General features: G+C 43.5%; 3 protein-coding genes across 9 annotated transcripts in view; 2 read left to right on the top strand and 1 right to left on the bottom strand.

Annotated features, from left to right (window-relative positions):
• Positions 1–33872: 33872 nt before the first annotated feature.
• On the top strand, positions 33873–65852 carry LOC122556121 (uncharacterized). The gene is made up of 10 exons (XM_087993373.1): positions 33873–34165; positions 36892–36984; positions 39442–39493; positions 40897–41023; positions 43046–43117; positions 49164–49245; positions 51226–51440; positions 60268–60418; positions 62599–62654; positions 65139–65852. Exons 1-10 carry the CDS (start codon positions 34019–34021, stop codon positions 65446–65448), a joined length of 1305 nt encoding a protein of 434 aa, XP_087849499.1. The 5' UTR covers positions 33873–34018; the 3' UTR covers positions 65449–65852.
• A 9585-nt stretch (positions 65853–75437) lies between these two features.
• On the bottom strand, positions 75438–229696 carry LOC122556122 (phospholipase D1-like). 6 transcript variants are annotated; one of them, XM_087993371.1, is made up of 28 exons: positions 189415–189603; positions 186291–186381; positions 143834–144025; positions 142032–142165; positions 140054–140199; positions 137779–137887; positions 135475–135540; positions 133383–133441; positions 130031–130123; positions 129056–129208; positions 126425–126574; positions 125964–126047; positions 124967–125048; positions 124304–124414; positions 123319–123525; positions 121561–121780; positions 118020–118130; positions 108931–109059; positions 105971–106089; positions 102584–102697; positions 95836–95946; positions 94086–94174; positions 88659–88772; positions 87403–87452; positions 86129–86263; positions 83800–83953; positions 82654–82771; positions 75438–79208 (listed from the first exon to the last, which is right to left on the bottom strand). In XM_087993371.1, exons 3-28 carry the CDS (start codon positions 143988–143990, stop codon positions 78984–78986), a joined length of 3240 nt encoding a protein of 1079 aa, XP_087849497.1. In that variant the 5' UTR covers positions 143991–144025; positions 186291–186381; positions 189415–189603; the 3' UTR covers positions 75438–78983. The 6 variants fall into 6 exon arrangements, with proteins under 6 accessions (XP_087849497.1, XP_087849498.1, XP_087849496.1 ...); XM_087993372.1 differs by lacking the exons at positions 186291–186381; positions 189415–189603 and adding an exon at positions 229501–229696; XM_087993370.1 differs by lacking the exons at positions 186291–186381; positions 189415–189603 and adding an exon at positions 223176–223329.
• A 22106-nt stretch (positions 229697–251802) lies between these two features.
• The window catches only part of LOC122556337 (transmembrane protein 212-like), a 21787-nt gene continuing 17723 nt past the window's right edge, over positions 251803–255866 (top strand). Inside the window, exons 1-2 of one of the 2 annotated variants that reach the window (XM_087993376.1) lie at positions 251803–252023; positions 254547–254613. In XM_087993376.1, the coding sequence (XP_087849502.1) occupies positions 254587–254613 (27 nt within the window). In that variant the 5' untranslated portion in view covers positions 251803–252023; positions 254547–254586. The remainder of the gene's footprint in view (positions 252024–254546; positions 254614–255866) is intronic. The other variant, XM_087993375.1, reaches the window with a different exon arrangement.

Below are 255866 nucleotides of genomic sequence, written 5' to 3'. Positions count from 1 at the left end.
ACTGTGCACAAATAGTCCACTGCATTTTCTACATTAAAACCGCAATTGCACATCAAGAACAAACAGTTCATTGTCTAAAAGTGTTTAGGTTGTTCTGAGGTCGTGAAAAGTGCAAAAGAAACTAAAATTGTTCATCTGTCAAATGTTAGAAGCTGAGTGTTAGAACATAGAACATAGAACAGTACAGCACAGAACAGGGTTGAAACTTTATTGCTGGAACAGCACAGCAGGTCAGGCAGCATCTAGGGAACAGGAGACTCGACGTTTCGGGCACAGGCCCTTCTCCTGAAGAAGGGCCTGTGCCCGAAACGTCGAGTCTCCTGTTCCCTAGATGCTGCCTGACCTGCTGTGCTGTTCCAGCAATAAAGTTTCAACTTTGATCTCCAGCATCTGCAGACCTCACTTTCTCCAGCACAGAACAGGCCCTTCAGCCCACGATGTTGTGCCGACCATTGATCCTCATGTATGCACCCTCAAATTTCTGTGACCATATGCATGTCCAGCAGTCTCTTAAATGTCCCCAATGACATTGCTTCCACAACTGCTGCTGGCAACGCATTCCATGCTCTCACAACTCTCTGTGTAAAGAACCCGCCTCTGACATCCCCTCTATACTTTCCTCCAACCAGCTTAAAACTATGACCCCTCGTGTTAGCCATTTCTGCCCTGGGAAATAGTCTCTGGCTATCGACTCTATCTATGCCTCTCATTATCTTGTACACCTCAATTAGGTCCCCTCTCCTCCTCCTTTTCTCCAATGAAAAAAGTCCGAGCTCAGTCAACCTCTCTTCATAAGATAAGCCCTCCAGTCCAGGCAGCATCCTGGTAAACCTCCTCTGAACCCTCTCCAAAGCCTCCGCATCTTTCCTATAGTAGGGTGACCAGAACTGGCCGCAGTATTCCAAGTGCGGTCTAACCAAAGTTTTATACAGCTGCAACAAGATCTCATGGCTCTTAAACTCAATCCTCCTGTTAATGAAAGCCAAAACATCATATGCTTTCTTAACAACCCTGTCCACTTGAGTGCCCATTTTAAGGGATCTATGCATCTGCACACCAAGATCCCTCTGTTCCTCCACACTGCCAAGAATCCTATCCTTAATCCTGTAATCAGCTTTCAAATTTGACCTTTCAAAATGCATCACCTCGCATTTATCCAGGTGGAACTCCATCTGCCCCTCTCAGGACATCTCTGCATCCTGTCAATGTCTCGCTGCAGCCTACAACAGCCCTCTATACTGTCAACGACACCTCCAACCTTTGTGTCATCTGCAAACTTGCTGACCCATCCTTCAATCCCCTCATCCAAGTCATTAATAAAAATTACAAACAGTAGAAGCCTAAGGACAGAGCCCTGTGGAACACACTCACCACTGACTTCCAAGCAGAATATTTTCCTTCTACTACCACTCGCTGTCTTCTGTTGGCCAACCAATTCTGTATCCAGACAGTAAGTTCCCCTGTATCCCATTCCTCCTGACCTTCTGAATGAGCCTACCATGGGGAACCTTATCAAATGCCTTGCTGAAGTCCATATACGCCACATCCACAGCTCAACCCTCATCAACTTTTCTAGTCACATCCTCAAAGAACTCGATAAGGTTTGTGAGGCATGACCTGCCCCTCACAAAGCAGTGTTGACTGCATTTAACCAAGCCATGCTCTTCCAGATGGTCATAAATCCTATCCCTCAGAATCCTTTCAAACACCTTGTAGACGACAGACATGAGACTTACTGGTCTGTAATTGCCGGGGATTTCCCTATTTCCTTTGTTGAAGAGAGGAATTACATTTGCCTTTCTCCAGTCCTCAGGTACGACTCCAGTGGAGAGTGAGGATGCAAAGATCTTTGCAAGTGGCAAAGCAATTGCATTTCCCGTTTCCCAAAGCAGCCGAGGACAAATCTGGTCCAGGCCTGGCGACTTGTCAATCTTGATGTTTGACAAAATTGTCAGCACATTAGCTTCCTTTATCTCTATCCATTCCAGCATGCACACTTGCTCTTCAAAGGTTTCATTCGCTACAAAGTTCATTTCTTTCGTAAAGACAGAAGCAAAAAACTCATTTAGGGCTTCCCCTACCTCCTCAGACTCCACACACAAGTTCCCTATGCTATCCCTGATCGGGTCAGGCAGCATCAAAGGAGCAGGAGAATCGATGTTTTGGGCATGAGCCCTTCTTCTGATTCCTGAAGAAGGGCTCATGCCCGAAACGTCGATTCTCCTGCTCCTTGGATGCTGCCTGACCTGCTGCGCTTTTCCAGCAACACATTTTCAGCTCTGATCTCCAGCATCTGCAGTACTCACTTTCTCCTATCCCTGATCGGCCCTACTCTTTCTTTGACCATTCTCTTACTCCTCACATTAGTGTAGAATGCTTTTGTGTTCTCCCTAATCCGTTCTGCCAAGCCTTTCTCGTGCCCCCTCCTGGCTCTCCTCAGACCATTTTTGAGCTCCTTCCTCACCTGCCTGTAATCCTCTAGAGCTGAGCTTGACCCTAGCTTCCTCCACCTTATGTAAGCTACCTTCTTCCTTTTGACGAGAAGCTCCACCGCTCTCGTCATCCAAGGTTCCTTTATCTTACCCTTTCTTGCCTGTCTCAGAGGGACAAATTTATTCATCACTTGCAACAACTGTTCCTTAAACAGTCTCTACATGTCTATAGTGCCTTTACCATGGAAAAACTGCTCCTAGTCCATGCTTCCTAACTCATGTCTAATCGCATAATAGTTTCCTCTTCCCCAATTAAATATCCTCCCATTTTGCCTAATCCTCTCCTTCTCCATAGATATGCAGAATGTGAGGCAGTTGTGGTCACTATCACCAAAATGCTCTCCCACCACAAGATCTGATACCTGCCCCGGCTCGTTTCCGAGCACCAAGTCCAGAATGGCCTCTCCCCTCATCGGCCTGTCAACGTACTGAGTTGGGAAACCCTTCTGAACACACCTTACAAAAACAGCTCCATTCAAATCTTCTGCTCGAAGGAGGTTCCAATCAAGATTGGGAAAGTTAAAGTCACTCATTACAACAACCCTACTACGTCCACACTTTTCCAAAATCTGCCGACCTATGCTTTCTTCAATCTCTCTGCTGCTATTGGGGGGCCTGTAGTAAACCCCTATCGAGGTGACTGCTCCCTTGCTGTTCCTAATTTCCACCCATACTGACTTGGTAGGCAGATCTTCCTTGACAATGGAAGCCTCTGTAGCTGTGATACCCTCTCTGATTAGTAGTGCTACACCCCCTCCTCTTTCCCCCCCCCTCCCTATTCTTTTTAAATGCTCTAAACCCTGGAAATCCAGCAACCATTCCTGCCCCTGAGAAACCCATGTCTGTGTTATGGCCACAACATTCTTCCCAAATTTCTATGCTCTGTGGCTCTGTGTACTGTAAGAATGTAATCTCATCGTGCTGACACTCCTCCAGCCCTACAATTGTGCCTCTAAACTAAAGGATGCATGTTCCTTTCATGTAGGCTTGTACATTCTCTCTCTCTCTCTAATCCAGGGCTGTATTTAAAACATTGCATACATAGTATACAGAGCTTGACTACCAAAGCAACAGTTAAAAGAGAGGGTGTGAAGAGGAACAACCCAGGGATAAACTCTGGGGGCATTCACTGTCTGTATCTTGCAATATCTGTTCATTGGATTATCTGTCCCTTGCATTGCATATATCTTGCACTGTCTATATATTGCACAATATACAGTACAGCACACTAACGGGCTTCACTCAGTGATCTCTGTATGTATCTTGCAGTGTTTGTATGTGACATTATATATCTTGAACTATTTGTATGTTAAACTTTCTGTATCTTGCCGTGTCTGTAACTTGCTCTATTTATATATTGCACTATCCTGCACTCTGTAACCTACACTTTCCGTATCTCACACTCTCTGCACCTTGCACTAACCGTTGTGCAGTAATTGTATCTTGTACTCAGGATCACAATGCGAAGCAGGCAGCTATGTAGATTCTAATTAATTGGAACAAATTGTGTTGAGGAACAGCTAACCAAGGAAGCAGTCAAGGAGTTGCATGATGCAAAAATGGAGTAGAGTGCTGACAGGTGACAGTTCAATAAAATAACTTATTTGAAAGAGAAAGGAACAGCCTTGGTGTCAGACATCATTCCTCCCATACGATTGGGCCACATAAGGCAATGACTCCATTTTATTCTGTCTGGAACGTTTTCCTAATTGTTCATCTTTAAAATTAACATTTAACTAAGGCCCCTTAGGAGGACATGAACGTTCCTTTGAGCACTACTTTCCAGCAAGCAACATGGTAGCTAAAAGAATTTGAAGAGACGAGCAAAGAATTTCTTGTTACAACTGCAAAGAACACAAGTGAGACTGCACCTGAATTTGTATGTAGTTCTGGTCTGCTTGTCTTACTTTCTATAGAGGGAATAGAGAGAATGTTCATCAGACTGATTCCTGATGATGGGACTATCTTATGAGGTTATATATAGAAGACTTGGCCTGGATTCTCTAATGTTTAGAAGTGATGAGAGGTGATTTCATAAAAACACACAAATTTCCTATAGGAATAGATACTGCAAGGATGTTTTCCCTAGTTGGAGGGTCTAGGCCCAGAGGATACAATTTGAAGAATATGAGGTAGGTCATGTGGAACTGAGATGAGGAGGAATCTCTTCATTTAAAGGATAATATTTGGAATATGCTACTTCAGACAGTTGTGGAAGCTCAGTCATTATGTTCCAAACTGATATTAATAAATTTCGAGCTACTAACGACATCAAGGGATAGTTCAGGAAAATGGCATAGAATATACAATAGTATAGCACATTACAGGCCCTTCAGTCCACAATGTTGTGCCAAGCACATCTTAATCTAAGATCAACCTAACCTACACACTCCTCAGTTTACTGCCGTCCATGTGCTTGCCCAGCAGTTGCATAAATGTCCCTAATGTCTCTGACTCTACTACCACTGCTGGCAGTGCATTCCACGCACCCACCACTCTCTGTGTAAGGGACCTACCTATGACATCTCCCCTATACCTTCCTCCAATCACTGTGAAATTATGACCCCTTGTGACAACAATTTCAGCCCTGGGGAAAAGTCTCTGGCTATCTCCTCTATCTTTGCCTCTCATTCTTCTATCAAGTCGACACCTCTATCAAGTCACCTTTTTGCCTTCTTCTCTCCAGTGTGAAAAGCCCTCGCTCACTCAACCTTTCTTCATAAGACATGCCCTCCAAACCAGGCAGCATCCTGGTAAATCTCCTCTGCACTCTCTAAAGTATCGGCATCCTTCCTATAATGAGGTGATCAGAACAGGACACAATATTCCAAGTGTGGTCTAACCAGGGGTCTATAGAGCTGCAGCAAAACCTTGTGCTTCTTAAACTCAATCCCCCTTGTTAATGAAAACACCTTCTTAACAATCCTATCAGCTTGGGTGGCAACTTTGAGGGATCTATGTACATGGACCCCAAGATCCCACTGTTTCTCCACACTGCCAAGAATCCTGTCTTTAACCCTGTATTCAGCATTCAAATTTGACCTTGCAAAATGAATTACTTCACATTTATCCAGGTTGAACTCCATCTGTCACTTCTCAGCCCAGCTCTGCATCCTGTCAATGTCTTGTTGTAGCCTGCAACAGCCTCGACACTATCTACAACACCATCAACATTTGTGTCAACAGCAAACTTACTAACCCACCCTTCTACTTCTTCATCCAAGTCATTTATAAAAACTACAAAAAGCAGAGGCCCAAGAACAGATTGCTGCAGGACACAACTGGTCACCAACCTCCATAGAGTCATAGAGTCATAGAGATGTACAGCATGGAAACAGACCCTTCGGTCCAACCCGTCCATGCCGACCAGATATCCCATCCCAATCTAGTCCCACCTGCCAACACCCGGCCCATATCCCTCCAAACCCTTCCTATTCATATACCCATCCAAATGCCTCTTAAATGTTGCAATTGTACCAGCCTCCACCACATCCTCTGGCAGCTCATTCCATACACGTACCACCCTCTGTGTGAAAATGTTGCCCCATAGGGTACACCCAATCAGGTACTAGGGATTTATCCACTTTTACACGTTTCAAGACATCCAGCACTTCCTCCTCTAAAACATGGACATTTTGCAAGATGTCACCATCTATTTCCCTACAGTCTATATCTTCCATATCCTTTTCCATAGTAAATACTGATGCAAAGTATTCATTTAGTATCTCCTCCATTTTTTGCGGCTCCACTCAAAGGCCACCTTGCTGATCTTTGAGGGGCCCTATTCTCTCCCTAGCTACCCTTTTGTCCTTAATGTATTTGTAAAAACTCTTTGGATTCTCCTTAATTCTATTTGCCAAAGCTTTCTCATATCCCCTTTTTGCCCTCCTGATTTCCCTCTTAAGTATACTCCTACTGCCTTTATACTCTTTTAAGGATTCACTTGATCTATCCTGTCTATACCTTACATATGCTTCCTTCTTTTTCTTAACCAAACTCTCAATTTCTTTCATCATCCAGCATTCCCTATACCTACCAGCCTTTCCTTTCACCCTAACAGGAATATACTTTCTCTGGATTCTCGTTACCTCATTTCTGAAGGCTTCCCATTTTCCAGCCGTCCCTTTACCTGCGAACATCTGCCTCCAATCAGCTTTCAAAAGTTCTTGCCTAATACTGTTAAAATTGGCTTTTCTCCAATTTAGAACTTCAGCTTTTAGATCTGGTCTAACCTTTTCCATCACTATTTTAAATCTAATAGAATTATGGTTGCTGGCCCCAAAGTGCTCTCCCACTGACACCTCAGTGTCCTGCCCTGCCTTATTTCCCAAGAGTAGGTCAAGTTTTGCACCTTCTCTACTAGGTGCACCCAAATACTGAATCAGAAAATTGTCTTGTACACACTTAATAAATTCCTCTCCATCTAAACCCTTAACACTATGGCAGTCTCAGTCTATGTTTGGAAAGTTAAAATCCCCTACCATAACCACCCCATTTTTCTTACAGGTAGCTGAGATCTCCCTACAAGTTTGCTTCTCATTTCCCTCTGACTATTAGGGGGTCTATAATACAATCCCAATTGCGTGATCATCCCTTTCTTATTTCTCAGTTCCATCCAAATAACTTCCCTGGATGTATTTCCGGGAATATCCTCCCTCAGCACAGCTATAATGCTATCTCTTATCAAAAACTCCACTCCCCCTCCTCTCTTTCCTTCCTTTCTATCCTTCCTGTAGCATTTGTATCCTGGAACATTAAGCTGCCAGTCCTGCCCATCCCTGAACCATGTTTCTGTAATTGCTATGATATCCCAGTCCCATGTTCCTAATCATGCCCTGAGTTCATCTGCCTTCCCTGTTAGGCCCCTTGCTTTTGTTTTGCAGCAGAGAATGGCGGGAGCTGGGCGGAAGTGAAGTCAGAGCACAAAACCGGTCGTGAAGGTAAGTAATTGTTATTTGAGTGGATAAGGAACCCGAGACACTACACGTGTAGTGTCTCCCACCCTCACTTCTCCTCTAACCTAAAAAAAAGGTAAGCTACTTAGTGTTCTTGTTTTGGAGACTAAGTGTGGAGTTATGGCAGCGCAGGCAGTGGAATGTTCCTCCTGCAGGATGTTTGAGATAGGGGTGACCACCGATGCTCCTGCTGACTTCATCTGCAGGAAGTGCAGCCAGCTCCAGCTCCTCACAGACTGCGAAAGGGAGCTGGAGTTGGATGAACTAAGAATTATTTGAGAGGCTGAGAGGGTAATAGATGGAAGCTACAGGGACATAGTTACGCCAGAGAACAGAGTAGCTGGGTAAAAGTTAGAGGTGGGAAGGGGAGGAAGCAGGCAGTGCAGGGATCCTCTGTGGTTGTTCCCCTCAACAATAAGTATACCGCTTTGGATACTGTTGGGAGGGACGGCCTAATAGGGGTAAGCTGCAGTGACTGGGTCTCTGGCACGAGGTCCAGCTCTGAGGCTCAGAAGGGAAAGGGGGAGAGGAGGAGAGTGCTAGTTATAGGAGACTCTATAGTTAGAGGGACAGACAGGCGGTTCTGTGCACATAGGAGAGACTCTCAGTTGGTTTGTTGCCTCCCAGGTGCCAGGGTCCGAGACGTCTCGGACCGTGCCTTCAGAATCCTTAAGAGGGAGGGTGTGCAGCCAGAAGTCGTGGTGCACATTGGAACCAACGACATAGGTAGGAAGAGGGGTGGGGAGGTCATTTAGGAGCTCAGGGAGTTAGGCTAGAAGCTAAAAGCTAGGACGGACAGAGTCGTCATCTCTGGGTTGTTACCGGTGCCACGTGACAGTGAGGCAAGGAATAGGGAGAGAGTGCAGTTGAACACGTGGCTGCAAGGATGGTGTAGGAGGGAGGGCTTCAGATATTTGGACAATTGGACTGCATTCTGGGGAAGTTGGGACCTGTACAAGCAGGACAGTTTGCACCTGAACCAGAAGGGCACCAATATCCTGGGGGGTAGGTTTGCTCGCACTCTTCGGGGGGGGTTTAAACTAATTTGGCAGGGGGATGGGATCCGGACTTGTAGTCCAGCAAGTAGGTTAGCTGTTTTTCAGGATGTCCAAGAATGTAGGGAGGCTGTGGAGAAGGTAGTACTGACAGGGAATACTTGGGGACACAGAGATGGGTTCAAGTGTGTATACTTCAACGCAAGGAGTATCAGAAATAAGGTGGGTGAACTTAAGGCGTGGATTGGTACTTGGGACTACGATGTTGTGGCCATCACGGAAACGTGGATAGAAGAGGAACAGGAATGGTTGTTGGAGGTTCCTGGTTACAGGTGTTTCAGTAAAATTAGGGAGCGTGGTAAAAAAGGAGGGGGTGTGGCGTTGCTAATTAGAAATGGTATAATAGCTGCAGAAAGGCAGTTCGAGGGGGATCTGCCTTTAGAGGTAGTATGGGCTGAAGTCAGAAATAGGAAAGGAGCAGTCACCTTGTTGGGTGTTTACTATAGGCACCCCAATAGCAGCAGAGATGTGGAGAAACAGTTTGGGAAACAGATTTGGAAAGGTGCAGAAGCCACAGGGTAGTAGTCATGGGTGATTTCAACTTCCCAAATATTGATTGGAAGCTCTTTAGATCAAGTAGATTGGACGGGGTGGTATTTGTGCAGTGTGTCCAGGAAGCTTTTCTAACTCAGTATGTAGATTGTCCGACCAGAGGGGAGGCCATATTGGATTTGGTACTCGGTAACGAACCAGGGCAAGTGATGGACTTGTTAGTGGGTGAGCATTTTGGTGATGGTGACCACAATTCTGTGACTTTCACCTTGGTTATGGAGAGAGATAGGTGCGTGCAACAGGGTAGGTTTTACAATTGGGGAAGGGTAAATACAATGCTGCAAGACAGGATCTGAGGAGCATAAGTTGGGAGCATAGGCTGTCAGGGAAGGATGTCATTGAAATGTGGAACTTTTTCAAGGAACAGATACGACGTGACCTTGATATGTATGTACCTGTCAGGCAGGATAGAGATGGTCGTGTGAGGGAACCTTGGTTAACGAGGGAGGTTGAATGTCCAGTAAAGAGGAAGAAGGAGGCTTGCATAAGGTTGAGGAAACAAGGTTCATACAGAGCATTGGAGGGATACAGGATAGCCAGGAGGGAGCTGAAGAAAGAGATAGGAGAGCTAAGAGAGGGCATGAAAAATCTTTGGCGGGTAGGATCAAGGATAACCCCAAGGCCTTTTATGCATATGTGAGAAACATGAGAATGACGAGAACGAGGGTAGATCAAGGACAGTAGTGGGAGATTGTGTATTGAGTTGGAAGAGATAGGAGAGGTCTTGAATGAGTACTTTTTTTCAGTATTTACAAATGAGAGGGACCGTATTATTGAAGAGGAGAGTATGAAACGGACTGGTAAGCTAGAGGAGATACTTTTAGGAAGGAAAATGTGTTGGGCATTTTGAAAAACTTGAGGATAGAGAAGTCCCCCGGGCCTGACAGGATATATCCTAGGATTATGTGGGAAGCAAGAGAGGAAATTGCAGAGCCGTTGGCAATGATGTTTTCGTCTTCACTGTCAACGGGGGTGGTACCAGGGGACTGGAGAGTGGCGAATGTTGTGCCCCTGTTCAAAAAAGGGAATAGGGATAACCCCGGGAATTACAGGCCAGTTAGTCTTACTTCGGTGGTAGGCAAAGTAATGGAAAGGGTACTGAGGGATAGGATTTATGAGTACCTGGAAAGACACTGCTTGATTAGGGACAGCCAGCACCGATTTGTGAGGGGTAGGTCTTGCCTTACAAGTATTATTGAATTATTTGAGGAGGTGACCAAGCATGTGGATGAGGGTAGAGCAGTGGATGTAGTGTATATGGATTTTAGTAAGGCATTTGATAAGGTTCCCCATGGTAGGCTTATGCGGAAAGTCAGGAAGCATGGGATAGTGGGAAATTTGGCCAGTTGGATAGAGAACTGGCTAACCGGTCGAAGTCAGAGAGTGGTGGTAGATGGTAAATATTCAGCCTGGAGCCCAGTTACAAGTGGAGTTCCGCAGGGATCAGTTCTGGGTCCTCTGCTGTTTGTAATTTTTATTAATGACTTGGCAGAGGGAGTCAAAGGGTGGGTCAGTAAATTTGCAGACGATACGAAGATTGGTGGAGTTGTGGATAGTGAGGAGGGCTGTTGTCGGCTGCAAAGGGACTTAGATATGATGCAGAGCTGGGCTGAGGAGTGGCAGATGGAGTTCAACCCTGCCAAGTGTAAGGTTGTCCATTTTGGAAGGACAAATAAGAATGCAGAATACAGGGTTAACGGTAGGGTTCTTCGTAAGGTGGAGGAGCAAAGGGATCTTGGAGTCTATTTTCATAGCTCTTTGAAAGTTGCCACTCAGGTGGATAGAGCTTGTAAGAAGGCCTATGGTGTATTGGCGTTCATTAGCGGAAAGATTGAATTCAAGAGTCGTGAGGTGATGTTGCAGCTGTACAGGACTTTGGTTAGGTCACATTTGGAGTACTGTGTGCAGTTCTGGTTGCCTCACTTTAGGAAAGATGTGGAAGCTTTGGAGAGGGTGCAGAGGAGATTTACCAGGATGTTGCCTAGAATGGAGAATAGGTCGTACGAGGATAGGTTGAGAGTGCTAGGCCTTTTCTCATTGGAACGGCGAAGGATGAGGGGTGACATGATAGAAGTTTATAAGATGATCAGGGGAATAGATAGAGTAGACAGTCAGAGACTTTTTCCCCGGGTACAACAGAGTGTTACAAGGGGACATAAATTTAAGGTGAAGGGTGGAAGGTATGGGGGGGATGTCAGGGGTAGGTTCTTTACCCAGAGAGTGGTGGGGCCATGGAATGCGCTGCCTGTGGGAGTGGCAGAGTCAGAATCATTGGTGACCTTTAAGCGGCAATTGGATAGGTACATGGATAGGTGCTTAAGCTAGGACAAATGTTCGGCACAACATCGTGGGCTGAAGGGCCTGTTCTATGTTCTATGTTCTACATGCAGTTTAATTTATTAGTCCCTGCCCGCCCTGACTGTTTGACTCGCTTCTGTTCTCAACTGTACCAGTGTCAGATTGATCTTTTTCCTCACTATCTCCCTGGGTCCCACCTCCTTCCCCCCACCCTACTAGTTTAAATCCTGCCAAGCAGCTCTAGCAAATTTCCCTCCAGGCGGAATACTTACCATCCACTACCACTCGCTGTCTTCTTTCAGCCAGCCAATTCTGTATCCAGACAGCCAAATTTCCCTGAATTCCATGCCTCCTAACTTTCTGAATGAAGCTACCGTAGGAACCTTATGAAATGCCTTACTGAAATCCATATAGACCACACTCACTGCTCCACCTTCATCAACTTGTCTCGTCACATGCTCAAAGAATTCAAGAAGGCTTGTGAGGCATGATCTGCCTGTCACAAAGCCACGCTGATTATCTTTAATCAAACTATGTTTTTTCAAAATAGTCATAAATCATATCTCTCAGAATTCTTTTCAGTACCTTGCTTACCACTGACGTAAGACTGACTGGTGTGTATTGCGGTAGATCTTTGCATGTGATCAAGAAGGTAGAATGAATGTTAAATCAAACTGTCAAATCCCAAACGAAAGTGACTATATATTGATGTATACTGTGTTCTGAGCAATGTTCAATAATACAACAACAACAACTTTAATTTAGGTAGCTTCCAAGACATTGCACACAACTTATGTCAAATAAAACCTGACATCATGCCATAAAGAAAGATATTGGTACAAAAGTCAGAAGCTTAACAAACAGCTACATTATAAGGAGCATCTTAAAGGATGAGAGAGGGGTAGAGAAGCAGAGAGACCTGGGGAGGGTATTCCAGCTTTTAGGACCCAGACAACTGAAACACGTAGCTGCAAGTGATGAAGTATGGAAATTAGTGATGCTAGGAGGTCCCTGTTAGAAGACTGCCAAGGAAAAGGAAAAAAAAGAGCTCAACCATAGGACCACCTTGGAGAGAGCTTAATCCTTGATGAATACAAAAAAGAGTTTTGATGGTTATCATTCAGTTTTGGCTCTGTGATTAAGAGACAATAAAAGCAGGAGAGGGCGTGGACACTGTTAATGATGGCACCATCTCTCTGCAAAGAATGGAGGGATGAGGACCAAAGGCAGGCAGAAGGGATTAGTTTAATTTGGATTCATGTCCAACACACCATTGTGGGTAGAAGGGCCTGTTCCTATGCTGTACAGTTCTATGTTGTCCCTCATTCCCAGCTATCATGAGATATCTTGATTCGACTGAGTTGTCAGCTTTAAAGCCAAACATGTCGGGTGTTGGTCTCGAGTCATCCACAGGTCTAGGTGAGGTCATGAGTAAAACAGCTGGGTTTTTATGAGAATTTGACAGTTTCGTCATCACTTTTACTGAGACTGGACAGTTTTATTTCAATTCCCCAAGTTTACTAAAATTTGTGAGCAGCTGTGCTGAGATTTGAACCCACTGCGGACGAGTCCAGAGTTTGATCACACATCAGAGGGACGGTCAGTGCAGCTTTGCTTTAATGCACCAGGTTATTTTTTTTTCAGCAGCACGTGCTACTAATGGAATAAACGAGAGGGACAGACAGTGGACAACTGGATCGCACCTGCCTGAAACTGAATCAGTGTTGCATGTTGCAAGCGAAGGCTAATTACACAGGGAGGGATAGGAATTTGCCAGCAGCTTGTGAAAGTGCCAACTATCACATTCCTGCAGCCAGCGTCCACAGTGAGATTGATTACCAGCTCCCAGACAAATAACAACCAGCGAAAATAAATAAAGTCTTAGCTCTGTGTTGCATTAGGTATCGTCTTCTGTTCAAGGATCCCATGACATTTTTAAAATGTATTCATGGAATGTGGGCATTGCACGTCCATCCTTTCAGAAAGTGTTGTGGAGGCATCTTCTTGAACCACTTCAGTCAATCTGATGAAGGTACACCATAATACTGCTATGTCAGGAGCAGAGCCAGCCTTAAGAAAGCCTGGGAAAATTTGCATGCTGCCTAAACTTTTGATACTTTTAATACAAAGAAACCCCACTTACAAGTGTCTAATCCCTCTTGTAAATCAGTCATCTATCACTGGCTTTGTATTTGGCAGGCAAATCTCACCTACAATGAACAGTAATCAGAATGACTCATTTGCAATTTTTACATATTTAAATATTTTAGAAAACCCTTCATCTTGAGCAAAGCTGTCAGCATTGACCACAGTAGTCATGATTTGGAGATGTCGGTGTTGGACTAGGGTGTACAAAGTTAAAAATCACACAACACCAGGTTATAGTCCAACAGGTTTAATTAGAAGCACGAGTTTTTAGAGCGCCCGCTCCTTCATCAGGGGTGTTCCACTGCACCCGATGTGACCTCTATATTGGGGAGACAGGCCGCCTACTTGCGGAACGTTTCAGAGAACGCCTCTGGGACACCCGGACCAACCAACCCAACCACTCCGTGGCTCAACACTTCAACTCCCCCTCCCACTCCACCAAGGACATGCACGTCCTTGGACTCCTCTGTCATCAGACCATAGCAACACGACAGCTGGAGGAAGAGCGCCTTATCTTCCGCCTAGGAACCCTCCAACCACAAGGGATGAACTCAGATTTCTCCAGTTTCCTCATTTACTCTCCCCCCACCTTGTCTCAGTCCCAACCCTTGAACTCAGCACCACCTTCCTAACCTGCAATCTTCTTCCTGACCTCTCCGCCCCCACCCCCACTCCGGCCTATCACCCTCACCTTATCACCCTCACCTTAACCTCCTTCCACCTATCACATTTCCAACTCCCCTCCCCCAAGTCCCTCCTCCCTACCTTTTATCTTAGCCTGCTTGGCACACTTTCCTCATTCCTGAATAAGAGCTCATGCCCGAAACGTCGATTCTCCTGCTCCTTGGATGCTGCCTGACCTGCTGCGCTTTTCCAGCAACACATTTTCAGCTCTGATCTCCAGCATCTGCAGTCCTCACTTTTTCCTGGTGGGATATTGACCCAATGATACTGAAGGAAGAGTGATATATTTCCAAATCAGGAGTGTCTTGGAGGAGAACTTGTAGATGATGATCTGCTACCTTTGTCCTTCCAGGTGGGAACAGTAATTGGTTTAGAAGGTGCTGTCAATGGAACCTTGTTGAATGTTTGCAGTGCATTTTGTTAGTGGTACTTGCTGTATGCTAGTTGTGGTGGACATGAGTGTTAAGGAGGTGAGTGGGGTGCCGATCAAGTAGAGTGCTTACATCTCAATGGTGTCAAGCTTTTTGGGTGTTGTTGGAGCAGAAATTAATGCAGGCAAATCAGGAGTATTCTCTCTCCACTTCTGACTTGTGCCTTGTTAATGATAGATAGGCTTTGGGATTGAGGAGGTGGGTTAATTGTTGCAGGATTCCCACCGTCTTACCTAAGACCATAAGTCCATAAGATATAGGAGCAAAAATTAGGCCATTCAACCCATCAAGTCTGTTCGACCATTCAATCATGGCTGATATGTTCCTCAACTCCATTCCCCCACTTTCTCCCCGTAACCCTTGATCCCCTTGACAATCAAGAACCTATCTACTTCAGTCTTAAATATACTTAATGACCTGGCCTCCACAGCTTTCTGTGGCAGTGAATTCCATAGATTCAAGACTCTTTGGCGGAAGAAGTTACCTGTTCGTTCGCCATACTTATATGGCTCATACAGCTCAGTTTCTGGGCAATGGTAACTGCCATAATGGTGTTGACGGTGGGAAATTCAACAATGTTAATGTTATTGAATGTCAACGGGTGAAGGTTAGATTCTCTCTTTTTGAATATGATCATTACTTAATATTTTGTGGTGCAAGTGTTAACTCAAATGAAATGTTGACCAGGTCTTACCACACATGGAAAAGGATTACTTTAGCATCTGAGATGTTGCGAATGAAGCTGAACATGAACTGAACTGATGAATTAGAAAGCGCGTAGTGATTGGCATCAAGAGAGGTGGATTCTCAGCTCCTTAATCTCTCTCTGATAATGCTGGCTGCAATTGAGGTCAGGATTAGATTCGATGGTGATGTTATAGAATAACCTGCTCACATTCCAGGCAGGAGTCATGGCTAGCTGAAGGTCACAGTGGCATAATTGCTGGTGTTACTGCATTTCAATTCAAGGGGACTGGATTAAAATTCAGGAGTACAAATCCCGCCATTGCCCAAGGGGAGTTAAACTTCAAATCAATAAATACATCCGAGAATTGCGATTAAAAACCCACTTGGTTCGCTGATGTCCTTTCGGGAAAGAAATCCGCGGTCCTTACCCAGTCTGAGTTTCCACGTGACTCCAGATCTTCAACAGTAAGGTTGACACTGAACAACTCTCTGACCGTAACTCATCACCACCTTCTCAAGGGCAAGTAGAGATGGGTAATAAATGCCAGAGGTTTACAGTCAAACTTAGGTGTGAATAAAATTTCAACTCACCCAAAATCAGTCATGTCAATGCAAAAGATCGAGGCATTTTAAGGGCAGAGCACATCCAGTGCACATCAAATGTGCAGAATTGTTTGCATTTTAAAATATATCGGACCAGACGCCAGTCCTGGACCTACCCTCCTGGACATACAAATTAATCACCATGGCATCAAAGACACTCTTTAAATTTTTACGCTCAGGAACACTAATTTGCCTTTTTCTAAAACTAGATTACCAACAAATATGGTTCTGCCTGGTGTTGAAACAGCATTTTCAGTGATTTAAATTGATTACTTACAGACTATGGATGAAATGCCCTGATTGCAAATGCTGTTTTTTTTCATGATGGTCCCATTTTCTGATTTGTTAATACAATTTCACCAGATTACCAATCAAAATATGTCAAGGAATGTTTTTAAGTGTAATTGATTTTAAAATTGATGATGTTCTAAAATGCTGCCCTTTTGCTTGGCTTTATGATGGATGTTATGTTTGGTGACTCATAAAGGGGTTTGAACAATACTTGAGTAAATAAAATATTCTGAAAACCAGTGCAGTAATGGAAGCAATTTTGACTGATACATCCCAAGCAGGAATAGACCTTTCTGTTTCAACTGTGCTTCATTATCATGGAAGTCTAATCCACTGAGGAGACGTTACAGAGTTGTAAAGTGTGAATATTGCTGAAAAAGACACATTCTGTCAAAGTTAAAAATTGCACAACACCAGGTTATAGTCCAACAGGTTTAATTGGAAGCACACTAGCTTTCGGAGCGCTGCTCCTTCATCAGGTGGTTGTCCGAAAGCTAGTGTGCTTCCAATTAAACCTGTTGGACTATGATCTGGTGTACTGTGATTTTTAACTTTGTACACCCCAGTCCAACACCAGCATCTCCAAATCATGACATTCTGTCAATGCACTCATCAGGGCAATTCACAAGAAATGCCAACACAAACAGAGACAACATTTATGCTGTACGAGAGGAGAGTGCTGATTGGTTGGCAAGTGGATTGGTGGAAAACTAAAAAAAGAAAGAACTGTGGATGCCGGAAATCTGAAACAAAAACAGAAATTGCTAGAGAAACTCAGCAGGTCTGTGAAGAGAGAAACAGAGTTAATATTTTGGAGAAGGGGAAGGGTCATAGGGTTGAAAATGGTAACTCTGTTTCTTTCTCCATAGATTATGCTAGACCTACTAGGTTTCTTCAGCAATTTCAGGTTTAGTTTGATTGACACATTGTCATGGAGATTGTACCAGTTAATGATGGCTGACAGTTAACTGCCAAGTTTGATTAGATTTTAAGCCAAGCTGGCAATGCCATGGGAAATGAACCAGAGCATGACTGTCACCTATTTTCTTAACTTGAGATAAGTACAGTGCCTGTATATGTACCTTTCTGTCTGTAAAGAATAGGGTCCTGTGTATTAATATATGGAGCTTCAGTACATACAGGCACACCACAAGCATAATTCTCTGTCCAATCATAGATTCACATATAACGTTGGGCACTGAGGTGGGCCCTTTGCAAGTGTAGATATGTTCCATTAGTCAAAGCACATAACTCTGTTTTTTTTCTCCTTACATTATGCTGATAAGTGCAAGTGAATTGTCCTGATAAGTGCAAGTTGAAACGTTTTGACAAAATTTGCATTTTCTCAGCAATACTCAAGTTCTGTAATAGCCAATGTCTAGTTATACAGTTCTTTGATTTTGATGTCAATTCACTTTGCAAGATAGTCTGCGCCATTAAATGCCAATATGATAATTTGACAAAAAAAAACTCTCTTATCAGTTTTTGTATTGTTGTACCTGTTCTGAACACAATTATTCATGCCAGGCTACATTTCCACAGTCCAGGCAATGTTAACCCTTTCAAGTTGACTACAGAAATTAAGCTTTATCAGTTCACCTGATACTTCACTTTGAGGAGGGAGCAAGAACAGGAAGCCTGATTATCTTAATCAGACCAATTGTAGGACTAGTGTTGTTGTCTCTCTTGTCATTTATTTCTATTGGGCCCTTACATATCTCTAGGTAAAAGCAAAGTTCATTAAAAAAAAAGCAAAATGCATTAAGACGGGGGGCTGCCTGTTTTGACAATCACCTGGTGATTGACTATGTGACGATGATGTGGCTTTAAGAGGTGTGGTTTGTCCAGATTTTCCTTTAAATAGAGATTGGGGGACAGGTGTCAGGCAATATATGAGAAGGTAAACAACTTATGAGACCTTGAGTTTTTTTTTAAGTTGGAACAATAGAAGCAGCCTGAGTAGGCATGGCTAAGCTCCCACAGCTCCAGGATTTTAGTTCGTTTTCAGCAGTTGTTGCTGGGGTCTCAGCAGGGTTGGAGGGCAGTGAATCTCTCCCAGCAGCTACACACTCTCTGTCCAAATTGTCTTTTGATGTTCTTTCAACTTGGATTAGAGAACCACATGTGAGGCTGTTTTCCTAAATTTGCCTTTTTGCCAAGGGTGTGTTTATGGAATGTTATTATATTGGAACAGATAATCAATAATAGTTACTGTATCTATTATTCTGTTAAGTTTTCCAATAGAGTTAAGTTATACCAAGTTCATCTTTCTTTTATTGTATTTTACTTATAGTGTTTGAACAAATTATGTTTTGCTTAACATTGGGTAGTTTGATCAATCAAATTGCATCTGGAACACAGCACCTGACATTTACCTTTAAAATAAGAAAAGGTTAGGGTAGAGCTGACCTTCTGAACATATATTAAGGGAACTGGTCTAGTGTATAACAAATTCTTCATGGACAATAAATACTTTCCTTCCTCAAATCAGGCAATGCGGATAATGTAGTGTGATTTTCTGTGATGTTTCTATAGACATATGTCCTGATTGAGGATTGAACTATAGAGGTTCAATACCCATCTGATCTGAATCAGACTTGAGAGAAGGATGAAGTAATTGGTCTCAATGCCTGAAGCAAGTCTGAATGGATAATGGCTCTCAAAACAGACTGCTTAGGTAGATATAAAAACAGAGAAGCAAAACAAATGGAAAAAAAACTGAGTGGATTTGATGAACTTGATGAAAGTTTGTTGACCTGATAAGTTAACTCTGTTTGCCTGTCTACAGGCACTGCCTCACCTGCTGAGGATATCCAGAATTTTCCCTCTTTATTGTTGTTATAGATAGCAAGTTATGGATCAATTATAATTGTGCATTATGGATCGAGAAGGCCACATGGATTGCGGGAAATGTGGATCAATAGATTGGCGAACAGATGGATAAAAAGCATCGTATGAATTAATGAGTGGTCCATCAGAGCTAACAACAGAGATAAATAGGTAGAGAGAAACAGATCTGGACTAAAGCCGAATTATATTAAAGGAAAAGCAGGAAAACAGGTAGCTTTTTATCACATAATGGCATTCATGTGTATTTATAAATTATGGTTAGTGTTGTCAGGGTTACAGGCAGCACAATCTGCAGTCCGCCTCACAAATGCAAAACTGGCTGGTGAAACACACTCGAGAAACTCAGAGGCAAGGCTGCCGAGGAGTGACACATTGAACCTTTCACCAGCTGCTACAGACTTGGACAATCACCAACAATTCAATCCTTCAGCAGCTTTGTGTGACTGCCTGCCAGCAGCAAATGGACTTTGGAAAATAAATAAAGCTCTGGCTGCATGGTCACACCTGCTAGGATGAGAACGGACTGTGGGAATGATGGAAACACAGACACCATCTGCAGAAATGTTGCCTACTTGAGGCCGAATGGAAGTTCCCAAATGGTTAGCTTGGGCACTCCACCAAGAGTAGCAATCAGAATGATCCCAAATTCAATTTGAGAACACAAAGATAATATCTGTGATTGAATGTGTACGGGTTGTGATTTGATGAGGCACCATCATAAAATAGTCATCAAGAATTGTCGTAACCCAGAAAGTGGTAACCCTTGTTCCTACAGGGAGTGGTTGAAGTAAGTGGTACAGGTTCATTTAAGGGGAGGCGAGACAAGTGCATAAGGGAAGGTGAGAGGAGAAAGACCTAAAGGGGACTTGGGGGCAACCTTTTCACACAGAGGATGGTTCGCATGTCGAATGGACTGCCAGAAGAAGTGCAAGCACATTTGCAACATTTAAAAGACATTTGGATAGATACATGAAAAGGAAAGGGAGGAGAAATGCAGGCAAATGGTACCAGTTTAGTTTAGCTTGGGAAGCTTGATCAGCACAGTCAGAAGAGTCCGTTGCAGTGCTGTATGACTTCATGACTCTGTTAGGTCAGAAAGAACTTGAAGAGATTTGAATGAAAATGAACACTGTTGTGGACTGGTTGGATCAAGTGACCTGCTATTCTGTTATATACTGTATGTTAGCGTTAATGCAATCCTACCAGAAATTGCTTCGTGTCATTTTTGGTGAGTTTCTTTGAAGGTTTCTTTCTGTGAGGCCGAGTGAATTCTCCCACACGATCATGCCAAACTCAACATTTTAACCATCTACCGTATCCTTCAGATGTCCTACTCAAAGTATTCTCCCGCTCATCACATGGCGGGGGGGGGGGGGGGGGGGGGGGGGGGATACTTAAAACAGCTGGAATATCCCAGGATCCTGGCATAAACACCATGTTTAAAGAACAGCTGTGACCAGTTCAAAGTCGACAGTCCAAAGCTGCCCTTCACTGAACACATAGTGGGACAGCAAACGCAATCTGACACTACTCATGGCACAAGGGTGATACAGCAGGCACTTCATTGCTGATGCAAGTACATTGTCTCACATTTATTACTTGTGAGGACCAAGCCATACAGCTTACTCTGCCCTCATCCCATCTTATAACTCTGTCCACGTCAGCTCTACTCTTTCCTTAGTGCTCAGTATAACCCAGCATCTTCTCATTGTTCAATGGGGGACCATCACACATTGATGTAGCAACAGCGAAAGCAACAGTAAACAAGCTGGCTGTGATCCTATTTGTTTCTAGGAACAAACAGGGCTGCTTACCTTTTGAGCACTAACAAATGTAGTCAATGGATGATCATTCACATAACTCTCATCTAGTAGAACTCGGTATCAATTAAGTCCTGTCTGGCATGTATTGCCTGCTGCTGTAGCACTCCATCATGCTAAAAGTGGTGTTCCTTTTGCTAAATTTCTTCATCTTCTTCCTCAGAAGATTGCTGTCACTCTCCCAGCTCTTCAGCATCTACCCTGACCCCACTTTGCCAGCTCCAGCTGTGCAGAGCATAACATGTTCGGATTTTGTGGCGCACTCTGTCTGGAGTGTACTGCAAGGCACCCTCAGACTGATCCAAGCATCACTCACAAAGGACAGTTTAGAATAATCCTCCATACAGTGGGACTCAGACAAGGAGGGTCATGGAATTCCTCTGGATGGACCTTTGACATAGGACATTCTTCTGGGATTGCAGCATGAATCATGTTGGTGGGAAATTCTGTATGTGTACCAACACCACCTCCTCTCAGTATCACGTCACCATTACTGCATATCAGTGCATACCGGTGGATACTTACAATTCATGGTGAAAGGGAATCAGTTCCGTGCCCCTGTGCGGTTGCAATATCATGGTGCTTTGTGGTCTGTCGATGTCACTTTGAGGGATTCCTGTGATGACTTCTGTTTCTCAGAGATGACTGTCTTCAATCTGTAATTTTTGATGACACGAACATTTCTAAAGAAGGTTCACTGGACTCAAAACATTAACTCTGCTTTTTCTCCACAGGCAGTCCCAGACCTGCTGAATTTTCCCAGCATTTTCTGTTCTTTTTCCTGATTTCCAACATCTGCAATTCTTATTTTTTCTTTAATGACATTGCCAATATTGTTTGTGATTAGCAGTTTGGACACAACTGGATATTGCAAGCTTACAAATGCACAATTTAAAAAAAAATTAATTGTTCTGACAAGTTACGACACACCTTCAGTGAAGGTGAAACTAGAACCTCGGCCTTTTAGTCCAGAGGTAGGGACTGGATCACTGTGCCACAAGAGGAACCTGCAAGCATGCAAAGCTATAATAATTTGAACCTGCGCTAGTTAAAAGTTACAAGTCTCAAGAATATTGAAGTCAATGCCAATCACACTTGGCATCATGAGTCACAGGCTCATATCCACATTGTGCCACTCACCACTTGGAAAATGTCTTCATTTCTTGTCATTACCCGCTGAGTCCTGACCCCACAGTTTAGTCCTGCCTACCATCATTCTGCTCAGTTCCCTGTTGAGGCTATGGTAGTGGTATCTCATGTCCTACAATGCTTTATTGTCTCTGCACCTCTTTGCAGGTTGCATTTCCCTTTCACAATGCTTGTCCCTACTGAACTTTTTATTTCTCTATTTTCTAATTTATTCCTACAATCTGCAATGCTTGACTTTGCATTTTTTTATTTTATAATTTATTTTTCCTAAGAACTTGTTCTGAAGAACTGTATTGAGTCACCTTTGTACCCAAGATGATGCCATAAGTGGCTGCTTGTAAACCTTTTACTGTGTACATCTGAGTACATGCGTGATGATACTATGGCTTTAAGGGGTTTGTTACATCATAGTTTCTTTTTGAGAGAGATTGGGGCACAGGTGTTGAGCAGTCCAAGAGAAGCTAAACAACTTCTGAAACCTTGTTTTTTTTTATGATTTGGAACAATAGAAGCAGCCTAAGTGGATGTGGTCAAGCTGCTACAGATCCATGATTTTAGTTAGCAGTTGTTGATGGGATCTCAGCAGGGTTGGAAGGCAGTGATTTTCTCCAAGGCTGCTACACACTCTCTCTCTTTCTCAGAATCATCTTTTGATGTTCCTTCCTTCTGGAGTGGAGAACTACTTGTGAGGCAACCTAGCTTTTGAATTCGCCTTTTGCCAAGTGTGTGTTTATGGCATGTTACTGTATTGGAACACTTAATTAGCAATAATTAATATCTATTATTATGCTAAGTTTTTCAATAGATTTAGGTTTTTCCAACTTCCTCCTTCTTTTGTTGTATTTTAACTACAATGTTTGAATAAACTTGGTTTTGCTTAACGTCGAGTAGTTTGATCAATCGAATTGCATCTGGAGCACAGCACCACATGTTTACCTTTAAAATAAGAAAAGGTTACAGGCCTAGGTTACCTTTTTGATATATTTTAAGGGGGTTTGATCCAGTCCATAACATGTGTGACAACGAAGCTAATCCAATTCAATTCAATCTTAGCATGCTCCTCCAATTCCCAGCATGGATTTTCCAACTTTGCTAACACAGTAAGTAGTCTTCTTAATCTGCCTCGACATTCGTCAAGCAGATCTCCAAGACTGAGGATGGCCCACCAACCTCCACCAACTTGGACAGACAGCCCTGACTGACGGGTGGTGTCGCATGTATCTGTTGCCTATGGCCTTCTAGATGAAAGTTGTGCATTTGGAAGGTGCTGTCAAATCAGCCGAGTGATATAGATCCATAGATTCTGCCTGCCCAAGCAGACCATTGATCATGTCCAAGATCCTGAACTGAAATCGTATGATCATCTTCAATTATTACTCCATGGCTAATGGCAGACCCAACCTTTTACTTGACTGAGCACTTCTCCCATTAGACTTTGCAACATGGCCACTTATTTGAAGCATAAGCAATGTGATTCTCACATTTGCCGATAGCACATGGTGCAGATGTGAGATTGACAGAGCATAGTGCCCACAGTTGATGACTGATGAGTACTGACAACCATAACAAGTTGCCTGATTTTGTGTCTGCATTAAGTAGCAAGGCAACGTTTATCTGGTGTCCAAGACAGTGGCAAACAGGGAGCTGGATTCACCAGATAACTGCACTGATGTTCATGTCAGGAATTCTCAGGGGCTAATTCCTATCCAATAGTTGGTAGAATGGGACCCTGTTTATTAATTAGGTTGATTAGATAATAGTGAGATGTAAATACATGCTAGTAGGTGCAGCCCTACTCACTAGCAAGAATCTTATTTTGCCATTCAACAGGTGGTTGAAAAACGGTGCCTTTTGCTCTTGATGTTGAGAAGGTCCTCATTGACCATTTCACAACTCTCCCACCTTTCTCACTGATTTTTAAAAAAATCATTCACAGGATGAGGGCATCTCTGGCTAATCCAGCATTCACTGCCCAGAATGCAGTCAAGAGTCAACCGCATTGCTGTGGGTCTGGAGTCACATGTAGGCCAGACCAAGTAAGGATGGCAGTTTCCTTCCTTTCAGGGCATAGTGAACCAGATGGGTTTTTCCCGACAATAGATGCTTGGTCATCATAGACTCTTAATTCCAGGCATTTATTGAATTTAAATTCCACCATCTGCCATGGTGAGATTCGAATCTGGCCCCCAAAACGTTACCTGAGTTTCAGAATTAAGAGTCCAGCGATAATACCACTACGTCATCGCCTCTCTTGTTGATGTTAACATCATTCAGGGGCTGGAAAGATTCTGCCAAGGGACATCGATTTCCAAAGGGAACAATGATTTATTTGGCATGAGAAAAGATTAGCAATGAGTTTGGTTAGCGATGGTGGTCAAGGTGTTGCAATGGTGAATGTTAAGGGGAACTGTTGTCATCCAGGTTTTTGCTTAGTTTGAAAAATGTCCAAAGTCTGGTCATGTTGCTTCTCCCTGCAGGACCCTTGGATATGAATACATGCTATTTCTAGGAAATATAAGTGAACCTAGCTGATAATTTTAGATTGGTTAGTAGCGTAATTCTTAACATAATTGGGATCGTTCAGCAAGTGTTGTCCAATTGCAAAATTACATTATAATGTAAGACTTTTTGCAAGGATTAGCTGGTTGAGTGTGGCCTGTTGTGAACAGCCAAAGCAATGTGCTGCCTGATCTGCTTTGCCAGTCATTGGGACTGACGGCTTAAACATCTGGCATTGAACAGCCACTGAAATTCATATATCACATTATTCATTCGTAAGGTAGATGCGTGGCTTGATGGCAGCATTCTGTAAGTGGGGAATACTGCTCATGTTGTTCCTGCATGATAACTGAATTAAATGGCTAGCTTCATTCATGTTGAGGTAATTTGAGGTAGCTTGGACATCTTCTTAGTTCTGACAGGATTCTCATGTAGTATAAATTGTTGCTCCCTTTCAAATCTGATATTATTGCATGCATTCTACTGAGGCTAAGACAAACACAACCCTTGGCAAAATATCTCTGAATTCAGTTAGACTCTAATTCTATATATTTGGTTAAAGTGTGCGTGGAGCGAGGAACAATGCATAGCTTTAAATCTAATTTATACTTTGCATTTTTGTGTTGTGAATGTGGAAACATTTAGGTTGAACTGTTAGATCTTTGTTTGAGCTTGATAACAGGAGATCTGAAGGTCTGTATATATACATGTATTTTAAAAAAGGTTTTATATCCCTGGGAATGTAGAGCTGGAATAACAGGAAAAGTTTTAGTAGTTTAATGCAGTGAAACAAAATGTAGGAAAAGGCTATGCCGTTGCCTAGTGACAGGGGTCCACAAACACAAAGAGACAGAAAAACCCCAGAAACTAGTCGAGAATGCCAGAAAGTGCAGACAGGAGTATTGACGTTACTATAAGAAATCCTGCAAAACCACTAAAAAGTGAGCTTAGGAAGCTTATGGGTTGCTCTGAAGTTCAAGTAATAGTGAATCAGGCTTGTAGTTTGTTTTAAGGTGTCTCGGAGAGAGATAGCAGCTGAATAAAAGCATTGAGTGGATAAACAGAAATTCACTGAAAGTAAACTGATTGAGGTTAGACCCTGCCTGAGTGAGAAACCTTAGTGAGGCGATATTGATGAATCTTCTCTGGGTTTCTGTGGTATGGGGATATTGTTTGGACAAAAGGAATAATGTGAGCTTGAATCCTTTCTCGGTGTTTGTACTGAAATCTTCCTTAGTTTTTTTGTCCACTTCAATATTGCTTATGTTTTTCCCTGTTAAAAACACCTCGTTCATTGTGTTGAAAGTACGTCAGCAGACTCTTGTAAATATGTTCATAAAATTGGCCTCCACAGTAAAAAACAAAACAGGACTAGGGTCTCAAGGCAGGTTTTACTCTGGGATCTGAATTATCTGATATTAATAGCAGCTGTAATTATCACAACAGGCGTTGGAAAATGAGTGAATGTGGAGAGTGCAAATTGACTAGAGTACGCCTGGGGTGTGAGAGGGGCAGGAGTAAACATAAGAACGTAAGAACTAGGAGCAGGAGTAGGCCATCTGGCCCATCGAGCCTGCTCCACCATTCAATAAGATCATGGCGGATCTTTTCGTGGTCTCAGCTCCACTTACCCGCCCCTTCACTGTAACTCAAAATAAATCTCTTTTAACGCTAAAAACATTTACTGAATTAGCGTCAGCTACTTCACTGGGCAGGGAGTTCCATAAATGTCCACGTGGAGTTAAGAACACAATCACCATCACCCGTCATCCGAAAGAATGATAGAAGTGGCTTGTCAGGCTGAGTGACTCATCCTGCTCCTATTTCTTATGAACTTATAACCTTAGGATGTTATGAGGGTATGTTACATTAGCTCAGTTTGCAAAATGAGGAGGATTTTTCTAATGTTTTCATGAGATGTGGGCATTGTGTGCCAAACCAACATTTATTGCCCATCCCTAATTATTCTAGAGAAGGCAGCATAAATGGTGAGTTGCCTTCTTAAATTGCTGCTGACCTTGAGGTGGACGGACATTCACAATGCCATTAGGGAGGGAGTTCAAAGATTTTGACACAAGGAAACTGAAGGAATAGCGATATATTTCAAAGTCAGAATGGTGAACGGTTGGAGGATGGTGTTCCCACATATCCGCTGTCCTTGTCCTTGTCAGTGGTTGAGGTCCTTGATTTGGAAGGTTCTGTCGAAGGAGCCTGGGTGAGTTACTGCAGTGCGTCTTGCAGATGGTACTCACTGCTGCCATAGTACATCAGAGGTCAAAACAAAGAAGATTTAAGGCAGAGTGTGCCTTCGTCTTGTCCCATTCCTGATTCTGCGAGATTCGTTGGAGAAAAGGCTTGTACTTTTAAACAATTTTCTGGTTTTATTTCAGATAAAGGTTCCAGGTTCTCTGAGTACTGTTTAGGATTCACCTCCATCTACTGGAAGATAGTGAGAACTACACCTTCTCATTATTCTTGCGGCATAATGTTTTCATTGAACTGAATCCTTTAGCTTGACTCTGGGGGCACTCTCTTACCGCTTTTAGAGATTTTTTGAAGTGGGGACCAAATGCCAGTCCCCAACTGACCGCTGACTTCTGGCCAATATTTGCCAGCAACAGCCAAGAAAGCAGCCTCCTTGCCAGAGCGCACAGTCCAATTAAGGTAAGCAGGCGGAAGGACGGTGTGTTCCTGGTTGCATCAACGAGGTGGGGGCGCATCTTCCATGGAGTTATCCTGATGGCAGTCCCACTAAGAGTGGTGGGTGTTTACAAGACAGGCATGAGATAGATCACAGGACATCTCAATGCAGTATTCTGGATCAGTGGTGCTGGAAGAGCACAGCAATTCAGGCAGCATCCGAGGAGCTTCGAAATCGACGTTTCGGGCAAAAGCCCTTCATCAGGAATAAACTCAATGCAGTAGCACACTTGGAAGGATTTATGATATGACTTAAGATTGTTTGTGGGCAAGCTCTCGTAGCAGAAAGGGACCTCGACGACAGGATGGTCTCAAACCCTATAGAGGCCTAGGGTGAGGGATAAATAATCTTCATTGTTCCTTCCAGCCCCGCCATCCTCAGCCCCTCAAGCCTGCTGCTAAGAGGCTGCCTCCAGGCTTCTTCTCCGTGATGACGTCAGTGTGCTGTTGGTAAGATCCTGGCAACTTTCCCAGTCTGCCCTCAGAAGATGCCAGATAATTACTGATAATAAACTACATGCTACTGCTGCTGCCCTGGTAGCTGCTACCAATGCTCATTCATCTCCAGAAAGCTTGCCTAGGTTCAACTCATGCATGCCAACCAGATATCCTAAACTGAACCCAACCCATTTCCCAGCACTTGGCCGTATCCCGTAAACTCTTTCTCTTCATGTACTCATCCAGATGGCTTTTAAATGTTGAAATTGTACCCAGCCTCCACCACTTCCTCTGGCAACTCATTCGAGACACGCACTAGCCTCTGTGTGAAAAAGCTGCCTCTCAGGTCCCTTTCAAATCTTTCCCCTCTCACCTTAAACCTATGACCTCTAGTTTTGGATTCCCCTATCCTGGGAAAAAAAGCCTTGGCTACTCACCCTATCAATGACCCTCATGATTTGGGGTGCTGGTGTTGGACTGGGGTGTACAAAGTTAAAAATCACACAACACCAGGTTATAGTCCAATAGGTTTATTTGGAAGCACTAGCCTTTGGAGGACTGCTCCTTCATCAGGTGGTTGTGCACAATTAAACCTGTTGGACTATAACCTGGTGTTATGTGATTTTTAACTTTGTACATGCCTCTCATGATTTCATAAACCATTCTGGTCCCATCTCCAGTTTCATCTCAATGTCATTAAATAATGTGTTAAGACCCACTGGAAAACCTGAAGCACAGGAACATCAGTGGCTTGGATTTTCCATTGGCCTGACAGTCATTATTCCAGAGTAGACAAGGGTAGTGCGTGGGGATGGTGTGGAATCTGTAACGTAGCAGACTTCAGAAGAGTTGTCCAGGACATTGAATTCTCTTTTGGTCAATTCCTCTACTCCTGGAATTCTATGAAAGCCTCTACTTAACTTGGAGACTTCAAATGATGCTGAAGAAATTAAGAGATCAAAAAAAAATATTGGTTTTTGAATATCTCTTAATCTCTTGAGTATCTATTATGTACAACATCTAACTCCTGATTAACTATTAAACTGACCCCACACTTACATCACATGTACCCAACTACATCTTCCCCAGAACACTCACGCATCCCCAAACTGACCTGGGGACATGACCATCTATTGCCCCCACCAGCATTAGACCCGACACCCTCCAAGACCACTCCCCAACCCTGCTGGAGCCTGAGCCAACAACCACTCAGGTATCCAACTCTTCTTTCTTCGCTGCTGGATTTGATTGTCCCCTCTCCTGCCATTGGACCCAAACCCCCAGAACTGACAACCATCTTCCACCAGATATGATTTTTCCCATTCACCCTAACCTACCTAAACATTGTACCACTTAGAAGCACTCTCGCCCTTTCCCACTTGGCAAATTCCCAGCTGTCACTCTGTTTATCTGGTACCTTAGCCTCCCAGCATCCTAATGTCACACACCTTATGGTTCTTAACCTTGGACAGCAGTTGTCAATGTGGTTATGTCGACTTTTACATTTCAGAATATGGCAGTGGGCCTAATGGCCTCCTTCTGCATGTATATGCTGTCAGACTGTAGGATTTCATAAATTAAACCATACCCAATTCAAATCTTGAGCTGAATGATCATATAATTTGCTGCAACTAAGATACATCTTTAGACAACTACTGATAGCGATATCTTGGAAAGTCATGGTTGTGTGCCTGAACCACATTGGGTAGATTCACTGTCACCAATGCTTCTGATTAATCCCAGTCTAGCTTGCTTATATAAGGAGGGGGGAAGGATGCCCTTTACAAGGTCTTCAGCAGTAGATAGACTCAATCTTAATAAAGAGTAAAAGCTTTTTGCATAGGATTTCACAGCTAGTTACATTACATCAAGGGTACATGATTGTCTCCTGTGAGACATTGGCTTAATTTAAGACATAAGACCAGAAGACATAGGAGCAGAAATGAGGCCATTCAGCCCATCAAGTCTGCTCCACCATTCAATCATTTCTCAACTCCATTCTCCTGCTTTCTCCCCATAACCCTTAATCCCCTTGATACTCAAGAACCTATCTATCTCAGTCTTCAATATACTCAATGACCTGGCCTCCACAGCCTTCTGTGGCAATGAATTCCATAGATTCCCCACTCTCTGGCTGAAGAAGCTTTTCCTTATCTCTGTTCTAAAAGGTCTTCCCTTTACTCTTAGGATGCCCTCAGGTCCTAGTCTCTTCTACCAATGGAAACACCTTCTAAACATCCACTGTGTCCAGGCCATTCAGAATTCAGTATGTTTCAATTAGATCCCCACTCATCCTTCTAAACTCCATCGAGTATAAACCCAGAATCCTCAAACATTCCTCATATGTTAAGCTTTTCAGCTTTTAAGAGTGAGTACACATTTCTGTTAGCCATTGGCATGTTCTGGTACACACCTGACTATCTCATTTACCTCCTTTCAGGAACAGTGCTAACTATTCTAAAGTGCAGGGCTCACCCCGTGATTTTAGTTCATCCTAACTGCCACATATAAATAACACCTGACTGAAGTGTCCGGTTAATGATTCATTCAGCTGTCAGCTTTAGTAACTCCTCTCAACTATGAGGGCGTTACTAACGCTCAGCGTTTAAGCAATTATATCATCTAGCTTAAGTGATCTACTAGCTCGATTGTCTCTGCGTCAAGTGGTCATAACTTCAAATCCCATCTGACAGACTTGAGCATTTTATCCAGGCTGACAATCCCTGTTCGGTACTGCAGGAGTGTCACATTGCTGGATGAGCCATCTTTCAGATGAGATATGACACAGAAGCCCGGTCTACCAACTGACATATTAATTGCAGAATGATTATTGCTCTAGCACTCTCAGGAAATCTCCCAAACAAGCTGCAGTATCTTTAATTGTGTCAGCGGGTCCTCTGACAGTGCAGCATTCCCACAATCAACTAGGATTATACACTCAGATCTCTGGATTGGCATTCAAATCCATGATTTTCAGTCTCAGAAGTGAGAACCGTACTGACTGAGCCCACTCTCCATCCTCCATTTTAGAATAACATTTCTTCTTTCTGGTTGCTTCCTGTGACATATCACATTGTGCAAAAACTGCTGCCTGTATTTGCATACATATCAAAGGCTTCCCTGCACTACAAAGGGCTGTGAGATGTAGTTAAGAGATGGGAGGCAGCAGGCTGTAAATTGTGTTGGCTTGATATGATCAAGGTTTCCAGTGGTGATATGCCTGAGTGGTGTCAATATTAATAATTAGCCAATGCCCGAAAAGGCACTCACACAGATTGAGCCAGGCTCACACACAGAGTGCCATCAGACAGGAACAGAAAGAAACAACCATCTCAGGACAAGACTGTGAGGAGAGAGAGAGGGAGACAAACAGGTAGGGGAAGGAGACCGAAAGAAATGCCACGATCGACAGCATCGAAAGACGCAAGGGTTGGCAATGCTAACAGGATGTTAAGTTATACATGGTGCCTTTAATGTCCTCAAAAAAATTTCCCAAGATGCTTAGCAAAAGTGTTATCAAACAAAGATCTTACATGAACAGCATAAAGAGATATAAGGACAGGAGATTAAAGTTTTGGTCAAAGTGGTAAATTTAAAGGATTGACCTAAAAGAGGGAAGAGAGAGGCAAAGGCACTGAAATTCCAGGGGTTAAGGCCCAGGCAACTGAATGCCCAACCACCGACAGGAGAGCAATGGAAATTGGGATGCATCAGAGGTGAGAATTAGAGAAGCGAAAGAGAGTTGTAATCTGGAATAGTTAATAGCGGTACGGAGCAGTGAGGCCATGAGGAGGTGAGAGCATGTTTCCTGTTTCAGAAAGCTGGAGGTGAGAATTAAACAAAAGCTAAACACTGAGAAGACCACGAGGAAATGAAGTCACGAGAAAACACCAGACAGTGAAAGGCAGAAAGAAGGAAAAAGTAGAGACAGTGAAAATCCTGTGCGAGGGAGAAATTGTTAGCTGAATCAGAATCCTTGGAATTTGTGTATTATGTGAGTGAATCAACTGATGAATTAACTGTTTAATTAGTGCGACAAATGTAAAGTTACTGACTATGTGAGTATTACAATCTTTCATTATAGCCTGTTTTCAGTTTCTCTGCTGCTTGACATTCATTTACAACCAATACTACAGCAAGTAGCGATTCTAAATTTGTTCCACAGTAGTTTGAATCAGCAATGCCACTCGAGTGTAAGTTAGAGGTTTTATACATCACACTCGAAGCAGAGAATAATCATATCAGGTATACAGTGCAGAAACAGGCCAAGGTATCCATCCTGTCACTTATGGCTGTGTGGTTGAGGTAGATGATAAACTGAGACCCCATCTACCTGCTTAGCTGGATGCAGAGAGCTCCAGGTACCTGCATGAAGAAGAGCAGAGCATATGCACAAATTGCACTTAACCCTAAATCGTCATCGCCCAAAACAACAGGGTGGTTCATTTATCACAGTGTTCTTGGTTGGATTTTGCCTGCGTAAACTGGCTGTTGAAATAGTAATTTTACTTAATGATTGAGGTGACACTGTGGCTGAGTGGCTAGTACTGCTGCCTCACAGCAATAGGGACCCAGGTTCAACTGTTTGTGTGTCTGCGTGGGTTTCCCCCAGGTGCTTCAGTTTCCTCCCACTGTCCAAAGATGTGCAGCTTAAGTGGATTGGCCATGCTGAATTGCCCATTGTATAATTGGCTTAGCCAGGTGAAATGCGGGGTGACAGGAACAGGGTAGATAGGTGGTTTTGAGTGGAATGCTCTTTGGAGGGTCGGGGTGGACTCAATAGGCTGAATGGCCTGCTTTCACACTCTAGGGATTCTAAGAAATGTCCTTTATTGATTGTGAAGGGTTTGGGGACATTTTGAGGATGCAAATAGTGCTATAGAAATGCTAGTTCTTTGGTAAACACCTCCTTCAAACTGGACTGACTCTGAATTCATGCTGAAAATTCTAAAAACAGATTTAGCATGGTCTAACCAGTACTTCATGTACTTTGAGCAAGACTTCCCCATTTTTATACTTCATTCCCATTGAAACAAAGACCAATATCCTATTTTCCTTCTCTACTACCCAAGTAAATTGGATGCGAGCTTTTTGTGATTCATGCAAATCACCCAGATCCCTTGGTGTTTGTGACTTTCTGCAGTCTTTCCACATTTATATCATATTGAGCACTTCTATTCCTCCTTCTAAAGAACATAACCTGACATTTTCCCACATTATATTCCATCTTCCAAGTTTTTGTCCATTCACGTGCCTTGTCTATAGTCCTTCGCAATCTCATTGTATGACCCTCCCAGTTGCCCTCCAGCTATTTTCGTATCATCCACAAACTTTATGATGGAACATTTACTTTCTTTATCCAAGTTATTAATATATCTTCTAGGTTATTGTAGCCCCCCCACCACCACATTGTCCCAAAGGGCTCTGGATTATTAGACCAGTGATATTACCACTATTCACCATTTCCCTTTTAACTCAACTCGCTGTCTTCTAACAGTTAGTCAATATCTATCCATGCTAACTGACTACCCATAACACCACAGATTCTTAACTTGTTAAGTAGCCTGATATATGATAATGTATCAAACATTATTTAGAAATCCAATTATATTATATCCATTGGTTCCCCTTTATCTATCCTGTTTATTACCTCCTCAAATATTCTAATAAATTTGTCAGACATAATTTCCCCTTCATGAAGCCATGCCTACTCTTCTTAATTATATTCTGTGTTTCCGAATATTCTGCTATTACACTTTTTATATAGTGTCTAACATTTTCCTAATGATGTTAAGCTAACTGGCTTATAATGACCAAACTACCTTGCTTCCTTTTTGAATATGGATGTTATATTCCCATCTTCTGGGACTTTTCCATAATCAAACCAAGGGGTATAAATTTAAGGTAAGTGTGGGGGGAGGAAATCTGGAGGGGCTATATGAAAGTACCTTTATACCAGAGGGTAGTGGATGTCTGGAACTTATCGACTGAAAGGTAGGAACAATTGCATCATTTGAGAAATATTTAGACAACCACTTCAAACTACAGGCTAAACGTTGGAAATGGAACTAGAAAGGATATGTCTGTGATCACTAATATGGACACAATATGCCAAAAGGCTTCTGTAGGTGCCTGACTCTGTGACTTTTTAACCTGATAAACTTCTGTTTTATTGTTAAAATCAAATCTGCAGCACTGCATACTTGTGTTTCAGTGACAGACCACCACTTTAAAAACAAAGAGTTGTCAAGCCAGATTTCAGTCTGGGATCTGACGTTTTCAACAGGAGCATCAGCTGGGATAATAACACAAACAAGATAGCTCAACTCCTGGCTTTCCAGATACTCGGTTCTTGCAACACCGCAAATGGATTCCCGATCCGAATCTCCAGGTTTAGCAGGATTGCGGAAGGCTGTAGGGGATTTCCTTGATTCATTGGATGAAACGCTAACCACTGATTCCCAGCAGCTGCCCAACAAAGCTCCACAGCTCATTCAGAGGATGAACTATTTGGTGAGTACAACAAAAAGCCTAATGTATCTGGGAGAAGCAGACCAGGGAGATTACAGTTCAATGCCTCAATGTGTAGAGTTGACCTCATGCTGGGAAATGGTTGGTTGGGATGGTACATAGTAATAGGAAGAGACCATTCAGCATCTAAAGCCTGTATTACTGCTCAATGAGATCAGGAGTAATCTCAGAAAGGTCAGTGACTGCCCTTGACACTTAGGCTGCATTTGATCAGTACGTTATCAAGGAGCCATGGTAAAACTAGAGTCAATGGGAATTGAGGATTTGAGATATACCTGGCATCAAGGAAGTTGGAATTGAATGATCTCAGTTCCAATCTGTCACTGCAGGAACTCTTCAGCATTGTGTCCCAGGCCCAACCATCTTCAGCTGCTTCAGCAATGACCTTCCCTCCATCATAAGGTCAGAAGTCGGGACGTTCACTGATGATTGCACAATATTCGGCATCATTTGTGACACATACCAGCAATGTCAAGGGACAATGGATAGATTTTTCTTTGTTAGAGACAGTCATTGCCTGACACTGTGTGGTACCTGCCACTTGTCAGCCCAATCTGGATGTTGCCCAGGTCTTGCTGTGTCTGAATAGAGCTGCTTCAGAATCAGAGATATCATGACTAGCATTGGATGCTGTGCAACCATTAAACATAATAACTCAAGATTTGACCATCGTATATATACACAAACTAGAAACAGAGTTGACCAGTCAGCTTCTGAAGCCTACTCTGCCATTCAATAAAATTAGATCTGATCTGTTTGTTTCAACTTTTACATTCTGATTTACTTCCTGTTTACTTTGATTCTCCTGTTAAACAAGAATCTGTCCTAAAATATTTAAAGATCCTATCACAACTGACTTCTTAGCCAGAGCTCCAAAGTCGAACAACTCTGAAAGAGAAAAGTTTCACCTCATCACCATCTTAAAAGAGTGATTCTAATTTTAATTTTTAATTCCTCTTACCTAGGATAGAAGTTGTAAAACATTGTTGCTGTTAAAGACATATGTGGGGCTTGATTCTTCACACCCTTCCAATTAGATTTGACACATTCTTTGTTTTGGCCAAGCAGCTAATCTTCTAACAAGCAGATATATTACCCCTTTATCATGAGCTTTTATTGTCTGCAAAACATCTGATGTGGCATCTTATCAAATGCCTTCTGGGAATCTATATATAATAGTCTACAGACACCATTTTATTTACAGTATGTGTCACTTTTTCAAAGAACTCCAAGAAATTGGTTGAACGTGAATTCACTTTAATAATACCTTGTTGACTCTTCCTGGTTAACTAAATATGCAGATGTAATCTATTTAGTGATTGATTGAGTCATTTGGCAGTGGGAGGGCCTGTGGAATGCCACAATACCATGCCCATCATGATACCAGGCCTTGCCACAACCACAGAAGGTATAACAGTCGTGAAGGTGGTGTTGGTCGGGAGTGTGTGCTGGAAAAGCACAGCAGATCAGGCAGCAACTGAGGAGCAGGAGAATTGATGTTTCAGGCATAAGCCCTTCATCAGGAATGTGGTGTTGGACTGGCTTATGTCTCCAGAACCATTAATGCCCTTGGCTGATTAGCTTATGGACATTACAACGGCACCTCAGGGTTGGAACCAATGGCTAAGAGGCATACGACAAATATTCAGCGTAAGAGCTCACACAGTGCAGGTTGGTGATGAAGAAGAGAGAGCTATCTCTGGTGTGGGTGCGTGCCCAGTTTTATGCCCCACATTTCTCCAGCAGTCTCCACTGTCCTGCCCACCTCAGTCTCCCATGTACCACCTCTCCATGGGACCTGCTCCTCCACTATACCTCCCTTAACTTCATATTAACTTAACAGCATCTTATGTGAGATAGATTACAGTCCTAGTAGTGGCCCAGTAGCTACAAGTGGTGCTCTTGACACCAGAGAGCTGCTGGTTGTTTGGTGAGCCCCACATATGTCAGAGGTACAATGCCCTCCTCAAATGAGAGTGGAAGGTTTGACTCCTGACAGTTAACAGCTTGTTGACTGTGAATTGGTTATAGGGTCGCCCTACAGGTTGAGGGCAGGCTTGCTATTGATACATTGACAGAGGAGTTGGGGGCATGGCAGGGACACCCACCATGATATAAGATCCAACCCCATGAAGGGGGGTCTGGTTTGTGGTGATGAATATCACAGAGTAAAATGAGCCTGCTACTCCTATCTCCTTTACATGATGCTAGCAATCACAAGTTGGGTTTTGTTTAATAAGCACAGAAAAAGATGTGTGACAAATGTGATAATTGGAGTTAATGATCAGTCATGATCTCACTGACTGGTAAATCAGGTTTGAATGGTTGAAAGACCACTTCCTGTTTCTATATTCTGACAGCAAAGCAGAAAGATCTGTGATGGATAATTTGGCAAATGGTTCTGATCCATAGAGGTTGAGAACATGAAGGTCTTATAGCTGGAACCACTGCATCTGCTTTGCAGTGGGATTTAGGATATCGAAGACCAAAATACTTCCTCTCCTGGTGGAATAGCCAACTAGCATCGGGTAACAGTAAAGGCCCATATATATCAGCTGTCCATCAATGTCCTCCTCAACCAACTTTCTGAGAAGATTCAATTATGGGAGACAGCAGAGGGCTGTAGGGGACGAGTACGTTATGATCTAGTCTGCCCATGCCAGAGGGTAAGTTGCAGTACTGCGATGATGTTTTGTGTGTTCTTACAGCACTTTCAGCCAATGCCAGGCAACTCATCACTTCTTGAGCAGTTGATCAAGAAACTGGAGGAATGTAAAAGGGAAGTCTGCAAACATCTTGAAGTAAGTTTATCAAAAATAAATCATCGATGTAAGAAACATAGAAGTAAAAAAAAATCTGGTGTCCTGGATAATAATTGAAGAGGTGTACCTGTCCTGGAGGTGGTTGATGTGGACAGATTAGATGAAGCTTAACTCTATGTCTAATCCCACATTGCAGCTGTCCTGGGATGTTTGATGTGGACAGTGTCAAGGAAACTTTATTCTGTATCTAACCCCATACTGTACCTGTCCTGGGAGAGTTTGGTGGGGCCGTGTAGTTTCAGTATAAAAGAGTAGAGGGAACTTTACTCTGTATCTAATCCTGTGCTGTACCTGTCCTGGGGAGTTTGATGGGGACAGTGTAGAAGTAGCTATACTTCTGGTATGGAAGAATAGAGGGAGCTTTACTTTGTATTTAACCATATGCTGTACCTATCCTGGTGGTTTTGATGAGGATAGTTTTATTCTGTTTTTAACATTGTGCTATAACTGTTCTAGGACTGTTTGATGGGCATAGTGAAGAAGGAGCTTTACCCTATAGTGAAAATGTACTGTGACTGTAAACAATTATACTATGACTGAGATGGTATGAATGCATTATCTATTTGGAAAGCCACTACTCCATGGGTCACAACAAATTTTAATTGCTTTACCCAATTCCCAATATTGCAAGTCATATGCTTTCTCAATGTTAGATTTAGAATTAAAATATCAGTCAACCAGATTTCTTTATTACAAAGTAAATGATTGTTTTATTGTAAAATAAAATGTATCCACAAAGGTGCAAACCTTGCTAACACATAAAGTTTGTAATAGTTTAATAAAAATGCAACCTTTAAATAATCCAAAGTGCATGCACACACATCAAACAAAGTGGAAAATGACTGATTTCCTTCTGCAGTGATTGACTTGTGAAAAAAGGCCTGTATTGGCTATACTTGAAGCAAAGTATGCACATAGTGTGAAATGATAAGTGGCTGTTGATCTGGCATTCTGACAAACATAGAAAGTCAGTACTCATGTGTCAGTACTCAATTAGATTCCCTACAGTATCGAAACAGGCCCTTCAGCCCAGCAAGTCCACACCAACCCGCCGAAGAGTAACTCACCCATGTAGTTATCCATGGGGTTTTGGTCAACATTGCCTGTTTAGAAAACATATCATTGAGGAGTCTTCCAGACACTTTTCAAGAGAACAATCAAGTTTCCTACTGGATTCACATCAAGTGTATTTCAAATGAGCTCTGCAGCCTTTTCTTCAGCAGATATTTCCCCAGCTGACACCCCAAACAATATCCAAACTATATCCTGGAACTGCATTGTCCAAGTTGAAACTAGCTGTTTCCTGGTTCCAGCCATTTGTTTCCCCAGAAGTTAATTCAATATGTTGATGAAACTATGGGGTTTTCTAAGCTATTCCTAATATTTACAAAGTAACCATTCAGTGTCCCTTTTTAAAGAAAAAAGTTCAGGTATTTCCATGGAACTTCTAAAATGTAAGTCTCAAAAAAGTAATTATGAACCCTTCATGACAGTCACCAGTTTATTTAAATAGGGTATCTGTGAACTACAGCATAAAGAGCTATTAATTGAAACTGCAACACAGTGTCCCAGTAAAAGGAGGATGGTTTTTCCAAGAAAATCAAAAACAGTAATTGCTGGGAAAACTCTGGCATCTTCTGTGAAGAGAAAGCAGAGTTGATGTTTGGGTCCAGTGACCCTTCTTCAGAACTTAGAAATGTTGTGAGTGTCAGATAGTTATGTTTTACAAATTATGCGCAAATTATCAATCCCAGTCAGTCAACATGGGGACAAATCGGACACGGTGGCTCAGGGGTTAGCACTGCTGCCTCACAGCGCCAGGGACCTGGGTTTGACTCCAGCCTTGGATGACTGCCTGTGTTCAGTTTGCACATTCTCTCTGTGCCTGCATGGGTTTGCTCCGGTTTCCTCTCATGATCTAAAAATGTGTAGGTTAGGTGAATTGGCCATGCTGAATCGCCCATTGCGCTCAGGGATAAATATAGGTGACCAGGTGGGAGAATGGGTCTTGGTGGGTTACTCGTCGGAGGGCCGGTGTGGACTTGTTGGGCCGAAAGGCCTGTTTCCACACTGTAGGGATTCTAATTCTAAAATCAGAAATTACTTGAAAAGCTCATGTGTGAAGAGAAATCAGAGTCACTGGACCCAAAACGTTAACTCTGATTTCTCTTCACAGATGCTGCCAAACTGCTGAGCTTTTCCAGCAATTTCTGATTTTGCTTTTGATTTACAGCATCTGCAGTTCTGTTGGTTTTTATACAGCCATGATAGGGGAATAGTTTGCATTTTGGTGGATCTTTGCTGTCACGGTGTGCAGTTGTGGGATAAACAATGCTGATATCCCCATCTCTGAAACCTACAAACATTGAACAATAGAGTAACAATACAGGCCAATGGTAACAAAAATTAACAACTAGTCTGTTCTCCCTCATTCAGAATACAAAGCTGAAGGGACCCAGCAGAACCTTGCACATGTCGAAAGTGCTTGGTAAGTTTGAAAGTCCCATTTTCAATCAGAAAAGTAAAAATATTCGGGGTCAGAGGTCGCAAAATTTGGTTTTGGAGTGCTGGCAATTATGATGCTATTGGACAGCTATTGGAGTAAGATTAGGATTGATTGAAACATATAAACTCCTGAGGGAACTCTTGTGGGTCAGTGGTAGAGTCCCTACCTCCAGGCTAGAAGGTTCTGGCACAAGTCCCACTTCCCTAGAGATGTGTAGTGATATTCCCAAACAGGGCTGGTTCAAAATAATTAAAATTCTGAAGGGCCTTGACGAACTGATGTTTCTCCTGTTGGGAGAATCTAGAACTGGGGGTCACCATTTGAAAATTGGGAGCTGCCAATTCAAGACCGAGATCAGGAGAAATTGTCTCAGAAGGCCATGAATCTTTGGATCCTGCTTCTTCAATGTAGAAGCTTTGAAGATTTTTAAGGCAAACGTGGTTGACTCTTGAGAAGCAAAGGGGTAAAAGATGATTGGGATATGCAGGATCGTGCAGGGGAGGGTAAAATCTGATCAGCGATAAGAGTATTTAATGGTGGAGCAGGCCTGAGAGGTCACATGACCTAATGCAGCTGGGCGAGACATCTTTTGTGCGTCTAATGCCAGACTCCTGAAGCAATTGCTCCACTTAGAACTCAGTTGTGGAAGGAGCCTCCAAGAGGCAACAGAAACACTTTATTAAACATTTCATTATTGTATACCTTTGGTTGCAGGAGCTCAGAGAGTCAGTAAGGTCCAATGGAGTGACAATATGACTGATCTTGCCACTGCAAGAGCTCTGAGCACAGCACCAGTATACACGGGATGAAAGTTACAGAAGCCTTTGGAGTACAGCATCAGACTGACATTGAGCTGAGCAACTAAGAACTGAAATAAGAGAGGACAGAAGGAAGATCCAGGGGGTTAGGGGGGAATGATCAGGTAGGTGTCAGATCCAGGTTATTGCAGATGTTTATGATGGAGTGTATTTTGTGAGCAAACAAGGAGAAAAACACATGTTTAATTGTGTTAAGGTTCACAACATAGATCCACCAGTATGATACCAAAAAGGGGAAGCGATGGCAGTAAGACATGAGTGAATAACACTATCCCCACCAGAACCAGTATCATGAAATTAAGAAAAATATTGATGAATGTGAACATGGAGAGTGTATTTCCTGCAGATAGGGTTCACGATCCATTCAGATACATCAATGGAGGAAGGTGTTGAAAGGTGTCAGAGAATGATTTGCTGGGGTTCAGATCAATGAAAATTGGAACAAGCTGATAGCTGATTGGTATTTTACGTTTTCTGAAAGTTCTTTGCATCACCGTAGATTCCTGAGTGAGTAGATGGCTCGTGGATCAAATAGTTCCATTTTTAAAGCTGAACTGCTTTTTCCAGAGATGATCTGGGAGGAGAAGAGGTCCTTGATGAAGATGAAGGCTGAATGTAAAGACATATCTGTGATGCGAGCTGTCCTGGGGACAATGCAGCTTCAGGTGAAAGAGAAAAATGAAGAGATTGCCCGGTGAGTCACAGACACAGACACTCACACACACCAGCACTCTGCCCCACACATTGGCTCCATACAATAAACCACGCCACAATTGTCCTTTTTCTTGGGCAGTCCCTCAGTAGTGGTGACTTGCTCTGGCTCCCATTCAATGCAATCTGAGATGGCTGGCAATCCAGGACAGATCTGCAGACTATACACCAGCATAAGGTATGTGGTGCTTAAAGAGTCATGTTGATGGGTTGTTTGGATTGGTTGTTTAGATCTACCCCCTCGGTGCTTCAACCTTACCTCAGTATGTTCTGGAAGAAGTCTCTAGATGTGTTCATTGTCTTTCTAAATGAACATTTCTCCATTTTGCTGCAGGAGCTCTCATGAGTCCACGACTATATTTGATCTCACTAACGTTTAACACAAAGAAAGAGGCCAATTGACCCATCGTGTTTGTGCTGGCCACCTCAGATCTGATGACACTGAACACATTTTCCAGATTTTAACCCATAGTCCTGGAGAATACAGCGATTCAAGTGAATATCTGAACACTGCTTAAACATTATGAGAGTTTCTGACTCAACCATCCTTTCAGGCAGTGAGCTTCCAGCTCCCACCATCATCTGGGGGAGAAAATATCTCTGGATGTAGGTTTGCTCGCTGAGTTGGAAGGTTCATTTCCAGATGTTTTGTCACCCTACTAGCTAACATATTCAGTGGCCCCCGGGCTAAGAATTGTTAATAATTCCTGCTTTCTATTTATATGTTTGGGTTTCTTTGGGTTGGTGATATGATTTCCTGTGGCGATGTCATTTCCTGTTCTTTTTCTCAGGGGGTGGTAGATGGGGTGTAGCTCGATGTGTTTGTTGATAGAGTTCTGGTTGGAATGCCATGCTTCTAGCAATTCTCATGCATGTCTCTATTTGACTATCCTAGAGTGGATGTGTTGTCCCAGTCGAATGGTGTCCTTCCTCATCTGTATGTAAGGATACTAGTGAGAGAGGGTCATGTCGTTTTGTGGCTAATTGATATTCATATATCCTGGGTAGCTAGTTTTCTGTCTGTTTATCCAATGTAGTGTTTGTTACAGACCTTGCACATCAACTAGCCACAAAACAACATGACCCTCTCTCAATAGTATCCTTACATACAGATGAGGAAGGACACCACTTCGACTGGGAGAACACATCCATCCTAGGACAAGCCAAACAGAGACACCCACAAGAATTCCTAGAAGCATGGCATTCCAACCGGAACTCTAACAACAAATACATCGAGTTAGACCCCATGTACCACCCCCTGAGAAAAAGAACAGGAAATGACATCGCCACAGGAAATGACATCACCAACCCAAAGATATCCAAACATATAAATAGAAAGCAGGAATTATTAACAGTGCTTCGCCTGGAGGCCCACTGAAGCTGTTACCTAGTAGGGTGACGAAACGTCTGGAAATGAACCATCCAGCTCAGCGAGCAAACCTACATACAGAACCTCTAACTGAGCTACAAATCTTCTCAAAACACGCTAAGAAAATATCTCCTCAGATTTCCTTTTTGCTTTTTACCTCTTACCTTAAATCCCTGATTATTGACCCCTCAACCAATGGAAAAAGTGGCTTCCTATCCACCCTATCTATGCTCCTTATAATCTTATACACATCCTCAGAGTGTGACCATTGCTCTGCCATGAGTATCCTTCCCTGACTGAGTTCCAACTGGACAAGATGCTTTGGGAGTCTGGCATCAAGTACGGGAAAGACACTCCTTTTAATGGGACTGTTTTTGAGGGATTAATGGCTCAACATTGGGTGACTCAGGCCAGGAAAGGGTGGCACAGTTGGACCACCTTTCCCACACTAATTTTGGAATATCTTGCCAATTCTCCAGTGCTTTAAGCTGCCAACTCTATCTGTGTAAAGCTTAGAGCATTGCTGAGAAGTTATAAAACTATACTAACTGCGTTGTCTGGACATTTTCCAGTTTTGATTTCTGAGTTCCTCAGTAATTTTCTCTCCTTTGTTGTGAATACTCTTACACATGGCAGGCTGAGGAGACTGAGCGTTGTCCAGCTGTGGGAACGGGAGAAAAAAAAAGTAATGTCTGAAGCTTTGGAAAGGTAAGGGGCACAGCCACCAGTGTCAGCTCCCGTGCCTGTCCACCCGGGTTCCCTTTAACCCACCCACTCTGTCTCCCCTAGCACTGCCAACTCCTTCTGATATCCTCAACCATCTCCCATATTCCTTCACCTCCACTCCCCAAGAACCCAGAATGTCAACCAGTGCCCTTCTATTATTCATTTATTTCCCTCTTCCCCTTATGGTTTTGTGAGGGGCAGGTCATGCCTCACAAATCTTATTAAGTTCTTTGAGGAGGTGTCAAGACAGGTCGACGACGGTTGAGCAGTGGATGTGGTGTTTATGGGCTTCAGCAAGACATTTCATAGGGTTCCCCATGGTAGGCTCATTCATAAAGTCAGGAAGTGTGGGATACAGGGAGATTTGGTCACCTGGATTCAGAATTGGCTGGCTGACAGAAGGCAGAGAGTGGTTGTAGATGGAAAGTATTCTGCCTGGAGGTCAGTGTTGAGTGGGGTCCTGCAGGGCTCTGTTCTTGGGCCTCTGCTCTTTGTAATTTTTATAAGTGACTTGGATGACGAGGTTTAGGGGTGGCTTAGTAAATTTGCAGATGACACAAAGGTTGGAGGTGCTGTTGATAGCATCGAGGGCTATTGCAGGCTGCAGCATGACATGCAGAGGATGTAGAGCTGGGCTGAGAAATGGCAGATGGAGTTCAACGTGGATAAATACAAAGTGATGCATTTTGGAAGGTCGAACTCGAATGCTGAATATAGGATTAAAGATAGGATTCTTGGCAGTGTGGAGAAACAGAGGGACCTGGGTGTGCAAGTACATAGATCCCTCAAAGTTGCCACCCAAGTGGATAGGGTTGTTAAGAAAGCATATGGTGTTTTGGCTTTCATTAACAGGGGGTTCGAGTTTAAGAGCCATGAGGTTTTGCTGCAGCTCCACAAGTCCCTGCTGAGACCACACTTGGAATATTGTTTCCAGTCCTGGTCGCCCTACTATAGGAAAGATACAGAGGCTTTGGAGAGGGTGCAAAGAAGGTTTACCAGGATGCTGCCTGGACTAGAGGGTTTGCCTTATGAAGAAAGGTTGAATAAGCTCGGACTTTTCTCTCTGGAGAGAAGGAGGAAGAGAGGAGACCTGATCGAGGTGTACAAAATAATGAGAGGAATAGATAGAGTCAATAGCCAGAGACTTTTCCTCAGGGCAGGATTGACTGGTACGAGAACTCATAGTTTGAAGATATTAGGAGGAAGGTATAAATGAGACATCAGAGGTAGGTTCTTTAAGCAGAGAGTTGTGAATGCATGGAATGCTTTGCCAGCTGTGGTGGCAGAAACAGAGTCATTGGGGATACTTAAGCAACTGCTGGACATGCACATGGATAGCAGTGAGTTGAGGGGTGCATAGGTTAAGTTACTATATTTTACATTAGGATTAAACCTCGGCACAACATCGTGGGCCAAAGGGCCTGTTCTGTGCTGTACCTTTTTATGTTCTATGTAATATGGTGCCAAATGCTTCCTGGAAACTCCATGTTTAGCCCATGGACCCCTTCACAGACAGCTCCCTCTAACCTACTGTGTACCACCACCAGCCAATAACCTCCCTTCCTCACCTCCAAACTGAACTCCGTACTTTATGGTAAATGGAACTGCTTCCCCATCTGAGTTTGCTTCTGCATGGAGGGACTGGAGGGTAGGAGTTTGGAAATTATGTTAAAGTCTTAAGAAGCTCTGATTAGATGCCATTTAAAGTCATTGCATTCAGTACTGGGCACTAAACCTTTGGGAAGGAAATACTAGCCTTGGGTGCAGAGAAGATTCACTAAAATAATACCTGGGGTGAAATTATGAGGAATGGTTTCCCACATTAGGCTAATATTTCTTTAATGGGGGGATGGTGGCTCAGTGGTGCCTCACTGCATCAGGGACCTGGGCACAATTCTCATCCTGAGTGACTGTATGTAGTTTGCACATTCTCCCAGTGTCTGTATGACTTTACCCTGCATGTTCCGGTTTCCTGCAACAGTCCAAAGATGAGCAGGAATTGGCCATGCTAAACTGCCTAATAGTGTCCAGGGATATGTAGGTCAGGCTAGTCCTATTTGCCTGATAAGGTTGCTATACCAGGTCAGCATGGACGAGTTGGACCAAAGGATCTGCTTCTGTGCCGTATGACTCGATCTATGACACTATAATGCCCTTTAGGGAAGAAAATCTGCATCCTTAGCTGTGCTGGCCTATCTGTGACTCCAGATCTACAGCAATGTGGTTACCTCTTAACAGCTCATTAAAAAGTCTAGCAAGCCACTCAGTTCCATGGCAATCAGAGATGGCCAATAAATGCTGGCTGTGTCTGTAATGGTCACATCTCCTTTTATAAAACGATGCACCATTAGTGCGTTCCGCCGTGGGCAGCATAGTGGTTCAGTGGTGAGCACTGTTGCTTCACAGCACCAGGGACCTGGTTTGATTCCAGCCTCAGGCGACTGTGTGTGTGTGGAGTTTGCACATTCGCTCTGTATCTGCGTGGGTTTCCTCCTGGTGTTCCGGTTTCCTCCCACAATCCAAAGAATAGATTAGATTAAATTCCCTACAATACGGAAACAGGCCTTTCGGGGGATCAGAGCATTGAGCACAGGAGTTGGGAGGTCATGTTGTGGCTGTACAGGACATTGGTGAGGCCACTGTTGGAATATTGTATGCAATTCTGGTCTCCTCCCTATCGGAAAGATGTTGTGAAACTTGAAAAGATTCAGAAAAGATTTACAAGGATGTTGCCAGGGTTGGAGGATTTGAGCTATAAGGAGAGGTGGAATAGGCTGGGGCTGTTTTCCCTGGAGCATCGGAGGCTGAGGGGTGACCTTACAGAGGCTTATAAGATCATGAGGGGCATGAATAGGGTAAAAAGATAAAGTCTTTCCCCTGGGTGGGGGAGTCCACAACTAGAGGGCACAGGTTTACGATGAGAGGGGAAAAGATATAAAAAGGACCTAAGGGGCAACTGTTTCTCGCAAAGGGTTGTGCGTGTGTGAAATGAGCTGCCAGAGGAAGTGGTAGAGGCTAGTACAATTGCAACTTTTAAAAGGCATCTGGATGGGTATATGAATAGGAAGGCTTTAGAGGGATATGGGCCGGGTGCTGGCAAATGGGATAGATTGGGTTGGGATATCTGGTTGGCATGGACAAGTTGGACTGAAGGGTCTGTTTCTGTGCTGCACATCTCTATGACTCATTTTGCATCAACCCTCCGAAGAGTAACCCACCCAGACTCATTCCCCTACCTATATTTACCCAGACTAATACACCTAACATTATAGGCAATTCACCTGACCTGCACATCATTTGGATTGTGGGAGGAAACCAGTGCAGCTGGAGTAAACCCATGCAGATATGGGGCAAATGTGCAACCTCCAGACAGACAGTCACCCAAAGCAGGAATCAAACCCAGGTCCCTGACACTGTGAGGCAGCAGGTCTAACCAATGAGCCAACATGCCACCCTTCAGATGTGTAGGTTAGGTGAATTGCCCAAGGTAAAATTGCCCATAGTGTTCAGGGTTTGCATAGATTAGATGCATTAGCCAGGGGTAAATGGAGGGTAGTAGGATAGGGGAATGGGTCTAGTGGGTTACCCTTCAGAGGGTCAGTGTGGACTTCTTGGCCGAAGGGCCTGTTTCCATACTGTAGGAATTATATGAACCCTAGGCGTGGAGGATGGGTAATCAGGTATTAGCCAAGACTTGTACAATAAACTGCAATTGTGACCAAAAATGATAAGATCTACCCTCTGACAGCATGGTTCAGTTGGAAAACAGAACTGACGCTTATTCTCTCAGCCTCATCTTCACCATGGACATCCAGTCCCTCTACACCTCCATTCGCCATGGCCAGGGCCTCCAAGCCCTCCATTTCTTCCTCTCCTAATGTCCCCACCAGTACCCTTCCACTGACACTCTCATTCGTTTGGCTGAACTGGTCCTCACCCTCAACAATTTCCCCTTCGAATCCTCCCATTTCTTCCAGACAAAACAGGTAGCCATGGGCACCTGCATGGGCCCCAGCAATGCCTGTTTCTTTGTTGTCTACGTCGAACAGTCTATCTTCTACAGTTACACTGACACCACTCCCTACCTTTTCCTCCGCTACATTGATGACTGCATCAGCCATCGAGACTGCCATCTCGTGCTCCAGCGAGGAGGTTGAACAGTTCATCAAATTTGCCAACACATTCCACCCCGACCTTAAATTCATCTGAACCATCTCTGACACCTCTCTCTCCTTCCAGGACCTCTCCATCTCCATCAACAGTGACCGACTCAACACTGACATCTTCTACAATCATACCGACTCCCACAGCTACCTGGATTACACCTCCTCCTACCCTGCCTCCTGCAAAAGTGCTATCCCTTATTCCCAATTCCTCTGCCTACACCGCATCTGCTCCCAGGAGGACCAGTTCCACCACAGAATACACCAGATGGCCTCCTTCTTCAAAGACTGCAATTTCCCCTCCCACGTTGATGATGGCCTCCAGCACATTTCATCCACGCCCTGCACCTCCTCCCTCAAACCCCACCGCTCCAACCACAACAAGGACAGAACCCCCCTGGTCCTCACCTTCCACCCCACCAACCTCCGGTTACATCGCATCATCCTCCACCATTTCTGCCAGCTACAAACAGACCCCACCACCAGGGATATATTTCCTTCCCCACCCCTATCCAATTTTCGTAAAGACTGTTCCCTCTGCGACTACCTCGTCAAGTCCATGCCCCCCCAATAACCCACCCTCCTCTCCCGGCACCTTCCCATGCCATCACAGAAATTGCAAAACCTGCGCCCACATCTCCCCCCTCACCTCTATCCAAGGCTCCAAAGGAGCCTTCCTCATCCATCAGTTTTACCTGCACTTCCACACATGTCATTTACTATATGCGTTGCTCCCAGTGCGGTCTCCTCTACACTGGGAAGACAAGATGCCTACTCGCAGAACGCTTCAGAAAACATCTCTAGGACACTCGCACCAACCAACCCCACCACCCCATGGCCAAATACTATAACTGCCGAGGACATGCAGATCCTGGGCCTCCTCCATCGTTGTTTCCTTACCACCCGACACCTGGAGGAAGAACGCCTCATCTTCCGCCTCAGAACACTTCAACCCCAGGGCATCAATGTGGACTTCACCAGTTTCCTCATTTCCCCTCCCCCCACCTTATCCCAGTTCCAACCTTCCAGCTTAGCACCGACCTCATGACCTGTCCCACCTGTTCCATCTTCCTTCCCACCTATCTATTCCACCCTCCCACCTGACCTATCAGCTTTACTCCCACCTCCATCTACCCAATGCACTCTCAGTTACTTTCTCCTCAGCCCCACCCCTCTCCCATTTATCTCTCCACCCCCGAGGCTTCCAGCGTCATTCTTGATGAAGGGCTTTTGCCCGAAACGTCGATCTTCCTGCTCCTTGGATGCTGCCTGATCTGTTGTGCTTTTCCAGCACCCTACTCTCGACTCTAATCTGCAGTACTCACTTTCACCTTGTTCTCCTTCCAGCAAAGCACCAAGTTTAGCGGAGTTGGTCAAAATGTCCTTGTTGGCTATGATTTGCCTGTACTGCTCACAAAACAAAACTTTTCACTGTACTTAGATACATGTGACAACAATAAATCAAATCAAAATCAAAATCAAATCATGAGATGGTTTGGGTGTGGGAAAGTAAGGAGAAACCATTTCCACTGGCAGGAGTGTTGGGAAACGGATGACACAGATTTAAGGTTTGATTGACACAGGGATCAGACGGGAGATGAGTTGGATGTTTTTCCAGCGATATGCTGTTATGGTCTGGACTGCAGCAGATCCGATAATAACTTTCAAAAGGGTTTTAACTGAATAAATATTTGAAAGAGATAAAATGTGAAGAAGTTTAGTGAGAGAGGATGGGGGATTGGGATGAGTTGTGTCAGTCTCTCAAAAAGGAACAATGGGCCAAATGGTCATTTCCTGTGCTGTTATATTTCTGATGCTATGAAAATGTCTCAGTGAATATTCCTGATTTGTTCACTTTGTAACAGGGAGCGGGTGTTGAAAGAAGAGACTCAGGATCAAAAGGTTCAATGGATGGAACTTAAAGAGAAGCTGATAAAGAAGCTGAAGGTCAGTAGATTTTTGGAGTAACAGGTTGGGTTGGCATTGATGGTACCACCTTGGCCCTGACCCATGCACAGCATGAGGACTCTGGCTTACCCACTTTGCCCGTGCAGCCTGAGCTGATTTCACCTGTGGAGTGGAGAGGTGTGAATGCTTTAGTGCTCAACTGATTTTTTCATTCTATACTCAGAAATTACCCATGATAACTGTATGACAAACTACAAGCTTCCCTCATCTTCTGATTAAAGCCAAGTCCCACACAACCACTACTATTTGGTGACCTATAAATAACTCCAACCAATGCCTGCTGTCCCTTGCTGTCTCTTAGCTTGACTTAAACAGGTTCCACATGTTATTCTTTTGATCTGAGACCCTCCCTTCCTAATGTACCAATCCAATCCCTTCTTGTCAGTGTAACTTCACCTCCTTTTTTCTTTTTGTCTGTTCTTCCTAAACGTCAAATATTCTTGAATATCTAGTTCCCTGTCCTGGTCACTGTGCAGCCATGTTTCTGTAATGGAAATTAGATCAAACTCATGTTTGTGCCTGTCGATCATCTACTTATTGTGAATGTTGTGTGCCTTCAAGTAGAGTGCCCTTAACTCTGTCTTTTTGACATTATTCCACTTTCGAAGCATTCTTGATGCTTGTCTTTGTTTCTTCTGTCTTCTAGTTTTCTTAGCAGCTTTTCAATTTTCTATTACCATTTTAATTCCTTTCAATTTGGGTTAGCCCCTCAGCTTCCCATTGCCCTGACAAGCTAGTTTGAATGTTCATCTGAATGTTATGTGCATTCAGATAAAGAGTCTTCAATTATGTAATTTATGCAAGGTATCATTTCATTGGAGCTGTTCAGAGAAGGTTCACTCAGATAATCTGTAGTATGGAGGGATTGTCTTATGAGCAAAGACTAAACTGGTTGGGAATCTACTCACTGGGGTTTAGCAGAATGAGAGGTGATCTCATTGAAACATATAGGATTCTTAAGGATCTTGACAGGGTAAATGCTGAGAGGATGTTTCCCCTCATGGGAAAGTCTAGGACCATAGTCTCAGAATAAAGGGGTATCAATTCAAGAATGAGATGGAGAGGATTTGTTTCTCTCAGAGGTTTGTGAGAGAGTTGTGGGGGAGGAGTTCGTCTGTGTATTTCAGGCTGAGAAGGATAGACCCTTGATGAGTAGGGGAATCAAGGGTTATGGGAAAGGGCAAGAAAGTGGACGTGAGGAATGTTGGATCATCCATGGTCCTGTTGAATAGCAGAGCATATTGAGGGACCGAATGGCCTGTTTTCATTCCAATTTCTAAAGATGTTACAGCCTTTTGTCTTTTTACTATTTGTTTTTAATCTGAGCCTGTTTGATGATGTGCTGTTACATTTGTATGCTTTGTCTTTTCCTTTCACACCTTGGTTAATCTTTCTCACTATTCATTGAGTAAACTGCATATTGATTTGTTCTTTCTGTTTAACTTCATAAAGTTCCCTTTGCTCAGACCCTCCTTCTCCATTTATATTTTCCTTGCAGGAGTATCTCTTTCCATCCCTACACTGTTGGCCGGCATTTTTGCTTTTTTACTTGATACTTAAAAATAAATTTATTGAAAAGATGGCCCAGTCATTTCCCCTTTATTGCAGTATGCTACTGTTTTCAAACTGGGAAGACTCTTACTGGCCTTCAAGCTTTGAAAGCTATCTACCACTCTCCATTTGGCAAGGAATTTCCCCCATTATAATCAAGCGGTGTCCCAGCCAAAACTCCAGGTCAGTGGCTTTACAGCTCCCAGGGTGCTTACATGATCTAAAAATAGGGATTTGTGAGAAGCTGAAATTTGGGCTTCACCTAAATCCCCACGATATCGAATCCTAAAAAAAGTTAACATCTGAGGGAGGAATGAAAGAAGAGAGTGGAAGAGGAGAAAGCAGGGAAACTAAATTACAGGAGTAGTCTTAACTTTCTGAGTCCAACAGAATTTGTTTTGTCGACAGGTACAAGAGGAGGAGATTAAAAAGTTGCGTTTGAAAGAGAAAGTTTTTGCAAAGTCTCTTTCTCATCTGGAAACCCAGGACCTGAAGGAAGAGTTGAGGTCTCTAAAGCAACAATTACTCCAAACAGAGAAAGATTTACACAAGTCCCAGTGTGAAATTCTGAGGCAGCAGCAACTCACCACAATGTTCCTCACAAGTTTGAAAACTGAATTACAGTAAGAAGCAAAGACTGAAAATATTCTGCATATATTGTTTCATGTAGACGATGGCAGAACAAAGCTAAGAGATTGTATTCCCTGCCTGGAGAGTTGAGGTGACAGGGCCACAGTCTCAGGGTAGGGTGAAGGACTAAGATAAGGAGACATTTCTTTACTCAGACACAAACCAATTTCTTTTCAAGGGCATTTGCTGAGATTTTCTGAAGGGCTTTTGTTTTACTTTCTCAAGGCTTTTTTTCAGTCATTCTCAACAATTCACTTAATAGGTGATCCAGCCACATAGTGACCTGGCCTTCTGTATTTGTGTTGACATATGTGGTATTTAGACACAGAAAGAATCAGAACCAGGTGAATCAATCAGTATCTTCAATAGCTATCAACTCTCCATTAAACCTAAAGCTGCAAGCACACAAATAGAACTATTGGTTTCTTAGACACCGTAGTATTTAAATTGCCACAATACGATAGGCAATTTTTTTTTCAATGTAACTGACTCTCACTTCTACACACAAAAATCCAACACCGTCCCACAGACTGGTGTGGTTATGGAACAAGAGTCACAGGAACTGGAGTAGGCCATTCAGTCTGTTGAGTTCTCCTCACATTCTACATTTCTGAGAGGGGGAAGTGGAGCAAAAGGAAGGTAGTGTTAAGGGATTGGATGGAGATGAATTTGTTAAGTGTGTACAAGAAAAATTTCTTATTCAGTGTGTGGATGTACCTACTGGAGAATAAGCAAAACCTGACCTATTCTGGGGAAATAAGTCAGAGCAGGCGACTGAGGTGACAATGGGGAGCACTTTTGGGTAAGTGATCATTATTCTATTAGTTTTAAAATAGTTATGGAAAAGAATATACCTGATCTAAAAATCAGAGTTCTAAATTGGAGGAAGACCAATTTTGACGGTATACAGCAAGAACTCTATAAATTTTACTGGGGGTGGATATTTGCAGGTAAGGGACAGCTGAAAATTGGGAAGCCTTCAAAAATGATATAAGAGTCCAGAGGCAGTATGTACAGTGAGGATGAAGGGCAAGACTGGTAGGCATAGGAAATGCTAGATGATTAAGAAATTGAGGCTCTCGTCAAGAAAAAGGAACCATATGTCAGGCATAGACAGCAAGGACCAAGTGATTCCCTAGAAGAGTATAATAGGAGTATACTTAAGAGGGAAATCAGGAGGGCAAAAACGGGACCTGAGGTAGGTTTAGCAAACAGGGTTAACAAGAATCCAAATAGTTTCTACAAATACGTTATGGGCAAAAGAGTAACAAGGGAGAGAATAGGACCTCTTAAAGATCAGCAAGGCAGCCTGTGGTGGGACTGCAGGCGATGGGTGAGATACTAAATGAGTATTTTGCATCAGGGTTTACTATGGAGAAGGATATAGAAGCTAGAGAGCTTGGGGAAATATATAGTGTTACCTTGAAAAGGGGGAGGTGCTGGATGTCTTAAAATGCATAAAGCTGGATAAATCCCTAGGGCCAGATCAGGTGTACCCTAAAACATTGTGGGAAGCTAGGGAAGTGATTGCTGGGCTCCTTGCTGAGATATTGTGTCATCGATAGCCATGGATGAGGTGCCAGAAGCCTGGATGTTGGCTAACATGGTGCCACTATTTAAGAAAGGTGGTAAAGAAAAGCCAGGGAACTATAGACTGAAGAGCCTGACATCAGTAGTGGGCAAGCTGGAGGGAATCCTGAGGGACAGGATGTACATGTATTTGGAAAGGCAAGGACTTATTAGGGAGAGTCAACATGGCTTTGTGCACGGGAAATCATGTCTCATTAACTTAATTGAGTTTTTTGAAGAAGTGACAAAGAATTTTGATGAAAGCAGAGCAGTGGACGTTGTCTAAATAGAGTTCAGTAAGGCATTCAACAAGGTTCCACATGGTAGACTGACTAACAAGGTTAGAGCACATGGAATCCAGGGAGAGCTAGCCATTTGGATACAAAATTGGCGAGAAGGTAGAGACAGAAGGTGGGTGCGTTTTGGACTGGATGCCTATGTTCTTATGTTGTCTGACCAATGCTGTGCTGCAGGGTTTGGTACTGAGTCCACTGGCTTTTTGTCATCTATATGAATGTTTTGGATGTGAATATAGGAGGTATGGTTAGTAAATTTACAGATGACACCAAAACTGGAGGACAACTAAGAAGGGTACAGTACTCAGGGTGCAACTGGGCCTTGATCAGTTGGGTCAATAGGTTGAGGAATGGCAGATGGAATTTTATCTAGAGAAATGTGAGGTGCCTCATTTTGGCAAGGCAAATCAAGATACAACTAATACAGTTATTGGAAAGGTCCTGGGGAGCGTTGCCGAAAAAGAGGCCTTGGAGTGTGAGTTCATTGTTCCTTGAAAGTGGAGTCGCAGGTAGATGGGGTAGTGAAGAAGGTGCTTGCTATGCTTGCCAGTATTAGTCAGGAGTATAGGAGTTAGGAGGTCAGGTTGTGGCTGTACAGGACATTGGTTCAGCCACTTTTGGAAAACTGCATTCAATTCTGGTCTCCTTGCTAAAGGAAAGATGTTGTTAAACTTGAAAGAGTTCAGAAAAGATTTACAAGGATGTTGCCAGGGTTAGAGGGTCTGAGCTATAGGAGAGGCTGAATAGGCTGGGGCCATTTTCTCTGGAAAATTGGAGGCTGAGGGGTGACTTTGTAGAAGTTTATAAAATCATGAGGGGCATAGATATGATAAATAATCAAGGTCTTTTTCTGGGGGTGGGGGAGTCCAAAATTAAAGGGCATAAGTTTAGGGTGAGAGCGGCAAGATTTAAAAGGGACCTAAGGAGTACCTTTTTCACACGGAAGATAATGTATGTGTGGAATGATTTACCAGAGGAAGTGGAAAATCACCATTTAAAAGGCATTTGGATGGGTATGTGAATAGGAATGGTTTAGAGGGGAAAGGGCCAAATGCTGGTAAATGGGACTAGATTAGTTTAGGATACCTGGTTGGCATTGATGAGTTGGACTGAAGGGTCTGGTTCCATGCTGCACAGCTCTCTGACTCTAAATTGCAGAGCCAAAACTTTCCATGTCTCTCTGAACACAGGATTGTTTCTGGCAGAATGGAGAGTTGCAAAAGTTGTTAGGATGTAGAATGGGCTGCCTGGGAGAGTGGTGGAGGCAGTTTCCATTTGAGGTTTCAAGTGAGAAGTGGTTATATGGTTCAAAGTGATGAATGCTGAGGGCTATGGAGATCGAGTTGGAAATGGAAATAGCTGGGTAACTTTTTCAAGAACCGGTACAGACATGATGGGTTGAATGGCCTCCTTCTCTACACTAAAATTCTAAGATTATATCATGGTTAATCACCTCCTCAGCACCACTTTTCTGCATTATCCCAGTATTGATTGGTGTCATTTGTCTCCAGTCACTTAGTAATACTCAATTATTGAGGGGTAGAAAACTTCAAAGATTCTCATCACCATCTGATTGAAGAAATGTCTTCTCATCTCAATGTTAAATGGCTGTCCCTTATCCTGAGGTCATGTGCACTGGTTCTAGAGTCACCAGTCAGAGAAACCATCTTATCTGTATCCACCTTGTCATGGCCTGTAGGACGCTTGTAAGTATCAGTGAAATAAGACCATGAGACCATAAGACATAGGAGCAGAAGTAAGGCCATTCAGCCCATCGAGTCCACTCCGCCATTCAATCATGGCTGAAGGGCATTTCAACTCCACTTACCCGCATTCTCCCCGTAGCCCACCTCTCATTCATTTAAACTTCCACAAATATAGACCCAATTTCCTCAATCTCACCTCATAAAATAATCCTGCCATCCCAGGGCTTAGACTGCTTAACCTCGATTGCTAATGTGCTGGCTCTGGAGAGAGTTCAGACGATGTTCACAAAAATGATGCCAGGAATGCAAGGCTTGAGATATGATTAGATTACTTACAGTGTGGAAACAGGCCCTTCGGCCCAACAAGTCCACACTGACCCGCCGAAGTGTAACCCACCCATTCCCATACATTTACCCCTTTACCTAACACTACGGGCAATTTAGCATGGCCAATTCACCTGACGTGCACATCTTTGTGACTGTGGGAGGAAACCGGAGCACCCGGAGGAAACCCACGCAGACACGGGGAGAACGTGCAAACTCCACACAGTCAGTCGCCTGAGTCGGGAATTGAACCCGGGTCTCAGGCGCTGTGAGGCAGCAGTCCATCCACTGTGCCACTGTGCCACCGTGCCATATGAGGAGTACTTGAGGACTCTGAGTCTGCACTTGATGGAGTTGAGGTGGGGAGACATCATTGAAACTTACAGGATATTGAGATAGTCATTAGGAAGATAGTTCCACCAGTAAAAGAGACTAGGAGCCAAGTGCACAGCCTCAGACAGAAGGGATGACCCTTTAGAACTGAAATGAGGCGGAATTTCTCCAGCCGGAGGGTCGTAAATCTGTGGAACTCATTGTCACAGAGAGCTGTGGAGGCCAAGGTATTGAGTGGATTTAAGACAGAGATAGATTCTTGATGAGCAAGGGGATCAAGGATTATGGGGAAAAGGAGAATAGGGCTGAAAAACATATCAGCCATGGTAGAGTAGTGGAGCAGTCTCAATGAGCCAAATGGCCTAATTCTGTTTCCATATTTAAATGATCATATGGTTTCCTTCCATGGCAAGTTTATCCCTCCTCAGATAAAGAAAACAAACTTACATTATCTTTCAGGTGAGTTCTCATAGTTCTGTACAACTGCGGTAAGCCATCCTTACTTCTGTACACTAATCGTCTTGAAGTGAATGCCAACACATTGTTTGTTTATTTCAATTGCTTGCTGCACCTACAGGTCAGCTTTTAGTGAGACTGGTCATGGATAATGTGTTTATATTTTATACACAAAGCTGGAACCAGGTAGTTGTTATACTTTATACTGCAATTCACATCTCAACCTCAAGCTTAAATTTAACAAATGACACAGTGTTAATTTTCCTCATATGGCATCTCCTGAACATGTGCAGCCTTAAGCGAGAAATTGCATATTCATTTGCAGAAATTCATTACCTCAATAATTTCATTTTATCCTGTCCCGAGTTAGCTGAGTGTTCCAACATTAATAAGTTTAAAAGGTTTGCATCTCTTTTTCATCATCCTCCCCCTTCCCACTTGTAGATTCCTTTCCAGCCCCTGTAACATACCGCTCCCCTTACCACCTTACTCTCAGATACACCCCTCCCCTTAACAGCTCACTCTCAGATAACCCCTTCCTCACCACTCACTCTCGGTTACACCCTTCCCCCTACCACCTCACTCTCAGACACCTCATCCACTTCTCTGTCACCTCACTCTCAGACACCCCCTTCTCTGTCACATCACTCTCAGATACCCCCTTCCCTGCCACCTCACTCTTGGTTACCCCCTTCCCCTGCCACCTTGCTCACAGATACTCCATTCCCACACCACCTCACTCTCCAATACCCCCTTTCCCTGCCATTCACTCTCAGTTACCCCCTTCCCCCTACCACCTCACTCTCAGATACCCCCTTTCCCCCACCACTTCATGCTCAGATACCCCCTCCCCCACCACCTTACTCTCAGAAACCCCCTCCCCCCGTTACCTCACTCTCAGATACCCCCTCCCTCGCCACCTCACTCTCTGATACCCCCTTCCCCACCACCTCACTCTTGGTTACCCCCTTTCCTACCACCTCACTCTCAAATATCCACTTCTCCCACCACCTCTCTCTCAAATACCCCACACCACCTCACTCTCAGATATCCCCTTCCCCACCACATCACTCTCAGTTACCCCCTCCCCACCACCTCACTCTCAGTTACCCTCTTCCCCACCACCTCACTCTCAGCTACCCCTTTCCCTCGCCACCTCACTCAGATACACCCCTCTCCATACCACCTCATTCTCAATTACCCCCTTACCCCATCACCTCACTCAAATATCCCCCACCGCCTCACTCTCAGATATCCCCTTCCTCACCACCTCACTCTCGGTTATTCCCTTCCCCCTACCACTACACTCTCTATCCCCTCTCTCCTGTCACCTCACTCTCAGACACCATCTTCCCCGCCACATCACTATCAGTTACCCCCTCGCCCCAATCACCTCACTCTCAGATACCCCTTTCCCCCACCACCTCACTCTCAGATACCCCCTTCCCCCTCCACCTCACTCTCAGATACCCCAGTCTCAGTTCACCCCAGCCACGGATTTGCTCACAGCCCATTCATTTTTCTGCCCTTTTCTTCTTTCCTACCCTACTCATTGCTCCCCCAATCACAGGCACGTTCTCTCCTGAACCAGCGTTTTGTGCCAGGACCAACTCTAGAATAGAAGCTAAGCCCACAACTGACTCGATGGTCAGAGTATTCCCCACTAAAGCCACACCTGTGGTACTGGGAAAAACCTGGGTCACTGAGTGGAAAGCCTCAAGCCTCAGTTTAGTTCAGATGTCAATTTCCAGACTGGGAGTTCAACTCAACTTTGTTTTTCAGAAGACAATTCCTCTTTCTCTCTCTCCTCCACACCAGTCATCTACTTCCCACCCTGGTTCCCTGGGTAACTAACAACCTGTTGCCTAGCATCTGCCCATGACACTCTGAGTTGGTTGCTAGGAAACATGTAACAGCTGGTTGAGAATGTTTCTCCTGATTGTTCCCACCCTCTCTCACCCCCAACTGTGAGGCTCAGCCTGTCTCCTCACTCAATAGTCTCCAATAGCACTGTCCCTGACATCTATCCGACAGTTGGCAGTAGTACTGGGTTAGTAATCTGCAGAATGTGAGTTCAAAGAACCCACAAGATGCCATCTGAATTTAGATTTTTGTTCAAACAAGTTGGAAAGAAGGAAATGTGATCAGTAAAAATGACAATCGAGCTGTCAGATTATGACAAAAGGCTAAGTTGGTTCACTAATATGCATAAACCCATGATGATCTACAACACCAGGTTGATCTTTTCTGTTAATGCACACCATCTTTACTCTGCTCACTGACCCACATTGGCTCTCAGTCTGACAAGCCTGCAAGCTTATCTTTCTCATCTTGGTGCTGAAATCTCTTCATTATGTCACCTTGATCCCTGTAACGTCTTCAAGCCCCACAACCCTCGATGATGTCTGCACTCCTGTTATTCTCTTGCTCAGTCCTCAATTTCCATTAGTGCATTGGGAATGCAAACTCTGAAATATCCTCTCTCCATCTTTCTCTCTTTCTTCTATGGCAAGTCATTGGTGCCACTATTTAAGAAAGGTGGTAAGGACAAGCTAGGGAACTATAGACCAGTGAGCCTGACATCGATGGTGGGCAAGTTGTTGGAAGGAATCCTGAGGGACAGGATGTACATGTACTTGGAAAGGCAAGGATTGACTGGGATAGTCAACATAGCTTTGTGTGTAGAGACTCATGTCTCACGAACTTGATTTGAATTTTTTGAAGAAGTAACAAAGGGCAGAGCGGTAGACATGATCTATAGGGACTTCAGTAAGGTGTTCGACAAGGTTCCTCATGGGAGGTGGTTAGCAAGGTTAGATCTCATGGAATACAGGGAGAACTACCCATTTGGATACAGAACTGGCTCAAAGGTAGAAGGGTGATGGTGGAGGGTTGTTTTTCAGACAAGAGGCCTGTGACCAGTGGTGTGCCCCAAGGATCGGTGCTGAGTCCACTACTTTTCATCATTTATACAAATGATTAGGATATGAACATAGGAGGTAAAGTTAGTAAGTTTGCAGATGACACCAAAATTGGAGGTGTAGTGGACAACAAAGAAGGTTCGTTCAGAATACAATGGGATCTTGATCAGTTGGGCCAATGGGCTGAGAAGTGCTGGATGGAGTTTAATTTAGATAAATGCGAGGTGCTGCATTTTGGAAAGCAAATCTCAGCAGGACTTATACACTTAATGGTAAGGTCCTGGGGAGTGTAGCTGAGCAAAGAGACCTTAGTTCATAGTTCCTTGAAAGTAGATTCACAGGTAGATAGGATAGTGAAGAAGGCATTGGTATTCTTTCCTTTTTTGGTCAGAGCATTGAGTACAGGAGTTGGGAGTTTATGTTGCGGCTGTACAGGACATTGGTTAGGCCACTTTTGGAATACTGCGTGCAATTCTGGTCTCCTTCCTATTGGAAGGATGTTGTGAAACTTGAAAGGGTTCAGAAAAGACTCACAAGGATGTTGCCAGGGTTGGAGGATTTGAGTTGTAGGGTGAGGCTGAATAGGCTGGGGCGTGTTGGAGGCTGAGGGGTGACCTTACAGAGTTTGATAAAATCATGAGGAGCATAGATAAAATAAATAGACAAAGTCTTTTCCCTGGGGGTGGGGAGTCCAGAACTGAAGGGCACAGGTTAAGGTTGAGCGGGGAAAGATATAAAAGGGATCTAAGGGACCACCTTTTCATGCAGAGGGTGTGTGGATGGAATGAGCTGCCAGAAGAAGTGGTGGTAGTTGGGCAATTACAGCATTTAAAAGGCATCTGGATGGGTGTATGAATAGGAAGAGTTTGGAGGGATATGGGCCAAGTGCTGGCAAATATGACTAGATTAGTTCAGGATATCTGGTCGGCATGGACGAGTTGGACCAAAAAGCCTGTTTCCATACTGTACATCTCGATGACTCTATGACTCTGTAACCTATTTAGATGTCCAAGCTCTTACTCACTCATATCACAGAGGCTCGGTGTCAGAAATACACCTGTGACCCACCTTTTGATATATTATTATGTGACGACACTATATAAATACAAGTTGTGGATGACTTTTATGTCATCAAGCAAATGCACATCCCAGCTCCTTGTATAGTTCTTAAATTTCCAAGAGATTTATTCCTTTTCCAAATCTCTTTTACTTCAGGAATGCAGCTATCCAGCAGAATGTTGGATATTATGTGCCATCTGCTGACTTTTACCACATCTGCAATCAACTGGATATCATTGTCCAAGCTACGCGTGACGGATCTCTGAGCACACTGCCTGCAGACTCAGCTATTTGCAGATTCCCTCAGGTAATATTCCATACCTGAACAGGATGTCAAAAATTTCCAGATATCCAAAACTGCAGATGAGGAAATACTCAGCTATGTCAATTTCACCCAATGGCCACATTCATTGTGTCATGACTTAAAGTTGAACAAAATATTGGGAATGGGAGCAATGCAGGTGGAGGTCAAATCTAGGAGAAAGTGAGGACTGCAGATGCTGGAGATCAGAGCTGAAAATGTGTTGCTGGAAAAGCGCAGCAGGTCAGGCAGCATCCAAGGAGCAGGAGAATCGACGTTTCGGGCAAGCTCCCGAATGTTTCTTTATGTAAGAATTCTTTATGATACAGAAGCCAGCCTTCTGTAAGAATATAACATCCAGGACACACTCAGTTCCATGGGGTTGTTATTAGTTGGCTGGTTGAAAATATTAGTTACTTGCAATTCTACTGAGAAGTAGGGGTGGGCAGGTTGCAAGGTTTTCAATAGGTCATTCAAGGAAATTGAAGATCACTGAAGAGGAGTTCAAAGATGACATGGAATCATAGAATTTTAGAATCCCTACAGTGTGGAAGCAGGCCATTTAGTCCATCAAGTCCATACTGACTCTTCAAAAACCATCCCACCCAGACCCACTCTGTCCTGTATCCTATATTTCCCATAGCTAATTCACCTAGCCTGCACATCTCTTGATATGATGGGCAATAGAGCATGGCCAATCAACCTAACTGACATAACCTTAGACTGTGGGAGGAAACTGGAGCACCCAGAGGACACCCATGAAGACACAGGGAGAATGTGCCACTCCATACAGTCACCTGATGGTGGAGTCTAACCTGGGTTCCTGGCGCTGTGAGGCAGTATTACAAAAATAAGTGAGTATGAGACAGAGAGAAGTAATCCAGGTGGCTCTTCATTGTTTCAGCTCAACAGGTGGCTCAGTGCTTAGCACTGCTGTCTCACAGCTCCAGGGACCCAGGTTCGATTCCAGCCTCGGGTGACTGTCTGTGTGGAGTTTGCTTATTCTCCCTTTGTCTGTGTGGGTTTCCTCTGGGTGCTCCGGTTTCCTCCCACAATCCCAAGATGTGCAAGCCAGGTGAATTGGCCATGCTAAATTGCCCGTAGTGTTAGGTGCATTAGTCAGGGGTATATATAAGGAAGGGGAATGGGTCTGGGTGGGTTACTCCTCGGAGGGTCGGTGTGGACTTGTTGGGCCGAAGGGCCTGTTTCTATACTGTAGAGTATCTAATCGTGTAAGGCAGTGCTGTTTTAAACTGTACTGCTTGGTGAACCATTCAACTACACACATTTTGCATAAAAGACTCAGTGAAAAGTCAAGAGCAGTTGGATAAATTTGTGGTGTCTAAACTTAGGTAAAAATTTTAGGAATTAAAAGCTATTCTAATGGTGACCACAAGACAATTGTAGTAAAAACACATCTGGTTCACTAATATCCTTTATCATTACAATCAGCTGTTCTTACCAGTATGGCCTACATGAGACTCCTGAACCACACCAGTATGGCTGGTTTTTAACTGCCCTCTGAAATGGCCAAACAAGCCACTCAATTCGAAGGTAATTAGAAATAGCCTAGCCATCAGTGCTCACACTCCATTAAAAAAAAAGGTACAGCAAGGAGTCATATAAAGGACCATCTTTACAGCAATTATAGCATAAGGTTAGGTACAGAGAGAATTTCCAACACTATCCCATCAAACACTCCCAGGATAGCTACATCACAGGATTATATACAGAGTAAAGCTCCTGCTGCACTGTCAGAAGAGCAGCACTGCCCCTCCTTAGTTATTCTAACAACTGAGTGACTTGCTAGTTAAGCATTGATTATACTGGTGAGGGATTGGTCAAGTTACATGTAAACCCAGCTGGGTTTTGCTGCCACATTTCCTTATTAATGATGATTTTTACTGACAACGGTGGTTTTTAAATTGTGCCCAAATTCTCAAACATCCATTTTGGAAATAAATTCCTCCTTTGTTATGTTGTGTCTCCCACCCTTTAGATTGACAATCCCTGCAGGAACCATCAGACATCTCACTGTGCACTCACCATCATGAAGGGTTCTTACTGTGAGATTTTCAATTTTCACAGATTCTGGACTTAATGGCTAATTTCCTGACCTGGTTCCAAAATATCCTGTTCTGACATTCGTGGAATCTGACTGCTTTAACTTTTCTGTGTTCCCACAGGATGTTCCTGTTTTGTTCACGGAATCTGCACCCTCTCCATGCCATGAACAAGTGCTGTGAGTCTATTAAGTTGTAATAGTACAGTTGTATTTCAGTGAGAGACAGAGACACAATTTGATTCACTGTCAGCTTATCTTTGGAGGGGTCCCATCTTGGTTAGCGTTCACTGATCAACCTCCAACCTTCTCCATTTACCAGACATGTCACAGGCTGGTTCGGTCAAATGTCATGACCTATCCACAGAGCGGAACGCAATCTCAGTCAGTGACTCATCATGACCTGGACAGGTGACCTTTGACCCTTGATATATGTGACCCCACTCTTGGTGGGTATAATATGAGAAAGCACATGGCCATGTGGTCTTTGCCATCAATTTCCAAGGTTAGCCATCTTCAGTCACAGCCCTGCTTATAGTCACAGTCTGTCACTGTGCCTTATTATAGGCCATCGCCTCTCTAAACCTTTGACCTCGCTCTGTTTGCCCAACTAACTGGTATCCAGCAGATTCAGCACTAGCATTTGGCCATTTCACTAGTGGGATTTAAGTGCTGTAGATTTTTATTGAAACAGTTTGGTGGTCAATGACAAGTCATTGGGATAGTAATCCACAGCCTTAGACTCTGGAGTTTAAATTCCATCAGGACAGATTGTCATATTTGAAATTTGGAAAAGGGTAATGACCCTGTAACCATTGTCAATTGTTGTAAAAATCACATGAATCCCTAAGTCCTTTAGGGAAGGGAACTGCCATCCTTACCTGGTCTGGCCTACATGCGACTCCAGACCCACAATGATCTGTTTGATTCTTAAATGTCCTTTCAAATGGGTTAGAGAGACTCTCAATTCAAAGGCAATTAGAGATGGGTAATAAATATCAACCTTGGTAGGTTCACCATATCCCATTTTTAAAAAAAATGCTACTGATCCGTCTCTGAACCCTGGATCTCACAAATCTATTCTGGGTCCTCATTGTTTAGAATTGAACGCAGTCCCATTGGCAATTGTTGAGGAGATGAATGTATGCTTCAAGCCACGTCACTTAACTGTAGACAGTCACAAGGCCGTGGGTTTGACCCCAAACCAGAGGATGGAATACATAATGTCGGCTAAATTCCCAATGTCAGTGCTGAGGGAAGGCATGCAGGTCCAGAGCTGCTTTCTTTCAAAGAAGATACTAAGCCAAAGTTTCATCGACCCTTTTGTGTAGACATAACATACACATGTCGACAATTGGAACATTACAAAGTATTTCTCCCCAGTGCTTTGGGACCAGCATTGATTTTTTAACTAGCTTTGCTGAAAGATCATCGATGCAGTTATTATGTTGCCTTTTTGAGATGTTTAGAATGTCTTGCCCCCACTCTACCCTTTACAGGCAGGCGATTCCAGTCTATCTTTACAGTTGCTGAAACACCCACTGTCAATATTCTAAGACTTACCATTGACTACAAACTGAATTGTACTTGTCATATAAGTAATGTGGCTGCAGGAGCAGGTCAGAGGCTAGGAATCCTGCAGTGAGTAATTCACCACTTGATTCCCCAAAGCCCACCCACTGTCTAAAAGGCAGGCGTGTGACAATACTCCCCACTTGCCTGGATGAGCCACAGAAGTACATCTCTGCCTATATATTCATGTCTCCTCGAAATAAATGCCATAATTGGATTTGCCTTCCTAACTACTGACTGAACCTGCAAGTTTACCTTGAGAGAACCCTGGACTAAAACTCCCAAGTTTCTTTGCACTTCAGACTTTTGAACTTCCTCCCCATTTAGAAAATAGTCCTAACCTCTATACCTCATCAGTACGATCAATCCCTTCTTATTTTGTGTTCCTTATTTTCCTTTCTAATCTTATCTCTGGTTCCCATCTCAAGTTAGATGAAACTTTCCCTGATTACAATTACAAAGCACACTGCATATCCATTGAGGATGATCGAGGAATGGACTGTGGTGCCACAGAGAGAGTAGTCCCTCTGGAATGATCACAGGGCAGGGAGGTGTGGGGAAGATGTGTTCGCAGGTGGCATTATGGTGAATGTGACGGAAATAGGGGAAGATGTTTGAATAAACAGGCTGGTGGAAACATGGGCTACAAGGGGAACTGTGTGATGACTTTGAATGGAGAAAGGAAGGGGTGAGGAAGAGGCATGAAATAGAATGGAACAGAAGTAGACTGTTCAGGCTGCTCAAGCCTGCTCTACCATTCAGTAGGACTATGGCTGGTCCAATAATCCTCACAACTTTCCTGTATTTTCCCCATAGCCCTTGGTTCTCCTACTGATCAAGCATTCCTCTATCCCTGCCTTAAAAAATACACAAGAAGACGGTTAACTAGGGGAGGAGGAAATCCTGTTTTGAGAATAAGAGGAATACATAATTGACACTTCTATCATCTGAACAGACAGGACAGCAACAGAGAAGCTGGGGGATCAGGGGTCACTGTTAGTGCCAGATCTGCTGAGAATTTTCAGCTTTCTCTTTTTTTTATTCCCGATTTCTCGCATCATAGCATTTTGTTTCTTTATTTTCACTCCATAGAAATGACCAAGAGGAACCAGAAAAACTCAAAGGAATGCCCAATGTCTCTGTAAACCAAACAGCTTCAGCTACTGGGAAGAAGGCCAAGAAAGGAAGGAGAAGGTTAAAGGCCAGATTAATCCATAAGACTGTTAACCAAACAGATTTAACAGAATCTCATACCAAATCTATGACCCCACCACATGATGGTCTACCATTTTCCTCATCCTCATCAGACCAGGGAAAACCGACCACTGGGGACGAAAACCAATCAAACTCTAAAGGAAAGGGTCAACTGAGTCCTCCTCATGATGTAAGGCATGTGATTTGAAATGTAAGCCTAAATCCAAGTATCAGCTGATATTCCTTTACATAATAACCATTGATTTACAGTAACTGTGCCTAGTTCTGTCCTCCATTCCCAACTTTTCCATGCCACATTTATGATCCCCACAAGCTTTTTCCTACCTCTCTACTCCTCATCCTATCAATCTATCTTTCCAGTCTGTACTCCCTCCAGATTCTTCTTAATGTGTTTTGTGTTATTAACTTCAAGCACTCTCTGAGGCAATGAAATCCACTTTCTCACCACCCTCTGAAAGAAGCCACTTCTCCTGAATCTCCAACTGCTCTGTATATTATACTGCAGCTCTGTAGACCCCTGGTTGGACCACACTTGGAATATTGAGTTCAGGGTGTAGGTTTGCTTGCTGAGCTGTAGGTTTGATATCCAGACGTTTCATTACCTGGCTAGGTAACATCATCAGTGGCGACCTCCAAGTGAAGCGAAGCTGTTGTCTCCTGCTTTCTATTTATATCTTTCTCCTGATGGGGTTCCTGGGGTTTGTGGTGATGTCATTTCCTGTTCGTTTTCTGAGGGGTTGATAGATGGTATCTAGGCCTATGTGCTTGTTTATGGCGTTGTGGTTGGAGTGCCAGACCTCTAGGAATTCTCTGGCATGTCTTTGCTTAGCCTGTCCCAGGATAGATGTGTTGTCCCAGTCGAAACGGTGGGTTTTTTTCATCCGTGTATAGGGCTATGAGGGAGAGGGGGTCGTGTCTTTTTGTGGCTAGCTGGTGTTCGTGTATCCTGGTGGCTAACTTTCTTCCTGTTTGTCCTACGTAGTGTTTGTGGCAAATCCTTGCATGGAATTTTATAGATGACGTTGATTTTGTCCATGGGTTGTACTGGATCTTTTAAGTTTGTTAGTTTTTGTTTGAGAGTGTTGGTGAGTTTGTGTGCTACTAGGATTCCGAGGGGTCTCAGTAGTCTGGCTGTCCTTTCTGAAACTTCTTTGATATATGGTAAGGTGGTTAGGGTTTCTGGCTGTGTTTGGTCTGCTTGTCGTGGTTTGTTCTTGAGGAATCTGCGCACTGTGTTTTTTGAGTATCCGTTCTTCTTGAATACGTCGTTAGGTGGTTCTCCTCTGTTTTCCGAAGTTCGTCTGTGCTGCAGTGTGTGGTGGCTCGTTGGAATAGTGTTCTGATACAGCTTCGTTTGTGTGTGTTGGGATGGTTGCTGGTGTAGTTAAGTATTTGGTCAGTGTTTGTCGGTTTTCTGTATACGCAGGTTTGTAATCTCCCTTGTCCTTCCTTTCTACTGTGACGTCCAGAAATGTGAGTTTGTTGTCGGTTCCTTCCTCCTTGGTGAACTTTATGCGTGTGAGGGTGTTGTTGATGATGTTAACTGTCTCTTCTATTCTTGTTTCGTTTTGTGATGACAAAGGCGTCATCTACGTAGCGAACCCAGATTTTTGGTTTGATGATTGGTAGGGCTGTTTGTTCTAGCCTTTGCACTACCGCTTCTGCTATGAATCCTGATTCAGGCTAAGCAAAGACACGCCAGAGAATTCCTAGAGGCCTGGCAATCCAACCACAATGCCATAAACAAGCACATAGATCTAGATGCCATCTATCAACCCCTCAGAAAACGAACAGGAAATGACATCTGCATAAACCCCAGGAACCCCATCCAGCAGAAAGAAATAAATAGAAAGCAGGAGACAACAGCTTCGCTTCACTTGGAGGTCACCACTGATGATGTTACCTAGCCAGGTAATGAAACGTCAGGATATCAAACCTACACCCTAAACCTCAACCTGAGCTACAAACCTTCACAAACCTTGCGATATTGGGTTCAGTTCTGGTTGCCTCTTTATAGGAAAGATGTGGAAGGAAGCTTTCGAGAGGGTGCAGAGGAGATTTAGTACGATGCTGCCTGGACTGGAGGGCATCTCTTATGAAGAAAAGTTGAGGGAGCTCAGGCTTTTCTCATTGGAGTGAGGAAGAATGACATGTGACTTGAGAGAGGTGTACAAGATGTTGAGAGGCATGGATAGGGCGAATAGCCAGAGAATTTTCCCCATGGCAGAAATATCTGTCACAAGGGGCATCATTTTAAGGTGATTGAAGGAAGGTTTAGGAGAGATGTCAGAGGTAGGTTCCTTACACAGAGAGTGGTAAGTGCGAGGAATGCACTGCCAGCACTGATAGTAGAGTCAAATACATTAGGGACATTTAAACAACTCTTGGATAGGCACGTGGAAGTTAATACAATGATGGGTATGTAGGTTAGTCTGATCTTAGAGTAGGATAAAAGGCCAGCACAACATTGACGGCCGAAGAGCCTGTACTGTGCTGTACTGTTCCTTATTCTATGTTCTTTGCTCAACAGGCTTATATACCTGGGCCCTGGTTCTGACCTTGCCTACAGATAGAAACCTCTTCTTCATGTCCATTCGAGCAAACCTTTCTGGGATTGCCAAGTCTTTACAATGTGACGTCTCGGGACTCAAAAGTCAAAATGTCAAAGAGAACTGGGGTTTCTCTACTGTTTAGAAATGTCAAGTGACTTTGTGGAGAATGCAAACAAAAGATTTTAAGAGAGATTAAAAGAATGGACTTTATTATCTGGGTTGAGGTGGTATGTGTTTTTTTGAACACATACCTAGATGTGACTAACCTGGAGAGGTTTGCAAAGAAAGAATTCTTCTCTCTCTGTCTCTCCTCATCCCCCCCCCCGCCCCCTCCTCCACCACCACCACCACCACCACCCACCTCTCTCTCTCTCTCTCTCAATTAAGTATTTGTGAATACTGAAGGTTTCAATAGTCAGGATTGCCAACTGGTTCACATCTGAATCTGGAATCTGGTCTGAAAATCTTCTATCACTCTGCAATCAAGTGAAATCAGATCTCATCAACAGGAAGTCAAAGAGACTATGATAGATCAAACCATACTGGAACTTTTGATCTGCAGGACACCTTTCTTTCTCTTGAACATTTTTCCACCCATCATACACCTGTGTGATCTCGCCTGGTCTGTGCCTGAGTGTGTGTGTTTGGGATAAAGTGGAATGTAGTTTAATCCCAAGTTTAGTTGATGACGAGTTTTGCTACTTAGTCTGAGAATACGATTTGTCTTTACTAATCATGTTAATATTGAGCTAATTGAAAAAAAACCGGGTGAAAGATTCTCTTGTCCTAGCTTACAGTACTAAAGAGAAACAAGTTGACAATTTTTGTGATTAAACAAGACATTTACACTTTTTCACCAGCTATCATGTAGTGGGGCTTGATTTCTAGCACGTTCCCCCATTTGGACTTGTCATTAGTGTGAGAGGAAACCCACTAATATTTTCGTGAGAAGAGACTCTCATCTTAAACGTGGTTTAGTTTATTGTATGATTACATTCTGGTGCCAGTGCATTAAAAGGTTAGATGGGGCCCTCTAGTGGTGCAGTGGTATTGACGCTACTCCCATCCTCTCGACCAGGTGGCCCAGGTACAAGTCCTACCTATTCCAGAGATGTGTAATAACATCTCTGAACAGTTGATTAATAATTTTAAAAAAGTTAGACATCCCTACTAAGGCTACTGGGAAAATTATGTCTTCACCCAACAAGACCTGAAAATATTCTCAATTTCCCCACTTGAGCCCTTAAGACATTGGGGGGTCTTAAGATCATCTCGAACATTAACCCTTTCAGAACCATTTGTTTTTATTCATTCACAGGAGGAGGGCATCTCTGTCCAGGCAGCATTTATTGCATATCCCTAATTGCCAAGGGGGCAGTTCAAAGTCATTGCTGAGGGCCTGGAGTCACATGTAGGCCAGATCAGGTGAAGATGGCAGTTTCCTTCCCTAAAAGACATTAGTGAAACAGATGGGTTTTCCAACAATTGACAATGGGTTCATTGCCATCTTCAGGCGAAAGCAAGGACTGTAGATACTGGAGATCAGAGTCAAGATTAGAGTGGTGCTGGAAAAGCACAGCAGGTCAGACAGCATCCGAGCAGCAGGAATGATTCCTGGTGAAGGGCTTTTGCCCGAAATGTCGATTTTCCTGCTCCTCGGATGTTGCCTGACCTGTTGTGCTTTTCCAGCACCATTCTGATCTTGACTCATGGCCATCTTTAGACACTTAATTCGGGATATTTATTGAATGCATATTCCACTATCAGCCCTAGCAGGGTTCAACCATTAACTCATTAACTGCCACAAAGCTCACTTTGAATTTTTCAAATATGTTATATTCAGGTCAGCAGGAATCCCACCTCAGGGCCTTAACAAGCAGAATGTCAGAGATAATGAGGTAAGGCATGTTTCAGCTCTCAACCTTGTCTAGGTTCATGAGCTAGTGAAGAAAAGAAAAATGTCAAAAGAGAGCAGCATGCCATTCTAATGGGGAGATCCTAAATTTGTTCAGGCACGATACTAATATCTCAGAATAATTATTTATTTTCTGTCCTCATTGAAGTAAGAGCTGCTAGAATTGAAAGCTGAATTTAATGAACCTCAGGGACTCAGTGTCATCATTAGGGCACAGCATGGGGTTAGGCACAGAGTGAAGTTCCCTTTACACCATCTGCAACAAACACTCCCAGGTCAGGTACAACAAAGCAGTCTATGTCTATAGAAACTTTCATGATTGTTGCACACAAAACCACTACAAGACAATAAAATGCTTTTTGAAATGCAGTCATTGCTGGATACATGGCAGCCAAATTGTGCACAGCAGGACCTCACAAACAGGTCTGGGCTGAATGGCCTTCTCTGTGACATCTGGACTCTGTGATAATGATTAGACTGTTTTTCTGATATCTGTTGAAGGGTCATTGCAGGGCCAATTTATCAGGAAGAATGCTCCCTCTCCTCTTCCATTCAGTTCTCCAAAATCATTTACATCCAGGTCAGGGTCTCAGTTTAACATCTCACCAAAAAAGACAGTACTTCTGACGTGGCAGCACTTCTTCAATGATGCCACCTCTGTGCTGCACTACAAGTGTCAAGAGTCAGGACTTAAACGATGACTTTCTATTTCAGAGGTGAGACACAGAGTCATAGGTAACACCCAACTCCAATCAAGGACCCACTGGCAGATATATCAATGCCTGTAAAATTAAATATGTCACATTTGTTTTTATTCTGTTATTTGCAAGCTGTCATTCTGATTGGCTTTATTTAATGATCGTATTTGTTTAATTAAAGTTACCATTTTCCCTTACAATCAGCACATGTTCAATACTAGCTCCTCAAAATAGTGGTTTTGGACACATACCTGCAGGTGCAATGACATGACCTCTTACCTTTGACCCCGGCCGACATGCCCACCATTGGCCACCTGCATGTCTATCTCATAATCCTCCATCTTCCCTTTTGATGATTCCCTTCCAATTGGATGATTCTTGTCTGTGTTTGACCCCTTCCCATGTCAGGCCTGTTTCTAACTAATACACTAAAATATTTAGATATAATGAGCAAAAAAGGTACTTTTTAAAAAATGCTGATCATTTTCCTCCTGGAATTTGCTCTGAGTGCCCTGGAGAGTTAGTCATAGAGTCATACAACCTAGAAACAAGACCCTAAACCACACTAATCCCATTTACTTGCATTTGGTTGAGAGTCCACACTGGAAAAACACAGCAGGTCAGGCAGCATCCGAGGAGCAGGAGAATCAATATTTCGTGATGAAGGGCTTATGCCCAAAACATCAAAAAATGCTGCCTGACCTGCTGTGCTTTTCCAGTGCCACACTTTTTGACTCTGATCTCCAGCATCTGCAGTCCTCACTTTCTCCTGATAGCCTACGGTACCCTGGCATTTTAAATGCTCATCCAGAACATTCTTAAATGCTACGAAAGTATTTGCCTCCACCACACTCTATATTCCATATTTCACCTGCTAGGTGAAAAAAACATATTTTCTCAGAGCTCCACTAAACCACTTTATCCTCACCTTAAACTCATGCCGACCGGTATTAGACACATCTGCTGTGGGGAATAGATTCTCATCCTGTCATAATTTTGTCTACCTCTATCAGATCCCACCTCAACCTCCTCCACTCCAGAGAAAACAAACTCAGCCTATCCAGTCTCTCCTCATAACTGAGATTTCTCATTCCATGCACCATCCTGGTGAATCTCCTCTGTACTCTCTTTTGTGTAATCACGTCGTTCTGATAGTGTAGTGACCAGAACTGCACACTTTATTCTATCTGTGGCCTAAACAATGTTGTATAATGTTGTAACACGACTTCTTTACCCCTATAATCTATGCCCCACCGAATGAAGGCAAGAATCCCATATGCCTTCTTCACCACCGTGATTACCTGACCTGACATTTCAGGGATCTATGGACTTACACACTAAAGTCCCTTTGTTCCTCAGTACTCCCTAGGAACCTACCATTCATCATGAATATCCTTCCCTCCCAAAATGCATCACCTCGTATTTATTGGGTTAAATTGCTCTGGCTACTTTACCAGCCGACCTACATCAGACTGTATCCTGAGAGCATCTGCCTCACTATTAACAACACCATGAATTTTCACGCTGTACACTTACTAACCATACCTTCTACATTCACTTCCAAGTTGTACAGACAAACAATAAGAGTCCCAGCATTGATCCCTTTGGTGCACTGCTGGCCACAGGCATCCAATCACAAAAATAACCCTCCATCATCACTGTTTGCCTCCTATTTGTGTGCCAATTTTGGATCCAGTTTGTCAACTTGCCTTGGATCTCATGTGCTCTTATCTTTTGGACCAGCCTTCCACATGGGATCTTGTCAAACTCCTTACTGAAGCCAGGTAAACCACATTAATTGCATTGCTTTCATTAATATATTTAGTCAGCTGTTCAAAAACTCAATTAAATTAGTCAGTCACGAATCTCCCTCCAACAAATCTGTGCGGATTGTCCATGATCAATCTTTGCCTTTCCAAGTACTGATTAATCCTGTCCCTGAGACTTTTTTTCCAATAATTTCCCTGATATCAGACTAACTGGTCTGTAATCCCTGCTGTCCCTCTTCAACAACTTCCAAGTTGTTTAATCTTCCACTGTTTCCAAGGAAACAAATTCAACTTCCTTAACTTGGAAATTCCTGAGATCTGGAGTGACTTTTTCCAACTCTTCCTCGGGGGTTGGATAGTAAACAATGAACTCACAAACGAATTAACTAAGAATGTGAATGACACATTTTTGTTGTACTTTTTATTTGTTAGTAGGACCTGGGCGTCATTGGCTTAGCTAAAATGTATTGTCCATCCCTAATTGCTCTGGACCTTCTTGAACTGCTGCAGTCCTTAGGCTGTAGTGACACCCACAAAGCCTTTAGGGTGGGAGTTCCAAGATTTGACCCAGTGTCACTGAAGAAACAGTGATACATTTCCAGGTCAGGGTGATGAGTGGCTTGTAGGGGAACTTGCAAGTGGTGATGTTCCCATGCATCTGTTGTCCTTGTACTTCTCGATGATAGAAGCCATGGTTTCGAAGCTTCAGATGGAAGAGCCTTAGTGAGTTGCTGCATTGCACCTTGTAGATGGAACACAGCTCTGCCACTCTGCGTCAGTGGTAAAGAGAGTGAACATTGAAGGTGGGTTGCTGACAATCCAATGGGGCTGCTTTGTCCTGGACAGTGTCAGGATTCTTGAAAGAAGTTAGAGGTGAATTAATCCAAACAAGTAGAGAGTGTTCCGTCACACTCCTGATAATGCCTTTTAGATAGTTGACAGGCTTTGGGGAATGAGGAATTGAGCAAAAAAAGTGGAGAAAGGAATTGAGATACATATCATCGATGATGTATCAAAATAGCAGAACAGACTCGAGGGGCTGAATGATCTCATCCTGTTCCAATAATAAGAAAGTGATTCGACAGATAATAATGATAGATCATTTAATTTATAAAACAAATTATGAATAACCAGTTTGTTTTAATGGATTAATGATGGTTACACGACTCTTGTTTCTGGGGTGTATATCTCTGATGGTTGGGTATCAGGAAACAGCCTTCACTGTGGTATAGAATCTCAGTGTAGTATTTACAAGGTTAAAGTTTACAGCCTCTATGGGACACTGACTTATGCAGAGTGCACATCTGACCCAAACATCTGGCCGTTAGAGTCCTTTATTGACTGGAAAACAAGACCAGCTCTTGATCACCTTTGCCACAGTCACAGTGGGTTCACCTATTCAGTTACACTATCCATATCCACACACGGGCACCAGGTACTGGCAAGGAATAGCCACCGATATCATCCAATGCCTTAAGTATTATCTCACTATGATCATCTCATTACATAAATTAGACAAAGCAGCTAATGGTTTGTTTACATTGTCAAAATGGAAAAGCACTTAATAAAATATTAATGATTTTGGAAGTACATTTGAGCATACATATGTATAAGGGACCATTTGACTTCTCAAGTTTATTCTGCCATTTAAATAAGATAATAGCTGATCTGATTGTGACCTCTACTTCACATTCCCGCATACCTCTGATAACTTTTCACCCCTCTTGCTTATCTAGAATGTATCCGTCTTTGCTTTAAAATATCCAAAGGTTCTGTCCTCCGTCCCCCCCAACTTTGACAGGAAGAACATTTCAAAGACTCACAACACTCTCCATGTCTCTGTCTGAAACAGGAGGTCCCCTATTTTTAAACACAACCTCAAGTTCTGGAGTGTGAGGGCTGACCAACCAAAGGATCAATCTTGAAATCTTTATAGTCTGAGAGTTTTACTTTGTTTTGCTGGCGTTTATATCCCAGCTCAGTTCAGAAAGCCACTGGCAGATCCAGTAATATTGAAAGTTTGTGCACAGGATGAATTAACAAGCTGCTCACCAACAGTGAGATCAACCGTGCTCAGCAAATTATTTTGTAATGTGCGGAAGATAGGGGCGGGACTGAGCAAAATCAATTCGAGCCTCTTGTACGTCCCCAGTTACTGATGGGCGTGTCTTCAGTTACCGAGACCCTAGGGATTAGTGATTTCCTAAGCCTCTCCACGCTTGCATCTTTCTTTAGAATTCTCCTGAGCTTTGTCACTATTTCCTCATGTGGCTCAGTGCCTCATTTTCTTTGGTAGCACAGCTGTTTCAAACATTTTGCTACATGAAAAATGCTATACAAATGCAAAGTTAAAAATCACACACCAGGTTATAGTCCAACAGGTTTAATTGGAAGCACACTAGCTTTCGGAACAACGCTCCTTCATGAAGTGATTGTGGAGGATTCGATCGTAACACAGAATTTATAGCAAAAATTTGCAGTGTGATGTAACTGAAATTATACATTGAAGAATTGATTGTCAGTTAAGCCTTTCATCTGTTAGAATACAGTGATAGTTTCACTTCTTTCATGTGTAAATCACAAAACCCTTTTTTTAAAAGTTGCATTCTCGGGTTAGCCAAGTGCAATGTAACTGAAAGTACCAAAAAAATTCACCACACACAATATATATGTATGCATGTGGGTCTTTGACTCCCACACATGCACCCCCTCACAGACTTAAGACACTCTGCACTCACTACACACACACACACAGTTTCTCACACTCACAACCCCCACCCCAGACAGACACACACACAGACAGACAAAGACCCACATGCACACATATATATTGTGTGTGGTGAATTTTTTTGGTACTTTCAGAATTACATTGCACTTGGCTCAAAAACCACATAGATTCATGTCGAACTCTGAGCTCAAAAACTGCATGAATTTATGTAAAACTCTGTTATTTCACTTTTTAGATTGGAATCAATCTAAACATCAGGTCATAGACAGAGAACACAGGGGGCTAACACCTTCAACATATTGTCTAGCTATCACCATTGTTAACAGCTAACCCGAGAATGCAACTTTTAAAAAAAGGGTTTTGTGATTTACACATGAAATAAGTGAAACTATCACTGTATTCTAACAGCGCAAATTTTTGCTATAAATTCTGTGTTACGATCGAGCCCTCCACAATCACCTAATGAAGGAGCGTTGCTCCGAAAGCTAGTGTGCTTCCAATTAAACCTGTTGGACTATAACCTGGTGTTGTGTGATTTTTAACTTTGTACACCCCAGTCCAACACCAGCATCTCCGAATCATTTCCAATGCAGTTATTGTTGGTAAAACCACAGCATTGGATGACAGTACTCCATCCAATCCTTTCGAAGAGACTTAGCTTCTGCATTGCTTCAACCAAACTTGGTGAGGTTTTGACCCTGAAATCCAATTCCCCTACATTAGCAGAACTGCTCATTACCACACTTGCCTTGACTGAAACCCCTCATTCTTGTCACTTTGTCGCTTCAGGACTGGAATATCCCCAATGCTCCCTCACCACTCTCCCATCTTTAAGCAGACATAAACACAGCTGAAACCTGTAACTCACACTAAGTCCTGTCGATATCATTAGCAAACTCCTGTACACAGGGGTTGACCCACACTGGGTTCCAAACTGGTAACACCTCAATTTTAAAATGCCCTTCCTGATCTTCAAGTCCCTCCATGGCCTGGCCCTCTATATCTCAGTTGTCTCCCTCCAGCCCTCCGAAATCTCAGCACTCCTCTAATTCCAGCCTCTTGAGACTTCTCATTCTGAACTGCTCCTTCACAGGTGCCTGTGCCTTCAGCTCCCTGATCGTCCTGCTCTAGAATTCCCTCACTATTACTCTCTGCCTGCCCTCTTTTCAGATTCTCTCATGGATCATGTTTCTGGTGCCCTGTTGTAATGTCTCATGTGGTTGAATAGAATAGAATAGAATCCCTACATTGTGGAAACAGGCCATTTGGCCCAACAAGTCCACACAGACCTTCCAAAGAGTAACCCACCCAGATCCATTCCCCTGCATTTAACCCTTGGCTAATGCAGCTAATCTATACATCCCTGAACACTATGGACAATTTAGCATGGCCAACTCACCTAACCTGCCCATCTTTGGATTGTGGGAGGAAACCAGACCACCTGGGGGAAACCCACGCGCACACAGGGAGAATATGCAAACTCCACACAGTCACCTGAGATTGGGATCAAATCCGGGCCCTGGCACAATGAGGCAGCAGTGCTAACCACTGAGCCACCGTGCCACCCTTCCTTAGTGTTAACGTTCACTAATGATCAATCCTGAGAGGCTGCTTGTGATGTTTTACCAGATTAAGGGCACCTAAAAAGGACATAACTTCAGACTAATTGGCAACTGGGTTCAAACATGATCCAGACAGTTGGTGATGAAAGTCTGTCTCTGGTCAGCTATAAGTTCAGAGTGGTATAAATCTGCTACACCACAACAGTATCATTTTTCTTAATCTAACATGGAATGAAGGTGTGGTAGCTCAGTGGTTAGCACTGCTACCTCACAACAGTGGGGACATAGGTTCAATTCCACCCTTGGGAGACTGTCTGGGTGGAGTTTGCACGTTTCCTGCATTTGTCTGTGTGGGTTTCCCCCAGGTGCTCTGGTTTCCTCCCACAGTCTAATGCTGTGCTGGTTCGGTGGATTTACCATGCTAAATTATCCTGTAGTGCACAGGGATGTGCACATTAGATGGATTAGTCATGACAAATACAGGAATTGGGTGGGATGCTCTTTAAGTTTCAAGGCTGATTTGATGGGCTAAATGGCCTAATTCTGCCTTGTATGGATTCTATGAAGGAACTGAAGGGTGAAAAATGCTTTGGAATGTTGTGCGATTTACTCTGCATCCTACTCTATACTTGACCCAGGAACAATAAGGCACTGCCAACAGTAGTGAGCTAAACAGCACACTCTCGCATTTTCAATGACTCTTCCATTTATTGCCATGGAACCTCTAAAGGCTCCTCTGATAGGCCTTGACTTTAATGTCTCATCTGACAGCCAGCACCGCTGACCATGCAGCACTCCCTCAGTAATGGCCAACCTGGATTGTACCATTCACTCTGTGGCTAACCCATGCTGTACCTGACTAGGGTCTGCTGAGGTGGGTAAAGACGGGTGCTTTACTCTGCTTTGAACATGTAGCTAGGAACATTTTTACATTGGCATTTATTTCCACTGCAAGCCACTAGACTGAGAAACATCACCTTGTGACAGGCAGCATTTTAAGAATAATAAGAGAAAGAAAAACCAGAGAGGGCTGTATTGTCACCTGCTGGGTAAGAGCAGACACTGCAACCCAGTGATGAATCCTTTTTTGACCAAATTAATTATTTCCCCCAAATTAAAATATTACTGATAAAAGACAAATTTTGTTGAAGGTTTTGTCTTGCACTCAACAAGGCAATTCATAAGAAATATTAAAGAAAATGGGAAGAATACATTCCTACTGTATGAGACAACATAGTTGGCAAATGGACTCTGGTTGGTAGAGGCGCTGGCATGGAGAATTCATAGTTGCATGATGACCAACAGTTAACTATCAATTAAAACAAAACATTGTCTATTATATTATATATTAATAAAATAAGATCTACACATAGTGGATGCTGGAGATTTGAAATTAAAACATTAAGTCCTGGAGAAACTCAGCCTCTGTGGAGGGAGGATTGGAACTCAAATAGGTCTCTTTGGAACTGGAAATTATTTCTCTGTTGGTCAAAAATGACAATAACAGAAAACAGTACGATATCTCTCTCCCTGGTGAGAGAGGTGGCAATTTTGTTTTGGAAACAGCTGAGAATGTAGAGTTCATTACCAGAGGGAGGTGAAGAGTACAAATCGATTTAAGGGGAAACAGGATAAACAATTGAGGGAGAAAGGAATAGAGGGATATGGTGAAGAAATGTGAGAGCAGGCGTGTGTGGTGCTCCAGCAGGGAGCAGAAACTGCTGAATCTTGTGTGTAAATACTGTGTGACAAAACTGCCCTAACTCGGACCTGACTGTGTAGAGTTCAGTAGGTCGAGGCTCGGATGATGCGGAAGGGAGAAAGTGAACTATTTCCCCTGATAGGAAGGGTTTCTGACCTTACACTGACCCGCTGGAGACATTCCCAAGGCCCCAAGGTGACAAAAAAGAAACAGGCCGTAGGTGGGATCAGTTGGGAAAATGGAGACCTGGCAGGGAGGTCCAGACTGTGGAACAATTCTGAGGCAGAGTTACTGGAGCTCTAAGCTAAGACTGACCATTCTTCAGTTGAAGTAGGCAAGTGTCAGAGAGTGTTGGAGACAACGTTAAGTTCCACTCCCCAGCATTGACCCACATGTGCGCCATGAGGAAATCACAATTCACACCAAGAGAAAGGTTAAAAAAATCTTCAATCAAGTCCGATAGAGACAGATGTTTAAAAGTTTGAATTCCTCCATGTTTAGTGTCTGCTTTGTGTGATAACAAGGATTTTAAAAATTCATAAGTTCCACTTCATTGTCCCTGGGTTGAACTTTGAGTGGATAGATCCTATTTGTCTTTTAGCACCACTGCCAAGGTTAAATTATCCTGAGTTATGAAATCATTGATCTAACTCCTCAACTCTTCACCATAATATTGGTCTCCAATAGATACCTTCACCACTATTGGACATAATAGGAAGACAACCAGGTTGCTGTGTCCCTGCTCTTTGTGGACAAGGAACCTCCTGCTCTCTCTCTGTCATTCTCCCTTGTTCCCTCATGTCCACACCTCCATTGGGACCATCCGCTCTTTCGTACTCAATGCTGGAAGGAGGTTCTCCTCAGACAAGAAGCAGAATGGGAATTGCACCAAGAATCCCCGGATCTTCTTCAGTTCTTCCACCGTTCTTTCTGGATCTTCTTCGTGCAGGCCCACTTTGGTACTGAACTCTGCCAGCTCAATGTTGTTCCTCACGAGATCTGATGGGAGACACCGGAAGACCTGAATCGGGAGAAGAAAGTGTTCTTTAGGTTCATTAAACAATCCAAAAGATTTCTCCATTCACCTCTAGCTTTCTCTGCTCCCCCACACACCAACCACCTGAATGTGCAGAGCAGCTTTCAACCAGCAAGCATGTTTGAAGTCACCAATCGGTCAAAGATTTATATCAGGTCACATAACAAGGTGTTGGAGCAAGTGACTAAGATTTTGTAGAGCAGCTTCAAGGGGTTTGAAAGAGCCAGAGTGATTTATGGAGGGAGCCCATGGGTTGAGGAAGCCAAAGGCATAGCTGCCAATGATAGTGTAATTAATATCAAGAACAGGAGAAAGTGAGGACTGCAGATGGTGGAGATCAGAGCTGAAAAATGTATTGCTGGAAAAGCGCAGCAGGTCAGGCAGCATCCAAGGAGCAGGAGAATCGACATTTCGGGCATAAGCCCTTCTTCAGGAAGAAGCGCTTGCGCCCGAAATGTCGATTCTCCTGCTCCTTGGATGCCGCCTGATCCGCTGCGCTTTTCCAGCAACACATTTTTCAGCTCTAATATCAAGGACAGTCAAGAGACTGGTATTGGAGGAGTTCTGGGATTCCAGAAGAGGAATTTATAGAAATAGGGAGTAATGATGTTACATAGGGTTTTGAAAACAATGATAGTCGAGATGTTGCTGGACTGTGATCCAATTTTGAGTTGGGGAGCTCAAGGTTGGGTCCTGATGAAAGTTTCCTTTTGCCTTTTCTATCATGGGAGGTGGGTGTCACTGACAAGGTCATCGCTTATTGCTCACCCTTAGTAGTACTTGAGCAGGCTTCTCAGCCATTTCAGAGTGCATTAAGAATCATCCACATTGCTGTGGGTCTGCAGTCATATGTAAGCCAGACTGGGTAAGGCTGGCAGATTTCATTTCCTGAAGGACATCAGTGAATCAGGTTGACATCATTTGATGTGATTCATAGTCAGGAGTACTGGGCCTACCTTGAGCATACAGATCTGATTAATAGAATATAAATTCCACCAGCCTGGCCTTTTGGATTACTAACCCAGTGGTGTTATCATTATGCCACCACCAGTGAGCAGAGTTGTAGCTGAGCTGAAGGGTGCAGATGATGGAAGATTGAGGTCTAGGGGGAGACCTTGGAATCGTTAAGTCTGGAAATGACAAAGGCTGACTCGAGGCAAATCAAAAGTTTTATTAAACGTGGACACTTATTCATCAGGTCAGGAAATGTCAAACAGATTGGGATTTCTTTCTAAGGAACAGAGAAATCTGAAGAGTGGAGGTCTTTAAAAAATATGAGGATAAGTATCAGGAAAATATTTTCACTTGAGAAGCAGACTAATATGGTCTGTATAAATATGCTGCTACAAGTCCAAGTAACACCAAAACATTGTAAGTGCAAATAGTGTTTAGAGAAATTTGAGCATCTGGGATCTTTTGCAGAAGCAAGCCTAACCTGAAAACCGGGTATGCTTCCCAGCGTGGATTAATCACTAAAGCAAGGTTCAAAATATTAAACTGGAATCCTTTGGAGCAAGAACTCCATAATAGTTAGATTTTAAATAACCAAATACTGAATCCCAATTTAAGACAAAAAATGGTGCAAGATTATTTTCCATTATTTAATATTATTATGTAATGTTTAATTTGAGGACATAAGTTGACATTATATATCATAGTAAATCCATTGTCAGATGCTTTCATTAAACTCCACCCAAGTTACCACTCTCAAACATGTTGTCCCATCCAGTTCAGGAATGTTATATTGTGAACTTACATCGCTAAAAGCTTGGTATCTCACAGTCCTCTGTGGAATTCCTACATTGATTGTTTAAACATGGGCCAGCATCTCAAGACTACCAAGTTTTCAGACTGCCCGGTCTAAAGGAAAGATCAAAACTCAACAGCAATTTTCAACTTCCCATTATATCTTGTAAACTTCCCTTATCCAGACTAGATTGTGTGAATCCAGCACACATCTGATTGAAACCAGTTTCAGGAATTGCAACTTTATCACCCTAAGATCCAGTAGATCTATTAGAATCCATCAATCTGACTCTGGCATCAGGGGCGAATATTAAGCAGCCAAAGTATTTAAGATGCTCCAGTTCCAATGATCATCTGATAGCCAATCTCCTAGACATTTGACTAGACAAAACCTCACAATCTGAATCATTTGCTTCAGAAAGATCCTGACTCCTGATTTTAAATCACCAGATCCCCTTAAGGGACTGTAGACCTGCCACATGGGAGACTGGAGATTATAAATCAGAGAATGAATTAACTACAAATTATAAAAGTGAACCATCTTTATATCTAATTTCTGTGTGTGTATGTTTGTGCATGAAAGGTGTGGCCATGCAATCCTTCAGGATAGATTTGTGAAAATAAATAATCTTTATTTAAAACTCATAGAACCTTCTATTGAATTACTTAATTGGAGTACATGCTCCAAATGTAAAAAAGACACACCTCTTTCCATACAATACTCACGGTAACCACGTACATTCTGTGACAATATCAATATTTTATAAAGTAAAATATATCTATGTCAAATTTTACACTCTGAAAAGTTTCCTTAACATACTGAGGGGTTCATGGCAGATTTTACATTTTGATAATTCGAAACAGACTGATTCTGGTTGCAATATACAATAAACTGCTGTTAGGCCCAAATGGAAATTCCACCTTAGGTTAGCCACTCATATCTGGAACAGAGAATTGAGGAAACACTTTTTTTAAAACCCAGCCCATGGGGAGAATTCAGTAGAACTTTCTGTCACAGAGGGTGTTTGAGGTGAATATGATTGTTTCATTTAGGGGGAAGTTGGATAGACACATGACAGAGACAAGAACAGAAGGATTACTCTTACCGGCCTACTCCTGCTACTGATTCACATACTCTGCTTCTCCACTACAATTACAATATGACTCCATGGGCCTTGCAGAGGGTGCAGAGGGAGAGTGACTGAAATCTTTTCAGGGATGAGGGACTTCAGTGATGTGGAGACTGGAGATGCTGAAACTGTTCTCCAGAGAGCAGAGAAGGTTGGGGGGAGATTTCATGAAACTGTTCACAATTTTTCAGAGTAAATTATGGGAGAAAGAGTTTGCATTGGCTTGAGGGTCAATAAGCAGAGCATAGAGATTAACACCAAATAGCCTACCTTTCTTTTGAACAGTCCCATGATCCTTTGTGTTGTTGTGACCTGTGACATGCTGCATGGAATGTTGGTTGGAGCAGATTCAATGATAAGGGAGTTGGGTCAATACTTAGAAAGGGAAGATTTGCAGGGCAATGGGAAAGAGCAGAAGTGGGAAAAATTGTTCTTGTAAACAGGACAGGCATAGTGGGCTGAATTGCCTTGTTACGTATTGAATGATTCCATGAAGTTGCTGTGCCTGACATACAGTCGGCTTAGCATAAGGAGGGTGAAGGAAATGATTGTACCTTTTCATATATTGTAGCATTCCGTGCACTGGTTGGAATCCAGACTTCTTTGAAGAACTTCTCACTGATGGGGTCTTGCACATCGATGGTTGGATCATTTAGAGCCCCCAGAATAAGCCTGTGGGAAACAATATGCAAAAATCACAGCCTGGAAATGGCCTCCCACAGCACAGGGGAACATGGTACACTTCAGACACTCCACAGGATTGTCCCGATTACTGGGAAAATCTTTGCTTGGTTTTCAGAGAACAGAGCCCTCTTTGTAAAAATTATTTTGACATGTTTGCGTTGATTGCTGGATCAGGATTTGCTCTCCATGCCTAGCTGTTCTTGAGCAGGTTTTGGTGAGCTGCTTTCTTGAACCACTGCAATCCACGTGGTGCAGGGGCACCCACAGTGCTGTTGAGGAGAGAGCTCCTGCAATTTCAACCCTGTGACAGTGAAGGAACAGCAATATATTTCCAAGTCAGAATGATAAGTGGCTTGGAGGGGAACCTGGTGTTCCAATGTAACTGCTGCCCTCATCCTTTAGAGGTCACAGGTTTGATAGGTGCAGTCAAGGGAGCCTTGGTGAGTTACTGCAGAGCATCTTGCAGATGGTACACGCTGCAGCCACTATCACATGCTGCTCCCACTGATCCAGCATCGTAGCTCCCTTTTCTGTTGTTGTCGTGTTTGGCTGGGAGTGGCACCAATCCACAATTTTGGGACCTTCATCATTTCCTACCAGGAGCTGCTTTAATTATCTCAGTCCCTCAATCCTCACAGTAAAGTCATAAACCAGAAGAGTTTTCACGCAGAGGATGGTACGTGTATGGAATGAGCTGCCAGAGGATGTGGTGGATGCTGGTACAATTGCAACATTTAAGAGGCATTTGGATGGGTATATGAATAGGAAGGGTTTGGAGGGATGTGGGCCGGGTGCTGGCAGGTGGGACTAAATTGGGTTGGGATATCTGGTCGCATGGACGGGTTGGACCGAAGGGTCTGTTTCCATGCTGTACATCTCTAACAAAAAAAGTTACTTAACTGGACCAGTAATCTGGAGGCTATGGAATGTGATCGTTATGGTGAAGTGGTCACTAAAAGTGTGCAAACCCCAAGATCTCTTTCTGTATCTGTCTCTGGATCTACGTGGGGACTCACTTGAAGCAGTGTAGTCGGAGGTGCAGAGCATATTTCCCAGCCTGGTACTCTGCCCCATCCATCACCGACGGCACAAACTCTGTATCCTCCACAATCACCGCGACCTCACTGTCTCTCTTTCCCAGCATACTTCGATCATTGATGTTTGCTGAACCTGAGTTCACAGGAAAACACAAACACAAAAGTCATTACAACCTCACCTGTGTTCAAATATGACCCCCTCCAAGCCACCCGCCATAAATGGATTGACCCTGTCAGCCCATCTCCTCAAAGTGTGGATGGTCTGTACTGCAATCGAAGCTGAAATGGTTCCCCAACAAGTCCCCACGCACACAGAGAAGGACTTACATTTTGATCGCACCCTTCACGATCTCAGGGTATCCAAAAAACGTCATTTATTTTTATGCGTAGTTACTGTCGTGATGTCAGACTGGACATAGCAAGCTGAAAATGTGTTGCTGGAAAAGCGCAGCAGGTCAGGCAGCATCCAGGGAACAGGAGAATCGACGTTTCGGGCATAAGCCCTTCTTCAGGAATTCCTGAAGAAGGGCTTATGCCCGAAACGTTGATTCTCCTGTTCCCTGGATGCTGCCTGACCTGCTGCGCTTTTCCAGCAACACATTTTCAGCTCTGATCTCCAGCATCTGCAGACCCCACTTTCTCCCTGGACATAGCAAGCTCCTATAGACACCGTTCTATTAATAATCAATTAATAATCTCTTTGATGTTGGTGGAGGGATAACCATTTGCCAAGACACTGGAAATAATTCCCCTATTCCTCTTTGAAACTATGAGTATTTATGGTCATATGAGTGACAAGACATATTGTGGTAATGTCACTGGGTTAGTAATCCAGAGACCCAAATTAATGCTGTGGGAACATGGGTTCAAATCCCACCATGACTTTCAACTCAATAAAAACTGGACTATTTGAAATTACTGTTAATTATTACAAACGTCAATTTGGTTTGCTAAAATATTTTAGAGAAGGAAATCTGTTGTTTTTATCCAGTCTAATGTGACTCCAGACTGATGGCAATGTGGTTGATTCTTAACTGCTTTCTGATATGGCCCAAGACATTCAATCATTTCCATGTCAGTTAGGAATGGTTGTCCTATCAATCACTCCCAAAGCAGGTATATGCATGGGGTTAGATATAGAGTAAAGCTCTCTCTACTATTTTAAACTGAAAGTAAAGCTCCATTTACCCTGTCTCCATTAAGCAGTTCCAGGACAGGTACAGTCTAGCAGTCCAGGCTTAGATATAAAGTAAAGTTCCCTCTGTACCACTCCTTCTACTCTTTAAATTGAATGTTACGCTTTCTGATACTTTTAAACTGAAGGTAAAGTTTCCTCAACACTGTCTCCAACAAAACACTCCCAGGTCAGCGGCAGCACATGGTTAGACACAGAGTAAAGGTCGCTCTACTGTTTTAAACTAAAGTAGACTTAAGATAAAGCTCCCTCGATATAGCACCCATTAAACACTCCCAGGACAAATGTACCATGTGATTAGACACAAAGTAAAGCTCCTCTACTCTTTGAAAATAAACTTCCTTTGATACCGTCGCCATTAAACACTCCCAAGACAGGGACAGCATGGAGTTAGACACAGGGTAAAGCCTTCTCTGCTGAACAAATCAAACGCTATCTGGGTAAATATAGCCCAAAGTTACATACAGAGGAAAGTTCCTTTTCCTCTTTTAAACATAAAGTGAATTGAAAGTAAATGTCTCTCTTTTTTTGAACTGAAGGCAAAGTTTCCTCTACTTTTTTAAACCATAAATGAAGCTTCCTCTACACTGTCCCCATAAAACACTCCCTGGAGAGAGACAGCATGGGGCTAGATACGGAATAAAGCACTCTACACAATGTACTCGCCAACACCCAGAGACAGTGATTAGCTATAGTGTAAAGCCCCCTAATTATTGTCCTCTTTGGGTTCAAATACCTAACAATGTGTTTACACGATTGAACTCGTCATACTGAGAACAGGAGCTCGAATCTCACAACTGCCCATGTTTAGGATCCAGGTTTAAAATTCTATCAGTTGGAAATAAAAGTAGGTTGTTGCAACGTGTAACACAATGCCTGAAAGGGCAATGGAAGTAGATTTAATTGGAAACTTTAGAAGGAAATTGAATAACTGGTTGAGGTGTTGAGATTGCAAAAGTGAAGTATGTCAACAAAGAAGAGTTGGATTGGATAACTCATTCAGTTGGCTCACACACACACAACTGGCTGAGTGGTCTCCATTGGTCCTGTAAGCCTCAGCTCTGTCAGATGCCATCCCACCATTCCTTCATCTCATCCTTGAAGATCACTCACCGATAATGACTGTGTTGTCATCTGCAATCAGCATTTTGCTATGGACATAGATGAGTTCAGTGACCAACCGTCCGTTCAATTCCACGTGAGTCCGGAGACCACATACGGAGAAATAATTGATCCACAGATCATCCACTGGGAGGACAGAGAGAGGAGGGAGTGGAGGGTGAGTTAATGAACTGCTAATCTGCAGGAAGACATTAGCACATTATTGAAAACAAACCCCATGCAGAAAAGCAAGAAAATTCTCACTCCCTTGATCAATGACAGCAGTGTGTACTATCCACAAGATATCCTGCAGCAACTCATCAAGGCTCCTGAGAAATGTACCTTTCAAACCCGTAAACACTACCATCTAAAAGAACAAGGGCAACAGATACATGGGAACACTATCACCTGTAGATTCCCCTCAAGCCACTCACTATCCGGACTTGGAAATATATCACTGTTCCACTGTGCCACTGGGTCAAAATCCTGGAAAGCCCTCCTTGACGGCACTGTGAGTCTACCTATAGCACATGGTCTGCAGTGGTTCAAGGAGGTAGTTTACCAACACCTTCTCAAGAGTAACTAGGGATAGGCAATAAATTCTGGCTTAGCCAGTGATGCTCACATCCCAATGAATAAAAAATACTCTGATGATTATTGTTTGACTGAAATCAAAATGAATCCAATTAATTTATGAAACTTTTGATACATTTTGCAATTGGTCTACTTGGATGTGTGGTACTGTGAGGATCAATTAATAGTGGGAACTCAGAGGAATACTATCAATGAAATGTTAAACAGCTGGATGGCATGGTGGCTCAGTGATTGACACGGGAGCCTCACAACACCAGGGACCCAGGCTTGATTCAAACCTCTGTCTGCATGGGTTTCCTCCAGGAGCTTTGGTTTCCTCCCACACAGCAAAGATATACAGGTTAGATGGATTGGTTGTGCTGTATTTTCCATAGTGTCTTGGTGGATTAGCCATGGAAAATTCAGAGTTATAGGGCAGGGTTGGGTGGGGTGTGAGTGTCAATGTGACTCAATGGGCTGAATGGCCTGCTTCCCACACTGTTGGGATTCTATGAACTGTTGCCAGGAGATAAGGTAAGAAAATGGAGAGTGAGGGAGGGGCAAGTCAAGCCAACGTGTAGTAGCAAATAGATAATCCCCAGGAAATAGCAATCCCTCCCTCCATCTCCTCTTCAGTCATATGATCAAGGTGGAGATCTCGGCCTGATGCTAACCCTGACTCAGATCAATTGTCTACTGTAGTGCAGCCTTACTTTCTTTCTTCAGTTGTTCAATAATTGAGTTTTCTCCTCTGCTGATGGTCCTGTAATGGAGGAAGATGAAATTAGATTTCTGAACCATACACACCACACAGATTGACGCAGTCCCAGGCTCAGCCAGACACAGGATCAGTGGAAATATAAGGTCTTTGAGCCTCAATATATGTGGGACTGGTTGGAGAGAAGACTGAGTTCAATATTATAGTCCAATCTCCAACCTGGAAAAGGGAAGAGGAGATTAAATTTAGTACCTGGGGAAATGGAGAGTGGATGACTGGGGCAGGGGTGAGTGAGAGGATTATATTTAAATAACTTGTTTTGTCATTTTGGCATTTTCCAAGGTGTTTACAGCCAAATAAATATTATTTAAACCATAGTCACCATTCCTTTACGGAAAATGCAGCATGAAATCAGCATACAGCAAGTTCCCACAAGCAGCAATATGATCATTATGGGATCGTCTGGTTTAGTGATACGTTAGATATTAATGTTGTTCAGAAAGCAGAAGACAGCTCCTCTGCTCATCATCAAAATTGGGATCCTTTACATCTGCTTCAAAGAAATCTAATCTGAATGATGAAGACATAAACAATGAGGAACTCCATCAGTACAACCTCCCAGGTCAATATTCCTCTAAGCTGGGTGGCCGTGAGTGTGCACAGCCACTCTAAGATTCATGGACACTGGCAGGGCACACTGATCCACCTCACCCATCACCCTCAGAGACCCACAGAGACAGAAAGAAAGGTAAAAGGTAGGCAGCCCGCCACTTGGTGCAGTATTTCCTGAGTACTGACACTCTGACAGTGCAGCGCTCCCTCAGTACTAACCCTCTGATAGTGCAGTACCCCTTCAGTATTGAACCTCTGACAGTGCATCACTCCCTCAGTACTGACCCCCTCTGACAGTGCAGTGTTCCCTCAGTACTGATCCTCTGACAGTGCGGCACTCCCTCAGTACTAACCCTCTGACAGTGCAGCACCCCTTCAGTATTGAACCTCTGACAGTGTGGTGTTCCCTCAGTACTAGCTCATGAGTGTCAGCCTCGATTATCACCTGAGGCGTTTAGAATGGAGATGGATGTAGCCAATGGAAAATGATTAAAATCAGAAATGAGCATAAAATCCAGATTGGAAGAACTCGGGGATCTGGGTCGGCTGGAGGAGATTTCAGGGATAATTTGGGTGGCCATGACACGTGTTTAATCCCAGAGTGTTAAAGAAGGTAATGTCTCTGGATTGAGGGTCTACCTGTAGTTGAAGTGCATGACAGCCTGGATTGCAGTCCCTCCCCCTGTCGAGATGTCTCCTTCAAAACCTGGCATCAGGGGCGTCACTACATAGACACGAAACCTCTGCTTCGCCCTGCACAAATAAACAAAATCACAGTGAAACCAAGCTGACCACACTACCAAGTGGGTCAAGCAGAAAGATTGGAGTCTGTATGTCCATAAATAGTTGTAGATGGCACAACGAGTTGAGATGGTTGGAGTCCGGGTCATACCTGGATCAATATGTGGAGGCCTACATTGACTAAATTGGTCAAAATTCACAAATCATTGGATAGCCCCCAACTGGAGGACTGTGTCCAAGTCTTGGAACCAAATTCAGGAAGAGTGACAAGATCTTGAGGGGGTAAGGGGGCAAGAGACAATTTACAAGATGACTCCAGAGACAATGAGTTTGGTTACGTGTACAGAGACCTGGATCAATCTCCTGAGAACTGAGAAGAAGTTGTCAGGAATTTTAACTTGATGCTCCAAACAATGCAAGGTTTTGATGCAATAGATCATTTCCAATGGCAGGAGGAATAGGAAATGCAGGGATGCAGATTTAGGTTAATTCCTGAAACATTTCATGAGGATGATAGGATTTTTTTTTCATGTCATGAGTCTGATCTGGAATGCTTCACCTAACAGGGTGGAGGAACCAGATCAAATCGTCACTTTCAAAAGGAAGTGAATAAATATTGCAAAAGGAGAATTTTCAGGATTAGGGCAATTGCAGGCTTGGTGGATTAATAGCTTTTTCAAAGGGTCAGCAGATAATATGATGGGCTGAATGGACTCTACATGCGTTGACTCATTCCAAGTTTTTCAACACCTTTCCTCATCAAATTATTTGATGCTGTAGCATCACCTCCCCATGGTGAAGCAATACCACAGTTGACTACAATGCAGCCAATATTTAGACCAGCATTTCATCTTTAACCTCTCTCCTATGCCCAATTCAAAGTTACTCTGCTCTCCAACCACCAGCAGATGTCAACACTGAGCCTTTCAGGAGAAAGCAGTGACACCTCCTGGGTCCAAGTGCATACCGACTCAGGATTGGTAAGTTGTATGGAATCAGCTTGTCTCAAACCAGACACTGAACTTGAAGGGAAGCAATGATACTGTGATAGGGTTCAGGTTAGATGCTGATGATCCTTTTGCATACATCTTCTTTCCATTAGCCAAATGGTCATTCACCTATTCTCTTAACATCTGTCCCTTAGCCAATTCTTTAATATTATTTTGATAACACCATGTGCTATTTTCCAACTGTGTTAAGTCAGTCTTTATTACACGTCTTGTGTATCTATCAGGAAACATTGAACATATAAATAACATATATTGCGGATGTAGGTTTGCTCACTGGTTCGTTTTTATTGAAACGTTGGAAAAGACGAACCTTACAGCTCAGCAAGCTATCCTACATCCAGAACCTCAACCTGATCTACAAATCTTGCTAACATATATTGCACTACCATCATCAACCCTCTGTTTTGGATTCAAAAAATTTAATCAGCTTAATTAGGCACACCTTTTAAATTCTTCATTTTTGAGCTGTAAACAACTGGAAATGACACTTCTCAAAATTTTTTAAAAATTATCCAACCCTGAATACCCTTGAATAGGTTGTGGTAAAGTACTACATTTGAGTTGGCTACTTCAGCCATTTCAGAGCGCATTAAGAGTCAACCACATTAACTGTGTCTCTGGAATCACATGTAGGCCAGACATAGTAAAGATAGCAAATTTCCTTTCCAACAATCTGGTGGATCATTAGTAAATTTAGCTTTTTATTCTCGATTTATGAACTAGTTGAGGGTGAATACAAACAAGGATTTAGAGGCACTCTACAGCAAACAATTTGAATGTTACCAGAACTGGGAGCTTATATCTATCAGGAAACATTGAACAGGCCAGAGCTCTTCTGTTTAGAAAATGTAGAGAGATTGGAGAAGCTGGAATGTTGCCCTCAGATAATTTTTTTCTTTTATTCTTGTCTAATTGCATAACTCTTTCACAGGGCAGGATTGCCTCGTCTGTGCTGAATCACAATGATTTGAAACTAATTCCCTTGTTACAGAAAAACCACAAGTTTGCAAATAAAAATATTTGATGCTGCCATCTCCTCGACATGATGAAGCCAGTCTCGGCTGAGTGAGTGACTGATCAAGGTCTTTAAAATTAAGGAAGTGCTTGATAGGGTATACGCAGAGAAGATTTATCACTATTTGTAAGCCAGGACTGGGAATCATCAATCTAAGATAGTGATTAATCAATCCAATCAGGAATTCAGGAGATGTATCCAGAGAGGTAACTCACTCTCATAGGGAGTAGTCAGGATAGATAGCCTTGATGTGACACATTGGATGAAAGCTTACATTGAAGAATCATTAGTCTGCCTCATGGGATAACCAGTTAGGTGACAGCACCACCAGGCTGCTGTTACCTGTTTTGTCTGGCAGAATCTCTGGCTCAAACCACTTCTCAACCAATGAAACACTTTCTCCACAGCTTGGTGACTGCATTAATGTGGCATCCACAGCAAGCAAACAGTGCACAGCGATATCCAACTAAGAGGAATGGAATAAAGTAGCAGCTAACATGATTTAGTGGTGCTTGCTTGAACTCAGTCAGTAATGACACTGTGGAAGTCTGGGGGCTTCAAATCTCAAGCCAGACATTTGGTCACATGATCTTGGTTAACATGTCTAGAGCTTCACTACCTAGCTTCACCACATGAAACAATAAAATGAAGACCTTGCACTTTTATACTGTCTTTCACCACCTCACAATGGCTCAAAGAACTAAGCAACCAACAACTTATTTTTTTAAAGTGTAGTCGCTGTTATAATGGAGGTCATTATGGCAGCTGATTTTGACACAGCAAGCTCCAACAAACAACATTGTGATTAACGTCTAGAAAATTTGTTTCAGTGTTTGCCATTGGCATTTCTGATGTCTAGATGGATGTGGATGGTTTATCCAGTTTTATTTCTTTGTTAAGGCTTTACAGCAGTTTGAAAAAGTGACTCTATGCTACTCTCTCCCCACCCCCACCCTCCTCTAGCTTATCTCTCCACGCTTCAGGCTCTCTGCCTTTATTCCTGATGAAGGGCTTTTGCCCGAAACGTCGATTTTGCCTGTCCTCGGATGCTGCCTGAATTGCTGTGCTCTTCCAGCACCACTAATCCTGAAAAAGTGACTGGTTTACTCAGCCATTTCAGAGCCAACCACATTGCTGTGGATCTGCAATCAGACAAGGAGGGCAAATTCCCTTTCTGAAAGGACATGAGTGAATCAGTTGGATTGTTATGAGAAGAGTAGATTCGATTCCCTGCAGTGTGGAAACAGGCCCTTCAACCCTCTGAAGAGTAACTCACCCAGACCCAATTCCCTCTGACTAATGTACTTAACACTGTGGGCAATTTATCATGGCCAATTCACCTGACCTGCACGTCTTTGGACCGGGAGGAAATCCACAAAAGACATGGGGCGAATGTGCACACTCCACACAGACAGTCGCCTGAGGCAGGAATTGAACCTGGGGCTCTAATGCTGTAAGGCAACAGTGCTAACCACTGAGCCAACATGCCGCCCTAAGTAGTATTGTCACCATTACATTACCCTTTCACCTAACACTACATTGACAACATGAGCTTCTGATGCAGGGGTTTATGTAACAGTAGTAAAATAGCATCATTTCCAAAACTTCAGGCTGGAGAGAGTGAGACAGAGCAGGGTAATGAGGAAGTGAACAAAGCCAACTGACCTCCCACCTTTCACCTTTGCAACATCGCTGGCCTCAGCTCCTCCATTAAGGGAACAATGGCAATGGCTAGAACCCACAGGCCTAGGTGCTGCTCCTGGCTCCTGGTCCTGCCTCTGACCAGAGCACAATGGCCCACTGACCCATTAGCGAGCCCAGTTGGGCCCCCGAGTGCCTTTGGTCCCGGTTATTGAGCCCTGACATATACCCTGGCTCTGAGTAAAACTCTAGCTCATCCATGCCTTTGTTACACTGTGCTCAATCCAAGCCCCTCCAGGCCAAATTCCTGAAAATCCCAAACTGTGCTTCCCAGGTGCTATGCCAAGTCCCATTCACCTATCATCCCAGTGATCACTGACCAACAGTGCCTCAAGTATTACAATATTCTTACATCGGAGGTGGGCAATGCTGGCCAGTATTTATTGCCCACCCTTAATTGCTTTTGAATTGTGTATTTTGCTGGGCCATTTCAGAGGACAGGTAAGAGTCAAACTCAATATTGCGGGTCTGGAGTCATATGTAGGCCAGACCAAGTAAGGATGGCAGATTTCCTTCCCTGAAGGATACTTGTGAACCAGATTTGATTTTACAATGATCGACAGTGGTTGATTATTAAACATCTCAGTAAATCAGAGAGAGCTAGCATGAATTCATGAAGAGAAGGTCATGCCGAACAAAGAGCTTTTTGAAGCAGTGACAAAAGTGGTAGACAGAGGTAAGTCAATGAATGTTGTTTACATTGATTTCTAGTAGGCATATAATAAAGTCCCTAGAAACTGTTGGCTAAGGTGAAAGTCCATAGAATTGATGGTAAATTATTGATATGGATAGGAAATCGGTAGACTGGCAGGAACCAGAGAGTTGGAATTATGTACTCAAATTGGCAGGGTGTGATTCATGGTGTTTTGCAGGGATCAGTGTTGGAACCTAAATTATTCACAATATTCATTAATGACTGGATAGTGGCATAAAAAGTCAAATGTCCAAATTTGCTGTTGACATAGGATTGGGCAGTATTGTATACAGCATTGAAGAAAGCTTAACATTACAACAGGATATGGATAGATTAGATGAATAGGCTTTGGCAAATGGAGTTTGATAAAAGCAAATCTGAGATTATCCATTTCAGACCAAGAAAGGATAGATTGGGCTATTGTTTAGTAAGCACAACATTAAAGACAGTGAATATCATTGCCCAGAGAGCAGTGAAGAGTTAATCACATTGCTCTGGGTCTGGAGTCACATGTAGGCCAGACTTGGTATGGATGGCAATTTCGTTCCCTAAAGAACATTAATGAGCAAAATGGGTTTTCCTGATATTGGATTAATAGTCATCATGCGACTCCTAATTCCAAATTTTATTCATTGTTATTGAATACAAATTCCACCATCTGCCATGGCAGTATTTGAACCCACATCCCCAGATCTCTGGATTAACAGTCCAGCAATAATACCAAGGGACTAGCACCTCTCAGAGAGCTAAATGGCCTCATTCTGTTCCAAAGTTCTAGTTTTAAACAGGGAGAAAGGCACTATAAGGGTTTCTTGCAGAAGCAGTTCAGCTGAATGGTAGTTCTGATGGAGACATCTGTCTCTGCACTGTATCTGCCTCAGTTCTGAATGATCATATTGTATTACCTGTAAGCCCTCAGGATTCGCTGTACAATGGCATCACCAATTTTATTGAAGATGTACTTGTTGTCAGCACAACTGATGAAGAACTGGTTCTGATCAAACACAGAGAAAGAGGAGACATGATGAGCAGGATGTTTAATGTATGATTATCTTTTAGTCAGTCAGATGGTTTCTATCTTCAACTCATTTTACAGCTTCTAGGTATGAGATCTCCTGCTTTTATTTTCCTTTGTAAAGTTCACACCTGCTTTGGAGACCGTCAACTCACTCAGAGTTGACTATTTAAGTCATTCCTGGCCAGCCTCTCATTCCCTTGAATAAATTGCAGTCTGTCCAAAACATTGCTTCCTGCCTCCAAGTCCCATTTGTCCATTACCATGGGGTGTTTATTGACCCACATTAGTTTTCTTTCCAGCAGCAACTCAACTTTAAAAAACTCACATTTTTATTTTCAAATCCTTTCATGGTTTCACCCTCCTGACAATGTAATTTCCCCAGCCCTGGAACCCTCCGAATGCTTGCCATTGGGCTTCTTGTGATTCCTCTCCTTCCATAGCCCCAACATTACATATATAGCACATTATAACAACACAAGAACTAGGAGCAGGAGTAGGCCATCTGGCCTGTCGAGCCTGCTCCACCATTCAATAAGATCGCGGCTGATCTTTTTGTCGACTCAGCTCCACTTACCCACCAGCTCACCATAACCCTTAATTCCTTTACTGTTCAGAGAATTGTCTATCTTAGCTTTAAAAACATTCACTGAGGAAGCTTCAACAACTTCACTGGGCAAGGGATTCCATTGATTCACAACCTTCTGGGCGAAGAAGTTCCTTCTCAATTCAGTCCTAAATCTGGTTCCCCTAATTTTGAGGCTGTGCCCCCTTGTCCTAGTTTCACCCACCATTGGAAACATCCTGTCTACTTCTTTAGTATCTATTCCCTTCATAACTTTATGTGTTTCTATAAGACTCCCTCTACCCCCCATTCTTCTGAATTCCAATGAATATAATCCCAGTCTATTCAGTCTCTCCTCATAAGCCAACCCCCTCAACTCTGGAATCAACCTAGTGAACCTCCTCTGCACCCCCTCCAGTGCCAGTACATCCTTTGCCAGTTTCCTCATTCCTGAAGCTCCTCCCTACCTTTTATCTTAGCCTGCTTGGCGCACTTTCCTCATTCATGAAGAAGGGCTCATGCCCAAAACGACGATTCTCCAGCTCCTTGGATGCTGCCTGACCTGCTGCGCTTTTCCAGCAACACATTTTCAGCCCAGTACATCCTTTCTCAAGTAAGGAGACCAAAACTGCACACAGCACTCCAGGTGTGGCCTCACCAGCACCCTGTACAGCTGCAACATAACCTCCCTACTTTTAAACTGAATCCTTTTAACAATGAAGGATAAAATTCCAATTTGCCCTCTTAATTACCTTTCGTACCTGCAGACCAACCTTCTGTTATTCAAGCACAAGAACACCCAGGTCCCTCTGCACAGCAGCATGCTACAATTTTTTTTACCATTCAAGTAATATCCCTTTTTACTGTTTTTCCTCCCCAAGTGGATGCACTGTATACTGTAAAACGTAGTGCATGGGGCATATGCAACACACAGTATGTGTTGTGTGTGGATGGCCACACTCCAGAACATTGCATGAACATTGCAAAGCTTTCCAGAGTTACATGTGGATGACTGACCTAGGCAGAAGCAAATCTACACAGTATTGAGGTAACTGCACTCTCAGTGATGACTCACCTCAATGTAGATGTAGTGTTTACTGTTTTCAATAACATGTATGTATGCGTTGTGAATTGATTCTTCATGATACTTGATCCCACATGACCAGTCAGCAGCCGATCGCAGCACCTAGAAAACCAGGAAGATTTTAAAAAGCTTCGTGATCAATATAAAGTGTTAGTATATATTTCGGAACTATCTAGATGTACACTTGTGCTGCCTGAAAATGGGATAAAAATAAATAGGTGGTTGTTTTTGACTGAAGCAGACTCAATGGGCCAAAAGGCTTTTTTTTGGTGCTGTAGATCTCTACACCTCTATGGTTAAGACTCACTATGGATCCAAGCTGTTATCCATAGATCCAGTTACGTAGCAAGGAACATACTGCACTGATCACATCCATAGGACAGCTAAAGAAAAACTCTGAAGTATACTACTGTCGTAGTGTAGCAGCCAATTTGTGGACTCCCTCAAACAGCAAAATGATTATAAAGAGTTTATCTATAATTAGTGGGTATGAGTGAGGGGTGAATGGAGGCCCATGGAGACTGGCAAGACCTCCTCTGCCTTCCTTCAACACTGTGGCAGTGGGACCTTCTATATGCACCCGAAAGGACAGACAGGTCCTCAGCTTAACTTCTCAAATAAAGGGCACCAGCTCTAATGGTACAGTATTTTCCCAGTGTTGCACAGGACCATCAACGATACAGATTTAGGCTCACATTGCTACAGTGGAACATGAATCTTAAACCTGCCACGTCTATGGTGCATCAGGTAATGGTTCTGAAAGACTCCATTAAGTTGCACCCAACCTGATGATGTTATAAAGACTTGGAGGAGGAAAGTCAAAATATCACAGAATCTTGTCAGGTAAAGACCTGTATGCCCAAGTCCCCCAATAGAATGTGTAATAATCAAATAAAAGCAAAACACTCTGGGTGCTGAAAATCTGAAATAAAACAGGAAATGCTGGAAACATTCAACAGATCTGGCAGCTCCTGCAGCGATAGAATCTGATTTATTGTTTCAAGTCCAGTATCAGTTGTCTTTGAATCAAAAGTGTCTGAAGAAGAGTCATATTGGACTCAAAACGTTAACTCTATTTCTCTCACTGCACATGCCAGACTTGCTGAGTTTCTCCAGCATTCTCTATTTCCATGACTGTGTTTAAATTATGAAGATATTTTGTACATGATTGCCTCATGCAATAAACTACATGGTGTACATAGTAAACTACAAGGCATGTGTCCCTTAAGTAAAAACAAGGACTGCAGATGCTGGAAACCAGAGTCTAGATTAGAGTGGTGCTGGAAAAGCACAGCAGTTCAGGCAGCATCCAAGGAGCAGGAAAATCGACGTTTCGGGCAAAAGTCCTTCGTCAGGAATAGAGGCAGGGTGACTGCAGAGTGGAGAGATAAGTGAGACAGGGGTGGGGGTGGGGAGAAAGTAGCATAGAGTACAATAGATGAATGGGGGGGATGGAGGTGATAGGTCAGAGAGGAGGGTGGGGGAAGGTAGCAAAGAGTACAATGGGTGAATGGGGGTGGAGATGAAGGTGATAGGTGAGAGAGGAAGGTGGAGTGGATAGGTGGAAAGGAAGATAGGCAGGTAGGACAGGTCATGGGGATGGTGCTGAGCTGGAAGTTTGGAACTGAGGTGAGGTGGGGGGAGGGGAAATGAGGAAACTGGTAAAATCCATATTGATGCCCTGGGGTTGAAGTGTTCTGAGGCAGAAGATGAGGCGTTCTTCCTCCAGGCTTCAGGTGGTGAGGGAGCGGCGGTGGAGGAGGCCCAGGACCCGCATATCCTCGGCAGAGTGGCGGGGGGAGCTGAAATATTGGGCCACAGGGCGGTGGAGTTGATTGGTGCGGGTGTCCTGGAGATGTTCCCTAAAGCACTCTGCTAGGAGGCGACCAGTCTCCCAAATGTAGAGACCGCATCAGGAAGTGGTCATGGGTTGAAAGATGCTGTCCGAAGATCTTTGGTGAATTTCTGCAGTGCATCTCGTAGCTAGTACACACTGTTGCTGCTGAGTGTCAGTGGTGGAGGAAAGGAGCAACATTCACTGAGTAACAACTAAAAGCATAAGGAAAGTGATGGTAATGGGTTAGCGTATAAATATACCAGTACAGCCCTGAAATGTATACACAAGGCCATATTTCCTTGCCCATGTCCTCATGTCTTGCTATCTCAGATGAAAGTGATAGCTTTGAGCTGAGCATCTTGAGGTTAGGGCAGAAAAGGGGAAGGGCATATCAACTAACAGCTGTTATTGAGTAACCTTTGAAGAATTCACTCAGTGGATGTGGGCATCACTGGCTGAGCTGGCATTTATTGTCGATCCCTAGTTATCCTTGAAAGGATGATGGTGAGCTGCCTTCTTGAGTCATTACAGTGTAGTTAGACCCACAATGCTGTTGCTGAGGGAATGCCAGCATTTTGATCCAGCCAAATTGAAGGAACGGTGATATATTTCCAAGTCAGGATGGGGAGTACCTTGGAGGGGAACGTGTAGATGGTTGTATGTCCACATATCTGTTACCTTTGTCCTTCTGGATGATAGACAAATGGTTTGGAAGGTGCTGGCTAAGGAGTCTAGAAAGCAACTGTGAGTATTTGAGAGATATAATTAATGTCAGTCATGATTCCTTCTACTGTTGACCTGTCTGTTGACAAACAATCCTGTGAGGTAGGGAATGACCAATGTCAGCAAATAACAGGAAACAGAGTTTGTTCAAGCAGAGACAAAATCAGACAGAATATAGAAAGGGACTAAGTGATCAGGTGATAAACAGTCAAATTAGGATGGAGAGGCAGAGATAAGGACAGATGGAAACACAGTTAAACATACCCGCAAGATATACCATGCACAAGTATTTCAGCTTGCGTGAAAGTCCTTGGGGTGGCGGGGGGGGGGGGGAGCTGTGCCAAAAAAGTTGAATGTTTCACTGCTGTCTGAAGGGTGAAATGTGACAGCTCTGATGGACTGTCAGACTGTTTTGATTCTATTTAGTAGACAATCACCAGCCTCGACTTATCTGTCAGTCACTAATTAATTTAATCCCTCTTTGACAGCAGTACAATCATCTCATTAATTAAAATCTCTCAGCTAATACCATCTCTATGCCCAGATGGAATTTCACATTGGCCCCAAGGTCCCGTACTTCCCCTGGGAACCTGTGCCCCACAACCTGAGCTGTCTCCTGAATTTTAGTTTTGTATTTTAAGGATGTAAAAAGGCGGGCCCTGTATCGACTGCTGCTGCACACCATCCACCTCTTCTCCCTCATCCACCACCCAGACACACCTCGGCGTGCCCATTTGCCACTGGACGGTGGGGATCTCCAGTGGAGGGCTCTCTACGCGGGATTCCCCTTTCTCTCGGGGATCTGCACGCAGCGGTCTCCTGCAACTTCAGATTGCGGTGGTTCATGGACTCCCAGTCCAACTGCTTGTTCTGTGGTGCTGTAGAGTCTGTGGACCATGTGTATATTGGGTGTGGGCGTTTGCACTCCCTTTTTGATTTTCTCAAAAACCTTCTCCTCTGCTTTTGGTTGCACTTCAGTCCCACGCTTCTGACCTGTGGGCACCCGGTATGGAGGAGGGATGGCAGGTCTGAAGACCTCCTCGTGGGTCTGCTCCTGGGCTTGGCCATAAGCAGGCCATAAGCAGGTCCAAGCCATAAGCAGGTCCAGGCAGCGGGCCGTGGAGGATGTCGTTAGGGCCGACTGCCTGTCCTCTTCCGCGGTTACATTAGAGCCCGGGTGTCTCTGGAGAAGGAGCACACGGTGTCCACCAACACCCTGGAGTTGTTCAGGGAGAGGTGGGTGCCGCAGGGAGTGGAGTGCATTATTTCCCCCTCCAACTCTATCTTGATTTAGTCCTTGCCCTCCCCTTCACTGTTCGATCACGCAGCACTGCCCTTTGATGTGAAGGGCACTGCTTGTCACTGGCCACTCAGGTGTTTCCTTTCCTCCTGGTGTTGGAAATTTGAATAAAGATTCATGCACCTTGTGTCTTTCACTGTGTCCCACACCTGCACACACACAATATGGGTGCTGGGGAAAAGAAATAAGTACTACCGCAGTTAGGCGGTAGTGTGGGGGTAAATAAAAAAAGGAGTAAAAAAAAATAAACAGGAGGGTCAAACATTCTATAAAGAAAAGAAAAAGAAAAAAAAAGAAAATGAAAAAAAATATACCATCTCTAATGCCCGGTCTCCAACCTCCCTAACCCCATAAAGCTCTCTACTCCTCCAACCTTCAGAGACCTCTGCTCTCTTCCAAATCTTGCTCTAGCACATTTCAAATTGTCAATGTTCCACAACTGGGCCCCAAGCTCTAGAATCCCCTCCTTAACCCTTTCAATCCCTCTGTCCCTCTCTCCTTATTTAAGAGGCTCCTTAATACCTGTACCTTTGACATGGCTGTTTCATACCTGGTCCGTACAGCTTCTAAGTGTCAAAGTTTGTTTGATAACTGCAAGTGTGGAGCACTGAAAGATATTTGTCTTTGTTAAATAAATACAAACTACTATTGCTCGATTGATATCTTGCAGTTGGTGGATCCACTCCTATTCATATAGACCTGAGGAGAGGGAAAGGATGGGTGACATCAACCACATTCCAGGCATCCATTTCCAGAGGAGTTACCATCCTGGTTCATGGATCCCTGTATGTTCAGAACATCCCTTAGCACTCGAGGAAGAAAAATTAGCAGAGATCTTGTGATCTCTTCCTTCAATGAGGTAATCCAACACTCCACTGACTGCCTTTTTGTGGGATTGCACTGTGTGACATTTGCCTCCAAAAATGTGTGCACTTCGGATTGAAGGCAGTGGAGTGATGGGAGTGGGACATCATATTTTAAGCACCTTTGCACAATGAGAAACCTGGCTTCAATGCATCCCAGTCCTGTGAGTTTACCAAAAGGGTCGGTTATGTTTATATTCTCTGGCAATGTGGCACATCATAAGGTGCGACAAAAGTGTTGAGCCAAATGGGATAGTTTGAGGTCTACTTTGAGCATAATCTGAAGCACAGAATGGAATCATAGAATCCCTCCAGAGCAGAAAGAGGCCACTCAGCCCAATGAGTCTGCACCGACGCTCAGTAGAGTACTCTATCCTATCCCCACATTTCCCATGGCTAACCCACCTAGCCTATACATCCCTGAACACTATGGTCAATCCATTAAACCTGCACACCTCCAAACTGTGGCAGGAAACCAGAGCACCTGATTGAAACCTGAACAGTCACTGTGAGAACGTGTAACCTCCACACAGGCAGCTGCACAAAGCTGGAATTGGACCCATGTCTCTGGTGCTGTGAGGCAACAATGCTAACCACCTTGCCACTGTGCCTCCCTCCTTGAGTCTGCACACCTACATCAATCCTCAGTGTCCTTTCAAAGCTGTGAGTGATTTATTTTCAGCATTGAGGATTGGACTGATACATGGAAAGGCACTTTCACACTTGACAATGATAGTCTCCAACAAGACAGACATTAATCACCTCTTCTTAACATTCAATGACATTACAGTCATTGAGTCCATCACTCTCCTCTAGACTGGACAGAGTGAATGCAGGGAAGATATTTCCCTTGCTTAGGGAATACCAAACAAAAAGTCACGGTTTCGAGAAAAGGGTAGGCCATTTCGACTGAAATGAAGAAAGAGGGTGGTGAGCCTGTGAAATTCTCTACCACGGAAGGCTGTGGAGGACAGATCACTGAATATTTTTAAGGAGGAGGTGGATAGATATTCAGAGGTTTAAGGTCTTAAAGAGTATAGGGAGAGAGCGAAAGCGTGGTGTTAAAATAGACGATCAGCCACGGTTGTATTGAATGGTGAAGTAAGTTTGATAGAATGAAAGGCCTACTCCTGCTCCTGTTTTATGTACTTCCATGAAACAATCATCAATTTTCCATATGCAGTTAGAGCTGAATAACATTCAAGTTTGGGCTTATGAGCAACAAATGACATTCACACTACACAAGTGTCAGACAATGACCATTCACAACAAGAGAAAAACTAGCCATCGCCCCTTGACATTCATTAGCATTACCTTAACTGACCTTCCCAGTGTCAAGATCCTGGGTGCCATTGATCAGAAGTTGAATTGGACTTGTCATATAAATACTGCAGCTACAAGACCAGGTCAGATGTTAGGAATCCTATAGTGAGTAACTCACTTCCTGACTCCCCAAACCCTGTCCACAAGGCACAAATCAGGAGCGTGATAGAATAATCTCACTAGCCAGGATGAGTGCAATTCCAACAACACTCAGACATTGAGACACATTCCAATACAAAACAACTTACTTGGGCAACACAGCCAAAAACATTTACTCCCTTGACCAGTAGCAGTAGCATCTACCATCTACAAGATGCACTGCAGAAATTTATGAAGGATCCTTACACAGCATCTTCCAAACCCAGGACTACTACTATCTTGAAAGAGAAGGATAATAGTTACACGTGACCACCGCAACCTGCAAATTCCCCTCCAAGCCACTCACCATCCTGACTTGGAAATACATCACCATTCCTTCAGAGTTGCTGGGTCAAAATTCTGGAATACCTTCTCTATCAGCAATGTGGATCTACCTGTACCTCCAAAGACTGCAAAGGTTCAAGAAGGTGGCTTACAATCATCTTCTCGAGGACAAGTAGGAATGAGAAATAAATGTCAATAATGTTTACACAGTAAGAATGTATTTAAAAAGGATGTTTCAGTAAAGTAATAAATTCAACAACACACACAGACCTGCACTCGAGCATGGACTGATCCAGGTACTTGGTACCTCAACTCATTTGCTGTTGACATTGATTTTGGCACAAGATATGGGTAGGACACAGGCCGATACTTTGCTTTAACAATCTGGAAAAGAAGACAAAAAAAAATGTTTCTTGCGTCAAACTAAATCAAGAAAAGTTCCAAACACGTTCAGTATTATAGACGTGTGAGCAGAGGAGATGAAGGCGGAGTAAGAGAGGGAATTGAAGTGTTCAGCCATGGGGCGGTGAGGTTGGTTGGTGTGGGTGTCCCAAAGAGGTTCACTGAAATGATCTGCAAGGAGGCATCCTGTCTCCCCAATGTAGAGGAGATCTCATCGGTGCAACGGATACAACAGATGACATTAGTGGAGGTACAGATAAATTTCTGTCAGATGTGGAAGGATCCTTTGGGGCCTTGGACAGAGGTAAGGGGAGTGGTGAGGGTACAGGTTTTACCCCTCCTGCAGTGGCAGGGGAAGGTGCTGGGAGTGGAGTGTGGGCTAGTGGGAGGGTGTGGACCTGACAGAGGTGTGACCAGTCATTTAATAGGTACGCTATGTCACCTCTGTCTGAGAATTGGGACCTCAACCAAGAGACTTGAGTTCATTATCTGGACAAACATTCCTGTCGCAGCACTGAGGGAACATTGCATTATTAGTGAGTGAGTACTGAGGCAGTGCTGCACTGTCAGAGGATCAGCACTGAGGGAATTCTGCACTGTCGGAGGATCAGTACTGAGGGAATGCCGCACTGTCGGAGGGTTAGTACTGAGGGAATGCTGCACTCTCAGAGGGTCGGTACTGAGGGAATGCTGCACTGTCGGAGGGTCAGTACTGAGGGAATGCTGCACTGTCAGAGGGTCAGTACTGAGGGAATTTTGCACTGTTGGAGGGTCAGTACTGAAGGAATGCTGCACTGTTAATGGGTCAGTACTGAGGGAATTTTGCACTGCTGGAGCGTCAGTACTGAGGGAATGCTGCACTGTCGGAGGGTCAGTACTGAGGGAATGCTGCACTGTCGGAGGATCAGTACTGAGGCAGTACTGCACTGTCAGAGGGTCAGCACTGAGGGAATTTTGCACAGTCAGAGGGTCAGCATTGAGGGAATTTTGCACTGTCAGAGGGTCAGTACTGAGGGAATTTTGCACTGTCAGAGGGTCAGCATTGAGGGAATGCTGCACTGTTAGTGGGTCAGCATTGAGGGAATTTTGCACTGTCAGAGGGTCAGCACTGAGGGAATTTTGCGCTGTTAGAGGGTCAGTACTGAGAGAATGCTGCACTGTTGGAGTGTCAGCACTGAGGGAATGCTGCACTGTTAGTGGATAAGCACTGAGGGAATTTTGCACTGTCAGAGGGTCAGCACTGAGGGAATGCTGCACTGTTGGAGGGTCAGCACTGAGGGAATTTTGCACTGTCGGAGGGTCAGTACTGAGGGAATTTTGCACTGTCGGAGGGTCAGTACTGAGGGAAAGCTGCACTGTCGGAGGCTAAGCACTGAGGGAATGCTGCACTGTCAGTGGGTCAGCATTGAGGGAATTTTGCACTGTCAGAGGGTCAATACTGAGGGAATGCTGCACTGTCAGAGGGTCAGCACTGAGGGAATTTTGCACTGTCAGAGGGTCAGCACTGAGGGAATGCTGCACTATCGGAGGGTCAGTACTGAGGGAATGCTGCACTGTTAGTGGGTCAGCACTGAGAGAGTTTTGCACTGTCAGAGGGTCAATACTGAGGGAATGCTGCACTGTCAGAGGATCAGTACTGAGGCAGTACTGCACTGTCAGAGGGTCAGCACTGAGGGAATTTTGCACTTCGGAGGGTCAGTACTGAGGGAATGCTGCACTGTCAGAGGGTCAGTACTGAGGGAACACCACACTGTCAGCGGGTCAGAACTGAGGGAAAGCTGCACTGTCAGGTCAGTACTGAGGGAAAGCTGCACTGTTGGAGGGTCAGTACTAAGGGAATTCTGCATTGTTGGAGAGTCAGTGCTGAGGGAAAGCTGCACTGTCAGAGGGTCAGTACTGAGGGAATGCTGCATTGTCAGAAGGTCAGTACTGAGGGAATTCTGCACTGTCGGAAGGTCAATACTGAGGGAGTGCTGCACTGTTGGTGGGTGAGTGCTGAGGAAGTGCTGCACTGAATATCTTTGTTTGCTCGAGATTGCAGCAGACAATGATGGGCCGAGCTGAAACATTGACTCTCATTGCTCTATGACACAGGCACTGCTCCGTGTAAGTTCCTAAGCCAAAGTTAAGCACTGAGTCAAAAGGAAAATACTTCAGATGCTGGAAATCTGAAATCAAAACAGAAAGTGCTGGAAATGATCAGTGGTACAACACCAAGTTGAATTCTGATGAAACCTCATATCTTTAAATGTTAACTCTGTTTTTCCTCCTCAAGTGCTGCCAGACCAACTGAATATTTCCAGCACTTTTGTCAGGCATTGCCATTTGGTCTCCGCATTGCAAGATGAAGCTTGGTAAAGAGGCATTTGGACTCATAGAGTCATAGAGAGGTACAGCACCGAGACAGACCTTTCTGTCCAACCCGTCCATCCCAACCTCATCTAGTCCCAGTTGCCAGCACTTGGTCCATATCCCTCTAAACTCTTCCTATTTATATACCCATCCAGGTGCCTTTGAAATGGTGCAATTGTACCAGCGTCCACCACTTCCTCGTTCATTCTGTAGACGCACCACCATCTGTGTGAAAAAGTTGCCCCATGCATCCCTTTTATATCTTTTATCTCTCACCCGAAACCTATGCTCTCTCGTTCTGGACTCCCCCACCCCAGGGAAAAGACCTTGTCTATTTACCCTATCCATGCCCCTCATGATTTTATAAACCTCTATGAGGTCACCCCTCAGCCTTTGACGGTCCAGGGAAAACAGCCCCAGCCTATTCAGCTTCTACTTGTATCTCAAATCCTCCAACCCTGGCAGCATCTTTGTAAATATTTTCTGAACCCTTTCAAGTTCCTATCAGAACCTTTCTGATAGGAAGGAGACCAAAACTGCACGCAATATTCCAAAAATGGCCTATGCAACGTCCAGTATAGCCGCAAAATGACCTCCCAACTCCTGTACTCAATACTCTGACCAATAAAGGAAAGCATACCAAACACCGTCTTCACTATCCTATCTACCTGCAACTCCTCTTTCATGGAGTAATGAACCTGCACTCCAAGATCTCTTTGTGCAGCAACACTCCCTAGGACCTCACCAATAAGTGTATGTCTTGCTAAGATTTGGTTTCCCAAAATGCAGCACCTCGCATTTCTCTGAATTAAACTCCATCTACTACTCCTCAGCTTACTGCTCTGGATAACCATCCACTATTGGATGAACCAGTCTGACGGATCAACTCGGGGAGAGAGTCACCTTTGTGAAGTTCCAACGTTGGATGAAATGCCGTGCCACACTGCGAGCGGCCTTCCCATGCACCACTGAAGCAATGTCATGCCAAGGCATTCTGGGAGTGTTGTAACGGTCAATGAAATCTGAGGGACAGACAGAGATTTTAGCCAAAGGCTGTGAGATCAGAACCAAACAGAGCAATATTCCTGGATCAGTGGGCAAACACACCAAATAGACAAGAACACAGGGAAATGGAAATCAGAAAAGTCTCCAGCTCAGTCCTGGTGCTGGCTCTGGTGATAGTTTGTGTAATTTGTTTCTGGATATTTAGATGAGTTGAATACCTTGTGGTGGCAAAATCATTGACTGTTTGGAGAATTTGGCTTTCCTTCAGCAACATCTCTCCTATCCAACCCAAAACACCAATTATTCATTCCTCAAGTCTTGGAAAGTGGAGGCCTTTCTGCTCCTTAAATCTGTTGCCCTACTCAATAAGATCCTAACGAATCAGCAAATTAATATAATGTTCCTATCTCAGCCCCATCACTCTTAATATCTGTGGCTCACAAAGTATCATGTACAAGATGCACAGCAACATCTCACAAGGTTCCTTTGGCTTGCCGTTAAAACCCAGGACATCTACCAGTGAGAGCAGCATTCCATTCAGAGTCATAGAGATATACAGCACTGAAACAGATCCTTTGGTCCAACCCGTCCATGCCGACCAGATATCCCAAGCCAATCTAGTCCCACCTGCCAGCACCCGGCCCATATCCCTCCAAACCCTTCCAATTTATATACCCATCCAGATGCCTTCTAAATGCTTGCAATTGTACCAGCCTCCACCACTTCCTCTGGTAGCTCATTCCATACACGTACCACCCTCTGAGTGAAAAAGTTGCCCCTTAGGTCTCTTTTATATCTTTCCCCTCTCACCCTAAACCTATGGACTCTAGTTCTGGACTCCCCCACCCCAGGGAAGAGACTTTGGCTATTTATCCTATCCATGCCCCTTATGATTTTATAAGTCTCTATAAGGTCACCCCCAGCCTCCAACGCTCCAGGGAAAACAGCCCCAGCCTATTCAATCTCTCCCTATAGCTCAAATCTTCCAATCCTAGCAACATCCTTATAAATGTTTTCTGAACCCTTTCGAGTTTCACGATATCCTTCCGATAGGATGGAGACCAGAATTGCACGCAATATTCCAAAAGTGGCTTACATGACCCCCCAACTCCTGTACTCAATGCTCTGACCAATAAAGGAAAGCATACCAAACACCTTCTTCACTATTCTATCTACCTGTGACTCCACTTTCAAGGAACTACGAACCTGCACTCCAAGGTCTCTTTGTTTAGCAACACTCCCTCAGACCCTAACATTAAGTGGATAAGTCCTGCTAAGATTTGCTTTCCCAAAATGCAGCACCTCGCATTTATCTAAATTAAACCCCATCTGCCATTTCTCAGCCCATTAGTCCATCTGCTAAAGAATCTGTTGTAATCTGAGGCAACCTTCTTCACTGTCCACTACACCTCCATCTACTGCTCTGCTCTCATCAATCTTCTTTGATACTTCTTCAAAAAACTCAATCAAGTTTGTGAGACATGATTTCCCATGCACAAAGCCATGTTGACTATCCCTAATCAATCCTTGCCTTTCCAAATACTTACCTACCACCGACAGGGTTTCCTCCAAAAACTTACCTACCACCGACATCAGGCTCACTGGTCTATAGTTCCCTGGCCTGTCCTTACCACCCTTCTTAAACAGTAGCACCATGTTAGCCAACCTCCAGTCTTCTGGCACCTCACCTGTGACTATTGATGATACAAATACCTCAGCAAGGGGCCCAGTAATCACTTCCCTACCTTCCCACAGAGTTTGAGGGTACACCTGATCAGGGCCTGAAGAATTACCCACTTTTATGTGTTTCAAGACATCCAGCACTTCCTACTGTATAATATAGACATTTTTAAAATGTCACCATCTATTTCCCTGCATTCTATATCTTCCATGTCCTTTTCCACAGTAAATTCTGATGCAAAGTATTCGTTTAATATCTCCCCTATCTCCTGCAGCTCTACACAAACACCGCCTTGCTGATCTTTGAGGGGCCCTATTCTCTCCATAGTTTTTTTTTGTCCTTAATGTATTTGTAAAAACCCTTTGGATTCTCCTTAACTCTATTTGCCAAAGCTACCTCATGTCCCCTTTTTGCCCTCCTGATTTCCCTCTTAAGTATACTTGTGCTGCCTTTATACTCTTCTAAGGAATCATTCGATCTATCTTGTCTATACCTGACATATGATTCTTCTTTTTCTTAACCAAACCCTCAATTTCTTTAGTCATCCAGCATTCCCTATACCTACTAGCCTTTCATTTCACCCTAGCAGGAACATACTGCCTCTGGACTCTCGTTATCTCATTTCTGAAGGCTTCCCATTTTCCAGCCGTCCCATCTTCTCAATTACTTGCTGCATTCTAACTTTTAGTCATTCATATAGGAGAACACCCAGATTCCCCCTGTATCTCAGAATTCTGCAGTCTCTCTCCATTTAAACATTTCAGAACACATATCCACCATGGTGGAATGTTACAAAAATGGATGATGCACATAAGACAGTAGACACCTGGGGAGAGGCTAGAGGAGTAGATGTAAGAGAAGGAGAGAGAGACAGAGAGAGAGAGAGAGAGAGGGGGGGACGAGGTCATGAAGGGATTTGCAAAGATGAGAATTCTAAAATCAAGTTGCATCAGACTAGGAGCTAATGCAGGTCAGGGAGCCTCACAGGGCAATAGATGAAAGGGACACGGAATAAAGGGATGACCATGATCATATTAAATGGTGAAGCAGACTGAAAGGGCCGAATGGCCTACTCCTTTTGTATTTCCTTTGTGTCTGTGACTTGATGCATGTTAGCACTTGGGGCCCGCATGCCATGATTAAGGACATCAAGGATATCTGTTGTGGCTTAACTCACCGTCAAATGGTTTGTCCAGCTGGACCCAGTCCTTGTAGACAAAGTTGCAATAGTCCTTCCCATGCCAGAACCTCGTCTGTCCGACCAATTCATCGATATTTGCGTGTGGACCACATTCTGAATTCCTGTCTGCCTCAGAATTTACAATCAAGACACAAATAAAATATTCAGTGTGTATACAAATGGATTTCCCAGAACCACTGCATTTCTTTTAAGTTTAGGCGGAACAGCAAATGTTTATCATCTGCCAGTGACCCACCCAATTTCCTCTATGTTTCTGTCAATGCTTTTGACTACCGGTTCTGGAACTATCAGAAATGGTCAAGAAGTAGCTGTTGGACAGCCTAGAACAAACCAAATCATTGAGCAAAGAATCTGTGAGACCATGACGGGTTGGGTAAGCGATACGGCAGGAGTATGGTGGGGACATGGGGAGTGGGGGGGGAGAGGGTGGGCGGGGCAAGGAAGGTTGGAGGATCCCAACTTTCATCAACATACCCAGAGTGAAGCTGCTGATGCAGATTGGGCCTGGACAGTAACTTATTGACTCAAAAGCTTCTTAAATTGCAGCATGTCCTGCATTTATCTGTCCAGGCTGGTACTTGGTCGTGCAGGTTTAAAGCCAACACTGACTGGGTCAGATGAGGCCTGTGCTAACTCAGGCATAAGCTGAGGCCTGCACTAACTCAGACATGAGCTGAGGCCTGCGCTTACTCAGACATGAGCTGAGGCCTGCGCTAACTCAGACATGAACTGAGGCCTGCACTGATCCAGAAATGAACTGTGGCCTGTGCTAACTTAGACATGAGCTGAAGCCTGCGCCAACTCAGACATGAGCTGAGGCCTGCACTGACCCACACATGAGCTGGGGCCTGCACTGACCCACACATGAGCTGGGGCCTGCACTGACCCACACATGAGCTGGGGCCTGCACTGACCCACACATGAGCTGGGGCCTGCACTGCACTCAAGCACGAGTTGAGTCAGCTACACTGCAGTTACAGAGTGAGGCCTGTCTCAGGCAGCAGGTGAGGCCTGTCTTTGCACAGCCAAATATTAAGTCTGACTCAGATGGATATGAGATCCATTTTTAAATAAGCAGAAACATTGCTTATATGTTTTAACCAGAAATTCTGTGTATAAATGAGATTGGAGTGCAGGCTCCAATGGGTTATGTCAGCATAAGTATGAAAGAAACCAACAGAATAAAGAAACCCACAAGCAACCTTGTCTCAGCAAAGATACACGAACCATCCAACAGGAGGCTGAAACAGCAGCGAGAATACACCCTGTCAATTGGTTCAACTCCACTACAAACCTGTGTGGGTTAATTGAATCTTTGGCAAGTGCTGCAGTCATCTGGGTTCAACTTATATGCATTAGTATTTAAATTCCATTTGTGCTGAGCAGAAATGCAAAAAGCAGCAGGATAAAGCTTGACATGTCAGAGAGGGAAGGGAGAGAGGCATGCAGGAACTGAAAGCATGGAGCTGGTGGTCTAGCTGGGAAATACAAAGGCGGCCCAGCGTTGTGAGTGAGAGGGTGCAGCCAGACTTGCCAGCATTTTAACGCTGTTAAAACTTAACTAATACATTTTGAATTCTGACTTCTTCAGTTTGTGAACTAACATGAAGATTGCACAGGTTCTTCCCTGCGATAAAAGAATAATACATCAGGACAAAGTTGGAATAATCACACAATGTAACTCCTTTTGTGTTGACCATCTATAAGCCCAAAAGAAGAAAAGTGAACAAGAAGGAATAAAGCAGACACTAATCAAAATTGGATCCTAGTACTAGAGACACTGCAATTTTAAAATCTCTATGTGCCACCTATCTCCTGTGGACCCAAATCAAAATCAATCCACCAGAGATGACACTACCATGAGTTATGGACGTCTGAATGCCTATGACATCCTCCCTGTCATTCTCTTCCATTAACGCCATCCACTTTGCCTACTTCTCTCCTAATGTCTTTTCATGTGATATAGTCTCAAACCTTGTTAAGATAATCGCTACTGTAAAACACTTTATGGTGTTTTACTGTTAAATATGTTACATAAAGGACTCAAACATTCCCGGGATAGCGACAGCACAGGGTTAGGTACACAGTAAAGATCCCTCTACTCTGTCCCCATCAAACATTTCCAGACAGGTTCAGCATGGGACTAGATACAGAGTGAAACTCCCTCTATATAGTCCCCATCAAACTTTCCCAGGACAGTCAGAGAGCAGGTTGAAACAGGGTAAAGTCTTAACTTCATGTTCTGTCATCATTATGAGATTTAAAAATTCAGTTTGTGGCAATTTACTGTGCTATTGTTTGAACGGTTAGAGCCTGGTTTTCAGGCCCCTCTTTGTGATGTGAAAGAATCAGCTGTGTCTTCCAGAATCTGTTATAAAGCAATGTCAGAATCCCATGCTCACACTGAAGGGCCTGTATATCTGCCCTCTTCTCCCATTGACTGGTATTATGTGTTTCATTCTAAAAGCTGACATTTCAGCTGGGACTGAGTTGCATTGTGACAAGGTTACTTTGTGCTGAAACACAAAGCCTGCTGTGTGTTTGGAGCCAAAACTCCAGCCTAGATAGAGCTTTTCTTCCAAGAACAACTTAATTAATTGATCCACAACCTCACAAAGCTGTTTCTGTTCAGGGTAAAGGAGATCTCACTATTGAAAGACCCTCCATTCCACTAATTAACTTCATGCAAAGTTTTAAGCAAAGTTTGCTGATGGGGCACCAAGTTTATTTCAGGTTAAACCTAACTGATAACATCCAGAGCAAGTTGAATTTATATAGCACCCTTAGCATGACAAAATATCCCAAGGTGCTTCACTGCAACAACTGCCAAGTTTAATTTGATATCAACCTGCTTAAAGGAGGTATCTTAAATGAAAACAAAGAAACTCAGCTGATCTGGTAAGTTCTGTGAAGGGAGAAACAGAGTTAATGTTTCAGAGTTAATTTTTCTGAAGGAGAGTCATAGTGGACTTGAAACATTAACTGTGTTACTCTCTCCATAGATGCTGCCAGACCTGTTGAGTTTTTCTGATGTTATCCATGTTTATTTCGTTTGTCTGCAGCATTTTACATTTGTTTTAAGATGCTTTGGGACGTGCAGAGGTCAGTGAAAGACAAAGATTTTAAGAAGTTTCTAAGTCCCATTGCAGACAGCTAATGGCACAGCCTGAGGTGGGACAAGCAGATGGAACAATGGCTCTGAGCAGGGAAACAATTAATCTGATGAGAACTGTCAGACAATGCTCAGAGATAGATCGCCAAATGGTGGTTTACAGGGGATGCAATGGCCCAGTGGTATTATCACCAGACTTTTAATCCAGAAACTCCAGGGTTTGGGTTCTATCATGGCAGATGGTGGAATTAGAATTAAAAAAAATCTGATATTCAGATTTCAATGATGACTGTGAAACCATTGCCAATTATCAGGAAAAACCCATCTTGTCCACTAATGCCCTTCAGGGAAGGAAATCTGCTATCCTTACGTGGTCTGCCCATCATGTAATTCCAGATTCATAGCAATATGATTGACTCTCAACTGCCCTCTGGGCAATAAATACCGGCCTGGTCTGGCTGTGATGTCCACATCCCAAGAATGAATTGCAAAAAAAAGGTGTGAATCGCATTACTAAACCCTAAACTGAGGCAGATCTGATCTGTCAGGAAGCTGCGAAGTTGTGAAAAGATAAAAACCCTGGGCAAGTTCATAAATGAGTCGGTTGTGCATTGTGAAATGCCCTAAGCTGCGCAGGTTTGGTTTTCATGAGAATTCAGGCAAGTCTGGCCTCTGGCAGATGCATGAGAAGACAGGCCAAGAAAGTTTGGCCTGCAATGAGAATGCAAATAAACTCGCCATGATGATCCAAAATAAACACAAATGGTGTCATTACCAACAGTTTGGGGAAAGAAATACAGCAATATAAACAGATGTTGAGATAAGATTTGCATGACATTGACATCTCTTTTGCTTTCTCTTACTAAATCATTTCTCGGCCCTGAAGTATTAATTCTCACTTAGACCTGTTACCGTAGTGACTAGAGGTTGTGGGATACCTCAACCACGTCACAGGGCCTGAGACCTTTGGTTACTCCATCCACTGAAATTGCCCAACTTTCAAGAGTTCCCAGATTATTCCATTTTACCTTGAACCGAGAGTTGTTTCAGCATTGGGAATAATGAGCGAACAAGGGGATTAATCCTCTGAGGAGAGGGTGAACTGGCCTCTATCCTGTATCTGTCAGGGTACAGACTGTGAGAGTTGATCTGATACACAAACAATCCTGAAGGGATTGAGCAGAGAAGACACCAGGAGGATGGCTCATGTTGTGGGAAAGACTAAACTGGGGACACAGTTTAAAAAGAAGGGGTCTTCTTTTTAAGACAGAGATGAGGAGAAATCTTTTCTCTTGGAATGTCATGTGGAATTCTCATCTCCAGAATGTAATGGGGGCTGGGCCATTGCATTTATTTAAAATCATGTTAAATAGATTTTTATAGGCAAGGGGATCAGTGGTTAGGGTGGGAGGCAGACAGGAAAATGGAGATGAATCAAACCCAGATCAGTCATGATTGAATAGGTCTGAAGGACCAAATGGTCTACTCCTGCTCCTCAGTCATATGTTCCTATGACACTCCAACCAGGGGTTCGATCCCAAACAATTCCTCACCAGGTGACCATATCAGGTACTCACCAATGAGGTGTACTCGTTGACAGGTTGGATCCTTTCTCAATTCCCTCAGATCTAGTTTTCGAACCCTCCCATGTCATGGCTGTAAGTTGCCTCTTGGCAAAATTATTCAAAAACATAAGGTTAGATTATCAAATATACTTGGGGGTCCTCCAGCTCCATCTCAGAGGCTAGTGAATCCTTGGGCTGTAGAGGCTTACTCTTTGAGTATGTTTAAAGAAGAGACTGATAAATATCGAATTGCCAATAGCACACATGGTTATAGGATAGGGTGTGTAAAAGGCGTTGAAACATTTGATCAGTCATAATTATACTGAATGATGGGGCATCTTGATGGGTAGATTGGTTTTCTCTTGCTCCTATGTTCCCCAGTATCGCCTGCCTCAGCCCTTCCACTGCCTCTGATTTTTTACATTGTTTTTGTCTAGAATCCAGTGGTGAATGAACAAAATTTGCCTCCAATTAATCAAAAGTCAAAAGCGAGTGCTGCAATACAGCAGTTGTTTCCCAGCAAAGGGCCCGAAGTTCCATTCACATTGTCAACCTCGAACCTGCCACACACTCATGTTGATGGAACAGTTGTCACTTACTGGACATGATCCAACCTCCGACAGGACCCAACACCCCCAGGCATAATCTCACCCCTTGATCATATTCCTCTAATCTTGCAGCTACCTAGAGCCTGAACTCTTAAACTTACTCTTCAAACATAGAGTCATAGAGATATAAAGCACAGAAACATACTCTTTGGTCCAAATCGTCCATGCCGACCAGATATCCTATATAAATCTAGTACTATTTGTCAGCACTTGTCCCATATCCCTCTAAATCCTACCTTTTCAATAACCATCCAGATGCCTTTTAAATGTTGTAATTGTACCAGCCTCCACCACTTCCTCTAGCACCTCATTCCATACACACATGCATGAAAATGCTGCTCCTTAGGTCCCTTTTATATCTTCTCCTCTCACCTTAAACCTATGACCTCTAGTTTTGGACTTCTCTACCCAGGGAAATGACCTTGCATAATGACCCTATCCATGTCCCTCATGATTTATAAACTTCTATAAGGTCACCCTTCAGCCTCCAATGCTTCAGGGAAAATAGCCCCAGCCTATTCAGTCTCTCCCAATAGTTCAAACCCTCCAACCTTGGCAACATTCTCGTAAATTTTTCTAGTTTCCCAACACCCTCTATAGGATGGAAACCAGAAATGCACACAATACTCCAAAAGTGGCCGAACCAATGTTCTGTACAGCTGCAACATCACTTCCCAACTCTGATACTCAATGCACTGACCAATAAAGACAAGCATACCAAAACGCCTTCTTCACAACCCTTCATTCCTGATGAAGGGCATTTGCCCGAAACGTCGATTTTTCTGCTCCTCGGATGCTGCCTGACCTGCTGTGCTTTTCCAGCACCACATTAATCTAGACTCTGATTTCCATTATCTGCAGTCCTCACTTTTGCCTTCTTCACTACCCTGTCTACCTACATCTTCTCCCTCAGCTCCAATCTTGAAGAGCTTGCTTCTAACCTTCCACTGTGATGGAAATTTTGCACACCAATTTGTTTGGCATGATCCTCCTCGAAAAGCCATACTGACGGTCCCTGATCAAACCTTATCTGTCCAAGTGGAGATTAATTCTCTCCTTCTGAATTTCTCCAGTCGTTCCCCATCATTGATGGGAGACTCACTGAGCTATAATCTGATCCATAAATGCCCCTGGTTTATCCCTATCATATTTCTTGAAAAATGGAACCATATTCGCTGGTCTCCAATCGTCTGGCACCTCTCCTGTCACCAGAGAGAAATTAAAAATTTGGGTCAGAGCCCCTGTAATATCTTCTCTGTCTCCTGCAGCAACCTGGGGTACAACTTATCTGGACTTTTTAAAATTCATTCATGGGATGAGGGCATTGCTTAGTGAGCATTCATTGCCCATCCCTAATTGTTCAGAGTCAGTCACATTGCTGTGGGTCTAGAGTCACATGGAGGTGTTGATAGAAGGCTGTTTGTGTGGCTGAAGGCTTGCCCCCAGTCCCTGAAGGTGGCAGGTCAGGTTAATCAGATAATTAAAGGCAAGTGTCCCGTATGCCTTCTTATCAGTCAATGCATAGATTATAAGAACAAGGAGATTACATTGGAGCTGTAAAGGACTTTGGTTAGCTTACAGCTGAAGTACTGCGTGCACCTTTCATCTCCACACGATATAGAAAGGATGTGATTGCACTGGAGGGAGCGCAGAGGAGATTCAGCAGTATGTGGCCTGGGGTGGTACATTTCAGCGGTGAAGAGAGGCTGGGTAAGCTTGAGTTGCTTTTTTTTGGAATGATTTAGTAAGAGACCTACCCTCGTTCTCGTCATTCTCATGTTTCTCGCATACGTATAAAATGCCTTTGGGTTATCCTTGATCCTATCCGCCAAAGATTTTTCATGCCCTCTCTCTATGGTGAAAAGCAGGAGGTTTTGGGGAGTTGAGGATAATGTTTTTCATCCAGAGGTGGGTAAGTGGCTGGGGTGTAGTGCCTGGGATTTGGTTGAGGTGGATAACCTTTAAAAAGTATTTGGATGGGCACTTGAAATGTCCAAGGTTATGGGCCTAGTGCTGAAAAGTGTACATTTTTAAGAGTAGTTTTAGCGCTACAGACCTGATAGGCCAAAGGTCCTCTTCTTCTGGACTGTGTGCTTCTACGATTCTCAATTCAAATCCTTTCTTTCACATACCACATACTCACTTCAAGAAAGGGAAGGAGAGGGGTGCGCGAGCGGGGTGGCCTCGTTCAAGGCAGAAGGCCTTTGTTGAGTCATTGAAGCTTTGGGGACAGGTGACAATTCAGGAATTCTTCCTAGACTTCCTTTGGATTTGTACATTATTGCTACAGACTATTTCCTTTCACTCAGTGGCTGTGATCCAGAATGGTGTCATCTTCACAGAGGCTGAAAGTTGGTGACTGGAGTGAGGACAGTCACTGTGTGAGCTTAATTAATCAATCAATCAATCATCTTGAAACTGACCTGTGTTTCCCGATAATCTGTAGATAGACTTAGGGATTTTTAAATGTTATTTTCAGTCCCGTCACCATGCATGTAATTAGACATCTTAATTTAGTGCCTACTTAAAACATTCACTGGTAAATGCAAAGTACTTAGATCGTATATCAGCTGCAAAGTCTGGAACTGATTTGCAAGCGATAGTTTGCAAATGCTGATGTCATCTCCTATCTCTGAGTCTGTATCTGTCTGTGCTGATAACAGCCAGCTTCCCAGAACCCAACCACATTGGATAATGTTTACTGAAAACCCATTACATTTCTGAAGAAGTAACCTGACAAACCTATGCATTCAATTTAAGGTTCAGGATTTCTGTGGATAAATCAGGCTGACTCTCCAGTACACTGGAGTACTGTACTGCTGCACTTTCAGTAGGTGGTATCATTTGGATAAGGGCTTTTTGCTTTCCAGCATCGGAGAGTTTCCAGGACAATGCTGCTCAGTTGGCAACTCGAGTCCACTTTCATTGCTTAGCCAACACCAAAAACAAATTGAAAATTGCTGGAAAAGCTCAGCAGGTCTGGCAGTATCGTGGAGAGAAATCAGAGTTAACGTTAACTGAAGTTCTGAAGAAGGGTCACTGCACCTGAACCATTAACTCTGATTTATCTCCACAGACGCTGCCAGACCTGCTGAGCTTTTCCAGCAATTTCTGTTTTTGTTTCTGATCTGCAGCTTTCCCAGTTCTTTTGGCTTTTACCAAAGCAATTTCTCTAGGCGTCAATTTGTTCACTGCTTCAGAGTCATTCTACACTGGACTCTTACACAGACAGCAATATGATCACAATCAGATCATCTACTTTCTGTCGTGCTTGATGTAAGGTACGTATTAGCGATGGGACACTGGGGAAAACACTCCGCTCTGTTTTCAATTGGCTCATGGACAATTTGGTTGCGAGGTGAATGGACAGGCAGCCTCACCTGAAAGGCAAGCACCTCCAACTGTGCTAGGCTCCCTCAGCACTGCACTGGCAGGGTCAGCCCTGATTCTGTGGGCAGGGTCCCTATCGCGGGACTTGACTCTGTGACTTTCCGCCTCACAGATAAGGATGCTACCCAGAGAACCATGGCTTTAAGGATCAGGGTTGGACAAGCCTGTGATTTATCACATCACACGTTGAGGTCAAGTGTGTTCATTGCCTCCCACTCTGACAACAGCAACAGACAGAGGCAGAAGCTCCCTACTGCACACCAAAGCTGAAGCACCCAAGCACCTCTGCCCACAGGGGATAAGAGTCACAGTCTCTCCACCGGGAGCAGCAAAGCTCTGCTGGAAGACCAAGGGAAGAAAGGAAAAGCATTGTTGGCAATTTCAACTCACCGTTCTCCGGTCGAGAGGGGCTGGGGCTGCTGGCATGGTGATACAATCTCTTCAAGTTGGGCAACCTATCCCTGATTAAGTTCCACTGGCTGTTGGAAGAGTTAAACCAACCTGCAGAGAGTCATAGGCAGCTGGTCTGCGGCATCGTTCACAGAATTCACTACCTCACCCCATCCTGATGGCCCCCACCCCACACCACAGGCAGTTCTCAAACCCCATCCCACTCAAACCCAGCTGCTGTGAAGGATCAAATTCAACGCCACCCTTTTTATCTCACGAGGAGAGCTTTGGTATGAGTTGAAAGCAGCTGCTGTCCTTAACCAGGCCTTAGCCCTTGACATTGTTTAAAAAGCAATTTCTTTATGATGGAATTAAATACTGGAGTGTTTCCAATGATGTTATGTCTCACAGCTAGTATGTAATATAACCGTATTAGACATGCTCATGAAATCATCACCATATTGTGGCATGTGACCTGATGTTATAAAATCTCAGTCTCCATCTTACTGAGGTCAGTTGCAGCATGACACACTGAGGGAAAGGTGGAACAATGTATAACTAAATTGCTTAGTACTAGACCACATATGGTAACAGCTGTGATTGTAATATATGTAGATATCAGAATTGTAAATAAAATTCAATGATTTTTTCATTTCCACATTATCCACACCTAATTCTTACGTTACATAAAGCATCAGGTTCACATTCCCTGCAGAAAAATCATCACTGTATTTACAACAAATCGTGAGGGGGGAGCAGATCAGGTAGGTTATCCACAAGATCCACAAGCTTCAAAGATTTAAAAATCACAGCACTTTCTCGTGATGGTCAGCCAGGGATCAATATCTGAGACAGAGGGTGTGGATTTGAGCACCACTCTGGAGATGTCAGCACAGAACCTAAGCTGACACTCCCAATGCAGTGCTGAGGGAGTGCTGCACTGTCCAAGGTGCTGTTAATCAGATGAGACTGAACCTTAGTCTTCATCTGTTATCTCATGTTCTAGAATTAATGGACACTATTTCAACGAAAGTTAGGGGAGTTCTCTGAACATTGGAACCCAAAATGAAAATGAGGAGTATGAGGTATATAAAACCGAATTTCCATTTGCTGTGATCCATTTTCCTTTAATGACCAAATCAGTTGGTTGATACAGCACACCAATGGTGTTTTGAAAGCTGGCACTGAGTACAGGTGGATGAATAATCTCCTTGCCATCCTTGACCATCAGCAACAGTGATCACATCTGTCGAGAATTCCCGGTGTAAGAAAATAAAATATAAATGGCAAATCAGATAAACATTCCATTCTATAAACTCCTGTATCTCTGATCAAAAAGCAAGCATCTTCTATTGAAAGTTATTTAACATAATCAATATTTTTCAGACTCAGCAGAATTCTACTGCTCGAATTTTCACAAATACCTTTGGAATTTTCACTAGGTACATGGTGACGGGATCAAACCAGAGAACATGTCTTGGGGCTTCAAACATCTTTGTGTTCTATTGTATTGTGAATTGAGGTCTATGTAATACTTTCCTAGTCCTCATTCTGTCCCTACGTTTTCGTCTGATTCACAGAGAGCAAGGCTATCGACCTGTAATGTTAACCCCTGCTTCTCTCTCCAGGTACTACCTGAAGTGATAAATATTTTCAGCCTTCTCTGTCTTTATTTCAGATTCCCAGCATCCACAGAAGTTTGCTTATCCACAAAGAAATGGGATGAATTGGACAGTAATTTCAAATGCTGGTAGAGATGGTGAATGGAATATGCTGTAGGACTCTACACATCTTGCCCTGTACAACCCACTTCACAAGTAGATCCATGGGAGATCAGTGTACTAAAGACCTTTCATAGGTCCAGTCCTTGTGGCTGCTGCTTTTGAACTAACTTGCTGATTCATTTGTGTTTCCCCTTTGCAAAGGGGATTTTGATTGTTCCATATACATCAATGTGGTCAGTTTCACAGCAAGGAGCCTGAATCTGACTGGGACTGTCCAATTTCCCACAACTCCATTGTGTGGAATTCACATTAATGTTTTCTTGCCCACTTGACAATCTGATTGCTTACACTTGTACACCAAACCAAAAGATAGATTTCAGTCTTGTCGAGGACCCATTTTCCTGAATCTACTGCCTAGTGTTCCGCTGTCAAAGGATTCAGACTCAATTTCAGCTCATTTTGGTCTATTCCCTCCCAGGAGGTATTAGCTGTCCTAAGCATAAGGGGGTTTGACTTAGAATAAGCAAGGTGCTACTGAAATGGAGTGATAACAGGATGTAATTTAATCCACTGCAGAATAAGAGGATGTAGTTGTGACATGAATATTGAAAGGCGGAGCAGGTTCAAGGTCCTGATTGTTTGTTTGTCTGCAATTAGAAAGGCACTTAAATCAACTCCTCAGGACCAGAAGCACATAAAACCTGAGGATCTGCTGCTACCTTTTTTGTAGACAATATGTTGATTGTTGGTGAGTTAATTTATATTTTCAGACATCATTGCTCTTGTGTGGGTAATCTATGTTGTTATAAACTTGCCTTTTGCTGATTTGAGCCACCCAAAGTCAAGTTTGTATGTGCAGGGAAATCAGCTGGGGGGTAAAACGGTAATTATTTAGTCAATTGTTTATCATAACTTGGAATTAAGACTTGGCTTGCCCTATCGCTGGATGGTGACCCACAGTCTGATTTGACAAAGATTACAGCCAGTCAGAAGATACTTGAGCCAAAGGTCATTGAGTCATGACCTTGACCCTCCGCCTTGGCAAGCAGAAGGCCCTGCATTACCTTCAATGCCCTATATTTCCCAAAACTCACACACAGCTACTGGCAAGATTCACTCCATTTTTCCCTGTCTTGATTTCTGCAGTTCTATCAGAATAAGTCATTGCTGTTCACAAAACACTTGTATTTCTCATCTTGATATCTTTTCATCATGATTCTTTTTTGCAGTGACAAGTGTTTCAGAATAGTCTGTGGTATTTGCCCCTATGACACCAATTGGACCAAATCCTGTTTGCCCCTCACATCAAACGATACCTCGTCATTTTCAAATATGGCTCAGCCCAGGGTTAATACTTGTTAACTAGCAGCTGGTGAATGGGTTAGTTAGCAACAATCATTCTATTTCATTAAGCCTGGGTAGCAGGTGGTGAAGTCAATGTCATGCAGCCTGATACAGTGCATTCCACCAGTTATACATGATGCTCATATGATCTGATTGGAGCCTCCTGCAGCCATTGTCTTCACAGCACTGAGAAGAAGGGCCAGCAGGATTACATGGAGATCAGAATCACCAAGATCCCTTCACGCCTTGTCTGTTCTTTCAATGCTACTGTGTCCAAGTCATGGCATTTGCGAACTGGCAGTACCATGGGTGTGCCATCACTATAGCTGGGCTGCAGTGGATCACGAAGGCATCTGCCCACCACCTTCTCAAGACCATTGGAGATTTGAAACAAATGTATTGGTGATGCTCCCATCCCAAAGTAAGACATAAGTGAAACCCAACAGCCCCTACCCAGCTATTCAAGCACTTACCATGCTCTGTGCTATCGATGCTACTCACACTGTCGCAGTGCTCCAAGTTCTGTCGTTGCAGTTGTCTGACTAGGTTCAGCATGGGGAAGGATTTTCTAGACTTGCCGATACCCTTCATCCTGGATGAGTCCACCTCATCCTCTCCCTCTGTACTCTTTTCAAGTGTCACCTTCGCTTTGGGTGTCTGGTCTTCCTCGTTCCCAGCGAGAGTACTGAGTGTCTGTTAAGGCAACAAAAGTTTCCCTGAGTTCGCCGTCGTAGTTTTGAAGACCAATATCATTGCAATCAGGAAGGACAAAAGGCATTATGGGGCAGATTCATTCCATACACATTTTAGGAAGCACAGAATTGGGTGAGTTCCAGTCCTCCCCCTCCCTCTGCCTCCGGGAATAATGGCAGCCATATCTCAAATAGCTTCCTCCAGTCTGTGTTCTTTAAATATGTGAACTTACAAACCAATTTCAATGCCACACACGTACACTTTCACAGCGTGCATATTAGTGCACACACAAACACATAACACATGTGCATTTGCTCATATGTTTTATACACACACACTCACATACATGCTTGTATTCATATGCGTGTGCATGTACACATATTGTACACACACTCACTCATATAGACACAACCAGTTACAGAAGGGGTAAAATAGATTATAATTGTTCAACTCCCATTATCCTCATCATCATTTTGTGGACTAAACTGGTTTGGAAAAAGAAAAAAACTCTGACTAAACTTGGCAGCAGAGGTTACCTGACCAGTTTCAGCCCAGCTCATAAAAATCAAATCTGAGCTAAAATTAACATTGTTATGAAAAGGTATTGAAACTTCACGTTTGATTCCCAACTTTTGAGAAGCTTCAGATATTGTGATGAAAGTCACTTGCAGATGATCCAGCATGTGAAAACAATGCATCCAGTCTGGGAACACACAAGTGAACAATATTTCAAACAGCGGCTTTTAGACATAGCAAGGTAGAATAGATCAGTATCAGTCACACTGAAAGTCTCTCTCCACCCTCTCACTGTTTCTCTTGGCCTCTCAAACACAATGCCCAGTGATAAAATATTTGAAGAGATGTCCATTCACCAAGAACTCAAAAATATTTGAAAATGTTGTCACTGCTGAGGATACAAGTTATCAACTGAATGATCAGGGACTCAGGTTAAATCTAAGACCTCATGGACATTAAGGGCTTATTTTTAAGCTGCTAATTCTTGATTTTCCTTTTTGTATCAGACATTCTCCCTATCACAACCTTTATACCAGTATGTTTGCGTGGGTTTGATGTTGTGTTTCATTCATTTGAATGGTTTTCGCAAGTAATTTAATTCACTCAAGAAAACTTTATAAATGTCTCATTTTGAACTGGCAAGCTATATTTTAATCAAAATGTAATACAGCTGCAAGCAAAATGTATTTAAAATCTTTGCTGTGTCCTATTATGAAAATTAAAAAGAGAGGAGTTGATTTACCCCTCCTCACCCAGTCATAAAAATACACACACACACATACAGACAGACACACACGCACACAGAGGAACATACACACAGGAACACACGCTCATGCACATATACACACACGCAAGCACATGTGCATATACATCCACACACACACAGGCACACACATAATCACAAATGAACATTGACATACAAGAACAGTCTCAGGAATTGGTTCTCACGTGCGTACGCACACAAACACACCAGATGGTGCCGTGCCTGCAACAGATGAAGGAAAACATGTCTCTGTTCTTACTGTTTGGTTGTTGGGTGCAATGGATTGAGAGCAGACATTCCGTGAGACACTGCCCACATCAGTCAGCCGATGCTCATCGTCGTCCCACCTCCCGTATGCCAAGTCAATGCCACCAACGAACGCAACCGACTGGTCAATGACAACGATCTTCTCATGGTGTGCCCACAGGTACACAGTGGAGGAGACATGGTCTGGGTGTCTCATCACCTGACAGAGGAAGAGCCCATAGCACAGAGCAGCAGTCAGTCAGTCATTATCTCAATTGGCAAAATGGTCAATATTCACTAAGTCTGGGAAATAATTGGAATGTTTGGAAGAGCTTCACATGCAGAAGCACATTTCCAGGACTTGGCCAAAGCACATTCGGAACGTCATTAATGTGCAGTGCTTCCTGTGGCAGAGGTTGTGGGTTTGGAATGGATTGGAAAGTTACAGAGGCACTGTGTAACAGTCAGACGGTGAGACCTGGACTGACAGGTTATAACCAGCAGGAAAGATTGATCAGGTTGGAGTTCTTTTTACTAGAGAGATGAAGACTGAGGGGTCACATTATAGAAGATCAGGATAGATCAGATAAACATAGGGAAAATGTTTTCATGAGGGAAGTAGACCAGTGCAAGGGGCCATGGACATAAGACAGTCACTGATGAATCCAACTGGAAATTCAGGAGAAATGTCTTTATCCAAAGAGTGGTGGCAACTTGGAATACTGGAACAGGAAACAGTTGAGGCTGAGATACATTTAAGTGTGAATCTAGATAAACGCACAAGGAAAAAACAAATTGAAGGATTTACAGATTGGGTGAGAGAACTTGGGTGAGAAGAGTCTTGTATGGAGAAGGTACAACAATAGGGACCAAACAGACTGAATGGTCTGCTTCATACTAGAAATCATCTGAAATATATTGTGTCTTTCATTTCAGACACCAACATTTATAAGATATACTCTGATCTTGTTTCTCATTACAAGTTAAAGGGAACACACCTTAATGTTGGGATGAAGGCGCATTAGTGTCCGCTTGCTATATTCACTGTTGATGCCTAGTGCAAGCTCCACCTCTTTGTAGAGAATCACAAAAATCTTCACTCCTTGTTGCTGCCGTGATAGGGAGGGAGAACAATCAATTCAAACCAGCCTCACTTCAACTATTGACAATAATCACAGAGTGCACATGGAATCATATATCACGTTTAGGTAAATAATGCCCAGAAGACAGAGGAGAATATCACTGCTCTTCCTTGAAATAGTGACCACGGGATTTTTTACATCCACCTGAGAAGGCAGAGGGAACTTTGGTTTAATGCCTCACCTGAAAAATGGCTCCTATGATATTGCAGCACACCCTCAGTGCTGGTGTCAAGAGTGTGATCCTGGATTGGAGGCTCAAGTCTCTGGTGTGGGGTTTGGGTACGTGACCTCTTGACTAAATGGCTATGACTGACACTCAGGAGAGAAGGTTGTGGCTACAGAACCTATCTGCCACTATGGGCATTATGGACAGTTGGGGAAGGGAGAGGGTAACAGAGAGTAAGCAAGCCACCCTTCCTTGAGCCATTAGCATGACAAAAGGCAATCTAAACCTCAAGCAATGCATGTGGACTTGCTGTATAAGACCCACAGGTACAGACACATCAGAGAAGAACTCACAGCTTTGCGTTTGAGTACGTAGTCCAGCCTCCAATAATTCCCTTCCACCACCGGCCTCTTGAGAAAGATTTCTGGACTCAGCCTGGGATCCCACATGTCAAAGAGCAGAAGAGTGTTTAAAAAAATTATTTTTCAGAACCAGAATTCCATTTCAGGTCTGAAACGATCACTCCTGCAGGACCAACCCAAAGGATGTTGGCAGGGCTTTGGGACATCACTATCACTGGGCAATGTTGACAGCGAAGGACATTTGTTGCCAGACTCAATCCTGCCCTCTGCCAACATCCAGAAGAACAAATACACTTACAGTGCTCTTAACAAATATGGACAAAGACATTTCACTTGGAATGCTTACCACCCAAAATTAGACACCAAGTCACATATGAAGGTAATTAAGAAACTGTTCCGCATTTAGCAGAATCAATGGTGAAAGGCTGTTTCACCCATGTTGGAGAGTCAAGACTAGGGATCAGGGGTCATGTTCAGGGGTCAGCACGTTGGAATTGGAGGAGACGTTTCTTCTCTCAGTGTGTTGTGCAGCTTTGGAATTCTCTATCCCAGAGCTGTGGATACTCAATAGTTACATACCTTCAAGACAGGTGTTAGTCAATGTTTCAGAATGAACCAAATCAAAGGATTGAGGATTTGAGGCCACAATCAGACAAACCATGATCTTATTGAGTGGCAGACCATGCTTGAGGGGCTAAATGGCCCATTAATGCTCCGAATTCTTATGCGGTCCGGCGAACAAGTTTGGTCTATGAAGGTTTAAAGCTGCCCACATTAGCGCATGAGGTACAAAGGAAGGCCTCCTGCTCCTGAACCCGCCATGTTTGCAACCATGTCTAAGCTTTATTTCTCTGTTGCTTTCTAACAATGTGCACCAGTACAAACTGAACCAGTCTTCGGCGCATTGTCAAAACTCAAAGTTAAAAGGGGAAAGATAATTTAATCATCAACATCATGTCTTGATGGATCAATGCAATGCTCTACGTACCACCAATCTGTGATGAATATTTCCTCCTTTGCATCTTCCAAAGCATCTGCCAAATCTTCAAAGTATCCCTTAGCATTTACATACCTATGAATAAAGTGAACACAGATTAAAAAGTATTCATCTGGGAAGCATCTCTTCATCTCTCAGACTTTAAACACAGTAAGATGGGCCGGTGGGACAGTCAGTAGCCTGGAGAGGGGTAAAGGTTAGGGAGCTTGCAGGGCAGGGAGAGAAGCAGAGCCAACGGTGGAGAGGTCAGAGGCTGAGAGTGCAAGAGGGAGGGGTGCTGGATGGAGGAGTGTAAAGGTGAAGGTTAGGCAGAAAGGAAAATTGGTTGATCACCCTATTGTGATCTCCCTCTTTAGGTCTAATGGACTCTTGCTGTGCTAATACATTCCATCACAGCCAATTTTAGGAATCTAAATATATATCTTCCTGTACGGTGCTGTCTGACTGGTTACCATTTGCACAGCGTATTTTCATGCACAGGTCCGAAAGATTTGAAACGTTGGTCCTCAAGGAAAACTTTGGCATGTTTATTAATTAACTCCTCAAGCTCTTGACCCCACCAGCGAGCGTGACGGTAATTGTTGCATTTGATGATCAAAGTCCTGAATTGGAACAGAAAGAACATCATTCAATAATGTTTCATTGTCTGACATTACTAACATACAATAGTGTGGCTCTCTCTCAGCACTAACCCTCCAACAGTGCAGCACTCCCTCAGTACTGACCTTCCAACAGTGCAACACTCCCTCAGTACCGACCCTCCGACAGTGCAGCACTCCCTCAGTACTGACCCTCCGACAGTGTCGCTCTCCTTCATACTGACCATCCGACAGAGTGACACTCCCTCTGTACTGACCCTCTGACAGTGCAGCACTCTCTCTGTACTGACCCTTCAACAGTGTGGCACTACCTCAGTACTGACCTTCCAACAATGCGTACTCCCTCGATATTGATCGTCTGACAGTGCAACAGTCCATCAGAACTGACCCTCCAACTGTGCAGCGATCACTCAGTCCTGACTAGCTAACAGTGCAGCACTCCCTCAGTATTTACCCTCCATTTGTGCAGACCTCCCTCAGTACTAGCCCTCTGACAGTCTGGAACTCCCTCAGCACTGACCCTCCAACCATGCAGACTACCCTTGGTTCTGTTTTGAGTATGTCAGCTTGAATCTTTTTCTGTATTCCTTGATCCTTCAGTTTTTCCCACAGTGCTGAAATTCTTAACCACTGGGCTAAAGGAAACCGGAGGGGCCAGTTATTGTTTACCTCCAATTAGCTCAAGTGCAGCCCATTCTTTCGAATTGTACATTAAAATTCTCTGAATAAAACTCTGCTGAATTGGGGTAATGAGGCAGTCTCAATGATATGATTTGCTCTCTGTACATAATGATTTCTCAGTAACAGCAAAATTTATGGTTAACTCTTCCTGGATTCAATAAAAAGCAATGAACAACCTCTTGGAAACATTTCTTGGTCATTTTTCCATCCGTACAACCCTTTCCAGGTAACTAAATGTCAATTAATTGTTGATTACATTTTTGATTTTTGGATTTGATCTGCCACATTTGACCTTGACGTGTAAATTTATACAGTCCTGTGTTATGATTGACTTTGGTCCTGTCAATATTTGTATGGCACATCTGTAACTGGACATCACCTTGGGAACCAAACCATAATACCAAACAGCACGAGTCAGGCTGACACTGGTAGCTATCAGCTTTCAGCCAGTTATCTCTCTGGAATGCTCAATAGAAATTCCTTGTAGATTAATGAGGGAAGATTTGGCGGATTGCTCATGTTAATCACTATTTTGTCATTGTTACTTTAGGGCGTGCTGGCTACATATTCTGCTGAGATCCCATGTGGCTGATAGCGAGGCCTTGGGTGAATCTCTGGAAGTGATTTCCAAAGGTTGATTTCAACACAACAACCTTTAGTTCTTCAGAGATTTAAATGCAGTGCCCCAAGCTCATCACAGTATTCCACCTGGGCTTCGTCCGGTCGACCACAACAACAACAACTTGCATTCATACAGCACCATTTAATATCGTAAAGCATCCCAAACAATTCACAGGAACATTACCAAACACAATTTGCCAGCACACCATGCAAGGAGATACTGGCTGGGGGTGGATTGTGGTTAAGTTTCAGCTGCATGTTGTAGCCTGAAGCTATGGACAGAGATAGCAGAATCTCAAGTTTCTTCCATTACACAGATGACTGGGAATTTCTTCCAGTCTTACTGGCTGCCATTGGATCTACTGGAAGGATTTGCAGTTTGATACTCAACCTGTTGGCTATAATGAATGAACCGACGTTGGCCTGCACTGAACCAGGCTGGTGAACCTTTGCTGCACTCCCACAATACTACCTTTCTAGAGAGCAGAGTCGAGAATGTGGTGCTGGAAAAGCACAGGGAGGAGGAAAATCGACGTTTCGGGCATAAGCTCTTCATCAGGAATAAGGCTTGTGGACCAGGGGGCTGAGAGCTAAATGGGAGGTCGGGGGGGGGGGGGGGGGAGTCTGGGGGGAAGGTAGCTGAGAATGCAATAGGTAGATGAAGTTGGGGAGAAGGTGATAGGTCGGAGAGGAGCTTGGAGCGGATAGATGGGAAAGACGACAGACAGGTCAGCAGGGTGGTGCCGAATTGAAAATGTCGATTCTCCTGCTCCTTGGATGCTGCCTGGTCTGCTGTGCTTTTCCAGTGTCACACTCTCAATGCTACCTTTTGTGTAATAAGACAATCAAGGCTTATACACAGAACCTCACCAAGAGTAGTGTGATAATAACAGGATCTAGTGATGTTGGCTCAGGACACAGGGAGAGCTTCCCCTGCTATTTTTGGGTTTGTGACCACACACAATCCACTATCAGCAGAGAAGATAATGGCGACTCCGTTTATCAACCCATCCACAATACGGCCCTTCCAACTGGACAGCATACCACAGTATGTAGCTTACTACAGATGCTCAAATAGAGTGGGATTTCAGCCTACTACCTTTCCAACTCCAAGCCAAGGCTGCTCCCCTCTGAGCCATGACCATCTTTGGTATAATGAAATGAAGATAGCTTGTGCCATACCTGGATAGATTGTCGATTCTGATACCATACTTAGTCTCAGTGTCCTTGGCTCCCAATTTGATGCTGAACTCTTTGTCCACGAGCAGAACAAAGGCAATCGCTCCTGAGTCTGGCTTCATGTACAAGAGGAAGGAATCTTTCACTACCAGCCACCTGAGGAGGCAAAGTATAGAAATAGTGTTTAGATCGGACACCACCCACTCCTGCATGTCCTGGGGAGCACGCAGCTTCGATAGCTTTGAAATGAAATGATTGACACAGACCTCATAGGAGAATGCAACAACATCTTGCATAGAGAGTCAAGAGCTCACTATGATACCTGTGACGCACCCTCTCCTGCCTCAGACCAGTTGCTCATGAAACCTACGTCTACCTCTTTGCTACCTCTACCTTCATCTATTTCAGTGTGCTCCTGGCCAACTCCCTCCAACCTTCCAGATTTACTTGACTTCACTGTCACCCATCTCTTAACATGCATCAAATCCCATTCACCTAACACTCCCTGTGGTCTTTGACCTAAAGGACTCCAGCAACACTTCAACATTAGAATTTTCATGCATGGTTACAAACTGCGGTGCAGCCTCATCCAGTCTTAAACTTCACTGAGTTCTCTGTTCTCTTCCTTTTCTGACTTCATGCACATTCCTGATTTGAAATGCTCCACCACTGCCTTCAGATTCCTGAGGCCAAAACTCTGGAATTCCTTGCGTCTCCACCTCCTTGTGCCTCTTTCACCTTCAGACCTAACACTGCAACTGAGGGTGTAGTGGCTTATCATAGTCTGGTTTTGTTTGATAATCATTTCTATGAAGGGCTTTGGAACATTTTTACTGTAGATGCAAGATGTGTTGTTGGTTGAATTACTGAGTGTTGGCTCCAGAGCATTGTTTGAAACTGCTGTCATGATCAGTGCCTTTCTCTCCACGGATGACACACTGATTAACAGAAAGCCTAACAAATGCTCATGTTACTTACCTCTTGGACCAGCGATAACAGATTTGACTTCTCCCACAACAGTTGAGGCCTGGAATCCTGTGGCCCCCTGAACGTTTCATTACAAAACCTTCCCTATAATCAAGAAGGAACTCTAATTAATCTCTAACGATGACCACAAATGTGGGAACATCTCTAACACAACAAGAGAGGGTCAATTTCTATTTTTAGAATATGAGTGATGTGATGAATTTTGAATGAAGATTAGGGTAGGTCATTCAGCCTGTCGAGTGTGCTCCATCAATCAATCAGACAATTTATTCCCACCTACAAGTGATAACCTCTCATCCCCTTGGTTAACAAGTATCTATTCATCAAACATTTGATTGGCTTTTCCAATTACTTGCTGTGAGCTAGTGACAGGAGATTGTTTCCCTTCTGGCCACTTAAGATTGCTCAGGAGTCTCAAGCTATTGGAAATGAATCTCCATGTCACTGTTGAAAATAAAGCCAAGGGACAATCCCAGGCTAATGCTCTGGGAAATTTGGTTCGATTCCACCATGACAGATGGTGAAGTTTTAAATTCAATACAAATGTGGAATTAAAAGCTAGTCAATTGTTAAAATAAACATGTAACCACAGTCAATTGTCATAAAAACCAATTTGGTTCAGTAATGCCATTTAGGGAAAGAAATCTGCCATCCTTGGCCAGACTGGCTCCACATGCGAGTCCAGACAAAGAAATATAAACATAGGAAAAAGGGGCAGAAATAGGCCATTCGTTAGGATCAAGTCAATAGCCTGTTTCGTCTTGTTCCCATATCCTTTGATCTCTTTAGCCCCAAGTGCTATGTTTAACTCCTTCCTGAAATGATACAGTGTAATGGCCACATTCCTGATGAAGCGCTTGTGACTGAAACGTCGACACTCCTGCTCCTCGGATGCTGCCTAACTGGCTGTGCTTTTCCACTGCCACACTTTTTGACTCCGAATGTAATGGCCTCAACTACTTTCTGTGGTAGAGAATTCCACAGATTCATCATACTCTGGGTGAAGAAATTTATCCTTGTCTCTATCCCAAATGGTTTACCTTGTACCCTTAGAGTGCGACCCCTGTTTCTGGATTCCCCAGACATCAGGAACATCCTTGCCGTATCTCCTCTGTCTAGTCCTGTTAGACCTTATAGGTTAGCTACTCAGCAAGATTTCAGTTCAAGAGCAATTAGGAATGGACCATAAAATACAGGCAGAGCCAGTACCACTCACTTCCCCTGAGTCAATAACATAAAGGAAAATAACTGGGGCATTGAAAGGAAATTGTCTCTCGCAAATCTTCTTTGAATGCTTTTATTATTAATTGTAAAATTACTGATGATTGGTAAAAACAAACTATTTGACTGAAAATTCAGTAGTCGGTCAGGTCTGACTGGCTGCAGGGAGGTGGGTTGTTATCAGATGAACATGTCGGTCAGCCAATGGCAGAAGTGTGGGCGGGGCAGTTGGAGAGCAGACCCTATGTGATCCAGTATGCCCATCAGAATTGGCAACCTAAGTTATGTATCTGATTCTATTTCCTAAGACAAATCATCCCTGTTCCTCTGTGCAGTCTCAGTCCCTCACTGCAATTGGACGACCCACAGGAAGTCACTGACTGTCACTGAGTTTCACATCAGCTGTCACACACTTTCAATCTTTCTCACACACACAAATTCACTCTCTCTCCTACACAAATTCACTCATTCTCTCTCACATACACACACTCACTATCTCCCACACACACATTAACTCAGTCTCTCGCACACAAATATACTCTCACTCTCTCCTGCACACACACTCATGCAAACATATAATGTCTCTCATACACATACTCGCTGTCTCACACTGTCTCACACGCACACATTCTCTCCCCAAATACTTTCTCACACTCTCTCTCACACACACACAAATATCGACATACTCTCATTCTCTCAAACACATACATTCTCTCACATACACACACTTCCTCTCTCACTCTCTCTCCCACACACATTCTCCCACTCATACAATCTGTCACACACACTCTCAAATCTGTCTGTATTATTGCGGTCATCCATTGGGAGACTCTATTTGAAGATGTGTAATATTTGGAAAATAATAGTTAACACGGATATATGGCAGGGCTGATGTTGAGGATCCGATGAACTCCCTTGCAATTTTCTCTGTCTGAAACCTGACAATCCTGGCCATGTTATTACCCACATTTCTCTTTTGAAAGGTACTATCACTTCAATTTCTTTCGACAATCCATCCAAAAGCATCTTGATCCACTTTGTAAAGAAGAAATTCACGTTACTTGATTTTTTTTGTCAATGATGTCAAATCTTTGTCAGTCTGATTACTGATCCTTCTTAGCTACATGATCAAAATCACCCATGATTTGAAACACCTCCCCTTACAGTTCCTTGCTGAGGTAACTGAGTGTCCACTGGAGAAGAGAGTTACGAGTCAGTTGTGTTTATGTGGGTCAGGAGTCACCTGTAGGCCCAGATAGGCCAAGGATGGCACACTTGCTGTCCAAAAGGAGTTTTAGGGAAGTTGTTGGGTTTTCGTGACAATCTGACAGTTTCTTGGTCACACTTACTGAGGTTAGGGGATAGACTTTCACTCGCTGTGGACTCTGATGGGGAGGGAACTTGAAAACACAGTCCGGGAAATTGGCTCAGGATCCTTACTCTTTCAAGGCATTTTATATTTTTCCAAGGACGGGGTATGTAATTCACAGGGAAAACACAAGACGTCAATTAATTACCCATTGTGTTCCTTAAGGGTTAAGGGATCTGCCTTATTTTGGGGAAATATGGGCCTGGTATATGTTAAGAGAAAGCTGTCAAAGCCAATTCCAGTTGATATGTCTTCGCTATTTTTAACCTGCTTTTTCCTGGGACTTACCCAAGGTGCACACCCTGGGTCATCATTTGTCCTACATAGCGGTTTCTGGCTCCTACATAGCTAGCCTTTTGAGGAGCTGTCCCCTCTAAAAAGCAAGACTATGGCAGTCCTCAACATGGTTGCCATCTGCCTTTACCACTGGTGTTGAACAAACAGTTCCTGCCTCCAACTGTGCAGCTAGATTTTTGTGATCGTTTTAGTGGTCTTAGTGACACCCTGGCTAGGATTTTTATGGGATGCCAGAGTAAAAAATGTGTTATCAATCTCATAGGAGAAGTGGTACAAGGGAGATAGCAAGGAGAGTGGGAATTTCAAGTTGCCATCACACACGCAACAAGCCAAATGGCCATAATCTCAATCTCCATAATGATTCATGACATGTAACAGAGCTTGAATTGAATTGAATTAGCTTTATTGCCTGAGAACTGAAAGAGCTAATTGAAAGACAGGCTGATTTACACTTACAAGCCCTTAGGTCCCAGATGATGAATGAATGAGAGCTGACTGACACCAATAAATTCCATCTGTAGAAACAAAAGTGGTAACTTGCATTTATATAGCATTTCTCAAAACCTCACAACATCCTGAAACATGTTACAGCTGGTGAAATGTAGTCCCCCTGGCAGTGAAGACAACTCAGCAGCTCATCTGTGCACAGCAAGCTCTCACAAGCTTTTGGGGGTGCAGTAGGTTCCATCCCTATTCTGGGTCAGAGCTCTGGGCTTTAATCCAGCTGCAGGACTTGATGATCACACATTCACAATATAACGAAATGTAGATTGTCAATCTGTATAATCCTCTCAGTGACGGGCTGTAAGAGCGGCAGGAATTTCTGGCAATCACCCTAACCCTTATCACTGGGCAGCTGACTGAGTAAACAGTCTGAGAGCCTGATGTTTGAACATCATTCCCTTTTCATCTCTTCAGAATGTGGCTGCCTTGTGGATCATCTTTCACCCAAACATATACTCAGCAGCAATGGTCATACAGATGGGCGGTCAGAATAGTTTGCTGGATGCTGAATCACACTGACCCCTTTATCTATGTGTGTCACCCCAGGCTGCAACAACAGCTTTACCCTAGTAACCAGAGTAAAGCTATCTTCCTTTCACACATGGTCACATTGAGTCAATTTTCCAGAACAGGGACTGAGCAAGCACTTGGACAGAAAACATTTCAATGGATGAGGGTAAATGAACCACATCTTATAATTAAGGCCAGAAGTGAGGTTAGGAAACACATTTTCAGACAAGCATGGAACTATTCTACTCGAATACTGTAGTTTCCTCTGGCGCTCAAGTTAAATTTCAAATAAAAACGTAAAGCATCTTTGGAGAGAGAAACAGAGTTAACATTTCAAGTCCTAATGACCCTTCTTCAGAACTTCTGTAGTTCTTTGTTTTAGAACTAAAGAAGGGAAGGGTCACTGGACTCAAAACATTAACTTGGTTTCTTTCTCCATGGATGCTGCCAGACCCACTAGCATTTGCTGCTCTTATTTCTGATATCCAGCATCTGCGGTATTTTGCTTTGTACTTTAAATCTCAGATGGACAGATTGTTACGTGGCACGGCAATATTCCCATTAGGGACATGGTGCCACCATGCATGGAGGGAGCTACAGACCATAAATCCATTGAATGGTGCAATAGGTTTGACGGCCTTAATGGCCTGGACCTGTTTCTCTGAGCCAGTGAGGAAACCTACAGTAAGATGAGGAGTCAATCATGCATGAGGCTGCACCTTCATTCTATAAGATCACTGATCTGTTCCCTCAACTCCTCTTTACATTCCACTTCACCCCACCCTCATATCCTTAGATGATATAATTTCCTTAATTCAGTAAATAATAATGAAAGTACTACTGTGACCATTCATTGGTGAGCCATTTTTCCTGACTTATACAAGATGGAATTCAACTGACTTCCACTATCCTTTTCAACACCCTGCCTTTCTCTTTAAGAGATTGAGATTACATATATTTTCTGACCAATCTGCTCCAAATGTTTATTACACACAACCCCAGGGGAAGGTGAGACTTGAACTTGGAGCTACCAAGCTCAGAAGTAGGGACAGTACCACTACACCACAAGACCCTCAAAGTTATGACTGCATTCATAATTCCCAAATCCTTCCCTGCTGTGACATTCTCTTGATCTGATCATCCTCATATTTCACAAAAATGGAAGGGGATCAAAGTCATTCTGAAACTGTGCGCTGTGACTTCTTTCTTAAATGATCAGGGTTAACTTGAGCACCACTTAATCTTTCACACAAAGGCCCCAGATTCTTCATTTTTAATTTGTGCAAATAAACTGGGAAATGTAATATATTACTTTAATCCTTAATGCGTTCAGTGGATGGCTGCTGGAAGGATCCTGAATCACGATGGGCCAAAACTGGCGAAGGCCCTCTTCAGTATGAATGATGATTGTCAGTCAGGGAATGGGGAGAAAGGCCTTCACTGAGAAGAGAGCTGAGGGATCCTTCACCTCGCCGGGCCTCAGTGTAACACCTAAATCAACGGGCAGCACAGAGACAGCAGGTAGAGGGCTTACCGTCGCATGATAATTCCTGTACATAGGCATCTTCAGCAGCTTGGTCAAGTAATCTTCCAGTTGCTTCTGCAAATGGAAGTTAAGGATTTCAGAGAATACAAATTAAAAAGGTGTTCATCTGTCTGCATTCACACACTGACCAAGGAGCATGCCATGTATGGCAGAATACAAGCAAGATACTTATGTCATAGGTTTAATTATCAGAATAATGTGAGTTCAAATCCCAACACAGAAATAAAAAAAATTCAAATTGGTTTAATTACAGCAAAAGATCAGTCAGTAAAAAAACCCAACAGTAAGTAGGAAGTGTCTGGGCTGCTGTGAAAACTCAACGGGTTCACTAATACCATTTAAGGCAGTGATTTGGTCATCCTAACCTGACCCACACTCTCCCCACTGGTAACTGTTAAACATCAACTGCAATCCAACATTGGCATGCTCCTTCGATCCTGGCTCCTTGAGAAAACCAGATTTCAACCCATCTTTTCTCGTTGTGTTTTCTGCTGCCAAGGAGTTAATCTCTGGAATTTCCTCCCCTAAACGCTCCAAGTCTTTTCTTCCTTGAGTCTCCTCTTAAAGCCATCTCCTTGACTAAAGTTGTGGACACCTCTCCTGATAGACCAACACACAGGTCAGTGACAAATTGTGTCTGATTCCAGGCCCTTACATCAGCTGGGGACATTTTATTACATTACCTAAAAGTAAGTTAATGGGTGGCTGTGGCATTGTGATAATGTCACTGGACCAGTAATCCAGAACCCCAGGGTAAAGTTCTTGGAACCTGGAGTTCAAATCCCGCCAACAATGTCATTGATGAATATTGAATTCAATAAGGATGTAAAATAAGAAGCTAACTAAATGGTGACCATGAAACCAAGTGTCATTAAAAAAAACTATCTAGCTCACTAATGCTCCTGAGAGAAGGATATCTGCTTTCCTTACCCAGTCTGGATTGCACGTGACTCCAGACCTACAGCAATGTGGTTGACTCTGGGCACTTGGGGATGGACAATAAATCCAGTAACAATAACATCCCATGAACAAGTGTAAAAGAAATGTTCTTGTACGTTCTAGGGTGGAATTTCAACCAGGAACTGAGGACGATGACAGCAAGCCAAAAACTCGAATAAGGAAGGGATACCTGTTATGTGCTAATCAGGCACGCCCAAGTAGCCAGCAGTGGGCCTTCCTTGGGACAGTGGTGAAGACCCAGGATTAGCAAGGGCTCCAGGCCACATTGGAGTGACAGCAGCGAGGCGTTGCTGGCTAGGTAGTTTGGAATAAATGGTGGAGATGTTTCTCTCAGCAGTTCATCCTTCTGCTCCTAGTTACGTGCCATATTCCTTCATCAGGTACTTTTTGCGCCTGAAAACGAGGCTCCCTGTTCACCCCCAGGGGCTCACAATAAAACACAGCAGGGTTTGAATTTTGGGCTCTCAGCATTGGTGACTGCCTCACTCGCTGCTGGTTCATAAGTAGCACCTCGAGGATGAGGTACTTAGGAGGGCACTAATTGCCGACTTTAAGCTGTCCATTAGTACTGGGCAAGAAGGCCATTCATGACCCCTTTAGCCACACCAGAAGCAGGAAGGAGGTGGGATTGTCACTTACCCATCGCCTGCCAAATTAAACATTCTACCACATCCCCCATCTCCAAATTTATGTTGAATCCTGCCCGCTGTGGGAAACATCCCGTGAGGTTAATACCCAGGATTACACAGAGTCACACTGGCCAAGCTTAACCCAGAGTTTGTGGTCAACAAGCCTCATCAGGTTACACATACAAAGCTGGTACAGGTTGACGAGAGGTGATTAAGGGCTGATTTGTTTCAGGTATATAAGGACGATGGAGGGATTTCACTCCTTGAGAGGATAGTTAATGCAGCAAAGTATCTTCACAGTAACTTTGGTCATTGAATAAAGTCCAGACAGAGTCAGGCAGATTTTCGATGAGAAAGAGAGTTCAATGGGAACTGACAGGAAAGCAATGTGAAGGCTAAGGTCAGATCAGCCATGATCTTATCGAATGCCATAGATGGGCTAAATGGTTTACTCCTGCTCCTAGTTCTTATGACCTTATAGTGATAAACAAAGATGGAAGAGGTTTCAAAGATCGGAAGCAGAGATGGTGTTGAAGCATTTGGAAAAACAGATGGGAGAAATTTCAAACTGAAGCTGTGCCAGGCTGGAATCCGAACTACAAATACCTGGTCCTTGCAGCTGCATGTGTAGCTGGCACCTCTACGCATGGAACTGGCCCCTGAGCAGTACCATAATATGCCCACAATGCCATATGGAGCTTACCCGGCGGCTCGAGATCTGTTCCTCTCTAATGATGAGGTCTGAACTGCGAGGCAGAGAAGGCATACTCCGGGGCTCCCCTCTCTTCACTGTCTGTCTCCTCACTGTGTAGCTGGAAGTTAACATAAAGTGCATCAGAAGAAAAGACATTTCAGCCCAACGAAAGTCCCACAAGATATTTCCGCACTCTCCACCCAATTAGTCTCCTACAGGGAAAATGTATCACATTCCATAATCGCAGAAAAACCCAGAACTCATCAAAGCACAAAAGTATCCACCCATCCATCATCATATCTCAACTCTTCACCCCCTGGTACATCGACACAACATGTACCTGTTTAAATGGACATTAAGAATTCAGCAGGTTTCTCGGAAGGACAGGAATAATCATGGACTATATTCTTTCCACAACTAACACCAGTAAAAACCTAGACAATCAGGACTGGATAAAAGGAAGTGCTCAGTTGGCTAAATTGAGACTGCAGTTAGTTGCCTGGGAAATGCTTTGCTGTGTGACTGAGTGACCTTGTAAAGCACTTTTGTGTATATAACTCTTTCCTTACAATTTTGGTTGTGGGTTAAGTGGGGGGTTCCTCTTTCCTTGCAAGAACTTGAAGCAGCGCGATTCACAGCTCCTTGTTCAAAAGGGAAGTTAGGAAACAGGTCTTTATACAAAGATTGGAGAAGTACAGAACTCACTCTGACAAACAACTGCTGAGGTCATTAGGTTTTGCTGGACACGAGCACATTGAGGAGTTTGGGGCCGATGTGGGTCAAATGTAGATCAGCCAGAATCTCATTGAGTGGTGCAACAGAATGAAGGGGGTGAATGGTCTTCTCCTATTCCTATCATTTTCATCCCCATACCGGGGATGAACTGCTACAACAGCCTGCATTTACCTAAGTGTTTAAAATTGTAGTATTTCCCACATCAGTATTAACCAGCAGAAACCTGACACTGAGCACATGAAGAGATATTAGGATTAATGAAAAATTCTCCATTTGAAGAGGTCAATGTTAAGAAGTATTTTAAAGGAGAAGGTGGAAAGTGGTGGACAGGCTTTGGGAAGAAATTCCAGAGCTTAGGGCCCAGGGATACGAAGAGAGGCAAGGGTAATTGGGGAAAAGGCAGGAAGGTAGAGTGGGGGTTATCAGATCAGCTGCAATCTCATTGAATGGGACAGCAGATTATGTGGACTGAATGGCCCATTTCTGCTCCATACATCTTATGGTCTGATGGTAAATATGGAGCTGAGGTCATGGCAGGGAGTGAGCTTCAATGGGGAAGAGGAAAGTGACACTTGATGGGAACAAGAGGAGCTATTGAAGAAATTCAGAACACTGGTGTTTGTAAAGGTGATTCAAGAAATTTGGGAAGTAGGCTCTGAAAATTCTCTCCCTGAATTAACTCAAATTAATTCAAATGTTGTTGTTAAAGGAGTACAGATCTGAGGGGCTGAATGGCTTCTTCTGCTTTTCATGGTTAAGTGAAAGTACTCACTATTAAATGTACTAAACATTTATATTGAGAGTACCAAGAATGAATGGCCAGTTTTGCACTTGGTGTTTCAGTTGAAAACCTTTCTTCTGGACTCCCTTGCTCAATTCCTCATGCCCCCTATCCCCGGGCTCTCCAAAAGGTTATCCTTCAGGATTCAGGGACAGCATCCTCACTGCTGAAGTTTGCAATAGCGTGGGGGTGCAACTGAGTTGCCTTGCCGCCCTGCTCTCCTACCCAGAAGCCTGGGTGAAAGGTGGCCTGGCCCAGGCTAGCAGAGATGGGAATGAATTGGAGGGAAAGAGGAAGTGTCACTATTGAGTCAACCTTCATTCCTATTGACCCTTTCTTGAGGAAAACAACAAGAAGGAAAGAAAGGGACAGGCAATGGGTGGCATGGTGGCTCAGTGGTTAGCACTGCTGCCTCTCGGTGCCAGGGACCTGGGTTCGATTCCAACCTCAGGTGACTTGTTTGTGAGGAGTTTGCACATTCTCCCCGTGTCTGCGAGGGTTTCTTCCCACGGTTCAAAGATGTGCAGGTTGGATGAATTGGCCATGCTAATTTACCCATAGCGTTCAGAGATGTGTAGGTTAGCTATATTAGTTAGGGATAAATATAGGGCAGGGGAATTGATCTGGGTGAGTTACTCTTCAGAGGATCACTGTGCAGTTGTTGGGTTGAAGGGCCTGTTTCCACACTGTAGGGATTCTATGATTCTACCCTGTACTCTGTAAATAATCTATGATGACTCCCGGTTTATGGTTCAGGTCGAAGATTACCTGCGTGTCGGGATTGGCAGGCGGAGGAAGGCTTTGTATCGGAGAAGCTCTCTGTGAAGATCTTGAAAATGCTTGAATTTCCTCTTGACCTTCCAGGTGAACTCTCCATGTTTCAATTCAACGGTGTAGATGTTAGGACTTGGGACCTGGTGATGCAAACAGACAAGAAATTAAAACCAAACTGTGCGCAGTAGTGAGAACTATGAAAAATGCAGGGAACAGGAATGACAAAGCAATGCCAAGCAGTGTGGCTGATCAATGCTTCACACTCGTGTCAAGTGCAGAATAAGACAGTAGACTGGGGTCTGGGACGAATGTTTCATCAAAAGCCAGCACCTGTAACAGTGCAGCACGGGCACTGTTAGCCTGGATAGCATGCTCACAGCAGGACAATCTCCCGGATGGGATGCATCCTGGATAACAGAGGGAAATGAGACTGGAAAATGCAGTGGATCTTCGCTATGATCCTCCAATTTTCATCAGGGTGTTAACAAATGACTGGAGGATTGTAAATAAATGACTGGAGATTGTTCAAACAAATCTGGACTAAACTTAGCAACCAGCTGACAGTGGGCCAGTCAGACAAATGTTGATAATGCGGAATCTTTTACAGACATTAGCTATTGCCAGTTGGAAAGGTACAGGTCAACAAATGAAAGCACAGTTTATAAAATTAAAGTGAATTAACAGGTTAGAGGTCTTCAGTGCAGCAATGGAGAGGGTTGATAAAGTTAATGTGATTGAAGTTGACTATAGGGACTTTCAAAAGGTCTTTAATAAAGAATGTGTAATAGACTTGTTTAGAAAATTGAAAATTGCATCCCACAGGATTAAATCAGAATGGTTGCATAGATATGAGCTTGGCTAACAGATGGAAAGCAGACGATTGTCTGTCGACTGAAGGGATATATCCACCAGTGTCGCCCAGATTCAGTACTGGAATCACTGCTCTTTCCAATATAAATTAATGATCTGAACTTAGAATCCTTACAATGTCGAAACAGGTCATTCAGCTCATCGGGTCCATACTGACACCCCCCCAAACCACCACATCCCATTTCCTATGGCGATTCCATCTAGCCTGCACATCCCTGGATACCATGGGAAATTTAGCACAGCCAATCCACCTAACCCGCATCTCTTTGGACAGTGGGGGAATCCAGACTGGGGGGTACTCGTACGGACACAGAGAGAATGTACAAACTCGATACAGACAGTTGCCCACGGCCGGGATCAAACCCAGGTCCCTGGTGCTGTCAGGCAACATGCTAATCAGTAAGCCACCATGCCAACTGGGATATGAAAGATATCCTTTCAAATGTGTAGTAAACAATAAAGCGAACAAAAACAGATTGGCAAGTGGGCAGACTTGTGGTAAATACACTTTAACACAGAATTGTGAAGTGATACATTTCAGTAGGCAGGAAATGAGAGGAAATATGACCTACATGGTACAAAGTGAACAGGGCTGCAGGAACAGAGATGGCTGGTGTTCAAAGTTTGGGAGAAGATTTGGTGTACATGTAGAGAATTCTTTGGAGGTAACGGGTCAAGTTGAGATACCTGAAAAGGCAGACTGGATTCTTGGCTTTATTGACACAGGCGTGGTTCAAAAGAGCTACAGAGTCACGCTAAGCCTTTATAAAATGCAGGTTAGGCCTCAGTTCTGTGTTCAGTGTTCATTTCTGGACATAAAACTTCAGGAAAGATGTCAAGGCCTTACAAAGTGTGTGGTGAGGATGTGCTCAAATGGTACAAGAGATGGGAGACTTCAGTTGGAAATCTCAACCTGGACTACAGCGGTTCACCACCACCTTCTCAACAACAATTAGGGACGGGCAGTAAGCTAACCCAGCCAGTGATGCCCGCATCCCATGAACAAATGAATAATTAAATTTGTGCTGAGAAGTTAATAGTAGTAGAGATAGTGGTGACAGAAGTCAAACCATGTTTCAGTTCCCCACGCAGAGCCCTTCACCTTTGATGTAGATGTGAATCGTTCCACCTCCAAAACATGGACTTTGATTGGTTCTCCAGTCAGGTACACCTGAATCTCAGGTTCCTTGAAGGATTTGGTCTTGTAAATGGCTGAGAATGGAATCTGAGAGCCAACTGAAACATAGAAACATAGAAGATATTACTCAGAAGGAAGCCATTTGGCCCATAGTGTATGTGCCAGCAAAATATACTCAAGTTCAACATTTTTCAATGGAAGATAAACTGCTGCCTGTGGTCCTGTGATTACAGTCAGCAGCAGTCTTGCTTCAAAGACTTCAGCCTGTATTAGGAATAGGAAGATAGGAGCAGGAGGAGGCCATTCAGCCTTATCATGTATCTTCTGTCATTCAATGAGATCACAGCTGATCCATATTTAAATTCCATCCACCATCTTTGCCTCCACTTCTCTTAGTACCACGAGTTAGCAAAAATCTAAACTTAAAATTAATTATCAATCCAGCCACAACAATAATTGGTGTTTGTGAAATGCAATTCCCCACATTCATAAATCTTTGAGTAAAGAAGTACCTCCTAACTTCTCTGGCTTCGAATTTAAGGTTATGGCCCCTTGTCCATTTCTCTCTACCTGCTTCTTAACTCCTTTCAACACCTTAAGGATACTCAATCATATCATCAGATGACACTCCTGACATAGTACCTATGAGAGGGTGGAACTATGTTGTGGGTGAGATGTTAAATTTAATTTGCTTCTAGTCTCTCAAGTGGATATGAAAGATCCTATCACCATTGTTTCAAAGAACATCTGATGAACTTCATTCAATTGACCATTTCGACCATTTAAGACAAACTAGTCATCATTGAAAGGTCATTGTGAGCACAGATATCGACAGAATCTAAAGCACCGAACAATCCCATTCAGCTTAACATCACAGTGCTGCAGTTTCTACTTAGTAAGATCCTCCAGCCACTCCTTTTCATCTCACCTTATCTCTCTTTGCCTCTCTGCTGCACTTATCCAGCTTCCCCTTAAATGTACTCTCTGTCTTAATCATTTCACATCATCACAGGTAAACAGGTTTCTCCTGAATTCCCATCTGGATTAATTAAGGACCATCTTATATTCGTGAGCCCCACTTCTGGTGAAGCACATAAAACTGTCAAGCCTCTTCAAAAGTTTGAGCTTATCTATTGGATCACTCCCTCAGCCTCTCTTTCCTACGACTCAGCAGCCAACCACAACACACTGGTGTTTCAATAAAACATCACAATGATTGAGAGTTTCTGGCACAAATACACTGGAGTAATTTGAAACCTTCATAACTTCCAGGGTTCGGCCTCAGCTGGAATATTCCAACCCTGCACTATAGTCCTTGGAGAAGGTGAAGGAGGGTTTTACAGGAATGGGATCAAAGATGAGGGATTTCAGTTGGGTGCATTGACTGGAAAAACTCGGATTATGATCCTTGCAGCAGAGGTGGTTAAGGGGACATTTAATGAAAGGATTTGATTTGCGTAGAAAGGAACAAGTTGTTACCAGCGGTAGGAGGGTCAGTAACCAGGGGACACAGGTTTAAAATAACAGACAGGAAAACAGCAACGATGAAGAGTTTTTTTGCACAGTGATTATGATTTGGAAAAAGGTTTGCAGAATTTTGTGGGCAAAGTGGAACTCATTCGATAGATCTTGCAAAGAACTAGTACAGCCTCAATGGGCCAAATGGTGTCCATTGGTGATTTGATTATAATTGAATATGTAATAAGGGAGAACAGCGCTTTCAAGTGTTGGTCAATTCTTGTACTTGAAGTGAAAATCATACTCACTGGGTTCTCTCGCATCATTGCCAGAATCAAAGTCCACATCATCTCCTTCCAGACGTAGCTCATTGGTATCAAGATTCTCCATCAGTTGGCTAATGTCTGTGGCCACACCTTTTAGCGCAGATGATCGTTGTAAGGGACTCTGAAATCGGTCTGACATCGTGAGCACTAACACCTAGGCACAAGGCAACTGCCCTGAAAATAAAACGAAAAGAAAATCAGCAACTTGCATTTATATAGCACCTTTAACATAGTGAAACATTTCAAGATATTTCACCGGAATCTTATAAAGGAAAATTTGACACTGAGCCACAGAAATGAAGATATTGTATACAAATGCCCTAAAGAAGGAAATTGAGGTAAAGAGGCTTAAGGAAGGATTTCCAAAGCATAGAGATGTAATTGTATAGCTGCCAATTGTGCAGCAATTAACATTAGGAATTATATCAGGATTAAAAGAATGGAGCTATAATCAGACAATTGTGATTTGTCAAAGATAGCATCACAGAATCCCGACAGTGAGGAAAGAGGTTATTTTGCCCATTGAGTCCGAACTAACCCTGCAAAGAGCAGCCTACCTAGATTCTACCCTATCCCCACATTTCCCATGGTTAATCCACCTAGCATACACATCCCTGAACACCATGGGCAATTCAGCATGGTCAATCCACTTAACTTGCACATCTTTGGATTGTAGGAGGAAACCGGAACACCTAAAGGAAACGCAGACATGGGGAGAACATGCAGACTCCACATAAGCAGTCATCTCAGGGTGGAATTGACCCTTACAGAGCTTTGGAATTGTCAAGTCTCGAGATCACCAAGGCGTAAATGATGGCTTCAACAGCAAATGAGGTGAGACAGGAGAGGAGATGGATGAAGTTGGAAATAGGTGATCTGAGGAGTTCAGAAGCTATCAGAGTCCATATGACAGCAAAGAGAAAAATTATCAAAGCATTAAAAACTGTGTATTTTGCCATTTTCTTCAATCATTTCTGTTCATTACTTGTAAAGGTACAGAAAGAGAAACAAGAGGCTGTTTCAACTGATAGTCAAACATCATCCCGTGTTTGTGGGGGTTTCCTCCAGGTCCTCCGGTTTCCTCCCACAGTTCAAAGATGTTTGGTTGCACGTTGTTTCAGTGGTTAGCACTGCTGCCTCAGAGCACCAGGGACCCAGGTTCGATTCCCACCTCGGGTGACTGTTGGTGTAGAGTTTGCATGTTGTCTGCGTGGATTTCCTCCCACAATCCAAAGTTGTGCAGGTCAGGTGAATTGGCCATGCTAAATTGCCAAAAGTGTTAGGTGCAATAGTCAAGGGTAAATAAGGGGTAGAGGAATGGGTCTGGGTGGGTTGCTCTTCGGAGGGTCGGTTTGGACTTGTTGGGCTGAAGGGCTTGTTTCCATACTGTAGGGAATCTAATCTAATCATGTGCAGGTTAGGTGGATTATCATAGAGAATCATAAGAATCCCTACAGTGTGGAAACAGGCCATTTGACCCAACAAGTCCACACCGATTAGCCATTGAAAATGCAGGGTTCCAGGGAGAGGGTAGGAGGGGTGAGTCTGGGCAGGATTCTTTTTGGAGGGTCAATGTAGACCCAATGAGTCAAATGGTGTATTACCACATTATAGTGCTTCTATGATTCTGTGATTTGTTCGTCTGTCAGAAAGTAGAATAATGCCAGCAGTGCTGTGTCAGGTACTATGTTGGCAGTGTCTGGATGGGCCATTCGGAAAGAGGGGGTTGACCAGGAAAACCTTCTGGAAAATGGTCAAGTTGGCAACCTGAGAGGAAATGCAGGAAGGAATGGGACGAATTTGAAAAAGAGCTGTTGAACAATGATTTCATTTCCCTCTTTTTTCAACTGAGCTTGCAAATGAGTCAAAGTCTAGACTGTAGCAGGAGTCAGTCGAAATGCTGACAAACTATTGGGTCAGACCAAAACACAGGCCCTGGCATAACTCCAAGGAGATGATAGTCTGAGACAATGCAGCATACCAGTCAAATGCACTTGACTACGCAGAGACCAGTCCCAGTGACACATCCCCGAAGACAAAGTCACTATAAATGCCAGAGGAAACATCACAGAAGCGCTTCACAGGAGGCTCCCAAGCACTGAGGATGTCACCTAGACAGGGGACGAAACGTCTGCAACACAAATTCCCATCTTGGCGAACAGAACCTCAACAACGAGCACCCGAGCTACAAATCTTCTCACAAACTTTGAACAAAGTCACATGCTGGAGAGAAACTGAAAAAGAGGACTTTCATCTTCATAGTGTTCTTCATGACATCAGGATGTTCCAAATGATTTACAGCCAACGAAATACTGGGAGATTTGGAAGCAGAGTGTGTTTTGTTCATAAATATTCTCTGTGGGTTGGAAGGTGCAGGAATAGATTTTGTCCACTGATCAGTCTTCTTTTGCAGTCCATCTACAATTGCCCTTACCACAGGGACAATGCCCCCATTGAAGAAAATTTATGTAAAGCCTCTCATAGAATCCATATACTCCAGAAAGAGGCCATTCGGCCCATTGAGTCTGGACTGGCCTTCAAAGAGCATTCTACCCAGACCTAGCCACTGACCATATATTCGTAACCTCACATTTCCCAAAGTCAATTCACCTAACCTGCACATCACTCGCCTGTGGAAGGAAACTGGAGAATCCGGAGGAAATCCATACAGATATGGGGACAATGTGTAAACACCACACAGACAGTTGCCCGAGGCTGGAATCAAACCTATGAGGCAGCAGTGCTAACCACTGAGCCACCATGACACTCTTTTGCTTTCCCCCTACAGTGCAGATAGAGGCCATTCGGCCCATCAAGTCTGCACCAACCATCTGAGCAGCATACCACCGAGACCACCCCTCCTCCATCTCACTCCTGTAAACCCATGTCTGCCTGGTTAACCCACCTAACTTGCACATCTGTGGACACTATGAGCAATTTAGCATGGCCAATTCACCTAATTGTTGGATTATGGGAGGAAACTGAAGCACCCGGATGAAACCCACAAAGACACAGGAAGAATGTGCAAACTCCGCACAGACAGTCTCCCGATGTTAGGGTCACTGGCACTGTGAGGCAATGGTGCTAATCACTAGCCTGGAAACAGCATGTTTATGTTTAGTATTTCACTGTCCTCCACTTGTCACATCTCACTAGCCTGGTTTATCAGATATTGCTGCAGTTTTGTCCATTATTACTGAGTAAATAGATCCTGCTTGTTTCACCCTGATATCTCAGTGGCTGACACAGCGCTGGCCATAGACATTTGTGGTAAGGTGGTTAACAGCTCGCTTTTCGTGACAATTTTACTTGCCTTCTCAGAATTAGAACAGAACCTGTCTGTGCTAAATATGTCCTTTGTCTTAGAGTCATAGAGTCATAGAGATGTACAGCATGGAAACAGACCCTTTGGTCCAACCTGTCCATGCTTACCAGATATCCCAACCCAATCTAGTCCCAACTGCCAGCACCTGGACCATATCCCTCCAAACCCTTCCTATTCATATACCTATCCAAATGCCTCTTAAATGTTGCAATTGTACCAGCCTCCAACACATCCTCTGGCAGCTCATTCCATACACGTACCACCCTCTGCGTGAAAAAGTTGCCCCTTAGGTCTCTTTTATATCTTTCCCCTCTCACCCTAAACCTATGTTGTCTATATGCCCTCTAGTTCTGGACTCCCCAACCCCAGGGAAAAGACTTTGTCTATTTATCCTATCTATGCCCCTCATAATTTTGTAAACTTCTATAAGGTCACCCCTCAGCCTCCAACACTCCAGGGAAAACTGCCGCAGCCTATTCAACCTCTCCCTATAGCTCAAATCCTTCAACCCTGGCAACATCCTTGTAAATCTTTTCTGAACCCTTTCAAGTTTCACAACAAAAATCTCACCCCCACAGAACCACTGCAATTTGGTCAATTCACTGAGGCTGTGGCTTTTAGAAGGGCTAAGTCTGAATGTCCAGGGCCTGGCTTGTTGGCAGATCCACAGTGAACCGAGCAAAGTTATTGAGATTTAGTTTCAGGCAGACAAATGGGAAAATGCAGGCAGAAATCTTCTCCTTGGCTGTTGCCGGGGTCCCATTTGCTTCCTTGTAAGCATGTGCATGTAGTTGGAGGGGAATGGGCTCCTGATCGCGAGGCTCCTCCCAGCTGAGAAGTCCCTTCAAGCAATGACTATCTAAGGTATTAGTCCTGACCACTAGCAGTGAACCACTTCTGCTCTGTGTGGAACTGCACCCAACAATAGTCAGGGCTTCAGGTAAAAAGGGGATAAATGAATGTAGTTTTGGTATCACTGGACTCGAAACATACCTCTACTTTCTCCCCATGGATAGGATTTCCCCCTAACTGAAGATGATATAACCTTAGGATAAAGGGCAGGCTATTTAAGACCGAGATGAGGGGGGAGTTTCTTTACTCAGAGGATGGCAAATCTTTGGAATTCTCTGTCCCAGATTCAATATATAAATCGATAGATTTCAGGAGGTTAATGACATCAAGGGACATGGAGGTAGTGCAGGATCATGACATTGAGACAGACAGTCAAACAGCAGCACAGGTTTGATGGGATGAATGGCCTCCTCCCTGCTCCACATTCCTAAACTGGAATTCTGTTATAAACTAATAATAAACAACTTATGCACTGCAACTTCTACAAGTGCAATGCAACAGTGACAAAACGATGCCTTCATTCGGTTTGATTGATTGAAGGGCTAAGTATTGATCAGGACACTGAGGAGGTATGTTTTTCTTTGAGACAGTAACCATTACATGTACCTGAGAGAGCACGCAAGCCCTTTCTCAGCTGCACCTCTGACACTCTAACCCTCCTTTGGTACTGCTCCAGTTGTATTTTTTTGGAAGAGTGAGTTTCAGCTGGAATGTATTCTTTTGAAGTGCAGTGGCGCATTTTATTGTGTGAAAGGTGCTATATAAATGTAAGTTGCTTGTGAAGAATCTTTCAATGTGGAGCAAGTTTACGACAGTGTCAGGCGTTGAACTAGGGGCAAAGACTGACAGTTCACAGCTTGGAATATAAAAGGTACTACAAATCCAGTGGTCAGTGTGATCAACACGGTCCTGAATAGCAACATGATTGGAGTGGCTTCAGTCTCCTGTCACTGATGATTTAGCAGCTGATGAGCAGATCAGAAGAATCTAATCTAATTAAATGAAAAGTATACAGGTTACACTGAAAGCACAACCAGGAAGTAGAGGCTGGTTGATGTATCCTGTGGTGTTTAAGCACTGCCAAAACCACAGCCCGTTTTGAAAACACACATAATGCAACTAAAAGTAACCAATTTGGGCAAAAAATACATTTCTCCACAAATGTTTGTGATGACCCACGTGACATATAGTAGGAGAGTGTTATAATATATTTCAAAGAAGAACAAAGAAAATTTACAGCCCAGGAACAGGCCCTTCGATCCTCCAAGCCTGAGCCGATCAAAATGTACTGTCTAAACCTGTCGGTCAATTCCTAAGCATCTGTATCCCTTTATTCCCCACCTACTCATGCATTTATCCAGACGCATCTTAAATGAATCTACCGTGCCTGCCTCTATCACCTCTGCTGGCAACACGTTCCAAACGCCCACCACCCTCTGTGTGAAGTACTTGCCACATGTATCCCCCTTAAACATTCCACCTCTCACCTTGAAAGCATGACCTCTCGTTATTGAATCCTTCACCATGGGAAAAAGCTGGTCTCTATCCACCTTGTCTATACCCTTCATGATTTTGTAAACCCGTCATTTCAGTTTTTTTTTAATTCACAAAATGAAGGCGCTGCTGGGTGGGCCAGCACTCATTATTGATCCCAGAGCTCAGTTAAGAGTCAACCACATTGTTGTAGGGCTGGAGTCACATCTCAATGAAGGCCTTATGCCTGAAACGTTGATTCACCTGCTCCTTGGATGCTGCCTGGCTGGCTGTGCTTTTCCAGCACCACACTTTTGACTCTGGAATCATACGTAGGCCAGATCAGCTAAGGATGGCAGATTTCCTTTCTGAAAGGATATGAGTGAACGAGGTGATTTTCTCCCAACAGCAGATTTGTGATCATCATTAGATTACTCATTCCAGACTTTTCATGAATTCAAATTCCACCATCTGCCACGGTAGGATTTGAACCCAGGTCCCAGAACATCAGCTGGGTCTCTAAATGAACAGTCCAGAGATAATACCACTGGGCCATCACCTGCCCTTGTTATGTTATAGTATAAGTTCACTCATTGCATGGAGGTGTAATTTTACCAAAAGTACAGTCAATCTTTTTTTTAAAATCCTCATTTTTCTTGTTAAAAATGGGAACTGTCCTCACTAATTCAGTCCAGCTACAATATGATGTCATTTTTTTTGGATTCTAACTTCCATGTCACTATGAATCTCCACTGTAAAGTTGTAAAATACAATTTCTTATTCATTAAATTTTATAGGGCACAGGGAGTTCAGCAAAATCCACCAGTAAAATATTTCGACTTACACTGGAATAGAAACTTTAAAATGCTGGAAATACTTTGCCAGCTGGCCAACACCAGTGAAGAGAAGGAGAGTTAATGTTGCATTCCAGTATTGTCAGGAAGAAGCTTCGAGGTGCAACTGGATGTAAATACATGTAGAAATGACAACAGGTAAGACAACAGGAGGTGGTAATGGAACCAGTGAAGAAACAAAATATGTGTCCAGAGTTTTAACACAGCATCTTTGCCTCACCCATGATGAAGGAAAAATGTTCAAGCCAGAATCTTGCATTGTCATTTGGCGGCATGGTGGATCAGTGGTTAGCACTGGTGCCTCACAGCGCCAGGGACACAGGTTTGATTCCAGCCCCGGGTGACTATCTGTGTGGAGTTTACACGTTCTCCCTGTGTCTGTGTGGGTTTCCTCCGGGTGTTCTCGTTTCCTCCCACAATCTAAAGATGTGCAGGTTAAGTGAATTGGCCATACTAAAGTCATACAGTCAGAGATGTACAGCATGGAAACAGACCCTTCAGTCCAACCCGTCCATTCCAACTAGATATCCCAACCCAATCTAGTCCCACCTGCCAGCCCATATCCCTCCAAACCCTTCCTATTCATATACCCATCCAAATGCCTCTTAAATGTTGCAATTGTACCAGCCTCCATCACATCCTCTGGTAGCTCATTCCATAGGAGAAAGTGAGGACTGCAGATGCTGGAGATCAGAGCTGAAAATGTGTTGCTGGAAAAGCGCAGCAGGTCAGGCAGCATCCAAGGAGCAGGAGAATCGAGTTTCGGGCATGAGCCCTTCTTCAGGAAACCTCATTCAGGTTTTCAGCTCATTCCATACACATACCACCTTCTGCGTGAAAACGTTGCCCCTTAGGTCTCTTTTATATCTTTCCCTTCTCACCCCAAACCTATGCACTCTAGTTCTGGACTCCCCGACCCCAGGGAAAAGACTTTGTCTATTTATCTTATCCATGCCCCTCATAATTTTGTAAACCTCTATAAGGTCACCCCTCAGCCTCCAACACTCCAGGGAAAACAGCCCCAGCCTGTTCAGCCTCTCCCTGTAGCTCAGATCCTCCAACCCTGGCAACAACCTTGTAAATCTTTTCTGAACCCTTTCAAGTTTCACAACATCTTTCCGATAGGAAGGAGACCAGAATTGCATGCAATATTCCAACAGTGGCCTAACCAATGTCCTGTACAGCCGCTACATGACCTCCCAACTCCTGTACTCAATACTCTGACCAATAAAGGAAAGCATATCAAATGCCTTCTTCACTATCCTATCTACCTGCGACTCCACTTTCAAGGAGCTATGAACCTGCACTCCAAGGTCTCTTTGTTCAGCAACACTCTCTAGGACCTTACCATTAAGTGTATAAGTCCTGCTAAGATTTGCTTTCCCAAAATGCAGCACCTCGCATTTATCTGAATTAAATTCCATCTGCCACTTCTCAGCCCATTGGCCCATCTGGTTCAGATCCTGTTGTAATCTGAAGTAACCCTCTTCACTGTCCACTACACCTCCAATTTTGGTGTCATCTGCAAACTTACTAACTGTACCTCTTATGCTCGCATCCAAATCATTTATGTAAACGACAAAAAGTAGAGGGCCCAGCACTGATCCTTGTGGCACTGCACTGGTCATAGGCCTCTAGTCTGAAAAACAACCCTCCACCACCACCCTTCTACCTGTGAGCCAGTCCTGTATCCAAATGGCTAGTTCTCCCTGTATTCCATGAGATGTAACCTTGCTAATCAGTCTCCCATGGGGAATCTTGTCGAACGCCTTACTGAAGTCCATATAGATCACATCTACTGCTCTGCCCTCATCAATCTTCTTTGTTACTTCTTCAAAAAACTCAATCAAGTTTGTGAGACATGATTTCCCACGCACAAAGCCATGTTGACTACCCCTAATCAGTCCTTGCCTTTCCAAATACATGTACATCCTGTCCCTCAGGATTCCCTCCAACAACTTGCCCACCACTGAGGTCAGGCTCACCGGTCTATAGTTCCCTGTCTTGTCTCTACCGCCCTTCTTAAAAAGTGGCACCACGTTTTGCCAACCTCCAGTCTTCTGGCACTTCACCTGTGACCATCGATGATTCAAATATCTCAGCAAGAGGCCCAGCAATCACTTCACCAGCTTTCCACAGAGTTCTCGGGTACACCTGATCAGGTCCTGGGGATTTATCCACCTTTAACCATTTCAAGACATCCAGCACTTCCTCCTCTGTAATCTGGACATTTTGCAAGATGTCACCATCTATTTCTCTACAGTCTATATCTTCCATATCCTTTTCCACAGTAAATACTGATGCAAAATATTCATTTAGTATCTCCCCCATTTTCTGTGAGTCCACACAAAGGCCACCTTGCTGATCTTTGAGGGGCCCTATTCTCTCCCTAGTTACCCTTGTGTCCTTAATATATTTGTAAAAACCCTTGGGATTCTCCTTAATTCTATTTGCCAAAGCTATCTCATGTCCCTGGTTTGCCCTCCTGATTTCCCTCTTAAGTATACTCCTACTTTCTTTATACTCTTCTAAGGATTCACTCGATCTATCCTGTCTATACCTGACATATGCTTCCTTTTTCTTAACCAAACCTTCAATTTCTTTAGTCATCCAGCATTCCCTATACCTACCAGCCTTTCCTTTCACCCTGACAGGTATATACTTTCTCTGGATTCTTGTTATCTCATTTCTGAAGGCTTCCCATTTTCCAGCCGTCCCTTTACCTGCGAACATCTGCCTCCAATTAACTTTTGAAAGTTCTTGCCTAATACCATCAAAATTGGCCTTCCTCCAATTCAGAACTTTAACTTTTAGATCTGGGCTAACCTTTTCCATCACGATTTTAAAACGAATAGAATTATGGTCGCTGGCCCCAAAGTGCTCCCCCACTGACACCTCAGTCATCTGCTCTGCCTTATTTCCCAAGAGCAGGTCAAGTTTTGCACCTTCTCTAGTAGGTACATCCACATACTGAATTCAGAAAATTGTCTTGTACACACTTAAGAAATTCCTTTCCATCTAAACATTTAACACTATGGCAGTCCCAGTCGATGTTTGGAAAGTTAAAATCCCCTACCATAACTACCCTATTATTCTTACAGATAGCTGAGATCTCCTTACAAATTTGTTTCTCAATTTCCCTCTGACTATTGGGGAGTCTATAAAACAATCCCAATAAAGTGATCATCCCTTTCTTATTTCTCAGTTCCACCCAAATAACTTCCCTGGGTGTATTTCTGGGAATATCCTCCCTCAGCACAGCTGTAATGCTATCCCTTATCAAAAATGCCACTCCCCCTCCTCTCTTACCTCCCTTTCTATCCTTCCTGTAGCATTTGTATCCTGGAACATTAGGCTGCCAGTCCTGCCCATCCCTGAACCATGTTTCTGTAATTGCTATGATATCCCAGTCCCATGTTCCTGACCATGGGCTGAGTTCATCTGCCTTCCCTGTTAGGCCCCTTGCATTGAAATAAATGCAGTTTAATTTATTAGTCCTACCTTGTCCCTGGCTGCCCTGACTGTTTGACTCATTTCTGTTCTCAGCTGTACCCGTCTCAGACCGATCTCTTTCCTCATTATCTCCCTAGGTCCCACACCCCCACCTTACTAATTTAACTCCTCCCAAGCAGTTCTAGCAAATTTCCCTGCCTGTATATTATTCTCCTTCCAATTTAGGTGCAATCCGTCCTTCTTGTACAGGTCACTTCTACCCCAAAAGAGATTCCAATGATCCAAAAATGTAAATCTTTCTCCCATACACCAACTCCTCAGCCATGCATTCATCTGCTCTATCCTCTTATTCCTACCCTCACTAGCTCGTAGCACTGGGAGTAATCCAGATATTACTACCCTTGAGGACCTCCTTTATAAATTTCTGCCTAACTCTCTTTAATCTCCCTTCAGAGTCTCAACCTTTTCCCTTCCAATGTCGTTGGTTCCAGTGTGGACAATGACCTCCTGCTGGCCCCTCTCCCCTGTGAGAACATTCTGCACCCTCTCTGAGACATCCTTGATCTTGGCACCAGGGAAACAACACATCATTCTGCTTTTTCTCCGCTGGCCACAGAAACGTCTGTCTGTACCTCTGACTACAGAATCCCCTAACACAGTTGATCTCTTGGAAGCCAACGTACCCCTCGTTGCATTAGAGCCAGTCTCAATACCAGAAACTTGGCTGCTTGTGCTACGTTCCCCTGAGAATCCATCATCCCCTACGTTTTCCAAAACAGCATACCTGCTTGAAATGGGTATATCCACAAAAGACTCCTGCTCTAGCTGCCTACCTCTCTTACCCTTCCTGGAGTTAACCCATCTATATAACTGCCATCCATCACATACTGTTGTTGTTGCAAATTCCTCATTGCTTCTATCTGTCTCTCCAACCGATCCACTCGATCTGACAAGATTTGCATCCAACAGCATTTATGGCAGATAGAATCCGCAGTAACCCTTAAACTCTCTTTAAACTCCCACATCTGACAAGAAGAACATATCACTGCAAAGGCCATTTTTGCTCCTTCACAATCTACAGACCTGGAAAATAACACTAATTGCCCATAGTGTAGGATATTAGTCAGGGGTAAATATGGGGAATGGCTCTGGGTGGGTTACTCGTCGGAGGAATAGTGTGGACTTGTTGGGCCGAAAGGCCTGTTTCCACACTGTTATTCTCATACTCCTGTCCAAGCCTTTTGTAAAGTTGAGATCATTCAAAATTCTGTGCCCTATATCCTAATTTACACTCATTCCTGTTCACCCATCACCAAACATGGCTCATTGATTGACACTTGCACCTGGTCTGTCAACATCTCAATTTTTTTATATTCTTCTCTTTGAGTGCAGTGTCACCATGGTCTCTCTCCTCCCCATCTCTGTAATCATCGCTAATCCTCATATGGAGGAACATCCTTAGGGATTGCTAGATGTTTGATACATACAGAAGACCAGTGTAATAATACTGAGGGCCTGTAACTAAATAGAGAAGGATGATTGAATCAGGCTTTGTCTTAGTGCCATTTTCCATCAGGTCCCAATCTCATGTGAAGTACAGGATCACAGAAGTATTAGGATGCTGAAGAGGAACTTTTAGCCCATTGGACTCTTCAAATAAGCATCATTAGCTAGTGCCAACCTTTTGCTTTCTCCTTGTACCCTTAAACTTTATTTTACACCCAATAACCATCCGATGCCATCTTGAATGGTTCAATTGAACTTGCCTCCAACACACTTTCAGGCCTTCTTGTGGTGCAGTGATAGTATTCCTACTCTGATTTGGCTTTTTGAGAACATAATCAAATTATCCAAAGTTCTGTCTCATATTTGTACTGTGCAGAGCTTCCCCTTTCCAAGAATCACTGCTGCAGCAGTAATGTAAGTCTAAAAATAAAGATTCTATCTTTTTACCCATTATTTCAGTCTCACTTCATTGGGAAGCTGTTTACCACTTCCTAGCTTTCCTTCCTGGTGCCAACCAGGCTGATAGCGAATCAGTTCACACAAATCTTTTCCATTAGAGTCAACAACCTCTGATTCACCGTGCTCCTTCATTCCCCCCCCCCAACTGACAAAAGCCCCTGTATTCATTGCACATGTCTTTTAGATGCAGTTAAACTGAAACCTCGACTGCCCACTTTGGTGAACAAGCAAGATCCCATGAGATTGTTTTGAAGAAGAGCAAAGAAACTCTGACCTGCACCCTGGTCAATATGAGTCCTTCAAATAATGTCACAGAAATCAAATTATGTTGCTTGGACTCAATAGGCTGAGTTGTAGGGAGAGATTGGACAAGCTAGGACCTTTTTCTTTCGAGCGTAGGAGACTGAGGAGGGTTGTTACAGAAGTGTATAAGATCATGAGAGGCAAAGATAGGGTGAATGCACTCAGTCTTTTCCCCAGGGTTGGGGAATCAAGGAATAAAGGGTATCAGTTTAAGGTTAGAGGGGAAAGAATAAAAGGGAACCTGAGGGACAACTCTTTTTATACAGAGGGTGGTACACATTTGGAATGAGCTGCCATCGGGGGTGTGGTTGAGGCGGGTACTTTAACAACATTTTAAAGGCATTTGAACAAATACAGGGATAGGAAAGGATTAGAAGGATATGGGCCAAGTGCATGGAACTGGGGTTAGTGTGGACACACATTTTGGTCAGCATGGATCAGTTTGGGCCAAAGGGTCTGTCTCCATGCTGTAGGACTCTATGACTCCAACTAGTCATTATCACATTGTTATTCATAGGATCTTGCTGTGCACACAGTGACTGATGCATGACGCACTACAACAGTGACGACACTTCCAAAACGTTAGCTAACCGGTTGTGAAGTGCTCCAGGACCACTCTGAGGTGGTCTAAGGTGCTGTATAAATGCAGGAGTCTGCAGCTTTCAAACGATGGGGCACATTATTTTGTGTTTGCATGCACAGAAACAGTCCAGTATTGCACTCCCTCTGTTTGTTTTACAGGCTGTATCTCACTGCAGGCTGAACGCTGAAAGAGAGGAAAATTACTATGGATGCTGTAGAACAGAAATTCAAGCACAAGTGCAGGAGAAACTCAGCAGGTCTGGCCGTGACTGGAGAGAGAGAGAGAGAGAGAGGGAGAGTCACTATTCCAGTCATATGAACCTACAAACATCTGAAATAGGTGCAGGAGTAGACCATTCGGCTCCACATTGTTAACCTGTTTGAGTTTCAAATTCCAGATTCCTGTCTATATCTGGATAAACTTTGATTCCCTTGTCTAACAAGACTCTATCATCTCTGCTCTTAAAAATTCAATGACCCCCACCTCCACCCCCTTCTAAGGGAGAGAATTCCAAAATCACACAACCTTCCAACAGAGAAAAGAAAATCTCCTTATCTCAGCCCAGAAAGAATGAACCCTAAATTTTAAACAGTGGCCTCTAAGTTCTGGACTCATAAACAAGAGGAAACAGTCTTTCCATGTCCACATTGTCAAGACCATTCAGGAACGTATACACTTCAATCAGATTACCCCTCAGTCTTCTCAACTCCAGTGGAAACAAGCCCAATTTGTCCAACCAATCCTCAAAAGACAACTCACTCATTTCAGCAATTGATCCAGTAAACCTCCTCTGACTCTACTTCTTCTCCTTCAAAGTATCTTAGTGACTGGAAACATTAACTCTGTTTCTCTCTCTCTACAGATACTAGGAGAAAGTGAGGACTGCAACTGCTGGAGATCAGAGTCGAGAGTGTGGTGCTGGAAAAGCACACCAACCTCATTGCCCAGTGGCTGAACATTTTACCTCCCCCTCCCACTTCGCCAAGGGCATGCAGGTTCTGGGCCTCCTCCAATGCCAAACCCTAACCACCCAACGCCTGGAGGAAGAACACCTCATCTTCCACTTTGGGACCGGCAACCATAGGGGATCAATGTGGATTTCACCAGTTTCCTCATTTCCCCTCCACCCACCTTATCCTACTCCCAAGCCTCCAAATTGGTACTGCCCTCTTGACCTGACCATCTTCCTTCCCACCTATCCACTCTACCCTCCTCTCCAACCTATCACCTTTCCCCACCACCTTCATCTACCTATCACATTCTTAGCTACTTTACCCCTAGCCCACCCCTCTCCCATTTATCTCTCAGCGCCCCCCTTCGGCCCACAAGCCTCATTTCTGATGAACAGCTTATGTCCGAAATGTCAATTCTCCTGCTCCTTGGATGCTGTCTGACCTGCTGTACTTTTCCAGCAGCACACTCTCGACTCTTTACAGATGCTGCCAGACCTGCTGAGTTTCTTCAGCACTCTCCTTTTCTATATTAGATAATCAAAGTTTGTGAGAAGATTTGTAGCTCGGGTGCTCGTTGTTGTGGTTCTGTTCACCGAGCTGGGAATTTGTGTTGCAGACGTTTCGTCCCCTGTCTAGGTGACATCCTCGGTGCTTGGGAGCCTCCTGTGAAGCGCTTCTGTGATCTTTCCTCCGGCATTTGTAGTGGTTTGAATCTGCCGCTTCCGGTTGTCAGTTCCAGCTGTCTGCTGCAGTGGTCGGTATATTGGGTCCAGGTCGATGTGCTTATTGATTGAATCTGTAGATGAGTGCCATGGCTCTAGGAATTCCCTGGCTGTTCTCTGTTTGGCTTGTCCTATAATAGTAGTGTTGTCCCAGTCGAATTCATGTTGCTTGTCATCTGCGTGTGTGGCTGGTTGTGTCGTTTCGTGGCTAGTTGGTGTTCATGGATGCGGATCGTTAGCTGTCTTCCTGTTTGTCCTATGTAGTGTTTTGTAGCCACACATGACTGTTGTTAGAATACTGAATGGACTCACAAGCACTTGACATTTGCCTGTACCTGTGTTTTTGTTTGCCGCTGTTTACCTGTTATTTACTTATCTATGCTACTTAACTCTGTGATCTGCCTGTATTGCTCGCAAGACAAAGCTTTTCACTGTGCCTCAGTACACGTGACAATAAATTCAATTCATTCAATTCAATTCAATTCAATTCAATTCATTCATTCAGAGATGATCTTACCCACCTCAAGGATCTCTTGGCTCAGAGCTAGAGACACTGCATCTTTTAAAAATTTATGGAATGAGTGTCATTGGCTGGTGTAGCATATATTGCCAACACTTAATCGCCCTTGAGAAGGTGGTGATGAGCCACCTACTTGAATTGTTAAAGTCCATTTAATGTAGATATAGCCACAGTGCTCATAAGAGTGGAGTTTCAGGATTTTGACATTGTGATAGGGAAGAAACAGCAAAATATTTCCAAGTCAGGGTGGGGAGTTTGCAGGAACTTTCAGGTGGTGGTTTTTCCATGTTTTTCCATCCTTGACTTTCTAGATGGTAATGATTGTGCGTTTGAAAGATGCTGAGGTGAGATTCAATGTTGAATAATGTGCTGCACAATTGTATTGATGTAAACACATGAACCACATATTTCTATGCCCATGGCCTGAATCTGAGGTTTAGTTTGTTATTCATCTTTCAACCCCAACCTCGTTAAACCACAATGACCCCAAACTAAGCATAGATCACCACAGAAAATGTCACAAGTTCACAATCTATTTTCAAAATTAACCTCTCATTAGCTACAGCTCTGAAAGGTCATTTATTTGAATGAGGTGGAACTATATTGATGCCAGTTGGAATGACAAGTACAGTGGCACAGAGGGCAACACTCTAACCTCTCAAGTCTGAAACTCAAGGGTTTAGGTCTCACGTGAGCACATCATCCAGTCTCCCATGCTCTCAGGGTCCGTACTGCGGGAGTGCTGCACTATTAGAGGCGCACACAATTCAGCTGAGATGTTAAATCAAGGTGTTGTCTGCATTCTGGTATGGAGGTAAACACACTATTGGTAGAGGAAGAAGGGGTTGTCCTTGTGCCAATATTTATCCCTCAATTCACACCATTAAAATAGATGATTAATTCATTTTAACTTTATTACTTAGATGGGGGGGAACTTGCAGTGTGCAAATTAGTGCTGTCTTTTTTACACTTCACAAGCAACCTTGTGCTTTGGAATATCCCAAAGTTGCATTTATAAGGCATTTGGATTGGTATATGAATATGAAGGGTTTGGAGGGATATGGGCCGGGTGCTGGCAGGTGGGACTAGATTGGGTTGGGATATCTGGTCAGCATGGACGGGTTGGACCGAAGGGTCTGTTTCCATGCTGTACATCTCTACGACTCTATGACTCTAAAAGCACGAGATGAATGCAAGTCTCTATTATTAATGCTTTCTCACGAATCTGTGAGTCAGCACCCAGACATGTGTGTGTGTTTGTGTCTGTGTGTATCTGTGTGTGTGTCTCTGTGTGTGTGTGTGTGTGTGCTGCTGCAACTCCCCCAGTGTAATAACAATCTGCTGTTGGGGGTATAGCCTGCAGCTTGATGAAATCCTTTGTATAATGTGTGAGACGTGCAAGGACTTGGTGCCCAACAATTATGACGGTGTGATATTAACTCTGGAAAACAAAGTCAGCACACAACCTTTTCAGTGTGTGTAGCTTGTCTGCTATTTTTCATCACTGTCTGTTTCATTGGAGTTACTGTCTCAAAGTGGAAAGGCTGCTGTCATGTCTAATCATGTCTGCTCTATGTGCTTTGAACAGCGAGGTTTATTGAGGATCTGTCAGTGTCATTTGTTGTCAATGCCGTGACTGACTGAATATTGGCCTGTCTGGGGTGTTGCTGAAGATAAAAATTGGGGTGACACTCCTGCATTTGCATGGCATCCACAGGCCATTCTGTCATCCACTGTATGGTAGTGCTTATCTTCCCCTCGTGTCCAACTTTACTCCAGCCCTATCATCTCACACCTCTCTTCATGATGGCGTCACAGTGCCCATCACTGCATCAGCCTGCGACCCCATTGGTGGAATTCCTGCCTCAGTTCACAGGTTGAAGACCAAGTCTGGACAGCAAAACTCCAAGCCGAGACTCTAATGCAGGGGAAGTCCGGCAGTTAATGTTTATTGAATATAAAACCATAGCCCCAGCTGTCCTCTCAGCTGGATGTTAAAGATCCCATGGCACTATCTTGAAGAACAGCAGGGGTGTTAACCGTGGTGTCTTCGCCGATATTTATCCCTCCAACAACTTGGCAAAAACAGACCATCTGGTCACTGCCAAACAGTGGGAACTTACTGTGTTTCATTTCCCACATTACAACAGTGACTACATTCCAAAGTGACTTCACTGGCTGCAAAGCACTCTGGGACATCATCAAGTTGAGACAGGCTCTCTATAAGTCAGACTGAAAATTAACACATTCTGTTTGAACCATTTTGAATAGCAGCAAGTTCCATAATCTCATTATTCTCTCAGCAGAGAGATTCCTCCTATTCGAGTGCCCGTTTCCTGTTTATGGCTCATTTATCCTAGGCTTAACCACTTGTGGGAATCAAGTCCCTTCCCCCAAAGGTGCTGTGGGGTTGGAAAGATTTCTGACAGTACAACAACATCCTCATTTGGAAAACACTTTAACATAATTAAACATCTTATGGTGCCTTATAGGACAGCCAACCAAACAAAATTTACTATCAAGCCTAAAGGGTACATAATAGGACTGGTATCTGAGATCCCATGGATTTAATGGAATTATGTGAAGACAATAGCTCATCTCCATTGTAAACATGGCAAAGTTACCCCTTCAAGTGCCTGTGATGGAGAACTTTTATCTAATGCACTATGTGAATTGGAAAAATGGTCAAAATCAAAAGGAGATTGGATTGACGCTTAAGGGAATTAGATCCATGAGTTACAGGAGTACAACAGAGGGAATGGTTGGACCATTCTACAGAGAGTTGGCATAATTATGATGGGTTGAGTGGCCTCATTCTATGAATGTCAACTTTGCTTCTATGACCAGAAGCTTTTAAGGAAGAGCTAAAAGCGAGGAAAGAGAGAGAGAGGTAAAGAAATGGACAGAATTTTAGGGAGAAAGTTCCAGAGCTTTGGGCCCAGGCAGCTGAAGGTAACTGCTGCCATTGGTGGAGTGAATGTAAATGTAGTTGGACGGAAATAGAATTGGAAGAACACAAGGTTTTCCTTTGCTGCAGGATTGATGAAGGTTACAGAGCATGGAGAGGGCTGGAGATAGACAGATGTGAAAACCAGTGAAATTTCTAGAAGGACAAGGGCACCAGATATACAGGAGCACCACCAGCTGCATGACCCCCTCCAAGCCACTCACTATCCTGACTTGGAAATATATCACCATTCCTTCACTACCGCTGGATTGTAATCCTGGATTCTCCCCTCCAGACAGCACTGTGAGTTGTAGGAGAAAGTGAGGACTGCAGATACTGGAGAGTCAGAGTCGGAAAGGGTGGTGCTGGAAAAGCACAACAGGCCAGGCAGCATCCAGGGAGCAGGAGAGTCGATGTTTCAGGCATAAGTGCTTTCCCAGTGCTACCTTTTTCTAGCACTGTTCCATCCCAAGGACTGCAGCAGTTCAAAAAGGCAGCTCACCGTCACATTGTCAAGGGTAATTGGGAATGGGCAATAATGCTGGGCTAGGCAGTGACACCCACATCTGATGAATGCATTAAAAGAATTAAATTAAAGTGTTGTTTGCCTGGGAACCAATTCAGATCTGTGAGTAGAGGCAGTGAGGGGTGGAAAGGATGTGCTGGAATTAGCATGCAGGTAGGCGAGCTTTGGATAAGCTAAAGTTTATAGAAGGTGGGAGGTCATATAGCATAGCAATGGAATAGTCAGAGTCTGAAAATACTGTCATCACAGAATCAGACTCCGCATTTTGTTAAATTAAAGCACTGCTGCCTTTTTTGCTAATTACAATGCATAGCTTACAAGTCCGTACATGTTGTTTCTCAGCATGATACAGCTGTCAGTGCACTCACTTTGAGCTCAATTCACACTCCCTCACTTTGAGAGCACACAGTCTGAGAAAAAAGGAATCAAAATAATGCTGCTGATTTCAAATGTTTCCATACTTTACAGTTTATCCTATCCCTATTCAATGGAAAACAGTCTGGGTGCAAGAAGCATACAATAATATGAAGAAGGATCAGCAGTCGACCATTCACTACCTTGTGTTTCCTCTGCCTTTCAGAAAGCTCAAGGCTGATCTGGTTGTATTTTAAATTCCACATTCTCATCTCCCAATGATACATTCATGTCAGGCAAGGGACTCAAGGCTATCTGGAAATACTGAATGACCCTGTCTCCACCACTTTCTGAGGCAGAGAAGTCCCAGTCACACAGCACTTTACAAAGTAAGAAATTCTTCTCAACTTTGTCCTGGAGGGGTGAGACTTAATTTTATAACGGTGCCCATCAGTTATGGACAAGCCCAGAAGATGAATCTTCCTTTCCACATCCACCTTGTCAATACCCATTCAGGATTTTACACACTTCAATTATATCACTCCTCACTCGTCTAATCTCTTGTAGAAACAAGCCCAGCCCATCCAACTGATCATCATCAAATTGCTCACTCATTGCAGGTATCAATTCAATAAGCCTCTAAATAACTCCTTCCTTAACTAAGGAGACCTAAATTGCACACAGCAGAAATCTCTCCAATGCTTTGGATACCTGAAGCAGCATTCTGTGAATAATTATGCCTGAGACTGGAATGAAATATTGTCACAACTCCAAGAGGAGCCATAATCCTTTGCAATCTTGGCTCAGTGGGGAGCCACCATTATTTCTGGGAGAGAGGATTTCGGGTAAAGTTACAGTCCACAGAGTAAACTCGAAATCAGGATTTCTACGCTCCCGCATTCAAATCCCCTTGCAACACAGGCCACCATGAATCAGTTCAGGCTGATGATAGGTCTCTCTGCTGAAACAATTTAATGTGTTTTCCACACGATTGGGATCACGATATCAGCACCACAGGGGAGCTTCAAACCTGCACATCTCCCGGGACAACCTAGTGGCCTCCTAATTGGTTGTCTCCGCATTCAAAGCTGAGTTAAAGACGGATCAAAGAAGTGGGAGCGCCAATAAGAGAATCCACAGGAATATCTAGATGGCTCCACACAGGGAGTAGAGAAGGACAAAGAGACTGCCTCAAAATGGAGACACTGCTAAAGGTCTCCTTCGATTATCAATGTTGAAGGAAATGACAATTCATTGTGACTCAGGATGGAGGGTTGAGCCTTCCTGAAGAAATAACCATGGCCATTCCTGGTACGCTGAGACAATTAAGGTCCTCTCCCACCCTTAAAGCCACAAATTAATTCAATTGTTCACCGCCCATCAACCTTCCAAAGTGGGGCTAACTTCAACATGGTTGGGGGAGGTGCATGTTACGATAGAAAGGGGTAGTGCTAAGGGAGGAAGGAATAGTCCTTGATTGGGGTTATAATTGGCTTCATTGCCCACCTGCATCTGAGGAGCAGACTGCCATGTCCCTTAAGCAACCTGTCCTTGGGAAGCCCACCTGGAGGTGAGACAGCTTGGGGGAGCTGTGCCATTGGGTTTCCTAATGCAACCCCCAAACCCATCAGCACATGGTTGAGAAATGCCAAACTCCTCAGTAACGGTGATGCTCACTGCACTGACGCTGCCTGACCTGCTGACTACTGCTGGCATTTTCAGTTTTATTTGGAATTTCCAACGCCTGCAGTTTTTACATTTCAAAAGTACTTGAGTGGTTGGAGAGGCACTTTGTGAAAAGGTACGATTTGTAGTCAATAAGTCAATGATTTGAGGAGCACTCTGCCTAAACTCGCAAATTGTTACAGTGAACAGGGTTATCACAGTACATGATTGGAGTGGTGCTGGGAAATCACGTTTCGGGCAACATTCCTGATGAAGAGCTTTTGCCCTGAAACATCGATTTTCCTGTTCCTCGGATGCTGCCTGACCTGCTGTGCTTTTCCAGCACCACACTAATCTTGACTCTGATCTCCAGCATCTGCAGTCCTCACTTTCGCACAGTACATTCCTGTTAATGTTATAATTGATATTTCACAGCTATTCAAACAAATTAACAGGAATCCAAACTTCATTGCAGTAGATAGCTCATGTATCAATTCATGAGGAAATGTAGTTAATTATCAGAGAATTATTAAGAGCTGTGAGTTTATAAGTGATTGATTTAGCAACCAGAGGAGGTCAACTGTGCAGGCCTCCAGCTTGCTGTAGCATTTGATAAGACGACGGCTAATCTCTATCCTGCCTGCTCCAGATAATCTTTAGTCCCTTGTTAGTCAAAAGTCTATCTAGCACTGCCTTAAAAACATTCTATCACCCCACCTCCACTGTTCTCTGAGGAACAGTGTTCAGAAAATATATGACACACAGAGAAATAAAATTTCTCCTCAACAAATAGGAATTTACCTACTTTTAACAAAAACAGAAATTTCTGGCAGCATCGACAGATAGGAAGCAGGGTTAATGTGTCAGGGTCCAGTGATGCCTCTTCAGTGTTCTGAAGCACCTATTTTTAAAACGCATCCCCTTGTTCTAATTTCCCCTCCCTGTGGAGAAGTCCTTTAAATGTCCACTGTCAGTGCCCTCAGAATTGTACATGTTTCAATAAAATTACATCTCATTCTTTCATATTCCAATGGATTTAGGTCCAGCCTGTCCTTCTTTCCTCTTAAATAAAGGAAAACAAAAACATCCGCTGTCATGATGTGGCCTTACCAAAACATTCCTAAACTTTATAATAGCAAAATACTGTAGATGCTCAAAATCTGAAATTAAAAATAGAGAATGCTGAAGAAATTCAGCAGGTCTGGCAGCATCTATGGACGCAACCACAGTATTAACATTTTTGTTCATTCAGTCATGGGATGTGGGTGTCGCTGGCTGGCTGGCATTTATTGCCCATCCCTAGTTGCCTCCAAGAGATGGTGGTGAGCTGCCATCTCGCACTGTAGCAGTCTACCTGCTGCAGTGAATTAAAGCATTTTGACCCAACAGCATTAAAGGAGCAGCGATATATTTCCAAGTCAGTATGGTGAATGGCTTGGAGGGGAATTTGCAGCTATTGGTATTTCCATACATCCTGCTGTCCTTGTCTTTCTGGATGGAAGTGATTGTGGGTTGGAAAGGTGCTGTCCGAGGATCTTTGATGAATTTCTGCAGTGCAGTTTGTATATAGTACACACATTTCAAGTCTGATGAAACTCTTCTAGTAATTCTGACAAAATGTCATCCTAATAGTTCTGAAGAGTCACTCTAGTAGTTCTGAAGAAGCATATCAGACTTGAAATGTTAACACTGTTTCTCTCTCCACAGATGCTGTGGACCTGCTGAATTTCTTCAGTATTCTCTATTTTTATCCCTAGTTTTATATTCCATTCCCTTTGAAATAAATTACTGCATTTCACTTGCCTTTCTAATTACCTGTAGGGATGAATCATGTACCAGAACACTCAGATCCCTCTGTATTTCAGAGTTCTGTAATCTCTCACCACATCAACTGAAAGTGTTGTTTTTCTGTTCTTGAAGTGCTATGTACTTGATCTATGAGGAGCAACTCATCAAAGCTCAATAATTCTGAGTACAGGAGCTATGGTCTCAACCACAAGTCATGCACTCAGCCTCTTTCACTCAGCTGGTGGTATTCACCACCAAGTCAGAAAACTGCGACTTCAAAACATCACTCCAGAGCTTTGTCTTCAGTAATCTATCTACAGACACTGCTGGAAATGGCTTCTTTTGGGTGGCCAATGTAAAATACCCTTACACTGTGGCCAGTGTGTCATCTGTGGTAAATGTAGAAATAAACTCCCATGGTTAATATTTTAAACTGCAGGAGGGTTCACCATTACATCCAGGGGCCATTACCCATTCCCTAATCAGTATCAATGAAGAGAGATATCGAGTTTGCATTACTATTTGTGGATCTTGCGAAACACTAATTAATTGTTGTCTTTTCTGACATTATAAAAATGAACACACGCTAAAAATTCTTGGACAGGCTCAGAAATGTTGAGGGATATCATGTGGTCATAACAGTTGCCTTACAAATGCAAATCTCCTTGAATAAACAATCATGTATTAATGGGAAGATGGTTTCTCATTTGATAGGGAACAGTTAAAGTCTGATCATTTGGCCGAAAGCCAACTTAATTACAAATTAACAGCAATCAACAGTACCTGCCTGTACCAGGCTAACCAGAGATGGTGTAGATAGCACAGGCATCAAACAGTTTCAAGGCTGACAGAAAATGAATGAACGTGCTAAGCCACTTTCCTCCTTTATTGCAAGAATTGCACATTTCATTGATTTCATTTTTCTCTTTACTATCTGTGTCCTCCTTTCATTATTGTTTTTATTAAATTGAGGAACTGAGTCGAACACTCAAATGTTTCACAAGTTTTTTCAAAGCTCTCCCTTTCTTAGGCTGAAGGTCTTCACTTCTACTGAATTCTGATTCCTTAGACCCTGCAGACCACTCAACTATAACAACAACTGATGTTTGTCTAGCACCATATTTAAATGCCCCCATGGTGCTTTACGCTGGGCTGCAAAAGAAATAGGAGCAGGAGCAAACTATGATGCTCCTTGAGCCTCTTCCATTATTCAATAAATCATGAATAAACCCAAGCATCATTCCTCTTTGCTCTTGTCTCTTAGCTCCCTCTCCCCCATCCCTTACTGTCAAAACAATCCATTGGCTTTTTTCCTTTAATCTTTCATTGGATATTGACAATGCTGGCAAAGATTTGTTACTTTTCATAAGTTGCCCTCGAACTGATTGCTGTTCTAAGCTATTTCAGAAGACAGTTAAGAGTCAACAATGTCAGAACAGTTAAAACTACAAAAGAACAAAAAACACAAAATTGGAAGCATTTGTGTATCTCAGAGAATTGTGCGGTCGAAACAAGAGTGAGGCCTTGTAGGGATTGGAAAACAAGGATAAGAATTTTTATGTGACATCCTTGTGCAAGATGTTTAAAAGGGTGGCGCTGGAAAAACACAGCCAGTGAGGCAGCATCGAAGGAGCAGGAGGACTTGATGGTGAAAGGCTTCCTGATGAAGGGCTTACGCTCGAAACGTCAACTCTCCTGCTCCTCGGATGCTGCCTGAGCAGCTGTGCTTTTCCAGCACCACACTTTTAAACTCTGATCTCCAACATCTGCAGTTGTCATTCTCTCCCGTCCTTGTTACAGGATGTTGAGTCAATGAAAGTCTGTGAGTACTGGCTGGGGGACAGGTGTTAATAGGAGAATGGAATATGATGTGAGATGGGATACAGGCAGCACAGTTCTGAATGAACTTGAGTGCGGATTAGGTGTCAGAGCAGAAGAGTTTGTCATAAGGATTTGTGGCATGACATAAAGACAATGACAATAATCTTGTCAATACTTAACAGCATAGTGTTCACTGGTGAATTTCTGACAATACTGATGCCTATAAATGGAAGATTGTGTCATAGTGGTCATGTACTGGCCTAGTACTCCAGAATGTCAGGCTAATGCTCTAAGTTCATTGGTTCAAACCCAAAAGTGGCAGGTGGTGAAGGTGGAATTCACTAAATAATTTGGAGTGAAAAGCTTGCCCAATAATGACCACATAAACACTGTTGTAAAAAAAATTGTTCAGAAATGTCCTTGAAGGAAGGAAAGATGCCATCATCCCCAGCCTGGCCTACATGTGACTCCAATCATACAATCTCTACAGTGTGGAAACAGGCCATTTGGCCCAACAAGTTCACACTGATCCTCCGAAGAGTATCCCACCTAGACCCATCCCTTACCCTATTACTCTACATTACGCCTGAGTAAATATCCCTGAATAATATGGGCAATGGCATACGATGGACAAGTATGGCTAGTCACATAACCTGCACATCTTTGAATTGTGGAAGGAAACACACATAGACATGGGGAGAATGTGCAAACTCCACATAGGCAGTCACGCGAGGCTGGAATCGAACCTGGGTCCCTGGTGCTGTAAGGCAGCAGTGTTAATTACTGAGCCACTGTGCCACCCTCAATGTTGCTCACATTAAGGGTCTTGTACTCGATCAAGCAAGTCAGTTCCAGAGCAATGAAGGATGGGCAATAAAAGCAGGATTTTCTGCAACACCCACATTCCATAAGCAAATAAGAAAAATACTGACCAGAATCTAATTCCATTTCGAAATCAATTAAAGATTTGTGTTCCACCAACATCCAATAATCTGTTTTCACAATGCTCTTAGCTAACAAAATGTTTCTCCTCATTTTTTATTTAGAGTAATTTGTAAATCTAACACTTGATTTGGGCACACTGTCAGCTCGATCTCACGAAGTAAAATGTGCAATGTCTCAGTCAGAGGCTAATGTGTTAAGTACGCCTCTGAAGATTTGGGAATAAAATCCAGACTCTCAGGCCTCAGTGCAGCGCTGAGGGAATACTGCTCTGACAGAAGTATGACCTTTTGAAGAAGACATTAGCCCGAGGCCCTGCCTACCCTATCAGGTAGCAATAAAGGATCAGGTGAAACAATGTGGTGGCAGGGGAGTGGGGGTGGTGGGATGGGTGTTGTCTGATCACTTGATCAGTATTTATCGACATTAATGTCCTTTTCTACATGTACACTTCCCAAACTCTCACCATTTAGGAAACACTCTTCACATCAGTTCTAGCAACGTGGGTAACCTCACATTTTTCCATTTAATATTTCATCTGCCTTATTCTTTCCCATCCACTAAACTTGTCCAAATCCTCCAGAAGTCACTTTAAATCTTTTGCACAACACACATTGTCACTTTGATTTTGATTTGATTTGATTTTCTTATTGTCACATGTACTGAGATACAGTAAAGAGTATTGTGTGCTATTCAGGCAAATCATATCTTACATTAGTACATCAGGGTAATAGAAAGGAGATAGTGTTATAACTAAAGAGAAGGTGCAGAGAAAGATCAACTCTAAGAAATGAGACGTTCGTTCATAAGTCTGTTAACAGCAAAGAAGAAGCTGTTCTTGAATCTATTGATACATGGTTTCAAATTTTTGTATCTTCTGCCCAAGGGAAGAGGGTGGAGGAGAGTGCAACTTGAGTGGGAGGGGTCGATGATTATGTTGGCTGCTTTCCCAAGGCAGCAGGAAGTGTAGATGGACTCATTAGATGGAAGGCTGGTTTGCATGATGGATAGGACTGCATTCACAGCTCTCTGTAATTTCTTGCAGTTTTGGACTCAGCAGTTGCCATACCAAGCTGTGATACATCCGATAGGATGTTTTCTCTGATATATGAAAAAAAAATTGGTAAGAGTAACTGTGGACATGCCAAATTTCCTTCACCTTCTGAGGAAGGAGCGGTGTTGATGTGCTTTCGTGACTGTAGTGTCAATGTGGACTTCGATTTTTATAATCTCTGGATTTGGAAATATTAATGTGGCTGCAGGCCGCCAATTCCAAATCATCGATATGCATAGTGAATAACTGGGATCCAAGTACTGGCTTGCAGTACTCCACTAGTCACAGGGCGCCAATGCAAGAATGACCCATTTGTCGCTACTTTCTGTTTTCTGCTGTTAGCCAATCTTCAATCCTCATGTCTGTACATTACTTATAATCCCATGCGCTTTAATTTTGCTAATGAAGGTCCTGTGGGGAACTTTATTCGGACCTTCCAAAAATCCATGCATTTTACTTCCACTGAAGTCTGTTTTATCAATTTGGTTGGTAATATCCTCAAGAAACTCCCATAGGTTCAACAAATATATGTTCCCATTCACAAATGGGAAAAGATGGTGACATCTTGCAAAATGTCCAGACTACAGAGGAGGAAGTACTGGGTGTCTTGAAACGTTTAAAAGTGGATAAATCCTCAGGACCTGATCAGGTGTACCCGAAAACTCTGTAGGAAGTTAGAGAAGTGATTGCTGGGCCTCTTGCTGAGATACTTGTATCATTGATAGTCACAGGTGAGGTGCCAGAAGACTGGAGGTTGGCAAACGTGGTGCCAGTGTTTAAGAAGTGCGGTAAAGACAAGCCAGGGAACTATAGATGAAGTAACAAAGGAGATTGATGAGGGCAGAGCAGTAGATGTGATTTATATGGACTTCAGTAAGGCGTTCGACAAGGTTCCCCATGGGAACTGATTAGCAAAGTTAGATCTCATGCAATGCAGGGAGAACTAGCCATTTGGATACAGAACTGGCTCAAAGGTAGAAGACAGAGGGTGGTGGTGGAGGGTTGTTTTTTCAGACTGGAGGCCTATGACCAGTGGAGTGCCACAAGGATCGGTGCTGGGCCCTCTACTTTTTGTCATTTACATAAATGATTTGGATGCAAGCATAAGAGGTACAGTTAGTAAGTTTGCAGATGACACCAAAATTGGAGGTGTAGTGGACAGCGAAGAGGGTTACCTCAGATTACAACAGGATCTGGACCAGATGGGCCATTGGGCTGAGAAGTGGCAAATGGAGTTTAATTCAGATAAATGCGAGGTGCTGCATTTTGGAAAAGCAAATCTTAGCAGGACTTATACACTTAATGGTAAGGTCCTAGGGAGTGTTGCTGTACAAAAAGACCTTGGAGTGCAGGTTCATAGCTCCTTGAAAGTGGAGTTGCAGGTAGATAGGATAGTGAAGAAGGCATTTGGTATGCTTTCCTTTATTGGACAGGGGTTGGGAGGTCATGTTGCGGCTGTACAGGACATTGGTCAGGCTACTGTTGGAATTTTGCGTGCAATTCTGGTCTCCTTCCTATTGGAAAGATGTTGTGAAACTTGAAAGGATTCAGAAAAGATTTACAAGGATGTTGCCAAGGTTGGAGGATCTGAGCTACAGGGAGAGGCTGAACAGGCTGGGGCTGTTTTCCCTGGAGCATTGGAGGCTGAGGGGTGACCTGATAGAGGTTTACAAAATTATGAGGGGCATGGATACGATAAATAGACAAAGTCTTTTCCCTGGGGTCGGGAAATCCAGAACTAGAGGGCATAGGTTTAGGGTGAGAAGGGAAAGATATAAAAGAGACCTAAGGGGAAAGATTTTCATGCAGAGGGTGGTATGTGTATGGAATGAGCTGGAGAAAGTGAGGGCTGCAGATGCTGGAGATCAGAGCTGAAAATGTGTTGCTGGGAAAGTGCAGCAGGTCAGGCAGCATCCAAGGAACAAGAGAATCGACGTTTCGGGGCATAGAAGGGCTTATGCCCGAAACGTCGATTCTCCTTTTCCTTGGATGCTGCCTGACCTGCTGCGCTTTTCCAGCAAGACATTTTCAGCTATGGAATGAGCTGCCAGAGGATATGTTGGAGGCTGGTACAATTGCAACATTTAAGAGGCATTTGGATGGGTATATGAATAGGAAGGGTTTGGAGGGATATAGGCCGGGAGCTGGCAGGTGGGACTAGATTGGGTTGGGATATCTGCTCGGCATGGACGGGTTGGACCGAACAGTCTGTTTCCATGCTGTACATCTCTATGACTCTATGACAAATCCATGCTAACAATACCCAGTCAGATCATTACTATTCAAGTGTCTATTTATCATATCTTTTATTCTCGCATTTTACTACAGTTAACGTAAGGCAATCAGGTCTTAAGTTCCCTGCTTCCTCTCACAATCCCTTCTTAAATTGTGGGGTGATGTTTGCTGGTTTCTCATCTGTAGGCATCATTCCAAAGTCTACAAAACTTTGGAAGACAATCATCAATGCATCCCTGTAGCTATTCTTTCAACACTCTGGGGCATTGACCATCAGGTCCTAGGGATTTGTCAATTTTCAATCCTTTTAATTTCTCCAGAAAAACTTTCTTTCTAATAAGAATTTGAATCAACTTCTCAATCACCCTAGCCTCTTGGATCTCTATGCTGGGAGATTTCCTGTACGGTCGGTTCTGATATAATTCGATAGTGTGGTTCTCGTGCAGTCTCGCATTAGAAGAAAATCGCACAATAACCCACCATTTAAACTAATGGGGCCGGAATCGTGTTACAGCCAATACAGGTAAGGAAAGTTTGCGTTCTGCCAGCAGCGGTCTAAATTCTTCAATAGTGTTAAAGCCAATACGCATTGAAGAAATATGTTACAGCAGAACCAACCGTATCTTCACTGGGGAAATCAGACACAAAGTAATCATTCAACTTCTCTGTTACTTCCCTACACCCCGTTATAAATTCTCCTGACTCTGTAATGGATATACATTCATCTTAGCCAAACCTCTTTTTCTTAACATACCGTTAGGAGCTTTTACTATCTTTTTTGCTTGTTTGCATTCATGTTCTATTCTCTTTTTCTTTATCAGTTTCTTGGTCCTCCTTTGCTGCATTCTAAAAGTCAATTTACTATATTTACTACTATGTCTGGCTACTTTATAAATCTTTACTTTAGGTTATAGTTAATCCTTAACGTTCTTTGTCAGTCTTAGTGCCTGGCACTTTTGGAGGTTTTGCATCATGAAGGAATCAACAGTTACAGAAAGCTATGTAATAGTCCTTTGAAAACTGTCCATTGCCTAATTACACATCATGACTTTTCATGTAATTTCACAATCCCGCTCAGCCAATTTGTTCCTCATGCTTTCATAATTTCCCTTATTCAAATGTAATTCCAATTGTTGCTTCCGATTGTGTGAACTACCACACGTTCGAACAAAATATAGGATTCTACCACTTTGTGGGCGTTCATCCATAAATGCTCATTCGCATTGCATAATACTCAATTGAAAATAGCCTGGCCCCTGGTGAGCCCTTCAACATGCTCTCTGGAAAATCACCTCTAACACATTCCAGAAACTCATCCTCCACTACTATAGTGCCCAGTTAATTTACGAAGTCTATAAGAGAAAGTGAAGTCACCAGAGATAACTGTGTTATCTATGCTACCTCTCATTTACTGATTAAAGTCATGCACCACACAGCCACTGCTATTTAGTGGCCTATATGTAACTCCAACCAAAGTCTGCTGTCCCTTGCTGTCTCTTAGTTTCACCCAAACAAATTCCACTCATTGGTATTCCAATCTGAAAGCCTGTCTTGCTAATATACATTTCCTTTGCTTTATTGTCAATGCAGTTCCACTTCCTATTGCTTCTTGTCTGTGCTTCCTAAACATGGAGTATCCTTGAACGTTGTGTTTTTAATCCTGGTCCACATGCAGCCATGTTTCTCGAAGAACAATGAGATGATATCCACTTATTTCTATTTATGCCTTTAAATTATCTACCTGGTTCTGAATGTTATGTGCATTGGGATAGAGTGTCCTTAACATTGTTTTTTTGACATAATTCTATATACAAGTAACATTCCATATTCAGTTTTGTTACTCTAGTCCTGGCTTCTCATCTTTCTAGCAGCGTTTCTACTCCCTGTTACCAGCTTTACTCCCTTCCCGTTGGGTTCCAATCAGATTCCGTACAACAGTGACTGCATCTCATTGGGGGGCCCTCATCCCAGGCCTCAGACAAAGCACAGTGTCCCCATCCTGACACGAGAACAGCGGTCCTCTCAGGACAAGAAGTCAGAGATATACAGTCAAAGGAGGTAGTTTCAAAACTGAGATGAGGAGAAACTGCTTCTGTCAGAAGGTTGTGAATCTGTGGAACTCACTGCCCCAGAATGCAGTGGAGGCAGAATCAATCACCAGAATCAAGGACAAAATAGATACGTTTCAAAGGGGGGGTAAAAGACTACGTGCAGCAGGCAGGAAAGTGGAGTTGAGGCCAGGATAGGATCAATCATGATCATACTAAATGGCGGAGTGGGCTTGAAGGGCTGAATTGCCTATTGTCTATTGTCCCGCTCTTAATTCCTACATTCCTCATCTCAGGCACCAGTTTTGTCGGTACTGATACAGCCCCCCCATCCCCGATGCAGCACTTCAGAAAGCACATCGTTGGGTGACAAGCAAATTGGGAGGGCCTGAGATAGTGAAGGCTCCTCGCATCCTAGATGTCAGATACTGATGGGATCCAGTGTGTCCAAACTATTCAATATTATAAAGACCACTGTCATAGTCCCTGCTCAGTCAACTGCTTCCATCAAAGAAAAGACTTGGATCACACCCTCTCCTCACTCATGCATACCATTCCCTTTGTCTCCAGGATCAATGGTAGCTGGGTTCTTAGGAAGGAACAAGATGGTCTTTAAGTGACATGAGCTTGCTCCACCATTCAGTTAAATATTCAGCGATTTATCTTTCAGTTGCATTTACCTGGTTTTGATTAATGAGCTGCACTCTCAGTAAGACTAAATGTGGCACTTTTCAAAGGAAAGCAGGGGAGATCTTCCCAGTACCCTTGGCCAACATTCATCCCTAACCAGCATCACTAAAATAGGTCATCTGGCCATTAACGTTTGTGGGATCTTGCTGTGTTGCCATCAGTGACTGCAATTCAGGATGACTTCATTGGCTGGAAATTGCTTTGGGGGATCCTGAGAATGTGAAAGATACTGGAGAAATCTATTTCGTTCATTAGCTTGTGGGAGTCACTGGCTGGCCAGCATTTGTTACCTAATTGCCTTTGAACGGATTACTAGGCCGTGTCAGAGGCCAGTTGAGAGTCAACAACACTGTCGTGGGTCTGGGGTCACATGGGCCAGAACAGGTGAGGAAGGCAGTTTCCTTCTCTGAAGGACATTCGTGAGCCAGAATGGCAATGGTTTTATGGTCATCAGTGGATTCTTAGATTCCAAATTTTTCTTACTAAGTACAAATGCCACCATCTGCCATGGCAGGATTTGAACCCTGGTCCTAGATAATTAGCTCAGTTTTTGGATTAATCATCTAGCAATAACGAAGCCATCACCTTCCCTCCCCTTACCCCAAGTTATTTCTTCATGCATGTTATTTCCCCATTTCCTACTATTTTCCAAGGGGAATTGTGAAATTCAAAATTGTTGTGACATGGAACAACAGCAGCTACAACCAAGTGCTGTAGAATATACACAGAGGGGGATGGGCTTGGGTCAACATGTGAACAACTTGAAATACAATCTGGCTTGTGGCCTGCATTTCATTAGTCTGTTATTTATAGGCCCTAAGGGACACTAACAGGCCTCAGCTGAGATCTCCTTTACAGCTCCGTTCACACTGCCTCCAGTTATTTCATTGCAAACACCACAGGTACAAATTTGCAAATCAAGAAAAGCAATTGCCTCCAGCAACTCCCACTCCCTCCTTTGCCAGACGACCCTTAATTAAATCACCCATTGTTCAAATCTGACCAAACCAATCCTCATTCATGGGAAAGAATCACATTACACACCTTTCACCAAGTCAGGAAACACTCGATGAAATTCAAGTGTCGTTGTCGTATTTTCGAGAAAAAAGAAATCAGTTCATGCGAAGCAAACTCCCACGTACAGAATGTAAAAAATGATCATGAAACCTATGATAGGCGTTGCCTGAAGGAGACATTTTGGTTAGGATAGGTCATTTACTTTTTTGAGTATTGTCATTGGATCATTTACACTATCTTGAAGGGAGAGATACAGGGACCGCCATATCCTCACTGGGCTGTACCCCATTAATAAAGTCATACAGTCGTGGAGGTCTACAGCACAGAAAAGGGCCTTCAGCTCAGAGTCTGCTCTGGTCAAAACAAAACCTAACTATTCTAATACAGCACTTGGCCAAAAGCCTTGTATATCTTGGCATCATAATTATACATCTAAATACCTCTGAAATGTTGAAAGTTTCTGCCTTTACCATGCTTACAGACAGTGAGTTCCAGATTCCTACCACCCCGAGAGAAAACATTTTTTCCTCACATTCTCTCTGAACCTCCTGCCCCTTACCTTAAATATATGCCCCAGCTCACTGACCCCACCAAACGGAAAACTTTCTTCCTGCCTTTGCCCCTCATAATTTTACACATCTCAATCATGTCCCCTCAGTCTTCTCTGCTCCAATGAAAGCAACCCCAGTCTATCCAATCTCTCTTCAACTTTCCAGCCCAGGCAAGACCATGGTAAATCTCCTCCACACCTTTTAGATTAGATTAGATTAGATTACTTACAGTGTGGAAACAGGCCCTTCGGCCCAACAAGTCCACACCGCCCCGCCGAAGCGCAACCCACCCATACCCCTACATTTACCCCTTACCTAACACTACGGGCAATTTAGCATGGCCAATTCACCTGACCTGCACATCTTTGGACTGTGGGAGGAAACCGGAGCATCCGGAGGAAACCCACGCAGACACGGGGAGAACGTGCAAACTCCACACAGTCAGTCGCCTGAGGCGGGAATTGAACCCGGGTCTCTGGCACTGTGAGGCAGCAGTGCTAACCACTGTGCCACCTCTGCTGTGCTATTACATCCCTCCTGTAATGTGGATTCTAGAACAGCACATAGTATTCTGAGTGGCCGAACCAATGTTTTATATGGTTCCAACATAGCCTCCCTGTTCTTAAACCCTATGCCTCAGCTAATAAAGGCAACTATCAGTCAAAAAGTCATAGAGAGTCAAAGAGATGTACAGCATGGAAACAGACCCTTCAGTCCAACTTGTCCATGCTGACATGATATCTTAAATTAATCTAGTCCCATTTGCCAGCACTTGGCCCATTATCCCTCCAAACCTTTCCTATTCATATACCATCCAGATGCCTTTTAAATGCTATAATCGCACCAGCCTCCAACACTTACTCTGACAGCTCATTTTATAAACACACCACAATCTGAGTGGAAAAGTTGTCCCTTAGGTCCTTTTTAAATCTTTCCCCTATCACCTTGAACCTATGCCCTCTAGTTCTGAAATTCCCCCAACCTGGGGAAAAGACCTTGTCTATTTATCCTATCCATGCCCCTCATGATGTTATAAACCTTTATAAGGTCACCCCTTAGCCTCTGACACGCCAGGGAAAACAGCCCCAGCCTATTTCCTTATGTCTTCAATTTATCTACCTGTCCCACTACCTTCATTGTGGACTCCAAGGTTCTTCTGATTCTAGGTTTTTCCCAGGGTCCTCCTCTTCACTATGTATTCCCTTGCTACGTTTGAGCGCCCATGCTCGTCGCCTCTTATTATTTGGGATTGAATTCCATTTGCCGCTGATGAGCCCATCTGATGAGCCCACCTGTATTCTTTGACAGTAAGGCTGTCTTCATTACTTTTCATATCATCTGCAAACTTGCTGATCAACTTACATTCAAGTCTAAGCCATTTACTTATATCCCATCAACAGCAAGGGCACCAACACTGATCCCTGTGGAACAGGCACAGTCCCCAGCAATACTATACTCCACTGTTATACAAAGACAGACATTTTACGGCTTGAATTATTTTCTCCAGGTTTAGCTCGGTTTGGAGATTGATAAGGGTTTGGTTAACCGCTGATGGTTGCTTCATAATTAGGAAATAATTGTTGCTTGATAATTTGAAATTCCTAAATGCCCATGATATACTTTCCAGGAATGCTGGTCAAAAGAGAGACGAGACTTGTTCAGGACTCTCCTATCTACTGCTCTCCCAATGTTGCTTCACTGCAGTGTTGCAGACTCTTTCTAATTGGCTGCTGGCTTTTGAGAATACTTTGAGGGTTCCCTCTGGAACCATTAGAGGTTCAGTGATTCTAAATTCCTGGAATTTGAAAAATGCCATTGTGTGTCATACAGTCATAGAGACTGGAACATGGAAACACTCCCTTGAGTCCTGTTCATCCATGCCAAACAAATATCCTAAACTAATCTAGTTCCATTTGCCAGCACTTGACCCATATCCCTCTAAAGCCTTCCTATTTATATGCCCATCCGGATGCCTATTAAATGTTGTAATTGTACCAGTCTTCACCATTTCCTCTGGTAGCTCATGTCATACACGCACCGTACTCTGGGTGAAAAAGTTGTCCCTTAGGTCCTTTTTAAATCTTTCTCCTCTCACTCTAAACCTATGCTCTCTAGTTCTGGGCTCCCCCACCACAGGGAAAATACTTGTCTATTTATCTTTTCCTGCCCCTCATGATTTTGGAAACCTCTGTAAGGTCACCCCTCAGCCTCCGACGCTTCAGGGAAAACAGCCCCAGCCTATTCAGCATCTTCTAATAGTTCAAACCCTTCAACATTGGCATTAAGCTTGCAAATCTTTTCTGAACCCTTTAGCAGGGAGACCAGAATTGCACACATCTTTTTCCACCAGATTTCTCTCCCAGAGAGCTAAGTGCTTGATCCAGGAAACAATAGATGGTGCTTATTGGAGTGGAATTGCCCCCAGTCTTCTTATCCTTTTACCGACACCTAAGCCTGATTACATGGTCATTGTCACATGCTGCTTGTGGGATCTTGCTGGAAGGTGACTGAATTGTGTCCTAAATTAAAACAGTGACTGCACAAAGAAAGTACTTCTTTGGTTGTGATGTACTTTGGAATGTTTTGCTGTTGTTAAAAGGGTCAAAGATATACAAGTACTTTTTAATAGGCTGTTTGTTCGACACATACAGCCTCTCAGGCTGTTTACCCCTTATCTGTAAACAAGGCTCTTAAAGACTCCTTATGAATAATAATAATCCATTATTTACAGCTTAACTTGGTAGGTTCGCAAATATAGCTCCCTAGTGCAGTGTCTAAGACCTCTTTTTTTACTTTTCATTCTAGAATGACGACCTCTCTCTGCCTGATGTCAGAGTCAGGTCATCAGTTATTTTATCGGGATTTAAATAAATCTCATTACACCACAAACAAAAACAGTGACTGCTGGAAAAACTCAGCAACTCTCAGCATCTGCAGAGCGAGAAACAAAATTAATGTTTCATGTCCAGTGACCCTTCTTCAGGAATTAGGTCCAGCTGTAGAAACCCAGCCCCCACACCCCCTTTTCCCTTGCAATAAGTGACAACATTCTTTTCGACTTCCTAAGCACCTGTTGCAACTATACATTAACTTTACAATTCAGGAATTGGGACACACTGATCCCTCTATACTGAGGTTTATCTCCATTTAAATAGTGTTTGAATTTCAGATGCAAACCACTAAATCACCCTCAATCCCGTGCCTCCATATTTTGTGCAATTTATGGCTGAGATAGTTAATCAAAGAATAAAGGGTTATAATGGTTGTTATGGTGCAATGATAGCAAGCTTACCTCAGGAACAGGTGATACTTGAACATAGAATCAAAATGAAAATGTTCACATCCACCCACATTGTATTCCATCTGCTAATAAATATCCCATTCCCTTTTGTCTGTCTGTACCCCTTTTCAGACTCCTCACTTTCCCCTGATAACGAACTTTCCTGCCTCTCCTGTTATCATCATCTTTTTTTAATTCTTACTTGGACAGGGTATGTTGGAGGAATAATTAGACAGTTCTAAGACAAGAAGTTATATTCACTGGGATAATATATGAAAGATGAAGCCATAATCCTTCATCATTCATCAGTCTCATACCAGTACAGTAATCATTGAGTATAATTTAATATGCTGACAATAATTGGTCATTAAATTAATTGGGTGTGAATTCTGATTGTTCTCTTCAACCTCATCACTTGTGAAAAATCTTTGCAGCAATTAACAATCACTGACACAATTCCAGAATCACTTGCCTTTTTTGATCCATTCTCTGACTGTGGGCAATTTTGGCAATTATGGTCCATCCATAACAGCCCTCAAAAAGTTAGTGGTGATGAACTACTTTCCTGAACTACTGCAGTTTGTTCACCATTTCATTTCTTGTATTCTTGCTGTAGTTTGATAGAATGGAGTGGTTTGCTAGGCCAGTTATGTCGTTGTTAAGATTCAACCACATTGGGGTTTGACAAGGAGTCACATTTAGGCCCAGAACAGGTAAGGAAACCAGGTGTCCTTGCCAAAAAGGGACATTGATGTACCAGCCAGGTTTTTATGACAATTAACCTCCTTTTGTGCTGCATTATTCTATGATTCTATGGAGAGAACATGAGGGAGAAACAAAGTATCTGTGGACTTAGGAACAGGAGGAGACTATTCAGCTCTTTGCGGTTTTTTTCACAGGATGAGAGCATCATTGGCTAGGACAGCACTTAGTGCCCATCCCTAATTGTCCAGAGGGCAATTAAGAGTAAATCACATTGCTGTGGGTCTGGAGTTACGTGTAGGCCAGACCAGGTATGCTTGGCAGTTTCCTTCCCTAGGAGAAAGTGAGGACTGCAGATGCTGGCAATCAGAGCTGAAAATGTGTTGCTGGAAAAGTGCAGCAGGTCAGGCAGCATTCCTGAAGAAGGGCTCATGCCCGAAACATCGATTCTCCTGCTCCTTGGATGCTGCCTGACCTGCTGCGCTTTTCCAGCAACACATTTTCAGCTCCAGTTTCCTTCCCTAACAAACACTAGTGAACCAGATGGGTTTTTTCTCAACAACTGGCAATGGATTCATGGTCAGTATTAGACTCTTAATTCCAGATACTCATTGAATTCAAATTCCACCATCTGCTGTGGTAGGATTCATAACCAGGGTACACAGGAGTTAACCTGGGTCTCTGGGTTAACAGCCCAGTGATAATGCCACTAAGTTATCGCCTTTCCATTGTCTGTTGCGCTATTCAATAAGGTCCAGTTGTGTCCTCTGTTCCACTTTCCTGTTTGCACCTCCACAACCCTCAACCCCCTTATCGATCAAAAATCTATCTAACTCAGTCTTGAAGGTATAGAAAAACCCAGCTTTTATGAAATAGAAATGGAAAGAGATTGTGAGGAAAAGAAAAGCAAAAATCTATATGATTAAATAGAATATATACCAGGACTTTAACATCGAGAAAGTGCAATCAACAGACAGAATTATCAGAGCATGTGCAGAGCCAGAGGAAGTGAGTGAGGTCCTTAATGAATACTTTGCATCGGTATTCACCAAGAAGGAAGACGTGGATGATGGTAAGATTAGTGAGGGGTATATTGATATTCTAGGGCACATCAATTGCAAAACGCAAGTGGTGATGGGTTTTTTCAAAAGCATTAAGGTAGGTAAGTCTCCAAGGGCTGATGAGATCTGTCCCAGGAGATCCCAACCAAGGGAGGAGATTGCTGGGGCCATGATAGATATCTTTGCATCCTCTTTATCCACAGATGAAGTCAAAGAAGACTTGGAGATGTGCCAATGTTGTTCCTTTGTTTAAGAAGGGCAGTAGGGATAATCCAGGAAATGATAGCCGTGAACCTTACATCAATGGTAGGGAAAATTATTGGAGAAGGTTCTTAAGGAATGGGATTTACTTACATTTGATAAAAGAATGGACTTATTCAGACAGTCTGTATTGCTTTGTGTCAGGGAAGTTTTGTCTCATAAATTTGATTGAGTTTTTTGAGGAAATGATGAAGGTGACTGATGAGGGTAGGTCATGGAGTTTACACAAAGGTCCTTCATGGTAGGCTGGTCCAGAAAATAAAGTCACGTGGGATCCACTCCAAGTTGGCAATGTGCATACAAAATTGATCGCTCAGAGAAGACAGAGGGCAGCAGTGGTTTTCTGACTGAGGTCTGTGACCAATGGTGTTCTGCAAAGGTCACTGCTGGGGCCTCCATTATTTGTAAATGATTCGGATGTTGGTGGTTTGATCAGTAAGTTTGTAGACGACATGAAAATTGATGGAGCTGTGGGTAGCGAGGAAAGTTGTCAAAGGATACAGCAGGAGATAGGTCAGTTGGGCAGAGAAATAGCGGGCTTATGCCCGAAACGTCAATTCTCCTGTTCCTTGGATGCTGCCTGACTTGCTGCGCTTTCCCAGTAACACATTTTCAGCAGAGAAATAGCAAATCGAGTTTAGTCCAGACGAGTGTGACGTGACGCATTTTGGTAGGTCGAATACAACAGAAGAATATTCAGTAAATTGGAGGACCCTTAAGAGCATTATTATTCAGAGGGATCTTGGGGTGCAAGTCCTTAACTCCCTGAAAGTGGCACACAAACGGATAAAGTGATTAAGTAGGTATATGGCATGTTTGTCTTCATCGTTCGGGGCATTGAATATAAAAGTTGATAAGTCATGTTCCAGCTTTATAAAATTTTAGGTAGGCCATATTTGGAGTTTGCATTGTGTGCAGTTCTGATCTTCACACTACAGGAAGGATGTGGAGGCTTTGGGGAGGGTGCAACAGAGGTTTGGAACATAGAAAGGTACAGCACAGAACAGGTCCTTTGGCCCACGATGTTGTGCCGAGACTTAATCCTAATGTAAAATATAGTAACTTAAGCTACGCACCCCTCAACTCACTGCTATCCATGTGCATGTCCAGCAGTCACTTAAATGTCCCCAATGACTCTGCTTCCACCACCTCAGCTGCCAACGCATTCCATGCATTCACAACTCTCTACTTAAAGAACTTACCTCTGACTTCTCGTACCAATCAATCCTGCCCTGGGGAAAAGTCTCTGGCTATTGACTCTATCTATTCCTCTCAATATTTTGTACCCCTCGATCAGGTCTCCTGTCTTCCTCCTTCTCTCCAGAGAGAAAAGTCCGAGCTTATTCAACCTTTTTCATAAGGCAAGCCCTCCAGTCCAGGCAGCATCCTGGTAAACCTTCTTTGCATCCTCTCCAAAGCCTCTGTATCTTTCCTATAGTAGGGCGACCAGAACTGGACACAATATTCCAAGTGTGGTCTTGCCAGGAATTTGTAGAGCTGCAGCAAAACCTCGTGGCTCTTAAACTTGATACCCCTGTTAATGAAAGCCAAAACACCATATGCTTTCTTAACAACCTTATCCACTTGGGTTGAGGGATCTACGTACTTGCACACCCAGATCCCTCTGTTCCTCCACACTGCCAAGAATCCTGTTTTTAATCCTATATTCAGCATTCGAGTTTGACCTTCCAAAATGCATCACTTTGCATTTATCCAGGTTGAACTCCATCTGCCATTTCTCAGCCCAGCCCTGCATCCTGTCTATGTCGTGCTGCAGCCTGCAGTAGCCCTCTATACTATCGATGACACCTCCAACTTTTGTGTCATCTGCAAATTTACTAACCCACCCCTCAACCTTCTCATCCAAGTCCTTCAGGACCCTTCTCAACACTGTCTTCCAGCCAGAATACTTTCAATCTATAACCACTCTCTGCCTTCTGTCAGCCAGCCAATTCTGGATCCAGATAGCCAAATCTCCCTGTATCCCATATTTCCTGACTTAATGAGTGAGCCTACCATGGGGAACCCTATCAAATGCCTTGCTGAAATCCATATACACCACATCCACTGCTCGACTGTCGTTGACCTGTCTTGACACCTCCTCAAAGAACTCAATAAGATTTGTGAGGTTGTTGGCTGGATTGAAGTGTATTAGTTATAAGGAGAGGTTAAACAAACCTATATGCTATTTGCTAGAACATGGGAGGCTGAGGGTGACCTGATAGAAATATGTAAAATTATAAGAGACATGGATAAGGTGGACAGTCAGAGTTGTTTTCCCCAGAATGAAAACATCAAATCTTAGGGGCATAGATTTAAAGTGAGGGGAGGAAGTTTAAAGGAGATGTTAGATTAGATTAGATTACTTACAGTGTGGAAACAGGCCCTTCGGCCCAACAAGTCTACACTGACCCGCCGAAGCGCAACACACCCATACCCCTACATTTACCCCTTCACCTAACACTATGGGCAATTTAGCATGGCCAATTCACCTGACCTGCACATCTTTGGACTGGGAGGAAACCGGAGCACCCGGAGGAAACCCACGTAGACACGGGGTGAATGTGCAAACTCGTGTGAGACAAGTTTTTTTATGACGGGAGTGTTAGGTGCCTGGAACACACTGCTAGGGGAGATTGTAAAGCAGACACAATAGCAACATTTAAGAGCAATTAGACAGACATGGGGAATCGAGAGATATGGACAGTGTGCTGCAGATGGGAGTAGTTCAGATTGGCAACATGGTTGGCACAGACATGGTGGGCTGAAGGGCCTGCTCCTATGCTGTACTGTTCTATATTCTACCAGAGTCTCAGTTAAAGTTACAGTTTGGCTGTGAACTCAAAATGTTTATTTAGTTTGTCAAGGATCCGAATGAGAAATTCTAGCCTATGAGGTTGTCACAAAACCTGCCTCGTTAAACTGCACAGTCGTCAGTCAACTGAGGTTAAGGTAACAGCTATTGCAGCACATATTCAGGAGGACTGTACCCTTCCGCTGCTAGAGCCCCCATTCCCTCCCCAGACACAGTAGATATTGGCCAAATGTTGGCACTTGTTCCAGTTGTGAGGTCAGTAAAAGGCTGGCCAATTTTCCACTGTCTCAAGCAAGTGAGCAGAGAACTGTGAATACATGCTGTTGTGAATCTCCAGCCTTACTTAAATTGTCAGCCTTGTTTTCGAGATCATGTCTTGTTTTTAAGAATTGCTTATTCTTAGAACGTGGGTGTCATTGGCAAGGCCAGCATTTCACTTTATCATTGGAGCTTGAGTAGTTCCAAAGTGTGGGACAGTCATATAGTTCAGAGCACAGACAGCAGAGGTTGCTGCATTTTAATGATACATAGGTTGTTTGTGCATTTGCTTTGAACAAGTGCTTTGATTAGCAGGCCGTTTTATTGATTCTCCCCCACCCGCGGTGCACAGTAACATTAATGTACCATCAGCATGGTGCATTACAGCAGGAATTCGTAGGAGGCCATTCAGCCCCTCAAATCTGTTTTGCCATTCAATCAGCCATGGCTGATGCTGGTTGTGACTTCAATTTCACTTCCCTGTCTGTCACCATTGTAACCTTCCATTCCCTAGCCATTTGGAAATCTAAAGAAATCATCAACGGTCCTTTGACAGCACCTTTCAAAAACTGATTTCTCCAAGAAGAACAGGAATAGTCAATGTAAAGGAAGACCATCATAGAATCATAGAATCCCGACAGTGTGGAAACAGGCCCTTTGGCCCAACAAGTCCACACCGACCGTCCGAAGTGTAACCCACCCAGTCCCATTCCCCTATATTTACCCCAGACTAATGCACCTAATCTACAAATCCCTGAACTCTATGAACAATTTAGCGTGGCCAATTCACCTAACCTGCTCGTCTTTGGAATGCAGGGGGAAACTGCAGCACCCAGAGGAAACCCACAGAGAATGTGCAAACTCCACAGAGACAGCTGCCCAACCATCATCTTCAAGTTCCTCTCTAATCCACACCTTTCTGACTTGGAACTAAATCGCCATCCACCCTAACAACACTTGGCTGTCCCTGGACACAAAAGACTGCAATGATTCAAGAAGCCAGCTCATCACCTTCCTCTCAGAGGCAATTAGGGGTGAGTGGCATGGTGGCTCAGTGGTTGGCACTGCTGTCTCACAATGCCAGGGACCTGGGTTTGATTCCCATCTCAGGTGACTGTCTGTGTGGAGTTTGCACTTTCACCCCATGTCTGCATGGGTTTCCTCCCATAATCCAAAAGATGTGCAGGTTAGGTGGATTGACCATGCTAAATCGCCCATAGCGTTAGTGGTGAAGAGAGAGTATGGGAATGGGTTTGGGTGTTTTACGCTTCAGAGGGTTGGTGTGGACTTGTTGGGCTGAAGGCCTGTTTCCAAACTGTAGGGAATCTAATCTAATAAATGCTGGCCCAGTGTATGACACTAACAGTGTGAGAATGACTTTCTTTGATCACTTCAACTTTTTTCCTCTTTATGATACTTACTTTTTAATCGACCTCTTTGACCAAACCTTTGGTCACCTGTCCTCATATGTCCTTCTATGGCTTGGTGTCAAATTTTGTCTTGATTATGCTCCTGCGAGTGAGAAGTGCCTTGTTGTGTTAAAAGGTGACATACAAATGAAACATGCTACTGTTGGCAAGCAAGGTCAAAATTGCAGTCAATGTTTCTCTTTGAACCTTACTGTGAAATTCCTGTCATGAAAAGAGTAAAACCTTCGATGTAGTGCTATGGCAAAGGTCAAAGCAGACAACTGCCCTGGCCCACATTCACTGCTGTCAATGAAAAAGACACACCATTCCATCAGAAAAGGCTTTTTCCATACTTCGGTCAATCGGTGCTGTCAGCCAGATATTTGGCAACAGGGGAATCTTATAAATGTCTCTTGCAGAGTGTGACACAGATTCATGTTGAAGTCCACTAACTGTTGGATAGGATGATGCAGCTCTCAGTTTTAGTGGTGTAAAGTGTTATAAAAGCACACAAGCTAAGATTACAACATAAAAGTAGGCCATTCGGCCCAGCTAGTCACTATGAGACTTTATCCTCCAGATGAGCGAATAGCTGCAACGACATGTAACCTCCATGTTCCCATATCCTGCCAACCCCAATGCTTGATTCACCAATAGAGCCCAACTATATAGACTGCTCCACATACAATGATAAAACGCAGGAGCAGAAATAGATCATTCATCCCATCAAGCCTGCTTCATCATTCAATGTGATCATAGCTGATCTGACAATCCTTGATTCTACTTTCCTTCCTTAATCCCCATGCCCTTTGACTTCCGTACTGATTAAAAACCTATCTTAGCCTTCAACGCACTTAATATCCCAGCCCTGGCAGCCCGGGAAAAAAATCTACTGAAATAAAAACAGAAATTGCTGGAAAAGCTCAGCGGGTCTGGCAGCATCTGTGGAGAGAAATCAGAGTTAAAGTTTCAGGTCGAGTGACACTTTCTCAGGTTTTTATAAAGAATTCACTATCCTCAGATCTTCCACAACTCTCTCTTAAATGTGCAACCCCTTATTCTGAGATTGTGCCTTTTGGTCCTGTACTCTGCCATAAGTATCAGCCTTTCTGCATGTACCCTGCCCAGACCCCAGGAATCCTATGGGTTATATGAGCCCCCTCCCACCTATCTAATCACCATATCCCTTCAGTGCCAACTCCCTCCTGTGGTTATCCAACACCCACTTAAATATCTCTGTGCTTTTCAGCTCAATTACTCCCTGTGGCTTCAAGTTCCACATTATAACGCTTCCCTGAGTTAAGGCGTTTCTCCCCATTTGCTACATTCATAGCTATAAATTAGGGAAGGATGATAAATGCTGGCCTAACCAGGGACACCCAAGCCATGTGGACAAATAGAAATCAAATTTAAGATTGGTGACACTGTGGTTTCAGACTCACCCACAAGTGGAAACATCATCTCTACTTCAGCCTTTGAAACTTTGTGGCAAATACCAATAAGCACAATGACCACTATGAAGCAAACTGATTCTGCAGGGCAATGAGGAAAGTGAAAAGCAAGTGGAATTATTTAGACAGCTCTTCCAAAGAGCCAGCACAGACCAATGAGCCAAATGGCCTACTCCTATGCCATAGCATTGCATGAGTGATTATAAATCTGTAAGGTATTCTGCATCAACAAGTCATCCTGGGAATGATTTCCACAGTCTTGCAACACTGTGAAGACATTTCTTCTGCCTTCTGCTTTGAGTTTCTCACGTTCACATTTGGATCTGTGGCTATGGGTTTCGGAACTTACAAATTCTGGAGACTGGAAATAAGATAATTTTATTTAATTTCCGGTGATGCTGATGGAGGGCTAAATATTAGCATAGAAGACCCAGGAAAAAGCATCCCTGCTCTATGAGTTAGTGTCCATCAGATCGTTGCACCATTTATTATTATCGCAACTCAAAGAGAGCTCTTCCAACAATGCAGCTCTCTCTTAGTACTACTCTGAGAATAATGTGGGTGGCATGGTGGCTCAGTGGTTAGCACTGCTGCCCTATAGTACCAGGGGCTGGGGTTCGATTCCACCCTTGGGTGACTGTCTGAGTGGTTTTTACACATTCCCAGTCTGTCTGTATGGGTTTCCTCCACTGTCCAAAGACGTACAGGTGATGTGGATTGGTTGTGCTAAATTGTCCCATAGTGACTAGGAATGTGCAGGCTAAACCCATGTTAAATACAGGGTTATGGGGATAGGGTAGGGGGCTGAGTCTGGGTGGGATGCTCTTCAGAGAGCCAGTGCAGACCCAATGGGCCAAATGGCCTCTTTCCACACTGTAGAGATTCTATGAATGACATTCTGGATTACATGTCTATGGGTAAAGGAAGCTTTACCTTGTATCTAAGCCCATGCTGTACATGCAGGGTACGTTTGATAGGGACAGTGTAGAAGAAGTTTTATTTTCAGTTGCAAAGAGTAGAGGGAGCTTTAATCTGCATCCGACACTGTGGTGAGCCTATTCTGCGAGAGAGTGATGGGACAGTATAGAGGGAAACTTATTCTGTACCTGATCCCATACTGCACTTGTCCTGGAAGTGGTTAATGAGGACAGTGAGGGTAAGTTTACTTTCAGTTTTAAAAAGAAGAGTAGAGGGATCTTTATCTGTATCAGACTGCATGCTATACCTGTTGTGGGAGTGTTTCCTGGGGACAGTGCAGTGGGAAATTCATTCTGTATCTGACTCCCATGCTGTACTTGTCCTGAGAAAGTTTGATGTTGTCCCTAGATGCACATCATAAATGTGATCCATAATCCAACACTCCCTGTTTATTCAGCAAAAGTTTCAAAAGAATCAAAACAACTCACCAGGAGTCAAAAATGGGCACAGTCCAGGAATGGACAAAGTATTTGGATAAGGGAATGGAATCATGGCAGATAGAATTGGGATCATATACAGAATAGAGGCTGATTCGGGAAGAAGTGTCCAGCAGCAGCTCTGCTCGGGGACAGTGCATAAGCCATCCAATAATTGCAGAGACTCCCAGGCTGAACTGCAGCCTCTGAATACACAGTGCAACAAATAAACAGTCCTGGCAGTGAATGTGAGAAAGAGAGAGAGAGAGGGAGAGACAGGCTAACACTAACCTTTGAACACAACTGAACCGTTGACTCCATGGTGCACATTCAATTTCCAGAGGGGCAAAAGAGCAGACAAGAAAAGTTGAGATCCTGTTTCAATCTCCACGATGTTCACAGAGACATCAGACGACTGTGAGCTCCTAACTTGATGAGGATCTGCAGTGCAGCAACTAGCTAAACTTGTAGCCTCACCCACACTGGCCAAGACTGACTTGCAGAGAGGCATGGCTTCCTCATAGACCCTCCCACCTCAAACCCAACCCTTTTGGCACAGGAATAGCTCTTTCAGGAATAGCAATGACAAGAATTAAAATCCAGTTTAAGCACCACGGCTATAACTCTGTTGAGGCTGAGTTTTATTTGTAATTTTCTGAATGATTCACATGCTGCAGAAAAAGCAACAAAGACCACTCCTGTGGGGCCTTTACTGGGAATTGAAAAATACTACCAAGAGAAAATTCATCCTGCAAATGTTAACAGTTGGGACACAATGAATCACATGAAGTTTCTTAGCAACTGCTCCAAAGACAGGATGATATTTCACATTTAAATGAGATTTTCACAGGTCACAGAACAGTTACGGGAAGGAGGAAGTTTAACTGCTGTGACAAAAGCTCTTAGTTGGCAAAGTCAGCCAATTTTGTGCAGGAAGAATTTGGAACTACTGCCCTCCGATGGAGGGAGGAAGTCTAGGCCACTGAGGAAGATGGACAATGATTGAAGCAGCAGCATGTGCAAACTTCACCTGCACCCTGACTATCATGACTTGTTGAAAGAAATACACACCATTTTTGGCATTCAAACATTTCCAACCCGGTCCCGTGGGGAAGGGTCAGATCGAATTGCAGTGACGCCATGGTTACCAATTTGGATTCCAATCCTATTCACCCACGATAAGCTCACTGACCTCCCCTGGATCTCAATCCAGCTGCTCCACAGATTTGAACCTGCTTATCGTTATGCTCACAAGATGGGCCAGGTGGTTTTCTACTGGACTAGTAATCTCAAGGCCCAGCCTAATGATCTGGAGACGTGTGTTCAAATCCCACCATGGCAGATAGCGAATTCAACAAAATTGGGAATGAAACCTAGCCTATTGACAACCATGTAATCACTGAGTGTTATCACAAAATCTGCCTCAATAACTCCTTGCTGGAAGGAAATCTGTTGCCCTTACCTGGCCATAGAGTTAAAGTCATAGAGAGCTACAGCACAGAAAAAAAGCAATTGGCTCGTTTCATCCAAGCCAATGAGGAGAAAGCGCCTCACTATTCTAATCCCATAGCCTTGGTTGGTTTGGCATTGCAAGTGTACATTTGAACAATTTTAATACGTTAAAGGTTTTCCGCTTCTACTGCCCTTACAGGCAAGAAGTTCCAAATTCCCACCACCCCCTGGGTGAAAATATTTTACCTCACATCCCCTCTAAACTTCCCACTCCATACCTTAAATCTATGTCCTCTGGTCATCGCGCTCTCCATCAAGGGGAAAACATTTCTTCCCGTCTACCCAATCTATGCTTCTCATAATTTTAGATGTCTTACAAGAGATAAATTTAGAGTACCATAGAGATATTCTCATTCTCCAGCCCTATCTGAGTAGCTTTTTCAGGTACTGATATGAACATGATGGGCCAAATATCCTCCTTCTGTACTTTAAGATTCTATGATTCTATCTCAATCATGCGCCCTCTAAGTCTCCGCTGCTGTAAGGTCTACATATCACTCCAGACCCACAGCAAAGTCGTTGACTCTTATCTGATTTCTGAGTAATTAAGAATTGCCAGTAAATAAATGCCACCTGGATTAATGATGCTCATGTCCCATAAATGAATTATAATAAGCCACACTATTCACCCTGCTCCACATCACATTTTTAAATTCCTGTCGTTCCACAGCTAGTTATTGTCTCTATACTCTTTCAATTGTAACATTTTTGCCATTTCCGGATTTTAATTGCTCCATATGATAGCTTCAGCTGTATTGGTCCCTAAACTCTTGTCAAATGTAACAAGACCCAGACAAAATCCAGGTTTCAACTGACAAGTGGCAAATATCATTCCTCTATCTACAAGGCACAAGTCCAAAGTGTAATAGAATACCCCCCATTTGTCTGGATGAGTGCAGCTCCAATAACTCAAGAAGCTTGGCACCATTCAGGACAAAGCAGCCTGCTCGATGGGCACAACATCCACAAGCATCCATTACCTCCATCACTGACACTCAGTAGCAGCAGTGTGTACCATCAACGGGATGCACTTCAGTAATTCATCAGAATTCCTTCAACAGGACCTTTCACACCAATGACAATCTCAAAAGACCAAGGTAGCAGATGCACAGGATGAGACCAGCTCAAAGTTGCCCTCCAAGCCAGTCACTATCCTGACTTAGAAGTTTATCACCGTTCCTTCAGTATTGCTGGGTCAAAATCCTGGAATATTGTCACTCACAGCATTGTGGGTCTACCTACAGCACATGGATTGTGGTGTTCAAGAAGGCAGCTTACACTGAATACAAAACAATAAGCATCACCCACAATGATTCTGTTTTCAGGATTTGGTGGGAGAGTAAAGAACAATCTTGGAAGACCGAGCCAAGAGTAATGTCTTCCCAATAGTCTTTGTAGTAATGCAGGGCCCATTCCTATAACCTGTAAATAGTTGCAGAGATGCAATAAACAACATCTTGTTCACTCTACAAGTCTCTTCTTATTAATTCAGAAGTTGGCTACACACATTTGAAGAAAATGAGGACTGCAGATGCTGGAGATCCGAGCAGAGACTGTAGCACTGGAAAAACACAGCAGGGCAGTCAGTATCAGAGGAGCTGGAGAATTGATGTTTCGGGCATAAGCCCTTCATCAAGAATGCAGCTTGTAGGCCGGGGGTTGAGAGATAAATGGGAGAGGGGTGGAGTTAGGGGAAAGGTAGCTGAGAATGCGAAAGGTAGATGAATGTTGGGGAGAAGGTAATAGGTTGAAGAGGAAGGTGGAGTAGATAGATGGGAAAAGCGATGGACAGGTCAAGAGGGCAGTGCTGAGTTGGTGGTTTGGGCCATGGGAAATTTGGGTGGGGAGGGGAAATGAGGAAATTGGTGAAATCCACATAGATCGTGTGGTTGCAGAGCCCCAAGGCAGCAGATGAGGCGCTCTTCCTCCAGGTGTCAGGTGGTAAGGGCTTGGCGATGGAGGTGGCCCAGGACCTGCATGCCCTTGGCAGAGTGGGAGGCGTTTGAAGTGTTCAGCCACCGGGTGGTGGGATTGGTTGGTACAGATATCCCAGAGATGTTTTCTTAAACACACATTGGATCATGCAAGCTCCTAAAGAACCCACATACAATGAGGATACAGATAGTATCACACACAGCACGGTGGCTCAGTGGTTAGCACTACTGCCTCACAGCTCCAGTGACCTGGGTTCAATTCCTTGGGCAACTGTCTGTGTGGAGTTTGCACATTCTCCCCGTGTCTGCGTGGGTTTCCTCCAAATACTCCGGTTTCCTCCCACAGTCCAAAGACGTGTAGGTTAGGTGAATTGGCCATGCTAAATTGCCCATAGTGTTAGGTGAAGGGGTAAAATGTAGGGGAATGGGTCTGAGTGGGTTGCTCTTCAGCAGGTCGGTGTGGACTTGTGCCAAAGGGCCTGTTTCCACACTGTAGGGAATCTAATCTAATCTAAAACAGGAGACCTCTTATTTATAAATTATGTCCCTTAGTTTTAGCCAAGTCCACAACAGAAATCATTACCCTGGTACCATGCGATCCAGTTCCTTCAAGACCAGTTCAGTGTTTAGTTAATGGTAACTCCAAGATTCTGATGGTGGGAGATTCAGTCATGCCAATGCTATTGAGTGTCAAAAGGAAATGGGCAGATTCTCTCTTGTTGGAGATAGTCATTGCCTGGCAATTGAGTGGCATGACAGTTACTCAGTGCACATCAGCCCAAGCTTGAAGGTTGTCCAGGTCTTGTTGTATGCAAGTAACAACTGCTTCAGTATCTGAGAAAGTTGAATGGTGCTGAATATTGTATGATCTTCACTGAACATTCCCACTTCAGGGTTTGAATCCTGCTACAGCAGATGGTGACATTTGAATTCATTAAAAATCTAGAATTAAAAGTCTAATGGTGACCATGAAACCATTGTCGGTTGTTGGAAGAAAACGATCACCTTCACTAATATCCTTGAGGGAAGGAAAGTGCATCCTTACCTGGTCTGACCTGCATGTGACTCCAGACACACAGCAATATGGTTGGCTCTTAACTACCCTATGGGTAATTTGGGAAGGGCGGTAAATGTTGGCCTAGCCAATGACTCCCTCATCCTGTGAATGATTTTTTTTAATTTAAAACTTATGACCTTACAACGGAGGGAAAGTCATTGGTAAAGCAGGTGAAAATGGTTGGGCTGAGGGCACTACCCTGAGGAATGCCTGCAGAGATATCCTGGAGGGGGGATGATTGACCTCGAATAACTGCAACCACCTTCCTGTGTACTGGGTATGATTCTAAATGCTGTTGGAGGACTTTAGCCGGTGTGTTCCAATGCATCTACATCCATTTGCTGACTCTTTACATCCCCTTAATAACTTACTTGCCTATCCATCTTAATCTAACTGGCAAGTGTAGCAACTATACATTCAGTGACTTCATCCAAATAATTATTATAGGTTGTAAAATTGAAACATCAATCCATATGATACTGCATTAGTTACAGCTTGCTAATACAAAATGACCCACTTCTTCCTACACTTTGCTTTCTGTTAGCTAACCAATCCATTATCCATGCTAATATATTAATCCCTATTCCACGTGCCCTTATCTTGTTCAGCAACCTTTGAAGTGGCATTTTCCCAAACGTGTTTTGGAAATCAAAATTCATCGCATCTATTAATTCCCCTCTACCACTATGAATGTTACTTTGTCAAAAAGACTCTAATCTATTAGTTTCAATATGATTTGTCTTTCACAAACTCATAATGACACCATCTGATCTCATTGTGACTTTTTGTTTCACTTCTTGATTTCTGTAATTTTCTAAGAAGTAATAAACATTTTTACTTTCTGGCTTTACAGTAGCTTTCTCTCATACTCTGCTTTATGTCTACTTCACTTCGTCAATCTTCGCTGGTTGTTAAAGTTCTTTCCAATCTCCCATTTATTAATAACCTTTCCATTTAGCGACAGGAGGTGCATCATTCTCACAACTCTTTGCTAAATCTCCTTAAAAGTCTGCAACATGAGTGATCTACCTTTTTTTTGTAAATAGTTTTATTGAGAAAATAGATTTTAAATTTTTACAAAATTAAAAATTACTGCAACATAGTATAACAATCTTATAACATAATGACAATAACAGAAAACAAACTACTGCTCTACTCCACAAACCACTGAGAGAAAGAAAAACAAACCCACAAAAACTACAATTCAATAAATAACAAAGAAGAAAAAAAAACCAAGGTAAATTAAGTTATATTCAACTAGGTTACTGCACAATCCCACCAAAAGCTCCCCACCACTGGGAGCATGATTAGGCAAACCCGTATTTGTTCAGGATTCTTCCCCTCAGGGGTCCCTGGACCACCAGACATAACCCTCATAACTACACAAAGGTCCTAACCAATACAGCCGACAAGTCTGCATCTATATAATTCAGAAAGGGCAGCCACGTTCTATAAAACAGTTCCGTTTTCTGGTGCACCACACTCGTAAGTAAGACCAGGGGGATGTGCTCCATAACTAATCTACGCCAGCCCGAAAGTCCCAGGGAATTCTCCTACACCCAGTTCATTAGAATGCTCTTCCTAGCAAAGAATGAAAGAATATTAAAGAGTTTCTTCCCATGTGCGTCCAAAGAGGGGGAGATTTGGCAAATCCTACAGGTGGGACACTGAATCCACCTTAATCTCAGTTCCCAAGACCTCTTCCAAAACACTCACTATGGCACCCCACTACCTATGAGGCTTGTGGCATGACCACAGGCAATGGGTAAGAGTGCCAACATCTGTTTTACATTTGGGGCACACTGGGGACACCCCTGTCTTAAATTTCGCAAGCTGCTCCGGTGCCAAATGAACCCTGTGGAGTACCTTCAGTTGCATAGCCTGCGTCCTGTTACAGATCAAAATCTTCCTTACGTTCTCCCAAATATCTTCCTACATCTCTGATGAGATTTCCACCCCCAATTCCCGAGTCCTGATTCCGCATAGTCCCTCAATGTCCTTTGAAACATTACTTCCTAACAAGTGATAGAGGGTGCTGACCGAGAGAGCGCCTGTAAACTGGAGCACTCTCTTTTCCATATCCGAGTTATAGAGACTCACCATCAATGTAGTCTTTTCCTGTATAAAGTGCCTAACCTGAAAGTAACGAAAGAGATCACTCCTAGATAGCTCATATTTCAGCTGCTCGAAAGACATCATGAGCTCGCCGTCAAATAAATCTCTCAAACAGGAGGCTCCTCTAGACTCCCTGAGCTTAAACCCAGAGTCCACCGACTCCAGCCGGAATCCTTACATTCCCACAATGAGAGTGAAAGGGGAAGTTTTTTGTAAATTGCCCTCACCTTGCCGCATCGTTCTTCATGCTTTAACCATGTTAAGGACAATCAGGTTTCTGCAATGGTCCATAACAATCCTCATCTTGTCCATAAACAACAAATTGATGAAGGGGCATTTTGCCTGAGAGGCCTTGATGTCCAACCAGATTGATCGCAGGTCCTGGCAGGCCCAGTCAGCCACATAAGATAGTAAGGAACTCAATTGATATTTCTTAAAGTCCGGGAAATCTAAACCTCCCATCCCCTGCGGAAGCTGCAATTTATCCAGCTTACTAAGAGGCTGCCAATGGTGCCAGGTGAAAGATCCAAGTCAACTGTAAAGTCTCCGTAATGCTTGCCTAGGCAGCATCAAAGGGAGCATTCGCATGGGATATAAGAAACAAGGAAGAACATTCATTTTGACCAGAGCTATTTTATCAACCAGGATATCGAAAGATCCTCCCAGCACCGAAGGCCCTGCCTAATCTTCTCTAGCAACTGTACAAAATTAACCTTACATAATTGATCAAAGGCCAGGGTGATAAAAATGCCTAAATACAGGAAACTTCCTTGTGGCCACTCTATGACCACCTGAAAGGGAAACGGTTTCCACCCCCCAAGATCGGATATTCTAGTAAGGCCTCCCACAGGCATGGCCTTGGACTTCATAAAATTAATTTTAAACCCTGAGAACCAAACAAATGGATTAATCACTTGTATTAAATGGGACACAGATGTCATCAGATTGGTTAAAAAGAGAAGAACGTCATCCACATAGAGGGTGATCTTATGCCTGCCTAATCCTACCTCCGGGACAATTATATTGGGGTCCTTCCGGATGGCCTCTGCCAATGGCTCAATCACCAATGTAAACAATAATGGCAAGAGACAGCACCCTTGTTGGCTGCCTCTGCCAATACTAAAATTGTCCGACCTTATACCATTAGTGAGAACTGCTGCTTTCGGGTCACTACATAACACTGCCACCCACTTGGCAAAAACATTTGAAATAGGAGATTCTTGCGGGTGTGTATAGCAGCTCCTCTACGTTTCGAATTAAAGGATGAGAAAAACACCCATCCAAACCCTCCCTGCTACATCTTCAAGTGCTCCTTATCGGTTAAATGTGTTTCTCACAGCAAGACTACATCGACACTCTCTTTCCTAAGGCTTGAAAGTATCTTTTTTCTCTTAATTGGTGAATGACTCCCCTGAACATTCCAGGTGCACCATTTAAATGAATGGCTAGCCACAGCCGTCCGAAACAGTCCGTGACCCTGTGAGAGGAAGAACCCGACTCATAGCATGCCGAATGAAAATGACAAACAGTTCGTATAAATTTAAAAATACAACTTCCAAAACTACCAACTCAAAACTTCTACAACATACCACCATATAACACAAATGAAAGGAGACTTTGCCCCCTTGCCCACAGGGAGCGCTCATGCTACCCACTAACCCCTCCATGGCTCCTTCTAGCTGAAGCTGTGCCCCCACCCCAGACAACACAAAGTGAGAAAAAATACACACATCTTATAACAAGAAAGTTAAAAGTGGGCACTCAACCCATCCCCTCCATACTATAATCCTAGGCACTCCTTGTAGAACAGAGATAAATAATCTCCCCTGCCTCCCCCAACCACTCCCCTCCTCCCATCCTGTACCAGAAGAGAAAAACAAAAGGAAATGTTAAGAAAAAAAGAACAAAGGATGACGGAAGGGGAGAGAGAAGGGAGAAGAGAGAGAAAAAGAAAACAAATAACAATTATGACCCCCACATATATTTTAAAAAGCCCCCCTGACAACGAGGTAAACCAGGCAAATTACAGGGAAAAACAAAATAAACACTATTGTCCATATTATTCAAGCCAGCCAGTCTATTTTAAAGCATCCAGGAAGTCCTTTGTCTTTTCCGGTGAGTCAAAATTGAACATGGACCCTCTGTGGCTGTAATATTGCCGGATACCTTAGGGAATACTGGATGTCTGTATTCAAGTCTCTCAGCCATCTTTTACCTCATCAAAGGCCTTCCTCTTATGAATCATGACTGCAGAAAAGTCTTGGAAAAGCATAATTCGTGATCCTTTGTATATCAGAGCCTGTGAATCCTTCCCCAGTGCTCTAGAGGCTTCAAGCATCATTTGCTTACCTCTGTAGTGCTGGAGTGGCACTAGGACCGGGCAGAGGCGCTGATCCGATCCAGGCCTGCGCAGTGCGACCCAGTAGGCCTGCTCGACTCGCACCTGGTCTGCCTCGATGTCCAGCTTCAAAACCTGCGGGAGCTATTGCTCCAAGAAGCTGATGAGCTGGCCTTCCTCCCCCCATTCCAGAACACCACCAGACGGATGTTCTTCCAACAGCCTCACTTTTCGAGGTCATCAACCGTCTCTTCCGTGGCCCGTACCTGCCATTCCAGAGCCTGGAGCTGACCTACCGAGGATTCCATCGCGGTTTCAGAGGTCATGGCCCGTTGTTCCATCTACCCAACACACTGCCCGTGACGCTGGATCTACTGGTCATGCTTCTGCAGCATGACCGAGATCGGTTCAAGCCTGGCCTGGGTGTCCTCCATCACTGAATTGATCTTTTCTCAGAGTTTCACAGACTCCAAGACCAGGCTCTGCTCCATAGGTAAGTTCCCTGGGGCGATTGCAGAGGCTGACGCTGTGGCCAGGGCATGTCCATTGTCGCAGGGGGACGTTCCTGCTTGCTGCAATCCTCACGGTCTCTTCCCCTTGGTCATTTTCCTAACTGTTTTAAACTAACACCGAACAATTCTAGGGCTCAAAAAATAACTATTTCTACCACATTGGGTAAAAAAGGGAGGATGAGTGCATCACTTCGTCTGGGTTCTGGTGCAGAGCTTGGCAGGGCAGACCTACTGGGTCGCCGCCATCTTGAATCCCATCCCTGGTCAACCTTTCTAACCTCGTTTTCCAATTCACCTTATCCAGCTTTACCTTCATTCTCTTACCTCAGTTAGATTTAAACTAGTCATGGATCCCTACTTCTCCCTTTCAAACTGAATGTAAAATTGTTATGTTGTGATCACCAGAGACTCCTTTCTCATCATTGATTAATCCTGTCTCACTGCACAGTACCACTTCTAAAATAGTCTGTTCCTTGGTAGGCTCTGAAACATACTACTCTGAGACATTGTCCTGTAAACACTACAAAACATTTTCTAAGATACTGTGCCATTCTAATTCTCCAAATCAGCATGGTCACTCATGATTACTGTAGCATATTTCTTACTTGCCCAACTAATTTTTCCTAGATATTCTGTACTGCTGTGTAACAACTTAGGGAGTTTATAAACCACTGCAACAATGGATCTCTTATCTTTACTATTTCTTATCTCTACCGTTACTGATTCTACATCTTGATCTTCCAAGTTAAGGTTCAATCTTAACAGTGAACTAAACCATCCATAATTAACAGAGCTGCCTCCCTACCTTTTCCTAGCTTTGTTAATCCAATAACTCACATGCCCTTCCACATCCAGATCCTTGTCTTGGTTATCCGTGTCTCTCTAATGCCTATCAGGCTTTTTACATTGATTTCCATTGATGCCAACATTTCCCTTTTGCTAAAAATGTTGTGCACTTTCACATACAGGGCCTTAAACTCCATTTCACTTTTGCTCATTTTATAATCCCTTCTGTTTTATGCCAGGGCCGTCTACTGTTTGTATTTTCTGACCTGTTGTCTCTGATAAATTCCAGATGTGTATTTATTAACAACCACCTTATACTTTTGGCCAGTAGATTTTGTCTTCCACATCAATTATGCATGCATCATATCAAATCCTTTCATACAGTTCTGCCAGGATAATCAGAGTATCAGGAATAAGAGTTATTACTCATACAGCCTCTTATACCTGCTATACAAATCAATAAATCCCAACTGAGCTTCCACATAGATCCACTTTCTGGTCGATCGATATAGCTCAGTTCCCATAAACTCCGGTTGATCCCAGGCTAGGAACGTGGAGTATTGGTACATGAGGAGGCCATTTAGTCCTTTGAGCCTCCTTTCCCATTTAATAAAATTAAGACTGATAGCCTCAATGTCTTTCATCCCACACTATCCCTGTATTCCTTGACGCCATTGATCAATTTCTAAACATCAATCTCTATTTTAAACATACGCACTGACTGGGCTCCTACAGAGAATTCTAAAGATTCAAAATTCTGAGTAAAAAGAAATTCTCTTCACCTTAATTCTAAGTGGCATCCACTTTAATTTCAAATGGTGTCGCCTGGTTCCAGAATTTATTCAACATTCGACGTACAGGAAAGCTTTAGAGGGATATGGACCAAATGTTGAATAATGAGACCAGATCAGTTGAGGATATCTGGTTGGCATGGATGAGCTGCATATGTCTATGGACTCCATCTGAACATCATATCTTTGTGGGCCCAGAATTCAAAAACTTCACAATGCTAGATAATGGACTAAAATCATAACAAAATGAGCTATAATCATGATCGTCATGGTTTGGAAATGCTGGTGTTGGACTGGGGTGTACTAAATTAAAAATCACACAGCACCAGGTTATAGCCCAACAGGTTTATTTGGAAGCACTAGCTTTCAGAGCGCTGTGATCAACCAACTGATGAAGGAGCAACGTTCTGAAAGCTAGTGCTTCCAAATAAACCTGTTGGACTATAACCTGGTGTTGTGTGATCATTAACCTGATATATTTTGTACATGGCAAATACTGTCAAACTTTGTTTGGTAATGATTTAATGTGGGATGTAAATACAATTTTCTACCCTGTGTTTCTGGGTCCATTGCTATGCATCCTACGTGCATGTGTGCACGCTACACACACTGATGTTTCTGTGTGACCCTCCATAGATTGGTCCCAGCTCAATGGACAGCTGATCATGATTTAGTGCAGTATTCTGCCATGGTTCTGTGGGAACACAATCTTGTGGTCTGTGTTGGCTTGCTGCCAGCCTGGCCGATAGCCCAGGCATTCCTGCATTGACCAGCAAACAACAGCCAGTTGAAAAACAAACTCAGCTCCTTGCTTTGGCACCTTCTCCATTCTCAGAAGTCCACTCTCACTCGGGACTGCAAGCCAACAGCTCCCATTTACAGATTTAGAAATTCCTCAGGACACATGGTTCCCATTATCTGTGCAGTTCGAACATGCAGTTTTGAAGGGTTGAAGCATGTGACAGAGTGACCCACCCTGTTCCAGCAGGAATACGAAAACTAGTTCAGCTCACCAGTCTGCTTCCGTCTCTTCCCCCTCCCCCTTTCTCACCAAAGCAACCTCTTCCCTCTGTCAAGCAGGGTTCCCTCCTGGCTTTCCCAAAGTAATACATTTGTTTACAGTGCCAGTGCTGGGGGAATGCTGCATTGTTAATGGTGCTGTTCTCTTGAATAAAATATTAAACTCCCCAAAGTCCTGGACCAGTATTTCACCCCCAAAGTGAACCTTTGTTAGATTATTATTTGAGAGATTTTGTTGCATATATATTGTTTGATACATTTCATGCATAATAAAAAGTGACCATAGTTTAGAAAGCAAGTCAATGTCATTGAAAGCAAGACATGCTGAAGCTGTGGAAGATACTGTATAAAAGCAGTTCCTCGTGCTCTCGCTCATTGTCTCTGAATGCTGTAATTAGACAACCTAATCCCAATGAACAGAGAATGTACCTTTCACTGATTGGTCTCTGTGGCTTAAAGACTTAATACTCGAAACAATGGTTTGCACTTATATAGCACTACCAATATAGTAAAACATCCTGAAATATAAGGCCCCTGAATCATTTCATTGAGAGCTGTGAAGTAGACCTTGCTGGTTAACTTCCCAAGTTTGTAGCTGCTCAAACAGAAACCCTATAATTCACCTCAGTAAACCATGTCAGGAATTAAGATGTTCAGAAATTCAATCCACTTGACACATTTTCAACTCCCAGTGTAATTTCTATCATTCTGAGAGTCACAATTAGTTTCACCCCTCTCAAATTAAAAAAAAATAGAGTGAAATATCCCAGGTTCCTCCCACTGGTTGAGTCAACTGGGATTGTGCTGGAGGTTTCGACATGGGATCTTGTCAAGTTGGCAGGTTGGGAACAGAAATTAGATCAGGAGAAATGTTGATTTATCTGATCTCAGAGACCAACTTGTAAGCTACATAAATTCACAGCCTTAAAGCTGTTAATAGAGGTTTCTCAGAGCCCTCCAATGCCCTTTCACCCCACGTCAAAAATGTTCAGGGGGCAGTTAAACTTATCCTGAAAAAAATCAGATGCAATCTGAAAGGATGGATGTTGTGAAACTTGAAAGGGTTCAGAAAACATTTACATGATGTTGCCAGGGTTGGAAGGTTTAAGTTATAGAGAGAGGTTGAATAGGCTGAGACTGTTTCTCTGGAGTGATAGAGGCTGAGGCGTGATCTTATAGAGGTTTATAAAATCCTGAAGGGAATGGGTAGGATAAACAGACAAGGTCTTTTCCCTGGGATGCGGGAGCCAAAATCAAGAGGGCATAGAGTTAAGTTGAAAGGGGAAAGATTTAAAAGGGATGTAAGGGGCAACTTTTTCAGACAGAGAGTAGTGCCTATATAGAATAAGCTGCCAGAGGAAGTGGTGGAAGCTGGTATAATTGCAACATTTAAAAGACATGTAGATGGATATATGAATAGGCAGGGTTCAGAGGGATGTGGGCCAAGTGCTGGCAAATGGGACTAGATTAATTGAGGATATCAGGTCGGCATGGACAATTTGGACCAAAGGGTTTGTTTCTGTGCTGTATATCTCGAGGACTCAATAACTCTAAATAGACAGACTTGTTTCCACTTTAACTTTTAAGTTAAACTTTCCTTTGAACTTGTATACAACAGGTGCTGAGGTATTTATATTATGGACCAGCCCAAATCCCCTTCAAATACTTCAAGGAGGTAGCTTAGGTCCTAACTTTTATCTAACTTAAAGGCAAGTGTAGGTGCTGTGTTCTAGATGTAATTTGATTGGCTACACTATTAGGATTTAAGCAAAACCAACTTTAATCTTACACTTGTTAAAACACAAAAAGAAGAAAACTTAACAGAATAATAGATGAGTTAACTACTTAAGCAACTGTTCAAATATCCTATAAACAGCCTATAAACACACCCTTGGCAAAGGCAAATTCAGTAAAACAGATTGTCTCACATGCAATGTTTCTCCAATCCAGGAGGAAAAAAAATGACCAAGAGAAAATTCCAACAGAGAACGATATCCAGGAGCTTTCACAGCTAACTTTAAAACCACAACAACTGAAAGCTAAACTAAAACCCCGGTTCCTTGAGAATCTGACTCCACCCATTCATGCTGCTTCTAAACTCAGACTTTACCAGGAAAATTGAAGAGGGAAAACATGTACATAACATTAAGATTCGGTACTCGTCCAAAGCCCATCCCACAAGAACCCAACCCTGTGGAGAAGCAACAGTCAAGATATTGATGAGGGGTGTTGGGGAATGTGGGGAGTTTAGGGATGGGATGGGTGGTGGAGTATAGGTTGGGTGAATAGGGGAGGTAAAGAGATGTGGCTGGTGGGAGGAAGAGAATGGAGGAGAAGGGAGGAGGGAGGAGGGAGGGAGGAGGGAGGAGGAGGAGATCCAGCATCTAAAACATTGATATGATTCAACCTCCCAATGACTTTAAAAGAATAACCCTATTATCTCTTAACACCAACCTTTGTGCTTAAATTTGGAGTCATCACTTGATTTAATATTCCAGGTTCTTACAGACAAAAAAGGAATATGGATTACAGTGTGTAAAGATGAAAGATAACTGATATCAGAAAGGTTTGAATACGTATCTAAAAATGTATAACTCCTGCACCTAACAGCAGTCAAGATTTCAACACCATTGGTGCAGACACATAATGACTACATGTAAAGTGTCCATCTTCACCCAGGAACTAGGGATCAAAAGGTTTGTTAGTTTTCATCTCCACACTCTAACCCACCATATCTATCCCCTCTCACTCACACCAGCCCTGCATCATGTTCAAACCGCCCTCAAACCCTGAGTAGGCAGGGTGGTAGATCTTTTCCCACACATTAATGCCAAAATTACCTACTTCCACCACCTTGAAGATTGCATGACTTCAGCCTTGCAGTAGTGCATCTGATATGGAAATTCTCATCTATGCCTATATTATCAAACCTGTTTCTTTTAATGCTGTTCTGGTCAGTGTCCCATCTTTCACTTTGCTTAATATTTATCCAAAATTCTGTTCTCCACAACTGAACCAAATCTTATTCATCAATCGCCCCTGCGCTTGTTAAACTTATCTGGCTTCCCTGTCGATATTAACTTTATAATCCTCATGGATAATTTTAAATCCCTTCAGAACCTGGTCATTCTTTACTTGTACTATCTTTTTCTGCCTTTCTGGAATTATGTCCCTGTGCACTTCCAATTCTGTCTTCAGGGCATTTTCAACAAAATATCTGAAGGAGTGACTGAAATTAAATGAGTCTAATATAAATGCAGATTTTTGGTAGTTTCCAATTAGTTTTGGAATGTGTGCTGCTCATAACCTCCCAAAAGTATACTAAAATGGCTTCTGTCAGTAGTTAGCACTGTTGCCTCACAGAGCCAGAGACCCGAGTTCAATTCCAGCCTCAGGCGACTCTCTGTGTGGAGTTTGCACATTCTCCTTGTGTCTGCGTGGCTTTCCTCCGGGTGCTCCGGTTTCCTCTCACAATCCAAAAATGTGCTGGTTAGATGAATTGGCCATACTAAATTGCCCATAGTATTAGGTGAAGGGGTAAATGTAAGGGAATGGCTCTGGGTGGGTTGCGCTTCGGCCGGTCGGTGTGGACTTGTTGGGCCGAAGGGCCTGTTTCCACACTGTAAATAATCTAATCTAAGTAATCTAATCTAATCTAAATCTAATCATCTTCTCTCCTACACCTCCCACCCACCTTCTCCAAGTGCAACATCGGACTCAAAAACCTTAATTTGGTTTGTCTCTCCTCAGATGCTTCGGAATCGGCTGCTTTTCTCCAGCAGTTTGTTTCCAGCTACTGCAGTATAACATGTTTGTTTGAAATGTTTAACATCGAGGTGTTACTACGACAGGGGTTGATGGATGCTAGTTTTCACAATGGAAGATGGAAAGCCACTTTGTGAAGGAAGATACCAAAGTAGCTAATGAGAAAAGCTAATGTCTGTTGGAGTTACAGCAGTGCAACTGTAGCTGAATGTTCCACGGACAGCATGTTTGTCGACATGATTGTTCCGCATCTTAAGGAGGAGCAGTCAGAAGACATAGGGACAGGGAATAGGTCATTCAGCCTGTCACGTCTGCCCTGCCATTCAATAAGATCATGGCTGATTGAATACTTCAATGTCTTTTATTCAACCCAATCCCCATAACCCTATCCACCACTGGTCATCAGAAATCCAGAAATCAGGTGAGGAGAAGGAACACAGTAAGAGAAATAGTAGCAGCAGATTCATCAGAGAGGGGTATGGGTAGGATTTTCCACAGCCACAGATGGGACTTCAGAATGGTGTGTTGCCTGTGTGGGGTCAAGTTCCAAGATGCTACCAAATTCAGGGCATTCTAAACAGGATGGGCACACAGTCTGAGATCGTGGCTCAAATTGAGACCAACAACATAAGTAGAATCAGGGATGTGATCTTGATCAGATGGGCCACTGGGCTGAGAAGTGGCAGATGGAGTTTAATTTAGATAAATGCAAGGTGCTGTATTTTGGAAAAGCAAATTAGAACAGGACTTATACACCAAGGACTTATACAGGTCCTAAAGAGTGTTGCTGAACAAAGAGACTTTGGGGTGCAGATTCATAGTTCCTTGAAAATAGAGTCGCAGGTTAGATAGGATAGTGGAGAAGGAGTTTGGTTTGTTTTCCTTTATTGGTCAGAGTATTGAGTACAGGAGTTGGGAGGTCATGTTGTGGCTGTACAGGACATTGGTTAGGCCGCTGTTGGAATATTGCGTGCAATTCTGGTCTCCTTCCTATCGGAAGGATGTTGTGAAACTTGAAAAGATTCAGAAAAGATTTACAAGGATATTGCCAGGGTTGCAGGGTTTGAGCTACAGGGAGAGGCTGAATGGGCTGGGACTGTTTTCCCTAGAGCATCAGAGGCTGAGGGGTGTCCTTATAGATGTAACCTTCTTTGCTGTCCACTACACCTCCAATTTTGGTGTCATCTGTAAACTTACTAACTATAGCTCCTATGTTCACATTCAAATCATTTATATAAATGACAAAAAGCCATGCACCTGGTACCGATTCTTGTGGAACTCCACTGGTCACAGGCCTCCAGTCTGAAAAACAACCCTCTACCACCACCCTCTGTGTTCTACCTTCGAGCCTGTGTCCAAATGGCTAGTTGTCCCCATATTTGATGAGATCTAACCTTGCTAACCAGTCTCCCTTGGCAAACCCCTTACTTCTGGTGTCACATGCCATTAAGTATAGTCTCAGAGAGACAGAACTCTCAAGAGTCAGTGCAGCAGGGAGGGCTTTAGATTCCTGGATCACGGGATCCAATTCTAGGGAAAGTGGGACCTGTGAAAGTCCAACAATTTGCACCAGAACTGAAACATGACCAGCTCTATTGCAGAGGAATGTGAAGCCCAGTAATGAGGCTATTCAGCCCTACTGTGTCTGCAACGGTTGTCAAAATATTCATCATGGCTTAGTGTCATTGTCCTCCCTTTTCTCCCATGCCCTTGCTCATGGTTTCTCTTCAGTAAGTCCATCCTGAATACCTCAATTGAACCTGGCTCCACCACACCACTACATTCCAGACCCTGACTACGTGGCGTGTGATGATATTTTTTTCTCAAAAAGGCTGTTTGCTAGTGCTGTTTCTGAGGGCTTAAGCTAATTTGCCAGGGGGACGTGAAGTGGAGGTAAAATAGATGCTGACGCACAGACAGACACAGAAGGCAAACTAGGTCACTCTGGAAGGGAGAGAATATACAGTCAAGTTGAGGCCAAAGAGATCACAGCAAGGTTGGATGGCTGCTATTAGAGTCATAGAGATGTACAGCATGGAAACAGACCCTTCAGTCCAACTCGTCCATGCCGACCAGGTATCCCAACCCACCTGCCAGCACTTTGCCCATATCCCTCCAAACCCTTCCTATTCATATACCCATCCAAATGCCTCTTAAATGTTGCAATTGTACCATCCTCCACCACTTCCTCTGGCAGCTCATTCCATACAAGTACCACCTTCTGCATGAAAAAGTTGCCCTGTAGGTCTCTTTTATGTCTTTCCCCTCTCACCCTAAACCTAGTTCTGGACTCCCCGACTCCAGGGAAAAGACTTTGCCTATTAACCCGATCCATGTCCCTCATAATTTTGTAAACCTCTATAAGATCACCCTTCAGCCTCTGACACTCCAGGGAAAACAGCCCCAGCCTGTTCAGCCTCTCTCTATAGCTCAAATCCTCCAACTCTGGTAACAACCTTGTAAATCTTTTCTGAACCCTTTCAAGTTTCACAACATCTTTCCAATACGAAGGAGACAAGAAGTATTACGAGTAAGGCAGATGAGTTTAGGGTGTTAACACGTAGGGTTATAATGTCCTTGTTACCCCCATGGAGACATCATTGAGGGAGGAGCAGGACTAGTGGCTCAATATTTTATGATATAGAGTCTTCAGGTGAGACACAGAATGAGGGGCGGGGATGGTCGTATCAGTTGTTGCAATAATGAACAACTGATCAATTATTACAGGAAGGAGGGATGATATCTGAGGAAGTTCCTCAACTGAAGACATAAGGGTTAAAAACAGAAAGGGGGCAATAACTTTGCTGGGTGTGTACTATAGATTTCCAAACTGTCAAGGAAAAATAGACATGTAGGCAAATCTCAGGCAAGTGTAAAGTAATAGATTGACAATCGTACGAGATTTTAACTTCCATAACATTAATTGGGATCGACAGTATATAGACATGTAGGCAAATCTTAGGCAAGTGTAAAGTAATAGATTGATAATCGTACGAGATTTTAACTTCCATAACATTAATTGGGATCGACAGTATGTGACAGGCTTAGAGGGGGCAGAACTCTTAAACTTGAATACGTGAGGGGTTTTTAAGCCAGCATGTAGAACGTCCTACAAAAGAGCAAAAATGCTGGACCTCATTAGAGGGAACACATCCGGACAGGGGCATGTAGCTCTCGATGAGATCCCGATGGAGGGAGGCAAGGGATGATATTGCAGACGCTTTAGCATTAATTTTCAAATCTTCTCTGGACATAGGATGGACGATAGGGAAATGAGGATAGCTAATGTGGGTATCATTGTTCAACAAAGGTGGTGGAGATAAGCCCATTTCATAAACCAAACCTATAGGACAGAGTTCAGGACCAGCATATTCCTGAGGAGGTGAAAGTCAGGCTGGCAAAATTCAGGAACCGTATGTAAGGAAGCGTATGTAAGGTTTGGAAGCTGAAATCAGACAAGGGCCTTGAGGAATATAAAGGAAACAGAAAAAAAACTTAAACAACAAATTATGAGGGCTGGAAGGGGCCTTCTAATGTAAAATGAAGGAGAATCCCAAAGCATTTTACACATAAGCAGCAAGAGGGTAGCTAGGGAAAGGCTAGGTCAACTCAAGGACAAAGAAACAAATTTATGCAGAGCCAGAGGAAATGGTCCTTAATGAGTACTTCACATTATTATTCACGAAGGAGAAGGACTTCATGATGGTAAGATTAGGGAAACGTCTGTTGATATTCTGGGGCATATTGATGTTAAAAAGGAAGTTGCGTTGGGTGTCTTGAAACACGTTAAGGTAGATAAATCCCCAGGGTCTGATGAGATCTATCCCAGGATACTGAAAGAGGCAAGAAAGGAGATTGCTAGGGCCTTGACAGAGATCTTTGTATGCTCTTTAGCCACAGGCAAGGTTCCAAAAGACTGGAGAATAGCCCATGTTGTTCCTTGTTTAAGGAAGACAACAGAGATAATCGAAAAAATTATGCGCCAGTGAGCCATACATCAGTAGCATGGGAATTATAGGAACAGATTCTTAGAGACAGCATTTGAAGAAGAATGGGCTTATTAGGGGTAGTCAGCATAGCTTTATACAGGGGAGGTCTTGTCTCGCAAATTTGTTTGAGTTTTTTGAGGAAGTGACAAAGATGATTGATGAGGGTAGGGGAGTGGATGTTGTCTGCATTGATTTTACTAAAGCATTTAACAAGGTTCCTCATGGTAGGCTGGTCCTACAGATAAAGTCACATATAATCACGACAATTTAGTAAGGTGGATCCATTGAAGACAGAGGATAATTTTGGAGGGATGTTTTTCTGACTGGAACTCTGTGGCCAGTGGTGCTCTGTCAGGATCAGTGCTGGGACCTCTTATTTGTAATATATATAAATGATTTGTATGTAAATGTAGGTGTTCTGATTAGTAAGTTTCAGAAGACATGGAAATTGATGGAATTATAGTTAGTGAGGAAGGTTATTGAGGGATACAGCAGGATATAAGTTACAACTGGAAAGTTGGGTGGAGAAAGGATGGTGAAGTTTAATCCAGACAAGTGTGAGGTGATGTATGTTTGGAGGACAAATGTAAGAGGAAAGTATATGGTAAGTGTCCAGACCCTCAGGAGCAATGATATACAAAGGGATCTTAGGGTGTTTGATTAGACTAGATTCCTACAGTATGGAAAGAGGCCCTTCGGTCCAACAAGTCCACATCGACCCTCTGAAGAGTAACCCACCCAGACTCATTCCACTACATTTACCCCTGACTAATACACGTAACACTATGGACAATTTAGCATGGCCATTCACCTGACCTACACATCTCTGGATTGTGGGAGGAAACCAGAGCACACCCACGCAGACACGGGGGGAATGTGCAAACTCCATACAGACAGTTGCCCGAGGCAGGAATCAAACCCGTGTCCCTGGTGCTGTGAGGCAGCAGTGCTAAACACTGAGCCACTGAGCTGCCCTGTAAGTTGATAACTCCTTGCAAGTGGATAAGGGGGTAAAGAAGGTATACAGCATGCTTGCTTTCATCAGTCAGGGCATTGAGTATAAATGTTGGCAAGTCATGTTGCAGCTATATAAACATTAGTTTGATCACATTTGGAGCATTGTGTGCACCACTGGCCATCACACTCACGAAAGGCTATGGAGGCTTTGAAGAGGGTGCAAAACAGTTTTACCAGAATGTTAACTGATTGGAGTGTATTAGCCATAAGAAGAGGTAGTACAAACTTAGATTGCTTTTGCTAGAGCTTCGGAGGCTGAGGGGCAACCCGAAAGGAGTAAATAAAATTGCGAGAAGGGTGGATAGTCGGAAGGGTTTTTTCCCCCAGGGTAGTAATGTCAAAGACAAGGGGCATAGGTTTAAAGGTGAGAGATGAAAGGGTGGTAGGTCCTTGGAAGCGGTGGTGACAGAAGCAGATATGATAGCATTGTGAAAGAAGCATTTAGATAGACATGCACAGGCAGGGAATCGAGGGATATGGACCATATGCGGGCAGATGGGATTAATTTAGCATGTAATCATGGTCAGCTCAAATATGGTAGGCAAAGGGCCTGTTCCTGTGCTGGACTGTTCTATGTTTATGTTGACAGTGAATCTAATGCTAATGGACAGAAAAGTTTTCGAAAGAATTGTTAGGGACAGAATTATTCTCCACTTGGAGAGACAAGAATTATTTAAGGATAGTCACCATAGTTTTATCGGGGATGTCATGTCTGACAAGTTTGACTGAGTTCTAGAGGTTGAATATCTTTGCATCTCTCAGTGGCTAAACAAAAGTGTTCCAGCAAGAGGAGCTCAGTGCTGACTGTACACCGACACCACTCCCCACCTCTTCCTCTGCTACATTGATGACTGCATTGGTGCCACCTCGTGCTCCCGCGAGGAGGTTGAGCAATTCATCAACTTCACCAACACATTCCACCCTGACCTTAAATTTACCTGGACCATCTCTGACACCTCCTTCCCCTTCCTGGACCTCTCCATCTCCATTAATGACGGCCGACTTGACATTGACATTTTTTACAAACCCACTGACACCCACAGCTACCTGGATTACACCTCTTCCCACTCTACCTCTTGCAAAAATGCCATCCCGTATTTCAAATTCCTCCGCCTCCGCCGTATCTGCTCCCAGGAGGACCAGTTCCACCACAGAACACACCAGATGGCCTCCTTCTTTAGAGACCGCAATTTCCCTTCCCACATGGTTAAAGATGCCCTCCAACGCATCTCGTCCACATCCTGAACCTCCGCCCTCAGACCTCACCCCTCCAACCGTAGCAAGAACAGAACACCCCTTGTGCTCACCTTCCACCCTACCAACCTTCGCATAAACCAAATAATCCGCCGACATTTCCGCCACCTCCAAAAAGACCCCACCACCAGGGATATATTTCCCTCCCCACCCCTTTCCACCTTCCGCAAAGACTGTTCCCTCCGGGACTACCTGGTCAGGTCCACGTCCCCCTACAACCCACTCTCCCACCTTCCCCTGGCACCGCAGGAACTGTAAAACCTGCACCCACACCTCCTCCCTCACCTCCATCCAAGGCCCTAAAGGAGCCTTCCACATCCATCAAAGTTTTACTTGCACATCCACCAATATCATTTATTGTATCCGTTGCTCCTGATGCGGTCTCCTCTACATCGGGGAGACTGGGCGCCTCCTAGCAGAGCGCTTTAGGGAACATCTCCGAGACACCCGCACCAATCAACCACACCGCCCCGTGGCCCAACATTTCAACTCCCCCTCCCACTCTGCCGAGGACATGGAGGTCCTGGGCCTCCTTCACCGCCGCTCCCTCACCACCACAGGCCTGGAGGAAGAACGCCTCATCTTCCGCCTTGGAACACTTCAACCCCAGGGCATCAATGTGGACTTCAACAGTTTCCTCATTTCCCCTTCCCCCACCTCACCCTAGTTCTAAACTTCCAGCTCAGCATTGTCCCCATGACTTGTCCGGACTTGTCCTACCTGCCTATCTCCTTTTCCACCTATCCACTCTACCCTCTCTTCCCTGACCTATCACCTTCATCCCCTCCTCCACTCACCCATTGTACTCTATGCTACTCTCTCCCCACCCCCACTTATCTCTCCACGCTTCAGGCTCACTGCCTTTATTCCTGATGAAGGGCTTTTGCCCGAAACGTCGATTTCGCTGCTCCTTGGATGCTGCCTGAACTCCTGTGCTCTTCCAGCACCACTAATCCAGAAACTATCCAGACAGCCTGCTCTGATCGGTCAACACTGCAAATGAATGGACGTTGGATGAGACCAGTTTTCGCACCAACAGTGATGCCTCCTGCAGTTGCAGGGCTGACAGATCCCTGGACATCTTCCCAAATGGCCACCAATGGAACTGCATAACAGGAAGAAGTCAACTCCTTTCACAAACTGCAGCAGTGGTGAGAGAGAGTACAAAAGTAAATATTTGGAACAGCATTTTATTATTCAAATGTATTTGAAGAGAACAGCAGTATTTATTGTCCATGACAGACCTTTTGGGATTTTTGCAACTACTTCATTTTACCACAGAGAAAAGAACTCGAGTTTTAAGTTGCAGCAACTCGATCCTGCAGTTGGCATGACAACCTTTCACAACACACAGGGTTTGTAAAAACTCTGGTGCATTTTACAATTGAATAATTCAGCAACAGGAAGAAGTTTGGAGGCACAATTTTAAATGACTAGAAGATGAAAGCTGTAAAAGCACTGAATAATATGAAACACAACTTCAGCATGGGGAGGTGAGAGGCCCCCAAAGAACCAGAATAGTTTGGTCACCTTGAGAGAGATTTGGGACAGATGGGAGGTGATTTGTCACTTTTTGGCCTCGAAAAACTGGGGCCTTCATATTTTCTCTTCATGTTTCATGGAATGTACGTGTTGCAGACAAGGCTGGCATTTATTGGCCATCCCTAATTGCTCTCAAGGTGCTGATCATGAGCTGCCTTGGTAGATATCTAAGAATCATAGAATCCCTAAAGTGTGGAAGCAGACCATTCAGCCCATCAAAGAGCATCCTACTCAGACCAACCACCCCTCCATCTTATCCCTGTAACTCTGTTTTCCCCATAGCTAATCCACCCAACCTAAACATCCCTGGACACTATGGGGCAATTTAGCCTGGCCATTCCATGTAACCTGCACATCTTTGAATTGTGGGATGAAACAGGAGCACCCGGAGGAAACCCACACAGACATGGCGAGAATGTGCAAACTCCACACAGTTGCCCGAGGGTGGAATTGAATCTGGTTCCATCCTGGCACTGTGAGGCAGCACTTAGCCACCATACAGAAGATAAAGAGATGACAGGTGAAAGTAAACAGATGTCTTGCATAGGTCTTCACTACAGATGATATAAGTAACATTCCAGACATAACGTGAAAGGGAGTGAAAAACACAAGAAAATTACAATTACCAGGAAGATAGTACTGAGTAAATTGTTGTAACTCTGAGTTGACATGTCACTGGATCCTAATGGAGTTCATTCCAGAATCTTAAAAGAAGGAGCAGTGAGATAGCTGATGGATGAGCTTTAATTTTTCAAAGCACATTAGATTCAAGAAAACTTCGTATAGATTGGAAAATAGCTAATGTAACTCCTTTATTCTATAAAAGGAAGGCAAATAGAAAGTAGGGAACTACAGGCCAGTTAGCTGAACATCGACCATAGAGGAAATATTAGGAACTGTTATTAAAGCCATTGTAACAGACCCTTGGATAAGTTCACAGTAATCAGGGCACAGTTAACATGGAATGAGCAGATTGGGGAAAGACTTGACAGGTGTAGGTCTGTTTCATCTGGAGTTTACAAGAGTCAGAGGTGAATCATTTTAAACATCCAAGATCCTGAGGGGACTTGAGAAAGCAAGTCTACAACTAGGTGTCATAGTTTAAAAATAATGGTCAACCATTTACAGGGTTGGAGCATCTTTGGAATTCTCATATTGAAAACGCAATGGACGCAGAATCATTAATTTTTAAGGCAAAAGTAGATTTGTTGCAGTTGTTAATGATTCTGACAAGACATTATTGCTACCCCATAGTGTGTGATTCACACTTTAATTTCCCAATCAATGGGTCCTGTTTCTTGACAGTAAGCATCTGCAGGCTATGATTATCTATAGTTACTGCTAGACACGCATGTCTTTTGTGTGGTAAGTATACAGTTCCATATATTGACGTGTACACACACTCAGAAGCATAGAATCCCTAAAATGCAGAAGAAGGACATTCAGCCTATTAAGACTGCACTGACCCTCTAAAGAGCATCCCACCCAGATCCAGCCACTCACCCTATCACATTTCCCATGGCTAATCCAACTAGTCTAAATGCCTGTACACTACATGCAATTTAGTATGGCCAATCCACTTAATCTGCACATCTTTGCACTTATTCATGCACATTGGGCCGAGGAGTGGCAGATGGAGTTTAATTTAAATAAATGTGAGAACTGCATTTTGAAAAGACAAATCAGGGCAGGACTTATATGTTAATGGTAAGGTCTTGGGGAGTGTTGCTGAATAAAGAGACCTTGGAGTGTAGTTTTACCGTGCCTTAAAAGTGGAATTGCAGGTAGATAGGATAGTGAAGAAGGCATTTGGTATGCTTTCCTCTATTGGTCAGTGCATTGAGTATAGGAGTTGAGAGGTCATGTTGCAGCTGTACAGGACATTGGTTTGGCCACTTTTGGAATACTGTTTGCAATTCTGGTCTCCCTCCTATAGGAAGGATGTTGTGAAACTTGTAAATCTTTTCTGAACCCTTTCAAGATGTTGTCAGGTTTGGAGGGTTTGAGGTATAGGGAGAGGTTGAATACTCTGGGGCTGCTTTCTATGGAGTGTTGGAGGCTGAGGCGTGACATGATGGAGTTTTATAAAATTATAAGGAGCATAAATAGACAGGATCCTTTCCCTGGGGAGTCCAGAACTAGAGTGCATAGGTTTAAGATGAGAGGGGAAAGATTTACAAAGGCAACTTTTTCATGCAGAGGGTGGTGCATGTATGGAATGAGGAAATGATGGAACAGAGGAAATGGTGGAAGCTAGTACAATTGCAGCATTTAAAAGGCATCTGGGTGAATATATGAATAGGAAGAGTTTAGAGGGATATGGGCCAAGTGCTGGCAAGTGGGGCTAGATTAGTTTAAGATATCTGGTCAGCATGGGCGAGTTGGACTGAAGAGTCTGCGTGCTATACATCTCTATGACGTTGTGACTCTATTTACACATTCTATACATAGCATAGACTCTCACCATGCACTCATACATGCATTCTCTTATGTAAACACGTAGTCTCCTACTTGCTGCAATGAAATGTGTATAATCTATACACTTAAATTTTGGCTTTTAAAATGGAGACAGTGTAGAAACAAATTTAAAAGACAAACTTAAGAGGAATTCAGGACAGTTTCGGGAATAACTCCATCCTGGCGAATGGTTTAGTCAATTACAATTTCCATACCAGAAGAAGTCTGCACATTATTCGAGCTGAGAAAGTGTTGGTTCTCAGATTTGAGAGAAATCCATGTTGGCAGACAAGAAATGACTGTATAAAATGCCTCCACAGGGAAAAAAAAACCTTCAAGGAGTCAATTCAGCTGAATCTAAAGATTTGAGATAAGAATGTCATTTTATTTAACTATACACTCTCTGTAACAGACAGTTCGGAAACAGGTTGAACTGGTTGTGCTGCACATTAAGATTATTGTAATCAGTTTCATATAACTTAGATAAGTTTGTTAACAACAGAGAGTTTTTTGATAAAGAAGATCTGCAGCTTCTTGTAAATATCTAACGACTGTCATGTTAACTCACTAAAATCAAAACAAACCTGAATCAAGCCAGGCTTCATTTCAGGATCCGACTTGTGTGGCAGTAACATCAGCAAGCAGGCACACACATGCGTGCGCACACACACACACACAAAGGCACAGAGACACACACACACACATGCACAGAGACAGACAGACACACACACACAGACAGACACACACGCAAAGACACAGACACAAAGACAGACACACACTCACAGAGACATAAACACACACACACACTGTTTTATGACCACTTATTGCTTAGAAATAGGAAGTCTGCTTTATTCTCAATTCTCCATCCAGCCCCGTACTGCTGGACCCCAGCTAAATGGCTGTAAAGGAAGCTTTCTGAGTGTTTAAGTTATAATACAATGAGTGCTGGCTCCAAATACAGAGTTCTTTGATTTCAAAAAACTATTTGAATGGAATCAAACTCCACCTGCTCACAGTCTCATTGACAAAATTTGAGAGTTTTTCTCAAAAATCAGGAAATGTTCAGCAACAGAAGATTCTCTGCTCAGTACATTAAATTTTCCAGTACCACTCTAATCTAGACTCCGATTTCCAGCATCTGCAGTCCTCACTTTTGCCAACTGATCATCTTAAATCTATAGTGTCAGAAGCACCCTTTGAACCTGGAACATTGACATATCTTTGTTTTCTCAGTGATGACTCACAGACGATTGATGCAATAGGATCTGAGCATATTGTGTGCAGTTAGCTAAGTGATAGGCAGAGTATGGAGTGGGATTAACAGTGGTGAAATGGTCATGTCACTGGATGAGCATTCTAGAGGACCACCTTATTGCACTGGTGGTGGAGGAGGGGGGAATCTTTGGTGCTAATCCCATCATGGGGTTGAGGAAATTTGGATTGAATTAATGAACCTTGATTGAAATCATGTCTTAATGATGGTGCCATGAACCTACCACCATTTATTATAAAGCCCATCTGATTCAGTCATGTTTTTAGAGAAAAAAATCTCAAGTCATTACCTGGTCATGACCTACAGGTGAGTCCAGACCTATAACAATGTGACTGACTCTTAACAGTCCTCTGGAATAAGCCATGAAGCCATTCAGTTCAATTTTTTATTCGTTCACAGGATATGGATGTTTCTGGCTGGGCCAGCATTTATTGACCATCCTTAGTCCCCCTCCCCAAGGGAGTCAACCCCCTTGCTGTGGATCTGGAGTCACATGTTGGCCAGATAAGGACCAGCCCATCTAGCTTACTGATACCCTTGAGAGAAGGAAATCAGCCAATCCTACCTGGTCTGGTCTACACATGACTCCAGACCCACAGCGATGTAGTTAACTCTTAATCAAATAGGGCTGAGCAATAAATCTTAAATTAGCCAGAGATGCTCATGTTTTATGATTGAATTTTAAATGAGACAAAAGGAGGTGCCAGAAAATCAGAAAGTGGCAAATGTGATGTCTTTATTCAAGAAAGAGTGTCACAGCATTCCCAGCAATTACAGACAGGTTAACCTTGCATCATTGGTAGGTAATGTTCTCAGAAAGAATAAACTGGTGGAAAAATATTCAAAATAGACTGCAAGTGATTTCAGCTCATTAAGCATAGGCACACAAATTGGTAAAAGGCTAATTTTTTAGATTAGATTCCCTACAGTGTGGAAACAGGCCCTTCAGCCCAATAAGTCCACACCGATTCTTCAAAGAGTAACCCACCCAGACCCATTCCCCTCTGACTAATACACCTAACACTATGGGCAATTTAGCATGGCCAATTTACCTGACTTGCACATCTTTGGACTGTGGGAGGAAACCCACACAGACACGGGGAGAATATGCAAACTCCCCACAGACAGTCGCTCAAGGCTGGAATCAAACCCAGGTCTCCTGATACTGTGTCGCAGCAGTGCTAACCACTGAGCCACCAGGCTTGCATGCTGGTAGTCGAAATGTTTTAATGAAAGTAGCAAAGAATGTGAATGAAGGAATGCACCAAATGTTGTGTCTTTGGATCTTTGGAAATAGTTTGACAAGCACTGTCCAAACAGATGGTTTACAAAACAGAGGCTAATGGAATAGGAGGGTTACTGTCAGCTTGGATAAAACTGTGGCCTATGGAGAGAAAAAAGGCTGTCATGGTAATTTTTTTTTAAACGTATAGGATTGTAGACAATGTCGCTATTAAACCTATTTGTAGGACATGGACCTTGCTGCTGGGGCCAGTACATATTGCCCATCTCTAATTACCCTTAAGAAAGTAGCAGTGAGCTGTCTCCTTGAACTATTGCACTCCATTTTGTATAAGGAAAAAACTGTATAATTAATAAGGCAGTTCCAAGAGTTTGACTCAATGACATTAAATGCACAAGAGATATATTTCCAAGTCAGGACAAGTGGCGTGTCTTGTTGCTGGTAGTATTCCTGTGCAACTGCTGCCCATGTCCTTGTAAATGGTAAAGGTTCTGGGAGCCTTGCTGAATTTCAGCAGGATCCTTATTGATAGTACAGACTGTTGCTGCTGTGCATCAGTGGTGGAGGGAGTGAGTGTTTATGCACATGATGCCAATTAAGCGGGCTGCTTCGTTCTGGCTGATCCTTGAGTGTTATTGGAACTGCACTCTCCATAGAAGTGTGAGCATTCCATCACATTCCTGACTCATGCTTTGTAGGTGATGGACAGGCTCCAAAGGTCAGGTGGTGAATTGCCCACTTCAGGATTCCTAGCCTCCTGCCTGCTCTTGGTGCTACAGTATATGGTTAGTCCAGTTCAATGTCTGGTTAATGATAACCACCAGGATATTGATAGTGGAGGGGAACCAATGATGGTAATGCCATTGAATGTCAAGGGGTAATTGTTAGAACCTCTCTTCTGAGTGACAGTCATTGCCTAGAATTCGAGTTATGAATTCATTGCTTGTCACTTGTCAGCTGATGCCTGGATATTGTCCAGATCTTGTTGCATTTAGACATGGACTGCTTCAATAATTGAGGAGTTGTGAATAGTGCTGAATATTGTTCACTGATGAGTGAGGAATTACCACTTCTGATCTCATAAGGGAAACAATGTTTCCTGTAAGCTGCAGTGAGAGGTCATATAGCCATTGCTGTGATGACATCACTCACTGCTATGTATTGACCTTGGAGGTCCATGAAGAAAATTTTAAGAAAGAAATGAGTGGGAACTCTGGATGGAGGGAAGGTCTTTGCTGAAGCAGCTGAAGATGGTTGGGTTGAAGATGCTATCCTAAGATTGTCCTGTAGAGATGTTCAGGAGCTGCACTGACTGACCTCTGATAACCACAATCATCTTCCTGTATGCCGGCTATGAATCCAACCAGCAGACAGTTTGCATCCAAACGGAGGACATTTGATTGTAGGGTACAAGGTTAAAGTGGAGGAACGTGATGGTACAAGGATTAGGGGGCACAGATAGAATGTTCTGGGTAGGGGAGAGGGAAAATATGAGGTTTTTACACAGAGAATGAAAATGAGCTGGAACTGACTGCCCATGATAGGGTAGGAAGAGGTGAAGATAATTAATTTCACAAATGGAAATCACGCAAAGGGTGGTGCATGTATGGAATGAGCTGCCAGAGGAAGAGATGGAGTCTGGTACAATTCCAACATTTAAAAGCATCTGGGTGGGTAGGAAAGGTTTAGAGCGATGTGGACCAGGCGCTGGAAAATGATTAAATTAGATTCCCTACATAAGGGAAACAGGCCCTTCGGCCCAACAAATCCACACTGACCCTCCGAAAAGTAATACACCCAGACCTATTCCCTTGTACTATATTTACCCTGACTAATGCACCTAATACTATGGGCAATTTAACATGGCCAATTCAACTGACCTGCACAACTTTGGATTGTGGGAGGAAAACCACGCAGACAAGGGGAGAATATGCAAACTCCACACAGACAGTCGCTCGTGGGAATCAAACCCGGGTCCCTGGCTCTGTAAGGCAGCAGTGCTAACCACTGAGCCACCATGCCACTCAAGGAATTTAATTTAGGCAATTTAGTCGGCGTGGACAATTTGGACCGAAGGGTCTGTTTCTGTGCTGTCTCTGTGACTCTATGACACTGAAGTTCCAAATTGGAGGAAGGCTAATTTTGACTGTATTAAACAAGAACTTTCAAAAGCTGACTGGGATCAGATACTCGCAGTTAATGGGACGGCTGGAAAATGGGATGCCTTCAAAAGTGAAATAACGAGTGTCCAGCGAAAATATATTCCTGTTCGGGTAAAAGGAAAGGCTGATAGGTGGAGGGAATGCTAGATGACGGGGGAAATTGAGGTTTTGGATAAGAAAAAGAAGGAAGCATATGTCAGGTATAGACAGGATAGATTGATGAATCCTTGGAGTACAAAGGCAATAAGAGTATACTCAAGAGGGAAATCAGGAGAGCAACAAGTGGACATAAGATAGCTTTGGCAAATAGGATTAAGGAAAATCCAAAGGGTTTTTATAAATACATGAAGGACAAAAGGGTAACTAGGGAAAGAATAAGGCCCCTCAAAGATCAGCAAGGCAGCCTTTGTGTGAAGCCGCAGGTAATGGGGGATATATGAAATGAGTATTTTGCATCAGTATTTACTGTGGAGAAGGACATGAAAGATATAGAATGTGGGGACATAGATGGTGACAGCTTGAAAAATTCCCATATTTCAGAGGAGGTAGTGCTGGATGTCTTGAAATGGATAAAAAAGTGGATAAATCCCCAGAATCTGATCAATTGTACCCTAGAACTCTGTGGGAAGCTAGGGAAGTGATTGCTGGACCTCTTGGTGAGATATTTGTATCATCGATAGTCACAGGTGAGGTGCCAGAAGACTGGAGGTTGGCTAACTCGGTGCCACGGTTTAAGAAGGTGGTAAGGAAAAACCAGGGAATTATAGACCAGTGAGCCTGACCTCGGTGGTGGGCAAGTTGTTGGAGGGAATCCGGAGGGACATGAGTTACCTGTATTTGGAAAGGCAAGGACTCATTAGGGATAGTCAGCATGGCTTTGTGTGTGGGAAATCATGTAGCATGATTTTGATTGAGTTTTTTTAAAGAAGTAACAAAAGGGGATTGATGAGGGCAGAGCAGTAGATGTATCTATATGGACTTCAGTAAGGTGTTTGACAAGGTTCCTCGTGGGAGACTGGTTAGCAAGGTTAGATCTCATGGAATACAAGAAGACCTAGCCACTTGGATACAAAACTGGCTTGAAGGTAGAAGACAGAGGGTGGTGATGGTGGAGGGTTGCTTTTCAGACTGGAGGCCTGTGACCAGTGGAATGCCACAAGGATCAGTGCTGGGTCCACTACTTTTCGTCATTTACATAAATGATTTGGATGTGAACATAGGAGGTACCGTTAGAAAGTTTACAGATGACACAAAAATTGGAGGGGGAGTGGAGAGCAAAGAGGGTTACCTCAGATGACCAAGGGATCTTAATCAGTTGGGCCAATGGGCTGAGAAAAGGCAGATGGAGTTTAATTTAGATAACTGCAAGGTTCTGCATTTTGGAAAGGCAACTCAGAGCAGGACTTATACACATAATGGTAAAGTCCTGGGGAGTGTTGCTGAACAAAGAGACCTTGAGTGCAAGTTCATAATTTCTTGAAAGCAGAGTTGCAGGTAGATAGGATAGTGAAGAAGGTCCTTTATTGGTCAGAGTATCAAGTACAGGAGTTGGGAGGTCATGTTGCAACTGTACAGGACATTGGTTAGGCCACTTTTGGAATATTGTGTGTAATTCTGGTCCCCTTCCTATTGGAAGGATGTTGTGAAACATGAAAGTATTCAGAAGAGATTTACAAGGATGTTCCAGGGTTGGAGGACTTGAGCGATAGGAAGAGGCTGAATAGGCTGGGGGTGTTTTCCCTGGAGCATCTGAGGCTGAGGGGTGACATTATAGAGGTTTATACAATCATGAGGGGCATGGATAGGATAATTAGACAAAGTCTCTTCCCTGGGGTGGGGGAGTCCAGTACTAGAGAGCATAGGTTTAGGGTGAGAGGGGAAAGATATAAAAGGGACCCAAGGGAACTTTTTCATGCAGAGGGTGGTGTGTATATGGAATGAGCTGCTCGTGGAAGTGGTGGAGGTTGGCACAATTACAGTGTTTAATCAACTCTGCAATAGTTCTTTGCCTGGCTAATTTTAACAGATTACAGCACGGTGTGAATCCTTTCTGTGTGGCTGGTTTAAATTCTCAGAGGGGCTTACCCCATGTCCTAACAATATGAATAGCAATGGTTCAGAGGGATATGGGCCAAGTGCTGCCAATGGGCCTAGCTTAGGTTGGGATATCTGGTCGGCATGGACGAATTGGACCAAAGAGTCTGTTTCCGTGCTGTACATCTCTATGACATGGGGCACTAGAGAAAAATAAAATTTACAGGGGCCATGGAGAGTCATTGTGAAAATTAGGACTGACTGTATTGTTCTACAGAGAGTAAGTATGGATTTGATGGGCTGAATGGCCTCCTTCCAAGCTGTAATGACTGGATAACACTGACTCCAGGTCCATGTCCTGCTCTAGTTATTCCTCCTGGTCTAATTCCTGTTTTCTTCACAGCTCAAGCTGAAGTTCATTTAAAACCTTCAGCAATTTTTATTTTTTACTCCCTTGAACACTGTACTCCATCAATCAAGTAGCCCCTATAACCCAGCAACTGAATAAACCTGTACCTCCATACTCTAGTATTTCAGTAACAAAAGTATGCTGCAAGATACACTGCAGAAATTCACTATAGCACCTTCCAAACCCACAACCAACTCCACTTAGAAGGACAAGGGTGCCAGATACATGGAACACCGTTGCTATTTCACATTCTCCCCACGTCTGCGTGGGTTTCCTCCGGGTGCTTTGGTTTCCTCCCACAGTCCAAAGATGTGCAGGTCAGGTGAATTGGCCATGCTAAATTGCCCATAGTGTTAGGTGCATTAGTCAGGGGTGAATGTAGGGGAATGGGTCTGGGTGGGTTGCTCTTCGGAGGGTCAATGTGGACTTGTTGGACTGAAGGGCCTGTTTCGACACTGTAGGGAATCTAATCTAATTAGTCAATTTCCCTTTCGAGACACTCTTCATCCTAACTTGGAAATGTATTGCTGTTGCTTCAATGTCACTGTGTCAAACTCCTGGGAGTCCCTGCCCAACAGCCTTGCAGGTGTAATGGCACCACAGTGACTACAACAGCTCAAGGAGGCAGCTCATCACCACTTTCTCAAAGGCAGCTAGGATAGACAAATTGCAGCCCAGCCGAAAATACCCACAGCCTGGCCAATAATGACAACTTACATGAAACACAAGTTATCCAAGAAGTATATAAAGTGCTAGAGGTTCTCTGGATCATCCAGATGCACTACACAAACGAAAGTTATTTTGCTCTTAGGACGTCGAGAAAAGTAGTTTTGCACAGTTACCTTCTCCTTTACACAGTCTGGCAGATCACTTCCTGAAAAGCCCTGTATTTTCCAGTTACACCAGTTTTTGCTGCTTTGTTGTCCTTCCCTTCTCTGATAGTTCATGGGTTGCGTATCTCCAGCGTTCAAGAGGTGACTTGTAAAATGGATCTCCCGGGCACTGAGTGCACACTGGACCCAGCAAATGGAAACAAAGCCTGTCACACACCCATAGGTCATAAATTATACTCCTGTCAGTGACTTCATTTGAATTTCCAGCCAAACAGGTTTGCACTTTCTTCTAAAAAGGGGGTTTAACTAATATAACAGAAAGTTCAGGTTGAGAAACTTCTACATTTTAAGCTGCCAGGGTAAATCGGCCCTCGCTCCTGAAGTTCCTAGTGACCCAGGACAGCAGCAGTCAGAGTTCAGTTAACCCATTATACTCTGATCACCATCTACAATTCTGTGTTTTTCAACAAGAGAAAACAATGACTCTGAGAGTGAGGGCTGGGACGCATTCCAACTCAGTGAGTCATGGCTTTCTCAAGTATTCAGTAAAGGGTCAAACAATGAGAGTGAGATAAGCTGATTAAGAAAGTATGGTACACTTGCCCTTTTAAAAATACCTTTAACCTATGATTCGAAACAGACTGTTCAAGGATGGTATTACACACTTCTGGAGCAGGTGGGATCTAAACCCAGGCCTCCCAGCTCAGAGATGGGGACACTAACACTGCACCACAAGCTCTCCTCTAATGTTGAATAGCAGTATCTCTATGCTAAATAGGATCTATTCAGAACTGATCTGGAAGTGCTGGACCACCAGCAGCACAAGAATTGCATTTGAACACAATCTGTAAGCAAGTAGTGTCCTTGAGACCCTTCAGGAAAAGGAGAGGGTGGATCCTGTCAAGCAGTTCCCTGGAGAAAGTGAGGTCTGCAGATGCTGGAGATCAAAGTTGAAACTTTATTGCTGGAACAGCACAGCAGGTCAGGCAGCATCCAGGGAACAGGAGATTCGACGTTTCGGGCACAGGCCCTTCTTCAAGCAGTTCCCTGGGCAGACTGTCAAAGTCATTTGGCAGAATGCCTCATCGCCAGAACTTTCAAACAAGCACCAGGACATGGCTTGACTGGTGGTGAGAAGGGCTCTGCCTGTGAGATCGTTCATGCAGGCCCGGACTGTCTGCCCCACTGCATGCTGCCCTTGAAGCAGCTGTGGTGGGGACCAGACTGTCACACACCTCCTTCTGAAATGTGCTTCTGCAGAGAAGGTCAAGAGAGGAATGCAGTGGTGTTTGTCGAGGTTCGTCCTGAGCAGCTCTGTGATGTGGGAAGGCATGCTCTACGGTCTGTTCCCCAAGACGAACATCAACTGTGCCTGGAGGATCATTAATTCAGTAAAAGACACTCTTTGGTCTGCCCAAAGCTTGCTGGTCTTCCAGTCGAAGGAGTTGACCCTGGCTGAGTGTTGCAGACTGGCACATTCCAAGGTCCAATGCTGGAAGGATGTGTTGAAGCTTGGGGCACCTGCCACCGAGGCGTGGTGGGGAGAAACCACCGTGTAAGGCCCCTCTGTCAAAGAATAAGGGAGTGCCCATTCAGTAGTTGGGCCTCAGCTAAATGCCAAGAGGTTGGTGGTTAACATAAAGAATTGTAAATATCAATGACCCAATGTGTTCTCTGAATGGAAAGACTATATACATCCGAATGGCATCATCAAGTGTACATGTACCAAAGGTACATGAAGAAAGTATATTTTTGAAATTAAAAAAAAATCTGGTAAATCGTTCACTCAGCCAATACTTTCAAATCTGGTTCAATAAACAGAACAGGATGGCTTGCCCAGGGCAGCACCAGTCAGACCTGGATGATTAGATACCCTACTGTATGGGCAACAGGCCCAACAAGTCCACACCGACCCCCCGAAGAATAACCCATTCCCCTACATTTACGAAAGCACCTAATAGTATGGACAATTTAGCATGACCAATTCACCTAACCTGCACACCTTTGGATTGTGGGAGGAAACCCACACAGACATGGGGATAAAGTGCAAACTCCACACTGACAGTCGCCTGAGGTGGGAATCGAACCTGGGTCCCTGGCGCTGTGAGGCTGCAGTGCTAACCACTGAGCCACTATGCTGCCCAATCTCCCAGCCTGAAGTGAGAGAACCTGAAGTTACAAAATAGGACTACTTGTGTGCCAAGACAGGAGAAGCAGCCAGTGACAAACAGAACTAAGCAGTCCCACATGAAACAGATCACACCTGAACTCTGCAGCCCCACCACCTCCAGTCATGAATGGTAATAAGCAGTTAATCAAGTAACAGGAGAAGAAGGCTCCACAAAATATCCCCATCCTCAATGGAGAGGCCTAGCACAAGTATTTGCAATGTTCAGCCAGAAGTACCGAGGTTTCCAGCATCACAGATGCCAGTCGTCAGTCAATCAAATTACCAGGCTCTCCTCAGGGACAGCAAACCTTTACTGAATTCCATCGACTGCAAGCAAATATTTTCTTATGTAAAGAAACTGTACACAGTACAACCTCCTGTCAGCCACTCTCGGTTCAAATCCTTTTGCAGTAAAAGGTCATTGATTTCCAATAGAAGTATAGCTGGGAGTTTTTTTTAATATAGGCCTCCGCAAAGTTCCAGGAATGTGGAGGAGAGGATTGGCAAAATGATTCTGCATAGGAGTGAAAGAAAGAGGGTGGTCGTTATGGCCTTTAGCTTCCCCAACAATGACTGGAAATGCCATAACCCTAGCATGTCCGATGGATCAGTTTTTGCCCAATGTGTGCAGGAGGGTTTTCTGACACAGTCTGTCAAAGGGCTGACAAGAGGAGAATCCACACTGGATCTGGTGCTTGGTAATGAAGTGATTTGATTTAGTGGTAAGTGCGCACTTTGGAGAGAGTGACCATAATTTGGTTACGTTTAGTTTGGCAATAAAGGGATAAGTACATGCCACAGGACAAGAGTTATAGATGGGGGAAAGGGCATTTATAATGTGATTAGGCAAGATGTAGGAGGCCTAGAATGGGGTAGCAAAATGCAGGGGATGGGGACAATTGAAATGTGGAGCCGGTTTAAGGAACAGATATTGCGTGTCCTTGATAGGTCTGTCCCTGTCAGGCAGGAAGGAAGTGATATGGTAAGGGAACTGTGGTTTACTACAGAAATTGTATCTCTTGTTAAGTGGAAGAGGGAGGCTTATGTGACGTTGAGATGAGATGGTTCACATGAGACGGTGGAGAGTTACAGATTAGCTAAGAAGGATTTAAAGAGAGAGTTAAGAAGAGCAAGGAGAACCCTAAAGCTTTCTATAGTTTTGAGAGAAATAAAATGATGACTAGGGTAGGAATAGGACTAGACAAAGACAGAAGTGGGAAGTTGTGTGTGGACTGTGTGGAGATCGGAGAAGTGATAAACAAATATTTCTCTTCTGTTTTCACTCAGGAAAAGGAGAATATTGTAGAGGACATGACTGAGCTACGGCCTATTAGATTAGTAAGAATTGAGTTTAGTAAGGAGGAGGTGTTATCAATTCTAGAAGGTGTGAAAGTAGGGAAGTCCCTGGGCCGGATGGTTTTCATCCGAGGATTTTCTGGGAAGCTAGGGAGGAGATGGTGGAGGCTTTGGCCTTGATCTTTGAGTCGTCATTGTCTACAGGTTTAGTACCAGAGAACTGGAGGATTGCAAATGTTATGCCCTTGTTCAAGAAGGGTGGTAGAGATGACCCAGGTAATTATAGACCAGTGGACCTTATGGCTGTTGTAGGAAAGGTTTTGGAAAGTATTATAAGAGATAAGGTTTATAATCGTCTAGCAAGCAAAAATTTGATTGGAGATAGTCAATATAGTTTCATCGTGTCTCACAAACCTCAGTGAGTTTTTTGAGAAAGTGATCAAGCATGTAGATGAGGGTAGGGCAGTTGACGTGATGTACATGTAATTCTGTAAGGCCTTTGATAAGGTTCCACATGGTAGGCTGTTGGAGGAAATGCAGAGGCATGGGATTGAGGGTGATTGAGCAGTTTGGATTAGAAGTTGGCTTTCTGTGAGAAGGCAGTGAGTGGTGGTCGATAGGAAATATTCAGCCTGGAGTCCAGTTACTAGTGGTGTGCCACAAGCATCTGTTTTGGGACCACTGCTGTTTGTCATTTTTATGAATGACTTGGACGCCGGCATAGGTGCATGGGTTAGTAAGTTTGCAGATGACGCAAAAGTTGGTGGAGTAGTGGACAGTGTGGAAGAATGTTACAGGTTTCAGGGGGTCTTGGATAAACTGCAGAATTGGGCTGAGATGTGGCAAATGGAGTTCAATGGAGATTAGTGGGCGGCACGGTGGCACAGTGGTGGGCGGCACGGTGGCACAGTGGTTAGCACTGCTGCCTCACAGCACCAGAGACCGGGGTTCAATTCCCACCTCAGGCGACTGACTGTGTGGAGTTTGCACATTCTCCCCGTGTCTGTGTGGGTTTCCTCCGGGTGCTCCGGTTTCCTCCCACAGTCCAAAGATGTGCAGGTCAGGTGAATTGGCCAGGCTAAATTGCCCGTAGTGTTAGGTAAGGGGTAAATGTAGGGGTATGGGTGGGTTGCGCTTCGGCGGGTCGGTGTGGACTTGTTGGGCTGAAGGGCCTGTTTCCACACTGTAATCTAATCTAATCTAAAAAAGTGTGAGGTGATTCACTTTGGGAAGAATAACAGGAAGGCAGAATACTGAGTCAATGGAAAGATTCTTGGTAGCATCGATGTGCAGAGGGATCTTGGTGTCCATGTACATAGATCCCTGAAAGTTGCCCCTGAGGTTGATAGTGCTGTTAAGGTGGCATACGGTGTGTTAAGTTTTATTGGTAGAGGGATTGAGTTCCGGATCCGTGATGTCATGCTGCAATTGTACAAAACGCTAGTGAGGCCTCACTTGGAATATTGTGTACAGCTCTGGTTGCCCCATTACAGGAAGGATGTGGAAGCATTGGAAAGATGCAGGGAAGGTTTACCAGGATGTTGCCTGGTCTGGAGGGAAGATCTCATGAGGAAAGACTGAGGGACTTGGGTCTGTTCTCATTGGAGAAAAGGCAGCTAAGAGGGGGCTTAATAGAGACATAAAGATTATCAGAGGATTAGATAGAGTAGACAGTAAGAGTCTTTCTCCTAGGACAATAACGTCAGCATATACGAGGGGATATAGCTACAAATTAAGGGGTGATAGATTTAAGGCAGATGTCAGAGGCAGGTTCTTTACTCTGAGAGTGGTAAGAGAGTGGAATGCCCTGCCTGCCAATGTAGTTAACCCAGCCACATTAGGGGCATTTAAACATTCTTTAGATAAGAATATTGATGACGATGGGATAGTGTAAGGGGATGGGCTTACATTAGTTCACAGGTCGGCGCAACATCGAGGGCCGAAGGACACTGTATTGTTCTATATTCTATAGCAATAATATCCCTACATTAAGAACAGATGATCAAAAACAACAATTCACTGGAAATTTATGCAGTGACATTCCATGGCATTCTCATAGTCTCTTGGGGGCAAAGTTAAAAATCACAACACCAGGTTATAGTCCAACAGCACGAGCTTTCGGAACGCTGCTCCTTCATCAGGCAACAATCACTTGATGAATGAGCAGTGCTCTTAAAGCTAGTGCTTCCAAATAAACCTGTTGGACTATAACCTGGTGTTGTGTGATTTTTAACGTTGTACACCCCAGTCCAACACCAATGTCTCCAAATCATGAGAATGCAAGGTCCCCATTTGGCCTATTGTGTTATTGTCAGACTGTCCTGCTGTCTCCCCACAGCCATGTACATTCTTTCCCCACAAACATGTATCCAGTTCCTTTCTGAGGGTCACCATTGAATCTACCTCCACTACCTCTTCCAGCAACAGGCTCCAGTTCAAATCAACTATTGTATTTCATGTTCTTTGAGCATTTTGCAAATCATCTTTTGATTATTTCCCTGACTCAACTTTGCAATTAAAAGAAAACATACTTTTTTTTTAAAACACAGTTTTATAATTGCTGCACCCTAAATGTTTAAGCACAGACAGTAACACCTAATTTCATGCAAAATTTACACAGGAACAGGAGTAGGCCACTTAGGAGAAAGTGAGGACTGCAGATGCTCGAGATTAGAATCAAGGGTGTGGTGCTGGAAAAGCACAGCAGGTCAGGCAACATCCGAGGAGCAGGAGAATCAGGCATAAGCCCTTCATCAGGGATGAGGCCTATGCCATTCAATATGATCATAGCTCATCGAACACGTCCTTTACCCACCCATTCTCACAATCCTGTGTGCCGCTGGTAACTAGAAGTCTACCAAACTGTACCTTAAATGTATTCAAAGAGTTGAGCTTTCACAGCCTTCTGTGGTGCAGAATTTCAATGATTAACAATCCTCCGAGTATAAAGATCTTCCTGCGCAACGTTAGCATCTGCCAGTAATTCCAAAGGAGATGAGGGAGTAGTTCGATTTAGCAGCACAGGTTGAAGGAACTAATGTCATTTGGTAAGGCAGACAGCAAGCAAGTGGTCACTGAAATAATCAGAAATTAGCAGTTAGATTGTATCAGAGATAGGGAGCTGTGAGAGTTGGAGGAAGTAACCATAGTGCAGCTTAAGGAGTAGTGGAAGAAGTCATTACACTCTAGACTTTGATCGCCTCTCGTCTGCTAGAAGGGAGCTGTTTAAGATTAATGAAGCAACATCTCACGCTCTGGATTAGGGGTTTAATTTGGTCAGGAGCTCATTTGTTGAGCAACATTCACCTTGCCTAACACTAGATCTGCTCAAAAACCACAGACACAGTTTAAACTGTCATGTCGTTAACATTCCACAGCGTCACAAAATGTTCACACCCTCAACTGGTCATTTGATTATTAAGCTGACGCCCCCAGAGACAAGCTGATGGAAACACTTCATAAATCAGGCAGCTTATGTGGACAGAAGCAGAGGAGTTGATGTTGCAGGTTGATTACCTTTTCATCAGGACTGGGAACCGAGTGAATTCTGTGGGCTTTACTCCAATCTAATCGATGAGGTAGTTCAAGTCTGATCCCCTCAATTTTGTGCTGAACGGTGTTGTGTAAAGGCACTAGAATCCTGGACATCCTTTTGATAACATCACAGAGCGACACATCACAGAGCACAAATCTCAGTGTCAAGATTAGAGTGGTGCTGGAAAATCGATGTTTTGGGCAAAAGCCCTTCATCAGGATTCTCACTTCCTGATGAAGGGCTTTTGCCAAAAACATCGATTTTCCTGCTCCTCAGATGCTGCCTGACCTGCTGTGCTTTTCCAGCACCACTAATCTCAGTTCAGCAAAAATACCACTAGGCCATTGCCTAGTTACACCCAACAGGCAGTCAATATATTCTCATGGTCATGATATCAATACTGCATCATAATGTGATCAGCAGCTACAAAAATCTCATACACCATCTTATCTCTGGTCACTTGAAGCATGACACTCTACTAGAACTAGGTTGCACTGTTGTACACTGACAGCTTAACATTGGCCCAGAGACTTCTTGCCTGAGGAATTATAATGTTAATATATAATAATCGTAACAAATCTCCATTGGATTCGTCAGTACCTCGATATCCTCATCCATCTTACGTTACAGGAGACAACAAGCATTACCACGTTAGGTTAAACACCTTGTTTGGAGGCAAGTTCGTATCACATCTACCCTTTCAGGCTCCTTTGTAATTTTAGTGACTTCTATCAGTTCAACTATCAAATGTCTTTTTCCAGATGTACGAGCCACAGCCTGGATAATTATAAACTCTCAGTTCTGCTAACATCAACCTTTCCTTGCACTCGTTCGAATTTCTCACAAAAATGTTTTTCTCCCGATCATCTTTCCCAACAATTGTTGACCTAGTTCAGGTGGGTGATAGTACATTCATGGAGAATTTAACCATTCAGACCCCAAGTTGTCCACTGATAGGACAGGCCAACTTACATCAATAGAGATAACCTCTTGTTTGGTGCAAGAGGCAAGTGGGCCAAGTTTTGAGTGGTAGAGTAACCAGTTCAAATAGGACAATGAAATCACAGCTTTCCCCTGAACCTTTTCAAATATTCCAGCCTTGGGCAATTATCTGTGTGGAGTTTGCACATTCTCCCAGTGGATTTGCTCTCACAGTCAAAGATGTGCAGGCAAGGTGGATTGGCCATGTTAAATTGCCTGTAGTGTTGGGTTGCGTGGATTAGCTATGGGAAATACAGAGTTATGGGGATAGGAGTGGTGTGGGGTGACTTGCTCTTCAGAGGGTCGGTGTGGACTTAATGGGCTGAATGGCCTGCTTCCACACTGTAGGGATTTTATGATTCTACATTGAAGACTGACCTGTGGGGTGCTAACGCACCAGAAATAGCTTTTGCAATTCTGGATGTGATAATGGAATTTAAGTGAGCTCTTTCCTGTCTACCCCAAACAGCCACTTTCTCCAGTCCTCCTCTCAGTCCTATTTATAACTAATGAAGTCAAATAGAAAACAAACCCCACCTTCTTGAACAAGCCCGTGAAGTCTCGCCCAGGTAATCGTGCAGATTTATTGCAAGTTCCTGCAGCCTCCTAGGTAATTCTGGATGGTTGGCAACTCAACGTTAAGACTGAAGATTTTCAACAATGTATCAGAAACCCAAGAACTGCTCGACATGGGAAGAATGGCAGGGTTCATTTGAACCATTTCCCAGAAACCAAGCTCGCAAAATGATTCACATCTGTTTTAAACTAAGTTTGCACAGCTCAACTTTTCACGTTCTCTGTTTTCCTCTCTGGCTGCCTCAGTTTCTTCACATAACACCACACCCAACTGCAACCAATGGAGCAGTTTTTTCCATTCCTCCTTGCCAACCAGCCTGTGGTTTGTCTGAGCGAGATTCGCAATTCAGATCCAAGTTAGCCTTTCCCCGTGAACCCATATCAGCTGCTCTGAACTCACTCCACACTGAAACAAGTGAATTAGTCCACACTTTCAACATAACTACAGTCCAGCCCTGAAAAGAGAGGAAAGCTTGTCTTTATTTAACGTTCTGAAGAAGGGTCACTGAACCTGAAATGTTAACTGATTTCTCTCCACAGACGCTGCTATATGCTTTTCCAGCAATTTCTTTTACTTCTGATTTCCAGCATCCGCAGTTCTTTTTTTTTGTCTTTGTTTAGCGTCTTTCATCATGTTTGAGATATCCCGATGTAATTCACAACCAATTAAGTATTATTATGTAGTGCATTGAGAGGTAATTTCCACTGGTAACTCCCACAGACAATGCTTTAAAATGATGGCAATTGGAGAGAGCTGTATTTTATTCAGGACATTAGACCAAACTTCCAATGCCTTTTAAAAATATCTCATCGATGGATATTTATTCACTTGAGGGCAGATGGGTGCTCAGTTTAATATCTCATTCAGAAGACAGCCACAGACATTGCTAAACTCCTGCTGCAGCGCTGCGAGTCTGGCTACAGCATTCAAGAAGGGGATTTCAACCCCTGAACCTTCTGACTCAGAGTGAAGGGTCTGGCCCACTGAGCTGTGGTCGACCAAGGTGAAAGTTCACTGCTGAAGCAATATCATTCAATCTCCAGTTTTAGTCAGGGAGCCTTTCTTACAGGTGAACAAGCTTCCAATCTGAAAACATGCCAACTGTGTTGCTCGCTTTCTTCCTCATGTCTTCCGAGGTATTATTAAAAATAAATAAAACAGGGAAACCTCCCAGAAGTGATGCAATCATTAGGTCATTCAGTGACAAAGCAGAGTACAATAGTTCCAGGAACATTCGAGTAACACAAAACCAACGACCATCTCCAATCAGAGAATTTAACCATCGAAGCCCTGAAACATCGGCTATCACCGTCTCAGAGAGGTAGGCCTGACGCGGACTCATGGTGGAGTCGAGTTTGAGATGGTGCAGTACCTGGCAGTGTCCGTGGCAGCTGTATTAGGGAGGTGCAGCAAGTTTTCAGTGATGTGATATGCTGAAGAATCATAGAATCCCTAAAGTATGGAAGCAGGCCATTCATCCTATCAATTCCATACTGATCCCCCGAAGAGCATCCTACCTAGATCCAGTCCATCCCTGTAATCCTGCATTTCCCGTGGCTAATCCATTAAGCATGCACAGCCCTGGACGGTTTTAGTAATTTAGCATGGCCAATCCACCTAACCCCTATGTTTTTAGACTGTGGGAGGAAACCGGAGCATCCGGAGGAAACACACACAGACACAGGGAGAACGTGCAAACTCCACACAGTCATCCAAGGTTGGAATTAAACCCACGTCCCTGGTGTTGTGAGGCAACAGTGCTAACCACAAGAGTGGCAGAACACTTAACGAGAAGGACTGTAAAGTTGAACACTATTTCTTTATTTTCCAGACTTTATGTTCAATGTTTTGGTTTATTTTCCTATTTTTTAAGATGGTGCCAAAGGGTAGATGGGTTGATTTTCAATGGCATTAGCATTGCTGAATAACATCCCCCCCCCACCTCCAATCAAAATCCTGAGGGTTACCATTGACTAGAGACTAGAGGCCACATTCATGATAAAGGGCTTTTGCCCAAAACGTCGATTTTTCTACTGCTCGGATGCTGCCTGACCTGCTGTGTTTTTCCAGCACCACACACTCAATTCTAATCTCCAGTATCTGCAGTCTTCACTTTCGCCTTGAGACTGAACTGGACAAGACATTAATACTGTGACTATAAGAACAGGGCAAATACACATACCACCTCTTCACAAACTAGAAAGGCAAAAATCAAGAGTGTAATGGAATATTCCCCATTTATTTGACTGGCTGCCAATCCTACAATAAGCCAATTAGACCAATCATGATTGGCACCATATGGGCAATAGTGGCTTAGTGGTTAGCACTGCTACCTCTCAACGTTAGGGACCTGGGACCCTCAAGTGACTGTGTGGAGTTTGCTTGTCCTCCCAATGTCCATGTGGGCTTCATCCGTGTGATCGAGTTTCCTCCTGCAGTACAAAGATTTATAGGTTCGATGGATTGGTCAAGCTAAATTGCCTTTAGTGTCCAGGGATGTGTAGGTTGGGTGGATTAGCTCTGCAAAATGCAGAATTACAGAGTATGGGATGGAGAGTTGGATCTGGGTGGGATGCTGTTTGGAGGGTTAGTGTGGACTCGATGGGCCAAATAGCCTGCTTTCACACTATAGGGATTCTATGATATCCACAAACAAATATTCACCCCTTTTAATCACGGATGCTCAGTAGCATTTACAAGATGTACTGCACAAACTCACCTGAAGCTCCTTAGACAGCACCTTCCAAAACCATGACTACGACCATCTCGAAGGACAAGGGCAGCAGGGCTGTGGGAGTACCACCACTGGCAACTTCATTTTCAAGCCACTCATCATCCAGGCTTACGAATAGATCACCACTCCCTCAGGGTCATTGGATCCAAATCCTGGAAACCCTTCCCTAATGACATTGAGGGGCTACCTACAGCAGTTCAAGGTGGCAGCTCACCACCACCCTTCTCCTGGGTAACGCGGATCAGGCAATATGTACTGCCCAACAGAGATATCCACATCCTATGTGTGAAGGATCATCCCAGCTGGACCTTGCACCAGGAAATCTTTCATCATTTAATTTCTCCTGCCATCAGTGCTCTCAAGTCAGTCTTCCTTATCTTCATCAACTCCCCTCCCTGTCACATGTTCAAGATGTATTGCATTAAAATAATAATTAGAAATACAAGATAGCCAGCCTGAGCTGTTAAATCATTTCCATTGTGTACAGGAGCTGTGTGACTGTAGAGTAATCCCTCAGAAATCTGCTTTTGTGGAAATGGAAGCAATGAAAGAAAGACAGAGAGAAAGAGAGAGAGCGAGCAAGCGAGCGAGAACAACTTGTCAGAGGCATTTGGGATCTTTTACTAGATAATGATCTCTTATATTTAATTACAACACATTTACTGTAGGACAACCTATTTGCTTTATCTTATAATTCTTCCCCGCCAGTCCAAACAAACAGTGTTCCATTCAGAAGTCAGCCCAACTTAAACTGACAAGAACAATATTGACATGAGGTCATTAACACTTTTCGCCCCGTAGATGTTGCCACACCTGCTGAGCAATTTTAGCATTTTTTCACTGCAAATCCAAAAGTAAAATGACCTCAGTATTTTGCACTTGTCTAATTACTAAAGCTTCCAAAATACCTTGGCAATTTACATCATCAAGATAAAATCCCAGTATTTGTAATCCTTTCTCATGATCACCAGCAATGACATGCAGGACAGGAAGAGAAGGCGGAGGGGAACGATAGCATGCAGGCCATTAAACATCAGGCAAAGAGCAATATTTAAAGGCCTTCATTTGCATAGCACCTTTCACAGCTTCAATGCACTTCAGTCAATGAACTACTGTTTGGAGTGTCACTGTTACAACGCAGGATTACATTAATTGGACACTTGCTTTGTGCACAAGCAGTGTGAAGTGAGTGGACAATCTGTATTTTAGCTGAGGGGTTATTAGCACAAGGCACTAGGGAGAATACCCCTGTCTATTCTTTATGATAAGTTGAAAATCACAAAACACCAGGTTATAGTCCAACGGGTTTTTAACTTTGTACACCCCAGTCCAACACCGGCATAGCTGAATCATATCTTTGTGATAGGAGTAGAGAACGACTTGGGTCAAAGTTATCCCTCCCAAGTTCCCCGTTAAATCTGAAGGTTGCCTGAAAAGGTTAAGTCAGCACTCCATTCTGTTCTCAGTCAGCGTGCAAAGATAAAAGGTTGATAAATTCTCATTAAGATCAGGAGCTCACCACAATTACAGCTTAGAAACAAACAGTCACTCCTGTATTTCCTCAGGGCACATTCGGTCACAGAACAGCCTTCGGTAAGGTAAATAAAAAAATTACCATCAAAAGCAATGCTTGGTAAAGGCCCGACAAGTGGAAGGTCCAGAGGAAGAAGTCTTCAAACTTTTTGTTTTCCAGGAGGCGGTACTAGTGAACTGTTGCCAGCCCTTTGTGCTTTTTGAATTATCCCACATCCCCCTCAGCTGCACAGGCCTGAGCTGACCAAAGGACTGCAGGAACATTAGAACAGGAAGACAACATTTCGCTGGTTGAACCAGCTTCATCATGGAATTAAATCACAGCTGATCTAAAACATCACTGAATACTGTATATCCTGCTTTTACCCCACATCCCTGAATTCCTTTGGTTGATAGATGTTAGAAACGAAAATCGCTTCTCAATAATCGCTCTAGACAAATTCAGGAAAACAAAGTTTTATTAACAAGTCAAGTCTGCAGAGTCGGGCACCCTTAAAGAAAAGGCGCGCTGAGGCTTACAAAGTCTCCATTATTTATAGGACAAGTCCCTCCTCTCCTTGGCTCCAACAAGCCATGAGGTTCACATTCTTAAAAACATCTTTATTTTTATCACAAAGTCTGCAACAAAAGGCTCCAGAGTCTCCAAAGTTTGTTGTTTTTCTCACCCTGTAGTCTTATCAGTCAAAAGCTTTAATCTGAAACAGATGTCTCAAGTTGTTCCCCCATCCTGGAGTCTTATCAGTCAGGGACTCATCCTTCACAGCTGTGTGAATGGCTTCATTAATCAAGAGCCTGCTTGCTTTTACTATAGCTCACAAATTGTCAGCATTCTGCACAATTTAAACTACTCTACTTTTGAGTATATAAAATGGTTGTTAGAAAAGAAACAAAGGTTTTGTCTTTTATTATAGATCAGTCTGTGGTCCAGGCACATCTTAAAGTTTAAACCGAAATTACCTCTCACAATAGAGACCATATAAATCTATATTTTTAAATTAACAATTAACCCAGCAATTAGCTTGTGGAAGCAGATTCCAAACTGCTACCAGTACCTTTCAGAGCATTTTCTTTCATTTTACTTCATTACAGAAGGGTCTGGCTCTCGGGTTTTCAACCGTGTACCCCACACCCCTGACTTAAAGCCTTCAACCTACTCCATTAGCTCCCTCTTAAAATTTTGATCAAAACCACCTCTCCAGTGATAAATATCCCCCAAGCCATGCAGTGAAATGTTAAATTAGATCTGGGTCATGGATAGGGGAAAATGGCAAGGTCTTTTCCCCAGAGTAAGGGAGGCTGAAGCTAGAGGTCTGGTGTTTAAGGTGAGAGGGGAAGGATTTATAAGGAATCTAAGGGGAAACTTTTACATGCAGAAGGTGATGCATACGTGCAATGAGCTGTAAGAGGAAGGGGCGGAGGCTGGTATAATTACAACTTTTAAAAGGCATCTGGATATTAAGGATTTAGAGGGATATGGACCAAATGCTGGCAAATAGGACTAGGTTAATTTAGGATATCTGTTTGGCATGGACAAGTTGGACTGAAGGTCTATTTCTATGCTGTACATCTCTATGACTCTGGGTCATCTTCTGGTTTACTGACAGACAGCAGCATTACATACATCTGCCTCAATCTATGAACATCCTATGTCCCTTTTTACACTCTTGATGACAGAAATCAAATGGTCAAATTAACCCGTTAACAATCACTTAAAACGACACTTCAACAATCGCAAAATATTAAAGGAAACTGATCAAATTACATTAAAATTAGGTGCAGCGTTACAAAGAACCCTCCAGTACAGCCACGTGCCTCCTCCCGGCCGGAGATTAGGAGCAGTGCGAAGCAGAAAAACAATCAAACATTTAGGAATCACCATCATATTAAAAAAGGTGCTCTCCAATATTGCATAGCCTAGATAAATATGTAACAGGTCCCTCTTTATATTCCAGAGAAAGAAATCTACATGGAAATCAGATTCAGTAATTAACAGAGCCAAAAAGGGGCAAAGTTACTTATAATTTTAAGGGGCCCAATTAAAACTAAACAAATAAAATAGCGATAGTCCCTTAAAGGGGAACTAACAAAAATCCAAACATTAATTTAATTTTCCATGGGATATGATGTATTTTAGTGGCCAGCATTTGCAGATGCCTTAAACATACCAATGGATACCATGTATGCCCAGGCACAAATATAACTACAGGAGAGCAAGCCCCACCATCAGAAATATATTTCCCTCTCCATCCCTATCTGCAATCCGCAAAGACCATTCCCTTCGTGACTCCCTCATTAGGTCCACACCCCCCACCAATCCCACCCAGCACCTTTCCTTGCTACCACAAGAGGTGTAAAACCTGCACCCACACTTCCCCCCTCAACTCCGTCCAAAAACCCAATGGATCTTTTCATATCTGGCAGAGATATTCCTGCACATCTAAACACCTCATCTACTGTGTCTGTTGCTCTCCTCTACACTGGGGAGATAGGATACCTATTCACAGAGCATTTCAGGAAAATTTCTGGGACACATGCACCCAATAACCCCACTACCCTGTAGCCAACCATTTCAACTCCCCCTCCCACTCCACCAAGGACATGCAAGTCCTGGGCCTCCTCCACCACCACCAAATCCTAGCCACTCACTGACTAGAGGAACAACATCTCATCTTCCACCTTGGGATCCTTCAAACACATGCCATTAACATCAACATCACCAGTTTCCTAATTTTCCTTTCCCCCACCTCATCCCAGATCCAACCCTCTGACTCAGCACTACCCTCTTGAACTGTCCTACCTATCCATCCTCTTTCCCACCTATCCACTCCACCCTCCCCTCTGACCTATCACAATCACCCCTCCCCCCCCCATCTGCATCTGCATCCCAGCTACCTTGCCCCCAGCCCCACTCCCATCCTCCTATTTATCTCTCAGCCCCCATCCCCCATTCCCCATTCCCCATTCCTCCCATCCCCACATTCCTGATGAAAGGCTTATGCCTGAAACATTGATTCTCCTGCTCCTTGGATGTTGTCTGACATGCTGTGCTTTTCCAGCACCACACTTTTGACTCTGACTCTCCAGTACCTCTAGTTCTCACTTTCTCTCCTGACGCCTTCCACAGCTCACTGTCCAGACCTGTTAATAACTATCTCGTCCAAGCTTAGGACCATACCCATGAGGAGGTCCTCAAATCTGCCTGTCCCCTTCTACACTGCAGCTAAACATCATGAGTTTGGAATCAAACACATAAACAAAATTTGAAGAGTAGTCCCTTCAAAAACAAATAAAAAGGTATTTGCAATCTAACAGGACATAGCTGCTATTGCAGGTTAGATAAGTGTATTCTCTTTTGAAACAACTTATTTTTTTTTATTAACCCCCGCCCCCCCCCCCACCCTACCGCCTTTGAAACAACTTAAACGAAACAAGACCAAATTAACTAAATTGGGAAATAACAGCTCGTTGAAAGCCAAGGTCCCTCATTATACTATTTTAATTAAACCAATGGAAACCAAACCAAAACAATTGAAAAGGTCATAGTCCTTGACAGAAATGCTGTAACAGAAGTCAGAATCTCAAAGGAAGCACATCAACTTGATTTCAACTTTTGTTTTGTGCAGTGATGATGCACCTCAGCCCCTGTAGTGCCCACTGGCCTCAGAAATCCCTCTTGAAATGTGCTCTGGATGCTCGATCAATAAATACCCATTAGCTGTAGCAGCAACAGAAATTGCTAGAGAAACTCAGCAGATCTGCTAGCATCTGTGGAGAGAGAATAGAATTACTGAAGCTGTAAAGAAGGGACATTGGATCAAAGCATTAACTCTGCTGCCTATCCATTGATGCTGCCCTGCCAGACCTGCTGAGATTTTCCAGCAATTGCTGTTTTTGTTTCAGATTTCCAGCATCCACAGTTTTTGGTTTTATATTACCTTTTTCCTGTTTATTCTCAACTTTAAAAATACATTTAACACACGATTAACAAATAATTTCCAAATTCCAGGAAGATAAACCACGACAATCGGGTAATCCCTGGATTCAGGACCTGCCTCTTTCTCTTGCTTCTTCGTGATATCATGAAACAAGCCATCATTAGCAATACAGTACTCAGGAGCCAAGCACAATGCGTATTGAGAGAGAATTTAGCACCAGAGTCCCAGTATCATTCCTGTCAATCTACACTGTTGTCTCTCCAAGACTAATGAATCATTTATAAAGAGTAATTGCTAGAAATACACAGAGGTCTTATAAAGAGGGATTTCTGAGGCCAGTGGGCACTACAGGGGCTGAGGGGCATCATCACTGCACAAAACAAAATTTGAAATCAAATTGATATGCTTCCTTTGAGATACTGCTTTCTGTTACAGTGTTTCTGTCAAGGACTGCCACCTTTTGATTTGTTTTGATTTGGTTTAATTAAAATAGTATAATGAGGGACCTTGGTATTTAATGGGCTGTCATTTCCCAATTTAGTAAATTATGTTTTGTTTGGTTTAAGTTATAGAGTCACAGAGATGTACAGCATGGAAACAGACCCTTCGGTCCAACCCGTCCATGCCAACCAGATATCCCAACCTAATCTCGTCCCACCTGCCAGCACCCAGCCCATATCCCTCCAAACCCTTCCTATTCATATACCCATCCAGATGCCTTTTAAATGTTGCAATTGTACCAGCCTCCACCACTTCCTCTAACAGCTCATTCCATACACGTACCACCCTCTGTGTGAAAAAGTTGCCCCTTAGGTCTCTTTTGTATCTTGCCTCTCTCTCCCTAAACCTATGCTCCTCTAGTTCTGGACTCCCCCACCCCAGGGAAAAAATTAGATTAGATTACTTACAGTGTGGAAACAGGCCCTTCGGCCCAACAAGTCCACACCGACCCGCCGAAGCGCAACCCACCCATACCCCTACATTTACCCCTTTAACCTAACACTACGGGCAATTTAGCATGGCCAATTCACCTGACCCGCACATCTTTGGACTGTGGGAGGAAACCGGAGCACCCGGAGGAAACCCACGCAGACACGGGGAGAACGTGCAAACTCCACACAGTCAGTCGCCTGAGTCGGGAATTGAACCCGGGTCTCTGGCGCTGTGAGGCAGCAGTACTAACCACTGTGCCACCGTGCCGCCCTAATGTTGTCTATTTATCCTATCCATGCCCTTCATGATTTTATAAACCTCTATCAGGTCGCCCCTCAGCCTTCGACACTCCAGGGAAAACAGCCCCAGCCTGTTCAGCCTCTCCCTATAGCTCAAATCCTCTTCAAAAGAAAATCAATTTATTCTAACCTGCAATAGGAGCTATTTCTTGTGTGTATTCGATTGTAAACACTTTTTTATTTGTTTTTGAAGGGACTTCTCTTCAAATTTTGTTTCTGTGTTTTGATTCCAAACTTGTGATCTTTAGCTGCCAGTGTAGAAGGGGACAGACTGGTTCAAGGACCTCCTCATGGGTATGCTCCTTAGCTTGAACAAGATGATTATTAACAGGTCTGGGCAGTGGGCTATGGAAAGAATTGTTTAAAATGAGTGCCTGGGCGTGCATGGTATCCATTGGTATGTTTAAGGCCATCGGTAACTGCTGGCCTCTAAAGTACATCATCTCCCATGGAATATCAAACTAATATTTGGATTTTTGTTAGTTCCCCTTTTAGGGACTATCACTATTTTATATAATAAGTTTTAATTTGGCTCCTAAAAATCTTATTGAGTAACTTTGCCCCTTTTTGGTTCTGTTAATTACTGAATCTGATTTCCATGTTGCTTTCTTTCTCTGGAATATAAAGATGGACCTGTTCCATATTTGTATAGGCTGTACAATATTGGAGCCCCTTTTTTTGTTATGACAGTGATTCCTAAATATTTGATTGCTTTCGGCCTTTTAAGGGGCTGTTATTTCCCAATTTAGTTAATTAGGTTGTGTTTTGTCCACAATGAATCCACAGACCCCCACCAGCTACCTGGACTACACATCCTCACACCCTGCTTCCTGCAAAGACTCCATTCCATTCTCCCAATTTCTCCATCTCCGCCGCATCTGACGAGGCCAACTTTAACAAGGGAGCCTCTGAGATGTCCACTTTCTTCCTCAACCGAGATTTCCCAGCACTGTTGTCAACAGGGCTTTCAACCCGGGTCTGACCCATCGCCCACACTTCCGCCCTCACCCCCTTCTTCCCTCCTGTAACAGCAATAGTGCTCCTCTTGTCCTTACCTACCATCCCACCAGCATCCACATCCAGATGATCATCAGTTGCCATTTCTGTCACCTCCAGTGAGATGACACCATCAGATACATATTCCCCTCCCCTCCCTTATCCACCTTCCGCAGGGACCCTTCCCTCTGGGACACCCTGGTCCACTCTTCCTCCACTCCCAACAACCCCCTCACAGCCTATGGCACCATCCCGTGCAACCGCTGAAGGTGTAACACCTCCTCATTTACCTCCTCTCTCCTCAGTATCCAAGGGTCCAAACATACCTTCCAGCTGGAGCAGCACTTTACCTGCACTTCTCACAATCTAGTCTGCTGCTTTCATTGCTCACATTGTGGTCTGCTCTACAAAGTGAAAACAAAACTCAGACTGGGTGACCACTTCACAGAACATCTGCGTTCTGCCCGCAAAAAAGACTCTGAGCTTCCAGTTGCCTGCCACTTCAACATACCACCCTGTTCCCTGGCCAACTGTCTCAGACTTGCTGCAGTACTTCAGTGAAGCTCAGTGCAGGCTGGAAGAACAGCATCTCATTTCCCACTTGAGGACCCTGCAGCCCTCTGAACTCAATTTCGAATTCAAATATTTTAGGGCCTGAGTTCTCCCATGTCCTTGGCTCCTACCCCACACACCAGGCCTTAGTCTGCTATTACCAACTACGTATTATTAACCCCTAACAGTGTCCATTCACAGCTCTTCACCCTCCCAGCCAAATCATTATCCACTCCTTTGTCTGTCAAACTGTTCTCTCCCTTTAAGCTATATCCCCACCTATTATTTACTCCTTACACTGTCCCCCTCCCTATCTTCTGCATATAAACCAAGTTTTCCTCGCTACCATCAGTTCTGAGCAAGTACCGTCACCAGATCCAAAACGTTAACTCTGATTTCTCTTCACAGATGCTGCCAGGACCTGCTGAGCTTTTCCAGCAACTTATTTTTCTGTTTTTGTTTGGCTTAAGTTGTTTCAAAAGGGAATTCTAACTTGCAATAGGGAGTTAAGGTGTTTCCTGTATGTTTTAGACCATAAACCATAACCATTTTAGACCATAAACCATTTTAGACCATAAACACTTTTTCATTTGATTTTGAAGGGACTTCTCTTCAAATTTTGTTTGTGTGTTTTGAATCCAAATTTGTAATCATTAGTAGATGGTGTGGATCCAGCAAGGGATTTGTATAAACTGAAGAATTATTGCTATCACTTTGAATTTCAGTCCTTGAGATACAAAAGACTATGAGCCTTTTTGATTATTTTCGGTACATGTTCAAATTGAATTATATCTGGACTGGTCTGAGCCTTAGATCTCCACTGAGTTTCATTTATATTGTTTAGAACATGTCCTACATCTTTTTAATTACTGACTTAGCTTTTCCCACTTTGTAATCCATTAACCCCAGTTTTTCCCATTCAGTTAACCTTCCAATATCTTCTCGTAATTTTATACCTTTATTTACAATATTTACAATGACACCTGTCATTGTGTCACCAACAAACATTGGTATCTAACTTTCTATTCCATGAGCTGATAATAAATGTGGTGCAATGTTGAGGCCCTCAGTCAGATCCTTGCAGGAAACAGCCTACAAATCAGAATATCTTTAGCCTCTAAACCAGGTCAATTTTTCTCTCTCAATCTTATCTTTAACAAACAGCGTCTTAACAGGAATATTATCAAATGCCTTCTTGAAAGTCCAAGAATACCATTTCCTGGTCATTACATCCATTCCCCAGTCATTACATCCATTCCCCCATGCCCACAGTTGTAGGATAAACCAGGCTATTAAGGAACTAGACATCTTATTTGACACTGAGCTGACTTCCCATCCCATATCCTCTCATTCAGCAAGTCTACCTGTTTTGATCCACATAATATTGTCCATCTCCAACCTGTCTCAATTCATCAGCTGCTGTAACCCTCATTGGACTGAACCTTCACATGAGCAAGCAATTCCATTTACCTGTTATATGATAAGACATCCTAAGACACTTCAGAGGAGTATGTTCAAACAACAGGAGAAGAAGGTGGTGGTTGGTGTTGTCACTAAGTTAGTAATTCCCTAGACTCCAGTTCTGGGACATGACTCGTATCCCACCATAACAGGTGGTGACACTACCATTCAAAAACAAAAATCTGGAATGCAAAGTTAGTCCAATGGCAAACATGTAGCCAGTGTCCATTGTTGTAAAAGTCCATCTGGTTCACAAGTATCCTTCAGAGAAGGGAAGCTGCCATGCCTACCTTCTCTGACCCTGCACATAACTCCAGATCCACAGCAATGTGGTTAACTCATGAATCCACTCTAGGCACTAAGGAACGGGCAATAAATGCTGGTCCAGGCAGTAACACCCACATCCCGTGAATGATCTTGTTAAAAATTGAAGGCAGCAAAGAAACACAAATATTGCTTTAAAGGTTTTCTTGAAGTGAGCTATCACAGCCTGCCCTGCACAGTTCTGAATTTGTGTCCCAATGCAGGATGTTTAACACAATGAACATATCAAATATTCAATACACATAAAACTCAGACTGTTTAGTTTGGATTGTCACTTTGTAATTGAGGTCGAGCCAAATCCCTGAAGTGATATTAATTGAACAATACAAGTCTGCAGCCAGAATGTGGGGCTCACAAATTTACATGAACCAAATAGGAAAATTGTACAATGAAAGTTGAGAGAATGTACACCAGACTAGACTGAAATATGTGCTGTAACAGTTGTCACTTGATTCTGGAATGTTCTTCAAGAACAAAAATATAGCTGAGAATTGTTGTATAATAGTTTCAGTGCTTTTGTACATTTTGGGAGTAACCCCTGAGTAGATATGAGTAGGGTTAGTGTTTAGTAGCTTTTAGTTTGGAGGAAGTGGGAGGACCAGTTCCACATCTGCTCCCAGGAGGACCAGTTCCACATCTGCTCCCAGGAGGACAAGTTCCAAAAACGTAACTCTCTTTCCAATCCTCCCACTTCCTCCAAACGAAAGGAGTAGCCATGGGCACCCGCATGGGCCCCAGCTATGCCTGCCTCTTCGTAGGATATGTGGAACAGTCCATCTTCCGCAACTACACTGGCCCCACCCCCCACCTTTTGCTCCGCTACATCGATGACTGTATCGGCGCTACCTCGTGCTCCCACGAGGAGGTTGAACAGTTCATCCACTTCACCAACACCTTCCACCCTGACCTCAAATTCACCTGGACAGTCTCAGATTCCTCCCTCCCCTTCCTTGACCTTGCTATTTCTATCTCAGACGACCGAATCAACACGGACATCTACTACAAACCGACCGACTCCCACAGCTACCTGGACTACACCTCCTCCCACCCTGCCCCCTGTAAAAATGCCATCCCATTCTCCCAATTCCTTCGACTCCGCCGCATCTGCTCCCAGGAGGACCAGTTCCAAAAACGTACAACCCAGATGGCCTCCTTCTTCAAGGACCACAATTTCCCCCCCGACGTGGTCGACGATGCCCTCCACCGCATCTCTTTCACTTCCCGCTCCTCCGCCCTTGAGCCCCGCCCCTCCAACCGCCACCAGGACAGAACCCCACTGGTCCTCACCTACCACCCCACCAATCTCCATGTACAGCGCATCATCCGCTGTCATTTCCGCCACCTCCAAACGGACCCCACCACCAAGGATATATTTCCCTACCCTCCCCTATCAGCATTCCATAAAGACCCCTCCCTCCGTGACTCCCTCGTCAGATCCACACCCCCCACCAACCCAACCTCCACTCCCGGCACCTTCCCCTGCAACCGCAGGAGGTGCAAGACTTGCGCCCACACCTCCCCCCTCACCTCCCTCCAAGGCCCCAAAGGAAACTTCCATATCCACCACAGATTCACCTGCACCTCCACACACATCATCTATTGCATCCTCTGCACCCGATGCGGCCTCCTCTATATTGGGGAGACAGGCCGGCTACTTGCGGAGCGTTTCAGAGAACACCTCTGGGATACCCGGACCAACCAACCCAACCACCCTGTGACTCAACACTTCAACTCCCCTTCCCACTCCACCAAGGATATGCAGGTCTTTGGACTCCTCCATCACCAGACCACAACAACACAACGGTTGGAGGAAGAGCGCCTCATCTTCCGCCTAGGAACCCTCCAACCACAAGGGATGAACTCAGATTTCACCAGTTTCCTCATTTCCCCTCCCCCCACCTTGTCTCAGTCAAATCCATCGAATTCAGCACCGCCTTCCTAACCTGCAATCTTCTTCCTGACCTCTCCGCCCCCACCCCAGTCTGACCTATCACCCTCACCTTGACCTCTTTCCACCTATCACATTTCCGACGCCCCCCCCCCCCCCCCAAGTCCCTCCTCCCTACCTTTTATCTTAGCCTGCTGGACAAACTTTCCTCATTCCTGAAGAAGGGCTTGTGCCCGAAACGTCGATTCTCCTGTTCCCTGGATGCTGCCTGACCTGCTGCGCTTTTCCAGCAACACATTTTCAGCTCTGATCTCCAGCATCTGCAGACCTCACTTTCTCCACATCATCTAATAGTCATGGGAGCCTCACATGTTGGCAGTGGCATTGGATATAATACCAGAGAAAGTCTGGAACTTAATCATATCAAAACTCTGAGCATAAAGGCACTCAACCTCACCTGCTTTATTTGTTACATTCACTTCCTTTTCATTCAATCACATGTGGTGAGTGTCATTATCATTTATCATCCTTCCTCATTGCTTTTGAGAAAGTGGTGCTGACTTCTTATGGTTGGAAAATCATAGAGTCATTTACAATACAGAGCGAGGCCATTCAGTCCACCAGGTTCATGCCAGCTCGTCACAGAGCGATTCTGTCGGTCTGACTTTCCAGTTGTAATCCTTCAAGTTTACTTCTTTGAAGTGCCCAGTCAATTCTCTTTTGAAAGAAGCTTTGTGGGCAATGAATTACAGTCCATTCTCACTCACCACGTAAAATAGTTTTTCCTCCCCCTTCTCTCTGAATTTCTTGACCGACAACTTAAATCTGTGTCATCTAGTCCTTGCACAGAAGCATCTACAGTCAGTGTGGGGTAGGTGCACCCTCAGTGCTTCAGGAAGGGGGGGTCCCAGGATTTTGACCTGAAACTCCTAGACAAGAGTGTTGGATGGGAAAGGCAGCAGGTCATGACCCTAAGGTTATAGTGGCAGGTTTGGAGACTGAGCCTTGAGAAGATGAGCCTTGAGACTTGAGCCTTGTTAGGAAATTAGTAAACCTGAAGATTGGGAGCATTTTAGAATTCAGCAAAGAAGGTCTAAGGAACTGATAAAGAGAGGGAAAATGGAAAATGAATGGAAATTAGCCCAATAAATTAGAGATCACAAAGCACAGCTCGAAGTGAACTTGACAAACAGTTTATTAGCATGGTGATATTGCAGAAGAATAATTGACTAAGCTGAAACAGCACAGACAGGCTGTCAGGTAGCTGAGAATTCTCTTCCTCGAGCTGAGGATGAAGCCAGGTTTTGTAGGAATCTTGTACAATAAGGTTACTTAGAAATGGGGAAAGATACGATGTATTTGGAAATGGAGTAGTCTAGTTACAATGATAATAATTGGAAAACAGTTATCGGAAGAACGTCCTGAATCTTGATACAATGCAGCATCTTGACAGTATCAACGGGATCAGGAGATTCCAGTTCTCTTTGCAGGTAGGTGAGAATGTCACTTTTGAAACAGTAAGGTCCTTCTATTGTTTTGTTCTGAGAGTGATGTCCTTGATGGTGCCCCTCAGTCTGACCTGTTCTTTGTGTGGTTTTGGTCTTGCTGTGTTACAAGACTGCCCTCGAGGCCTTGGGACAGCTGTGTTGATCTGGAATTGTTAGTGGGTTTTGTGAAGTGTATTCCCTTGTCTGCGGGTGCTGTCTGGTTTCACTTATCAGTCTGCTTGGTCCCTGCTGAGGCATTCTGGGTGTTATTGGCATGGTTTGGCCAAGTTTACTTTCCTATGTTCTGTGTGGGCCCACCTGCTCCAGAGGTATATAATAACAGCTCTGAACATTTTGATTAGAAAAATAGGTTAATTGAAAAATGTAGGGCAGCAAGAAGAATTATTATGGACTATAAAGGCTTCGGCAGGTGTGGAAAAAGGAATAGATTAGGAAAGAAAAATGGGTCCATTACAGGCAGGAATGGATACACAGGAGGACAATGGCAGGGAAACTAAATAATTCTATTGTGTCTGTCTTCACGATGGAAATTACAAAACACTCCCAGAGATAATCCAGATCCAGAAAACTAGTACAAATGAGGAACTGAAAGAACTCAGTATTCGTAAAGAACAAATGCTCGACATAATAAGACTGAAAGTTGACAAGTCACTAGAGCCTGATCATTGGATTATTGACATTTTCACATGTTAAGGAACAAAGAAGGGAGAACTTGGGAATTTCAGACCGATTAGCCTGACATCAGCAGTAGGGAATATACTAAATAAAAACAATGACTGCAGATGCTGGAAACCAGATTCCGGATTAGAGTGGTGCTGGAAAAGCACAGCAGTTCAGGTAGCACCCAAGGAGCAGTAAAATCGACGTTTCGGGCAAAAGCCCTTCATCAGGAATACAGCTATATTCCTGATGAAGGGCTTTTGCCTGAAACGTCGATTTTACTGGTCCTCGGATGCTACCTGAACTGCTGTGCTTTTCCAACACCACTCTACTCCAGTAGGGAATATACCACAATTCAAGTTATGAAGGTTATGATAATTGCACGATGAGAAAATACTAATCAGATTGAGCAGAGTCCAAATGGATTTATGAAGTGGAACTCATTGGTGATAACTGTCGAAGAGTGTGGTGCTGGAAAAGCACAGCCGGTCAGACAGCATCCAAGGAGCAGAGAGAGTGTGTGTGTGTGAGTGAGTGTAAGAGAGAGAGTGTGTGTGCGTGCATGAGTGTGTCTGCGTATGTGAGAGAGAGAATGCATGTGTGTGTGTGTGCCTTCACATGCTTTGTTGTTGACATCTGCAAGAGTTGTTTTGGAATGGTGATTGGCTTGGAGAGGTTTTGTTTTATCACCATGGCATCAAGTCAAACATGGGCAAGGAAATCTCCTGCTGGTTACTACGCACCATCCTCCTTCAACTGATGCATCAGCACTCCTCCACATTCAACATCACTTGCAAGAGGCACGAAAGGTGTCAAGGTAGCAGAATGTACTCTGGGTGGGTGGCTTCAATGTCTATTATCAAGTCATTTGACAGTTTCACCACTTTCCGAATTGGTCATGTCCTCTTGGACATAGCTGTTAGGTTGAGTCTGCAGCAAGTGGTGAGAGAACCAACAAGAGGGAAAAGTATACTTGAGCTCATTCTCGCCAATCTGCCCATTGCAATATCTTTAAGAATGACAGTCCTTGTGGATCCCAAGTCCTGCCTTCATATTGAGAATACCCTCCATCTTATTGTGTGTCACGAGGTGGATAACAATTCAGCTTTTGTGTTTTTGTTTTTGTCTTTTATATACCATTGAATTTTTTTTTATCACTACCAAATCACTTTTCTTTAAAAAAAATGCTTCTGTATTACCACCAATTCACCTGAAGAATCCAGCACCTTTTCAGCAAAGTTATTTCACATCTCTGGAGTGAGTAACATTGTGAACATGGCTCTGCTGGACCAGAGATACAGGCAATACCACTGCACCTCAAGAGAATTAACAGCGTGATCTTAAGGAGTGTTATAAAGGGGAAGAGAGTTGATTGGCCAATATCCTTCACACACACACATACACACACACACACACTCTCTCTCTCTTCTCTCTCTCTCACACACACGCACTCTCGCACTCACACTCTCAGACACACTCACACATACATACATTCACTCACACACTCTCTCTCACACACACTCACTCACACACATTCACACTCACTCACATGCACACACACACACACGCATTCTCTCTCTCACATACACACACATTCTCGCTCACACACACACTCTCTCTCACACTCACTCACCCACACACTGTCATACACACACTCTCTCATACACATTCTCTCTCACACTCACACTCTCTCTTTCACATACACACATGCACAAGTACATGCACATACACGCTCACTCGCACACATACATGCACTTTCTCACTCACACACACACACTCTCTCTCACAGACACACACACTCTCATGCACACACACCCTCTTACACTCACTCACACACACAGTCTCACATACACGCACGTACACACACTCCCTCTCTCACACATACACTCTCACACAGTCTCACTCACACACATACACTCTCTCTCACACTCACACACAGAGAGTCTCTCTCACACTCACTCTCTTTCTCTCTGTCTCACATACATGCACGCATACGTACATGCACACACGCGCACATACGTATACACACGTGCACACACACACACTCTCTCTTTCACACACACACTCTCTCACAATCACACACATGCACACACACTCTCTCTCACACTTACATACAAACACACAGACACACACACATATACTCTCTCTCTCTCTCTCTCTCACACACACACACACACACATTCTGTCTCACATACATGCACACACGCACACACACAAATGCACACAATGCTGGGATCGTTCTACCAGAATGAAGTCCCTACACTGTGGGGTAGATTCCAAACAATTCTGTCTAGGAATCATCCATAAATGGTAACAATGATTTCTGGCAGGTTTTCAGCTCCCATGTTTCACTGAGAAGAGTTGGACATAAAAACATAAGAATTAGGCGCAGGAATAGGCCATATGGTTCCTCGAACCTACTCTGCCACTCAGTAAGATCATGGCTGATCTTTTCATGGACTCAACTCCACTTACCCATCCTCTCACTGTAACCCTTAATTCCTTTATTGTTAAAAAAAAATCAACCTTAGCTTCAAAAATATTTACTGAACTACCTCACTAGGCAGGGAATTCCATGGATTTAGAACCCTCTGGATGAAGACGTTCCTTCTCAATTCAGTAAAGAGAGTGTGGGCAATGAGCTTTTGCTCTTCAGGGTGGTCAAATTCTCTCTGTGTTCAAACATACAACAGAATCATCACGCTCACAAGCTGGCCATGTGACCTCTCTCTGAAAGTCCAGACTGTGTTGTTATTGTTCCCAGTGCCTTTTCCCTGAGCAAAGTGTCTCTTGACTAAAAGTTCAAAGTATATTTATATGGGTCCACCTAATCTTCCAAAAAATTATACTTGGATCATGTTCTTTAACAGCAATTTGTATGAGGTTTTAAATCAAACAGTGCAATCTGGTGCCAGGCACAACTTGGCTGACTACAGCAGATCCTATCAAATCTGAGTACACAGACCTTCACCTGTCTGAGCTGACACATAGATTCACTCCTTGAACCAGTTCCAAAATGCAACTTATGAAAACACAATAAAGCAAAAGGCATTGCAAAGTTCAGCACTGCCCATACTTCAAAGGAACAAAGACCTGCATTAATATAGCTGCATTAATTTCCTAATCACAGGATGTCTCAAGTCCTTTACAGCCAATGACATTCTTTCAAAGTGCAGTCACTGCAGTTTGACAAATTGCTCGCTATAATTTCGGTCAATACCAGTGTTCACAGTTTTCCCCACACTTAACAAACACACCACAACAACCATCTGTTTTTACAGATCAACTTTGGTATCGTAAACAAGGTGCTCCTTTTAACAAGGAGAAAGTGAGGACTGCAGATGCTGGAGATCAGAGCTGAAAATGTGTTGCTGGAAAAGCGCAGCAGGTCAGGCAGCATCCAAGGAACAGGAGAATCGACGTTTCGGGCATAAGCCCTTCTTCAGGAATGTCACATGAAGAGATATTCAATCAGGTGACCGAAAGCTTGGTTAAAGAGATCAGTTTAAAGTTGTTTCTTCAAGAAGAAGTGGGGTGGCACGGTGGCTCAATGGTTAGCACTGCTGCCTCACAGTGCCAGGGACCCAGGTTCGATTCCAGCCTTGGGTAACTATCTGTGTGGAGGTTCTTGCTGTGGGTTTGTTCCAGTTTCCTCCAAAATTCCAAAGATGTGCCGATTAGGTGAATTGGCCATGTTTAAATTGCCCATAGTATTCAGGGATGTGTAGGTTGGGTGCATTAGTCAGGGGTAAATATAGAGTAATGGGGAATGAATTTGGTTGGATACTCTTCAGAGGGTCGGTGTGGATGTATTGGGCTGAAGAGTCTGTTTCCACACTGTAGGAATTCTGTGAGTGGTGGAGAAGTTAAGGGAAAGAATTCCAGAGCTTAAGGGAGGCACAGGTACCAATGGTGGAGTGATTAAAATCAGAGTTTTCAAGAGGGTCTCCAATTCACTCTGTAAAACTCACTGCCTCTTTACCATGCCACCTTCCTTTGATAGCCTCTCCTTAAATCCTACCTCTTTGACCAAATTTTTGGTCACCTGTCCTAATATTTCCTTAAATGACTTGATGATGATTATTGTCATTAATGCATCCAGCTTGATGTGCTTTGGGAGAGTTTTCAGAATCACAGAAGTGTTATGGCACAGGAGGAGGCCATTCAGTCCATTGTGTCTGCACCAGCTCTTCTTCCAATTTCTTGCTTTCTCCCCCATACCCTTGCACATTTCTGTCCAAATTGTCATCAAATGCCCTCTTAAATGCCTCAATGGATTCTGCATCTGCCATATCTCCAAGCAGTACAGTTACTATCCTAACTACTCACCAGGATGTGGAAAGGATTTCTTCTTACATCCCATTTGCTCCATTTGCAAATCACTTAAAATCTATGCCCATTGTTCATTATCCAAGTGGGAGCAGCTCCTTCCATCTACTCTATCCAGCCCACTTGTGATTTTGAAAATGTTTATCAAATCTGTTCTTAGGCTTCTTCTTTCTAAGGAGAACAGTCTCAATCCCTCCAAACTATCCTCAGGACTCTAGTTTCTTATCTTTGGAACCATTCCTATAAATCGCTTCTGCCCCCTCTCCAGTATGTCAACATGCTCCTTATAATATGGCATCCAGAACAATGCACATTAGTGATTTTTATAACAATTGATGTCAGCTTCATTGTGACTCCTACTGAGGTTATGTTTATATTGCAATACTTTATTAATTGTATTTAAAATCCATTTAGTACCATGTTGGGATTTGAATCCATGCTCCAGAACTTTAACTTGTGGTTCGAGATTATATTTACATTTGTGACATTGACTGCTGTACCACACCTCTCCCACAGTGTAAAGGGTGATATACAAATAGGGTGGATCAGTGTTAGCATTGCTGCCTCACAGAGCCAGGGACCCAGGTTCAATGCCAGCCTCAGGCAACTGCCTTTGTGGAACATAGAACAGTACAGTACAGCACAGTACAGGCCCTTTGGCCCATGATATTGTGCCAAGCATTTAGCTTAATCTAAGGTCCACCAAACCTACACAACCCCTCAATTTACTGCCGCCCATGTGCTTGTCCAGCAGTTGCTTAAATGTCCCTAATGTCTCTGACTCTACTCCCACTGCTAGCAGTGCATTCCACACACCCACTACTCTCTGCGTAAAGAATTTACCTCTGACTCTACTCCCACTGCTAGCAGTGCATTCCACACACCCATTACTCTCTGCGTAAAGAATTTACCTCTGACTCTACTCCCACTGCTAGCAGTGCATTCCACACACCCATTACTCTCTGCGTAAAGAATTTACCTCTGACATCTCTCCTCTACCATTTTCCAATCACTGTGAAATTGTGACCCCTCGTGACAGCCATTTCTGCTGGGGAAGTCTCCGGCTATCCACTCTACCAATGCCTCTCATTACCTTGATTCGGAGATGCCGGTATTGGACTGCGATGTACAAAGTTAAAAATCACACAACACAGGTTATAGTCTAACAGTGTTAATTGGAAGCACTAGCTTTCGCAGCACTGCTCCTTCATCAGGTGTTGGTGGAGGACACAATTGTAAGGCACAGAATTTATAACAAAAGTTTAAAGTGTGATGTAACTGAAATTATACATTGAACAATACCTTGATTGTTTGTTGAGTCTCTCATCTGTTAGAATGACCATGATAGCTTCACTTCTTTCACATGTAAATCACAAAACCTTTTTTTAAAGTTACATTCTCAGGTTAACTTTAACAATTGGTGTTAGCCAGATGATATGTTGAAGGTGTTAGCTCTCCATGTGCTGTTATCTGTGCCATAATGTTTAGACTGATTCTAATCTAAAAAAAATGAGTTAACAGACTCTTACATGGATTCATGTAGTTTTTGAGCAAAGTACAATGTAAGTTACAATGCAGGGCTACATTGTACTTTGCTCAAGAACTGTATGAATCCATTAATCTCATTACCTTGTACACCTCTATCACCTCTCTTCCTTCTTCTCTCCAGTGTGAAAAGCCTGAGCTCACTCAACCTCTCTTCATAAGAGATGCCCTCCAATCCAAGCAGCATCCTGGTAAATATCCTCTGCACCCTCTTTACATCCTTCCTATAATGAGGCGACCAGAACTGGACACAATATTCCAAGTGTGGTCTAACCAGGTGTTAAGGAGTTGCAGCAAAACCCTGCAGCTCTTAAACTCAGTCCCCCTGTTAATGAAAGCCAAAACACCATATGCCTTCTTAACAACCCTATCAACTTGGGTGGCAACTTTGAGGGATTTATGTACAAGGACACCAACATCCCACTGTTCCTCCCCACTGCCAAAAATCCTGTCTTTAACTCTATCTTCAGCATTCAAATTCTACCTTCTAAAATGAATTACTTCACATTTATCCACGTTGAGCTCCATCTGCCACTCCTCAGCCCAGCTCTGCATCCTGTCAATGTTCTGTTGTAGTCTGCAACAGCCCTTGACACTATCTACATACCACTGACCTTTGTGTCATCGGCAAACTGACTAACCCACCTTCCACTTCTTCATCCAAGTCATTTATAAAACCTATGCAAAGCAGAGGCCCAAGGACACCACTGGTCACTGACCTCCAGGCGGAATACTTTCCATCCACTACCACTCGCTGTCTTCTTTTGGTCAGTCAATTCTATATCCAGACAGCCAAATTTCCCCGTATCTCATACCTGCTAACTTTCTGAATGAAGAGAAAGTGAGGACTGCAGATGCTGGGGATAAGAGCTTAAAAATGCGTTGCAGGAAAAGTGCAGCAGGTCAGGCAGCATCAAAGGAGAAGGAGAATCGACGTTTTGGGTATAAGCCCTTCTTCAGGATTCTCCTTCTCCTTTGATGCTACCTGACCTGCTGCTCTTTTCCAGCAACACATTTTTAAACTTTCTGAATGATCCTACTATAGGGAACCTTATCAAAAACCTTACTGAAACCCATATACACCACATCCAATCCTCGACCTTCATCAACTTGTCTCGTCACATCCTCAAAGAACTCAATAAAGCTTGTGAGGTATGACCTACCCCTCACAAAGCCATGCTGACTATCTTTAATCAAACTATGATTTTCCAAATAGTCATAAATCCTCACTCAGAATCCTTTCCAGTACCTTACTTAACACAGACATAAGACTGACTGGTCTGTAATTCCCAGGGATTTCCTTATTCCCTTTCTTGCACAGAGGAATAACACTCACCTCCCTCCAATCAGCCAGTACTATTCCCATGGAGAGTGAGGATGCAAAGATCATTGCCAGAGGCACAGCAATCTCATTCCTCACTTCCGGAAGTAACCTTGGATATAT

The sequence above is a fragment of the Chiloscyllium plagiosum genome, unplaced genomic scaffold, assembly GCF_037043375.1.
Source record: "Chiloscyllium plagiosum isolate Xiang-an unplaced genomic scaffold, Cpla_swu_hap1 HiC_scaffold_13, whole genome shotgun sequence".
In the NCBI taxonomy this organism is placed as follows: domain Eukaryota; kingdom Metazoa; phylum Chordata; class Chondrichthyes; order Orectolobiformes; family Hemiscylliidae; genus Chiloscyllium; species Chiloscyllium plagiosum.
Note: the sequence above shows the minus strand (reverse complement) of the source record. Positions and strands in the feature narration are given on the sequence as shown.

Coding starts and splice junctions, on each gene's coding strand:
- LOC122556121 (XM_087993373.1), top strand. CDS start 34,019: ATGGATTCCCGATCCGAATCTCCAGGTTTAGCAGGATTGCGGAAGGCT. Junction 43,118..49,163: donor ATGTCTGAAGCTTTGGAAAG/GTAAGGGGCACA, acceptor ACTTTGTAACAG/GGAGCGGGTGTTGAAAGAAG. Junction 49,246..51,225: donor AGCTGATAAAGAAGCTGAAG/GTCAGTAGATTT, acceptor TTTTGTCGACAG/GTACAAGAGGAGGAGATTAA.
- LOC122556122 (XM_087993372.1), bottom strand. CDS start 143,990: ATGTCAGACCGATTTCAGAGTCCCTTACAACGATCATCTGCGCTAAAA. Junction 129,209..130,030: donor TGTTATCGCTGGTCCAAGAG/GTAAGTAACATG, acceptor TTGCCTCCTCAG/GTGGCTGGTAGTGAAAGATT. Junction 82,772..83,799: donor CTCCGACTACACTGCTTCAA/GTGAGTCCCCAC, acceptor TGTTTCCCACAG/GCTTATTCTGGGGGCTCTAA.